Source organism: Motacilla alba, chromosome 2, assembly GCF_015832195.1.
Source record: "Motacilla alba alba isolate MOTALB_02 chromosome 2, Motacilla_alba_V1.0_pri, whole genome shotgun sequence".
Classification (NCBI taxonomy): Eukaryota; Metazoa; Chordata; class Aves; order Passeriformes; family Motacillidae; genus Motacilla; species Motacilla alba.
Window position 1 is genome coordinate 2,582,305 of NC_052017.1, and position 288,358 is coordinate 2,870,662.

Genomic DNA, 288,358 nt, shown 5'->3' on the forward strand with positions numbered 1-288,358 from the left:
GGTGCTTTTTTAAAAAATGCTTGCAGGGATTCATATTTTTGTTCTACTCCTATTATGATACCTACAAAGTTCCTTTGCTCTGGAAAGGATTTTCCTCAGTTTCCCATTATCTGAGAATTTTGAACCTTAAAACCTCATATTTTACACATTGTAGTAAAACACTTCCCTGAAAGTGTTCAAAAAATGGGTGGATGTGGCACTTGGGGACATGATTTGGTGGTGAACGTGGCAGTGCTTGGTTAAGGGTAGCACTTGATGATCTTAGAGACCTTTTCCATCAAAATGATTCAGTGAATCCATGAGACATCTCAGAGGTTGCATCCCTGTGGACAGGGACGTGAAGCAGGGGTGGAAGGAGCAGTAACTCCACTGTTCCTCTCTCTTTGGATGAGCAGGGTGTGCTACACCAGTAGTGTCACCCACTGCAGGTGCCACAGCTCCTCCTCCTGTGTGAATCCTGTCATCAGGATTCATTAAACAACAGCATTTTAGAGGGGCTGTGAGCTCTGGTGCTCCTGGCTGCTGCTGCCAGACCTTAATTCCCCCTCTAATTATCCCTGGCCACTTTTGATAAGCTTTTTTTTAAAATTTGCAGCTCTCCATTGCTGTGCATTCAGCATTGAAGGTGCTCCAGCAGGGTGTGTGTGGTGGATGATGTTGTTACTCTAAATCACTAATTCTAAGAATCCCCAGGGGGAAAAAAGGTTCTTTGAACATTATAAAACTGCATATTTGCCTACTGCTAATTAGTCAAACATAACCTGCAGTCTGAATCTTTTTGGAGACTGAGGAGAATAAAAATACCCTGAGAGTAGGGGAAGGGTTAACAAGGGAAACTCAGGCTGTGAAATTGAAATATTCCTTCTGGCTGAGAGAAAGCAAGAGCACTCATCAAGCACAGAGGCTCTTTATCTTGTGTCTGACAGTGCCACGGGGGACAGGAGATGCTGCAAACCAAGGTCGTTCCTGCCTCTCTGAAGTGCCGCATTCCTACATGCTGGCACTGAGGGAAAAGCTGGACCTCCAGCTCAGCCACACTGGTCAGTGACACAGGTCAGGCAAAGAAACAAAGCTGGAAAAGGCAGAAGTATCAGCACCCACGTCCTCAGATACTGAGAGCTAAAAGGGATGAGGAAATTGTCCTGTCTGACCTCATCTGGGATTGGATTTTTCCATAGTATATTCCCATTTTTCCAGACTATATTTCTCCATATAGTCTGTAACTTGGCATGTGAGAGGGGGAAGTAAAAGTCAGCAAACTGTGGATGGCAGGTACATTGAAATTCTCCCTTTTTGAGTTGGGAATCAGAGGAGAAAGTGAGACAGTTTTTAGGATCAAACCTTATAAAGAATTAAGTACATATCCACCCCAAGGACTGCATGGACACCTACAAACCAGGGAAGATAGACACTAGTGTGGACCCTTGTCTGTGGCTGTACTGTGCAGATGTTGGCATCACTTTGGGATGCTGTTGGCATCTCCTGACTGACTCAGGCTCTGGGAGAGCCATGGACCAGCAGAAGGAAGGAGCCAGCCTGTGCTGTGGGAGCACAGTTCAGCTGCATCAACAGGAGCCCTGCACTCAGCTCAGAGGATGAACCCTGACCGTTATTTACAGGTAGGGATACTGTCAATTAGCTTATTTGTGGGGCAGAAAAAATGGCTGAGCTTTTAAACCATGTCCTGTCAGTGCTTTCAGCTGCCACAACACCTCCTGAGGAGGAGGAGGAGGAGCAGCAATGATGGAAGAACTGTCATAACATTTATTCTGAATGACCTGTTAGTTCCCAACACCTAAAGCTCTCCAGTATGAAGCAGTTGACAATTTTTAAAGCCTGAAGGTGCTGTGAATTACAGGAGGAAATGGAACACAGAGAGGGAGGCTCCATTTTAAGGATCACAAAGCTGCGAACAGCTCCCTCACAGTCCCAGACAGCTGGAGAGGCTCCTGGCCTGTGTCTGGTCTTAAATGTTAATGCAGCATGACAAGAGGATGTACAGGGAGAGAGGAGACCTCCTCGGGGCCTTGCATGCACCACTGAGCTCTACAGCCTCCTCTCTTCCCTGGGATTGGGTCTGCCTGTGCTGGGGGAGCTCTGACAAGGTTCAGCCATGGCTTTGGGTCCTTCTGCTGAGCTGTGAGTGTGTGGGAGGACCTGTCTGGGGTCTCTTTCCTGTATTTCAGGAGCTGCACTGAAGCTCATTGCCTTGCCTGAAGGATGCTGAGGTCTCTGTGTGCCCTGCCTTGTGCCTTGCTGATCCTGACCTGTTCCTGGCTTCCTGGACCTGCCTCCATGCTCTGGATTTGTCTGGCATCTGCTGGACTCTTGGCCACTGTCACTGGAGCTGCTGTGCTCCCCTTGCCCAGGTGCTGTAGGACCAACGCCACGCTGGGAAGCTCCAAGGGGTTGTCAGTTGCATTTCTGTTGCCCTCCAGGTCACTGCCCCACCTGAGTGCTCTGGCTCTGTCCTGCCCTGTCCTGTGCTCTCAGGATTAGGTCTCTGCCTTGAACACAGGATTGTCCCCTCCATTCCATTCTCAGCCACAGTCCCAGATGAATGAAGTGACTTCAGTCTTTCCGAGAATCAGAGTGGCCTGGGCTGGAAGGGATCATCCAGTGCCACCCCTGCCATGGCAGGGACATCTTCCACTGTCCCAGGGTGCTCCAAGCCCTGTCCAGCCTGGCCTTGGACACTGCCAGGGATCCAGGGGCAGCCACAGCTTCTCTGGGCACCCTGTGCCAGGGCCTCAGCATCCTCAGAGCCAAGAATTCCTTCCCCATATCCCATCTCACCCTGCCCTCTGACAGTGGGAAACCCCCTTGTGCTGTCACTCCAGGCTCTTGTCCCAAGTCCCTCTCCAGCTCTCTTGGAGCCCCTTTTGCTACTGGAAATCGCTCCCTGGAGCAGGTCTCCCTGGAGCCCTCTGTTCTCCAAGTCTCTCAGCCTGGCTCCAGAGCAGAAGTGTTCCAGCCCTCAGAACATCTTTGTGGCCCTTTTAGAGGGGACAGCAGGGGACAGAAGCCCTGACACTTCACTGAAGGTGACAGAAGCCCTGCCACGTCACTGCCCTGCTGGCTGCCCCGTTAGTGTGATCCCAGCACAGCAGAGCCTGTTGGGATCATCTGCAGAGCTTGTCACCTCAAACTGGTGGCCCCTGGACACCTTGAGGTGAATCTGGCCTCTGAGGGACGATATCTGTGCGCCAAGCATTTCACACCTGCTCCTCCAAAGGGGACCTTTGTAACATTGTGGGTGTGGCATTCACATTCTCTGAAAAAGTCCCTTCGCCCAGGATTTCTCTCCTGGGAAGCTGAGAAGCCTGGAAAAAAAAAAAAAAAGAAAACAATTCTTATCTCATTTGCTTCTCCTCTGGTTTTGCTCGTGTAAAATGTGTTTGGAGATTGTTTACCCACAGGTGATTGTTCCATTGGATTCTGGTGTGAGTTATTTTGACTCATTGGCCAAGCAGGGCCAAGCTGTGTCAGGACTCTGGAAAGAGTCACGAGTTTTCATTATTATCTTTTTAGCATTGAGTAAATATCCTTTCTGTATTCTTTAGTTTAATATAGTGTTCTTTAATATAATATAGTATCATAAAGTAATAAATTAGCCTTCTAAAAACATAAAGTCAATTCATCATTCCTGCCCTCGTTGGGACATTCCCAACAAATACAACATATGGGGACAAAGAGTGGTGGGAAGGGAGGTGACTGTCACAGCCCTGAGTGCACCAACAGGTTCTGCAGCCTCCTCCCTGCCTCTCCCAGGCCTTTGGCTGCAGGTGCTCAGGGTCAGCCCTGGTGCAGGGCAGCTGAAGCATTGGATCAGGCTGCTGTGGAAACCTGAGAATTCCTGCTTGGAGTTGTTGCCCGTGAACCTGCAGCCCTGGGCTTGCGAGCTCTGTTTCAGCACCATGCCCCTGGCCCTTGCCTGAGCCAGGGTGCAGATCTGGCTCTGCCTGCCCAGCCGTGCCAAGCAGCTCTTCCTGGCAGAGGGGAGTAGGAAGTCATATAATAAAATCAAAGCTTATTCCCATTCCGGTCACTTAATTATTACAAAGGTGGGATTCTTTGCCAGTATAAATGTGTTATTAATTGATTATTAATTCCCTTTCCAGAGGCATCGTGCCCTCTAGTCCCCGTTTCACATGGAATGCAAAGGACACAGAATGAAACCTCGGTGATGGGGCTGCATTTAGCAGACAGAAAGCACATCTGGTTTATTGCTTATGCTGTCCAGGCTTTTAAAAGTCAAAGTACTCGGGGCTCCCCGCTGATAAAAATATTCCGAGCTGCTGCTTGACTCCAGGGTGAACGTAACGTGAAACCTCCTCAAAGCTTAAAACCCTCTCACCTCCTCCTGAACGGCTCCTTTGGTTGCACCGCCTGCCCCGGGGCTCCGTGACACAGCTCACACGGAGGAGTGGGTGAATCTCCTCTTTTTTCTGCCTTCGTGCTCTGATCTGCCCTCACCAAAAGCACCGTGGCAGAGCGGGACAGGGATGAGCAGCAGGGTGTCAGGAGACTTCAAGCAGTTGTGTCAGTTTTAGCACCTGTAAAACCTGGGCAGAAAGTGAAAAGCTGCCCGGAGCTGCCTCGAGGATGCGGCTGCTTTCTTTGTCCTTGGGGCTGGGGAGTGGAAGAGGAAACCCAGAGGCTCCGGGTTTGCCCAGGGTTCCAGGGACAGGGACAGCAGGAGCAGTGGAAATTATCTGTATGTAAGCCATGATAACATGGCAAAGACAGGAGAACTCAGAGTACATTCATCATTTAAAATTAAAAACCCAAACAACAAGCATAGGAAAGAAGGTCAGTGTGGATTTGCATATTTCAATATTAATACAGGGGAAGAAGAGATGTTTCTTCATGCTGTGGGCAGCTGAACCTTAGAACTCCTTGCCAGAGGTTGTGGATGGAGAAAGCTTTCCTGGCTTAAAAAGGAAATTAAGGCAGGACTTTAGAGAGTCCTGCTGGGGATTACCAAGTAGGAAAACCACATAAGGTTCACAGAATTCTCTGAGATAAAAGTAGTTGGAAGCTCTAGCTCATGTGGGAAATATCACTGATCTTTTTTTTTGACATGTGCTTCTAGGTACTTTTGAAAACTACTTGCACATTCCATCTGAATCAGTATCCCTGCCCCTTTTTATATATTAACAAGAAACCATTAACATGAATATTAAAAAGTGGAATAATTATTCAGTTATTCTTTCCATATGGAGTTTAAAACAAACCCTATATCCTGAGCACATTTAAACAAGCCAAAATTACATTTCTTAAAGGCATGGATGGATTCAGCTCAGGAAGAGCAGTCAGACAAATAAACCTCCCACATGCTCATCAAATGCTCACAAGATTAAGGATTTGGATTGCAAATTATGACATGTTTTTCTCCAATAATGTACAGCAAATAAAAGGATTTACCTCCTGCTACAGTATTAAATCAGTTGTTCTAGAGGTTAACCAAACTTCTTAGGAAATGGAAATTTAAGGCTTTATTTCCTAAGTTACTCCACCATGGATGTTTTGGGAAGGAATAAAATGAGCATTATGATATGATTTGGAGACTGTCATTACTGTGTGAACGTAGAGCTCAGCCAAGGTCTTACACTGATGTGCTGGTGACACAGAATGTTTAATGACATCTCTCGTGACATCCTGTCACCCTTCTGACAGTGTGAGACAGAAATGTGGCTGCTACAGAAGGTGCTGAGCTACCTGCTCTTGCCAGCCACTGTCAGAGGAGTGTCATGATCCACTCTTGTGGGTGAGACATCAAACCTCCTCCCAGAAAGTGACTGATATCTCCTCCAGCACCTTTCCATGGAGGCTCTGGTACCTGGACGAGTGTAAAATGGAGTGTGCTGAGGTTTTAATCTTACACTCCTCCCCCACTTTGCAATGTTTTGGGTTCACTGTTTGCATATCTAAGGCCAAAGAATCCCAGAATGGTTTGGGTTGGAAGGGACACTAAAGCTCATCCCATTCCTCCCCCTGCCAGGGGCAGGGACAACTTCCACTATCCCAGGTTGCTCCAAACCCCATCCAGCCTGGCCTGGGACACTCCCAGGGATCCAGGGGCAGCCACAGCTGCTCTGGGAAATCTGTGCCAGGGTCTCACACCCTCACAGGGAAGAATTTCTTCCCCATATCCCACCTAAACCTTCAGATAGACAGCAATGGTTTCACTCCACTACTCAAACACCCACAAGGTGCATCCACAGAACCATAAATAAGCATTTGTGAGAGGCATAAAGCCTGACAGAGCTTTGTCTGTCAGACCAGGGTGTACCTTTCCTTTCAGGCAGAGCCGTGTGCTATCACTTGAGTAATTCACAGTTATTTACCTTGGAACCAGCCGCGTGGCCTTTTAAAGCCAGGATTAGTGTCCAGCCCTCCTGCTCACTCAGGAAGTAGTGGTGAAGACATTTGAGCTCTAACAAGCCATTATGTCTATTTTAACACAACCACCAAATGCCAACTTGGATTCGTCCACAGAGCTGTCAAGGGTTTTGCATGTCAGTGTGCTCTCTTCTAGTTTAATTTAAAATTTTGGGGTAAGTTCCAGCATTTGACATGCTCTGTTCTTTCCCAGTCATGGCTAGGATCATTAAATCCTAAAAAAATCCCGAAGGCGAGCAATCTAATAAAGCAGTCTTTTGTTCTGAGGCTGGCAGGACAATTCAAACAGGAGGTCAGTCAAAAAAATCACATTTTCCTGAGTGCCCTGGAGAGCTGAGTAGACGAGTGCCCTGCCTCTTTCTAACCCCCATGCCATGGCAAGAAGTGAATTTGCATTTAATACAGCCTAAAAACCCATTCAGTGAAATAACTGCAAGGTATTTTCACAGCAAGGCCCTGCTCATGGTGGCTGGCACTTCCCCAGCTCCCTGAGGATTTAGGGAATAATGCCTGAGTTTGTGTGACCCCCTTGGCTGGGCTGCCTGTCCCTGAAAGTGCCATTTCTAAAGTGTGCTGACCCCACTCCATAGCACCCTGAGGAAGGAAACCTTCAAATACATTCCTATTTTATATGCATAAACCATGCTGCCATCTCAGAATGTACCCTGGGTTTGGGTGTTTTGTGGGTTTTTTGTTTGTTTGTAGTGCTTAACACAGAAGGATTCTCCCAACACTGCAGTATTCAGTGGTGCAGCTTTATTTTTATGCCTTTTGCCCCAAATACTCAGTCCATGCTTTTCTGTACAGTTTTTTTTCCTCTGACATAAGGATTTTCTGCTTAAAAATGGAAGCAAAGATTGGCTTCAAATTCCCTGGCAAAGCTTCTCATATGGGATACAGATTGTGTCAGCTTATCTGGCTCAAGCCTGTCTGCATGTAAACTTGTTTTCTTTGGAACTTCATTGGTGCTCTGTGCCTCATTGTTCACATTCTTACAGCTGGGGTTGTGGCAAGGGAAAAATCAGCTTTTTGTTTCTCTCTTGTGCCACTGGGTAGATCATTGCTGATGTGTAGATGGAAATTTTTTCTTTTTTTTGCCTTATGAATGTTTGGACTCAGCAATCAAACTGGAAGTGTTCAAAGCCAGGTTGGACAGGGCTTGGAGCAACCTGGGCTAGTGGAACGTGTTCAAAGCAGCAACCCTCAGCAGGGATGGTCAGACTGTGAAGCAAGGCAGACCTGCAGCAGTGGGATGCGTTCATGGGGAGTGGAAGCTGTCAGAGGAACAGCAGAACATCAGTGGTTATTCACTGCACGTGGTGCCGAGCAGGGCTGCTATTACTTAGAGACAGCAACAACTCAGATAACAGCTCCACGTCATGGCTTTTGAGTTCAGAGCTCTCTTGTTCAGGAATGATTTATTGTTTACTCTTTTTCTTCTGCTGCTTTTTCAGATGAATGCCCTGTGAGAGCAGTTTGCGTTGTGTTACTGCTGCAACACCTGCAATGCGAAACACAGAATGATGCCAGAGGATGGTTTGGGTTTGGGAAGATTATTAAAGATCATCCAGTTCCCACCCCTGTTGGAACCCTGGTTACTGAGAATTTTAGACTTTCTGTGCTGACAGGCATTGACCCCTAAGAGAACACTGCATTTGACCTAAAGCCGTAAAGAAAACTGCCAAAATTGAATGATAAAACTGAGATTATAAGTGTATAATTTGAATAGAAATGTATAATATCACATAGCAGAAAACTTTAAGGCTTTAGAGTATAGTTATATATATAAAGCAGATGAAAGTTTTAGGACGTAGACTAATCCTTCTCCTTCACCTTCTTCTTCATAAGTTTAGGTGGTATTGTGTAATTAGATAAAAAATCCACATTATAAGCCACGGGTAGTTAGATGTAAGGTTAAAAGTAAAAATAATTTAAGTCTCATTTCTTAATTGGACAATTTATCCTTAAAAAACCTTGTAGAGAAAGAGATAAGACTCCATTTTTAGTTTGTTAGAGTGAAGTGCTGTAGAAGTCACAGTCTATGAGACTGTAACATAGATAAAAACTAATAAACATCTAAATCCAAACAAAAAATACCCAACCTCTTTTGGGTATTTAATCCCAACCCTGCATGCATCCCTATTCCCACATCACATCCTCATCTCTATCCCCATCTCCAGCCTCATCCCCATCCCCATCCTCATCCTCATTCCCGATAGGGAAGATATGTGCTGATGTCTTTACAAACAATTCTACGGGTGAGGGGACGGCTGTCAATGGCTTTGAGATGGGGTTCAAGTCTCTACCAACTTCAACCGCGGGTTTGTTGCAGAGCCCGGGCAGTTTGACTCCTGAAACAGCCAAATGGTCCCAGCCCCGGTCCCAGTTCCCAGCCCTGCTCCCCGCGTTCCCCAGTCCCATTCCCCAGTCCGGTCCCCAGTCCCGTTCCCAGCCCGGGTCCCATCCCCGGTCCCATTCCGCTCTCCCGGTCCCAGCCCCCTCCGCATCCGGCTCTCCCGTTCCCAATCCCGGCTCCCATCCCGCTCCCCCGGTCCCAGCCCGGCTCCCAATCCCGGTTCCCATCCCGCTCTCCCGTTCCCAGTCCGGCTCCCAATCCCGGTTCCCATCCGGCTCTCCCGGTCCCGGTTCCCATCCTGCTCTCCCGTTCCCAGCCGGGCTCCCAGTCCCGGTTCCCATCCTGCTCCCCTGTTCCCAGCCTGGCTCCCAGTCCCGGTTCCCATCCTGCTCCCCCGGTCCCAGCCCGGCTCCCAATCCCGGTTCCCACCCCGCTCTCCCGCTCTCCCAGTCCCCGCTCCCAGTCCCGGTTCCCATCCCGCTCTCCCGCTCTCCCAGTCCCGGTTCCCAGTCCCGGTTCCCATCCTGCTCTCCCGTTCCCAGCCTGGCTCCCAATCCCGGTTCCCATCCCGCTCTCCCAGTCCCGGTTCGCAGTCCCGGTTCCCACCCCGCTCTCCCGCTCTCCCAGTCCCGGTTCCCACCCCGCTCTCCCGCTCCCCCAGTCCCGGTTCCCATCCCGCTCTCCCAGTCCCGGTTGCCACCCCGCTCTCCCGCTCTCCCAGTCCCGGTTCCCGTCCCGCTCCCCATCCCGCTCCCCGGTCCTCCGGGCGCTGTCCCGGCGCTCCCCGCGCGGCCGCTCCCGCCGCCGCTCGCTGGTTGAGGCGGGCGGGGCCGGCGCCGGGCGGAGCGGGGCCCGAGGCCGCGGGGCCGCCGGGGGAAGGGAGGTGAGCGGCGGCGGAGGGTCCCGGCTGGGCAGGGGGACACCGACCCTGCTCCGGAGGGTCCCGGCTGGGCAGGGGGACACCGACCCTGCTCCTCATCCTCCGCCTGCGCCCCCGTCCCCGGGGCGGGGCGGTGCGGGATGTGTGGGGGGAGCGAACTGCGAGGGGAGCGGGGTGAAATTGGGGTGTGAGGGCGTCTGGGGGAGTTGGGGAGGCGATGAGGGGAGTTCGGGGATGCGGTGGGGAGCAGGGGGATGTGCGTGTTGGGATATGGGATTTGGGGGTGCCTTGCGGTACCTGAGGGGTAGAGGAGGAGGAGGAGGAGGAGGAGGAGGAGGCGTGGGTGGGTTGGGGATGGCTCGGGGTGAGCGGGGATAACGGGAGCGTTTGGGAGCTGCGGGATGGGGTGAGGTTTTGGGGTGTCTGTGTGCTTCAGGGATGTGTGGAAGGCCTTGTCAGCACAAAGCAGAGCCCCGGGTGGGGGCATGGGTGTGTTTGCTTTTGAGGTGCCCGGGTTTATTGAAGAGTGTGGGAAGGGGTTTTTTGGGGGGTTTTTAGGGTGCTTAGTGTGGGGGAGGAGAGGTGTGAGTGGGGTGTAGTTCTGTGAATGTGAGTGGAACAGGATGGAGGTGGGATGGGTCCTTAGGTGGGCTCCTAAAGGGATAGGGATGAGCTGCTGGGCTTGGGGAGGCATCAGGATTGAGGCGGATGGAGTGGGTGAATATTTGGGAACAGGTGAATTTGGTGTTTCTGGGAGGTGAAGCTGGGGCAGAGCCTCAGAGCATCACAGAGTTGTTGCAGTGTGGTTTGGAGGATTGTCTGTTGGAATAGCGGGATTGATGTGGGAGCTGGATGCTGGGGTTGGAGGTTTGTGTGTGCTTTATTTCTGGTAATCCACAGGAGTGTGTGCAGACAGATTTGTGATGGTAAGGTTTTTTCCCACATGCTTCCCCTTGGGGATAAGAGTAAGCCTGTAGGATTTATAGGAGCCTAAAAGCTCTGGATATGCACAAATCCTGTGTTAAATTTTGAGATAACAGTGTGTTTTTAAACTGCTTTTTATTCACTGCTCAGTCTGGAGCGTGGGTCTGGGGTGTCTGTAGCTGCTTAGCACTGCTGGGGGCTTGGAGGCAGCTCAGCTGGAAGGGATCAGGTGGATACTGGTGCAGTCTTAAAAAATGAGGAATTTAACAGTGGTCTGGATTTGTTTTTTTATATATCTGAGAAGAAGATAAACTCCACTTTGTGTTCCCTCAGGGAGGTGATAAATCTCCCTCATGAGCCACATCCTTGTTGGGTGAGACCCAAAGCAGCACTGGAGCTGCAGCTCGGGTTTTGTGTTTGATGAGTCAGCCTGAATCTCTTTCATGTTCATCCCACCTGTAGCTGTCCAGGACTCCCTCTGGAGATCACCTGCCTGGGGAAGGATTCTTTCGTGCAGTAGTTGTGGTCATAGAGCAAGCTGCCACATGTCCAAAAAATGTCACATTCAATTGCTACGTCTGGGGTCACCATTTATTGCTGTGGGTCTTCTGGGCAGTCTGGACTTGGTGAAGGGAAGGAGAGATCTTGACTCTATTTCAGAAGGCTGGTTTATTATATTATGATATATATTACATTAAAAAACTATACTATAACTATACTACAAAGAATAGAGAGAAAGATTCATCAGAAGGCGAGACAGGAATAGAAAGAAATGAATAATAAAATTCTGTGACTCCCCGAGAGTCCAAGAGCTGCTGCCTCCTGGATTGGCCACCAAGCAGAAACATCCCACACTGACCAATGGAGGAAGCACCTGCTGCATCCCACAGCAGCAGATCACAAATTGGTTACACTTGAAGATGAGCTCCTCTCAGCTTCTCAGGAGAAGAAAATCCTAGCAAAGGGATTTTCATAAAATATCACAACCACAACATTCTGCTTCAGGGCCATGGGAACATCTGCTGAAGCTTTTGGCTCTTCCTTCAGCAGGAAGGTCAGAACTGGACGAAGCAGATGGGGTTGAAGCTGGACCCCTCTAGAGAGCAGGGAAATGTGTCTGACCAGGGAGAGACATTGAATTATTGAGAGAAATCCTGGCCACATATTTTGGGAGCAGTGTGCCATTGTCAGAATGAAACCTGCTTTTGCTGGTGAGATAATTTCTGAAAGAACCAGGATTTTGATACAATCTCCCTCGTGAACTCTGCACTGGTTTGCATTTGCTCTCACAGCCCGTTGAGCAGATTGTTTGCTAAGTCCAGGCAATCAAGCAGGAGTTTGTTGAGCATTTGGGGAAGTGTGGCCTGGTGAGTTGGGTGTAATCTTCTTACCCAGAGGAGCTTGTGTAACACACAGTGAAGTGCAGGAGGTCTGATTGAGGCTGCCTTGATAATCCCTGCTCAGCCAGGGCAGAGTTGGCTGCTCCCTGGGAAGTGAGGGAAGGGGGAATTGTGCTCCAGGTCACTTAGATACGCTGAGGAATTGTTTAGTCTGAGACTGGGGCTGTTAATGTGAGTCTTTCACTGGGCAGTTTTACTCTGGAGCATTGTTGGGTGTACAGGTGCTTCAGGAAATGAAAAAAAACAACTTTGTTTCCTTCAGTCCTAAATGACAACCTGTTCTTCTGAAATGATTGCTTGAAATGCTTCCCGAGGTTCTGCTTTGTGCCAGATGCTGCCATGGTGTTATCACCTGTGAACTCTGCAAGAGTTGAATGCAGAGCCTCGAGTTCATCGTCCAAGTTCAGAGCCAGGGTCAAAGAGCTGCCACGTCCTGGTGGTGGCAGATCTTTGGGCTGCTGATGGTGAGCAGACAGTCTGCAGGAGGAAAGGGCAGCCTGGGTGACACAGTGACAGCACCAAGCCACCTGCCTACACCTTGATCAGCTGTGACACTTTGTGCTTGGGCACAGGTGACGTGGCACAACTGGCTTGCAAGTAGTTAAAGTTCCAAGGGCAGTGCCATTGGTGGCTGTCACTTGCCAAAACCACACAGCTCTGAACTTCATCTGATGGGAGAATAGCAAGGGCTGTGCCAAAGGGAAACCCAGCTCCTCTTTTTCTCAGGAAGGAGGGTGGATTCCTTTCTCCAGTGAAGTCTGGCATTTAATTTGGATGTTTTCCTGGATCTTTCTTTCCCAGACCAAAGGATCCCTGTGATGGGCAGCTGGCAGCATTCCAGCAGGAAGGTTTGTACGTCTTGGAAAGTTGGAAAACTCTCGATGTGCAGCTGGTTAACTGTAGGTGATGTTATCCTTGGTGATTACTAAAAAATATAGATATTTAAATTTAAACTCTTGCTGTTAATGGCATGGGGAGCTGAATGATTTCATGGGCTGGGTAGGTTTTAGGAAATGTCTTTGATTTCTCAATTTGGTGCTTTTTTATTGGCCTGATCATCTTGTGGCTGTTTTGGAGTTATTTTGGAGCTAAACTTCATCAGCATTACCAACCCTTCACTCTAAAACTTCAATTCTGAGCAACAGGTTGGCTGTGTTTCTGAAGTTAATATTTCTGTTAAAGTTCACGTTTTTTGGGTTTATTTCACTTTTGTCTGAAAATGTTCTGCACTGTTTTATCAATGCTTATGGGCACACTGAAGATTGATGGGATGTTTCAAACTGATTTATGAGAATCATGATTGTTGTTGAGATTCTCTTTGATTTGTGTTGGAGTTTGTGAGCTTGATTTTGCTTTCACAACTTGAATGACAGCTGGAAGAGAACTGTCAGAGGGATTGTGGAAAAAAAATCACATCTAATTCTTTAATCTCCATTTGAAAAGTTCAAGATAACACTTCTCAAGAGATGGCTGATCTTCTGTAGTTCTAATCTGCTTTTCTAAGGAAACAAGTTTTGTGCCATTGTGCTTTCTGCTAATTCCTCTGATAATTATCCTCTGATAATTGCAGTTTCTTTAACATGCTGAAACCTTGGACAGAGGAATGGTTCCCACAATTTCTGTGGGAACGGCTCCTGTGGGGTAGAAATGAGACCTTCTCAGTGCTGCCTGTGGCAAGAACTCAGCCCTTATCAGACATCAGGAGAGTTTCTGGTGCCTGAATTGGAGAAGGTTTTTGCTCTCTGGACTTCTCAGACAAGAAAAGCTCGTCCTGAAGAGCCACATTTCAAAGACACTTTGAGCATCCTAATGAATTGTGTGATACAGGGCTGCTCAAAGCAGTTGTTCTCTCCATCAAAAGTTTGAGTTCACAAAGTGGTTTTTGTTTCTTCTTTTTATTTCTCCAATGCTTTATTTATGTTCTTTGCCTGAAGCCAAGTAAATGCCTTTGGTTTTCCTTTTTTCCCTTTTTTTAATTCCTTGAGTTGTTTGTGATAATCCCTTAAAATCTGCTGATTTAGAGCTGCTCTTTTACTGATATAACTTAAAAAAAAATATGATTGGGGCATCATAAATATTTTGCATATCATTCCACAGCATCTTTGAATGAGTCTAGAAATTAATATATTGGAGAAGAAAATGAGTTAGTTGTTTGCTTTCCTTCAGGCAAAACACTTCCTAGGATATGTTTTCCCACTTCACAGGAGATCGGATGGTAAATGTGCATGTAAATACAGGTAATTAATTAAGTTTTTAAACTATTTTTTAATTAGTTCCTTCTGATTCTCTTTCAGAGATGATCTGAAGTGCTGTTAATCCTCTGACACCGTGCCCTGGATCCTCATGGTATGTCTGAAGGACACATCTCTGCATGTTCTGAATATGCCAGGTGAAGCCCAAGAATAACTTTCCATGGGAGTTTGTGACCTCTTAAAGAGGAAGAAGTCAAGAGAGGGCAACTTTTATTCTATATTTAGCCCTAGGTGAGTCTAAAAAGAACCTGATGGGCTCTGGCCTACAATTTATTTTTGGATTTGTGTGTTACACTGGAGAATGGAGAAGTGCCACGCTCAGGCAGCTTTTTGGAGCTCCAGTGGAGATGCAGCACGTCAGTGGGATGTGGGATCAGCACAGCAGCTTCCACACGCACCTGTGAGAGCTTTACTCAGCCTTTCTGATGCTTTAGGGAAAACAGGAATATTTTTCAGGTAGATAATTGCCCTGTCAAATCCTCTGCCTCACCTTTTAATCTGAGAGGCAAGAACTGGGCACAGCCATGAGTCTTGAGAACGGTTTGGTTGCCTCGCGGTGGCAGAGGTGTCACCAGAGGTGCTGTGATGAGGTGGTTTTCAGGGCAGTTAGGACTTGGTGAAGGGAAGGAAAGATTTTGATTCTATTTTAGAAGGTTGGTTTATTATATTATGATATATATTACATTAAAAAAGACTACACTATAACTATACTACAAAGAACAGAGAGAAAGATTCAACAGAAGGCGAGACAGGAATAGAAAGGAATGAAATAATAAAGCTTTGTGACTCCCAGAGAGTCTGAGAGTTGCTGCCTCCTCGATTGGTCAGCAAGTAGAAACATTTCACACTGACTAAATAAGAAAGCACCTGCTGCATTCCACAGCAGCAGATAACAAATTGTTTACACTTGAAGCTGAGGCCCTCTCAGCTTCTCAGGAGAAGAAAATCCTAGCAAAGGGATTTTCATAAAATATCATAACTACAGTGCTGCTCAGTTCCAGGGGTGCATTCACTCTCATCCTGCCTGGAATTCCAGAACGAACTGACTCAAACCTTTCGTTTCCAGGTTGTCCTCATGAATACTCCCGTGGAGAATGTCCATGATCTTCTTTGCCTGTGTGGTGAGGGTGAGGGATGGGCTTCCCCTCTCAGCCTCCACAGATTTCCATCTCAACCAGGACTTTCTGGAGTGCAGGAAGAGGCTGAAGGCGCTGTCCTCGATCCTGGCGCGGTACCCCAGTCGGGGCACGGCCAAAGGACGTAGCCTGAGCATCCAGTGAGTCCTGTTCTGCTCTGCTGGGGCTTTTGGGCTTTAATTTTTGAAATACTGCTCTTGGGGGTTAGAATGATACTGAACTAATACTGTGGGTGTGGTCTGCAGGGCCTGATTCCAGCCTGAAATGCCACGCTGCTTGTGTAGGGTGTGAACTCCAATGATTTTGAAGCTTTATTCCTCAGTTCCTGCTCAGTGTAGTGAGCATGTGCTTGGTTATATATTTGTGTATATTTATAGCTGTATGTTCATATATTGTATTCTGTATGGTAATTTATATAAATACACTTACATAGCTGTTATTTGTTTTGATTGATATAAATATAATTCTCGATTATATTTATACAGATTTCATTTTATACTTATATTTATACATATAAATACTTACATATACATACACAAACACAATATTTACACAGTTATATATTTTATATACATACACAGTACTTATGCACATTTAGTTATATATTTATAGATACCTACACAATATTTATACACATTTAGTTATATATTTATATACATACACAATATTTGTATGTATTTAGTTATATATTTTATATACATACACAATATTTGTACGTATTTATTTATATATTTTATATACATACACAATATTTATACACAGTTATATATTTTATATATGTACACAGCATGTTTATGTATTTAGTTATATATTTTATATACATTCACAATATTTATGCACATTTAGTTATATATTTTATATACATACACAATATTTGTATGTATTTAGTTATATATTTTATACACATACACAATATTTATACACAGTTATATATTTTATATACATACACAGCATGTTTATGTATTCAGTTATATATTTTATATACATGCACAATATTTATACACATTTAGTTATATATTTTATACACATACACAATATTTGTACGTATTTAGTTATATATTTTATACACATACACAATATTTATACATAGTTATATATTTAGAGATACACATACACAATATTTATATGTATTTAGTTATATATTTTATATACACACAATATTTATATGTATTTAGTTATGTATTTTATATACATACACAATATTTATACATAGTTATATTTTATACACATACACAATATTTATATGTATTTAGTTATATATTTTATATACATACACAATACTTATGCACATTTAGTTGTATATTTATAGATACCTACACAATATTTGTACATATTTAGTTATATATTTATAATTCTTATTTATATATATTTTGCTCATGTTAATTTTCATTTTGTGTAGCAAAAATGGGCAGTGCTTTTTACTCTGAGCAGTTGGAGAATCATGGATTTCTACAAATCCCTTTAAGAAGGCATCCAAGTGCCTTGGAATGATTTAGTTTAGGAGAAGAAATGTATTAAAGAAATTACAGAGAAAGAAATGAAAAAACTTGTTTAAACTTATTTAGGAAGTGAATTTTATCTTGTGATTGCAATTCTGGTGAGCAAATGGAAGAAAACTTTAAGTGGCCCTAAGCTAAAACTAAGCATCCCTTTTTGGGAGGAGTTAAAAAATACATAAATTTCCACTGAAACAGTCAGAAAAGCAGAGATTTTCATCTCATTTCCTTTTCACTCAAAGCCAACTTGTGCCCTTTGATGCCAGCAAGTCCTGCAGCTTTTCATCTGCTGTGCTCTGTGCAGCAGCTCAGCCTGGCTCTGGAATGAGAGCAGTGCAATTGGATCCGTGGCAAAAAAGCCATAAATTATGGACAACTTGGGAAAGGTGCTTTTAGGCAGGCATGGTGTTGATCCCAGCTGGGAGCTGGGAGCAGCAGGAATTTGGGGAAGCTCCCCGGTGGAACTGGGCTGGCAGAGCCAAGCAAAACTGTAAATCCCAAGACCACGGTACAGCAAATAAATACAAATGAGGTGAAATAGAAACCGTGAGCAGGAAATGAAGTTGGGGTAAAATATAGGAACAGGAGGAAGGAGACAAATTGTTCAGTTTCCAAACTTGGGTGTCAAACTGGTTTCCTGCTGACAAATGGCTGGGCTGCAAGGGAAGGTGTCCCTGAGAAATCTCCTGGAGGGATTGGACCATCTTTTACATAAATATGCATTCAGTGTTAGAGGGGCCCCTTTTAGAGTAGAATTTTCATTGTGATGTAGCAGGAAGTGTTTGAAAATCTTGGGTTGTGCAAATTAGCAAATATTTCTTGCTGTTAATAGGATGTTGCCATCAAGGGAAGGAAGAAATCCATCTGCTTCCTGGGAACAAACTTCCTAGCTTTTATTTTTTTTCTGCATTTTCTTTAAAAATTGGTTTTCTGACCACCTTGGTTTTTATTAAGGTGATTTAAAGCCAGCCTGGGAAAAGAATGTCCTCGACTTGTACTGATGTACCAATTTAATAAAGTCTGGGTTGTGCTCTTCACTCTGCTCAGGCATCCTGGATGAGTTAAGAATAAATAATTGTGTAAGAAAAAATAGATCTACAGGGATTGCAGGATTTTGACAACAACAAAAATCCCTTTTTTTTTTCCTGTCTGCTCTCTCGGCTCAGTCTGTACATTTTGTTCTGCCAGAAAGCACAGCTTCATCCTCACGTTCAGCAGGACTTTCACCTTTTTATGTTGATGTGATGGGGTTTTTTTTTAATTTCTATTTCAGTTTCCTTTCTTCTGGGGATATTGCCTGCATGGCAATCTGTTCCAGCAGCTACTCAACCATCATGGCCTTCTGCTTCCTGGAAGAGCTTCGCTGGCAATTTGCTGCTTCCTACAACACAAGGAGCATCAATTCAGCTTCCAGACCATATGCTTTTATTGAGTTTGGTTTGTAACTTTGATTCTCTAATAGTAAAAATCCTCTCTCTGCCAAACTGGTGGTGTTAAACAACATCTCCTGGCTAAAGGATGGGTGTGCCTTTGCCTGCATGTGGAGGAGGAGGGGGAGATTTAAACTATTGAAGTATTTGGTTTGGAGCTCCTGAGAGTTCATCTGTTATGAACAAAAGGTTCTGGTGATGGATGAACAAGCAGAGAATTAAAAAATAGTGATATCTTGGACACTTTCTAACTTCATTAAAAAAAATCTGACAAGTGGGAACAGATGAGCACAGGAAAAAAGGGAGACAGAATGGATTATTATGGGCAGCTTTATTTCTGGCATGACTTGGAGTCAGAATACTTCAGAACCATGCCCAGTGGTTCTTTTTTAGCCTGAAGTAATTGGTTTTCTTGCCAAGTAGCAGCTGCTCTACTGAACTTCACACCTTTGAAAGACACAATTCCCTTGCAGTGAGAAAGCTTTCTGGGAAAGGAAAATATCCTGCAGTGTGTTTGCACTCTTCAGTCCAGATTTCAGTAACAGTGTTAAACTCAGGCTTAAAAACTTGAAGAATCCATCAGGAAAGCTTCTTCTAGAACCATCTTGGATTTTGGATGGATTCCCTGCAGGGCACATTACAGCCAGGATGTAATTTCATATTGAGATCCACATTGCTCCTTTCTTTTTTAATTTTTAATTTTTTTACCTTGAGTAGGAGTTGGGAAATTTCTAGCCTCATTTAATTGCATAAAGCCTATTTTTTATAGAAAAAAAAATTTCTAAAATAATTTTTACTCTTATGCTTTATTAAGTTACTGAGTGCCTGATATTGCTGTGTGGTTATTTATTTATTAATTTAATCATCTCCTTTCCTGTGGTTGGATCTAAGATGTGCTTGATGCTCAAGATTTTAAAATTTTGTTTGGCAGTTACAGATAATTTTGATTATTTTTAGAGTAGATATTAGAAGAAATTCTTTCCTGTGAAGGTGGGGAGGCACAGGTGCCCAGGGGAGCTGTGGCTGCCCCTGGATCCCTGGAAGAGTCCAAGGCCAGGCTGGACAGGGCTTGGAGCAGCCTGGGACAGTGGAAGGTGTCCCTGCCCATGGCAGGGGTGGCACTGGGTGATCCTTAAGGTCCCCTCCATTCCAAACCTTTCTGTACTATAAAATACCTAAAAGAAGTATTTTTGTTCCCTAACCAGGAGGGGAATTTTATGCCTGAACCCAGTAAGAAATGAAAGAAATGAAAACAATCGAATTGCCATGATATGATAAAATATCACCACAATTAAGGTTTTAACAACACTAAAGATTAATTAAGCAATCCTTCCGAGGTGACTTGAGCAGCTTTTCCTGTTGTTTCAGATAACACTATTCAGAAGGTGAAACAGCATTTCAACAGCACCCGTGGCTCCAGGGCCAAGGGCAGCTGGGAGAGGGTGGAGGAGGAGCTGAGGCTGCAGCCCCCAGTGCAGCTGCAGCTGGAGGCCACGGAGCTGCTGAACGGGCTGAGCAATGGAGGGCATGCAGGAGGCCATGTGGAGGTTGGTAAGTTACTTCTACACCAGGTGACAGGAGATTTCCTCACCTCACCCTGCACACCTGCCCCGTGGCAGGATGGTAGATGTGAAAAACACCTTCACTCTTTGTTCTGGTTTGAAAGCAAAACCAGTGAGAGACTCCAAGTCAGAAATACAATTTATTAGGAAAAGGGAAAAAAACCCTCCAAAATATATGCAATAATACAAAAGAAAAACCCCTGAGAGAGTCAGAACACAATCTGACACCCTGTGGGTCAGGGTGTTGGTGGCAGTCCAGTTGGAATGGTGGCTGCAGCCCTCCTGGAGTGGCAGCTGTGGTTCTGCTGGAACAGAGATCCTGTAGAAGGGTGTAGTCTTCCTCTGAAGATCCAGTGGAAAAGGCAGCTGTTCCTCTGGGAATGCAGTGGAAAGTCTGCTCTGGTGTCCCAAAAACTGAGATTATATCCAGGTAGGGATGCTTGGCTCCTCCCTCTGGGCAGAGCACCCCACAAGGGGATGCTGTAATTTTATCAGCCATGCAGTGACATTCAAAGGCCCATTAACAGCAGATGTCTCCCCAGAGGGAGGATTGGTTTGTGCAGAGATAAAGAAAACTGCCCAATGAACAGAGGATAACTGCCCCACCTCTGACAGATGGCAAACAGAATACATACTGCCTTGCAATCTGGGACAGACACCTTCCACAGACCAAGTTGCTCCAAGCCCCACCCAACATTTCCAGGGATGGGACAATTAATTCAACTCAGAACTTCAATACCTTGATAATTTGGTGTCCTGGGTGACAAACAGGAGTTCTGTCACTTAATATCAGCTCCAAATCAAGGAAGTGGCTTTTAAAGCACAGGGATGCCAATATTTGATGTGAAATAAACTAGGGTTGAACCAACACCCACAGATTTGTCTTTCTCTCCTGAAAAGTGACTGCACCCAATTGTCATTTTTTACCTGACTCCACCTGTGGAACTTATTTTACAAAGTTCTTATTTTACAAAGGAAGTAAAATATCTAGGACACCATGGGGGAAGTCCTCTCTTTCAGCCTACGTGGGGAAAACTCTATGGTAGATCTTCCCAGGGCAAAGCTTGGTTTATTGCATTCCCACAACTCCCCTGTTTTTTCCAACTGTGAGGACTTCCCCAGTGGATTTCTGTAGATAACTAAACAGGGAAACATGAGTAAAACGATAAAAACAATGATTACAACCCACAAAATCTGTTTGGCAAAAGATGAAACCCATCTTGTCAACCCCATTGTCTGAAAAGTTCATTGATGTAATCTGAGTTCTTCTCAACTTGTCCTTTACTTGCTCCTTCAGCTTCTGGATGTGGAGAGATGTTGAGAGTGAAGAAAGGTTGAAGCAGCACATCTTTTCAAAGTCGCAGCAGTTATGTCCATGGGCAAGCAGTGAAAAGTGTTACTGGCATTTGTTAGCAGGTCACTCAGAGCTTAGGATGTAGCATTGGTTTGCTTACTTAGCTAGCACTTTTAATTCTCTTAGCATTTTTTAAGTTTTTGCAGCAGCACCCCAGTGGCCAATACTGAGGCTGCTATTTTCTTTTTTCTACCTCAAAAGTCAGTTTTGTTTTGGCAGTCAGATTTAAATTAATGGACAAATCTGCTGTGCTTAATTTTTTGGTCACGAATTATGGCCCACAGCGCAGAGCAGAAAAACACGTCGAGGTTCCTTGCCTACCAAGAAATGTTTACTCACATTGTGTGTGTGAAACAAAAAAAGGCTTTTTCCATCATAGTAAACAACATATGGGCTTTACATTGCAGCAGGTATGCAGCAGAGCTTTGGAGACTGCTGTGGAGTCTTTTTCCAGCCTTACATCTTCCTCTCTGTATGGAAAATATAGGCTAGGCTTGATATTTTCCATGTGGAATTCTCTTCTCTTCAAATCCTTGTTTGTTCAAATTTCTAAAGAAGCTCCACTGATTCATTCATTGCTTGTTGCAAACTCATAATGAAAGATCTGTAATTGCAGTCTGAATGAGTTTCTTCAGCCTTGAGGGAAAAGAAGATGAGAAAAATATGAGCTGAGGGTAACCTCTTGTTCCCACATTGTCTGGCTTGAGGTGTTCTCCCCTCTTTGCTTTTTCCTTTTACCTTATTTTTTAAAAAATTTAATCCATTTGACCAAAATTCTGAAAGAGGCTTTGTGTATCTGTATAAATAACACAGAGGCTTTTTTAAATAACAAAACCTGATGTTTTACCTGCTCTGAAGTGCCAACCTCTACTTTTTTATTATAAAAATGGTACCTCTTAGTTGTGTTTCAGTTGCACAGTCAAGGTCCTGCCTACTTCTTCCACAAATGAAATCAGAGAATTATTTAGGTTGGAGAAACCTCTCAGATCATTGAGTCCTACCAGAAACCAAACCCTGCCAAGTCCACCACGAAACCATTCTCTATTTTAATCCTATTAGCAGGGTGGTTTAAATGCAGCTGGAGTGCCACGAGCTTGTATTTGCTTTTTGTTGTTGTTGTTGTTCTTGGCTTGTGAAACACTAATAAAATTAAGTTCCAGTTGCTCAATCTTATTGTTTCTGATAGATGAGCTGGAATCTAATTTGACATAGGTATTTTAAATTAGAGTATGGAAGGGCATTTGCCAGGAGGAATTAAAAATAGAATGGAAACCACTTTATTTGCCAGTCAGATTTGTGAGTGCTCCTCAGAGCTGTGCTTGAAGGTTAAATCTTTTCATGTTATGACAGGGCTTAGAAAGTCTTTGCACTTTTTCTTTAAATTTTGAACAGCTTCAGTGGCAGTAAATATTTGTGATCTAGTCTGTGTCCACAGATCAGAAATATATTTTCACTACCCTCTTATTCCTAATTGCTTTCCTTTACTTTCCATCTGCCTTTTTATTTCTGGCTGTTCTCTCTGGTCTAACCCAAATACTCTCACAGATTGTTCTGCCTTTATTTTAAGGCTCATGTTTATGATCATCTGTTTGCCTCCACTGGAGTCAGCTTTCCTGGCTTGTGTCTCTCTCCTCTCATCATCCCCTCCCAGCTGAATCCCACTTTGCTGCTCTAAGTTTAGCTGTGTGCATAGTGTTTGTTCCATATTAATGTTATTTATACCGTGGCTCTGCTCTACAAGAGGCTGTTTGAAATGCTGTGCCTGCAGGAGAGCAGGATTGAATTGTGACTGCACTCCCTGGTGCAGATTGATTGATCCAGGGATGATCCAAACATCCCTTCCTCACATGGCTGGAGCTGCTGCTGGCCTCTTTGGAGCTGGCTGGGCTCGTCCTCTGGCTCTTCAGTTTGCTGTGAAAAGGGCCAGAAAAGTCAGGGCAGCTTTGTCCTTGTTAGTATTCATGAGAACAAGAGATTTTTTTTTCCCTTCTTACTTCCATTCTTTCTGCTGTTTGTTCTTTCCTTTTGTTAACTAAACCCAGCCCAAAAATCCTTCCCTTGTACCCTTGACCAGCACCCCCCGAGCCCTGGCTGCTGCTCAGAGCCTCTCTGGTGGCAGTGTGGGCACAGCTGGTGCTGCTCCAGAGGACATGGGGCTGTGTGCAGGGCACAGGGGGGCTCTCTGTGGGCAGGGAGGGCTTGCACATCACAAGCTGGGAAGCAGCAGAACAGCTTGTGCCACTCTCCTGTGAGCCAGCTGGTGAATCCTGCAGCTCCCTTTGGTGAGTGTTCTTCATCTTCCACGGGCACACAGGGAGTCCTTCAGAGGCCTTTTCAGGGGCTGCTTTTGAAGCTGTCTCGCTCTCTGCCTTTGGCGTGCTTGTGTTTCAGTTGAGGCTGTTGGAGTGATTTCATTTCTCACTCCTGGTGCTCTTTCTGCAGAGCTCTGAGTGAGTGACTCAGTGTCCAGCCTTGTGCTGTGCCTGCAGGAGGCAGATCCAAGCTGCTGTACACTCTGGTGTCTCCTTCCAGTGAAATGGCCACAAGCTTCTGCCAGAAAATCTTTCATGGGCAGAGGTTTCAATTTCTTCACTGTGTGAGGGTGTTTGCAGTTATTCTGCACGTGTTCAAACCTGCTGGTGCATCACCCACAGCTCCCAGAATGTTTCTGTGTGGATCTGTTACCATCATATTTTCTGGAAAAATCTCTTTGCCCAGGATTTTTCTCCTGGGAAGCTGAGAAGCCTTAGAGAAAAAAGGAAACAATAATTATCTGATTTACTTCTCCTGTGTTTTGCTGCTTTGGAATGTGTTTAGACATTGTTTACCAACAGGTGATTGTTCCATTTGTTTCTGCTGTGAATTATTTTGACTCAATGGCCAACTGGGGCCAAACTGTGTTGGACTCTGGAGAGAGTCATGAGATTCATTATTCTCTTTTTAGCCTCCTGTCTGTATCCTTTCTGTATTCTTTAGTGCAGTTTACTATAGTATTCTTTTATATAATACAGTATCTTAAAATAACAAATTAGCCTTCTAAAAACATGGAGTCAGATTCATCATTCCTCCCTTTGTTGGGGGTCTCTGAAAATGCCACATGGAACTTGTGCTCTGGAGTGCACAACTTCTGTGCTTGAAGAGTCAAATCAATGTGAAGCCTAATTAGTGTTTATTTGTGCTTGTGCAGAGTGGTGCTGTCCTGGACTGAGTGTTTGTACTCTTCCCTTATTTAATGTAATATGCCATTCCAGTATGAAATTCTCTTTATAAAAATATGACTTGATTTCACCCAAGGAAGTGAAATAATTTTCCCTTAGCAGGACTCATCTCACTTCTGTGCAATTTCAGTTTGAGAGTTAAACCTCAGAATTTAACAGCACAAATAAATCTCTGCAGTAAACCATTTCACGACCAGTTTTCACAGAATCTGAACCCTGAGCAGCTGGATGTTTTAATCTCCCCTGCATCTGTGGCAGCAATTCTTTTTATCCTCCTGGACTAAAAAAATGAAACTTTTACATAATATTTCATGCTGCAGAAGCAATATATTGAGACCTGCATTGTTCCCTGGGGACTGGGAACTCTTGGCACGTGTGGTTTGCAGGATTCTGCTCAATGAATGACACTTGTATTTGATAATTGTAATTTGTTTGAGAGATATTTTGGGCCTCTGAAATATACCTTAGAATTTGAGGAAAAATTTTTATTAGGAGATATCTGTGGGAGAGTTACACATGTATATAGCTGCAACATTATTTAATTAATCAAAAGTGGGAAGTAGGAATAGCAGGAAAAAAATAGAAGGAAACTGAATTCTGGGGTCAGGCAATGAATAAAGATGCTGCTACAAGTTCTTTGTAAATGTCACTGTGTAGCAAAAGAAAAGCCAAATTGCCTTTGAGTGACAGAGTTACACCATTCTGTCTGTAATATCAAATAATGCTCCCTAAAGTGACACACATCAAACTGAGTTGATCCAGTTCCTTTGGAGCTGAAATTATGGGTGTGTGAGTGCATGCCAGACAAATTAATTACAGAGACACAGATGAAAGGTGCTTTACATCCCTATATTAATTTGGCACCAGAGTTTTTTACATCCATCTATCAGAATCTGGCTTGAACAAGAAGGCAGGAGTCTTTTCCTCTGTGAAACTTTCCTCTCTGAAACTTCTTTCCTTTTTCCATGTGGTGGCTGTTGTGATTGATCTGTCCCTCCAAAGGAAGCCAGAGGTGCAGTTTATCTGTATTTATCTGATTTATCTGTATTTAACTGTATTTATCTGGTCCAATAAACAGATAAATAGTCAGATAAACAGGATCTGGATACACCTGGACACAGGGAGATGATGTTTTTTTGAGGGCCCATTCATTCTCTCCTGTGTCTTGGGTGCAGGAGAAGATCTGGATTTGATATCTGAGCTGCAAATTATAATTTTTTAGGAAAATGACAGTGTCCTACTTGTGGTGATCCAAGGGCAGGGATGAAATGTAGGTGAGGATTAAGGCGTGGAATCTGTTGTTGAACAAGTGCAGGAAAACTGGAGGTGTGCTCTAGGCCAAGCCTGAATTAAAGGCAGCAGATTCCAAAGCTAAACACACATTTATGATAATTACTTTGGCCTTCATTAGGGATGTATCCATGAGATTATCATGCAGAACTGCTGTTCAGCAGTGTGGGTGTTAAGTAGTAGCAGAGAAGGTGAGAAAGGAAGGAGGCAGATAATTCACTACCTGTGAAATGGGGGCAGCCTGAGCCCTCAGGTGGGATAAAACATTTAATTACTGGTTAAGGAGGAGATGAATTGCTGCCTTGCTGTGGTGGGTGGCTGCAATCTAAACCTTTCCCCAGACCTTTGGGTGGTGAGAGCCTCTGGCTTTTCTGCTGGCCTGAGGAGTGCTGAGCATCCTCATCTGCTGGAATAAACAAAGAATTACCTGTGTGCAACATAGTAGAAGGCATTGATGCCAAATAGGTCAAGAAATATCTGTTGCTGACCTGTTTAAAAATACTCCAGAGCTCTTGATGATTTCTGGATGTGTGAAGAACTGAATACTGCAATACAACAACAACAACAAAAAAAAGGGGTGTTTTCTGTTCATAATCAGTTTTCCATGGAGCAAGCATGGAAGGTTTTGAAAGTGTTTAAAACCCACACAAGGTAATTGGGGTGTTTTCTATTAAAAGATTGAAAGTAATTGTGCAAACTTCCACTAATGTCTGGTTTTCATTTCATTTCAAGTCCCTACTTACAGAATGCAGCCTGTGACCCCCCTGGGGATTCTGTCCCTTGTTCTGAACATCATGTGTGGAGCTCTGAACCTCATCCGAGGAGTTCACCTGGCAGAATATTCCTTTCAGGTAAGCCTGACTGCTGCTCTCAGACCTGAGAATGAGTGAAAGGCAGAGAGTTTTTGGGTAAGCAGTTCAAGGGTGGCTGTTCTGCCTCTTAGCTGAGCACACATCTTTCCACAAGGAGTGTTTTGTTTCTCCAGGGAATGTAGAGTTGGTTATTCACCTGCTACACCTTGTGTATTTTGCTGTACATCACAATATTCTGCATTTTATTCTGTTCTAGAGGAGTTTAAATTTTGAGAAATATTTTATTCTTACCAGGCTGCCTGGATTTTTTTTTTCCGCCATTCTTGCATTTTATTTTAGATCCTTTTCTGTAATTTTTTTTTAAATAAACATGAGACTGTAAACAACTTTAAAAAGGGGGGGAAAAGTGTCTTGATTGTATCCTGACACAGTTTTATTTAGCAGGAACTGTCACATAAGCCTCCGTTCTTGCTGTCTTATCCAATGATATTGATCTTGGTGTTTGACACTGTTACAGTCAATCAACATAAACTGGGATAAGAGGTTCTTGACTATATTTATAATGTTCTCAGATATCAAGCAGCACTTGCTAAAAGCTGTGCCTGACGTAGTTGTCACTTCTTTTAATCCCAACAGGAGGACCACGAAGGAATTGGAAATGTGATAGCTTTTTTTCTACCTTTTCTAGCCTGTCTTTTTCAGGTACGTTAAGTGCAAATAAAAGTTTTTGCTGATTATTTTGCTGTTATAATTCACAAGGCAGAGCCATTTTCAGCTAAGCGGAGGTTTTTAATATCCTACCCAGGTGATTCCACTGAATTATTCCAGTGAAGTGGCACAAAAGCAGTTCAAGGCACATTTTGACCCTTGGAAAATTGCATTTGCAGGCTTTTTCAGTGCTTCCGTGTTGTGACAAGTCAGAGGGGGCTGGGTGTGATGGATAAATGCCATCCCAAAGATGTTTTTTTCCCAAAGGGATGGACTCCACATCTTCCTGTCAGTGTCAGACTTAGTGATGGGCTTTTGCAGCACAACCACCTCAAGGACTGAGCAAATATTGGACAGCAACATTATTGAAAATGGTGTAATTTACATGAAAAATCACTTTGAATCCTGGTGGTTCCTTAGATTTTTTCCATAATGGGGTTATTTCCTCTGACCTTACACAGAAGAGTTTAGATGAGGAAAATACATGTTCCGAATTGGCTTTTCTTGAAAGGCACCTTGAATTCCTAAAAAATTCCACAACCTTTAACTTGAGGGCAATATATGCTGGAAAATCTTCAACTTTCAGTCTGCAATTGCAGAAAGGTGCTGCAGTTTTGTTTCTAGGAATTACTGATGCCTACAGTATATTCATTGCCCTTGTTACTTTTGGATCATAATTTGGGGACCACTATCTGCAGTCTTTGTATTTATGGGATTATTTTTTTGTATTATGGTACAATTTAGTGTCTTTCAGCTTTCTTACACTTTTGCTCATGGCAGAGCTTTGGGGTGAATAGATTTATTTCAATCTAATAGATTTATTTTGATCTAATAAATTTATTTGGACCTAATAGATGGATTCAGATCTAATAGATGGATTTAGATCTCATAGACGGATTTAGATCTCATAGATGGATTTAGATCTAATAGATGGATTCAGATTTAATAGATTTATTTTGATCTAATAGGTGGATTCAGATCTAATAGATGGATTCAGATCTAATAGGTGGATTCAGATTTAATAGATTTATTTTGATCTAACAGATGGATTTAGATCTAATAGATGGATTCAGATTTAAGTACTTGATGCAAGCTGTTTTTCACAAAGAAAGGCTCTGTGCTGCCTGTTTCCCTGTGAGCACCTGAAGCCAGGGAAGCTGAATAAAGGAGAATTCTCTCTTCTCCTTTTGATTCATAGCAGCTTCTCCCCAAAAACTGTGCACGACCTGCAGTGCTTTCCACGTGCTGACCTCTGCCCGTGGCATCAGCGCAGTTGGAAATTGTGACCTGAGCTGACAAAGGCTGATCTGTCACTGCCTGAGGGGAAAAAGTGACTCCTCTGTCAGCACTGGGAGCTTTCCATGTTCTCCTGTGAGGGTTTTGCCCTTCACATGCTCAGCAGATGGCTCCCAGCAGCAGTTCCCAGCTGGATCTCTGGTTTTGTGCAGGGTTCAGTGCTAACTCTCCCTCTCTGCTCCTTTTGCAGTGTTACCTGTACCTCTTCTACAGCTCGGCCAGGAAGGTGAAGACATTTGTGCTCCTTTTCTGTGTCTGTTCATGCAACATCTATTTGTATGGATTGAGGAACCTCTGGCAAATCTCCTTCCACATAGGAGTGGCTTCTCTCTCCTCTTACCAGATCCTGACAAGGCAGCTCCTGGAGAAGCAGCCTGACTGTGGCGTATGAAAAAAAACCAAAACAACAAACTTGGGGTTTGCTACTCTGTTTTTACAACTCTTTTTTTTTGTATCCACCTGGCCAAAAATAGCTCCGAGTGTTTTTTAACCATCCATGGCAATGGTTATTGCAAGGAGAACAGCTCCAAGCAACTTGGGATAAGTAGGATCCTGTAATTATGTCCAGCACACAGCAAGGTGTTTCACATGGTGGGGCTTGTCAGGTGTCACCACAGATGGAAGTTCTTACCATCAGCAGGCTTTTCCTCCTTGGCTGCCACCCTCCAGACAGCATTTTGCCATTTGTCTCGCTGGCTCTGTGAGAGCTTGGTGGGTCAGTCTTGCCCAATACTCCAATTGTGTGGTAAAACAAGGGTTAAGTGATGGGTAACATTTTTGTCTCTAGATTGCCTTGGTGAATGTGAGTAAAGGAGTTGTTTGCTGTAATTAGGTGAGTGCAGTATCAGTGGGAAAAATGCTGAGGGTGAGCTTCAGGATCGTTTTTCTAGGTTTGGAAGGACAGGGAAAGGCTGTGGCTCTTTTATAAACCATAAAGTCTATAAATATCTCCTTGGCTGAACAGCACATTGCAGTTAAGAGTGTGCTCATGGGTTAATTGCAAATATGCTTGGGGCAGCAGAAAATAATCCAAGTGGGTGTAAGTGATCTGTCAGCTCTTGTGGCCTTTGTTTCCTTGGCTAAGGTCACTTTTAGGATGAGGGCAATTCCATGTTTGCTTGGCCTGTATGGATAATAAATCTTCCAAGCCTGTTTATGACAGGCCACTGACTCCTTCACCTTTTTTTTAATAAAATCAGTAGCTGGTGAGTAGAAAGCCATTTCCAGGAATGGAAAGCAAGAGCAGGTTCTCTTTGTTCTGTAAAACACCTGTGGTTAATGGTGGTGAATTCTTACACTCAGATGAGTTTCTGGGTGTGCACTTTGGAATTGGAGACTGGAATTCCCAACCTCTGCTGCACTGGCTCTTCTGCTCTGTCATGGATCCAGGTGCACAGGGGCATTTTAGGGCACAGATGAATAATTTAGGCTGGCTGTTAAAAAAATGCATAGCAGTTTGATGCAGCTATCCTTGAGGGGTTGTAGAGATTCAAACTGTAGGTATGTTATTTTGGAATTATGGTCCTAAAATTTCCTTTTTTTTTTTTTCTTTCTGGTCACCCCCATTTCTTTCACCAAAGATTTCTCTTTCCTCTCACATAGTCTCTACCTCTGGTTGCAAAGAGATTAACATGCAGCAGAGTTGTCTTCTTTTGCAAGAACACATGAGAAAATTCCTTTCTTTTATCTTAGTGAGTTTTTGTGGGATCTCAGGATGCAAACACAAGGATCAGACCAGAAGTTTGTGGTGCTGGACTTTGGAAGCACTTCTGGATGCAGCTGACTGCAGCAACAGCATCCATGGGCAGCTTGTTACAACCTGGACAGTTTCTAGGACATCAGGAGACTTAGTGCCAGAGCTTTTCCCAGGAGGAAAATGTAGGGATTTCTTTTTCATTGCACTTACTGTAACAGCAACATGATAAAAACCTCCAAAGTGTGAGGAATAGTCTGGTAGGAACGATGGAGGAATATTTTAGCCAGGCATTTAAGGACACAGCTCGAGCTGTGTGCCATAAGGAAAAGGTTTTCTGTTCTAAGGGAGGGGATTAAAGTTGTTTGTCTGTCATTATCCCAGTTTTCTGTCAGAGTGCAAGTGGAGAAATGAATCCACAACTCAACCACTGTCCCTGAGACACCAAGGGGACCTCACAGATGGGAGGGGTTTTGTGCTGCTCTTTATTTTCACACTGTTCACTCCAAGTTTTCCCTGGTAAATTACTTCTGGAGACTGCAGGGAACTCAGCCACGAGTTTGGATTACAAGTTTAAAAAAAAAAAAAAAAATCTGCAAAAAGAACACCCCAAAAATCTGACACTAGAAACTTAACACTTCAAGGATAATGGACCTGGTGACTGGTGGTGTTTTCCAGGAGCATAAATGGGGTATCAACCCACTGGATTCCTGTGGGGAAAGGATGAAGCATTTTATACTACAGACAGATCTTCATGAAAAGGACTTTAGGACAGGAACCAACTCCCTGCTCCTGCCTTTTTATCCTCACTCTGGCTAAAGAATCCAAAAGGGCTTTTCCTGTTTCTCCAGGGCTTGGCTAAAGCCAGCCCACACAGAACATTTCCAGAGGGCATTTCTCAGAGCTGATTGGAAAAATTGTAGCATTCCTGCTGCTTCCCCAGCATCCAACTGCTCTGTCCTGAAACAAATCCATCCCTGGGCCAGGGGATGGCAGCCACAGCTCTGCAAAGGAGTGCTAGAACAGGGTGTCTGGATAATTGTGCAGTTAACAGAGTGGAGAAAGGTTAAATTCAGCTTTTTTTTTTTTAAATTGGTTTTCCTAAAAACGTTTTAGTAAAATCAAATCAGTTGGCTCAGTTCTGCCTTTGCCTAAACTTGTATTTTTTTGCTTTGTGGATTTTTGGGGAATGTGGCTGAATCTTCAGGAGTTTTCTGCCCAATGACAAAGCTCTGTTTTGGTGTTGGTCTTAATCCCTCTGCAACCTTTTATTTTCCTGTAATATGTGTCAACCATATTAAGGAATCTACATGGATCAGTCTGTGTGTACTTCATAGGTTAGGGTTGGGGTTCCAGGATGAGGCAGAGCTCATGGAATTTGACCTGTTTTTATTTTTAATTTGGTATTTATCCCATGTCCACACAGTGTTTATACAGTTAAACATTTCCTCTTGGCAAAACAGCAAGAGGAATAGAATAGTTTACATTGATCTCAGTGCTTTAAGACTTGATAAAAAAGAATGACTTGCAGTTTGAGAACACAAAATCTGACTCATAATGTGGGATTTTTCCTGTATTGAATCAAATCCCCAAAGAGAAATCCATATTTTTTCAGCTTTCAGCTGGTTAATGTGGTTTGAATTGCATCTTCTTCATTCTGTCACTTTGGAAAAGAAAGTCTTGGAAACTCTTCCCCTCACCCAGCAGCTCAGCACAAGCAAATTGGCAAAGAATAAACTTCAGTAATTTCCAGATTTGCTTACTCAGTGCTTAGTCACTTTATGAAGCTGGTAATTCTCTGGTTTCTTTTTTTTCCCCCTTTTTCTCCCAAAGACCTGTTGAGTTTGTAGAAGGTGGGCTGGTACCTTTTTAGACATTTTTGCACTGTATTAATAATTGAACCTGTGTAAATGTGTATAAAATCATTTTGCATGTGTATGTATATATGTACATATATCTAATAAATGGCTTTTTTTGTAATGGTTGTCTTCAGTATTTGGAATTTATTGGTTATATGAGAAGCAAGGCTAATCAATCATTTAATTTTTGCAGGCACCTTCAGTGATCCCTGTGGCCAATTCATCAGCTGAACTGTATAAACATATTTATAAATACATTTCTAGAAATTTAGTTATCCAAGCAGGGGACTGCAGGAGGCTGGGATAGAATCTCTCTGTGGCTTTACCAAGCTTGCTCTTTATTTTCAGGGACTCTCAGAGGCTTTTCCTGCAAAACTTGTGTGTTGCAGTGCTGAAATGAGATGTGACACATCCCAAAGGTGCCTTTCCAGCTGCCTGGCAGGGATAGTGGGGATGTGGCAGTTTGCAGGTGCATTTTCAGCCTAAATAAAACAGGATTGTTAATTAGTCTGTCCCTACTAAGAGCCTGTGGACTTTTTTTGGGGAATTTCAGCCACCTTTGCTAATGGCTCTGAAGAGAACAATTCATCAGTTTTCAAGCAATGAAGGAGTTAATGTGACAGAAAATTCAGTTTTTCCGTCACTGGAATGGGATGGGTTCATGTGTAGGGGGGGATGCTTTGTGTGACAGGACTCAGAGGATTCTGCTGAATCAGGAACCGGAAAATAAAGCAAGAATCAAAGAGCTGGAAGAAATCAAGCTTGTGGAACTACTGTTTACTTCTCATTTTTCTGCTCCCTGCTTCTCCACAGGGTATCTAAAGGCTTAAGACTGGCAGAGGGCAGGGTTGGATTAAATATTAGGAAAATTCCTCACTCTGAGGGTGGGGAAGCCCTGGCAGAGGGTGCCCAGAGAAGCTGTGGCTGCCCTGGGTCCCTGAAGTGTCCAAGGCCAGGTTTGGAGACCCCAGGGACAGTGGAAGGTGTCCCTGCCCATGGCTGGGGTGGCACTGGATGGGCTTTAAGGTCCCTTCCAAACCAAACCACTCGGATTCTGTGGCAAAAGCAAAACAATGCTCAGAGAGAGGGATAAGCCCCTGGAATGAGGAGAGAGGCAGAGCAGGGGGTGGGAACCAGGAGGAGAGAGCCTCATTCTTCTGAACTGCTCTGCCCTTTGAAATCCAGATGTTATTTTTGTTCTGTAAATAAATGATTGCTCAAAGCATGTTTCTTCTCAGGATGCCAGAGGAGGGGAACAGCAGCCTCTCCCTTTCTTCTGTGGAGAGGGGAGAAAGCAATTATAACTCCCTTTCTCTTTTGAAGATGCTGATAAAAGGAGGTGGGAGGATCAGAGGGTCCCTGTGCTGAAACAGAAACAACTCCTGAGGTGATAGAAAGACATGTTTTTATTTTAAACAAAGTAACTCCACTTCTGCTGACTTTCAAAGGTGACCCAGTTGCATGGAAAAACTGTTTGTGGGAGGGGGGAAGGAAACCACGGCCACAAAAGCAGGGGCAGGCAGGAGGTGGGGACAGGTGAAGTGTCCCTATCAAGTGGTGATGGATTTAAAAGCCCTGGGCCACTTGTACTGAGTTCAGGCCAGGGCTTGGAGCACCCTGGGACAGTGGAAGGTGTCTCTGACCATGGAAGGGGGAGGAATGTGATGATCTTTAAGGTCCCTTCCAACCCAAACCATTCTGGGATTCTGTGATTCCCTTGGGCCGCTTTTCTCCAGGCCTTGGAGGAATCCTTTACAAGGTAATTAAATGGCAACACCAAACAAAGAGCCCTAAAAAGTCTCTGCTTCCTGTTCCCACTTAAAAGTACACAGTAAGCAAAACACAGAATGCTTTTGAAATTCCCTTTGGTGGAATAGGTATCTTCTGATGTAAGAATGGAAGGCTTGAAAAAATGACCATTAAAATGTAAAGCACCTTTCAGTACAGCATGGAAGGCTGAGATGAATTCTTTCATTATGCACGGGAAGGCATTAACTGTTGGAACCCTGGCTGCTGGGAATTTCAGACTGTCTGTGCTGCCAGGCACTGACCCCCAGGAGAACACTGCATTGACCTGAGGCCGTGGAGAAGCTTCCAAAATGGAATGACAGAACTGGGATTGTGGGGGTGGAGTTTGGATAGAAGTGTGTGATATCACAGGGTGGGAAAGTCAGAGTTTAAGGGTTTAGAATACAGTAATAGATATAAAGCAAGATGGAGGTTCTAGGGTGGAGCCTGGTCCTTCTTCTCCTACTTCCCCTTCTTCTCCATGGGTTTGGGTGGTTTTGTGTAATTGGATAAAAAAGTCCCCATTGTGGCCAGGGGTGGTTGGTTATTGGGTTAAAAGTGAAAATAATTTCAGTGTCATTTCTGAATTGGGCAGTTGATCCTTCAAAGGCCTTGCAGAGAGAGATGGGGCTCCATTTTGAGTTTGTTAGAGTGAAGTGCTGCAGAACTCAGGGTTTGTGAGTGTGTGACATGGGTAAGAACTGATAAACATCTGAGTCCCAACAAGAAACACCATCTCACATGTTTAATCCTGACCTTGGCGAAAAAGAAGCAAAGACTCCACAATTAACATCCCAAATCCCTTATTTCATGGGCTCTTGTAGGGAAATAACAGACAAATTAGGCAGAAAGTTCAGCCCTGGAATGCCTTAGTGTCCACCAGAGGGCAAAGCAAGCACCAGGCTTTCTCCGGGGAGCTGCCACCTCCTCCTGCTGTGGTGGCCTTGGGTGGGAACAAAGGGCACAGACCTGACCTGGTTGGCCCCAAACTTTTCCTATTTACCTCCTGGATGAGGCCAAAAACCCAACCAAGCTGCAGTGAAGGTGCTGGACAAACCTGTGCAGGTTCCACCAGGCTTGCAGCAGCAGAGCCCCATGTGTTTGGGGGGGTTCAGTGTGCCCTGAGTGCTGCCCAGAGGAGGTGACAGTACAACCACAGCTGCTGAGGGGACAGGGACTGGGCCAGTGGCAGTCCCTCAACCTGGGATTTGTTATCTCTGCTTTAGGTGGGACCCAGATTTATGTACAAGTGGTTACCTGTGCCAGGTAAGGGACAGGACCAGAGGAAATGGCCTCAAGTTGTTCCAGGTTCTCCCTCAGCCTGGGGAGGCTTGGGTTGGATTTTAGGAGAGGTTTTTTTACAGAAGGAGTGGGCAGGCACTGGAACTGGCTGCCCACCAGGGGAGTGGTGGTTGAGAAACACTCAGGTGATCCAGAGCAGGAACCTCTGGTGCTTGAGGCATCCCAGAGCTGGCAGCTGGGTTTTTGGTTTGCACTCAGAAGCCAAAATTCCCCTGATGAGTCACAATCACAGAATCAACGAGGCTGGAAAAGCCCTCCAAGACTTGAGTCCAACATCCTCAACTTAACCACTAAATTTCATCCCAAAGTGCCACACCCACAGGTTTTTTGAACACTTTCAGGGATGGTGCCCTGTTGTGACTGTGTTTATGGGGTCCCAGGACGAGGGAAGAGATGAGAACCTTGAATCCATGTTTCAGAAGGCTGATTTATTGTATTATGATTTATATTATATTAAAAATGCTATACTAAAACTATACTAAAAGAATAGAGAGAAAGGATTCATCAGAAGGCTGGACAGGAATAGAATGGAATGAATAACAAAGGCTGGTGACTCTCAGAGAGTCTGACCCAGCTGCATCTTTGATTGGTCATTAATTAGAAACAACCAGCATGGACCAATCAAAGATGCACCTGTTGCATTCCACAGCAGCAGATAATTATTGTTTTTCTTTTCCTCTGAGGCTTCTCAGGAGAAAAAGTCCTGGAAAAGGGATTTTTCAGAAAATATCACGGTGACACCCTGTGCTGGTGGTGCTGAAGCTTCTGCATTGTGTCTGGTCCATATTTAACTAATAAAGTAATTTTTCTCCTCTTTGAAGCTTCTTCCTGGTTTGTTCTGTGGCTGGAGGGACAGGTGGGGAGCAGCAGCACTTTGTGGTGAATACACTAAACCCAGCCTTGTTCCCCCCATTCCCAGGGCTCTTTGGCTGTTCCCTGAGCTCACACAGGATTTCCTGATTCCCCTAAAACACGAGCAGGTATGTAACATTCCCCGGTACTCAGCACTGCTGGGGTCACTCCTCGAGTGCTGTGCCCAGCTCTGGCCCCTCAGCTTGGGAAGGACGTTGAGACGCTCGAGCGCGGCCAGAGGAGGCAACGAGGCTGGAGAGGGGCTGGGAACACAAACCCTGAGAGCAACCCCTGAGGGAGCTGGGGGTGCTCAGCCTGGAGAAAAGGAGACTCAGGGCTGCCCTCAGCACTCTCTGCAGCTCCTGAAAGGTGCCTGTGCTCAGCTGGGGCTGGGCTCTTTCTCCAAGCAGCGCTGACACAACCAGAGCACACAGCCTCGAGCTGCACCAAGGCAAATACAGGCTGGATAGCAGGGAAAAGCTTTTCCCAGGAAGAGTGATAAAGTTCTGGAATGGCTGCCCAGGGAGGTGGTGGAGTCCCCATCCCTGGGTGTGTTTAACACAGCCTGGATGTGGCACTGGGTGCCAGGGTTGAGTTGAGGTGTTGGGGCTGGGTTGGACTCGATGACCTTGAAGGTCTCTTCTAACCTGGTCATTCTTAGAATTCTGGGAATTCAGTGAATTACACTTCCCCAGAGGTGCTCAAGGCCAGGTTGGATGGGCCTTCAAGCAGCCTGCTCTAGTGGAAGGTGTCCCTGCCTCTGAACTTGATGATCACAAAGGTTTTCCCCAAGCCGAACCATTCTCAGATTCTGTGATTCTATGATAGTAAGGAACAATTTGATTTCAATTTTAAAAAAATATTGAAACAATCTTCAATTCTGCTGGAGCTTTCTGCTTCTCCCTTTTCCAGGCACTGGGAGGCACCAGTGCACAAGGCTGGGAAGGAAGCTGAGGGGAACCTGCCAAATTTCCTACCTGCTCCTACAAATGCTCCACTTTTCCCGGCAGATTTTGCTGTAGGATTCCTGAAACGGAGATCAAACACCCTGGAGACTGTAGGATGATCATTTTGGGACTGCAAATCTGCTTAACTGGCAGGGCTGGAACTAGTTTGTCAGAAGCAAAAAGTCACTGTAGCTTTTATTTTTTGGTTTGGTGGCTTTAAGGAGCAAAGCCTCGCTCTTTGTCCTGAACAGAGGAGCTCCTGGTCTGAGCCCTGGGGTTTCCTTCTCAGCCTCAGGGATTCAGGAAGGGACTGGAGGGTTTCTGAGGCACACATCCATTCATTCCTAGTCCTTAATCCATCTGCAGAAACTGCCTGGAAAATTGAGGTTTGGAAAAGGATTTGAGGCAAAGCCTGGGTTCCAAACCTGCTGGTGAATGGGCAAGGGGTGATGCTGCCCTTGCAGCCTCAGCAAGAAGAGGTGGCACAGAGGGCCAGGAACAGACAAACAGGATGGATTTCCCCAGCATCCCAAAGTAAATTTGCTGCTGTTGAAAGGAGGAGAGTCCTGTTTGCATCTACAAGAAGTTGCCCGCTTCTAGTATCACCTGCAGTTGGGAAAAACAATTCCCAGCCACAATTTTAGGGATTTCTTTCAGCAATTTCTTTCCCTGTAGTGTTTTTTGTGTTTTTTTTTTTTGTTTGTTTGTTTGTTTGTTTTATATCTCTTCCTGATCATGCATGGGGAGTACTAAGCTGTCATGTACCACATCTTCACTGGCACAGAGTGAAGCGCTGCTGGGGCACCTCCAATCCTGGGGTCACTTTTGGGGAAAAGGACATTGAGGGGTTTGGAGCAAGTTCAGGGAAGGGAATAGGGTTGGGAAAGGGGTTGGAGTAGCTGAGGGAGCTGGAAGGGGGCTCAGCCTGGAGAAAAGGAGGCTCAGGAGGGACCTTATGGCTCTGCACAGCTCCTGACAGGAGGGGACAGCCCCCTCAGGCTCTGCTCCCAGGGAACAGGGACAGGAGGAGAGGGAACGGCCTCAAATGGTGTCAGGGGATGCTTAGGTTGGACATTAGGGGAAATTTCTTCATGGAAAGGGTTTCCAGGCATTGGAAGAGGCTGCTCAGGGAGGAGCTGGAATCACCATCCCTGGGAGTGTTCAAAGCAGTGTGGATGTGGCACCTGGGGACAGGGTTTGGTGGTGAGCACGGCAGTGCTGGGTTAAGGCTGGACCTGAGAAGTCTTTTCTTTGTAGTTCTGTGACTGCAACTGGCAGGTCCAGGCTGGGTGTTGGATATAAATTGCACCAGGAGGGAAGTGGAGCTCTGGAGCAGCTCCCACAGGCTGGGGTTGCTCCATGCCCAGCCTGACCCGTCGTGGCTGGGCAGAGCTGATGTGCCCCAGTGCTGGTGTCAATCCTGCCCCGAGCCACAGCTTGCACTCCACGTCCTTCCAGCCCCATCTCCCTGATTTAATGCCCCTTCCAGCCACATCCCTGTGGTTTGACAAACCTGTGGCACCCTGTGATTTAATGTCTCTGCCCGCCAGCATCTCTGGCACTTCACCATGCTGTGATTGAGGGTTCTGGATGCTGCTCAGCTGCTTCACAGCACTCAGGTCCTAAATTAGCACAGCATTCAAAAAATCCCCACCAACAATCCTAAATCAAATTTTTCTCCCTGAAGGCTCTCTTGACAGAAATTGAACATCAATAGAACTTAGAAAAACTTTTATTTTTCCCCAGTTATCAGCAATCTGACTCAATTTAACTTTCAATTTAAAAGTTTCTGATAGATTTGTGGGAGAGTTAAAATAATCTGACACCACCAGTGCCTTCCAAAGCAGGAAGGAAGTGTGCTGGGGATAGAAATGTGATGTTGTTCCCATATCTTAAGGTAATTAACTTTTCTGATGATTGAGACATATCAGTCTCCAAAAGAAGACCTAAAATTACTTTTTACTGCAGATTTGCAAGACTGTATCTCTCCATTCCTGGAAATGTCCAAGGCCAGGTTGGACAGGGCTTGGACTAACCTTGGATAGTGGAAGATGTCTCTACCCACGGCAGGGGAATCTGATGATCATTAAGGTCCCATCCAATCCAAACCATTCTGGGATTTCTGGTGTTTCAGTCACAAACAGAAAAATCCGAACTTGTCTTTGAGAAAAACAAACTTGAAATGCTGCAATTTTCATTCAAACTGATACTTTCCAGTCAGCCTCAATCTCGATAAAAGTAAAAAAGAAAACATCCTGAAAATGAAATATTTTGTTCAAATCAAAGAGTCTTCGTCCAGAAAAGCCTAGAAACAGCAACAGTGGGCTCTGATCAAAGAGTTTAACCACATAAAGATTTTAAAGGCAGGGTATAACTCCTCTCAGCCCTTGTTCTGACAGTCTTGAGTCGTTAAAATTCACTGCTCAGTTTTGTGGAGACCCCGTTGCCTTTTAAGACTGACTTAAAAATTTAAGTGCTTAATAAATTAATGATTGCAAATTAAGTCATCCTTTGGTGCCTGGTCAGCTGTGTAGTCCCCAAATCCATTGATGCACTGAGGAGTTATGGGCTTCAGATGGTTCATTATGGCACCTCCTGCTGCTTTAGGCACACTTGGGGATGTGGGCAAGAAAGGAAAAAGGCCTTTGAGAATATTTTTGACCCAGGTTATTAAACACCTCTTCCCCCTGGATCAGATCTTTCCATCCATCACTGCCTGGGAGGAAAATCAATCCTTTTTATAGCAATGAGCATATTCAATAATGCAAAAGGTCACAGCATTAAACACGGTGGGGAGGCGTCTCCGCTGAGTGATGGGCTTTGCCTTTTCAAACCTGCACAGCCCCACTGCACTTTGGCACCTGGGGCAGCTCCTGCACACCCATCTCCCTCAGGATGGTCAAAAAATCCCATCCCTCAGGATGGTCAAAAAACCCCATCCCTCAGGATGGTCAAAAATCCACATTCCTCAGGACGGTCAAAAATCCCCATCCCTCAGGACAGTTAAAAAACCTCATCCTTCAGGATGGTCAAAACCCCTTAGGACGGTCAAGAATTCCCATCCCTCAGGATTGTCAAAAATCCCTATCCCTCAGGATAGTCAAACATCCCCATTCCTCAGGATGGTCAAGAATTCCCATCCCTCAGAATAGTTAAAAACCCCATTTCTCAGGATGATCAAAACCCCTCAGGATTGTCAAAAACCCCATCCCTCAGGATGGTGAAAGAACCTCATCCCTCAGGAGGTCAACATCCCCATCCCTCAGGATGGTCAAAACCCCTCAGGATGGTCAAAACCCCTCAGGATGGTCAAATCCCCATTCCTCAGGATGGTCAAAAACTCCCTGGTGTGAGGACTCCCCACAGGAATTCACTTCATTCACATGGAGAATGGGCCAGGAGGGACTGAATCCCCAGGGCAGCTGTGGCTGCCCCATCCCTGCGAGTGTCCAAGGCCAGGTTGGAGCAACCTGGGATAGTGAAAAGTGTCCCTGCCCATGGCAGGGGGTTGGAACAGGAGGATTTTTAAGATCCCTTCCAACTCAGCCCATTCTGGGATTTTCCAGCTCCCAGTTGGGTTTTTGCAGTGGAATGGGTTGTGGTGTGGTAGGAGCAGAGATTTATACACAACTAAAAGACCAAAAAGTCCCTGAGAGAAACTTCTGAGGTGGCTGTGAAGGGCTCAGTGAAAGGGATCCCATCTGTGACCTGTGATGATCCATGAGTTACAGACAGGGGGAAAAGGGCGTGCTGGGCGAGTGCCAAAGGTTTTCTGTGGGTTCTTTACCTTCTTTTCTGCCTTGGTCAGGGTCAGGATTAAATGCACAAGATGATATTTCATGTTCAGACTCAGATGTTTATCAGTTCTTATCCATGTCACACTCTCACAAACCCTGAGTCCTGCAGCACTGCACTCTGACAAACTCAAAATGGAGCCCCATCTCTCTCTGCAAGGCCTTTGAAGGATCAACTGCCCAATTCAGAAATGACACTGAAATTATTTTTATTTTTAACCCAATAAACAACCACCCGTGCCTGCAATGGGGACTTTTTATCCAATTACACAAAACCACCCAAACCCACGGAGAAGATGGGGAAGAAGAAGAAGGAGAAGGAGAAGAAGAAGGAGAAGAAGAAGAAGAAGAACAACCAGCCTCCACCCCAAAACCTCCATCTTGCTTTATATCTATTACTATATTCTAAACCCTTAAACTCTGAGTTTCCCACCCTGTGATGTCACACACTTCTATCCAAACTCCACCCCCACAATCCCAGTTCTGTCATTCCATTTTGGAAGCTTCTCCAGGGCCTCAGGTCAGTGCAGTGTTCTCTTGGGGGTCAGTGCCTGGCAGCACAGAAAGTCCCAAAACTCTCAATATCCAGGATTCCAACAGTTTTCCTTGGCCTGGGGCTGCTGAATGCAGCAGTAACTTTGGAGTGCAAACCATTCCTGTCAGGGATCAGTGAGCTCTGCTGGTGAGAGCGTTTGAGAGCTCAGTAAAATCAGGAGAAAAAGGAAAATGTGCAGGTCCTGGGTGGCCTTTGGCAGGTGGGAGAGTTGGTCACTGCTTACAACACTACAAGAGAAATGAGGATGTAAATGTGGGGAAGATGGAAGGAAAAGGGAAGTCTGAGGAACTTCAAAAGAGGAGCTGGAGTCAGGTTAGGAGGTATTGATGTGTTGGATGATATAAATGGAGATATCAGGACACACTGAGGAACCTGAGCTGCAGGAATGATTCCAGAGCCCCTCCGAGAATTCACCTCCTTTCTTTAATTAGATTTTGAGACAGATTTCTAAAATTCATCCCACCAAACCCAGCTTACAGCAAAATTCCATTTGACAGTGCTTTTCCATTTGGAAGTCTTCAATTTTTCCTGTTTTGGAGTGAGCACCCCAGGGATCACTGGAGAGTTCCATGAACCAAAGGGGTTGGGAGGCTCTGACACAGTTGAAGGGATCTGGGATCAATTCCTGCTGTCCAGGAATTCCCTGTGTGACTCCAGACAGATTGAAAGTCATGCAGAAATCATGTTTTATGGTCAACCAGTGTTTCTGAGCTCAGGGCATTGAATTGGAGCATCGGCTCTCCAGGATCAAATTCCCTTGGGATCCAGAGATCCCACACCAATGTGAGGCTCTTGTCATCCCCACTCAGGATATGGGGATTTCTCACTTTTCTCTGTGCCTCACTTCCTCCTGCATCAAACACCTGCAGAACCTTTTTTGTTGAACTGTTTTCTACCAAAAAAAAAAAATTCAGAAAAAATCAAAATGGCTATTTAGACAAAATTTCACTCGAAATGACCAGACAGTATATTGAAACATCCAGTGAAAGAAAGAAAAGTGAAACTTTTCCTAGAGCATTCCCCTTCATTACTCTGGGATCAATTAAACAGCCCTCAGTAGAATTTATTAAAAAAACCCAATAAACAAACCACCTCAGCTTTTATTTTTTTGCTTCTTTTGCGTCATAACAATACTTTCACAGGCTCACCTGAACAAAAAGGAATAATCTGATCTCCAAGCAGTTCTGCATTTAAAGCAGGACTTTCAGGAGTGCCTTTGAGCTGTGTGAACTTAGGTCAGGTAAGTTTTTATGGCATACTTGCCCAGAGAGAGGCCACCCTTTGTGGCTGCAGAGTGCATGGGGCAGAGTTTCAGTGCACAAATACCTGGGGGCAAAACCCACAGCTGGTGTGGCAGCAGATGTGGTTGTTCAGCCTCTTCCCAGGGGAGCATCCAGTTGTTCCTGCCATAAAATGAACTTTACATGGGCAGGGAGTGATGGGACAAGGAGAGAGTTTTAAACGGAAAGAGAATGGGTTTAGATGAGATGTTTGGCTGAAATTCTTTACTTAGAGAGTAGTGAGGCACTGGAATAGGTTAACCAGAGAAACTGTGGCTGCCCCTGGATCCCTGGAAGTGTCCAAGGCCAGGCTGGATGGGGCTTGGAGCAGCCTGGGATAGTGGAAGGTGTCCCTGCCCATGGTAGGGGATGGGGCTGGATGATCCTTAAGGTCCCTTCCAACCCAAACCATTCTGAGATTTCATGATTTCCTGAATTTGCCATATAGCAGAATCAAAGTGGGGAGATCCACTGGAGGGAGTTCCTTCCACAGCTAATCCTGATTTTCTCCTTTAACCCGTAAGAGCCAAGTTAAGCTGGAATTTCTCATAATTTCTTCTCTCCCCTTTTATTGTTTCATATAAAATGTTGCTGGGCTGCTTTTCCCTCACTGCCCCCCCAGCAGAGGAGTAATTACATTTATTGGAGAAGCTTCCTGACCACATATTCATTTACCAGCTGCTAAAGGAAAATGAACTGGGCAAAGTGCCACCGGAGACTTGGATTCACAAGCTGGGGAAAGCAAATGAAAGAACTGCTCAGTGTGCATTTGCTTTCCCTCTCCAGCCCTTCATTATCCTCCTGTTCAGCTGATTTGGGAAGTTAAAAGGCACTCAGGGTGGCAGCATGTGATACTTTTCAGCACGAGCACAGCTTTGGGGTTGCCAGATTTACCTTTGGCTGCACTCTAAAGGGCACTAAAAGTATTCCAACTGCACATCTTAAATATGATGCAGTAAATAAAACCAGAACCACCGCATTCTTATTTCTTGGTCGCTCTCGGTCACTCTCATTGGTGTTGCCATTGACCCATTTTCATCCTCCCTGTCCTTCTTCTCCTTCCCTCTATCCCAGTATCTGTTTTCTATTTTCTAGCCCCAAAACACCACATGCAGAAACCCCCCACAGGTCACAGAGACACATCTGACACCTCCAAACCCACCATGGATTGGTTTGGGCTGGAAGGGACCTAAAAGATCATTTTATTTCAACCTCCTCCCACCATCCCAGGTTGCTCCAAGCCCAGTCCAACCTGGCCTTGGACACTTCCAGGGATCCAGGGGCAGCCACAGCTTCTGAACCAAATCCCAAGCTTATCTGTAGGTATCCATAAGAAATATATCAGTACAAGATTGCCCAAATCCACCAAGTCTTGGACAAAGAGAGAGGTTTCATTCCAAGTACTGCCAGAGACCCCAGGAACATGAAAAAACCCAGCCACAATGAGCAAAATAGTCAAAATAATACAGCCAGCAACCCTGCAGTGCCCAGCTGAGAATATTTTTGCAGGCTCCACCCTTTTGTGTCTGTTCAGTCATGCTCACCACCAGGAAAGACCAATAAAATCTGTTGGAACATGAGCCTTTCGAGTCAAATAGATCAACCTACTGGATGTGGAAAATCAATGGGCATTGATTTGATGATATTTTACATTGCCCCTTCCCCATGCTGTGCTCATTTTCCCCAGGCAGTGGCAGACAATAAATGATTAATTAATTTGATTCCCACTGTTTCCCCATCTCATTATTTCATGTCTCAGGAGGTCTGATAAGCTTTTAGCTCTACCTGAGTTCTGCAGATGGGAACTACCTGCTACTTGGCTAAACGTCTGCTGTCATTAGATTTGGGGTATTTCCCTCTCATTTTATTTTTGCTTTCAGTAGTTATGGTTTTATTTCAGTCTGAAGGTTTGATCTCACCCTCTTTGCCCTTATTTAACACATGAAGGGAAGGAACTGGTTAAAAACCTGGTCTGGTGGGAGGTGTCACTCCCATGGCAGGGGATTAGAACTGGGTGAGCTTTAAGGTCCCTTCCATCCCAAACCATCCTACGATTCTGTGATATCTCTAAAGAACATGTGAAACTTCTCTGATTTTAAATTTAAAAGTTACTTGACAGTCTTTCCATCATTTTGCACCTCGGGTGCTCTCTGACAGTGTGGATGCAGCGTGGTTTTTATCCAGAAATTTAGACAAAACCTGTCAGTCTAAAAATGGGTTATAAAACTCATAAAATGCAAACAGAGTGTGTAGTACACATCCTAGACAAGCAGACACTGGGACTGGATGAAAAAGGCTCAAATTACTTGAAGAGAGCTTAGCATAATTGCTGGTTTTCTTCTGCAAAGAGATTTCTACAAAGCACACAAAAGCAGCGCTTAAAGAGAAATGATTTGTGGCATAAGGGGTGTGATAAACATCTGAATATTAATGTGGTTCTGGTGAAGAGCCCTGTAGACGTGTGTCTTTGAATGTTTCTGTTCCTTAAGTTGTGCACTGGGACATTCAGGTATCTGCACATCCATTTTTGGTTTTTGGGGTCTCTTGTTTGAGGTCTCTTGTTTGAGGTCTCTTTTTTGGCCCCATGGTCCAAACCCAGGAGGTTTGGGTCTCCTGTGGGTTGTGTTCCAGTCCTGTGTGGACATCTCAGGTGTCCCAACACTGAATCATGGAACCACAGCAGCCCAGAACGGCCTGGGGCTGAGGGAACCTTAAAGATCATCCAGCCTCACCCCTGCCATGGGCAAGGACACCTTCCACCCTCCCAGGTTGCTCCAAGCCCTGTCCAACCTGGCCTTGGACGCTTCCAGGGATGCAGGGGCAGCCACAGCTTCTCTGGGCACCCTGAGGCCTCGTATTGGCCTCATCCTTCCATGTTCATCTGCAAATGTGATTAATTTCTTTAATCACCACATGCAATCAGTGTCTCCCTCAGAACACTGAGCTCCCTTTCTCCCAGGCCTATCGATGCAGGGTGACCCCAACGTAAGGAATGATGTGCTCTGACTCCACGATTCAGAAGGCTGAACAAATGCTTTATTAAGCTGTACTATATTACACTAATACTATACTAAATTACATACTAAAAAAAATACTATACTAAAGAATACTAAAGAAAAACCCGTGACTGTCTGGAGACAGCCAGGACACAAGTGGATCCAAGTGGCCAAGGAATCAAAACAACCCTCACCAGTGCCCAGTTAACAAATCACTTTGGGTGAACAATCTCCATAACACATTCCACATGTGCCAAACAACAGGAGCAGTGAATTGAGATAAGAATTGTTTTCTCTTCTCTGAGGTTCTCACTGCCTTCCCCAGGAAAAATCCTGGGAGAGAGCTGTGCCTGCTGCTCTCTGTGAAGAGAGCTGTGGCCACACAGGCATGTGAGCACCCACACAGCTGGTGGGGCTGATGGTGGGGTTAATCCTGCCCAGCTCCTCTTGGATCTGCTGGATGGCTCTGCTTCAATCATCTGCTCTCCTATTTTATCCAGATTTCCTGGTCTAGGCTGTCACCGTGGTGTAAAGCCAGTCCAGCTCTGTTGTGGCTTGTCCTTTGGAAGCAAATTTATTTCTTTATTTCTCTATTTCCCACTGCTTCATTCTGTGTTTACCTTGAATTTATTTGGGGTAAATTTGCCTTTTTATAAGTCGAGTCACTGGACACAGCTGCAACCATGGTTTGAACAGGAGGACCAGGTGGGGTCATTCCTGATTCCAAGGCTTCAATCAGTGACCTTGGCTTGCTAATTCTCTTCATATTCTTGCACAATTTGAAGGTCTGAAGCTTTAGGAAAACCACAGGTGTCACAAGACTGACACACACTGAGCTGGCAGCAGGGTGAGGGATGTAAATCTTTTGTGATGATGTAAATCTTTGTGCCCCTGTGTTTGCACTGGGAACTGTTCTGGAGTCACAGCATGGCTGAGGTTGGGAAGGACCTCTGGAGTCTTCAAGTCCAACCTCCACCTAAATCAAGCTGCCCAGCACCATTCCCCCTCCAACAAGCTGAATTTGCTTTTGAAGTAGGACTTTTGCCTCTAGAGCTTGGCTGGATCCTTTAAGAAGAGTGATGAAACCCATTTATCTCTGCAGAGGGAGGCTTGCCCAGAGCACTCCTGCATTATCTTGCACAGGGGGGCTTTGCTTTGTTCCGAGGTGAGTTATGCCTGTGATCATTTTAAAAGACTGCAAACGGGCTGCAGGAAACAAAGCAGACAGTCAGGGTGTAAAATACCTTCCATCCCAAAAGTGTGTTCAGTCTCAAGGATCCCTCTCATCCATTAAGTATTGATTTGAGGGGAGGACACAGAACAAAGCTGCCAGCTGGCCCCGATGTGTTTGAGCAGTAAATCCAGAGCAGCTCCTCAGGAATCGATGAAATCCCATCGATTCAGAAATGCTGCAATTAAATGAGCTAATGGAGGAGGGTCTGGGGGAGGGACCTGAGTGACAGCGAGAGGATCAGCCTGGCCAGGTGGCAGAAGAGGTGAACTCAACACCTTGGACCATGAGGGGGTTTGGGCACATAATTTTGGGTGTGTTTATTGGTTGTGTGTATCCCCTGGGTGGGACATTGCTGTGCTAGACAGGGACATGAGCTGGTCTGGAAAAACTTTCCATCGTGGAAAACAGAAGACTCTTCAGATATCTAAATAAAACAGCCAGAGGTTGAGCTCAGGTGCCAAAGGCTGGGTCATCCTCACTTCTAAATTGCCTGTTTTACCTCCAGCTGCACCTTTCCAAGAATGAGGGATGGTGGCCAACAGTTGGGGGGTGATTGTCTTAGGTTGGAAATGCAAGATGTAGCTGGGGGTGTTTTCTATTTCCCATCTGTCAGAGGTGGGGCAGTTATCCTCTGTCCATGGGGCAGGTTTCTTTATCTCTCCCACAGCCAATCCTCCCTCCAGGAGATCTCTGCTGTCCATGGCCACTGAGTGTCCCTGCATGGCTGATCAAATTCCATCATCCCATGGGGAGATGCTGCGCCCAGGGCAGGAGCCAAGCATTCCTACCTGGATCCAATCTGAGCCTGGAGCAGCACAGCAGCCTTTGCCCCCTGCATTCCCAGAGGAGCAGCTTTCTCCTGCCCTGCATTCCCAGAGGGAGAGCAGGCCCATCTCCAGCAGCCCTGGAGCTGCAGAGGAAAACTCCAGCCTTGTGCAGGATCCCTGCTCCAGCAGAACCACAGCTGGCCCTGCAGGAGGGCTGAGCCACCATGGAATGGCCCTGCTGCCACCACCCTGACCCACAGGGGGTCAATTCAATGTCAGCTCCTGTTCTGACTCTGTCACTGTTATTTTGCATTACTTAATTTTTAATTTTCCTCTCAAAGAACTGTTATTCCTATTCCCATATTTTTTCCTGAGAGCCCCTTAATTTCAAAATTATAATAATTCAGAGGGAGAGGGTTTGCATTTCCATTTCAAGAGAGGCTCCTGCCTTCCTCAGCAGACACCTGTCCTTTCAAACCAAGGCACTGCTTCTCCCTCTCTCCCCCAGTCTCATGAGCCCCACCTGCAGTGCTGCAGGGCTGATGTTGATCCCAACATCAGGATATGGAGCTGCTGGGGTAGGTCCAGAATGTCCATGGAGATCTCCAAGAGCTGGAGCCCCTCTGCTCTGGAGCCAGGCTGGGGGAGCTGAACGAGTTCAGTTCTGTTCTTCAGTGTTGAGAGAGAGAGCTGAGGGGGTTTTATTATCTTCGAGCAAGTGAGGGGAACAAACTCTTTCCCATCTCCAAAGGGAAAGGCACAGAAATTGTAGATTTATGCTACAACAGGGGGGTTTTTAGTTAAATGTTAGGAAAAGCTTCCTCATGGTGAGGCTGGTTCAAAACCTGAGAGGATTTGGGAGAAGTGTAACTGTCTCTGGAGGAAGGAAACCTGGAAAAACATTACCACGGCCATTAAATATCATCAGGATGGTTTAGGCAGAACTTACAGCTGATTCCAGTACCTATTCAATCATTTCTCTATGGAGAAAGCAGGGACAGGAGCAGAGACAAAACCCTGTTTCCAAGAGGCATGGGAAAGAAGATGAACTTAAAACAAGCTCAGGAGAGACATGAGATTAATTCCTTGCCCTGCTGTAGAATTCCTGGGTTTTAGCCTTTCCTTGCCTTGACCTCCTGCCCATGGGAATGGTATTGTTATTTAGTATTATTCATTTTTATGCTAGTAAATGCTTTGCCTGTTAAATAAACAGTTTTTTTTCCCACTTTTCTCTGAAGAAATCTTTCCCCAAACCAACTGGGGGAAGGACTACTTAGCTTTGCTTTCTAGAGGACCCAAATTCAGAGGCTTCCTACAAAATTTGCCCATAGTTTGATCCTGAATAAGCTTTTCCTTATGCTTAAGTGGAATTTCCCCTGCTCTGGGTCGAGCCTGTTGCCTCTTGTCCTGTCAGAGAGCATCACTGAGAAGAATCTGGCTCCATCTTCTTTCCTCCCCACACATCAGGAATTTGCAGGAATTAATAACCCCCCCAGAGTTTTCTCTTAATGAGGCTGAGCAACCCCAGCATTTTCAGCAGAGGATTAATCTTACCTAACATGTAAAAATCACATTTCAAATCTAAACCTGTCACCCGGGAGCCCTTTTCTAGGAGAACAAAAGGCACCAGTGGCCCAGAATTCAGCTCCCTGGCCCTGCACATCTCAGGTGTGATCCAGTTCCCACACACAGCTGCCAAATACCATTTGGGATGGCATCTGAGACATTTTTAAGGGACTGGCAGGTGTCACAGAGCATTTATGAGGGACCAGCATCCTCCTGAAATGGTAGCTGGAGGCCAGGAGAGATATCTGGGGGGTCCAGAATGGATTTAGGAGGGCAGAGCCTGCCCTAGGATCAGCGTTCCTGTTGAGGGAGGGTTCAGCCCAGCTGGGTCCTGTGTGGAAGCCTGGCTTAGCTGGAGGTCTCCCAAAGCTGGAGTGAAGGTCCCAGTGCCACTGGGGAGACCAGGAGTGCCACATCAAACCCTCACCTCACCCATCAGGTGTTTCTCCTCCCCAGCCTGGCTGCTTGGGATCAGCTGAACCCCAAGCCCCGTGGCCCAGCAGTCCTTTGGGGAGCTTGAAAACAAAAACAACCCAGAAAAGGCTTAAATTATTCCAGGGGCTCCACCAGCCTATGCAAAACTTGCTGAGGGAAGGTGTCAATTCACACTTGGACACTGCAGAGCTGAGCTAAAGCGCAGTGGGAGCTGAGGTGGCTGAAATTTGTGTGTGTTAGCAAAGAGAAGGTGTGGTTTGCCTTTTCATTTTGCCTGCTGGTTATGTCTGTACAGAGGGGATATGAAAGGTCTCAGGGTGCTGGTGCCTTCCCCTCTCTCTGCTCTGCAGCAGCTGGGGAGGGCTGGGACAGGTTTTATGTGGCCAAAGTAAATGAGGTGCTTGTTTTCCTTGTGGGTTCCTGCCAGGAGAGAAGCAAATGCCCACGACAGCCAACAGGGAAAACCTGCTCCTTCCCCTCCTGTCAAACACAGAGACTTGTCATCCCAGCTCTTGGAGGAAAGGCAGCCAGAGCTGTGAAACTGGGTGTGAGGAGGAAGCAAATTTAACCCTGGGCGTGGGTGGTGGAGCAGAGCCCTCTTCTTCAGCAAGCTTGACACCAAGCGGCATAAATAATTTTAGTGAAGAAACAAGGTAAGATTTCTCTTGCTGGAGATGTAGAGAGGTTGGAAGAAAAGCAGATGCCTTTCCCTGAAGTATCACAGAGTTATTCAGGTTGGAAAAGAACTTCAAGACCTTGGAGTCCAAGCTGTGACTGATCCTCACTGTGTCACCAGCCCAGAGCGCTGAGTGCCACCTCCAGAGATGGGAACTCCAACACCTCCCTGGGCAGCCCCTTTCAATGCCTCACCACCCCTTAAGTGTGAATTTTCCCTTAAAATCCAATCTAAACCTCCTCTGGCACAGCTTGAGGTGAGTTCCTCTGGTTCTGTCCCTGTCCCCTGGGGTCAGGAAGTTTTAGAGTGAGAAGGTTCCCCCTGGGCCTCCTTTTCTCCAGATTAAACACTCCCAGGAGTGTAAATTGAAGTTATATTGAGTATAGCACAATATTGCTGGTTTTTTCCTTCTGCAGCATCAGCAGCTGGGGATCCTGAGTGGAGCAGGGAGGCTCCTGACCCTCCGTGAAGGAGAATTTCCTTCCTTGGACACCTGGGATGGGGTTCAGCTGTAGCAAAGCAAACTCCCTCCCTGTGTTTCACCTTTCAAGGGACAAGACATTCCTGACATCACACATATCCTGATTTTTCCCTTGCCTTGCCAGTGGTTTTCAGCTCTGGCAGACCTGACAGCATTTTTTTTTGTACCTGACAGTTCAAACAGGCTTTTTTTTTTTTTTTGGGTTTAAATCCATGGAAATGTTTAAGCCTGGGTGTTCTTTGGAGGGGAGATGTTCTAAAGAGCATGGAGATAAATCTCAGTGTCTCTTTTTGATTAGGGTTTCATTGCTAACCCAGGCAGGCTGTGTGGTTTTAAACTTTCACTGAAGTGTCTCATTAAGGAATTAAAACCCTAAATCTCTGCTGGCAACAAAAATCCTGAACCCAACTGCAGGATTTATCCATACATTGCATGTTGGAGGTCACATAAACCATGAAGCATCACACTGGTGTGCAGGAAAAGGTCAGAAAAATCAGTGGCTTTGCTGTGATGTGAGGGGGAGGCAGAATTTAAATTGTCCTGTGCCATTTGATAACTCTACAAATCCATTTGGAAAGGTCTGGCTGTGCTGAGCAGTCCTGGACTGGCCCAGAACATCAGGTACAGGCACACATGGAGCAGGGAAATGTTGGAACCCTGAATACTGAGAATTTTACACTTTCTGTGCTGCCAGGCACTGACCCCCAGGAGAACACTGCACTGACCTGAGGCCATGGAGAAGCTTCCAAAATGGAATGACAGAACTGGGATTGTGGGGGTTGAGTTTGGATAGAAGTGTGTGACATCACAGGGTGGGAAACTCAGAGTTTAAGGGTTTAGAATATAATAATAAATAAAAAGCAAGATTGAGGTTTTAGGGTGGAGGCTGCTCCTTCTTCTCCTTCTTCTCCTTCTTCTCCTTCTTCTCCTTCTTCTCCTTCTTCTCCTTCTTGACCTTCTTCTCCTTCTTCTCCTTCTTCTCCTTCTTCTCCTTCTTCTCCTTCTTGACCTTCTTGACCTTCTTCTCCTTCTTCTCCTTCTTCTTGACCTTCTTCTTCACCTTTGTCTTCACCTTCTTCTTCCCCGTCTCCTCCATGGGTTTGGGTGGTTTTGTGTAATTGGATAAAAAGTCCCCATTGCAGGCATGGGTGTTTGGTTATTGGGTTAAAAGTGAAAATAATTTCAGTGTCATTTCTGAATTGGGCAGTTGATCCTTCAAAGGCCTTGCAGAGAGAGAGATGGGGCTCCATTTTGAGTTTGTCAGAGTGCAGTGCTGCAGGACTCAGGGTTTGTGAGAGTGTGACATGGATAAGAACTGGTAAACATCTGAGTCTGAACATGAAATATCATCTTGAGCACTTCAACCCTGACCTTGACAGAGGCAGAAAAAGAAGTTAAAGAATCAGCATTAGGGAAGGAGCTCTGTTTGTTTCTGTGATGACAAAGAACCTGAGTTAATCCCTCCTCTCTCTGCATTGCCTCTTTGGTCATTTTGTCCTTTTTGGGCCTCTGTTTCCTATGCAAAATGGACATCATAATTTTTTAGAGGCTGAATTGTGTCCCTGGAAGGGCTGCTGTGCCTGTGGAGGGGTGAGGCAGGATTAATTCGGGATATTTTGGCAGAGGTTGCTCTGTGCAGCAAATCCAAAGTGACAGAGCTGCCCACCAAGTCCTGGCTGTGCCTCACCTGTTCCACAGAATTCGCTGGGATCCAGGTGCTGTTTTCTCTCGTGCCATTAGGTGGTGGTGGAGGAAGCAGGACAGACACGATCCACAGAGTTTCAAACCAGGAAAATCAGAAAACTCCTTCAAATTCTCACAAGGGAAATATTTCTTTGCTGTCTGCTCAAATGAATGAAAAACAGATAGGGGAGGGTGATCCCATATGTGAGGGACTGCACAGCAAACCCAGTCCCTGCTCTTGGAGAGGACAGGGAGCACACAAACATCAGGATTTGGGCAGGGGAATCACAGAGTGATTCCCAAAATCTGCAGAGTGAAGCTCTGCAGATTTTCTCCCCGGTGAAAATCTGGGAAGGAAGGTGGGGAGGCAGCACTGGAGGGGGATGAAGGAGGTGTGAGAGCCAGGCAGGGTCCTGGCTGCTTGGTCTGGGGAACAAACCCTTTCCTCTTAAGGGTTGATGTGTGAAAACTCAGACTTGGAGAGGAGCAGGGAGGGGAAAAAAAAAATAAGACAACTCAGAATAAGCAACCGACCACACACACAAAAATCCCTGCTGTGCTCTCCACTGCTTTGATTGACTGTGAGGGGCTGCTTTGGAAAAATAAAAAAAACTATAGAATCATTCTGGCTGGGAAAGTCCCCTGAGATCAGTGAGTCCACACTTAAAATGATGTCTTGTCTTCAATGGGTGGGTACCAGGAGCACCTCAGAGTGAATTTGTCTACTGTGTAAAACATTTGTGTCCTCCTCGGTGCCAGGAATGAGGGACCAGAGCCTGAACACTCCCCTTTTTGCCCCTAAACTCAGCCTGAAGCAGCAGCCAGTATTTGTGTTGCTCTTCACCTCTTGTATGGGTTTCACATCCGTGCTGTGACCCAGGCCTGGATTTCTCTCTCTGGCTGAATGAGGTGCATGGAGGATGAGGAGCTCTGAATCCACGGGCTCCTGCAAAACCCTGAGCTGAAATTGTGCTTTCTGAGCTAAACTGGTGGTGGGTGGGATTGAGCCAGTGTCACAGCCCTGCAGGAGCTCTGCAAGGACAAACCTCCAAGGAAAGGCAGGACCAGGACTGGAGAGAGGAAAACCACAGCAACCAGGATGTGCCACACCCTTACCTGAGCCTTTACCAGTGAAAAACTGAATTAAAGCCTGAAAACTTCAAATGTTTTAATATGAAAAGCTTCTAGTCCTTCAGAGGAGAATTTCCTTTTGGATATTTCCTTTTGGATGCCCTTCTCCAGCTCCCAGCAGGGAATATCCAGTGGGATATCTCTCACATCCTGGGTGCCAGCATGCTGTGTTTTCCTTTTTTTTTTTTATCCCTGCTCAGAGGGTTTTTTTTAATCTTGCTGAGGCAGTAACAGCTTTTTCATGTGAAGGACACAGTCTGGTTTCCAGCCTGCCCTGGGGAGTTGGAAGCTGCTCTCAGAGTGAAGTGCCCTCAGAGCTGGATGATGGCCCTTGAATGCTGAGACCAAACTCAGCTGGATGGACAACCAGAGAGCTGAAAGGAATAAAATACATCATATTCCTGAAAAGAACCTTCAGGATCACCCAGTTCCAAGCCCCTGCCATCTGCAGGGACGTCTTCCACTTGACCAGGCTGCTTGGGTCCCATCCAGCCTGGCCTTGGACACTTTCCTCTGCTCCCTGAGGTGCTGGAAACAGCAGCACTGGGCACTCAGCCTGGAGAAGCTGCTGATTTGGCCAGTCTGAACCTAGAAATGCCCACATTTCATTTAAACTGTTCTTTCTGAGACCTGTGTAATTGCAAGGACTCTTGTGTCCAACCTGGCTCTTGCTTTTCAGAGATGTGGATGTTTCTGCTTGGGGCAGCCTGGACCTTCCTCCCTTAGCTTTATAAAACTTATTTATAGAGACATTTGGTCACACCAGGCTCAAATCCATCTTAATTTCATTTCTGACATAGTTTTCCTGATTTTTCCCCCCAAAAAGGACAAATGGGTTCCTTTGAAAGACCAGCAGCCACCATGCACTGCCGTGGGTGTATTTGTGTTCTGTATTTGAGATTCTGGATTTAATATTTGCCTCAGCAGGGCTTTAGCAAGGCCTGAATTTGCTGACCTTGAGGCTGAGACCCAGCTGTGACCATCACCCCATTTCCCTGAGTACTCCTAGGAGTCTGCATGGCTCAGTGAGCAGAAATGGTGCCACCAGCACAACCAGGGATAAATTCTGTCCCCGTGCTGCTCTGGTGGCCAGAGAAAGCCCAGGAGTCCCATGTTTTATCAGCTGCCACTGGGCTAATCAGGATTTGCTCCCATCTGGAGAACTGGGACCAGTTTGTGGTGCTTTTCCCCAGAGGAAGGACACAAGGAGGCAGCTCAGTCAGGTGCGGCATCTCTGCGCTGAGGAAATTCACCACCCCACTCCTTTTACTTCTTTCCTTCCCTGTTTTGCAGGGAATCTCTTCAGCATGAAACACAATTTACCTGATTTCTTATCAAAAGTTTAAAACGGGAATTCAGGCTGCCCAAAGCCACTAAAGCCCCAATTTTGTGGTCTTACAGAACAAATGACACTGCTCTGGCCCATTGTACATCCTGGCCAGGGACAAAGCTGCTGCACCTAAGTGTGGGCTGTTTAAAGACAATGAAATGTTCTTTGTGGAATAGTTTGTGACTTTAAGATCACCTTAGATGGGTAAGATTAGGGATGCTACCACCAAGGCCAGGTTGTCCCAATCCTGTGAAGGATTTTCTCACATCTGTGAATCATCCTTGTGGTTATCTTCTGAATCTTCTCCTATTTTATTGCTTTTTTTTTTTCTCTAGAAGTCTTTTAAAACCATCTGCACCACTGTCCTCTGTCTGCAAATTGTGTTCTCCAGGCCGTGTAAATGACTTCTCAGAGAGATCTGTGTTCCCTTTGCATGTTTGTAGTGTTTTTTTCCCCTTTCAAGCAAAATAAGAATTAGCCCAGATTGCCAGGATGCGCCTCCTCCTGGTCACCTGGGAGAGCTGGTCTTGGCTTTTCTGGAGGCTGAACTGAGTTTCATCGCCGTGATAATGAATGGCAGCATTTTCACCTCCTTGGGAGCAAACTCAGAAGCTCCCCTTGCCAAAACCAGCCCAAAAGGAGGAGCCTGGTGATTTCACTGGCCTGAAGTACACAGAGAATGCCCAGTTATTTGTACTCTAAACAAACACCTGCCAATTTTCCTTGTGCTGTTAGCCTGCTCTGCAAAAGCCACCTGTCAGATCAAACAGTTTATAAACAGTGACTGTGAAGGAAGGGAATCAAATTCCAGCCTGAACGGGAGCTGTGTGTGCCTTGCTGCTTATTGAGTGTGGGCTCTCTCCCTGCCTGCCCTCAGCAAAGCCAAAATTGTCACTTCTGCACTGCCTGAGAGGGGAAAGAGGAGGAGGAGCTGTCTAAAACTTCGTGCTGATTGACCACAGCGATCATGTCCAGGGTGTCATGGCTTGGAGGCATTCACTGCTGGCAGGGGAAAAGCACTTGTCCTCAGCACTTTTGGTTCTGGAAACGATTTAATCTGTCAGACTTTGCTGCAGACTGTGTGGACTGCTCTACACTGAAGAGGAGGAGGATTTACTCAGCTTTGGAGGCCTGGAGAGAAGCCTGGATTTCAGCTTGTCTGGTTGGGAGTTGTCCTGGGCTGCAAGATGTGCTGGGGGTGTGTGTTCCATTGGCGTCTGATAGAGGTGTTCTCTGTTCTCCCTCTGTTCATGGGGCAGGTTTCTTTATCTCTCCACAGCCAATCCTCCCTCCAGGAGATCTCTGCTGTCCATGGCCACTGAGTGTCCCTGCATGGCTGATCCAATTCCATCATCCCATGGGAGATGCTGCGCCCAGGGCAGGAGCCAAGCATTCCTACCTGGATCCAATCTGAGCCTGGAACAGCACAGCAGCCTTTGCCCCCTGCATTCCCAGAGGAGCAGCTTTCTTCTGCCCTGCATTCCCAGAGGGAGAGCAGGCCCATCTCCAGCAGCCCTGGAGCTGCAGAGGAAAACTGCAGCCTTGTGCAGGATCCCTGCTCCAGCAGAACCACAGCTGGCACTGCAGGAGGGCTGAGCCACCATGGAATGGCACTGCTGCCACCACCCTGACACACAGGGGCTCAGCTCCTCTTCTCACTCTGGCAGTGGTTTGTTTTATTTTTGTACTATTGCATTTATATTTTTAATTCTCCTCTTAAAGACTGTTATTCCTACTCCCATATCTGTGCCTGAGAGCCTTTTAACTTCAAAATCCTAATAATTCAGAGGGAGACGGTTTATATTTTCCATTTCAAGGAGGCCTCCTGCCTTCCTCAGCAGACACCTGTCTTTTCAAACCAAGACAGGAATGTAGAGACCAGAAAATGGCTGAGGGAAGCTCTCTGCAGTGCTCTGCTGATGACATTAAATGGCTGTGGCCAAAAGGTAAATCTTCATTTCTTGGCTTTCTGGAAAGCCCTGTGAGCCACATCACAGGAGGAGCAGCACAAAGGTTTGGTGCTGGGTTCCTTCCCATGACGGGATGCAGGAGTGTAGGGCCAGGAAGATCATTTGTTGTGTCCTCAGGGATCTGATCTATCTCTGCCCCATATTTTTGGGGGGTTCCTTTATACCCATGCTGTGTAAGGAGCTCTGACAAGAATGACAGAATATCCCAGACTGGAAGGGACCCACAAGGACCATCAAGCCCAGCTCCAGCCCCTGCACAGACCCAACCCCAATGAAGCTGCTGCTCCTTCTGCTCCCATACTCAGCCTTCATTTGAGCTTTTTAAAGATTTTCTTGGTCCCATTCAAAAGAGAAGATTCTTCCACTGTCTTTGCTTGGTGGATTCCACCAACTGAGCTGATGTAACCACTCCCCTTGGTACCTTTGAGCTCCTTTCCTTACACTTCTCACCCCTTTTTGTTACAGTGAAACAAGGAAAGGAACAAAAGATGAAGTCAGAAAGCCACTGAAAATCCTGATTTTTGCATTGCTTTAATAGTTCCTGCTAATATTTTATTTATATGGCACCTTTTATGCTGAAGTGTATCCCAAATTCCATAAATAAGTGCAAAGCTGTGCTGACCAAGTCTCAGCTGGGCCAAGGATGAAGCCCCAGGCTCTGTAATTGCAGGCATTTCTCATCAAAATCTCTTTGGTTTTTCTCTCACCTTCATCCTGCAACCAAGCGCTGACAAGGCTGCCTTGAGCAAAGGTGGATCTCTGGCTGGGTCAGTCACAGAATGGTTTGGGATGAAAGAGACCCTAAAAATCCCCCAGTTCCAAGCCCCTTCCATAGTCAGGGAGACCTTCCACTAAAAAAGGTTGCTCAGAGCTCATTGCTTGCCTGAGATAGAGGAAAAAGGCTGAGCTGAACTGAAGGATTGAAGAAAGATGCTGCAGTGAGAAAGAAATGCCTCAATCAACCCTTGGGATTAAATTGTGCCTCTCAGAGTCAGTGGAAGCAGAAGGGACCAAAAAAACCAGGGCTGGCCTCTATGAACAGGCAAAATGAGAAAAAGGGGGGCTGAGAAGATGGGGGAGGTCCCTGAGGATTATTATGTGATGGACAGGCAGAAACATTAACTTCTTCTCTTTATAGATGTAAATTTATCAGCCCCACATCCAGAGAAGAGGAACAGTCTGCCCAGAGCAGCTGTGGCTGCCCCTGGATCCCTGGAAGAGTCCAAGGCCAGGCTGGACAGGCTTGGAGCAGCCTGGGATAGTGGAAGGTGTCCCTGCCCATGGAAGGGGCTTGGAACTGGGGGATTTTTAGGGTCTCTTTCATCCCAAACCATTCTGGGATTTGATGATGTGGGAATTGGGCATTTCCCTCGTTGGGTCATTTTAGGGATCAGTTCCCATGGACCATCCCAGACCCCAGGGATGGAACCACCTCCAAATTGTCACAAAGGGCAAAGGAATGAGAGAGGCTGAGCTGCAGCAGTGAGAGCTTCTCATCTGAAATAATGGTGGATTAGAAATCAAAATGTTATTGCTGCTGTAAAGCTGATACATCCCCCTTGCAGTTTACTCCCTCTTTTAAAGGCTGACATTCACAGCAGCTGGAGTGGTAATAGCAGCAGCTTCCCACTTATTGGGAGCTCTCAGAAGGATCTCAGTGAGCCAAGCAGCCGTGGTTTTTATTAGCACTGATGCTGTGTGTCAGTGGTTGGCCTCTCTTTATGCCAGCATTGACAAGAGTTGGGAGAAAATTGTGTTGTCAAGCGCAAGCCAAGCAGAAATAATGGCACTTGAATTCTTTCTCTGCACCCACAAAGTGACAGCATTTGTGGTCTTTAGCCTCTGTTTCATGTTTATGTGTCACAGGCAAAGCCAAGCCTTGCAATATCCTGAGGTCTCTAGTATGGGTTCAGTTTTGTCCTCTCTAAAGTTGTTTCTGGGGTTAAGAGCTCCTTGTTTGCAGCCTCTTTCCCATGATGTAAAACCTGGCCTCCAAGCCACATCTGGACTGCAGAGATCCCACACAAGTTTCTCTGTCCTGCTCTTCCAGGGAAGTCCCACCGTGTTAGAGAGGCTCGGCTGACGTGCAGCTGCATTTTCCAAGCAGGGATGTTCATGTTTCCTGGCTCTGCTGTGGCTGCAAAGAGGGATTTACTCCAGGCTTCAGGAGCTCAGCACATTTCAGGAGATCTTGATTTACTCCCATGTCCTGCCAAACCTCCCTAAGTGGCCCCGGGGGAATTGTACACTCCACCTGTGCCTCACTTCCCAGTCTATAAAAGAACACGTTCCTCTCAATTTTTCTGTCTAATATTTGGATTTGGAGACTTTTGCAGCAGGAATTGTCTGTTTCTTTGTGCAGCTTGTGCCTGTATCAGTGAGACCTGCTGCAGAGTCTGCAGGCAAGTGTCAGTGCCTGGGGGATCTGCCTGGGGGATCACAGCAGTTCTGGAGGAGCTGCTGGCTCCTTTCAGGAGGAGCTGGTGGCTTTGAGGCCCTTTCCTGACAAAAGGACCCACACCAGCACAGCAGCGTCCCTGGTAATGCTGGGGTGACTTCCAGGAAAACAACCTTCAGGATGAAATTGCAGAGGCCACAGCTGACTTCTTGCCCTAATCAATGACCACAAGAAGCACAGAATTTTTAGTTCTTTTCATTTGTCTTCTCTCCTTATTTAACTTGAAAAACCAAGGTTTTTCAATGAAGCTCTCCTCAGTTTTTCACCCCTTGCTGTCATTCTCTAGAGAATGAACACAGCAGAGCCCTCACTTCAGCTCTAAATATGTTTGAAATCCATCATATCCAAGGTCTAAAACCCTTTTTCTTCTCCAGCTGCCTGGCTGTGTGTCTGCCCAGGCAGCTTGTACCTGCCACTGCATTTGTCTGGTGAGTTAAAGGCCCTCAGCACCACGGATTGTTCATGCCCAGGCAATCAGAGCTCCATCCATCCTGCTGAATGAGGAGAGTTCATCACAGAGGGAGAAGCTTTGCTGCCTGGTGTCAGGTCATTCCTGCCTTGGGGGCTTTCCTTGAGGCAGGGGCAGCACGATTTCTTCACCGGATGTGAGTGCTGAGCACTGGGGTGTCCCCTGGGTGACTCTGGAGTGACAGGGAGGTGCAGCCAAACCTTGATGGGGAGGGAAGACAGGGACCTCTGCACACTGTGCTCCACTCAGGAGGAAGAAAGAGCCTGTGCCCTTCCCATGGGGCTGGGGATGCCCTGGCTGCGCCGTGTCTGGTTAGATTGTCCTGGCTTGTGAGCTGTTCCCTGAGCACCACGTGGAGCTGTGGAGGGGAATCTCCCCCTCTATCCAGGAATGCTGGGACAGGAGAACTTTAAACCAGATCCTCACATGACATTTTGCAGCCATAAAACCACCTAGGTGAGAAGGGAGGGTTTTCCTAAATATGACCATTTATAGGCTGAGTGGTGGCACAAAGAGAGCTTGGCTCTCCCCAGTCAGTGAGGGAAACCCTGGCTGTGTTTCCAGACCATTCCCTGCCTTTGGATTCATGGTTAGCATCAGCTCATCTGTGGATCCATGGAGGCCTTTTTATAAATCCTTACTTTATTCTTTAACTCCATCTAGTCTCTGTTGTAGGTCAGCCTTCACAAGGCACCAGGGATTTATTCAAAGGCCTCCATGGATGCACCTTGGGCAGCACAAGAGCCCAGCCAGGGCTGCACCCAAGATCAACCCAAATGGTCCCAAAATGCACGAGCGCTCCCGGGGTCTCTCCCTTGGCTCAGCTCTGCTCCATTTGCACCTTGCAGTTCATTGTCCCGTTCCAGCTTTAGCCCAGGCACTCCCACCCTGCTTGTTTTTCTCTCTGCAGCCCACGCTGTTTGTGCTCCTGGGCTGAGCTTTGGATCATTTGTCCTTGGTGCCCAGCTGGAGCAGGAATTGTTTTGTCTTCCTGCTCTGTGCAGAGAGCTCAGCATCCCCTGATGTGAACCCAGCCCCACACACTAAAGCAGCACAGAACCTGAAAATATAAAAGCTGAAACCTGAGGCATCATTTTCCCGAAGGATTTTTCAGATGCCTCACCAGGCTCAGAGCTGGGCCAAGGCAGCTCCCAGGAGAGCAGGTGATGGCCAGGGCACAGTACAGCAGTAGAGTCTGTTTGATATTCTCTACAGAAATCAGTCTGAAATCAGTCCCAACCCCAACCTGGTTAATACCTGTGTGTTCCTGTAACAGGGTTGTCCAGTGGCATCCTGTGTTTAGAAGGATTTTTGAGACTTGCTCAATTAATGAGTAAAATCAAAGAATCCCAGAATGGTTTGGGTAGGAAGGGACTTTAAATTTCATCTAATTCCACCCCCCTGCCATGGGCAGGGACACCTTCCACTGTTCCAGGCTGCTCCAGGCCCTGTCCAACCTGGCCTGGGACACTCACAGGGATCCAGGGGCAGCCACAGCTTCTCTGGGCACCCTGTGCCAGCGCATCACCACCCTCACAGGGAAGAATTTCTTCCTCACATCTACTCTAAATCCATCCTCTCTCACTTTAGAGCCATTCCTCCTCATCCTATCACCACAAACCCTTGTAAAATGTCACACCTCAGTCAGCAGCCTGAGATGGAGGAGTGACATTTAAATTTGCACTTCTGGATTCAAAATGATTCATCTCAATCATGCTGCCATCATTAGGGCTCATAAGAATGAGCTACTTTACATGCTCATAGCTACATTCCTGTGCTTGAACAGGCAGAAGGAAGGGGATTAATTAAGGGTATTTAATTACTTTCACTGCCCATTGCACAACATTTGTGCTGGACCCACGGACAAGTTGCCATCCCTCAGCTGAGTGGCAGTGACTTGTCACGGGGGAGCTGCCAGCAGCAGGAAACTGTGGAGCAAGGAGAGAGAGGAAGAGCAACTCACACTGGCCCAAGCCAAGAACACATCCATTAGCCAGGGACTGATGGCTCCTTCCATAGCTTGTCACCCATTAAAATATTGCAGCTATATTGATGCTGATGTACTGCCAGCTGCACTAAAAATAGGCCAAGTGGGCAGCTTTTAGTCCCCCAGGGAAAAAAAAAAAGAAAAAAAGTTTTTGTGCATTTAAAACATTTCACCATGACTCACATTCCTGCTTGGCTTTTCCTTGCCCTCGGATGGAACATTTTGCCAGAGGTGTCTGGTGCACCCTGAAAGCAAAATAAAATTAACAAGCACTGTTCATCAAAGCCCTGTGATGTGAGATCCCATCAGCCACAGAGTCCCAGGAGGCGAGGGAAGCTTGTGAAGGTGTCCTAGGTTACAAGTTGTGGCAGGGGGTGTGTGGTCAATTTCCCATCTGTCAGAGGTGGGGCAGTTATCCTCTGTTCATGGGGCAGGTTTCTTTATCTCTCCCACAGCCAATCCTCCCTCCAGGAGATCTCTGCTGTCCATGGCCACTGAGTGTCCCTGCATGGCTGATCCAATTCCATCATCCCATGGGGAGATGCTGCGCCCAGGGCAGGAGCCAAGCATTCCTGCCTGGATCCAATCTGAGCCTGGAACAGCACAGCAGCCTTTGCCCCCTGCATTCCCAGAGGAGCAGCTTTCTCCTGCCCCGCATTCCCAGAGGGAGAGCAGGCCCATCTCCAGCAGCCCTGGAGCTGCAGAGGAAAACTCCAGCCTTGTGCAGGATCCCTGCTCCAGCAGAACCACAGCTGGCACTGCAGGAGGGCTGAGCCACCATGGAATGGCACTGCTGCCACCACCCTGACCCACAGGGGGTCAATTCAATGTCAGCTCCTGTTCTTACTCTGTTAGTGGTTTTTTTGTACAATTGCATTTTTATTTTTAATTTTCCTCTTAAAGAACTGTTATTCCTACTTCCATATCTTTGCCTGAGAGCCTCTTAATTTCAAAATTATAATAACTCAGAAGCAGGGGGTTTACATTTTCCATTTCAAGAGAAGCTCCTGCCTTCCTTAGCAGTCACCTGTCTCTTCAAACCAAGGCAGAGGGTGTTGTCAGTCTGATACTGAGCAGCTTGGGGACAGCAGGGCCATCGTGGGCTGCTCCTGTGGCTCTGAGAGCGTGACAGGGGCTGGCAGGAGGTTTGGATGGAGGGGGCATCCTGTGGAATTGGCAGCTTGAGCAGCTGGAGTTGATGTGGTGCCTGCTGGGGAGGGTCAGGCTGAGAGAAAGAAGATTTTTATCCTCCTTTCGATCCATTTATTGGCAAAGAAGGAAGTAGAGGGTTCTTGAAATGCACTCACCGTGGAGAATAGTCCTGCAAACGCACAGGAAAGACCTTCTGGTGAGGGAAGGGTTGATTTTGAAGCCAAATCACAGAACCATGGAAGAATCTGGGTTGGAAGGGATCTCGAAAGGTCATCCTGCCCAACACCCTTGCAATGAGCAGGCACATCTTGAAATGAGCAATGTTTCCTTAAGACAAACACAAGAAGTCAGTCAGAACATCAGTGAGGAGCTCATCCTGCTCAGCTCAGGCAGCCCAAGCAGCAGCCTCTGCAACAGGGCCATCATTTCCTCTGCCCATCCTCTTTTACCTACTGAAACAAGAGGGGAACAGCAGTTTTTGTCTAATATCAGATGTTTAAAAGATAACAGACAATTTCAAATTAGTCACCCAGGCTCTTTCTACATCAGACACGGGAAGCAGAAACTTCCAGAGGCCAGCTCATTTTCTGATGACATTTTTAGGCAGTTGTGTGGCATTCAGCCATGAATCAGTAGGTTTATGACCTTCAGATAGAATTAGAAGCAATAAACTGAATATTTTGCAGATCACTGACCACTTACTCTACATCTTTATTTTTAAATTTTCTCCTTTTTTTTTCTTTTCAGAGCAGCAAACACTGTTTTCTCCTCTGCTCCTGAGGTGCTGCTGCAGATCCCTCATTCCTTGGAGACATTTGCCACCTGTACCCTGCTGAATGGTGCCCTGATGTGTCCCAGGAGCTCATTTATTCCCCTCACCAAGCTCTCTGCCTTGTTCATTAACATAATTACTTCCCTGCATTAGCTTACGCCTGTAATAAAATCTCTGCTCCTCCTGTTTGAAGCCACAGAGGTTGAAAGCTCGGTAATAAAAACAATCAGTGACTTAACAAATTACTTTCCCAACAACTATTTGGCTGGTTTGGCACAGCTCCCTTTCCCTGTGCTTTTTCCCACTGTAGAGGCACTAAAAAAAACTCTTTTATTAGTGAGCTCACCTTGGTTGTGATGGCCAAGAGCAGATGTGAGGGAAGAGGAAATTCCCTGCATTGCATGGAATAATATCCATTCCTAAACGCAAGGACAACACTCAGTTCTGGAAATGATGCTAGGAAGAACCAGAAATTGTTTTTTTAAGAAGACTTTTTTTTGTACAATTTTGTAAAATGAGCTCTGTGCTTTGCCTGGGATTGAATTCTCTTTAAGAAACAGCTTCTGTTCAAGTTTATTTTTTGCCCTGCTCTGCCTCTTCCTGCCTTCCATGGGAATTATTTCACAATCTTGCAGTAAGACATCCCAAACACTCTGTCCAGAGGGGTTTGACTGCTGTCTTTAGGAGGACATCACTGATCTGGAGGGGTTGGATGCTAAATGGGCTCGTTAATCCAGACAAAAACACAACAAAGAAAGGAGAAAAACATGAAAACTGAGAGCAGATCACTTAATAGAGCAAACTCTTCAGAGAATTATAGTTTCCTCTGTTTCTTGAAGTTTGTGATCAGCTCTAAACACGTGTTTGGTACCTTTTCACAACATCTGGGATATTTTAAATATGTGTATGGGACAGGAAAGATGCACAAGGTGCTCAGTGCCTGCTGAAGGGGCAGCTGAGCACCCAGTGGAGTCCCATGGCTCACAAATAACATTAAAAACCTGATTTTAGGCAAATAAGCTCTATCCCTGGGCTCTGAAGAGGATTTAGGGAAGAAGCTGGTACTTTTAGGCAAAATCCTTGACCTATTTATGTGTCCTCTTAAAGATGAGGTGAATCGTCCCCTTGGATGATTTCACGTGGGCTCAGGCGCTCAGGGAGAGGCATCCAAACCTCAGGAAAAGCCCAAGGGAAGAGCAGGAATTAACCCCTGACTCTCAAGCCCATCTCCATTGCCTGTCTCTCAAGAGCAGCCGAAACAGAGCCAGAATTTTGTTTTTCTCCTGGCTGGGAAGTCGTGGTGACTCTGTGCCTCAGCTGTGACTCGGCCATTTGTCACCTCCTGTGCCAGGCAGGCAAATTGCCCTGACTCTGCAATCAGGGTAATTAGGGAAAGCAGTGTTTTGAGCTACTGCAACCCTCAGAATAAAACATTTCATTTGAATCAAAGTGCTCTGATCAAAGTTGGAGAATTAAGATAACAAAAGAGCAATTAGGGAAATTTTCCAAATGAACAACTTGTGTGGGTGGAAATAGGTTCTTTCAAAAATGTCATCAAAACATCTGAACTCTTTAAGAATGCTCCTTTTTCTTTTGTTTGGAAATTGCTCATTTAGGAGAACAACACAGGAACACGGGTGTGTCATAGGCTGGTGTCACCTGTTCTTCTCCACTTTTCTTCTCCTGAGAAGGATTATCCCACATCCCAGGGTGATGGGGACAGCTCTGTGACCCAGCTGTGTGACCCAGATCAGGGCCTGACTCCTGAAATGTTCACAGAAATAGCCAGAGCACTTCTAGGGACAAATGACCCTGACCAAGGCAGGAAAAGAAGATGAAGAATCGACAGGAAAAGAGATGAACTTTCAGTGAACGCCTCTGAGCACAGGGTGCAGAGCACAGAGTGGCTCTCATTTTGATGAGTGAAGCTCAGGCTGAAATTGTCCCCTGCAAGGACAGGGACCCAGAGCTGCCACTGCTGGAATGGTGCAGCAGGAAGCAGGTCTTTGGCTGGAATGTGATTCAGCCAAGATCATCTTCTTATGCACCTGAGATGATCTCACAAACCTGTTCCTGAGGTCGGGAAGGAAAAGCACACCTGGAACATCCAGGAAACCCTGGATTCTGTCCTCTGTTCTGTGAGTGGCCTTGGGAAGCCCCAGTTGCTTCAATTGGGGTGATCTGGTGGGATAATCAGGCTCAGATTTCCCAGGAAGATAATTTTCTCCCAAAAAACCTTGACGTTGTGCTTTTCTTGTTGTAGCTGAGCATCCATCCTCAGCACACAGATGTTGGTTTCTCCCTCAGCACCAAGCAGGGGGAGAGGGCCTGATATTCCCTTCAGAGATGAAAAAGGAGGGTTCCTTTCCCCTCGTCCCAGTCCTGTGGTGTGGGGGGACAGTGATGGAAGAGAAGGGTCTGGTCCCTTCACGTGGTGTGGTGGGGAGGGACAGAGACCTGATTCAGGGTGAGGGTTTTATTGTGACTCTGTTGGAGGGGTCCCAGGACGAGGGAAGAGATGAGAACCTTGACTCCATTTTTCAGAAAGCTGATTTATTATATTAAGATACATATTATATTAAAAATGCTGTACTAAAGCTACGCTAAAAGAGTAGAGAGAAAGGATTCATCAGAAGGCTGGAAAGGAATAGAAAGGAATGATAACAAAAGCTTGTGACTCTCAGAGAGTCGACACAGCTGGATCTTTGATTGGTTATTGAGTAAAAACACCTCACATGGACCAATCAAAGATGCACCTGTTGGTAAACAACCTCCAGACCACATTCCACAGCCATCAGAGAGTTATTGTTTACATTTCCTTTCTGAGGCTTCTCAGCTAGAATAGGAGAAAAATCCTAGCAAAGGATTTTCATAAAAATGTCATGGTGACATTTTTATCTTCATTTTGTGCATCTGGAGGTCAGATGAATTCCTGCACCTGGATTCCTCATCCTGGGATCCCTTTCTAACCCACAGCTCTGCCAAAGGCTCTTGGTCAGACTGACCTTTGTGGTATTTTCAGGGTCTCCTGGATGAAGGAAGGAAATGATGAATCTGATTCCATGTTCTTAGAAGGCTGATCTATTATTTTATGATGTTATATTATATAAAAAATACTGTACTAAAACTATATTAAAAATAGAGAAAAGATACAGACAGAAGGCTACAGAAAGAGGGACAATGAAAACCCATCACTCCTTCCAGAGTCCTGACACAGCCTGACCATGACTGGTCATTAAGTTAAAACAATTCACATCTTGGATAAACAATCTCCAACCACATTCCAAAACAGCAAAACACAGCAGAAGCAAATGTGATAATATTGTTTTCCTTTTTCTCTGAGGCTTCTCAGCTTCCCAGGAGAAGAATCCAGGGCAAAGAGGATTTTTCAGAAAATATGATGGTGACAGACCTTGGTTTCTTATTTTAGGGTGAGGTGAATTCCCCTCTGGATGGGACCATTTCTCTCTTGACTGCAGAAGCAAAATAGGGGGGAAATCTCAGGATTAAATATTTGCATTTTAGCCAGAAGGAGGTGTCACCCTCACCTTCCCTGCTGCCATCAGAGCTGCACCTCCCTCAGGCTTTCAGGAGAGCCATAACTGCAGAGAATTTGATCCACAGCACACTGCAGGATCCAAAATACCCACTGCAGCTTTAATCTTTTGTATGCTAATACACGTCTAGACAAACCAGGGCAGCTTGTGCTGAGCTCAGCTCCCTGCTGCTCCTCTGGGATACGGAAAATTACATAAGAGGATTTTACTTTATTTTGTGCTGGAAAGTTTTCTGAATTTTCAACACCAGGCTTTCAACTTGGCAAATGAAAATATGCCTGGAATAGGTGAGGGACCCATCTGAGAGAGACTCTGTCATGATTGATTATGTACAAACACATTCTACATCCACAAAAAATAAAAAGTAAAGCAGCCAAACATAATGAGTGAGCAGTGAGTGCTCACCTACTTTGGGATGGAGGTACAAGGTTCATATTCTTTCTGCCCTCTCCTCCTTTTATCCTTATTTTCCCATTGGTAGAGATAAAACGGGAAAAGAAAAAAGTAAGAGGAAACCAAATGTTCAAGCTGCTGAATAAGCTGCAAGCAGATCCCCTCTGAGACCTCTAATCAGCAAAGGGATTTAATAGTCCCCATCCAGTCCTTCTCTGCCTGCATCACCAGCAGCACATGTCACAGCGATGCATATCAATCCTAAAATGCCCTCCTCTGCTGGGAGTACAGGATGGGCTTATCCATCTTCATCAAAATAAATCAAGAGCCTTTGTAAAGAAGATTTCCAGCCATAGGTCACCACATTGCCTGGAAGCTGCAATTTAGGAAGAAAAATGTGGTGAAACTTCTCTCAGTTACTGATATGGGGGTGTGTGGCAGAGTGTTTAAAGCTGTGGAGTTACACACGGCCTCAAAATGCCTTGAGGGAATGCTGTGTGTTCCCAGAGGAGAGGCAATACAGCCAATCCAGTTACTCTCCTGCTCATTGTATGAGGATTTGGTGAATTTCGCTGGGCCAACGTCACTGTCTTGGTTTGGAAAGACAGGTGCCTGCTAAGGAAGGCAGGAGCCTCCCCTGAAATGGAAAATGTAAACACCCCCACCCCCACATTGGTATAAATTTTTAATTAAGGGGCTCTCAGGCAAAAAATATGGGAGCAGGAATAACAGTTCTTTCATAGGGAAGAAAATAAAAGGATAAAATAAACAATGCAGTAAACTAGAACAACACTGACAGAATCAGAACTCAACCTGACACCCTGTTGGTCGGGGTGTTGGTGGCAGTCCAATTGGAAACGTGGCTGCAGTCCTCCTGGAGTGTCAGGGGTGGTTCTGCTGGAGCAGGAATCCTGTAGAAAAGGGTGTAGTCTTCCTCTGAAGATCCAGTGGAAGAGGCAGCTGTTCCTCTGGGAATGCAGTGGAGGAGCTGTGCTGGTGTTCCAGAACCTCTGATCATATCCAGGTAGGAATGCTTGACTCCTCCCTCTGGGTGGAGCTTCTCCTAATAGGATGCTGTAGTTCTTATCAGTCATGTAGTGAGTGTCCCTGCATGGCTGATCAAATTCCATCGTCCCATGGGGGGATGCTGCGCCCAGGGCAGGAGCCAAGCATTCCGACCTGGATCCAATCTGAGCCTGGAACAGCACAGCAGCCTTTGCCCCCTGCATTCCCAGAGGAGCAGCTTTCTCCTGCCCTGCATTCCCAGAGGGAGAGCAGGCCCATCTCCAGCAGCCCTGGAGCTGCAGAGGAAAACTCCAGCCTTGTGCAGGATCCCTGCTCCAGCAGAACCACAGCTGGCCCTGCAGGAGGGCTGAGCCACCATGGAATGGCACTGCTGCCACCACCCTGACCCACAGGGGCTCAGCTCCTCTTCTGACTCTGGCAGTGGGTTTTGTTTTTTTGGGTTTTTTTTTGTACAATTGCATTTGTTTTTTTAATTTTCCTCTTAACTCTTATTCCTACTCCCATATTTTTTCCTGAGAGCCCCTTAATTTCAAAATTATAATAATTCAGAGGGGGTGGGTTTACATTTTCCATTTCTGGGGAGGCTCCTGCCTTCCTTAGCAGACACCTGTCTTTTCAAACCAAGACAACAGGGCCTTCATTTATCTCTGTTTTCTCAGCAGGAGGGTTGAGGGGAATGTGTAGATACAAAGCTGAGCAGTGTTCTGCAGGTTCTGGGGACAGTTACTATGACAAATGCATGAAGCTTGTTCAGATGGAAGTGCTGCCTGTAGAGATACTGTCACCACGATGGATGAGTGCATTGCCTGATCCTCTTTCCCACTTGTTGTGGAGTGCCAGGATTCTCGGGCTTCCAGTCACAAGGTTTGGGCTTTTTTCCCATATCTGCCGCCCCTTTTTGTCTAGGTTAGCAACCCTGGAGCCGCTCTGAATTTCCCCACATTTCCAGTGGTCACTAAAAATCAAAATCTCAGTGCCAGGTTCGGGATTTTTGGGGGCAGGTGAAGAATGCAAGTAGATGAAAAGATGAAATCTGTACATGCTAAGTGGCACCATGGAGCCAACCTGGTGTCTTGTCCTTCTCAGAAGTTTGCTGTAGGTAAATTTAAATGTGGTTCTGTGAAGGAATTCTTCCCTGTGAGGGTGGGCAGGCCCTGGCACAGGGTGCCCAGAGAAGCTGCCCCTGGATCCCTGGCAGTGTCCAAGGCCAGGCTGGACGGGGCTTGGAGCACCCTGGGATGGTGGAAGATGTCCCAGCCATGGCAGGCAGTGGAACCAGATTCTTAAGGTCCCTTCCAACCCAAACTCCTTGAGGGCTCTATGATTTCCCTCAGTGGATCTGAGTGCAGACTGCGCTAAAATATGCTTGAGAACATTTTAAATTTGCAGCCCAAGTTCAGCCATCGCTGCTGAAAACACCGGGGAAGCAGCAGATGCAGCAGTGGATTTCTCAGGCTTCTGGATCTTACTGCACTCCCCAGATTGATAGAGCAGCACAGAGAGTTCAAGCAATCCCTCAGAGAAAAAAGAGCCTCTCAAACAAACAGGAAAGAAATGAATGTTTGCTTAAAATGCTAAACATATCCTAATTAGTAAATAAAGTGTAATTTAAATAAGGCTTAAGAATTCCTGCCTGACACTGTTATGCCACTTGTGATATTTGTGTAGTAGGAGAGATGAAAAAACCCCACAAAATAGATGAAAATCAATGCAAAAGGAAATAAAGCTTTAGATTAAAAATGGAGATTCAGATTCAGCTCTTGCTTTGAAGATCCTTTGGAATTAGCAGAAAATAAATCTCCCCAAACTTAATGAAATTCAGGTTCCCAAGAGCAGGGATTTTTTTTTTTTTTGCAGGTAGGAGCTTAAGCATGGACACAGCCACAGCAAGAAACCCTCTTTTATTATCACAAATACAAAATGACATTAATTTATTGAAGACAATTGTAGGAACAGCACCCAACCTTCACCTCTGAGCAGCAGATCCCCAGAACTCTTTACAGCACTAACTTATCTCAGTTTGTATAAGCCAGGCTGTTAATCATTTATTTGATTCCATTTTCTGATCTGTGACCAAGGAAAATCTGTGGCTCAGTTTTCCCTGCTGAACCTTTTACCCCTTGCTGAGCCTTTTCTGCTGACACTATTGAAGTCAAGTGGAGGTGCCTATTTCCTCTTATTTGCTCTCCAGTGGGTGTTGCTCTCTGAAGCTCGGGTGCATTAATAAATGTACTGCCAATCTTAATATACCCCATGCTGGTCATGGGGCAGAGCATGGCCTTGGTGAGAGCTTCTCCTCCACAGACAACATAAATTCAATTTATATCTCTCCAGGTAAATTTTTGCCCCTCGTTGCTGGGAGGAAAATCAGAATCCTTATTGTCTTAGGTTACAAGTTGTGGCTGGGGGTGTGTGTTCAATTTCCCATCTGTCAGAGCTGGGGCAGTTTTCTCTGTTCATGGGGCAGTTTCTTTATCTCTCCCACAGCCAATCCTCCCTCCAGGAGATCTCTGCTGTCCATGGCCACTGAGTGTCCCTGCATGGCTGATCAAATTCCATCATCCCATGGGAGATGCTGCGCCCAGGGCAGGAGCCAAGCATTCCTACCTGGATCCAATCTGAGCCTGGAACAGCACAGCAGCCTTTGCCCCCTGCATTCCCAGAGGAGCAGCTTTCTCCTGCCCTGCATTCCCAGAGGAAGAGCAGGCCCATCTCCAGCAGCCCTGGAGCTCCAGAGGAAAACTCCAGCCTTGTCCAGGATCCCTGCTCCAGCAGAAGCACAGCTGGCACTGCAGGAGGGCTGAGCCACCATGGAATGGCACTGCTGCCACCATTGCTCCTCTTCTTACTCTGGCAGTGGTTTTGGGTTTTTTTGGTACTATTGCATTTATATTTTTAATTTTCCTCTTAAAGAACTGTTATTCCTACTCCCATAGTTTTGGGAGTTTTTTGCCTGAGAGCCCCTTAATTTCAAAATTATAATAATTCAGAGGAAGGGGGTTTACATTCTCTGTTTCACGGGAGGCTCCTGCCTTCCTTAGCAGACACCTGTCTGTTCAAACCAAGGCACTGATGGTTATCGGAAAGAGTCCATGCTGGAAGGAGTGATTGGGTGTGAACTGAAAAAGGGGAAATTTAGGGTAAATATTAGAAAGAAATTCTTCACTGTGAGGGTGGTGAGGCCTTAGCAGAGGTTGCCCAGAGAAGTTATGGGTGTTCCACCCCTGGAAGTGTCCAAGCCCAGTTTGGACGGGGCTTAGAGCAACCTGGGATAGTGGATGGTGCCCTGTAGGTTAAAACTGAATTAAATTCTCTCCCAATCCATACCATTCCATTCAGTAACTTCTTGACTGAAGGTCTCCAAGGGCTATGCAGTGCTTTCATCCATGGATTCTCAGGCCTGTGGGAGGCACTCCTGAAGGTTTCTCCCACACCTGCACTTCCCAATCTGTGTGCAACAAATTGCTGTGACACCATTCTGACAGCGTGGCACTTGTTCTGTGACACCACATGAGCCTGCACGGGCCCAGGGGGACACCACAGGCTGGGCAGGACTGGCAGGATGGGAAGGAGGAGCACATCCAGCCCTGGATTCGTGAGCTGTCCTTTATTTGGGCCAGGTCTCCTCCCCAAGGGGTCCCTGCTGTCTCAGGTGATGCTTGGTGCTGCAGTGGGAAGAGAAGCACTGAACAAACCACAGGGGGTCCTAAATTAACTTCTCCCACATCATTTCCAGGGTTTTTTCTCTTCCTGTTTCAGTCCACGTTGGACTCCACATCTTAAGAGTTTTATTATTTATGAGTTGCTATTAGCTGAAGGGAAGCAGATCATGTTTTATTGATGTTCTTTCAGATTGAACACAGGCTGGATGGCTCTTGGAGCATTTCCAATCCCTCCACTTTGTCAGGGATTGCAAGGCTCATACCAGCCCTCCCCACTGCAGAAAATCCTGCAGATTTCCAGAGTTTTAGCTGGAAGTTACTATCAAGACATTTGCTTTTTAAGAAAAAAAATCCAAAATACACAAAAACAAAAAACATTTTTCCCTCTTTTTTTTTAATAGAATCTGATAAATATACAGACATAAAAAAGGAAGATTAAAAAATGACAAAAATAAGTGACCTCAATTTGTCACAGATCATTTTTACTCCCCATTTTTTGTGTGTGTGCTGTTACACCACTGTGATTTTTGACTTTGCATGTCCAATGGATTACTCCCCTGCTTTTAATCAAGGGAACAATTGGCAAATCAGGAGAAAACAGCACTGGGAGATGCTCCAGGGCATTTTGGGCTTTAAGAACATTTTGTAAAAGCAGTTGTAAACTCAGGTACTTGCCTTGTACCTTGTCTTCATAAAAGTGGGGCTGCTGCTCTGGCCGTGTTAAGCAATAATGGTGAAATGTGTAGCAAAACAGCTCCAAAATATTCCAACTGCTCCAGTTTCGTTGAGGCTGCTGCATGGCTGATACACAGAATTACAGGCATATATTTTGTGCTTATTAACATGCAAAAAGCAGCAGCTTCTGCTCTATTCCTTGGGATCTTGCTCTCCAAAACCAACAAACTGCACACGGCTGCAGTGGGAAGCTCCAGGCTCCCGGAATTCCCAGGCAGGAGCAGCAGGATCCCATGGCTCACAGGGAATTCCTGTGCTGCAGATGCTGTCCTTAGGGACAGGCACTGCTTGCAAACCCACAGTTCTAAGGGGGGAATAAATCCCATTTCCTGGGAAATTTGCAGCATCGGGAGCTGCCTTCCTGGTAATTTTTTTTGCAGACTGACAGCAGAAGTCAAGCATGCAGATGGTGTACCTGTGGTGCCCGAGATTTGGCAGGACAAGAGAGGAGAATTATCCATCCCAGGGCTGGATAATTCCCAGTGGCAGGATGTGTGGGATGGGCCTAGGACAGTGGGCACCTACAGGGTTTTGGAATTTCACCTCTGAACAAGTGAAGAATCTGGCCAAAATTATTATCCTGGAATAATAGAAGGGGGAACCCCATTAATGTATTTTTACCTGAGGTATGGTTTTGCTGTGCCTCGTCCCAGCCCTGCTTTTTATGGAGTCAAGGTGGGATTGCTCAGCATCAGTTCAGCTTTAGGGAGGGTCCCCAAAGTCTTTGCAGTGTGTGGATGAGAGAATAAGAGCTGTGGGCAGCAGATTTTTGCTCAGGGTTGATCCCTGGAGAAGGTGACAAAATTCTGGGCAGGTCCTGATGCTTTGTGAAGACTGACCTAGAACAGAGACTGGACAGAGCTAAAGAATAAAGCAGGGATTTATTCAAAGGCCTCCATGGATGCACCTTGGGCAGCACAAGAGCCCAGCCAGGGCTGCAGCCAAGATCAACCCAAATGGTCCCAAAATGCACGAGCGCTCCCGGGGTCTCTGCCTTGGCTCAGCTCTGCTCCATTTGCACCTTGCAGTTCATTGTCCCGTTCCAGCTTTAGCCCAGGCACTCCCACCCTGCTTGTTTTTCTCTCTGCAGCCCACGCTGTTTGTGCTCCTGGGCTGAGCTTTGGATCATTTGTCCTTGGTGCCCAGCTGGAGCAGGAATTGTTTTGTCTCCCTGCTCTGTGCAGAGAGCTCAGCATCCCCTGATGTGAACCCAGCCCCACACACTAAAGCAGCACAGAACCTGAAAAATATAAAAGCTGAAACCTGAGGCATCATTTCCCACCAGCCTGGAGCAGCTGGAGGTCAGTGTTAGAGGGAGTGGAGAGGTGGTGGGAGCTGCAGTGAGTATAGCCAGACATCAAACCTTCATCCTGAAGCTCTGCCTGACCCAAAAATATCAGCTCTGTGGGGCAAAACAGATAAAAAATGTCTCCATCCAGAGCCTGGCCTCATCCTGGGCACAGCTCCAGCTTAAGGAACTTGTTCAGGAAGCTGGGAATGTCTCAGGAGGGCTGGTGTTTCCAATCCAAGCTTCTCCTCTTTTCTCCTGCAAGGACAAAGCTTTCTGGTCCCTGCTGCTTGCAGGTCTGTCCAGTCTGAGGTGCTGAAGGAGAACTGGCCTGACCCTGGCCCTCAGGGAGGGTGGCGCTTCAGTCTGGTCCCTGGGCCATGGGAGCCACAGCTGAGCTGCCCATGGTGCCAGCAGTGCTGGGAAGGGTGCAGAGGGGCTTGAGAAAGGGGGACTGAATCACAGATGGAATGAATCCACAAATTGAATGATTTGGGATGGAAAGAATCTTAAAGCCCATCCAGTCCCACCCCCTACCATGGGCAGGGACACCTTCCACTATCCCAGGCTGCTCCAAGCCCCATCCAGCCTGGCCTTGGACACTTCCAGGGATCCAGGGGCAGCCACAGCTTCTCTGGGCACCTGTGCCAGGGCCTCCCCACCCTCATAGGGAATTTCTCTCCCCAGTATCCCACCTAAATCTGCTTCCTTCAGCTTAAATTCATTGTGGTTAAAACTGTGCATGGTGCTTGCAGCTCCTCTCTCTCCCTATGGCCACCTGTGCTTCATCCCAAAAACACCTCTTGGAAGACACATCCTGTGGGGATCTTCTAATCTCAGGTCAGGAGGGTTTCACGCTCACTGCTGAGAAACCAGCTCTGGGATTGGAGAAATAACCAACCTGACCCACTCCCTGACAATTTCTGTGGCTCCTTAAGCTCCGTGTGCCTCCAGGAGGTCCCTTCCTAGAAAGACTTTGCAGCTCTAACCCAAGGCTCCTCTGACACTCTCCAGTTCAGGGAAGGTTGATCTCCAGGAGGGGAGCCTGCCTTTGTGCTGAGCTGTGGAGAAAATCCCTGGCTTTGTTTAAAGCTGGAGTTTGTATGAAGTGAGCCCAGCTCTGGGATTTTCCCAAACACACCCAGCACTCTCTTTGACTTTGATCAGCAAAGCAAAGTCATCTCAGGAGGGCATTTATTATTTTTTTTATCTTGGGTTAGGGCTCAAATGTCTTTGGTGGGCATTTTCAAAAGCTGCCCTGGCCCCAGCTGCTGTGCAGATAACAACGAGCTGCTCTTTGAAGCTGGGATCTGTGTGCCTGGTGTGTTAGGCCTTTGCAGCACTGAGCATCCTTGCTTTGGGACCAAGGACCTCTCTGCCTCTGTTAAATTTCCTGTCAGACATGAAGCTGTATCCCTCTGACTGGAAACAAGAGAGACTGAACAGCTTGGACAAGGAAAGTCCACAAAAAGGAAGAGGAAACTGGGGCTTGTTATTTTGTGTCTTGATTTTGGCTAGGACAGAGTTAATTTTCTCCCTAGCAGTTGGTACAGAGTTGTGTTTTGGATTTAGAATGAGGAGAATGTTGATACCAGACTGATTTTCACTTCTTTTCACTGATAGTTGCTGAACTATGCTCACCATAAGTCAAGGAATTTTCAGCATCCACCAGGGAGGACAAGAAGCCATTAGAACATATTTGTTGTAAATATTCATTATATTAGTTGAAAAATTGCTGGTCCCCAAGTTTATTAGCTTGCTCTCAGAGGTGGTGTGCTGGATCTTGGAGCTGTGCTGCGTGACACTTGCAGGGTGTGTTCCCTGTCGTGCTGTTTGTCACCTGTGGGAAGTGGGATAAGGTTATCCCATTGTTGACTTTGTAGCACTGACAGGATGGAATTGCTGGTTGTGGAAATAATCTGCTGTTTGTGCTCATTATTCCCCTCCAGACTTTGTGAGCCATCTGTTGGCAATTACTGATTGTTATAACTTTTATCTTTTCCTTTCAGAGACTCAATCCATGGGGGTGACACCTCCCTTTGTCCTCCCCTTCTCCTCCAGGCTAACAACAAATTTTGAATATCCTTGGGATGTTCAAACCATCATGTTCCCATTGCTGTAACTTCTGAATGTGATCCAGGCCTTCAGCTTGAACAACCATTTCAGAATTCCAGGCAGAGATCTGCCCCAGGGCTGGGATGTGTGGCAGGATGGGCCTTGGACAGTGGGCACCTCTGGTGTTTTGGAATTTCACCTCTGAACGAGCGCAGAATCTGGCCAAAACTATCATCCTGGAAGAATAGAAAGGGGAACCCCATTAATGTCTTTTTACCTGAGGTATTTTGCTGTGTCTCCCTGGGGTGGGATAAATGGCCAGGCTTCATGTTTGAATAATTTTAAGGTTCTGCTGAGCTCTTACCAGGAGAAGCTGTGACCTGCTTCTCCACTCCTCCTTCCAAACAATGTCTGGTTTTCTGGAGCCCTTTTCCCACTTGTTCTTTCTCCACAGATGGAGCTGGATTGAGAAAAAACATCTCCTGGATGCCCTTTATCCATTCCTGATGGTGCAGGCCATCCCAAACATCTCCTGGATGCCCTTTATCCATTCCGAATGGTGCAGGCCATCCCAAACCTCTCCTGGATGCCCTTTATCCATTCCTGATGGTGCAGGCCATCCCAAACATCTCCTGCATGGTCTTTATCCATTCCTGATGGTGCAGGCCATCCCAGACATCTCCTGGATGCCCTTTATCCATTCCTGATGGTGCAGGCCATCCCAGACATCTCCTGGATGCCCTTTATCCATTCCTGATGGTGCAGGCCATCCCAAACCTCTCCTGGATGCCCTTTATCCATTCCTGATGGTGCAGGCCATCCCAAACCTCTCCTGGATGACTTTTATCCATTCCTGATGGTGCAGGCCATCCCTTCATCCTGCCAGAACTCATCCAGACCATCCTGTAGTAGTTCTGTGGGACCAATGCCACCCCTGTATTTGTGGGGTAGCACCACATAGGATTTTGGTCCTTTGTAACTGGAAAGAAGGAAAAGTGTGAGCATTGTGTGAAGAGCTCCATGTTCAAGTGTGGCCCCTAGAAATGTCCATCATCCCCATCTGAAAATGCTTCAGTTCTGAAAATCCAGGCATAAACCCCTGCAGGCATCAACCAGCACAGCTCCAGAGGTTCCTCTCTGAGGTTCTTAATGATGCCACCACACTTTTCCTAAAGGAGGTGCTCCAGTTTCAGTTTTGGAGAAGATGAAGGGTGTGAAGAGTGGATGCATGTGGCAGAGGAAAATCATAGAATTGTGGAGTTGGAAAGGAACTTTCAGATCATCTTGTTCCAAATCCATGCAGGGAAACCTTCCACCATCCCAGGCTGCTCCAAGCCCTGTCCAGCCTGGCCTTGGACACTTCCAGGGATCCAGGGGCAGCCACAGCTTCTGTGGGCACCCTGTGCCAGGGCCTCAGGGAAGAATTTCTTCCTAGTATCTCATCCAAACCTGCCTTCCTTCAGCTTAAAGTCATTTCCCTTGTCCTGTCACTCCACACCCTTGTAAAATGTCCTCCAACACTGCTACCTTGATGAGGTTAATAACTTATTTGTGATCCTTCAGCCTTGCAAAAAGGGCAAAATTATTTTTTTCTACCAGCCGGATATTGGAAGATTTCGAACAAATCCTCATAAATCATTAATGCTGGTAAAGAACTCTACTCGAGCACTCTTAAAGCTGCGAGGAGCTGAGCTGGGTCCTCCTTCTCTTTGAGATTCTCTGCTCTTCCTGTGCCAGAGCTGCAGGCAAAGCACCGTGCATTGCTTATTCTGAGCATCTGGGAGTGTGACCCAGTTACTGCACAGGATCTGTCAGTGGAGAGCAGCACAGAGCTCAGACCTGCCTGCAGCTCATTGGTATTTCCTTTGTAACTTCCTAACGAGGTGGGCAGAGGGGGAATATGTTGAAGAATATATTGAAAAAAAAAAAGTATTTCAGCAGCTTGCAGTAGTTTTAATTTCAAGCCTGGCCAGGGTCCTTTCTGCCTGCACTTTGGGGCTGAACTTGTAAAACCCAAAAAATATCCATCTCTATAACTATCCACACTCGTGTGTGTGCATAGAAAAAGACAGGAATACATCTGGAAAATCTGTCAAGCTCAGAGTGCCAGCATATAATTAACAAAGCAATCAATCTGGAACATAACAGACTGAGCTGCTCTTACTGTCAGTGAAGAGAGCTATTTAACCTTTTCTGGGCCAGAAAAGTAGTGGATATTTATATATCTATCTGTATCTATATCTATATCATCTATATCTATATCTATATCTATATCTATATCTATCTATATCTAATCTATATCTCTATATCTCTATATCTATATCTATATCATCTATCTATATCTATATATACTTGTGATCCTTCAGCCTTGCAAAAAAGGGCAAATTTATTTTTTCTACCAGCCAGATATTGGAGGATTTCAAACAAATCCTCATAAATCTATGTATAAATATAAATATAAATATCATCTATCTATATCTATATATACTTGTGATCCTTCAGCCTTGCAAAAAAGGGCAAATTTATTTTTTCTACCAGCCAGATATTGGAGGATTTCAAACAAATCCTCATAAATCTATGTATAAATATAAATATAAATCTATGTATAAATATAAATATAAATATATAATGTATATTATAAAAATATATAATTAAATTATTATCTATATTTATATATAAAATATTTCCAGTGGTGGAAATATCTACTGACAAGGGGATTAGGGGATTTGTACTAAGGAAGGGATGAATTTTAACCCCAGGCTGGAGAAACCAGGTCTGGGACGAGCCAGGAGCTGTCAATTCCCATAATGTTGATGTCAACGCTGTGCACAACTGGTTTCTCCTGCTGGATTTGAACTGTCAGGGCCAGGGTGCACCATCAAGGGGGATTTGATGATCTGCTGTTTGGAAAGAGGATGGGGTGACAGTTTATCCACCAACCCCTTGGCTTTGTACTCCAGAGGGGATTTGCTCATGGAAAAGGTCCTGGAGATGAGGGTTGAGCAGCTGAATGTGAGCCCAGGTGTGCCCAGGTAGCCAAGAAGGACACCTGGCTTGGATGACCAACAGGGCCAGGGCAGGGATTGTCCCTCTGTGCTGGGCACTGGTGGGGCTTGGAGCAGCCTGGGATAGTGGGAGGTGTCCCTGCCCATGGCACGGGGTGGGATTGAGGGGATCTTTATGATCCTTTCCTACTCAAACCACTCTGGGATTCTGTGATTTATCCAGGATTTCTGTCCGGTTTGGGTAACCCACAGAGAGGAGCTGATAATTCTGCATTTGTATGGGTGGCTATTGGTTTCTCTGGGTCAGGATTGAAGGCACTTGAGACAGTAGTTCATGTTCAGACTCAGGTGTTGATTATTTCTTATCAGCCTCACAACCATGAGTTCAGCAGCTTTTCATTAGAAGGCACAAAATGGCCAACAATCTCTTGTTCCAAGGTCTTTTAAGCCTAAACTATCCGATTAAGAGCTGACACCAAGATTATTTTCCATTTTAACCCAAGAACTGATCCCACAGAGCAATGTGGACTTTTCTGCCCAATTACAAAACATCACCCAAACCCATGGAGAAGAAGGAAGAAGAAGGTGAAGAAGAAGGTGAAGAAGAAGGACCAGCCTCCACCCTAAAACCTCAATCTTGCTTCATATTTATTTCTATACTCTAAAATCCCAAACTCTGTCACCCTGTGATACCACACACTTCTATTCAAACTCCACCCCCACAATCCCAGTTCTGTCATTCCATTTTGGAGCCTTCTCCACGGCCTCAGGTCAATGCAGTGTTCTCTTGTGGGTCTGTGCCTTTAAGCACAGAAAGTTTAAAATTCTCAGCATCCAGGGTTCCAACAGATGGTGTTAATTAATCGTGTCCTCCCTGGAAGGATCAAAAAAGACACAACAAGGTGCAAGGAGCACAGCCCAGGGGAATTTCTGCCTCTCAGAGGAGACACCACCCCAGAGATTGGATTTGTAACAGCCATTGCCACCAAAGAGCCACTTCTCAGAAGGAAAATGAGCATTTGGCTGAGTTCTCCCTCAAAAAAATTACACCAAGGAGCATGAGAGTCTTGACACAGACTTCTGGCTGCTGCAACTTTTGCTGCAGTTCGGAAATTCTCACTGCTAAATAGAGATAATATTGAAAACACTTTCCTGTGTAAATGTCAAGATTTTAGTGATTTATTTCTGTGGACTGTATCTGTGCTCCATTTCCAGTTTTGAATCATCGAGTTTGCTCAGAAAAACTCCTTTCCTCTTCTGGATGCTGGATCTTAAAGAAAAATGTCGCCTCTGCAAATATTTCTGGGCAGGGAAGAGTGTAATGAAAAACTGGGAAACATTTTACAGTTAAAACTTCTTTTTTTTTTCCATGGGAGACATACAGATTTAGAGGCCAGAAGGTTTGTTCTTCTGGTTTAATAATAAAACAGAATGTTTATTACCAGTATTTTAAATTCATTTGTGTAGAAATGGGACAAACAGCAATTTTGAGATGTGCTTGTATTGCCTCTTTTCCTACTTTTCAGAATTTGATCTTTCACCTTGTGGATTTGAATGGAATTTTGAATTTGTAATGCAAAAAGCCCTTTACTACAGAATCCCTTAAAGAAAACATTTGAAGCTGAGACTGAGATTATTATTTACCTCCAAACTATACTTTTGCACCATTTATTACTTAGTGTTCTATTTTTTTTTAAAGAATGGGATTTGTTTTATCCTGAAATGATTTTTTTCTGTCTGATTTATGCACAAGCTGAGAAAACAATGCTCTTGGAGCTCTATTAATAAGTGCAGTGAGAGGCCGTGGGCTGCAGCTGATGAAAAGCTACAGCACAAGTACAAATCCATATTACTCTATATATTTATTAAATAAAAGGGGTGTTTTTTACCCTCCTTTGACTTGTGCTGCTGCATTTACATGGGAAAGTGGAATATTTTTCTTTAGGTGCTGGAAACTTCTGTTTGAAGACACAACCATAAACTTGCTTTTCCCTGCTGAAAACTGAATTTCCTCCTGCTGAAATTAAGAGGAAAAATAAGTCTGGGAGGAGTTTTGCCTGCCAAAGATACGTGCAAACTTTTTTTTAAGGTTCTGTGTGAAGGGATTTTAGGACATTATATGGAATTTTGCTGATATCACTGTATTTGTAGCTGAGTTTGAAATATTTGGTGGTTTTTTAGTCACAATGCCAGCATGGGCAAAACCCTAATTTGGGCCAGCTGGGCGTGTTCATTTTCCTGATGGGCACCAGGGACATCCTTTAGGGGAACAGGAAATGGTCCCTGTCCCATGGTGGCTCCTGAGGACACCTGGGCAAGGACTGGAAAGGTGCTGGTGGGAGGCCAAAACTGTAACAAAAGCTTTTCTAAGGGCCTAAAGAGTTTGGGTGAGCGTGGGACAGTGTTTGGTTGCTGGTGAAGAGGTTTCTGGAGAGTTTCCTCTTTTGTTTTTCTCAGGTCAGACATCTCCAATGCACCAACCTCCTCTGGAAAGCTTTGTAGCTTGGAAAAGAAGGATTTGCTTCTAGTGACAGCACAGACCATATTTTGGAGAGCTCTGGTGTTAACCCCCTTTTTCAGAGTGTATATTTAATGTGAATGCCAAATTAAATAATTCTTAATTTCTTCTGGAAATTAAATAAAATAAAATAATTGTTTTGTTTTCTCGTGTCCTTTAAGACTTCCAGAACAATTACCTAGAGGCATCCAAAACATCCAAGGGAGGATGGAAGTTGTGATGAAGATTCAGTGAGAGACCTGTGTCATTCTGGAGCCACATCTGGAGCCTGGCGAGGTACCTGGAAACCTCCCAAAAGGCAACAGAGTTTTCTGTGTGGTCACCTGAAAAGTTGTTTCTCAAAAGTCTCTCAAGAGAAAAAATGGCCTCAAGATGGCTGGATGGCCGGGCCCACAGTGTGGTGGTGAATGGTGCTGCATCCAGCTGGTGGCCAGTCACCAGTGGTGTCCCTCAGGGCTCTGTGCTGGGGCCAGCTCTGTTAAATATCTTTATTGATGACATGGATGAGGGGATTGAGTCTGTCATTAGTAAATCTGCAGACAACACTAAGCTGGGAGTGTGTGTCAACCTGTTGGAAGGCAGGATGGCCCTGCAGGGAAACCTGGAATGGTTGGATGGATGGGCAGAGTCCAATAAGATGAAGTTCAATAAATCCAAGTGCCCAGCCCTGCATTTTGGCCGCAGTAACCCCTGCAGTGCTCTGGGCTGGGGATGCTGTGGCTGGACAGTGCCCAGGCACAAAGGGGCCTGACGGGCAGCAGCTGCACACGAGCCAGCAGTGGTGGCCAAGAAGGCCGATGGCTCCTGGCCTGTGTCAGCAACGGCGTGGCCGCAGCAGCAGGGAGGTCACTCTGCCCCTGCCCTGGGCACTGTGGGGTCACTCCTCGAGTGCTGTGCCCAGCTCTGGCCCCTCAGCTTGGGAAGGACGTTGAGACGCTCGAGCGCGGCCAGAGGAGGCAACGAGGCTGGAGAGGGGCTGGGAACACAAACCCTGAGAGCAACCACTGAGGGAGCTGGGAGTGCTCAGCCTGGAGAAAAGGAGACTCAGGGCTGCCCTCATTGCTCTCTGCAGCTCCTGAAAGGTGCCTGTGCTCAGCTGGGGCTGGGCTCTTTCTCCAGGCAGCGCTGACACAACCAGAGCACACAGCCTCGAGCTGCACCAAGGCAAATACAGGCTGGAGAGCAGGGAAAAGCTTTTCCCAGAAAGAGTGATAAAGTTCTGGAATGGCTGCCCGGGGAGGTGCTGGAGTCACCGTCCCTGGGTGTGTTTGACAAAGCCTGAATGTGGCACTGGGTGCCAGGGTTGAGTTGAGGTGTTGGGGCTGGGTTGGACTCGATGACCTTGAAGGTCTCTTCCAACCTGGCCATTGTTTGAATTCTGTGAAGATGTGCCTGGGAAGGTTTAGGTTGGATATTTAGGAAAAAGTCTTCACAGAAAGGGTGGTCAGGCATTGGAACAGGCTGCCCAGGGAAGTGGTGCATTTGCCATCCCTGGAGGGATTTAGAAGATTCAGAAATTTGGAACCTGAGGATGTGATTTAGGGGTGAACATGGTGATGGTTCTGGCTTGATTCTTGGGCTAGATAAGGTCTTTTCCAACCTTAAGGATTCCATGATTCCAAAGTGGTGGCCATGCCCATGAGGATGCTGCCTGCAGGTGAGACTCAGGTGTTAATTAAAACCCTCCCAGGTTTCCCAAGGCTTGGAAGGCTGACCTGTCAAACCATCAATGGATTAACTCTGAGAATTATTTCCAATAGGGCTGATTCCCTGAATTCAAGGAGCAAGAGATTGCTCTGCACCTTTTCTCCTAACAAAAAAATCACTTGCAAAATTCAGCTTAATTCCACAGCAGCTGGATTGGTTATTTCATCACAAAAGAATCATGACAATGCATAATCACGGAGAGCAGGATATTTATAAAGACATAAAAAATGAGACCTTTTTCAGTGAATAATAGAGGGCAGAGATACATAGGAAATTATTCTGCCTTTCTTTAAATATGTACTTGAAAGAATCAGCTTTATCCCAGCTCTTTCAGTGTTCATTTTTTTTCAGGGGAAAATCAGGGTTTTGCTCAGGTTTCTTGAATACAGAACTGTTTCTAACACTTGCATATTGATGCCTGCAGCATTGAAAATTTAATAGATGCACCTCATTTGCATAAATCATTTAAGAGCACAGCTCCATGGGGGAACTGAGAAAAAATTAGCCTCAATATTTGATCCAAATCCTAATGAGGCCAATGGAGAGACTCATCAGGGCCCTCCCACACCATTCCTGCCTCAGTTGGGAAGCCCAGTGGCTGCTTGGCTGGATTGGGGTGGCAAAGGTGCAGTTTTTATTCCCACCTTTGACTTCTGGATGACCTTTAACTACCTGAGCTGTTTTTATGTCTCTCATTCCTCTGTCTGAGAAAGGAGAGAACTGTTAAAGAGATTCTTGGAAAATGATTTAGGGCTGGTTCCCAATGCATCAGATTTGTTAGTTTATCCTGAAACTAGGGTCTTCAAAATTAGTGCCTAACCCTTGCTAGCTACAGTCAGGTGCTAATAGAAGCCCAGACTATTTCAGCTGCCTCATTCCAAATTAACTTTGATGCCTGCAGGATGCAGCAATTTGCCATAGAAACTTGCTCCCAATTCCATGGAGAAGGTCTTTGTAAAGGCACTTGTTCTGCTGATGGCAACGTTTTCAACCTACAAGACAAACACAGATCTTCTGGATTGGATCTCTGAGGTCGTCTCTGACCTTAGAAATTCTGTGATTCTCTGTAGGTTTCCAATTAGCTCCCATCTTTGCCCAGCCTGGTAGATTTGTCATGCTGGGGAACTGTTTGCTGGCTTGGGGTTCTTGGGAACATCCAGGAAGGAATCTGGGAAGTCTCTCTGTGGGAAAAGCCCTCATGAGGCTAAAACCTTGATCCCAGGCTAAAACCTTGATCCCAGGCTAAAACCTTGATCCCAGGCTAAAACCTGCAGGCAGCAACCTGAATGCACTGGTGTGACTTAACTCCCAGGCTTGGACCTTGACAGTTGGATTGAAGGTGATTAATTATTATAAATATTGGAGTAAAAAAATATCAAGAGAGATTTTAGACTTTTTTTTTTTTTCTTTTGAGTGAGTGCTTTTCTGGGGTGTCTCCTGCTGAGAGCTCACTCAAGGAAAAATTAATGTCCTTAATTCAATGAACAAAACCAAGAAATGTTGCTGCTAAATTTGATATCTGTATCATCTTCCAGCAAAAGGGAGCAAATTTGCTCCAATGGCTTTGGACTAGATCCTCACACCTGAGGAGGAAAATCTTTTTGTCCTCAGAAACCATCTCCTTGGGCCAGGCTGAAGGTCACCGTCAGAGAAGAGCCCAGAGCTGTGGCTAGCACTGCTTTAGTGGTTTTTGGTTAAATCCATGCATTTCTGAGGTGCTCTGTCAAAGTAACAAAGGATTTTCCAGCACAGAAGGAGCACAGAGAGACTTCAGGAAGATCTTTCTCACCTTGTGTGCCACTGCTGGGAGTGATGTCCTCATTTGTGCCAGGCTCCACCTCATCCAGCTTTCCCCACCTCCTCCTGAGGTCAAGTATTTCCATTTATTTCTCTGACTGCTGGATGAAGCCCTCACTGTGCTGACACAACCTTTAAGGTACATACAAGAGAGAAGTGTAGTTTCATGAAAACCATTTGCTGGAGTTAAAAGTAACTGGATGGGGGCAGTTTAATGCTGCTTCGTTGTTGATTAGCACCTAAACCACCCCAAAAAAATCTAATTTATAGATCCAATCATAGCACACAGAGTATTTATCTGCAGTAGAGACACTCAGCTGACTAGTTTTGAAGCACAGGAGAAAATAAACCTTGCCAGGCTCTTTCCCCAGGCACATTTTCACCATCACAGTAAAAATCCCATTTCTTCCCCTCTGCCAAAAAATTTTTGGCCATGAAAGGCTGAGAAAAGGGGCAATACCAAGAAACACTGCAGAGATCCCAAATTATTCCTGTTCTGGATCACTACCTGGAAATGGATCTGTTGCTCTCCCCTGCGTGGAGGTAAGAAAATGGCCCCACAAATCTGCCTGAAGTTTCAGCCTACAAATATGCCCCAGACATTTTAATAAATACAAAAATATTGCTACTTACACTACGCTCACCTCATTTTCCTGTTTTCCTCACAAACTGAACAATTTGGGCTAGGCATTTCCATCCTGTTTTTCTTCTTGGGGCTGTTTTTATAGGGAATGTGTTTCTGGAATGGCTGAGCAGGTTCCAATGGCAGGGGCATTTTCCTTGTTCCCTTCCTTCATCTTGCAATCTGTTTCTTTGAGGGGCTCCAGCACTGCTGCAGAAGAGGGTTGAGAGCCTGAGGGATGATTGATGCCACGGGATGGTGTTTCTACTGTTTATCCCTATTAAAAAAGGTAATATCCTTTGTAATATCCTTTTTTTTTTTTTTTTTGGTGGGGTATTACCCGCTGAAGTTGCATTTCAAAAGCACTTTTAAAACTGCAAAGCCAAACCTTCAAAAGCTGGGCAACACCCATGGGACTTGGGCAATCCTAAAGAGAAGGGTAAGGGGAAAAATACTCTCACATGTGCCTGCTCATGCTGCCCCCGAGGTGAAATCCCAATAAACAAGTTACAAACCAGACCAATTCATTTACACGGCTTGTCTGCCTTGAGGAGAGACTCACAGAAAAGAGGAATTACAGAGGACTGGAATGAGTCACTGCACTGCCTGCAAGGCTGAAGGGAGCTGGGATCACTGGGTCTGTGAAATATTTGCTGCTAAAAGTAGATAATAGGAATATAAATATCTAAGCATCAATTTAAATATAAACATAAATATGAAATAAGCTTAAATATAGATATATTTCTTATAAATAAAACATAGAAATAGAAATAGCCTATAAATTCAAAGCTCTACCAGGAGGAGAGCATCTATGGTCACCTCATCAATCCTACATGGAGCAATACATGAATTTTAATGCCCATTTCTGAAAAGTTTGGGGAGAGGAGAAAGAAAATCATAATCCATGGAGAGCAGGGGTTGCCCTGAGGTCAGGTTTCTTCCTCATGACTGGTTTTGGTGGCACTTCAGACACCCTAAAGCCAGCTCAAGGATGCTGTTCATGCCATCCTGCTACCCCAGCAATGCCCTTATGACCTGTAAGGTCTGACAGTGCAAAGGGATGCAGATAAAAATTGGAATAAACACTAAGGATACAGCTCCTGCAGTGGGTGAAATAGGTTTGGGATCCTTCTCTGGTATTGAGGCCTGCTGCAATGGCCCATTTCTATTTTAATAAACTCTGGCTTTCCAAAATGTTTCCATCCAACATGTTCATCAGCAATGACCCACACCACCTTCCCCCATGAGACACTCCCAGAAATTGTTTGGGAATGTGCCATTCATCCTCAGCACAAGGCACACCAAGGAGTATTGTGGCAATATCACTAGAGGATTGACCAATTTGAGTGTCTGGAAATATTCCCTGGCACTCTGTGGACATTATTTCAATTGTTAACAGGACTGTCTACGCGGTTAAATCCAATCTGCAAACCTGGTGTTGTGGTAGCAGGGTCACAGGGCAATGCACCAATGTCACTGTGGTCCTTCATGGAGCCACAGAATGGTTTGGGGTGGAAAAGACCTTAAAAAGATCATCTCATTCCACCCCTTCCATGGGCAGGGACACCTTCCACTATCCCAGGTTGCTCCCAGCCCCATCCAACCTGGCCTTGGACATTTCCAAGTATCCAGGGGCAGCCACAGCTGCTCTGGGCACCCTGAACCAGGGCCTCCCCACCCTCACAGGGAAGAATTTCTTCCAAATACCTCATCTAAACCTGACCTCCTCAAATCAAAGCCATTTCTGCTTGTAAATGTGACAAAAGTCCAGAAAACTGTCCTTGGACAAAAAGAGAGTCTTTGCCACAGTAGCAGAAGATGTTTTGGAGAAGGAGCAGTAGCACCTGAGTGAAAACCCTTGATTCTCTGCTTATTTCTGCTCTGCCAATACTCAGCTGCTCCTCAGGTTTGATGCAGGGGTGCAGCAGAGCCTCTAACCCAGAAATCACCCCGGCCTCTTTGAGGGAGGGCAGGAATGAATGCAGCCCCTCCTTTTCCACAGACTGGTGCAGAGATGTGGGAAGAGCTCATCTGAACCACATCCAAACCTGCTCTTCCTGCTGTGTCTCCATCATGGCAAAGCCCAGAGGAAAAGAGGGATTCAGAGAATTAAAGGGTGATTTGTGTTGGAAGGGACCTTGGGGATCATTCCTGCAGTCAGGAGCAGTTGCTTGAGGTATCATTCACAGGAAAGAAAAAGAAAGATTTTTCTTCATGCTGTGGAAATGGGCAATGGGAGAAGGACAATGAGTTAGTAATGCTTTGATCTCTCTTTCAAGTGCCTCCAACAGCTGCCAGGCCCTCCTCCCTCCTCCTTTTGGGCTCCCTGCCAGTGCACTGCACCTCTTGAGCAAGGAGAGAGCAGCTGCTCTGCATATTAATGTCTTACAGCTCCTACAGGGGCCAGGCTGGGCGAGGACACCCCTCTCACCGAGTGCTTTTAATTTCTGGCATGCAGAAAGGGCCACGTGCTGTGCAACCCTGTGGGACACTATCATTATCACCCCTAATAATGAAGGGATGGGACTATTTTTGGGCTAAGAATGATTTATGGCTCAGATAAACATCAGTCTGTGAGATTTTAGAGGAGCAAGCAGTGGCCATAGCTCAGAGTAGTCATAATTTCTTTGTTACAAGACAATACAGAACTTTCTAACCCAACAGACAGTTGTCACAGGGTTTATTTTGCTTTCCTAACCCATCACCTTTACTTCTCCTGCCCTGTGGATACTTTTGTCCAATGGGCTTTTGTCTCACATGCATAAATATATTTCTATTACAACTTCTAAACTCTTAGCTCACTCCATACAACCCCACCCCTGCATTATAAACCCTTCACCATCTTATCAATACAATTTCTCACTTACTTAAGGCATGCTCTTACTTACAGCTACAGAAACATAAATTTATCATTTTTCTGCTTAATAGCTGTGTACTGTATTTTTACATCAATCCAAGCTTCTCCCAAGGCTGCAAACCAAACCCTGCTGTGTCTGTGGAAGTTTCTGTTTTTCTGATTCCCACAGGACACCCCCATGGTGCATCCCCCCTGCACAAAGGCTCCAACACAGCCTGCAGGAAAGTGCAAAGCTGCAGCACACACAGCACACACCAGAGGATGGCCTGAAAATCCTCCAGGTGCCACATCTGCAGTTGAAAAATGACCCACGAGGGCAAAGAAAGCACCTGGTCCTTACCTGGGTCTCACCTGTCACAGCTGTATCATGGATGTGGCACCTGAGCTGGCACTGCAGGAGCTCGGGTCATGGTGTTTGGTGAATAAATACTTCTGGTAAAAGGCAAAGATTGTGTGAGGTTCTATTCTAAATCATAGGGAGCTCTAGGGACCCCATGCTTGTTCCCACCACTTGGGGTTTGGCTTCCTGAAGGAGCTGAAAGCTTCATGTGCAGGAAGAGGGAGGCAGTGGAGAAGGTGGAGGAAAGCAGGAGCTGTGTGAACATCCTGGAGGCCACAGCTCTTGGCTCCATCTTCAGCTACATCCTCTTTTCTCCCACAGTGACAGCTTTATCCAGAGGATTTTTTTTATGTTTGGCATTTTGGAAGTCATAGTGTTGCCCTTGGATTGTACTAGCTTGTCCAAAACTGTCCCAAACAATTAATTAGAATTCAGATCAATAGATTTTGCACCAAAGAAAAAAAAGGCTCCTTGTTCTGTAGTACTTACAACAGTGGGTGGATTGTCCTGGCCAGGCATCAGACATTGCCACTGCTGACATCTCCAGCTGAGACAGCCCCAAGGAATCCTTTATTCAAGGAAAGAAATGGGCACTTTGGGTGAGGTTTTCAACTGCCCAAAAACAGGCTTGGAGAGTTGTAGCAGATACTGTGCGGGTTGAAGAGAGAGTAGGTTTAGATTGGATATCCTGAAGAAATTCTTCCCTGGGAGGGTGGTGAGGCACAGGGTGCCAGAGAAGCTGTGGCTGCCCCTGGACCCCTGGAAGAGTCCAAGGCCAGGCTGGACAGAATTTGGAGCAACCTGGGATAGTGGAAGGTGTCTCTGCCCATGGCAGGGAGGGGAACGAGATGAGCTTTGAGGTCCCTTCCAACCCAAACCATTCTGTGATTCCGTGGTTCTGACCAAACCTCCCATGATTATAAAGTAACAATGGAACCCAGGAAATGAAAACACGATTTCAACTTCAACAGATTGATGGCAAAGTGGAAAGTTTGGCCTGAGAAGTTTTTCTGAGCTGGTTTCACGGACGCTGAGCTGTTTTTTGTAGCTACAAAATGAACCTGTGGAGAAATGCCTGGATGTAATCGTGCATTGGAGAAGAGACAGAGTCAGCGGAGAGCAACACACATCTCTTGTCACACGTGCAGCAGGATAAATGGAACAAGCAAAGGTCTGGTCTGTTATTGCTCCCATCTGGAGGGTAAACCTGACATTTCTATCTGCCAATAGCAATTTATTGTGAAGCAGAGCTGTGGGGAAGGTTTCCTCACGCTAAATCAACCAGCAGAAGACATGAACCTTGTGTTACAACCAAATAAGAAGTTTAATCACAGCCTGCATGTCTGGCTGCATAAATAATTCAAATACATACAGCTGCAGTTTCAATATATTAAACCCAAACCTCCCAAACAGCCCTGTGGAAAACAAAAATTAATATTCCATTAGTAAAGAAACAGAATAAATTGAAATTTAGAGTTGTTCTCATTTGTTTTTGGGGAAGAAATAACTTTTTCCAAGCCACAAGGAAAATAACTGTATTAGTGATCATCTGGGGGTTACGCTCTCCCAGTTAATCTCTCTTTGCTGGAGCCACAGTCAAATTCTCTCTGTTGAACCCACAGTGCCTCAAAAAATTTTCATGTCACTGAGCCATGGTCATGAGTTTTAGGTGTATTACTGGAGGTAGAAAATGTTTTCTCTACTTTTTTTAAAACTCTGAATTTATATTTGTCTTACAAATCGGAACATTCACTAAGTGCCAATGTAGTAAAGATAATTATGTTCTTAACAACAGCAGTGTCCTTTTGGTTACAAGTATTTTTAAATCCTGTAATATTGAAGGTTTACATATGCATTGCTCACCAAAAAATTCTTATTGTAAGAATTTGATTTTGATATTAACATAGAGCAGAAGCAAAACCTAATAATTTCTATGAGGAGAGAGTAGTGGATATCCTGTGAGGTGTGCAGGTCTGTATTTCAAAAAACTGTAATTGTTGTCACTTTCCTCCCCCGGCTTTGAAGGGAAATGGGTTTGTGCGACATCTTCTTCATTGCACCTTTTTTACTGGTGTTGTTTCCCACATCTTTCTTCACAAGAACTTGTAAGCAATTTCTGTATTCACTAATCTGACAGGAACCAGAGCAGCTCTGTCTCAGAAGGCCAAGGACAGCTGTGGATGCTGGTGATCCATCCATTCCTTGGATGTCTACTGCTGGAACGCTGGCTGCTGAGAATTTCAGACTGTCTGTGCTGCCAGGCACTGACCCCCAGGAGAACACTGCATTGACCTGAGGCCGTGGAGAAGCTTCCAAAATGGAATGACAGAACTGGGATTGTGGGTGTGGAGTTTGGATAGAAGTGTGTGATATCACAGGGTGGGAAACTCAGAGTTTAAGGGTTTAGAATATAATAATAAATAAAAAGCAAGATGGAGGTTTTAGGCTGGAGCCTGGTCCTCCTTCTTCTTCACCTTCTTCTCCATGGGTTTGGGTGGTTTTGTGTAATTGGATAAAAACGTCTGCATTACAGGCCATGGGTGGTTGTTTATTGGGTTAAAAGTAAAAATAATTGAGGTGTAATTTCTTAATTGGACAGTTTATCCTTAAAAGACCATGTAGGGATAGATATGGGGCCATTTTGGAGCTTGTTAGTGAAGTGCTGCAGAGCTCAGGGTTTGTGCGAGTGTGACATGGATAAGAACTGATAAACATCTGAGTCTGAACACAAAATATCGTCTCGAGCGCTTTCAATCCCAACCCTGAACAAAGGCAGAAAAGAAGATAAAGACTTGACAGTCCAGGTTCTCCTTGACAGCGCCTCTGTAATCATCACCTTAGCCCTTTGCAGAGGAGTTCACATCCATCAGGAGTCCCTGAGTCCCTCCTTTATGGTTCCCATGCAATGCATTCAGCAAGAAGAGGATTTTGTGCGGTGCCCATTTTGCCCCTCTCAAAGAGAAAAACTGGGAATTTCAGTGTCTTCTCTGTCTTTTAGTTTCCAAAGTCCTAAATCAGACAACACAGGGTTATTTAAGTGTATTTAAATTGAGGATAAATTTATCTGCTGCACCTGCACAGATGAATTTCCCCCTAAACTGAATTAACTACATCGACAAGAACTCCCTAGAAATGAGTTCCAATGAGTGGCTCTGGCATTTTTAACTGCTTAATTGACACCTAAAACCAGGTGAGAGGATTTTCTCCCAGAAAGTCAATACTAAAATAACAAATATGTAAAAATAAAATAACAATTCTCTTTGTGTTTACAAAGCTGACAATAGTTTCTCACACCCTGTCCCACCCAGCAGAGGGAAACCAGCGTTGCTCTATGTGCAATTAAATGTACTTTTTCAGCTTCTCTCTGTAGAGACACATTGTTTTTCTGGAGAGAAACACTGGGTGGAAGGTTTCCCACATTCTAGGGCTGAATTCTGGTTGTGGGATCTATTCCTGATGTGAAGAATTTGTCCTCACACTGCTAAGATTGGGTGAGGAAAGCAAACCTATCCAACTGAAGTGCTCACGCCTGGAGAAGGTCAGAACAGCTTTAAATCAGGGTTCACAATTAACAGGAATTCAGAATAAAGGAAATTTTCATTGTCCACCTCACCAAGCTGTGCTGTGTTAGTTTTAATTTGGTTTTTTTCTTTTTTTTTTTTTTTTTTTTTTTTTTTTTTTTTTTTTTTTTTTTTTTTTTTTTTTTAATTTTTGTTCCTGAAATGTAAAAGCTTTGGTAGTGAGCTTGTGCAGCCAGATGACAACAGTGAGGACTCTCATTTATCTTCATTGCTCAAGTGCTTCAAACCTGTGTGTCAGCCTGCACTTCTCCAGCACCTTGCCAGCCCTTGGCACCTCAAGGACTTGTTTACCTCCTGACAAGAGATGTGTTCCAGCTGTGTGTGTGGGACCCCATCTCAAAAGCTCCCAGGAAATTTCTCTCTTGCTGGAGCAATTTCTGCTTTAAACTTTGCCTTAATGACACCTAAAATGCTTTTTCCTTGTGAAAAGACCACAGCACTTGATGGTGAATCAGAAGAATTTCACTCTTGTTCAAGGCTTGGGCAGCTTCCAGAGCTGGCATATTACTATGGATGTGAGCAGCTCTCCAAAGAACGTTGCATTAATTTACATTTTGCACTGTAATTAGATTGGATTTGAATGATGAGAGTTGTTGAGTTCTATACATGGTTTTTTGATGTTAGAAAAGGTGCTCATTGACTCTTGCTGCTCCTGAGCTCCACAGAACAACCTTTGTGTTTCTCACCTGCCACGGGAATGATGTGTATTATAACTGCAGACAAATAAATCATCACGTACATAGAAAAAAAAAAGAACTGATGCAGTTGGATATTAAATCTCAGAATGGTTTGGGTTGGAAGGGGCCTTAAAAACCACCTTGTTCCACCCTGCTGTCATGGGCAGCGACACCTTCCACTAGAGCAGGTTGTCCAAAGCCAGGACTCAGTCTTGATCTGAATTGTTGCTCTCACTTTATTTAGTTGCCCTGACTAAGATGAGTCAGTGAGAGGGAGGCAGTGCCATCCTCCTTTTTTGCAAGTCCTTCAGAGTTTACTTCTTTTCTTTTCTTTTCTTTTCTTTTCTTTTCTTTTCTTTTCTTTTCTTTTCTTTTCTTTTCTTTTCTTTTTTCTCTTTTCCTTTCCTTTTCTTTTCTTTTTTCTTTTCTCTGTATTTTCAAATGGGTGAAGTGAAATGTTCCTTTTCATCTCACAGCAAAATTTCTATTTAGAAGGTATTTTTATAATTCTCTTTTCAGGGTAAAAACTCCATAACATGTCTGCTTAAAGGTGTTGTTCAAAATAAAGCACAGTCAGTTTTGCCTTTTCCTTTCCTTTCCTTTCCTTTCCTTTCCTTTCCTTTCCTTTCCTTTCCTTTCCTTTCCTTTCCTTTCCTTTCCTTTCCTTTCCTTTCCTTTCCTTTCCTTTCCTTTCCTTTCCTTTCCTTTCCTTTCCTTTCCTTTCCTTTCCTTTCCTTTCCTTTCCTTTCCTTTCCTTTCCTTTCCTTTCCTTTCCTTTCCTTTCCTTTCCTTTCCTTTCCTTTCCTTTCCTTTCCTTTCCTTTCCCCCAGCAGCCAAACAAATGCAATCAGTTGTTCACACAAGCTCTAATCACAGATCCAGCTCCAGCTGATGAATTCCAAATCATTCCTTGGAGATGGGGGAGATGTTGAGAGCCCAGAATTGAGTTGTACTCTATAATTTTGATTCCAAGCTTTATGCTTGCCCAGTTCTGGTTATAATTACAGTAATTGTCTCAGAAACCGAGGGTTCCTGGCCTGTAATGGAAGAAGGGGAGGATAAAACCATCCAGTCTTCTCCAAATCAGGTAATTTGGAAAGAGATCCTTGGAAATGTGACCATCACAAGCTGGGAAAGGGCTGAGTTCAGACCCAGCCAAGAGGAACCTTTTCCCATTGTGGACCAACATGTTTGGAATTATCTCAAAAGCCAGAGAATTCCTGGAGCCCCCTGTTTAGACTCCTACCTGTGAACTAAACAGGACCATGAGGAGAGCAGGAATTTAGTGGCCAGCTAGATCACACTTGATGGGAAAAACTTGATGGGATGGAAGGAAAACCTGCATGCATTCCAACCCAAAAATCACATTACACACACAAATCTATTCCACATAATAAATTCCTTCATCACTGCCAACTGAGATCATATTTCTACCAGATCCCCATATTTTTTTAGCTGGGAGCAGATAGAACATAATGAAATATTATGGATTTTAATGGCTTTATGCCAAAGAGCTCAGGATTAAGTGGCTGATAAGGAACAGCCATTGAATTAGGCATCCCAGAGCAATAAATCTGTAAGAGCTGGGGGAGGCAGATTCTTGGCAGCAGTGCCCAACTCAGTGTTGGGGTCTTGCTGCTGGTATTTTACTTCCTTTGTAAAATAAGTTCCACAGGTGGATTCAGGTGAAAAATGACACTTGGGTGCAGTCACTTTTCAGGAGAGAAAGACAAATCTGTGGGTGTTGGTTCAACCCTAGTTTATTTCACATCAAATATTGGCATCCCTGTGCTTTAAAAGCCACTTCCTTGATTTGGAGCTGATATTAAGTGACAGAACTCCTGTTTGTCACCCAGGACACCAAATTATCAAGGTATTGAAGTTCTGAGTTGAATTAATTGTCCCATCCCTGGAAATGCTGGGTGGGGCTTGGAGCAACTTGGTCTGTGGAAGGTGTCTGTCCCAGATTGCAAGGCAGTATGTATTCTGTTTGCCATCTGTCAGAGGTGGGGCAGTTATCCTCTGTTCATTGGGCAGTTTTCTTTATCTCTGCACAAACCAATCCTCCCTCTGGGGAGACATCTGCTGTTAACGGGCCTTTGAATGTCACTGCATGGCTGATAAAATTACAGCATCCCCTTGTGGGGTGCTCTGCCCAGAGGGAGGAGCCAAGCATCCCTACCTGGATATAATCTCAGTCTTTGGGACACCAGAGCAGCCTTTCCACTGCATTCCCAGAGGAACAGCTGCCTTTTCCACTGGATCTTCAGAGGAAGACTACACCCTTCTACAGGATCCCTGCTCCAGCAGAACCACACCTGCCACTCCAGGACGGCTGCAGCCACCATTCCAACTGGACTGCCACCAACACCCTGACCCACAGGGTGTCAGGCTGTGTTCTGACTCTGTCAGGGGTTTTTCTTTTGTATTATTGCATGCATTTTGGTTTTTTTTTTCCTTTTCCTAATAAATTGTATTTCTGTCTTGGAGTCTCTCACTGGTTTTGCTTTCAAACCAGAACAGTGTCCCTGGCCATTGCAGGGGGTGGAACAAAATGACCTTTGGGGTCTCTTCCAACCCAAACCATTCTGTGATTTTATGGTTCCTCTTAAATTTTGGACAACAAAATATGCTTTAGATTGTCCTGTCTTCCCCAACAAGCACATCAAATCAGAGGCTACAAGCCAAATATTTTCCTTTCTTTTTCCTCCCTCTATCTCAGTCATTGTACAATAATTATGTATTGTACAACACATATCTGTATATGTACTATTGTACAATAATTATGTAGATTTGCTCTGCAAACCAAGGGCAGGGGTGATTGATATTAGCTGGTTTCAGCATTCCAGGTTACTTCCTGGACCCTTAGGCCGTGTGTGGGGAGGATTCAAGGTGTTGATCTAGACTGGGAGGAGTGGAGATGTTTCCAGGGGGAGAGGTTTAATCAGTATTGATGGCTGGTGATGGACTCTAGGAGAGGTTTAGATCCATAAAAAGGGATCTGTTGCCGTGGACAGGAAACTTTTGCCTCTCTGGTCTTTGGATGCAAGGCCAGTTTAGTTCTGAGCTTTCCACACCTGGACCAGTTCCTGACAGGAGCTGGTGGAGTCCCAACCCCTGGAGGTGTCCTGGAAGGGCTGGAGGTGGCACTCAGTGCTTTGGGCTGGGGACAAGATGGGGATCAATCACAGGCTGGACTCTGAGGTCTTGTGTCAGAACCCAGGACATCCCTCTGAGTGTCCAGGATGGCTCGAGCCCCTGGCATGCAGCCAAAGGCACCTGTGATTTTGGTTCTGACCCACGGAGCAAACTACCAGCTTTGTATGAAGAATTACAAGTCAGGAGAGTTTAAGGACAATAACAGTAGTTGTCACAGAGTGAAAAGGTAGAATTTTAAGGTTTTTAGGATGGAGGTTTGGGGTCCGAAGATGGAGGATTTTGGGCATGCCCTGTCCTTCTTCTTTCTCCTTCCTAACCTCCATGTTCTGGGTGATGCTGGCACTTTTGGATTGGTTTAGAGTAGAGACAGACTGTCTAACACAGGTGATAGGTTTTGGAACATAATTGTAAATAAAGTACATGTAGTTTTTAGTATAAAATACTGACACCAGCCCAAGGGCGGGCAGTGTGCCTCGGACTGACCTGCTGGACAGACCTCGGCCGGCCAGAGAAAGAATGTAAGAGATAAGAGAAAATAAACAACCTTGAGAACCTCAGCCGGGGAATCCTGACTCCTCCTTCGGCTGCTCGGCTGGGAAAAAAAGGGACTTTTAACACATCTCGGGGTCATCTCGACCAGCAGAGATTCTGAGAGTCTTGGAGGGTTTTCCCAGCCTCAGTGATCCTGTGATTCTGTGACCTGGGAAATGGCTTTTTTAGATGACATTGCCACTCACCTGCCTTTGTTCTTATGATCCAACAAAGGAGTAAGTGTGATAGTGTAGGGATAAAATGTTTCTAAAATCATGGGATATTCAGGGGAGTTGGAAAAAGGTTGGGCCTGGCAGGCCCTGGGAAAATGTTAGGCTTTACTGGATCATGTGAAACTGCACCTGTATAATTATTTAATGACTATGATAAATGATAGGATTGTTAAATGTGATCAATGTTTGGTAATTGGATATAATTATTGTTTAATTGTAATAAGAATCATGAGAAACAATGTTGGGGGGGTTTGATGGAAATTACAAAATCCATGCTTGGATGAAATTAATGTATGCAATAGAACAATGTAAGTTTAATAATTAATATGTAGTTATATAAAGATAAGGGTAAAAAAAAACGTGTTCATCCCAAACCCATGTCAGAGTCAGATTTGGGTCTGTACCCCTGACACCCCGAGCTCCTCAGTAAAAGCACCTGCATGTAATTGTTGTGTGATCATGTTAGCATTTCTGGAGGCTAGCAAGTGCACAAGGAGTTCTACAGGAGGGATGATTTCCCTGTGCGCACTGCCAGTGTCAGAGGAGGTTTTTAGGCTTTCATGAAGTGCAGTGTTACAGCTGTGACACCATGCCTAGGCTCTTCGTGCCACATGTCCTTAAGATCCTCGGACAACCCAGCACCTCTCTGAGCTGAGGACAGCCAAATTCCCTCTGTGGATTGTACTGAGGCACAGTTCAGTTTATATCCCCAGTGGGAGGGTGCAGATACAGCCAATTGCATGTGGAGGGAAGATGATTTAACCACTAGGATTGATCCACTACATGGAAAATCGCTTTAATGTCATGGAGATCACAAAATTCCTCATCCTGGTATTTCACCATGGAAACCACAGGGGATCAAAGGAAGAGGATGTCACTTGCCATCTTTAAACATGATCATTTCTAATAGAGAAAGATGCTTTTGCAGTCAGGAAAACTGAACTTACACAGAGAAGCCCTAAAAGCCAAGCTCAAAACCTTCCAGAGGTTGTGACTGCATGTTCCATCAAATTCTGAATAGTGGTGTATGCCTAAGAAAAGCCATGGTTTGCTCTTTGCCAGCCAGGAAGGACACAGAGCTGGGACCAAAGAGGGTTGGGCTGATTTTTTTTTCCCCAGACTTCTCAGGTGACCTTCATCAAACCCTCTTACATTAATTTCTGAGCAGTGATTGGAGTTCCTCGTGTGGAAGATGTTTTTTGGCACGATGGGATTATCCTCACCTCTACAGACATAGAATATATGTAATTGGCTGGTTTTCCTTTTCCCCAGCCCTCACAAGCTGTTTTCCTGATTTCTGACTTAACCCACAGAGAGATCCAGGGGAAGTCAGTACAAACAGCTTCACTTCTCAGAACAGCCCAGAGCATCAGATCCCTTGATTTTAAATGAAAATGGTTAATCCATGCAGAAAGAGGGACAAACATAGCCAAGACCTGTCATTTCAAGTTGTGGGTTTGGCCTTTATCGGCAGCGTCAGCACTGGGTGTAAATCAATTTAAGAAGGGGGTGAGTGGCCAAACTGGCCCTATGGACATGGAGAAGCTCACTGACCTCTTGTTGAGATCTATTTTCACTGCCTGATATTTGTGTGCATCAAATAATGCCTTTGATATGAACAATTATTGTTCACTTGTGGTTGCCTGCAGGGCTTTTCTCCAGCACAGAGGAAGGCTCGTGCTTTGCTCTGGGCAATAAAGATGTTTGCTGGAGTACGTTCCAGCAACAATCTGTGTTTGGCTGTGGGGTTGCACGTTCCTGTGCATGCAGGAATCATCTCACACCTGTGGATTGTGACAAAACGATCACAGTGTGTTTGTGATTTCATGGTTGTCACCTCCACGCATCAGTCCTGCCCCCAAAGGACCATCCCTGCACCCAGCTCGTGCAGTGGTGGAGCTTTTGGGTTCAATTTTGTTGGATTTGGTACTGGTTCTTCTGCTGGCACAGATGTTCTCAAGTAAGGTCTCCTCAGAACTCCCATCTACTTGAAGATGTCCCTGCTCACTGCAAGGACTAAATGGCTTTTAAGGGTCCCTTCCAGCATTAATATTTCTATAATTCTCTGATTTTAATTTGAGTGATTTGGTCTATCTGGTTAACCTTTCAAAGTATGAGGTCATTATGCTTAACACTAAGCAAGAACCTCCCCATCTCACCACTTCCCTCTCAGATTTTCTTCTCTGTCTCTTCTCCAGGACTGTGAGGAATAAATTAAAATGTCAGGTGGAACACCTCAGACACAATGTCTTCACGATGGTTTTATTGCTTGTTTTCAGCAGTGTCAACCACAGAGAAGAACCCCCCTGAAGCAAGGAGGTGAACCAAATACAAAGGAAAACAAAAACAAAAAAAAAAAAAAAGAAAAAGAAAAAATAGCCATTTCATTGCATATGTACAGAGTCAGACCAAAAATAAATAACATCAGGCAAAAGGCCATGGAACAAGGCAGAGATTTCACCTGTGCTGAGCAAGCAGGCCTGTTCTTGCTGGCATGGAGGATACATCACAAGCACCTGGTACAGAGAAGCCCACAGAGACACAGATTCTCTGCTCACAGCCAGTGCCCATCACCCTCTGCTGCCAAAGCCTATTTACAGCAGGGCAGAGCAGAGGTGTTTACAGCTGGAGTGAGAAGGGTCAGCTGGAGTGAGAAGGGTCAGCTGGCACCAGCTGCTGACCCACAGCTCGAGGTGTCTGAAACAGGCCCTGAAAAAATGCACTTTTGAGTTCAAAATTGCCTCTTTGAACCCGATTTATCATCATCATCATCTGAGTATCAAAAATGTGGTGTTTGTTTTTATCTTTTTAAGTGTGCTCTTCAGATTCCCTCTATGTACAAATGTACAATATCCACAAAACTTGGGTACAAAACACTGGTGCTCTGCTGCTGCCAGTGTGTGTCCTCAAGGTCTGGCCCTCAGAACACAAGTGGGCATTATTTTCCTTACAGACCTGTAGCCTCCAGCCCCAAATGTTTGCTTTCCCCCCTGTGAGTTCACAGTATTCTAGAAATAACCAGCATTTCAAACCCAGGGCTCTTCAGGATACAGGACATCATGCAAGTTAGGACATTCAGGAAGAGGTGGAAAAGATGATCTGTGCTCCCAAGAAACTCCTGATTAAAAGCCATATTTGCATCTGCACAGGTCTCCAGGGGAAATAACAAGGTCAGTCGCTGTAATTATACATAATAACAAGGTCAGTCACCGTAATTGTGCCTCATCAGACTGAAATGCAAATACTGGGTTTGGAGAGGGGATGAAAAGCTGACTGACTGAAAGGAAATGGCTGGAAATCCACATTTCGGGACATCTGGCTCCACCTGCCAGTCTGGGACTTGAATATTTTCCTTTTTTACAGCAGTTTAGTGCCTGAATGATGCCAGCAGAGTCCTTCTGGATGGATGTGGGCGTGTGTGAGCCCCTGCTCCTCGAGGTTCATCTCCAGTGAAGCAGCTTTGTGGTGCTGGCCCCGTCAGCACCAGGGTGGGCAAAGTGCAAATTTGCATTGTGAGCCAGGGAATTCAGGATTGCAATCCCTGTCCCCAGGAGTCTGGCACTTTCAGGGCTGCAGAGATGCCATGGGGGGAAGCCCAAGGCTGGGAGGGAAGCTGGGCTGTGCCAAACACCCAGCCTGGAAGCAGGAGCTGGGACACAGCAGGAGGAATGTTTTATGTGGGACATTGCTTTCTGGCCCACCCGTGTTTCCACAGGCCATTTATCAAACCAAGATGCACCTGTGTGGTCAGAGTAAAATTAGCTTCATGGAGACACACATTGGCACTTCCCAGTTTGAGAGATTCCCTTTTAGTCTGAAATTATTTTGTATTTCCTTTCCCCTTGTTTAAACCCTGGGGTGAAGCTGGAAGGAATGGAGACAAAAAAAAAAATCCCCCCAAACCCCTTTAATCCCTGCCATGGAGCCAAGTGGTGTTCATTCCCTCCTGAGCTTTCTTTGGAACTTCATTTTGCTTTTGAAAAGCTACCAGCAATCTTTCATTAATCAGCAGGTGCGTTTCTCTCTGAGAGCATTTCCATCAGATTGGAGCAGAGATTTGGGTTTAATCCCTCTGCCCTGTGGCACAGACATGACCCTCATTGCTTTTGAGATGAATGGGAACCCAGTGGGATATAGAGAAAAAAGGAAATCTGATGATTAGTTCATGTATAAAATATTTTTTCTCCAGCAACACCTTCCTGGAGAAAAAACATAACTTGTTTCCTAGCAAAAAACCCCAAACAAACCAAAAATAAAACAAAATGCTCAGATCTTTCATCTTCTGGCCTTTCCCCCTTTCTCTTTTGACAACAGCAGTAATGCTACTGCTCCTGCATACATAACTCTGATTTTAAAAACTTGTTTGATTTTAATGCCCCTAAAATTCTGCAACAGAATTTCTTCTATAACCCTAAACATCATCATATTCTCATTTCTTGCTGTTTGTGAGAGGGTCACAAAGCAGCACAGGTCCCAGCTGAACAGAAATATCTACAGTCTAATGTTAGCATTGAACCTGCTACTCTAGACCTTGACAATAATTTACTGTTTATATTTTAATTGTTCTATACTTATGAATAAATTTAATAATTGAATCACTGAAGTATAGAACAGGAGGGGCTTACTCTATCCCTGATGTAAAAAGGTTGTAAACAGCTCCAGAATGAGGAAAAAGGAATTATTTTGAAGGCCAATCCCAGTTTAATGCTGGTGTAATTCAGGAGTCACTGCAGTGAGCTCACTGGTGCAAGCAGGATCAGAATTTGGCTTTATTTATATGAAGAGTTTTGGAGCCCAAATTCATGATCCTCAAATACATCTGTGCCTTTTAACAGAGGCAGAAGAAACTTTCACAGAATTCCCAGAATGACCAGGTTGGAAGAGACCTTCAAGGTCATGGAGTCCAACCCAGCCCCAACACCTCAACTCAACCCTGGCACCCAGTGCCACATCCAGGCTGTGTTAAACACACCCAGGGATGGGGACTCCACCACCTCCCCAGGCAGCCATTCCAGAACTTTATCACTCTTCCTGGGAAAAGCTTTTTCCTGCTCTCCAGCCTGTATTTGCCTTGGTGCAGCTCGAGGCTGTGTGCTCTGGTTGTGTCAGCGCTGCCTGGAGAAAGAGCCCAGCCCCAGCTGAGCACAGGCACCTTTCAGGAGCTGCAGAGAGGGATGAGGGCAGCCCTGAGTCTCCTTTTCTCCTTTAACACCTTTTGAAGAGGCACATCTCTGATCTTTGATGCAGCAAATGGATGCAATTGCCCTGCTGGGGTCAGTTTTGGGGTCAGGGGGTCAAGCTGGAGCAGGGGGAGCAGCAAAAGTGCTGAGCTCTGTTGTGTGCTCTGTGTGGGGCCAGGATACAGGGCCAGGTCATGGGGCCAGGACAGCTCGCTCCACGTTGTCATCTGCAGTGAAGTCCTTGAATTCCATTTCATTGATGAGCTGGATGAAAAACAAAGTAGACCAGTGCAAGTTATGGAGCCAAATTCCTGCACTAAGCCAGTCAAACAGGGCCCAATCCCAATGTCATCGTTCACTTGATTGCTCACATCCCCAGAGTGAAAAGATTTCTCTCTTTATAAAGTGATTTCACCCCCAGCTCCTCTGTTTTCCTGGAAGATGGGGCCAAGGCAGCTGGGCTGGCAGCTCTGTCTCGCTGACACTGCCATGCCTGTCACAGCAGGTCCATTCAGCACGTTCATTTAATCCCTCAAACACCCTTGACAGCAGAAAGGAGGCATGGCTGGATGTTCAGTGATGAAATAATTGTGAGTAGGGTGCCTGGGGGCACAGCTCTGGCATGCTGAGGTACTCCACAGTTTTTGAAGGAGCCCCCTCAGCTTAGGAAACATCCCATCTTCAGATTCCTGTGCAGAACAGCCTGGTGGGGAATGTGACAAGCTGCAGGGGAGCCTGTGGCGAGGGTAAATATCCAGCTGGGGTTTTTCCCTGTCACATTTCAAAAGGCAAACCTTTCCTGGCTGTCTTTGGCATATGGCTGGTGCTGGCACGGGTTAGCACAGGGCTGGAACACAAGAAAAGCTGCAAACACACAAATTTCCTCCTGCAAATGGAGAGGAAGAGGGAGCAGAGGGAGAGGAAAGGGAAGGTGAAGACCAGAGGGAAAATGCTCAGTGTGTCTCTCAGGATGGCTCACAGGCTTTCCCCCCAGCAAGGCTGCCTGGAACAGATGGGAAGGGATTCCCTCACATCCCACAAAGGAGGCTGCTGGCAGTGATGCTGCACTTCTGCTCTACAGCTCTGTGCTCCAGCTCCTCTGCTGCTTGGCTGGGACCTGAAATTCCAGTTCACACCTCAGTGGATGCATTCCCAAGACTGGGCAGTGCTCCTCTGCAGCCCATCAGTTTTGTTGGGTATAAATATTTACCATGACAGATGAACAGGGGGAATGGCTTTACAGCCTGATGAACCCAATCTTTCCCAGACTGACATTGCTTCAAAGCTCTGAACCAGTGAGACAAAGCATTTTACACCAAGTGGAACAGCTTGGAAGCTGAGACAGAATTTTCCTTTGCTTCTTCTGGGCTTCCTTGAAGTTAGTCATTCACCTGGAAAAATGCAGGTCAAACCCTTGCTTTGAACCAGGCACAGCAGCAGAACTGGTGGTACTGCTGGGATTTCTCCAGTATTTCCTGGATGAGTCCTAATCCAGGTCTGAAAATGCTCAGTGGAGCAACACAAGCACCAAACACAAAGAGAATCACAGAATATCCTGAGTTAGAAGGGACCCACAAGGATCATCGAGTCCAGCTCCTGGTCCTGCACAGAACAGCCCCAAAAATCACACCAGGTACCTGAGTGCATCATCCAAACTCTTCTTGAACTCTGACCAGGACCACTTCAAAGGTTCTTGCCTCTGAGAACCCTCTGGATTTCAATGGGATATTGTTTGAGGGGTGTCAAGGCATAAGGGCTTCAATGCAAGAAAAGTGGGGAAATTCTGAGCATCCTCTTATTTTCTCTGCATTTTGGGAATCAGGGAGCTGCATTTTGATGATCTTATGGCATGTCAGAGGTGGATTCTCACTGTTGATGTGGACTCAGTGTAAAGCACCCATAACAAAGCTGGCTCACACCTGGCCAGCCTGGGATCACCAGCATTGTAACTCCAGGAATTTTCAGGTCTTCCTATCTTCTAAGGACCTACAGGCTGGGTAGCCATGGCTATACTGTGACAGGATCTGAGCTGGCTCCCTGCAAACTCAGGACTGCAAGACTGCCTTTGGTGGATCACAGTTCCTCAAGACCCTTTACTGACTCCAGTCCCCCCACGCTGTTCTCAATCCCACACCTAGAGAAATACTTTGGGAGCATCCAGCTCAGCTGATAACAGGCTCAGGGTTTGGTTATGGCATGGAACTGCCCTGTCAGGACTCAGAAAGGAGCTGGATCTGTGAGTCTCCTCCTGTGGTTTGTGTGGTTTGTTGGCATTCTTTGCTTAAGGACAACAACCCCCAACCCCAGAAGGTGCTTCCCTCCATTGAACTTTCATTTCATTTTGGAGAAATAAAGCAGGTAAGTGGAGATCTCTGAGCTCTAAGAGAGGAGCCCACCTCCCTCTCCAGGTGCCTGTGTTGGTGACCCAGTCACTCCTTCACGAGGACATGTTTTAGAGGGATGGCAGCAGCCCAGCTGCTGAGGGTACACATGAGATGGGCAGGGGTTTCCCACCCTCAGCATAAAATCTTTTCAACCCCACTTGATGCAGTTGGGTGGGACACAAACCTGAGCATCTGTATCCCTGTATTTTCTGTCTCTGACCAAGTTTGGGACTGTGGGGTTGCCTCAAATGAGCAGGACTGGGCTTTAACATTTTTCCACCATGAAAACAAGAATTAAAAAAACCATACTCCCTTGTTTTTAATGGGATCCACGTGCATTCTTCAAGTAGGAATTGCCCTTGTATGGAAACTAACAGGCCTTCAAAAAAGAGGTAAAATGCACACACACATCTTAAATATCTAACAATGCCTTCATATACAATGAAAGCTTCCCAGAAAAGCTGAAGAAGAAATCCATTTAATAGCTCCTTCACTCCTTCCTCCCTCCTGGAGTGCCACTTGTGTGCTGAGACAACCTTGTTCTGATGAAAGCAATTTCACCTGCTGCTCTGACGCTAATTTTTTTCATCTGGAGAGTGGCTCCTTATGGCAGCTCTGACTCAATTAAGGATCACAGGGCCCTGTATTTCCCTTTCCTGACAGTGTGTGCTAAGCAAGTGCAAATCAATTACAGCCCAATTAATTCCCCCTGATCCCTAATGATCCTGGGTGCATCCATGCACCGAGATCTATGGGACAACATAAGATAACAACAAAACACAGCCATGCTCTGCTTTTGGCACCTGGCCTTGGTTTTTATACATGCAAATCGAGTTTCCTGTTCATGGAACACAACCAAGCAAAACACCATGTCACCAACACAGTGGAGAGAAGGGCGTCCTCATGCTGGTCCTTCTCAGTGATCTGCTCTTCCACAGGGTTCCTGGAAAGCTTCTGCTCCCAAAGGTGGTGGGGAAATAGCAGAACACACTGGGGCATCCTCCAAGGGGCTCTCCTGGTGCTGCAGCTTCATCTCCACCTGTGTAAAATGTGGGGGCCATGTGCTGGCCTCTCCCTTCCTGCTCATGTCCCTTCTCCCCGTGTCCCCAGCACCATCTTTGGTGCTGTGTCATCACCTCTTATTCACAGGAATTTTGGCACATTCATATGTTTGGTGGTTTGTTTTTTTTCCCTGCTTCCTGCCTCTGTCTCTCCTTTACTGGCTCATTTATTTATTTTTTTTAAAAAGTGCAATTTGTCTGTTTGAGAGCTGCCAGTTCTGGTAAAGCCACCAAGGACTGAGGCTCTCCCTCCCTTACCCCCAGTATTTCATTATTTATGACACACCAGCATCTCCCAGGTTGTCCTCAAGCAACTTGGACAATTCCTCAGAGCTATCAACCCCCGAGGGCTTGAAACTGAAGAGTGAAAGGCCTGAAAAGAGGAAGAGCAAAAGTGTTTCTCTGCCTCTTGGCTTGTCCGCTCTCATCCTGGACGCCAGCGGCTTTTCCAGTTGTGTGTCCTCTGTTGGCTCATGTGGAGCAGGTCATTTCACAGGGGTTTGTCATGGGATCACTGATTCCCGGGGATCCTCGTGTCTCAGATTTGGATGCTCAGTGCCTGGGGAGCCTCTCACACCAGGGAGAACTCGGCCTGGAAGCCGGAGCAGCGGCGCGTCTTTGGCGAGCACTTGGTCAGCATGGAGATCTGGGTGCTGAAGTTGGTGCCGTTGCTGCCCAGGGAAGGGTGGTGGTACTTCATGTCCGAGCCCAGGAACCGCTCCAGGTGCCACCTCCGCCACTTCCTCTTGAGCTCAGCTTGCACCTGGGCATGGGAAAGAGAAAAGGCAGCACAGGGCATCACTTGGTGTTGTTCACAGAATTCCCAGAATGACCAGGTTGGAAGAGACCTTCAAGGTCATAGAGTCCAACCCAGCCCCAACAGCTCAACTCAGCCCTGGCACCCAGTGCCACATTCAGGCTGTGTTAAACACACCCAGGGGTGGTGACTCCACCACCTCCCCGGGCAGCCATTCCAGAACTTTATCACTCTTTCTGTAAAAAACTTTTTCCTAATATCCAACCTAAATTTATCTTGGTGCAGCTCGAGACTGTGTGTGGCCGCATTTCTCTTCACAGAGAAAAGCAATGCACCACTTCCCAAGGATATTTCTGGGAATCGCAGCAAGGAACCTCAGAGAAACAAAAAACAATTCTTATCTCAATTGCTGTTCCTCCTGTTCACAAGTGGAATGCACTGTGGAAAATTGTTTATCTGAAGAGAATTGGTAATTGGATTCTGGTGTGAGTGTTTCGATTCATTGACCAGTTGAATCCAGGTGTGTGTGTCAGGACTGTCGGCTGACAGTCACGAGATTCTGGGCAGCTGAGTTGAGTTGGGTGCTTGTGCAGATTCAGTTTAGATGTAATGTAATATAGTGTAATATAGTATAATAAATTAATTAATTAGCTCTCTGATATCAATGGAGTCCTCCTCGTCATTTCTCCCTGCCACAGGGGTTGCTTTGATTTCCAATAACTGTGTGCTCTGGTTGTGTCAGCGCTGCCTGGAGAAAGAGCCCAGCCCCAGCTGAGCACAGGCACCTTTCAGGAGCTGCAGAGAGTGATGAGGGCAGCCCTGAGTCTCCTTTTCTCCAGGCTGAGCACCCCCAGCTCCCTCAGTGGTTGCTCTCAGGGTTTGTGTTCCCAGCCCCTCTCCAGCCTCGCTGCCTCCTCTGGCCGCGCTCGAGCGTCTCAACGTCCTTCCCAAGCTGAGGGGCCAGAGCTGGGCACAGCACTCGAGGAGTGACCCCACAGTGCCCAGGGCAGGGGCAGAGTGACCTCCCTGCTGCTGGCCACACCATTGCTGACACAGGCCAGGAGCCATTGGCCTTCTTGGCCACCACTGCTGGCTCATGGTCAGTCTCTGTTGAGCAGCACCTCCAGGTCCCTTTCTGCCTGGGCACTGTCCAGCCACACCATCCCCAGCCTATTCTGACCTGATTATGTGAGCAGCTCTGGGTAACCTACTCGCCCCAGGGCCAAGAATTCCTTCATAAAGGCCACTGAACTTGGCTTGGCCAGAACTTTTAACCACATAAAGGGGGCACTCCAGTCAGTAAATTACTGGAGTAAAAATCCCTGAGCTTCATCAGAAAGGAAATTCTTATTGACACAGTCAAGGTGCCAGACTACTTACCTTCAATGATAACACTTGGTGAGTATAATTAAGATGCTTTCTTTTTCACTGCCCTGTTTTTGGTCCAAATAGAAATGATTTAAGTACAGCTTGTTTGTAAAGCTGTCAATACAGCTGTGCTTTTTTTTGACAGAAGCTGCTTTTTGCTGCTCAGAGTGTTTACAGAAATAACCTGGTCTATGCCATCCCAATTCAAATCCTGAACAAACTTGGCCACTGTCCTTGTCCCTTCCTGTAGCCCTCCAGTGCAAATTTTCAGGTAACAGCATGAAATAGCTGGAACAGCTGTGTCTGAAGGGCTCTGGGAAAAACAAACACAGGAACAGCACAATCCCAGGATGAGAATGCCAGGACTAAAATGTGAAAAAGTCAAGATTATTCCTGCAAGGCAGAAACACGTTCACCTGCCCTGCTCTGTGCAGCCACACCAATGCCTGTGTTGGTTTTGGCAGTGGGTGTGATCCTGGGGAGGATTCCTGGAGGCACTGAGCATGAACAGGGCTTGGATGGGATTTATCCTGCCCTGCTGAAGGTGGTGCATTGGGATCAGGGATTGTTCATACAATTTGTTCAGGGATCAGGGAATCATACAATTGGGATCAGGGAATGTTCATACAATTCATACAGGAGTTCTGCTGATGCTGTCTCATGAGGAGAGGATGGGCTCAGCAGCAGTGCTACAGTGTAAGCACAAGTCCTGATGTGTTTATTAATTATTGTTATTGATTGTGCTGAAAATTGTCATGCAAATGGTTGAATTGTTTTCTTGGAGAGAGAGAGATGTGATTTGGATGCTTCCCCCCAGTTCTGTAACACCAGGATCAGGAATGGCACATTTCTCAACTCACTCCCCACGTGCATTTATTTTGTCCTAGCTGCAAACATTAACCAAAAAAACCGTGATGGTCTGGTCTTACCTCTCCATTGAGAAAGCAGTACAGAACAGCCACCACAAACCCCTGGGGAAAGGAGAAAACAGGATTTTAGCACTACAGACAAGGACAGAGTGTAGATCCATTCCGCTCCCAAAGGAGAGATCACACAACCACAAAAGTGATCAGGTTGGAAAAGACCTCTAAGGTCATCAAGCCCAAACATTCCCCCAGCACAGCCAAGTCCACCACTGACCCATGTCCCCAAGTGCCACATCTTGACAGTTTTTGAACACTTCCAGACGCCAGATCTACAATGATAATGATGTAGACAGGGATGTTAATCATTCACAACTGAATGAAACTTGCTGCTCAAAGCCCCATCCACCCTGGCCTTGGACATGTCAGTGATACAAAAACTGAACTGAGGCGCTTATTTTCTCCCTAAAGCATGAAAAAAACCAGAGACACCAACGTACAGAGGAGCACTTTCTTTTCATTTCCTAAAATGAGGGAAGAGAATCTCTTTCTGGAAGGCAAAATATAAATTTATCTTTCATCCTGGCCAGGCTGGAGTTTTCACAAAGGTACAAGAGCAGAAAAAAATGGGGCATGTCCAGAAAAAACCCATGTACAGCTCTTTGCATTTCTCCCTGGTGACCCAAATGGTGGCTTACCTGGAATGACCCAACCACGAGCTCAAAGACCAGCTTCACTTCTGCTTTGAAATTGTCAGGGAAGAAAGCAAACATGATGTAGTGAATGCCAAAGAGAGGGATCAGCAGCAGAGTGGACTTGGCCAGCCTCCTGTTGGAAAGACAAACATGAGCCACGAGGGGAGAGGGAAGAGGGTAAGAAGCTGAGGAATCCTGTAGCTGAGCCCTGAAATAAACCCTGAAAATTTATTATTTCTCCTTGTCCCACAGACTGCAGATGGCTGGTGATTTCAGACCTGGTGGCACCATAAAATGTGACATTTTTATTCCCAGTAGCTCCACTGGAGGTATTTCTTTCTCCCTCCTCTCTTCTTCCCCTCCCACCAGAGATCTTTTTTTCATCTCCACAAGCTAAATCATCATCTACCAATGTCTTTGTTTGCCTGGGCTTTCTGAAAATTACAGCTTCTGGGAGAGAAATGGTATGTTTAGCTCAGAATAATGACAGGCTACTGCACAATGAATGTCTCCAAAGGAGGGGGATGAACAGTATTAGTGCTTAATGGCATCATGCTGGGTAACCAGGGGTCTAATTAGGAAGAGATGATAATGTATTAAATGTAATCATTATTAAAAAGTAGCTGGCAGAAAGAAAATGAAATCAAGGGTCTAAGGATGCTTGTGGGGGTTTTGTCTCCCTTAGTCACTCACATCCTCTGACATCTCCTCCTCTCTCAGAGGTTTCTGGAAGGAATAAAGCTAAGGCTGGGATGTTGGAAATATTCATTTTTCCACCTGTAACCCCTCCACCTCCAAAGCCTCATCAGGCTCAGACCTTTCAGACCATCTTCATTCATTTGCCACCTGCAGGAGCCCACTGGGAGGCTGATGTGGCAGCTTTGTGCCGAGGATGCTCATCCCATGGCCTCCCTGAGCTCCTCTGTAGCTCTCCCTGGGCCTGGCCCACAGACAGCTCAACATTAAGGCTGTGATTGGAGGCTGTGGCTCATCCCAGGCAAAATGAGAGCCTGTGGTAAGATGAGGAGCTTTACAGGTGTTTGCCTTTCTCACATCCCTGCTCATAGGGATCCAAAATCAGAGTTCTCTGAGGAGCATCAGCTTAGAGGAGGAGATGTGGTGCTACCTTTGTGTCCCACATTGACAGAGATGCAACCTCCAGTGGATAAGAAATTTTCATCTTATCATTGCAGACAACACTGGGGCCTTAATTATAATATTTTCCCTCCTGGCTGGACTGTGGTGATGAAAAGGACATTAATGGCAAGACTTGAGCCTCCTCCTCCAATTTGCACACCTCCCACCAGTCTCTTGCTTCCAACACTGAGCTTCACCAGGTACTGCGTTTTAGATTTTATTTTGGCATCAAGGCAAGGGTGATTTGTGATTTTTAAGACTCCACCACCTAAACACTGCACTCAGGAAAATCCTTACCCAGTCCCAGTGTAATTTCTCCCAGGAAGCTCAAGCCTGGATGTGCAGGAGGCAGAACTGCTTGGGGGATTTTCTGAAGCTGGTTAAATCTGTTGGAAACCATGGGTTCTCAAAACCCTCATTACTCTGACTCCCAGCACATCCCAGACCTCCCCTCTCTGACAGACACATGTGGTGACAGGTAATTTTGGGAGAACATGTGTCTATTTTCCTGCATGGAACCTGCTCCTGTCCTTGGGATTGGGCAAGAGTGAACCAACATTTCAGTCATCCTCCTTGAAATCATAATGGAAAAGTTACTCAGAGGAATTTAATGACAATATTGATCCACAGACATGCACAGAATGGAGAGATGAATTTTGTTCAAGTTTTCTGTTGCAGAAGACAAATTCCATTTGCCTGAAATATTGCTGTCCCGTTCTTGCACATGTCCCTGTCATTTCCAGAAAGCTGTTTTGGGAGACTTGTTTTTTACAGCTTGCAGTACATGAAAGCCCAGTTCCCTGTCTGCAGCATTAATGAGGGAGTCAGCAGCACACCTGAACTTCCAGCCTGCAGCTAAGCTCAGACCTTTTGGAGTTGAGCAATGCTGTCAGCACGTCAGCAGGCTTTGTTTGTAGAAAATAAACAATATAAAACACACATGAGAAGGAGGGAGAAATGCAAATGAGATATCCAGGATGCTGTTTGTTTAAAACAGATTTGTCACAGATTTGGCAGGAGGAATGCACACAGAATCACAGAGGCATTTGGTTGGGAAAGACCTCCCAGACCATCGAGTCCAAGTTGTGCCTGATCCCCGCCTTGTCCCCAGCCCAGAGCACTGAGTGCCACCTCCAGGCCTTCCTTGGACACCTCCAGGGGAGCCCACAGCATTCCTGGGCAGCCCCATCCAATGCTTCACAACCCTTTTTGTGAAGGAATTCCTCCTGATGTCCAACCTGAATGTCTCCAGGCACAACTTGAGGCCATTTCCTCTCATCCTGTCACTTGTTGTCTGGGAGAAGAGCCCGATCCCTATCTGGCTCAAACCTCCTTTCAGAGAGTTGTGGAGAGCAATAGGGTCACCCTGAGCCTCCTCTTCTCCAGGCTAATCACTCCCAGCTCCCTCAACGTTTCAGGAGCTGTTTTTTGCTAAGAACTGTTGGGTCCTTCAGGCAAACCCCAGAACTCTTCACAGATTTCTGTCTAAAAGTAAAAATCCTAGGGCCACGCTGAGAACTCGCCTTGGTGGGATCTAAACTTCAGTTTAAGACAATTAATATTTGTTTTCCTAGGAAAGCGTGGTGTCTTGTACCTACTACAGTGAATTCAGTCAACAGAGTTTTCCAGATGTGGCTGGTGGCCAGGTGCCACTGTACAAGGGGACAAGTGTCCCATAGGTCCTGTGTCCTGTGTGACATGTCCGTTCAAGTATTGGAAGAGCCCTAATGCACCTCATGTGGTTTCCTAAAATTTTAGGGCCAGGATGGAAGGAGCTCTGAGCAACCTGGATAGAGGATAGAGGAAGATGTCCCTGCCCACGGCAGGGGGTTGGAACTGAATGAGATTTAAGGTTCCTCCCAACCCAAAATGGTGTGGGATTCTATGATTCTGTGAAGCGAGCAACTGATTAATTCCCTGGTGGAACTGAGCCATCTTTCCAGGTGGCGAAGGAAGATGAGGATCTGTGGATGTCAGGAGCAGCTGTCCTTCAGCAGAACCCCCTGTTGAGCAGGTCAGTGAGGGGAACTCTGTGTTTCACCATGACCTGCGTTTGTTTACAAGGCAAAAAGAGCTTTCCTGGCAGCTCCACCTCACTGGAAACTGTGTCCTGAACTCATCAGGTGCACGTTGGCAGCACTTTTGCTGAGGTGAACAGAAGCCAGCAGTGCCAGGACACTGCTCAGTACTAGAAATTATTTAAATATGCTGATTTAATCTGTGCACCTGCTGCAAACCTGGGGTGCAAAGATAAAATTCCCAATTGGAAATCCAGAAGGGCAGGTGGTAGAAAGCACAGGGTCTGGTAATGTAAGTGTGTTGTGATGACAGAAAAATAGGTAATTGGTTTTGGCTGCTGCCAGGAAAATTAAGGTCAAAAACTGGCATTTCCTTTCTTAAATCTGAGAATCTCTCGAGGCAGATGAAATGAATAATTCACCATCACCAGAGACAAAGTCTCAGTGCCATGGCTGGGCAGGATTTGAAGGAACATATTGTTACTTTTTTCCATCCTGCAGGAAGATGAACTGAGATTTTTCAGGGTTCCCAAAAGCACAGTTCCCTCAGAAGACAAAGATTTACAAGCAGTGGCCATGCAGACACTGGACTCTTTTCATTTAATTCTTTTCTAGGAAACATTTAATAAATATCCAGGATAGCTGAAAAGCAGAGCCAGAACAGTGGGAAGAGTTAAAAATAACCTGGTCTGGACTTTTATTTTATTTGCAATGAAGCCAGTATAAATCTATGCGGATAAACATTTCTTTCACTCTTAAAATACTGCAGCTGAGACCAGCCTTGGTCACTGAGAGAGATGTTGATCTCTCTGGCATGTTGTTCATTATACAAAGCCCCATTAAGGTCAACCTCATATCCCTGGAATAAAAGTATTAAGTCAAGTAGAACTTCTAAGACAGTGATCCTTCTCAACAGAGAAGAGAAATGCATTGAGATAATCCAATCTTGTTTAGAGATCTCTTTTAGGATGAGGAAAATTTGTCACAGATCCTACTGAATGGTAATTTTCAAGATCTCTCCTTCTTTAAAACTGAAGGTCAGGGAAAAAAAAAGCCTGTACACTATGAAGAGCAATTTTTTGTTTTCCATCAGGGTCCTTCTGCCTTCAGAATGCAATAAATATTAAATATTCAAAGAAAAATTATATTTGGCTTCATGATCATTATTATTACTCTCATTTCTTCATCATTAATCCCAGGAGAAATCCCTCTCACCTGCCACAAACTGACATAAAACCTGCCCAGCTCTTTTAGCAAATGCTCCATTTCCTGATTCCTAATCTGCTTTAAGCAATTAAAATTAATTAATTTTTATCAGTGCAGACAGATGCAATCATGAATCAAGGTGCAATAATGAACTACCAAGCAGCCAGGCAGGTTTCCCAAAAAAACACAGGAAAGGGTTGGGAAAGTCTGGGACTTACGAATATTGGCTGGTTTCGTTGTGCCCAACATCTGGGGAATGCAGCTTCTGGACTAAGATACGGATGATGCAGATGAAGAGGATGAAGTTCACCTGTGGAGATGGGAAGAGAGAGGTAAAACATCAGCATTTTCCTCCAGGGAAAAGAGCCCATCACTAGAGGGGAGTTCCTCTCACTGGAATGGTTTTTGCATGGAAGGAGCTGCCGTTTAACAAGCCATGAGCAGAGAGCCCCTCTCGGGGGCGGGGAGCACATGGAAAACCGACACAGGATGGCATCTTGGGCCTGACATCAGCCTGCTTGGGACTTCGTGTCATACATCCCAAGTATGATGATGTCAAGCCCATAGAGCACAGCTCCTCACGACGTCCTGCTGCGCGCGCGGGGAGGAGCCGTGGCGCCCGGCGGCTCGCGAGGCGGTGACATGGGGCCAGCTGCTGAGCGAGGTGAGCCAGGGAAACCAAACCACAGCACGAAGCAGGATCCACTCCAGCGGGCCTCTGCTCAATCCTATTTGATGCCGTAGGGTTTAGCTTTTATGTTTTTCAGATCCTGTGCTGCTTTAGGGTATAGCTCTAGAACTCCATAGCCTGTCAGCTGCTGTTCTCCCGTTTTATTCAGGTAAAACAATTCCTCTCTGGGCCTGAAACTCAGGGACATCTGACTGTCTCTGGCCCTGAAAAGTATGAACAAAAGTGGGCAAACTGGGGGTATATGACTTCATTACCTGTAATTGGAGGATTTGAGCCTCGGGTTTTAGCTTTTTACTTTTTTTTTCAGATTCTGTGCTGCTTTAGTGTGAGGGTCTGGGCTTCATATCAGGGGATGCTGAGCTCTCTGCACAGAGCAGGGAGACAAAACAACTCCTCCTCTAGCTGGGGACCCAAGGACAAATGATCCAAATCTCAGGCCCAAGAGCACAAGCAACGTGGACTGGAGAGAGAAAAAAAAAAGGAGGATGGGACTTCATGGGCTGGAGCTGTGGTTGGACAGTTAACTCCAATATGCAAATGAACCAGGACTTATAAAAATGTGAGATCTTGTGACCAAGCCCTCTTTAGATTCCATCTTGGAGCCATCGGGCAGAGCCGTGACTGTGGCTCCAGTACTGCCGGGGTGTGGCCTTTGAAGGCTCTTCAGTAAATATCCTTTTTATTCCCCTTAACTCTGTCTAGCCTCTGTTCCAGCTGTTTAAAGCATCAGTATAACCCCTGGTATGTGAATTCACCGAACTTATAACTGGATGAAAAACTCATGACCATCGTCCATCCTGGGTGTAGCCCCTCTCGGAGGTTTCTGACTGCCCAAGGTGAACCTTTGAAGGCCTTCAGTAAATACCTCTTTTATTCTCTTAATCTTGTCTAGCCTCTGTTTCAGGTAGCCACTCCAAGACATCATATTGGCCATGTTCTGTCTTGTGCAGGAAGGGATAGACCTCACCAAGGCAGCAGGGAACGTTCCCTCCTGGGATGTTAGACCAAGCAGTCTGGCTGATACCCAGATTTTAGGTGGTTCTTTTCACCCCAAAATCTCACAGTGCCCTACCAATGCACTCAAGCAATGTGAACCTTATTTAATAGCAAAGGTGTAGAGCTAGGAATGGGAATGTCCTGATGGCATGGACTGAATGCAAATCTGCTTCTTTCAAGGTCCTCTCTGTTGAGTCATCCTGTTACTCATGCAACACAGACAGCAGAAAAGCAATGACAGATTTCTGGGGTCTTAGTTCAGTTTTAGTTTGGCACACAACCCCTTTCTTTATCCCTTCATGGTCAGGGAATGTGCAAATGATTCTAGTTTTTCGAGGCTCAGCAGCTGGAAGGGATTGTGTTAAACCAGCCAATCTGATTCCCTGCAAAAACAGATTATAAGATTTCTTCCAGCAATTTCTACACTTATCACAACAATAGATGAATAAAACAGACTGAAGCCCACCTCTCAAATAAACACTCTTTTTCCAAAGCCTATGAGTGATTTGATATCCATTGCACTTCTTGGTTATGATGCATTGCTTAATCACTTCTTACCTATCCTGAGCAATTTATCATAATTTCTGTTTGGATGTATTTCCTTAAAAAATGGTTTGTGTGTCTGATTTGGTGGGAAGTGAAATTTATTAGTCCCAAACCAGCATTATCTAGATCAACTACACTAATGATCATTGATAGCACACAAGCTGCTGCAAGGAAGGCGAGAATGGAGCAGTTAAATTCTGCCTGTGTTGGCTTGGAGAGGTCAAGAGCAAACACAGAGTGTAGTATATGGGCTTGGTATAACCTTGGAATTCCATGCCAGAAAATACAGGAATCAGGATATTGCAGAAGTTGTTTAGATTATTTTTTATCCCTAGAGTGTAATCAGAGATGATCAATGTGTTCCCAGTGCTTAACACCTTGTACACAAGATATATCTCATGTACATTAAAGATCTTATAGATCTTCTGTATGTATTTCTTCCTTGTACACAAAATATATCTCATGTACCTTAAAGATCCTATAGATCTTGTATATGGATTTCTTCCTTCCACTGAGATATCAGGCTGTATTCCCATGGATTTGGAGGAAATGCTGCATTACCCCCTGGAGAAACCTGCTGTTCATCAGCCAGTGGCTATCATGCCCTTCCTTTGGGACAGATTTATAGGATATCTGCTGAAGGAAAATCAGGAACTGCTGGGTAAATTCTGTTTGGCAATGAGGAAAAGATTTATTGGCCAAAAGAAAATACAGACCCATTGATCTGAGGAGAATAAAAGGGCATGTTTTTAGACTGAAAGCTTATCTCAGGAAAGGGAAAATGCTATCTATAGCTTTCCAGGATGATATAAATATTTGGAGATGTGTCATCTAAGTACTATATTTCTTTCCAGTGAGGTAAACAGAGCAAGATGTCATTATTGAAACTTTCAGTCTGGAATCCCTGCATGATAAATGCCACAATAAAAAAAAATAGTCTTCTTGTAAAAGTCATAATGTACATGGAATAAGAAGGATGTGTAAGGAAAGATTTCTGATTAAAAGAGATATATTTGATTTGATTTCTGTTGCCTTTTTTTTTTTTTCTTCTGTTGCCACGTTTTTGACTTCATTTAAGAAAACTCAAAACTAAGTTTAACTCCAGTTCATTTGATTTTAAAGTTTGGATCCACGCCCAACAGAGCAATGTTGAACAAGGATGGAAGGACCCAGAGTTCCTGAGAAGTGTCCTGGTTTCTATGGTCAGGATTGATCATATCCAGAGAATTAAAACAAAACACTTCTGTTGATTTTTCTGGAAATTAGCCAAATTCCTCTAGAACTTACTCCAAAAATACACAGCTGGAATGCAACTCTGTTCTGCACAGAAGAGACAAATTCCTGAGGGAATTCATCTACTCCCTTTTTATCTAAGTGGAAATTCATGGTAGGACTCATGTTAATTTGTAGTGTTGACATCTACAACTGAACAAGTCATCCTGGTCAGCTCAGAGAAACAAAACCACTCCTAGCACGGGTCATCTGATGGAATTCACTGATTCCTGAGGCAAAATGAGCCTTTCCTGGATGTCCAACCCCATTCCTCCATCTCCCACAGCCACCCCACCAAGGAGATGGAGGTGGTCAAAGCTGCATCAAGTCAGTGGCCTGGTCACTGAAATTCCTCCTGTGGTCAATGCTGCAGGTGAGGGTGTTTATCTGGAGGAGGAATTTCCTCATCTTAAAGCAAATGTTCACTGTACAGTGGGATTTTACCTGACAGTGCATTTTCCATGGACATTTACAGGACATTTCTCAACACCCCTTCACCCCTCCCCAGTTAGGACTAAAGATGGCTTTGCAGCCAGCAGAAGGTGCTGATACTTTACCAAAATAGACACCAAAATAGGAGTTTTAATGATCCACCAGAATGGGGATTCCACTACTTCCTCCCAGCACCTAAAAAGAAACAAAGCCAGACTTAAAACATCAAGCGCAGCAAGCAAGCAGGTCTGTAACCTTCTCAGCTTTCCCTAAAAGCTAAGTTTTGCTAGGCTGGGTTGTGTGAAGAGACTAAACCTCATTTTTATGGACTGGGAATGGCCAAAAACTTGCTTTGCAATGTCTGTGAGCACTGGTAGGTACCAAATATCCCAGAGGTAATGCCATTTTTTTCCCCCTTGGCCATGGATTGGGCTGGAGGATGTTAGGCAGGGTGAACACGGGGGAGGATGCTGATTTTTCTTAATTTCTCCTACACTGAGCTCTGCTGCAGGGAAATTCTATTGAAACCATGAAATTCTATCAAAATCTATGAAAATATTCACCAGGGCTCCAGTGCTCTCCACCATCCTGGATGGAGGGGGTTTGATAAGCACAGAGCAATTGGCACCAACAGAAAAAAAAAAAAAAAAAAAAAACCAAAAAAATCACATCTTTCTGAAAAAAATACCAGCCAGTGGTGGGGTTAGTCCCACTAAATCCAGCAAGCTGCACCTGAGCTGTGGATGGAATGAAAAATGTTAAAAAGGGTCCAGGCTGGGATTTACTTCACCCTGAAGCCAGAGCTGTCTGCACACCACTCCTCACCTGGGACTGCATTTTAAAGCCAACGAGGAAATGAGGGGAAAGGGCTGATGTGGAAATGACTGATATTGCTTGGGACACCTTTATCTGCACAGTCAGGTGACAGAAGGTGCATTTTTAGGAAAGCATCCATAGAAATTGGGCTGCTTTCGTGTAAGAATAGATTAGTGGTGCCTACTGCAGACAATTTCACCCAGATTCAGCTCCTCTAATTCCAAATGTTGGCAGGGAAGGCAGCAGGAGATGAAGAGAGGCACTTTTAGGGCACAGTTCCTGAGACCTATTTTAAGCATCAACTTGAGGATGATAAAATTTTCACTCTGTGGACGACACTGACTAGATCTGCCCTAACCCTACAGGGAGATGGAGCAAATTTCTCACATATAGATGCTTCCAGTTGGGTGTGTGCTGCCCTTTCATTTAAAATTAAAGTGGCCCTAATTTTGTCTAATGCACTTCATTTTTGAAATAAATTGAGACAGTCTGAATGAAGGTCACTTTCACTCGGAGTTACAATGTTTAAATAAATTCTTTGTGTTGTTTAACCAATCTTACCTAATTAGGGTTTATTTAATCTGGATTAATTTCCTGTAATTTTTCTCTGCAGGTAATGAAAAAAAAAAATCTGTGTTAGGCATTAATATATTCTATAAATTCATGCTCTGTTTTACTCAGCACAAAAATGTAGGGCTTTAAAGCCCCCAGAAAATGCTAAGAATTCTGTATTTTTATTAAGAATTTTTGGAGCTGAATGGGAATATATAGTAAGAAAAACTGGTATCCAGAATGGTTAAATGCTCCTGTCTCTGTCTCATTGTAGAGGCTATTTATTAACAGAGTGAATAAGGTCAGTTTTATGCAGATAGAGTGAAACCATAAAGGAAGTGTGTAGCCCTCAGGAAATGTGCTGGCCTGACTATAAATCAAAAATGCAGTGAGAAATCTGAGCTGCTTCTCGTAGTGAAAAAGGGGCAAATCAGGACACATTTGGAGGGGAAGAATGCACGGGAGAAAATGGATTTAACTCCAGGATGCAAATGCAAGAAGTGAGGGGATGCAGGCTGAGGACAGAATAAGCACTTGATTCTGCATCTCTCTGGGGTGTTTTCCTATAAAACCCTTTCCAATTACTGCAGCCTGACCACTTGAATAAAAGCAAGAATGAGGATTTCAGGATCAAATCCTCTCTACTTGCACATATCCTTGGATAACTCTGGTGTCTGCCTCATTTTCTTAGCAGCATTCTACCTGCTTCTTATACAAAATATCAAAGGCTGCTGCTAGGTTAAAAGGGATGAAGAACAGATCCTAAAATCTGCTTGAGAAAAAAAAATGAATTTTTAGCCTTTTCCTGTGGGAGAGAACTGGGTGTGTTTATAAATCCGTGCTGCACATTTAGGGTCAATTCTGCAGGGTGCAAAACTCTGCTCTAAGCACGGGGCCAAATGAAACCATCAGGGTCTGCTCACAAATTCCCTGCAAATATCCTGATCAAGGCACTGGGAAGTAAAGAGGGGGAGTGATTGACCTAAAATGACATTTCAGGGAGACCTTGGAGCGTTTCCAGGTTCCTGGTGGCAGGGGACAGGTGCCACTGCTGCTGGCTTTTGGGTTGCTAAGGCTGCAGGGCTTTCCTTGGCCATATAAAGGGTTTATAAAAGAAAATACATCATTTCCTTATAAAGGAAATATAACTGAGTGCACAGGCTTACCCAACATCAAAAAAGTAAATCCTGACAATTGTCCAGGCAGTGATGAACACGGAGGGGGCACCTGAGGAGAGAAGAGATGGTGCTGCTGTCAGAAATCATGATCAAAAGGTTACCTGATTTCATTACCAGATTGTTTAAAATCTGCCTCATTTCCCAGGGCTGTTCTCCCTCGCTCTCTGCCTCTCCTGAGTGACTGAGGGGATGCCTTCCCTCAGAGGTGGGAAAATTCTTCACATTTCCACCCTTACATGCCAAACTGGCAATGTTGCCTTTCCCTTCCTGTGGCCATGCAAGATCAGCTCTCTGGAACTGCTGCCAGCACCTTGAAGTTCCTGTTGCAGTGCCTGGAAAAACCTTCCAGGGGAGAAATGCAAGGAATAGGAATCACCTGAGCCACCCACAGGGTGGACACCTGTACCTAAGGAGGTCACCACAGGTTCTCCTCAGCATCAAGGGGCAAAATTATGTTTCTCACACACAGGTCATCCAGCTACATTAAATGTTTGATTTAGAACAATAAAAATGAAATATCCCTGGACTCTTTTGCCCTGTAAGGGAGCCTGGAGTGCCAGGTTCACACACAGCTGTCTGTAGCTGGCCAGGTGAAGCTGCCTCTGCTCCTCACTCCATGATCTGCTACGTTTGGATGGTCTTGTCCCATCCTTGTGCTGGCTCTTTTCTCTCTCTTATCTTTGACTGGATTTAGGTTGGAAATACTCCAGGAAGGACATGTCTCTTTGCTCTGTGTTAGCCACAGATTGTGTACACTTTATTACCAGTGATTTCCAATGGTACTAAAACCAGAAAAAAACTGTAATTAGTGCATCCAAATTATTAATTCATGCATGATCCATTCCAGATCCATCCCTGATGCTCTTGCAAATGATGGATGACTGAAAGGCCAAAAGTTCCCTCAGGCACTTGCCATGTTCTGAGGCCTGCCTTTTGCAGCTTTCCCAAAACCCTCTGATTTTACGGATTCCCACAGTATCTGTGGTAAATTCCTGCCAAAAACACCAGCCAGGATCCCCTCCTGGAGGAGACGCGTACCCCAGCCGATCAGGATGTACCACCAGAAGTATTTCCTCTCCGAGAAGAAGGAGATGACCAGCAGGGTGTGAAGGTACAACCCCTCCACCAGCAGCCAGAAGAAGTTGGCCATGACACAGTACTGGAAGAAAACCATCATGGCCTTGCAGCCCACCTGGAAGAGAAGAAATGAGCAGTGGTGAACCGCTGGAACCCTGGCTGCTGGGAATTTCAGACTGTCTGTGCTGCCAGGCACTGACCCCCAGGAGAACACTGCACTGACCTGAGGCTGTGGAGAAGCTTCCAAAATGGAATGACAGAACTGGGATTGTGGGGGTGGAGTTTGCATAGAAGTGTGTGACATCACAGGGTGGGAAACTCAGAGTTTAAGGGTTTAGAATACAGTAATAGATATAAAACAAGATGGAGGTTTTAAAGCAGAAGTTAGTCCTTCTTCTTCACCTTCTTTTTCATGAGTTTAAGTAGTATTGTGTAATAAAATAAAAAAAAATCTGCATTACAGACCATGAGTAGTTAGTTATTAAGTTAAAAGTAACTTAATAAATAACTTGTGTCATTTCTTAATTAGACAATTTATCCTTAAAAAAACCTTATAAAGCAAAAGATACTGCTCCATTTTTAACTTATTAGAAAGAAGTACTATAAAACTCACACTTTATGAGGATGTAATGTAAATAAGAACTAATAAACATCTGAGTACAAACAGCAAACCATCTCACACATTTAAGCCCAACCTAAACAAAAAAAAAACCCAAAACCCCAAAAAAACTAACAAAAAAAATCCACATAGTGGTGCCCTGTGTTAGGAACTGCAGCACATTCCCACAGGAAAGAAATTTCCACCAAATCACCAGTGACCCTTGCTCTGGGTGTATCTTTGGCATTGCTCTGCGCAGCACCTGAACTCCTTATGGAATTTACTCTGTGGTGAAAAGTCTACAAGAAGTTGCTCCTCTTTAGGAAAAGAAGGACTGGGATACGTATTTTTAAAATAAAGGATAGGCAGGAGAAGCAGGGCAAGCACACGAAAGAGTGCACAGGTTTCATTGCTCTGGAAGGGGAGAGATTTGAAGAGGGAAGGTGAATTGTTTTCCTTCAGGAAATGAATAATTAAACACAGTAACTTGCTGTGTGGAGATTTCACTGCAGCTCAGGTAATGGGAACAGTTCCTTTAACAAAGAAATAAATACAAATGGAATTTTCTGACACTTGAGGGAAATTTCTGACACTTGGTGCCCACTGCATCATTACACGTCCTCCAGGTGTTGGCTCAGCAACTGCCCTGCTGCTTTCAGTGGGTCTGCCTGGGTGATGCCCTGCATTTTCTGGGGCAAGTGTTTGCTCTCACTCCCTGGTTGGTGGCACTTCCCTGGTGTCCTGCACATGTAGAATGTTTAATTTAGAGTAACAATTTTAATTTAGAGCCCCAGTGACAAGCCCCCATTTTCCCCTCTACGCCTCTCCTACTGAAAGCAGTTGCTACAAAACACTGGTTAAAAGGAGAAGTGTGGAGTTTTTTCAATGCCACATGTTTTGGGAGGGACTGTCCCCACCCTCATCCCTAAACCCATGAGTGTGTGACCCTGGGGACCCTGGTGGGCTCCTGGTAACCAACTTCTGTGCACATCAGCTCCCTCCTGTGAGGCACAGCAGAGACACAGAATTGCTGAGGAGTACTGATGGGGGAAGGTGAAAGCAGAGCAGGAGGTGAACTCCTTTCCAACTCAGAATATTCTGTGTGTGACTTCTGGGGCTGCCTGAAGGAGGGAAGGTGGCACGAGGCTGGGCTGGGGATGCAGCAGCCTCATCCCGATGGCATCACTGTGGCATTCACATTCTCTGAAAAATCCCTTCACCCAGGATTTTGCTCCTGGGAAGCTGAGAAGCCTCAGAGAAAAAGGAAAACAATTCTTATCTCATTTGTTTCTTCTGTGTTGTGCTCATGTGTTTGGAGATTGTTTACCCACAGGTGATTGTTTCATTGGATTCTGCTGGGAGTTGTTTTCACTCTTTGGCCATTTGGGGCCAAGCTGTGTCAGGCTCTGGAGAGAGTCATGAGTTTTCATTATTATCTTTTAGCCTTCTGTGAGTATCCTTTCTGTATTCTCTAGTATAGTTTAGTTTAGTATTCTTTAATATAATATAGTATCATAAAATAATAAGTGAGCCTTCTGAGAACATGGAGTCAGATTCATCATTCCTCCCTTTGTTGGGGATACCAGCAAATACAATACATCACCACACCTTTGGTTTCTCTCTGATTTTGTGTGCATGTGGCTGTGTGACATTGCCACCCCTCCTTCCTTTCCCCCAAAGCCTGAGTGCCTGCTTGGTGTGCCTGCAGCCAGCAGGGATGTGTGTGTGAGTGAATCCCTTCATGGTTACACTCTGTGGGTGTTTGGCCCTAATTCAGCAGCTCCCAGGTGAGACACAGGCTTTGAGGGGGCAAAATCTGATGCATCTCAACCACCTGCCTGTAAAACAAGGATTTCCTTTGGGGATTGTGCACCAGGGGATCACTTCTGGATGGCTGCGCTGAACTTGTGGCAGAGGCAGGAGGCTGGAGCACAGCACAAGGGGCTGCAAGGCTTCACAGGACAAGGGAAGGCTGCTCACAAACCATGCACATGATTTCTGCCCAGCAGAAAAGGAAAGGAAATCCCTCAGGAAGGGATTTGCAGCCTGACTTTGTAGATCTGTTGCTGTTCAGAGAGAAAGCTGTGCTGAAATCAGGCTGTGGCAGCAGAAATCACAGACACAAATCCATCCCCTCTTCTCCCAGCACCGGCAAACATCAATTTTGTGGCAGTCTCTGGCCCTAATTCCTCCCTTAAACGGGTGGTGGCTTGTCACCAAGGTGAGTTGGATCATGGCTAGCAGTTGGATCTGATCATCTCTGAGGTCTTTCCAACCTTAATCATTCCATGGTTTTATTTAATTTATTTTATGGTTTTATTTCTCCATGCACATGAGCAGCAGCTGGGTTTGGCAACTTCTTCTCTGCCGGATCTGCAGCAGATCAATTCTTTGCTCCTTGCTGAGGGATATTTGCTCATTTGAGCATTTCCTACCACTCCTGGAATTTTACCTGGAGAAAAGACTTTTTTTGTGCCCCATTCTGAGTGCATGGCAGTAATGTCTTGCAGCCAGGCATCCCCCGTGGCACTGGAACAGAGCTGGATGCACTGTCCTGTCCCTAAAATTAAATAATGACATTTTTCCACTGCCTGGGCTTGCTACTGCTTCCTAAAGAGGGTAAGTTTAGATATTTCCGTGAGAGGTGCAGTTTGATTGTGGATGATCCAATTGATCCTCTTTGACAGTGGCACATTTGGAAAACAGCCCTTCCTGGCTTTTGGGAGACCTCATTCCATGCAGCACTTGGTAATGGGTCTCCACCTTCCTGACTGATTAAATTCAGCCTCAGAGAGGCTGGTTTAATGCTGGGGGAAAAAAATCCTCTTTTATGGAAGATCTCTTACCCTTTAGATGACAGGCACAGGGCAGAGATGAGCCATTACATCTCTAGAATTTATTTTTCTCCATAAAGAGCAGACCTCACGATGTGTCACTGTTGAAAGACTAACATGGGCTATTTTTAGATCAGACATTTTCAGGAGAAAAAGCTGAATTACCTCACTGCTTTTGCTAGTCTCTCTTCTTCCACAGGCTCATTTACAGATTATTTCCTTGTCTTTCCTCAGGGATCTTGCTCTGCTCATGTCCACAGCAGATGTGGCAGTGAGATGGTTTTTCCCTTGGTTTTGTGGCTCCTCTCTTGTTCCTCTCTTTGGAGCTGCATCAGAGATGTGCCATTTGCTTTTCCCATTAAAATCCCTCTCTTTCCACGTGTTTCCAATGGCTGAACTCTGGGAAGGGCTCTGCCTCCAGCCAGTGAGGCATTGGGCTCTTGACTCCTCCTGAAAAACTCTTGCACCCCAACACTCCGCCAATACCTCACAGTCAATAAGAAAAATTAATTTTGATTATTGTAAAAGAAAAGATTATTTCTATTGTAAAAAAAAAAGATTATTTGCTTGAGGGTGGGGCCTGTCTTAGACCTGCTCGAGGGCGTTCAAGAGGAAGAACCGAAGAGAAGGGACACAAGGGTGGGGACAAGAAGGCTGAGACACAACCCTGCCAGGCTTTTTCCTCGTGCCCAGTAGCACATTTTACTTTTGAGTAACGTTAGCCTTGAGAAAAATATCTTTCTTTTCATTTTTTAGGTGGGCCAGCTGGTCACTACATCAGTTTTACGACCCACCTATAAAAATACAGTTCAGGCGCTGGAGGCAGTAATTAGCTCAGAGCTGAACCTGCACTGAATATACATTTATCATTCTACTCAGTGGCAGTAACTTATCCATAACTCCTGAAAGTTGTCAATCTGGACCAGCTGATGAATTTATCAACCTCAATAAGAGCAGCTTAGTTGGACAGGAATTGTTCTGAATTTTTGAGGTACACACACACCCAACACGTAACCATGATCCGCCTCCTGTGAATGCAACAAAACTCTATAAAAAAAGGCAATCAACTCCACAGAAATGCCAGCACAAGCCTCCTTTGCCTTCTTTAGCAGGGATATGGTTTGTTGCAGGTTTAGGATTTGGGTTCAGGAAGGATTTAGACCAAAGAAGTACAAAGGAGCACGTGAGTGATTGATGCCCCACCTACCACAGCTGGACCGGGAACTCTGGAGTCTCACTGCCCCAGTCGCAAGAATCCCCCATCACCTGTACAGAATCATGGAATAGTTTGAGTTGGAAGGGACCTTTTAAAGGCCCTGTATGGCGTGTCCTATGTCTGGACACAACCCCTGTGCAGACCCCACATTCCTCCCTCATACCCATAAACTCTGCGGCTTCCTGCGGTGTGGAAGCTTGGGGCAGGGCACCAAGACTTCCTTGAGTCAGATTAAAGATATACTGAAGACATCCCATGCAATCCTGGTCAGTGATGCAGCTCCTGGCATTATTTATGGAGTAGGGATGGTGCATCCAGCAAAAATGTGGGCTGAGATTTGCCTCAATCCATCAATCTCGAAACCTTGAGAGCTCGAAATGCTCCTTTAAGGTACTTTGGTGCTGTTACCTGGGCTACCACCAGCACTGCAGCAGGAAGAGATTTACACTGAGATTCCTGCAGGTGTCTTCCATAGAAGACTGATAAAAACTCATTTTCCAGTGACAGATTTGTCCAGCACTTTTGTTTTATGTTGCACAGAAGACGCGACCTGTGGAGGGGCTGCTGACTGATTGGTGCTGCATTTGCACACAGCAAGAGCTGATCTTCTCCCCAGCCTGGTCAAGGAGGATTCCTTGACCTTATTTAAAAGATTTTCATAGATCCCACTCATGACCTGGAAGATGGGACAGCACTGGGCAGGTATTGCCTGCTTTGGAGATGCTGAAATTAAGAATTTCCAGCACAGGGACTGGCCCAACCCTACATGTCCATAACTACAGTTCCACTTTAGACACTCATAATCATAATTAAATTCAGGAATACATCACTTTTGAGCTGTTACCACCCCACCCCTACTGTTGAGACACCCACTTTAACCATAGCATGATGAAATCTGTAAAAATGATCCCATAACCAAAAAACTGCTCTGCTTGTAAGGCTACACAACGTGGTTAATTCCCCATCTCACTATCATGGAATTAATATAAGTGTGAAATTTCCAATAATTTTATAATCTAATTGCTCTGTCCATGGCTTAACATGGCCCATTAATTTCTGTGCATGTGGCATGGAGATGTCAGGATGGACTTGGTTTCCTAACATGTGTTTTCAATTTTCACAAGGGATTTTTCTCTGCTTTTAACCTAGCTTTTAGTTCACAGAACCAGAAAATAATTTTGTTTGGAAAAGACTTCTATTATCATTGAGTCCTACTGTAAATCCAGCACTGCAAGGCTATCACTAAACTGTGTCCCCAAGAGGGAGAGAGAAAGAGAAAGAAAAAGAAAGAAAAAGAGAAAGAGAAAGAAAGAAAAAAAGAGAAAGAGAAAGAGAGAGAGAAAGAGAAAGAAAAAGAGAAAGAAATAGAAAAAGAGAAAGAAAAAGAAAAAAAGAAATAAAGAGAGAAAAAGCAAAAGCAAAAGCAAAAGCAAAAGAAAAAGAAAAAAGAAAAATAAACTAACTTATGCTAACTTAGGCTTAGCAAACCCAACCTTTTGTGTAACAATAGCAAAAAAAAGCAAATTAAAGACAAACAAGCCAGACTGCCTGGCAAAAAGCCATCACTTTAATTTCTTCCCTCAGTTTAATTGCAGTTGTAGACCAGATTCAAACAGGTGGGCTATAAAAAAGCCCCACCAAGTTTATGTTTGATAATCAAAGTGAATTGTCTTCAAAAACTCAAATGAGAAAACTCCTCCTAAATCAATTGGGTGCCTTTGACTCCTTCCCTCCCTCCCTATCACGGGCTGTGACAAGCAGGGAATTTCTAACAATAAATTGCTGCCCTGGTGGGTGGCTCTGCAGGTTTTCCTGGGAGATGCACAGAAATTTAGGATGTTAGGAACAATATCTATGAATGAAGAAATGTGATTGAAGAAATTTTTTAAAGGCCATCTTGACAGAAGCAAAATGTCTCACAATGGAAGCACATGGACTCCAGCCTGGAAGTCTCTGTGAAAGCAATTTATGATCTATCAGGACTTATGAAAAATAAAAGACCTTCATGGGAATAATAATCTTATGTCTTGATGATGAAACTTTCAGAGGCTTCAAATCTAGGTGTAAAAACGTATTATTAACAGTGCAGACAGATCAATTTAACTGGATTCATGGTCACTGCCTGCCTCAGGCACAGGAAGAAGAGGTCCCAAACCCACATTTTCCCTGTTGACTTCTTGCTCTGCACCCATGGTGCCCCAGAAACCATGGGCTTAAAGCCCTTACCAGTGGCTAATTAGTTCCATTTATCTCAACCTGCTTTCCTTCAGGTCACAATGCATTACATTTTCATGCGCCCATCGTTGCCCCAAGAGCACACCCTGCAATACTTGCCTCATGTCAGCTGTCACTGGGCAATTTATGGAGCCATTATAACCTGGATTTGTGTCTGGGCCTGTGGATTTCTTAGCACTTCATAAAGCAGAAATGCCATTCCCAGATGGATGAGCTGGGCTGTACAGCCTGACCCAGGCACACCCCCCTGCCTCAGCCAGATAAGGCTTTCCTGCTCCCATCAAAACTGTGCAGCAGTGGAGACATCAGAAAGAAACTTTTGGATCAGTTTCTATTTCTATTATTTCTATTTCTATTTCTATTTCTATTTCTATTTCTATTTCTGCTTATTTCTTTCTCGTGCCTCCTCCACCTGCAACGAGGCTGGGCCACTGATGAACCTGCATGGAGCATTGTAACCCTCACTAGAGAATTATTTCTGCAGAAAGAGCTCAATCCAAAGTCATATGAAATCCAAAGTCCCAGGACTCAATTTAAAGCTGATTTAAACTTGGTTTTTCTCTTTCACCTTCTCAGTGCCAGCTGAAAATGGCAAGGTGTTTATAGAAACAGAATCCCAGAATGGTTTGGGTTGGAAACCTTAAATATCAACCAGTGCCACCCCCTGCCATGGGCAGGGACACCTTTCGCTGTCCCAGGGTGGTCCAAGTTCTGTCCAACCTGGCTTTGGACACTTCCAGGGTTGAGGTCAGGATTTACAAGGAAATTACAGGAGACAGCCTCTATTTCATGTGCAAAGCATGGCAGGAGCAGATCCTGCAGTGATTAAAATAAATGGAGTTGCACCAGTAAATTTTGTATTAAAATAAACTGAGTTGCACCAGTGAATTTTGTATTAAAATAAATGGAGTTGCACCTGTAAATTTGGCATTAAAATAAATGGAGTTCTACCACTTTGCACTGATGAAAAATGTGGCGCACATGGCTGCTCTTCATGCCTTGCCCACTTCCCATGCAGGCTCCCTCAAATCCAACACTGGATTCAGGATTCAGGCAGAAACTCTTTTGTCTGCTTTCCCTCACACAAGAAGCAACTTTAAGCCCCATGACTGTGATCCTCAAGGCAATTTAAGAATTTCTTTTTGCTGATTTTAACAGGGGTTATGTAACTGTCAGTCTTGAAGGACTCAGCCTTTCTATTTTGTCTCTCAGGAATTCCTGTTTGATTTTTGGGAGCTGTCTTGTGAGTATTTCTGAGATGCTGAGTAGCTCTGGCTGCTCTAACCTGGGTGTCAGATGACTCAGAGTTGGGTTCAGGTGTAAAAATAGAATTATCTTGGTAAATGGGTTAACTGTGCCTGTTCTGTGCTCATCAATCACAGGATAAAGGCACTCATGAGCACATCTGCAGCGATAAACCAAGTCAACCACAAGGCAGCAACTAAAAAGAGAAGGTGGTCAGGGTTTTGATAAAGCCCTTGTTCACGTTTTTCCCATTTTCCCTCTTTTTTTGGTGTGTTGGTGCCAGCCCATGATGGTGGCACTGCTGTGTCCAGGATTACAGAATCACTTAAGTAAAGAAAATTCCTTCTCCAGAGTTCTGCCAGTCGGACTTTCATTCCTGTTATATTTCCTTCTGCCTCCATTCCTGTTTTATTTCCTTCTGCCTCCATTGCTGGGTTATTTCCTTCTGCCTCCATTCCTGGGTTATTTCCTTCTGCCTCCATTCTTGTTTTTTTTTTAATCTTCTGCCTCCCTTCCTTCCCTTTGCTTTCTTTCTGTTGTTTTGCATGATTTACAGGACCTTTCTCCAGGGCTTGTTTGGGGTTTTTTGTTTTGTTTTGTTCTTTTTTGTTCCTTCCCCTCTGTTTTGCTGTAAACCTTAGATTGTAGCAGTGATCATCAGATATCACCCAAGGAAACAGCTGACTCTCTAATATTTGTTTTGCTTTAACACAAGTGCATAAAAAACCTTCTCCTATTCCATTTCTCCATCAGCCTGCAAATCGTGGTGCTCCCACATGGAGCTGAGTAGCCTCACTGCTGGAAATGAAAATGTATCTGTCTTCAACTTCCATAAATAAAATTCATTTAGGGGCCTGTAGCTGTTATCAGTTTGTCCTGAGGGAATTAAAGTAAAAACCACCAATTTTTCATTCTGAAAATGTGAGATATGCATGTAAATTCTCAGCTGCTGAACTCCCACTCTCCTTCGCAAAGAATGATTTTTGTGTTGGAATTTTTTTGTTTTACTGGTATAATACAAAAGGGAAAAGATAAATGATGTGATCTCCCTTGGCTGAATCTTCAGCAAGGGAAAACTTGCAGAGCTCAGAAAAAAAACATCAGTCTCAATTTAATCTGTAGAATCTGATCTTTGTTTACAGCAAACTGTTGGCTTTGTCTTCAGCAGGGCTGGAAATGTAAGTGGTTCATCATTATTATGCCAGCCAGATATGACAGTAATGAAACTACATCAAAACCTATCCCTAAACCCACAAAAAATTAAATAAAACAACTATTGAAGTGTTCAGTTCAATCCTTCTACCACATTTGTTGTTTTGACTGCTGTTTTTTACAGGGTGTACCCCAGGGAGAGAAGGAAAGGGGAAGATAAATTGTGGGAAGAGAGAAGGACACTAAACTTAAGGAAATCAGTGAGAAAAACTAAAACTTCTAAGGAGGACTCTTGAGTCTGGCAGGAAAACCAAACCAAACCAAACCAAACCAAAATGGAAAAATGAAGGCAAATCCAGACTGTAAAATGGTGCAATTTTTCCCACACCATGAACAATTTGCAGATGTAAAAATAACCACGTGTGGTGAGTTTCCCATCAGAAATGACCAATTAGTGAGCCAGAACATAACCTGAGTGAGTCAAAACCAATACTGAGGAAGTTGAATTGAAGAATTACTGAAGAAGTCCAAGTGGGTGGTTCCACAGAGCCCTCTGAGCCTGATCATCTCCACATCCAAGTGCTGAAAGCCCCAGCTGACAAACACTCTCGAGCAGATGCCTGGTTTTAATCCATTTAAGCCAATAGGATGATTCAGTTCCATATAATTACAATTTAAAAGCTACATAAGTACTTTATGAGAGAGAGGGAGGAAGAGGGTTTGGTCTCCTCATGGTACCTTGAGCAGAATGTTGTGTCTGTGCTTGGCCATCACACCCCTCTAGAAAATTCCCTGCAGCATTTTGATCTTTACTGGAAAATCCCATGAAAATTCACTTTTGGAAGAGGTCAGCCTAAGGAATCTCCATGAGCCATGAGTTTTAGCATAAGTCTCTGTTAATTTCGTGAGAGTTCTTCTCTATTTGACTTCTTACAGTATGTATTGTGAATCTGTTAGGATTGTGGTGGTAATAGATCTGCAGTCATAAGGTCATAAGGTCCTAGACCATAATTACTAAATAAGGTACTAGATCATATTAACTAAAAGTGTTTTTTAATAGTAGGGAGAGCTTAAGCTACTCTCTTTAATTGTTTGCCTCGAGTCTTCATGTCATGTGTCAGTGGTACATAACTGGGATTTGTATTTTGTTGCCATATTTTATTGGTATGGCTATTATTTGAGTTGATGTCAAAAATCTCCTTCCTTTCTTGTTTTTTTTGTTTTTTTTTCCCTAATCTCTGCTTAATTGGTAGAACTTGGTATGTCTCTTGAAGGATATTCTGTATTATTATTTGACCTGACTCTTGGAATATGAGGAAATGGGACTAATTCTCTGTTTGTATTCTGTGGGTTGGTGTTTTGAAAGATGCTCCCTCTTCAGGCTTTGAGGCTGTATTCCTTCCTTCCTTCACTGTGCCTAGACACAAATCTAAGAGATTGGGACACCTGGGAAGAGGAGAAGGAGTGAGGGACATTTACAAAGCCACCAGTGCTGAGTTTCCTTGGTGTGGGACAAGGGGCCTTGTGCAGTTCAGGGTTTAAAGATCATTTAAACCTGCTCCATTTAGCCATAAAAACAAACCCTGTTTGTCTGCTCAGGGTTTCTGCCCAATGACAATGGGTTGATTTTTTTCACCCAAGCAGCAAGACTTCACCCAAAAGCAAAACTCTTTCCCCCAGGAGTGATTTTATCAATAAAGTAGGACCAAGAACTACACATCACTCTGCAAACATCACCAGTGCTGGCTCACACCATCACTCACTGATGCTCATCACATATATTTTATATTTTGGCTGCATTGGCCCTGAAATGCTTTCAGCCACATTCTCAGGCATTGTGGCCCATAGAAATGCTCCATAAATTAATTTTTCAGGGTGTTTATGTTGAACTCAGCAGCAATCCAATTCTCTTTGAGTTTAAAATGGTGGAGAGGTAACACCACACCTGACGTGTCCCAAACTGGGTAAAATGAAGTAAAAATGCAGTAAAGCCTATTAAAAAGTTTTTTTTTTATTTTTTTATTACATCTACATCTTCCTGCGTTGGAGTTCCTACTTGACTGAATCAGTGACTCATTCATTGGTTAATGTATTTTTGTGTGGCTAGAGCACAAAACATAATTTAAAGTCTTCTTACTGCAGCAGGTAATATCAAATTGAGGACTTTGGTGCCTACATCAGAAATGCTGGGAGAGATTTCTATTCATTTGGATTTTATAGCCCTAAATCTGTTCTGTCTTTACCCTTTCATTCCCTAAAGGAACCAAGTGTGGCGTTTCTCTTCTAATGAAACACTTTTATTGCTTTGGGTTTGCCCTGTTCTAAACCAGAGTAGCAGTGAGAGCATTCAGCAAATTGTTTGTTCAAATCTCTCCCCAGACTGAACGAGCTCAAGGCCACATCCATTACACTCACAGCCTTCAGTGAATTGTGTATAAAACCCTGACTTTATGAATTAGCACCGGGTCTCCCAAGTCAAGATTTATCCGGCAAGTTCAAAGCACAAACTTAGCTCAAGCCAACCTAACCTAACCCAACCAACCCCACAGGAGCACAATGGATTTTACAACAATTTTTCCTAACAGATTAATGTTAGGAGAGGCATTTTGTGTCAGTGTTTTTAGACTGTGACCTGTTGTCCAAAATGCTGGTTCAAGACTGCAAGGTGTAGCCTAATGTGGTGGAGACAGATTTGTCCCACATAAATTTATTACTGATGTGTGTCATCCAGCCGTTCAACCTGAGCTGGCCATCAACTCAAAAATCTTCTGATTTCTAAAACAAAAATGTTGTAGCCGTGGGGCTACCTGCAAGTGCAGGTATTCTGGATTCTGCAGGAAAATTCTGTATTTACACCCAGAAATGTTTCTGGATGGATGAGAAGCAAACACTTCTCACTCAGCTCTCTGCAGCTGTGCCTCAGTCCTGATCCAGCAGAATCCAGAGCAAACTCCCACAGGGATCAGAGGTGAGTTCACACTCCATGGCCTCTCCTGGCTTGGCTGCTCTGCCAATTTGCATTGACAATTAATCTGTGGCAATTGATTCCAGTTTCCATGTCTTTCTACCCATTTATGGACCTTCACAAGAAAATCCTATTCCAAGAATTCAGATCCTAGTGGATCACAGAGAGGAAGAAGCACACAGGGAAAGGAATCATGCTGCACACAGTTCTTGGGTAAAGCTGAGAGGAGGCTGCTCTGGGTTTCAACTCGGACATGATCAAGCAGAAAGGTCATTGTAACAGCAGGGACAGGACTCAGGGTAAGGATACAGGAAAGCCAGCGAGCAAGGAAGAAATTGGGTGGATGGAAAAGAGAATCCTTTTTTCTGGCAGTGTATGACAAAAAAACAGGTCCAGAGGTATCAGCAGGCAGCTCATCTAATGCTCTGAATTTACTATGGAGGGTTCCTGTTTTTCTTTTTTTTTTTTTTTTTCCTGGATAAATAACTTCTGATCACATCTCTTCATTTTGGTGATTTCAATTTCCTGCCTAAATTTATTCATGACTGGTGTCCTCTTACGTCAGCGTGACCTTTAGACAAACAGCCCTTCTCCCTCTTAATGTTTGCTCCAGCTGATAACACTGAGTTTGAAAGGCTAAAAAATAACCCAACTCCTTTATTCCCCTCATTTATCATCCCAGTAGGGAAATCTCACAGTTGCAGACAGCGAGCGTGGGCTCCTGATTCAGATGAAAAATGGGTGATGATGTCTGCACAGAGATTTCCTGCCTGAAATCCTGCAGGGATCTGGTCGCTGGAGCCCAGAGAATCACCCACATGCAGGTGCCTTCTCCCAAAGGACTGAACAGCATTCCAGACTCCAGGGAACAGATTAATTAGAGCCCACTATCTGTGGATGCACATAACACAGATAGCTCGTGTGTAAGTACTTACCCCACGGATAAGTAAAATTATTTACGTGAATTTGGATCTGACTCCCATCCTCAAGGAAGGAAAAGGTTTTACTGAACCCCTAAACACAAACCTCCTTTGACCAGGATATCCAAGAAATTAGAATGTGGATGGGAGATGGACACAGGACTGGCAGGAGCCCCACAATCCTGTACAATCTCTCTTGTGGGTTTGACCTGATAAAATCCTTAAGGTTTGAAAACACCTCTAAGACTATCAAGTGCAACTTCAGAAAGGACCAGATACAAAATATAAATATATACATTTTGGACTCTGATAATCAATTTATTCCTTCTCCATATAAGTCAAATGGCAGCAATCATGGATTTATTTTTTTTTTTCCTTTTAAACAAGAGGAGGATTTGAAATCTTCCCAAAGTACCACCTCACATGCATTTGCAAGGTAATTTTTGGTGCATTGCTTAAGAGGGGCAAAAAAATGAGGTGGAAATTTCAAGGCTACTTACTGAACTCACGAAGCAGTGCTCAGACTCCCCACTTTCAAACAAGATGACATCCTTGATGAAGACTGCAATGGCTCTCATGATGAAGGACATGAAGAGGTGCATGTGAATGTAATTTCGAGTACAGTGTAGTTTTCTGTTGGGAAGAAATGAAACATTTCTGATTAGCAAATCTTCTCAAAAGTATTATTTTTATATTTACACATTTCTTCTACTATGACATAGAGTCCCAATTAAACATTAGAAACCCTGAGCCAGGCTCTGGTCTGATGAACACCACCACAAATCCACTTAAGCCTCTTTAATTCCACAGAACGTGGCAATCCACGTATCTGCAGCAGCGCTGCTGCTTTTTCAATCCTCAGAAAAACAGGAAAAAATACAGGATGACAGAAAACAGGTCCATCCCACTGCTCTCCACTGGAAAAGAAATGTTTTTGACTGAGCAGACTGTGCTCATGATAAAGGGCTTTCTTCTACAGAATGTTTCTGCTGCAATAATTCTTTTCAAAGTGAAACGGCTCTTCAAGCAGGCAAATAAATTCTTAAAATCTGCTGCCAGAATTAACACATATTACAGACTTCCTGGAATAATATGAACTATATTTTCACTTAAAAATTACTGGTTGTTAATGATACTGAGAACTACACTGGAGTTTTTCTATCCCTTGCCTGCTAATATTTTGAAGACAAATTCTGATCAAATAGGAAATTTTTTTTCAAGAGAGAATTTACACCAGCTAAAGTGAAAGGCCTAATAGTCTGGAAATGGGTGCTTTGTACAGACACCAGAACCACACCAGACCTCACTCAGCATCACAATGAAATTACCACCTCTTAACGAGCCACTGGGCCCTGGCAGAGGTTGTGCTGCTAATCTCTGATGATGGCAAAATAATGGGGCTGAGCTGAGTCCTGTGTGCCTGAAGGCCAAGGCAAGTCAAGTTAAGCTGTTTCCAGCCAAAGAAAAACAGGATCCTTAATGGTTTCACCAGCCTGGCTGGCATCTTGTGCCTTGAGGAGGCTGTTGGCATGTGTCTGATTGACTCCTCCATTGTAAGAGGAGTGGAGAGAGCACATGGGAAGAGAAATGCTAAGTTCCTGAAGGGTGAGGCCAGCCTTGGTGTGAGTTACCCTAGAAAATGTGCTCTGTCTTACATGAGGAGATGGAACCTCTTCCAAAGGGTTCTTCCATCTCAGCTTTTTGCTGATCTCCCTTTACATAAATTAATTTATAATAGGAGATTACATATATGCAGACTTCTTCACTGGAGGCACCCAAATTTAGATGCCTGAATGTATTTCAAAAAAACAGAGAGCAAGAATTAATCCATTTGCTGCAGTCTGGGATTCCAGTGCCACTTGGTGAGCTGCAGACTATCTGCCCATCCATCCATGAGGCCCTGGGTCTCCTGAAGGCCCTGCATCCCATCTGCCACCAGCAAGTTTAAATGGCCCTGGGTGTCTCTGTCTCGCCATAGAGTGACAGCAGGAAGTGTTTTTGGAAAAGACTTTGGGAGGAAACAGGTTACCCAGAGAAACTGTGGATGTTCTATCCCTGGAAGTGTCCAAGGCCAGGTTGGATGGAGCTTGGAGCAACCTGGGATAGTGGAAAGTGTCCCTGCCCAGGGGATGGAATGGGATGATCACTAACGTCCCTTCCACCTCAAACTGTATTGGGATTTTGTGATCCTGGATATTTTTGGATGCGATTTTGGATAACATTTTGAATACCTACTTTAGGCAGAAATTCCACACTATCCATATACAGGACTCTATGGACTGTAACGTTCTACCAGAGATCCATCATAGAACAATCTGCCTTTGGTGAGATGAATCCACCCAAATAACTGGATTTGGGTTGCAACTCCCACACAGATGCCACAAATCACACACCACAACGCAGCGACACTGAAAGATGGAGCACAGATTGACAGAAATCTTGGGCATCTTCCTGTAACACTCATAGCCTGCACAGCCTGTAAATCACCAACCTTTGAGCCCCTTCCCCGAGCCTTTTTCCTGCTGGTGGCCTTACCTGAAGAGGCACAGAATGATCATGGCAGCGGTGAGGGCGATGAGGGATAGGGTGTGTCCGATGGTGTAGCCGGTCTTGACCGTTCCGTAGAACGCCGTTTGCTGGTGTGAAAGAAAGAACACAGATCTTTCAAAGAGGTCCAGAAATCCTAAACACAGCACCACTGACTGCTGGGACAAGGAAATCATCCTTCTCCATTCTCTTAGGACACCTCTGACTCCTTCACCCTTTAAAATCCCGCCCAGTAGCGCACGTGACTCAAACACCGCCGGTGTGAGTGTGGAGAACTCATCCGGTTGCAGCAGGGCTTGGACCACTCCAAACCCAGGGTAAAGTTACACAAGGGAAAGGTTCCTGCTGGAAGGAGGCTGATTTGACACCTGCTCCAGCCTAAAACCTCGTGGAACAGGAGTGATCAATGTTCAGCTGCCGGGTCTGATGTAGTGAGAGCAGTGAGGTTAATTTTATTAAGGAGGTCTCAGGGCAGAACTGTCTGGGAAATTGGTTTGGTTTTGTGGGATTTACACTGTTGTTTAGGCAAGTAAAACGTTCTCACTTTTAACTCAGAAATATGTTTTAAGTTGGAAATTGTTTTTTCTCTTTGGTAGCACACAGAGGGAATCTCTGAGCATGGCACACCAAAGGCCTTGGATCAAAAAGGGAATCCCAGTGTAAATAAAATGGGCAAATCAGCTCTCCAAAGCTGTCTAGAAACACTCTAAATCAATAGATTTTGATTTTCAGCTTAAAAAAAAAAAGAAAAAATCAAGAGCTAAAATTATTTAGACACTTATCAATTTTTAAAAATCTGAATTTTTATGAGAATCTAACTCAGTTTATGGAGTTTTTTTTCCAGCTCTTGATTGACCCTCCTCTGCCCTCCTTGACACCATCTTCTTTAAACAATCTAAACAACCAAAACCACAAAGAGCAGGTTAGACAGAAAATCAAAACCCAACTTTGTTTGGAGAGATACTCTTCCATAACATTGGGAGTTGACATTTTTATGTGCTATTTTCCCAGGCTTTGACAAGTATTTGGTACTTTACAGAACCAGGGAGGCTGGGATGAGCTGCAATCCCTTAGCATTTGCACAAGCCAGCTTGGAGGGGGGTTAAAACAAGAGAGTTTTCAGAGATAACACTCTGATCTTTGACCACAGATCTCAGAGGTGGTTAAAGCACCATTTCCTTCCAGCCACATCACTGAGAGCTTTGGGTCACTCTGAACAGATAATTCAAGGGTTTCAGGACAGTTTATCTGCCTGGTCTTGCCCAGGTAAACCTCTGCAGGTGAGACCTCGCCCGAGGGGGGCAGAGGGGCAGAATCCCCCCTTTCACTGCTGTGGGATCAGCCCAGGATGCAACTGGATTTCTGAGCTACAGGAGCACATGGTCAGCATGTGTCCAGCCTCTCATCCACCAGCACCCCCAAGATAAAGTCTCTTTTCCAGCCTTCCTGGAGTTTGGGATCCCAAAGGCAGCTCTGACTTTTCTAATTAAAGCAGTCAACCTCCCTCATGTTTAATCTTTCTCTATTATCTCTATTTTTGATGGCACCAGAGCAGAACTGTTCCGGGAAAGACTTGGCCAGCAGGAGGAAGGAGCTCGTGGTAGGGGACTGTAGGAGGAAGAGGTTGTCCCACGTTTCATTTAGGAGAGCAAAGTAGGCCTTCTGCTTCTTAGAGCTATTCCCAGGAGCAAGTTATGCACAGAAGGTTCTTGATGTTATTCCACAAGCAAATCCCTGCTTTCCCCCCCATATTTTATGGTGACTAATCCTTCTTGTGCAGAGAGGGTTGGTTCTTCATGCAGCTTTAATGCAGGATGTGGGGTCATCTCTGCTCTGGAAACAGCACACAAAGGCTTCTCACTCTTCACTGCACTTGCTAATGACACTTGGTTCCTATTTCAGAGATATCAAAGCAGAGAATTTGACCTAAGATCATAAATGGAACTGAAATTTCACTCAGGGTCCAGATTATAAAATATTCTTATTAGAAAAGAAAGGGGTGTAGATAAGTGAAGGCAATGCATGGCAGGATGCCTGGCTGTTTTACAGAATGAACTCAGGCAACTTCATCATTGTCTCTTTGACTTCTAAAAGCTTCTGCTTAATTTAACAGGAGTGTGATAATAACAATTATTTGAGGTAGGTGCTAAATTGAGATTAACTGAGATTTGTTTTCCTTGGTTTCTATTCAGTAACCTCAACATTTGTCCCTTGGTTGATGACGGGAAACAGTCACAATTTTGAGAGAAAAAGAAGATAAATACTGATATGAAGTCTTTCAGGAGCTAAGTGTTTTGGGGTTCATGTCACCCAGCCCAAAGTCATTGGGGTTCCCTGGAGAGTAAATGAAATTTCTTTGTAGAGAAATGTGGGCAGAACTGACCTCTGGAGGTGCCTCTCTATTTCACCATTTTCAGGCAGAACCTACTGAGACCTGGTGTTGGAACCCTGGATACTGAGAATTTTAGACTTCCTGTGTTGAAAGGCAGAGATCCTCGAGAGAACACTGCCATTGACCTGAAGCCATTGAGAAAGCTTCCAAAATTGATTAATAATACAAAGGTTAGGAGGGTATAGTTTAAACAGAAGTGTGTAACATCACATAGTGGAAAACTTAAACGTTTTAGAATATTGTAATATATATAAGGCAAGACAGAAGCTCTAAAGCAGTAGCTAATCCTTCTTCTTCACCTTCGTCTCCATGAGTTTAGGTAGTATTTTATAATTAGATAGAAAAGTCCACATTGCAGAACACAAGTAGGTTGTTATTAGGTTAAAAATAAAAAATAATTTAAGTATCGCTTCTTAGTTACATAGTTTTTCCTTAAAAGACCTTCTAGAGATAAATACAAAGCCATTTTCTAACTTTTTAGTGAAATACTGTAAAACTCACAACTTAAAAGACTACAGTATAAACAAGAACTAATAAACATCTGAATCCAAACACAAAGTACCATCCTTATGCATTTAATCCTGACCCTGACCAAAGCAAAAAAAACCAAAAAAACCCCACAATAACCCTGGGGTGGCCCCTCTGAGCAGGTGGAAACACAGCAGGGAGAAGAGCATCACATCTGACAGAGGAGCAGGATAACAACCCCACTCCCCATTTGCTAATGCACCACTTTTAAAGGTCAGCTTGGAGAAGGGCTCATCATCACTGCATGGACCCCAAGAGCAGCAGCACTTTGGTGCCTACATCATCTGCTGCTTTGGGACTGCCAGAATTCACAGCTAAAACCTCACAAACGACCGTTTTTTTTTTTTCTTTTTTTTTTCTTGCTGTTTCTGACCTGAGATCAAAAGTTCATGAAGTTTTTAACTCCTGGAGGCTTATCAGTCTTTCCTGGACCTCATGTCCTGTACAGCCTGCTGTTTTTTTTTCTATTCCCTTTACTTCTTGCTCCCCAAACTCGCTGCCAATTCAACAACAAGAAAACAAAAATCTATTCTTCTTCACAGGCTGCTACTGCATGTTCACCCCCCACAGGCACCTTTCACACAAATTGGAAGAAAAAAAGCAAGAAAAAACTGTGTAAATCATGGGAAAATAATTAAGAAAGAATTAAAAGAACACAATAGAGGTTCTCCTGGTAACACAGCACTCTGGCAATGCTGCACTCTGGCAACGCTGCACCCCATTGGATGGCAGGAGCATGTCCCAGGAATTCCCAAATCCCCTGAGCAGCAGGAACACAAACCAGAGCGCGGGGTGGGGGTCCTTGCACAGCAGAGCTGGAGCTGTGGTTCTGCAGGCACACAGCTCAGCCTGAGGGATGGACACTTGAGGATGTGGAGTGGTGCCTGACCCTGAAGGCAGACTAAGGCTCTCTTCAGCACAGCCCTTAAGTTCTTTGCACCTCTGCCTTTGCTCTTTTCTGTTTTCTTTCCCACTCAGAGCTGGCTCAGCTCTGCTCAGGTCCCCTGTTAACTCTTGGAGTGCCTCGGCAATGTGTGACTGTGCACAGAGACCTCTCACCATATGGAGTCACAGAATCCCTGAATGGATTGGGTCAGAAGGGACCTTAAAAATCATTTCATTCCACCCCTGTCCTGGGCAGGAACACCTTCCACTATCCCAGGATGCTCCAAGCCCTGTCCAGCCTGGTCTTGGGCACTTCCCAGGATGTGGCAGCCACAGCTTCTCTGGGCAGCCTGTGCTGGGGCATCACTATCCTCACAGTGAGAAATTTCTTCTTCCCAATATCTCATCTAAACCTGCTTAACACCATTCCCCCTTTTCCCATCACTCCGTGCTCTTGTGAAAAATCCCTCTCCAGCCTTTTTGTAAGCCCCCTTTAAATACTGGGAACACATATTAATTATTGAGATTCCTATGTCCAACATTCACTAACACTGAGGCGTGTCTTAAACAGCAACAACAAAAAAAAAAGCATGAGCAGAGGCTTGATATAAACACATTATACAAAAATATATATAAATATTATATAAAAATATAAATACTGCAACATGTGATTGCAGTGAAATGTAACTTTCCATGCATAAGCTTTTTCTTGTTGACTGTGGGACTGCTTCACGTGATAAGTTTAGATTAGATGCTGAACTTTGAGTTAGGTGAGGTGAATCTTGCTTCTAACATTTGTTATCATCTTTAAACTTTACCCTTCATGTCTCAGCATGCAGCAAACCAGTAACAAACTCCTTCCTGTGGAATGACAATACTCTGCAAAGCTAATTATACCCAGGTCAGCGATTGCTAATTTATACACAAACAGTAACCCAGAGAACTTTTGGATTTTCTATCAAAAATTAGTAAAATTTCATGAAAATGTGTGTTCCCTACAGTGATGTGGATATTTAGCTGGTTGAGATGTGCAGACCAACAAAAGATAATTTTTATCCCTTTAAAGTTTTTGATGCTTGTGTTGCCATAGAAGGACTGGAACCACCGTATCTACTTAAGCATAAATATAAATATGGAGGGCTTGTTTCAAAGTGCACTGTGGAAAATAAAACACCTGAAGTTATGTGTGGGCATCACACAGACATTGGTCTGATCTTCTCAGGTCCTGACACCCTGGAAATTTTGGATGTCCTATCCCTGGAAGTGTTCAAGGCCAGGTTTGGATCAGCCTGGTCTAATGGAAGGTGGAATGGGATGATCCTGAAGTTCCCCTCCATCCCAAGCCATTCCATAATTCTGTGAGTCTATGACATCAAAGGGAAGATAATTTCCTTGACCAAACATTCGAACTCTGCTTCCAAAAATCCTCAAGAGGATCCTTCCCTCTTGAGGAATCAGAGGGGGAATGGGAAAAATTTGGCATGGGAGGATCATACAGTTCTGATATTGATCCCTGTTAAATCTTGATGTCCACCCAGGTTTACAAACCTCTTCCCCTGGAGTGCTGTTGGAATCGTATCCACAAGCTACAGTGTAGGGTGCAGGGTACACATCTGACCAGCCCTGGCTTGTACAATTCCTGGTCACATTCCCTGGAAGAAAAGAAAAGAAAAAAAAAAAAAAAAACATGATTTAAAAAGAAACCTTCAGCTCACTGTTAAAACAACTTCTGCCTCTTGTGGTATAAATGCCAAAGCACAATTCTTGTAACACTTAAGAGAAAAATTCTCATAGTTTTTCCCTGTTATTAATTTTTCATATTACACAGAGCTCATAAATGGGAGTTATCTATTCTGTTTTAAAGTCCAGACCTCAGTAAAAAAGTACATTTTAGTACAGAGGTGCACACAAAACATCTCTTCAAGTGGTACCATGCTGCCAGTTGTACCCAGACCTTTGGTTCCTGGCACTGCACCAGTATTGTTTGAATGTTTTATTGTCACATTGACTTTGTTCCTGGAAAAATTTTATCTAAACAGAGCAGTGAAGTATTTATGCCTTTCACTGTGCCTGTGAGAAGGCAGGACAGGGATAGATAAAGTTCTCATTTCACACCATGCAGATAAGGCTGGGGGTCTGGGAACTAAATCCAGTCCTGCCCACCCAGACCTTGCCTACATCTGAGCCCTGAGCCAATGTGATTCCTGGGAAATGTGCTGCACTCTGGTTTGTGAACAAAACACTTCAAAATTTGGCTGTGAAGGGAGAAAATCCACACACTGACAACCTGTATTGCCTGTTTTAACTTGTATACTCCAGGGCAGGAAGATTTCCTGGACTGTCAAGCTTGCTGAGTGCCTGGGGCCTCTGACCAGCTAAAAAGAGTTTTAATTAACACAAGAACATCTCACTCCTTCAGCCAAACTGTCAAAACTGAAGTTCACACGGCTCTTTGGTACTCAGAACTGCCTGATCCATCCAGGACTGTGAGGGCAAAGCACTTCTCACTTTGGAAAACATCTCTGCTCCCTGTCCCAGCTGGACCTCAAACCCACATCAGCTTAATCCAGCAAGAGAAGAGACCAGCACTCAGGATAAACCTTACCCCAAGAGGTTTGTAGGCTAAAAGGACGAGGTTTGTCAAAAAATAACAAAGCAGAAATACACCCAACAGCACACTGTAAATTCCCCTAGCACCTTCCCTGACCAGCAGTCCCCACCCTGCCCACCTCACTAAAATCCCATTATTGGCACATTCCACTGGTGCCATTCACCTCACAAAACTGGAAAACTGGTCAACACACCAGAACGGGCAAAGAGAAGTCAAACCTTGCTTCTTAAGGTGAAAAATGACACCAGTGAAGCTCAAAGAGCTCTGCAAACATTTCCAACAATAGAGCTCTTAGCACACAAGAGTTAGAAAACTCCTGCAAATGGGACCAGATCAGTTATGCAGCTGTGAGTCACAAAAACATTTGAGTATCACCTCCAGCAATTTCTGACACTTGAGTCATCTGAGCATCTTCCCAACCCTGGGCCTGTTGTGCACTGAGATCAGCGGCAGACAACCCCCTGCCTGAAGTCACTTCTCCAATCCCAGATGGATTTTCACATTAAACTTGCCCCTTTAATTTGTCTTTGCAGCAGATCTGAACCTGGGAGGGCTCTCAAAGGTGCTTTTCTTCATTTTCACAGCTGCTCCAGAAGCAGCAGGTTCAGCACAGCTCCACGGGCTGCTGTTCCAGGCTTTCCCTGAATGTTTGCAGTCCTTTCCACCAGGGTTCATATCAGGATCATAAAGGATCTTGTGCAAACAAATCAAGGACACAACTGTTGCTTTCAGCTTTCTTGAGTTATGCAATTTCTGTTATTTCTTCTTTGTTACAATGGATCCCATTATCTGAACTTCACTGCTTCCCATTTCCTGCTCAGAACTCTGTTTGGGGATGGCTTAAGATTTCACGGTGGTTTTAAATCTTTGTTTCTTATTCTCAGTGAGCTAAGGTGTGTTTCTTTCAGCTTATTTTTCTCCTGTTTCTTCTTTGCAATTGAACTTCCTCACAATTTTATGGTTATTTAAAAACTCTCACCTCTCTTAATACTTTCAAAAATTGTCCCAATGCTGTAGCAGGTGTGGAGACCAAGGTAGAGGAAAGAACAATGACAAAGCATCAGTGGGATTAAAAAAAAATAGTTAAAATTAATCTGATTTTAGGGAAACTCGGAGGAAGAGTTTAGGGAAACTTCCCAGAGAAGTTTTTCTACCACCCTTTGATGCTCATATCACTTTTAAATGTGGAAATTCACACACATGGTGTGATACAAGACACCCTTCTAAAGCCTCTCATGTTCACCTGATGTCTCAGAGGTACAAAAAGTACAAGGTTAGAAAAGAAATATTTGATCACCCTACAATTTGCCTTAAAGTAATGGATGATGTCTCTCCTCAGACCAAATACCATTTCTAATTACTACTATTTAAAATATCACTTTCTATACTGAAAATGAGCATAAAATTTGGGAAAGTGCCCCACAAGCTTAGCTTTCCTCTGAGGTTTACAGGCTCAGGTTAAATTGAAGTATCAGACAGATTTTTATGTTCCAGTGTCAAATCTCAGCTCTGCCACAGATCCCTGATGAAAATGAGACATTTTCTGTGGTCTTGCTGGCTCTTGTTTTTTTCCAGACTTTGGTCATAAAGTCTAATTATTTGTCAATGGAAAGGCAAATTTTTCAAAGCACCAGAAGTTGTATTTGCCATTTTCCAGAGCTGTTTTCTCAGTAATTTGTGTTACACAAGTTCTCCCTAAAATCTGGAGTACATTGAAAATGACAGTATCAGAAAACACAAACTTTCTGCACTTGGAATTTATCTCCAGCCTTTCAAAGTTCCCTAGATTTCCCAAAAGTTCCCATTTCCTATCAGACTGGAGCTAAACTTTTCAAACTGTGCTCCTGGAGATTTAATGAGAAAGGAGACCAGAGGTTTATAACTCCACATAATTAGTAAAGCAGAGTAGGTTTGTGCTCCAGGCTCTCCTCTGTGTTGTGGAAAAAGAAGAGGCAAGCCCCTGGTGAGAACAGAGTCCCCTCATTCTTGTGGTGTTAGTTAAAGCCATGAATTAATCTGGGGTTTTTGTGGGGTTTGTATTTAATTTGATCAATGTTACCACTCTCAAAGTGGTGTGACTGTTCCTAAAAACAATGAGGTGAGGTTTTCCACTTAAAAAAATCAAAAAAGCCACAACTAACTCTTATTTGATTTAATAATAACATCAAAATGCCTTGCAAGAGCTCAGTGTCCTGCTTTGACAGCATCCCAGAGTGGCTGAGGTTGGAAGGGACCTCTGGAGGTCATCTGGCCCCAAACCCCTGCTCAGGTGTGCTCACCTAAAATGGAAGAATGACTTCGAGTCCTTCAAGGATGGAGGCTGCACAAGCAAATCTTGTCTCAGAATTGAGACTCATGAAATCATCAAGGAATGATTTGGGCTGGAAGGGACCCTAAAGCCCAGCTCCAACCTCCCTGCCATGGGCAGGGAACCTCCCAGCAGATCTTCTTCTTGTCAGTGAGAGGAATTTCCTTCCACTTCATGCGAGTTATTCATGACACAGCACAAGAGGAGGGAGGAGTTTGTGGAGCAGAGATAAAAACAGAACATTTTCTTTATCAGAGGTGTTTGATCTGGGTGGGAGTCAAACACTGAACAGATGAACTGAATAAATGCACAGAGCTGTTGTCTTGCTCTTTAGTTTTTTTTCTCCTACCTAATTTCTTTCTGCCTCTCATCTGTTTCAAACACACCCTTCAAACTCTGAGACATGTCTGAAAGTTCATGTTACAGATGAAGTTTTACCTCTTTGATCTTCCTAGAAAAAAACCCTCTTATTGGCTTTTCATGGGAGTTTGAATTGAGACAAAGAGATCTGAGGTCAATCATGGCTCAGGGGTGTTGGGTTTTGCCCCCCTCTTGCTTTCCTTGCCCTTTTCCGTAACAACTTCTAAAGCAGAGGGGAAGGTGTGCTCTGCCCAGCAATCAGTCCTGCTTCTCTAGCACCATATTCCACGGACATAAATTGATTTTTTCAAGCAGAAATTATTAAAGCAGTAACACTTCTATTATTTACCATTCCTGAGACACTGCTGTGCCCACTGGCACATCTCTACTTTCATTTTTATTATTGATCTGCCCCACTGTTCCTGGGAAACACTTGAAATTTGCAGACAGCTTGCACTTAGCTGGATGCTGAAGCGCTTAGGCCTGGGAAAAACTTGTGGGGAAAGTCATGACAGGATAATTTCCCAATTTGCTTCCTCTGCTTCAGTTGTGGTCTCACAATTTCATTCCTTCAGTGCAATTTCTGCCCCCTGTTTAATGTTATTTTAAATTTTTGTGTTTAATAACCTCATGCCATTGTAGAACCTGTGGCATTGGGTCAGCACTTCAAACAAGACCAACTTAATTTTCTCCCTTTGTTGTTTTTCACATCACTTGGCCTGCAGATATTGCTGCCACACCTCCAGTGCCCTGAAACTTCCTGCACCCCGTTTTTGTGGCAAAACTCAATTTCCCCTTATTTTCCCTTTCCCCTTCCTGCACATCTCACTTCTAAGAGTGAAGATCCTGATCCTTAATACAGATAATTCCCCCTTTCTTAGCAATAACAATGTTCCTCTTGATTAGGCACCTTTTGTATTACGTTTGATTTCACATCCTAAAAAGAGAGCTGTCAAATTTTAGGAAGAAATTCTCATTAGATCTTTTGATCCTGCAATTACAGGATTCCAGGAAACATGTCGGAAAAAAAGATGCACATTTTTGGGTAGAGGTGGAGGTGTAGCACCAAGCCTTCAGAGGAGTGGGGCACAAGCATTGTGACACCTCAGGTGCAAAAAAATCGTGGAATGATAGAATGGCTTAGGTTGGAAAAGCCCTCTAAGATCATCAAGTCTGATCATTAACCCCACACTGCCAAGGCCACCATCAAACCATGTCCCCAGGTGCCACATCACACATTTTTGAACACTGCCAGGGATGGTGATGCCCTCTCCGAGCCTCCTTTTCTCCAGGTAATTTTGCCTTTCTGATATGAAGACACATGTGGGCAGCAAAGCACCTGAGCAGGTCGAGGGTTCTCAGTGAACTCCACAAAAACTACACTCAACTTCTTGGGTATTTTAATGACCATTTGTAGCAAATAAATAATGGGTATGGTTAATTTTGGGGTTCTTTAAAGAGGTGGTGTTGTCTTCTTCTTATCTGCTGCTCTCTGCTTCTCCCCATCCTCATTTTATTCAATTTTTGCTCCAGTTTCAGAAGCAATGCAGAATAAAAAGTGTTCACCAAGGAAGGGAAAGGAGAAGGGAAATAAACTTAGAACACCCGAGGAAAAAAGGAGTTTGGCAAACGCAAAACTCAGATGGATCTCACCTCGCTGAGTGGGATTCCAGAGCTTGGTTGTGCCCATCCCCACCCCCTTAGGTCAATTCATCTCAGAGCTGAAGCTTAAAAACTGTCAGTGCTAATTTAACCTGTGCATGGTGGACAATTTGCTTTTGGAGAAACTGTGAGACATAAATCCCTACTACAAATGTAATCTTCCACGTATGGAAAGAGAGCTGGAACACTCTGGTCAAGGGTTGGAAAGCAATGCACTTTAATAATGAAAGGTGCCAAAAATATTTTCATCCATCTCCCTCACATAGCACTGATGAACGCCATGAAATAATGAAAATTTTCTGGATCTGTGAATGCCATAAAAAATTAATGTCAAATGACATCAGGACAGTTTAAGGTTTTTAAATGCCACGAGACATTTTATCCTTTATTAACCATGAGATGGGATATTAGTCATTTGAAGAGCTTATTCTCCATGAGGCAGGAAAATCACATTAACTCTTTGTTCCCTGGTATTTCACTCTTTTCCTGATATAAACACATTAAAAAGATTTTCTCTGGCTCACAACTTGACAAAAGCTTTCCTGTTCCTGCAAAGGGATCAAAGAGTACCACACAAACATTGCCCAAATGATTGAGTTCCTTGAAAGCTGCTCGATGACACTCACTGCTACAAAGGAAGAGCTGCTTCACAACATTTAATGGCATTAATTTTGCAGCAAATCCCATAAAACAGGAGGCAATCTTCCCCTCCCTTTATTTAAGACCATCACTGCTTTCCCTGTTTGTTGATGGCTGCGTGCAGAGTGTCTGACTCAGAGAGAATCAAAGCTGCTGCCTCTGCTTTGGGAATGGCATCAGTTGTTCTGCTGGTGCTCTGCTGAGGCAGAATTCAATGCTGGAAGGCATTCCCATCTGCCAGAGCCACTCTGCAATATTTTGTTTGCAAATCCAGAGAAATATGTGGTTTATGGATGGTATTAAACTCATCCTTGAGTGGGAATCTAAAAACCAGCTGAAGTGTACCTCTAAAGGAGCCTGCTCCTCACCTCTGACTGTAAAACCAGCTCAGAGATAGAGTTCCTGAGGTTTAAAAAAGACCTCTAAGAACATCAAGTCCAACCATTAACCCAGCACTGCCAGGTCCACATCAAAACACATTCCTGTTTTTGAACACTTCCCTGGACAAGCAATCCACCACTTCCCTGGGCAGCCAGTTCCAGTGCTTGACCTCTGTATATAATCAAATACACACAATATTCTCCTCATTGCTCAGCTCTGGTAGGATGATGTACTAGAAAGCATTTTTAAGAGATTTTTCTTGGTGTTTTACTAACTCTGCTGGTATGTAAAACCCAGTGAGTAAATGCTGTGCTCAGGGGAGGGCACAGAGAAGGAACAGCAGGAAATTATTCCACACAGCTGATCCTGTGCACAGAGTCTTGTCCTGCAAGATGTGATATCACAGCAGCTTCTGCCTCTTCTCCCTGGGGGCTGAGACAGGAGTGATGAGCTACCAGGGAATTTTGGAAACAAGGAAGTCAGGGCTAGGATAGTGTTGGAACCTTGGCTGCTGAGAATTTCAGACTGTCTGTGCTGCCAGGCACTGACCCCCAAGAGAACACTGCATTGACCTGAGGCCGTGGAGAAGCTTCCAAAATGGAATGACAGAACTGGGATTGTGGGAGTGGAGTTTGGATAGAAGTGTGTGACATCACAGGGTGGGAAAGTCAGAGTTTAAGGGTTTAGAATACAGTAACAGAGATAAAGCAAGATGGAGGTTTTGGGGTGGAGGCTTCTTGTCCTCCTTCTTCACCTTCTTCTTCTTCTCCTTCTTCTTCCTCTTCTTCTTCTCCTTCTTCTCCATGGGTTTGGGTGGTTTTGTGTAATTGGATAAAAAGTCCCCATTGCAGGGCATGGGTGGTTGGTAATTGGGTTAAAAATAAAAATAATTTCAGTGTCATTTCTTAATTGGGCAGTTGATCCTTCAAAGGCCTTGCAGAGAGAGAGATGGGGCTCCATTTTGAGTTTGTTAGAGTGCAGTGCTGCAGAACTCAGGGTTTGTGAGAGTGTGACATAGATTAGAACTGATAAACATCTGAGTCTGAACACGAAATACCACCTCACACATTTAATCCTGATTCTGGCAGAAAAAAGAAGTAAAGTATCCACAGGATAGGACTCCAGGGATTTTGAATTTCCCTTCTGTGCCTGCAAGGGATTTTGGTGTGGCCTTGGGCAAGTCATGTAATCAGCATGTGCTGGTTAATGAGTGCAGTGCCCAGACCTGTTGAACAGGGATGATATTGTGTCCCTACCCCCATTCCTAATTTATCCTCTGTGTTTGCATTACAAAGCTTTAAAAATGGGGGTCAGCTCAATGCAGGATCTCCAGTGCAAAAGAACTTAATTCTCTTTTAAGGCCTTCAGGGCTTCTACAATAAAAATAGTGAAAAATAACTATAAACTATCAGGAGGCACAATCAGCCCTGTTGCTTCATGGTCCCTTGAGACCTGAGTTTTAAACTGAAGCTTCTCACAACACCCTGAACAGTGAGTTAAGATACCTCCTCTGCCCATTATTTGTCAGGTCAATTCCTTGACCTGTAGTCAGATTTGTCATTCCAGCAGAAAGAAAAAAATCCCAACTTTATTACGCCCAGTTCCAGCTTGTTCATTTTCTGTCAGAGACTTAATTAATGATTGTGCTAAACTGCTCATTTTGCACAACAAACACAACTGTTCCACAGGTTGATTCAATTTTCACTGCACAACATCCATATTATTGGATTTCACCAGGAGCCATTTTTGCATCCCTGTGGTCCACAGCAGTGCTGCTGCAAGTGCAGGGAGGATGTTTTGACATTTGGGAATTCATGAATGGCTTGGAAACCTCCTTCACCTCGTGTTGAAACAGGACGACCGCTGTGGCAGGGAGGAATGATGAGGAGGACTCCACTGATATCAGAAGGCTAATTAATTACTTTCTAATACTGTATTATTCTATATTATATTACACTGTGTTACATTACATCTAAAGTGAATCTGCCAAGCACTCAACCCTGCCCAGAATCTCGTGACTGTCACCCAACACTCCTGACACACACACACACACACACTTGGCCCTGATAGGGCAAGGAAACAGAACCCCATCACTTTGGGTAAACAATCTCCATATTGCATTCTACTGTTGCACAAACACAGGCACAGCAAATAAGATAAATATCTTCTTTCCTTTCTCTGAGATTCAGAGAATGCGAAACCCAGAAATATTCTTGGGAAGAATTGTGCCTTGATTTTCTCTGTGAAGAGAAATGTGGCGACAACCTCGGGCTAGGAGCTGGTTTCTCTCTCCTCATTTTGATGTTCCCCCTGTGGAATGCTGAGAAACCCCCCTGGGAGTGAAGCTGTGGAGCTGATTTGGGATTTGCTTACCCAGGAAGGAGGTGAGGAATCTGAAGTACTTGGGGCACGGCCGTACCACGACTTCTCCCACCTCTGCTTCAGGCCAGCACGTGATGTTGTCCCACTGCCTCCTGCAGCCTGGGGAAGAGAGAAAAGCAGATGGTGGAGCACTCAGGAGTGCTGGATGCAGCAGAGCAGCTCTGCACAGGTGTGTAGAGCCCCTCACCCCAGCACAGGCACCTTTTGGAATGAAACCCCCCTGAATATTTCCTTTAAACACACAGCTTTTAGCTCCCCCAGTCCCTTAAGTTCAGCACTGTAATTTTCCAGAAATCAATATGGATAAAACAGCAGACAAGAGGAAAAAAAAAAAAAAAAAAAAAAAAAAAAGAAAAGGCAAATCAGGTTTGATACAAGAACAGTGTCTTCTCCTAGATTAAAAAGGCAGAAATTCCTAATAAAATATCTCTTTTCTTTGCCCTTGTCACGCCCTGTTGCGTTAAAACGCCTGACCTGAACCTGTGAGACATTGTCCCCTTCCTTCTGTGTTTCCCCCAAATGCCATCATCTTTTCCTCCCCATTGCAGTGATTGTGCAGCTCTCACAGCAGGAAGGGGACAATCCCAGATTGTCACAGATGACAATCGAGGGATCAAGGACCAAAATCCCTTCACCAGAAGCAGTTTTCTTCGTAAAAAGGGGAAAGGCACAAAACGCTGCTGGAGGCTGAGCAGGGACAGTGCTGTGGCCAGGAGAGGATCCCAATGCAGGAGTGAGGGAAGGTGGCACATCCAAGCTGGGAATGAAGGAATAACCAACACAGGGAGAAAACACAGGGTTTTGTCAAAATGAGGCATTGCTGAAGATTTTCTGGGTAGAATCAAAGCTTTAGTGGAAAGAAAAAATGCCATGTCCTTTCCACAGATTTTTAATGTTTTGATTTTGCCCTTTTATTTCTCAAAAGGCATTAATAACACCCCATGCATGCTGCACTGTTGGATCATGTAACAATGCTGAGGCCAAGAGATGTTGGCAGGTTTGAATTTTAAAAAAAAAAAAATACTCAAACACATTTTTACACCGATATGTCACCATTTCAGAGTTCTTAGCAGAATTTTGACATTTCCCCCCCTGCTTTATATTTCCAAGAGCCAGACACTTCAGTTGCTGCCTGGGTGAGATGGATGGGTTGTCAGCAGAGCTCCCCGCTTCCAGCAGCTCTGCTCTCAGTTATTGTCACAGCCCATCAGATGGAAACGCTCCCCCAAATGTGACTCACGAGCTGTTGAGGTCACCAGCCCCACAGGAGAGAGTCTGGGGTGTGAGGAACAAAGTGGTGACAAAATGCTGAGGAAATACTCCTCACATGCCAGCAAAGGGAACTATGGGAAGCCCTGTTATGGAATTTGTGGGGTTCCCAGACGAAGGGAGGAAGGGTGAATCTGACTCTATGTTCTCAGAAGGCTAATTTATTATTATAATATAATAAATGTAATGTAATAAATATAATATAGAATATAATTATTCTGTATCTTATATACCAGAATATATTAATATTCTAGTATATAATATATATACTATATTATATTAAAGAATATAATATTAAACTATACTAAAGAATACAGAAAGGATACAGACAGAAGGCTAAAAGATAATAATGAAAACTCCTGACTCCTTCCAGAGTCCTGACACAGCTTGGCCCTGATTGGCCAATAAGTCTACATAATTCACATGAAACCAATGAAACAATCACCTGTTGGTAAACAATCGCCAACACATTCTAACGCAGCAAAACACAGAAGCAGCAAATCAGATAATTATTGTTTTCCTTTTTCTCTGAGGCTTCTCAGCTTCCCAGGGGCAAAATCCTGGGCAAAGGGATTTTTCCAGAAAATATGACAGTGACACTCTGTCAGGCTACACTTGTTGAAAATAACACCCAAATTCTTCTTTTAAATCATCTTTTACTCCTTGGGCTAAGGAAAGGGCTGGTGTCACCACCAGGCAGATATGTCTCAGATCACTAGAGAGCACACAGAAATGCTTTGAAGCTGAAAAAGAACCCTTAGCTGGCTTTCAAAGTGATTTTACAGGTTTTTCCTCCCCTCTTCTTTCATGAACAAACTCAACTTCTCAAATAATGAAGTCCTGAGCGGAGTTTATCAGAGCCTGATAAAATGGAATAACTGATGGTATCTCCTTCGTGCAGAGCTCATTAAAAGTCTGGTTTCAGGTCCTTGTATCAGGTGCCCAGCTCAGTTCTCACAGCCTCACACTTATCTCCCACCAAACAGCCAGCAGCTCCAGAATATTAAAGATCCCATGGAAAATGATTCCATGCTGGAATATTTCACATTCTACAATCTTTTCCTCTGCCAAGTGCAATAAATTAGAGTGCAGCCATTACCTCATGATAGGTTATAATACAAAATAAAAGCCATCTGATAGCATCAGATGGCTTTTTAAATGCCCTGAATTATGCTCTGAGAGTTTTGGTGATCTGTATCTTTTTCTCTGTTGACATTTTTCAGCACCACCTGTGAAGTGTGAAGAAAGCTTTTAGGTGCTCACTTTTGCGTAAAAAGCTTTTTAAATTTTTTTTTCCTGATGAAAAGAAAGTGAAACTGGCCTTGGAAGGCACATAAAGTGTATTTTTACAAATTATTGCTTCTGTAAACACACCCTGTACCTGCCTGAAAGCTCTTACCACACCAATCTCCCTCACTGCTGCCCCAGACATGCTGAAAAGATTTCTGCAATGAATAAAGAAAGGAATGGAAAGCAGAACTCTGGCTGGCAGTGCCTGTCACCACAGGATCAGTGAATCTTGGAATGGTTTGGGTTGGAGCAGACCCTGAAGATCATCTCACTCCAAATCCCTGCCACTTTCCCAGGCTGCTCCAAGCCCCATCCGACCTGGCCTTGGACACTTCCAGACATCCAGGGGCAGCCACAGCTTCTCTGGGTACCCTGTTCTAACAGGTCTGTGTCTTTCTTGGGCTAATTATCTGCAGTTCAGGAAAATCAGTAATTTTTAGCAGGTAGAAGAGAATAACTGGAGTTGAAAGAACAGGAGCAATTGAAGATTGACAGCTGCAAAATGCTTTGCATGCACAGTCCAGTGCTGCAATAATCCCATCACAAGTTCAGGTAAAACTTTGTGCCCTTTCATCTGACCCAGCACACAGACAACATTTATCAAAGAGCCTTCCAGAAAATGCTTTTCTTCCTCCCAAAATGATAGATTTTATCTTGGAAAAGTGCTGGAATTAGGGCCTTGGCAGGCAAAAATCCATCTGAGGGCAGGAACAGCTGCACTGTGAATTGAAGGAGGGAAATCCCTCTCTTCCCTGTGGCATCACTTGGATGCAGCAAAGAGGACAGGTTTGGCCACATCATGTTTGGGGATTGATAAGTGCTTCCCCATTAATTAATTAATTATAAATGTTGTTTTCTGCCTTGCACTCAGTGCCTGCAGGGAGGATACAAAGGCATTTATCAATCCTCACCCAGTGCAGCAAATACCAATGAGTTAAAAACATACCTTCTCTCCATTTCCATCAAAGGAACTGCTCTGCTCACATGTCTGTCCCGAAAAATGGGATACACACTGCTAGGGGCTGTGCTTTGGGAAGGATCCCAGGTGAATCTGGAGGGGCTGTACAAAAATAAGTAAGTGTGTGGCTTTTCCAAGCCAGCAGCACTTACCACCTCTCTGGGTGTCTCAGGTGCAGTCTTTAAAATCTTGTCATTATAAAATAAACTTTAAAAAATTAAGTACTTTTAAAATAGGAGGGTTTTTTTCCCATTTTAATTATTTTAACTGTGACTCCCACACCCTCAGCTTTGCCCTGCCCTTCCTTGCCAGACCCTGAAGTGCTCTTCGGAGCTGAATTATCTTCCTTTGGAGGGCTGCAGGGAGAAATCCTTCCCTCCTCTAAAGAAGCTGGAGCTCAGATCCCTCTGTCCAGCAGCTCAGCCTTTCTCTCTGCAAGCTGAATACCCCACCAGCCTCACTCAGAGCCCTCCTCTAAGAGGTTCTGGCTCAGAAGTAGCTGCAGACCAGTGACACAGGGCTGGCTGCAGGGCATTGAGAGGCCCCAGCACACCTTTCCCACTGTCTCTGCCAAAAGTGGATCAGAGCTCTCATTTCCTCTCCCTTTGAAAGGTTAATAAACAGAAAACAGGTCAATTCTCACACTGCTTTGCAGAACTGGCAGACTGGAGCATTAAAAACCCATTTATTGGATTCATATCTACACTTACAGCAAATTGTGGTCAAGGCTTATCTAGGAAGCAGCAGAGAATAACTTTCCCTCATGAATAAACATGAATCCCAGAGCTTTGGCACAGCCCTGAGACAGGACACGGTCTGGCTGAGGAAAGAGATGAATGGCAGCAGGCTGGTACCAGGCACTCTCTGGAGCCAGGAGAACTCCCAGTTCAGGGAAAAACCCTTTCAGCACATCAGTCCTTCACTGAATCATGGAATTATTCAGGCTGGAAAAGACCTCCAAGGACATCAAGCCCAACCCCAACCCCCCAAACCCACATGCCAAATTCACCTTAATGCTTGGGGTCACTCCAGGTCTCTTCTGAAAGACATTCCCCCACATTTTGCTCTTGGAATCCCTGTTCAGATGCAGGGATGCCCATTTGACACCTGGGGTGTCTCAGGAGCTCTCAGCACCCTCAGGGATAGCAGCAAGGCAAGGGCACAGCTCAGTGAAGCCAGGCTGAGCTATCCCAGGGCACCACCACAGCCTGGTGTGCTGCAATAAAATCTCATTTCCACTCCAATTTCATACCAGCAGGCAGTTTCCAAGCTCTCAGGACTGTAAACAGCCACGGGGTGACATTTATTGTCCCCCTGACAAGCCCAGCCTTGTGGCTTGCCTCGTTAAAAGCATCTCATCACAACCAATTATCACAGCATCAATCTCCCCGTCCCAGCTGAGCTCTGGTCTCTCCCTGACTGGAGGGAACAGACCCCAAAAGATGGTGCCTGCAACAATCCATAACTCAGCACCACCCAGGCAGTTTGAATTTAATCTCAGTGGAGGAAAAGCCAACATCAGCTTTGGGTCACCACTGCCTCCACAGACTCCAGAGAGCAGAGACCTCCCAAATGAGGGACAATTTTCTATTTAAAAGTTGTATGAAATAATAAAAAGTACCATAGATAAATTATTTTTCTCCTATAAGTCTTGTAAATTAAATGCAATTGGATTTAATTCTGAACCCAGGAAAATTTTTAGAATTTACCTCCTGTGCCAAGGCATTGCACAATTTAAGTGTCCACTGACAGAAAAATTCTTTTCTGAATTCACTTTAAACCTGCTCATTGCTGCTTTCACTAGGAATTGCTCAGTTCTTTTACAAAGGCAGAAATATTCACAGCCTAACCACAATATCCCTTTCCCTTGGGAGAAAACCCATAAAATCCTCTTTAACATCCCTCCTCGGGCATCTCTTTTTCAAGCTGAAGTGTCCCAGCCTATTCAGTAGCTTCCAGCATGGAAACAGCTCCCTGTCATTTCTCCCTGGTATCTTTGGTGGGTTTATTTCTACCCCATCCTGCCCTGGGCGTGCAGAGTGGGGTTTTACCCTATTTTTCTATGACAGATTTGGGTTTGACTGGGGTTAGTTTGGCTCTGAGGTTTCACTAAATGCATCCTCCCTTCCTTCCTTGAAAAAGTCCCTGCTGTGCCCTCTTGTCCTGCTCACATTCCGGCATCCTTTGGGCATCTCTCCTTCCCCCAGCTCCATCTCATCACATTTTTAATTTTTTATTTGCATCACCACTGACAGAGCGCTCTGCAGCAACCCCCTCGGAGCTCCCCTTCCAGCTTTCCACAGCTTGGTGTTTAATTTGAGTATTTTTTGCCCGTTGTGCTGCCTGCCCTGCCTCCAGCCCTGCAGGCAGGGTGAGACAGAGAAGCCAAGCAGCTGGGAGAGAGCCACAGTGCTGCCAGGGCTGTGACCTCTGCCACGGCGGCATTTCCTTCCCAGCACCCGTGGGCTCTGCTGGTGCCCTGGTGCTCCTTTGCTCATCACTCACTGAGGGATTTGCAGCTCCAGTTCAGCAGAAAAGCAATCACAGAAAGCAAAAAGGATCCCAAAATTCAGGATAAGAGAAAAGAGTTCGCTTTGGACTTTGCCCCAATATCTGTGGCGAGTCTGCGATTTTGTTTTTCTCACAAGCTGGACTTGATGATCTTAAAGGTCTTTTCCACCTTAACAACTCCATGGTTCTGTAACAGGAACACCATTAATTACTATAAAACCTGGCTTATACTTCTGCAAGGAGAAGTAGCGGTCCAAGCAATCAACAGGAATATATTAACAAATAACTTTCTTCCTAAATGTTTGGAGAGATTTGACCCAAAGACATAAGAAGGAAACCTCACCTTAAAGCCCCCAGACTGAGTCAGTCTAATCAACATGAAAGAAATCACCAGTGACTGTTGCTGGAGCGTGATTTTTAAGCATAAGAATCCTGAGATTTTCCATCAACAACATCTATTGGGAAACAATTTCATTTAAAAAAAAAAAAGTCTCTAATCTTTCAGCCTTTTCTAACCAACAAACTAAATAAACACTAGGCTTTTTTAATCCCTCCTTTTCATAAATCAAATTTGTGAGCTGAGCCCTTCTGCCTAACTCCAGAACACGTAAACTGAAAGAAAAGATCCAAGATTTAAGAAGGTTTACACAGGGTGTTGCCAAAAACATGACTTATCTCCTCAGCAGCCTCTAAACAAGATCTCCAGTGCTCTGAGACAGGGCATGCTTAAAGGATTGTTCCAGGGTTTCCTCACTCAAATCCCTCTGCACTTCCAGGATTTCTAGAGAATCAGACTTTGAATTTAGGGACCTTTCCAGATGGTTTTTCTCATATTGGCATCTCCAGAGGGAAATTCATAGCAAAGATTAAGTGGCTTGACCTCTAGGGATGCTTTTCCCAACTTCACTCTTGGTGTGTGCAATATTCCCCAGGTAGAAAGGGTGGATACCATCATGAAAGTCTGATAAAGTCAATATTAATAGAAAAACTAAAAGAAAAGATGAGGAAGGAGGTCTTTTTAACCAGAAATCTCATGGGATTTGAGAGGGACAAACACAGGCTGCTGTCACAAACAAAACCTCTGCATAGATGGATTTAATCTGAGCCATTATCCAGAGCTTTGAAAATATTTGGAATTTATTTTCCATTGCACCAATGCCACTTTCTCCTTACTTCTATGACTTTTGTATGGCTAAGGCTGTGTGCATTTATCTATTATCTCATGTTAAAAAAAAAAAGGAACCAAAACTTCTGTTGGCATTAAAGTGTGGCACATTCTCCAAAATAAAATGCCTTTTCCAACATAAATTTTTGTCCACTAAGTGGCTGCTAATCCTGACAAACCCCGGGACAGCTGTTCCCAAATCAAACAATCCCTGCTGCTTGTTAGAGAGCTTCCAGCCAGGGGTCAGCAACAGCAAAACCAAGGCAAAGCTTCCACCCCTGCTGTGTTTTAAGGCAGAAAAAGAGACGTTGGAACATGTTAATATCTGTGGAAAGGTGAGGTCAAGGTGAAAAGCAGGGAGAAGTGATGAGGTGCTGTGTGGGTCTGTGCTGGAATTCCACCCTGGTTTGGGTGGGTGTCTGCACTTCAGGTGGGTGGGTGGGCTCAGACGAGCAACTGAGGGAGCAGTGCTGGAAACATGGAATTGTTGAGGTTGAAAAAACATTTAAAAGCCATTGAAGCCAAGAGTTAACCCAGAATCACTGTGTTCACCACTGAATCACACCCCCAAAATTCAACTGGGAATCAGCAGCACTCACTGGAGAGGTAGAAGTAAATCCCAATCCCAAGCACCTGGAGCTAAATCCCAGTTTTCAGTGAGGCTGGGATTGCATCCCTCCCTTCTGAAATACAGAATCATGGAATAGTTTGGGTTGAAAGGGACCTTTAAAGGTCATCTTGTTCAACCTCCTTGCCATGATTTCACCTCAGCTAAAATCCCCTCCAAGCCACTGAACACCAGCACAGAGATTGCCTGTGAAATGTGTTTTTTTTTTTTCCTACACACCTGAGCTGCTCATTAAGATTTTAAATATTTAAATCTCCCTTCATTTTAAATATTTTGACCACAGGCAAGACAATCTGAACAGGATTCATCACATCCTGAAAGAGCTGCCTGCACCTGGCCAGAACACACCAGAGATACCCAAACCCAAGTGAAAATCCCTTGCCAGAAGTCATTCCCATGCCATGGCTGTGTGTCCATGGAGCATGGATGGACAGAATGATTTTTAGGGAAAATTTTGCTGATTCCTCAGAAAGAAACTCCTGGTCTGGAAGAACAGCATCAGCTTCAGGCTGGATCAGCCAACACCAAAGTCTGGGGTTGGTTTTCAGGGTTCAGGCTGGTTTTACCAGTGTGAGAATGCTGCTCCTTCCTCATGTTTCAGGGGCCAGCCTTCACAGCAGAGTCTGCAAAAGTTCTCCTCTGAAAAACCCGTGGCAGATTTCGTTATTTTGAGTTTCCAGGGAGTGGGTTCCACCTCTGCAAGAGCTGCAGCATGAAGGTGTTTGGAAAGAGTCCCCACAGGGATGAGGGAATGGTGAAGGAAGACCATTTGGAAGGACCTGTCCTATTGTGTATCGTCATCATTGCCAAAGAACTGGGAGAAGAATTCCTGTTAAATAAAAGGGAGCTTGACTTTGGTACTGATCCTACATGAGAGTCTGGGGTTTAAGGTCTTCAAGTCCCATGGCTGAATTTTCTACTGTTGTAGGAGAGGCCACCCTGCCAAGGAATGGAGGGGACTGATGTCACATCTGGGAGTTCCCAGTGCTGCTGGTAAGAGCCAGAATGAAACTAAGAGGCCCTTTGTATCACCTAGGCTGGAATAATAGGAAAAAAGTAAATTAAAAATTATTAAAAGAGAACATGGAAAAAAGTCCAGCAGGTCCTTTTGCCTTTAGAGAGACCACCAAGATCGAACATATTTTATACAGAGATAAACTGGATTTTTTTTTTGAGTATGTTGATAGGGGTTTGATTTAGGTTTGATTTAGCAGACCAACAGCTGCCATTTAATGCCACCCCTGTTGTCCCAGGATGTTTTAAGAGGCTGATGAATGTGGCACGAGACTTATGAGAGCTCTGCAGAGCTCTGAAATGACAAAATCACAGAATCTTTGAGGTTGGGAAAGATCCCCAAGGTCACCAAATCCAACCACCAGCCCGGCACCACCAGCTCACCACTGATGCACGTCCTCAAGTGCCACATCCACAGATTTTCCCACCCTGGTTTGGGCACTCTCTGGAATTCTTGAGCTGGATCAGCCTTCTCCAGCACCTGGAGAGCTGCTGATGACATGATTGTCCCACAAATCCCACTGACACCTCATCTGCCCCAGGAGGGCTTGTGCAACGAGGAGGTGAGAATTCACTTGAACTTTTCCAAGCAAGGAACTATTAATTATTTCTTATCTTGCTGCACTATAAACAGATGGTGATGAATAAACAGGCTCCTAATTTAAACTTCATCAATGTTTTTTTCCAGCTTGATTTTTAATTTCCATATGTTCACTGCTTCTCCTCCCATCAAACTTGATTTGACTTCTTTGGGGGGGACTGACAGAGACCCCCCCACCCACCCCTCACTCCCCAGGCTTCAAATTTGGTTTTTTTAGCCAGACTCCACTGTGGAAGAGCAAAAGCAATATTCAGAGTTTAACCAGCATGGGCCATCTCCCACCTGGATTTTTTTCCATGTCACAGTGGTGATGATGAGCTTGCAGAACCCATCTCTGTCTCACAGGTGTGAGGCATGTACTAGGTAGCAGATGCAAACAGGCATTGGGAGGGGGAATGCCACTATTTTTTCTCGTGTTTTCCATTTTTCAGACTTTCAAAATTGGGTTTTATTCTGTTTCCAAGACAGACAGGCCTAGAGAGCAAACAAAAAAGCGCAGTGTTGAAGGACTAGGAGTATCAGGCCAGACTGGATGGGGCTTGGAGCAACCTGGGATAGTGGAAGGTGTCCCTGCCTATGGCAGGAGGATGGAAGGAGATGATCTTTAAGGTCCCTTCCAACCCAAACCACTCCATGATTCCGTGATTCCACAAAGGCCATGCTGCCTGCACAGCTCTGGGTCTCCAGAGCTGCTCATCCCACCCAGACACGAGTCATGGCTCCTTATTCAGCTGTTATCCCCTAAATAACTTTGCTGCTTCTGAAGGAGTATCTGATTGCAGAGCAAATTAATTAGCAATAATGGGATAAACATATAATAAGCTGAGCCAGCCGACCTAGACCTGATTGATTTTCTTGCTTTTTAAAAAAGAGAGGGCCACTTCTTAAAATTTATTACCATTTAATTTGTGTGCTTCAGTTTAAGCTGAACTGTTTGTAAATTGAAACCGTGGTGAAGTGAAGCTTTCTCCAAAAAAAAAACCAAACAAAAAAACCCCAAAAAAACCCAAAAGCAAACCAGAAATACTCCTTTGTGCATGAAAAAAGAGGCAAGAGAAAGTCAGCAGGAAGCAGAGCAGTGGTGATTCCTGCCTTGCAGCCATCAGGAGCTCAACAGAGAGCGGGATTTGCCTCTGTCTGTGAGTCTGGGAAGGAAATCCTCTTCTTCCAGCTCTTGGGAGAGCTTCCCTCCTGCTGCTCAGTGCACTGTCAGCTGAGCAGCCACTGTGTTGCACACATATATCCTGGAAAAAGCACCTGGAGCTAAATCCCAGTTTTCAGTGAGGCTGGAATTGCACCCCTCCCTTCTGAAATACAGAATCATGGAATTGTTTGGGTTGAAAGGGACCTTTAAAGGTCATCTTGTTCAACCCCCTTGCCATGATTTCACCTGGCCAAATCCCCTCCAAGCCACTGAACACCAGCACAGAGATTGTCTGTGAAATGTGGGGTTTTTTTCCTACACACCTGAGCTGCTCATTAAGATTTTAAATATTTAAATCTCCCCTCATTTTAAATATTTTGACCACAGGCAAGACAATCTGAACAGGATTCATCACATCCTGAACGAGCTGCCTGCACCTGGCCAGAACACACCAGAGATACCCAAACCCAAGTGAAAATCCCTTGCCAGAAGTCATTCCCATGCCATGGCTGTTTGCCCAGGTGAATCTGGTCTCTGTCTACCTATTCCTGATTTTAATGGCAAAGAACCCACTCCTGTGTCGAACCCCATATTGCATTTGATGTCTTTGCCAGTTATTTCAGCATGGAAAGGACAACAGGGCAGAGCAGTGCAAGGCCAGTCCTGCTCACCAAATCCAGCCCTGTGCTGCAACACAACTGCACCCAACACACCCTTCCAGAAACTGTGCAAGCTCTGCCACGAAGTCCATAAAACTCCTTCCTGCAGGCCTGCAGAGAGGCTGTTGGGAGTCCCCTGATGGCTACAATCTTCCTTAAATGCCCAGAATTTGATCTTGGTGCTGTTTGGTTCTCCTCTGTACACACTGCCAGCTTCAGCTGCTTTTCCCTGTGGATTTCCCCCTTACTGCATCTTCTGCAGCCTTTCCTGTGCTGGAAAACCAATTAAATAAACTTCTCCTCTTCAGAGTCAGGTAACATTTAGTGAGCCCTGGGCTGTAGAATCACAGAATCATCAGGGTTGGAAGAGACCTTTAAAATTATCAAGTCCAGTTGTCAAACTTCCTAAAATATGGGTAAATCCACAGATAATGAACCATACTCCCAAAAGGGAATAGATTTACATGGATCATCTCCTTCCAGCCCCCCGTCCATGGGCAGGGACGCCTTCCACTATCCCAGGTTGCTCCAAGCCCTGTCTAACCTGTCCTCAGACACTTCTAGAGAGGGCAGAAATTTAATCTGAAAAGAAACCTGGATTTCATGCATGTTCAGTCCCTGTGAGGAAGGGGTGGGTGTTTGAAGAAAAAAAAAAAATAGGGTTAAGAAGGACATTGTTGTTTATCAGTGGAAATCTACCTGCTTAACCCCAGCTAGTGATCAACCTCAGCACCATCAAGTGCTCTTAACAAGTGACTAATCTGCCTGACACACCAAATTACAGCTGTGATTAAGCCCCTCTGATCAATACAATTGATAATGGCTCCTAAACAAAGCTTTCCTTCCAGAATGTACCGAGACACTGCGTTTATTTCCACTCATTTGATTAGAAAGGATAACGAATCACTCTTAAGCCTCAAGTGATTCTCCTTTTCCTGAAAAGCTGCGGGAAGTGAGAAGGCAACACAACCACCTGGCCATAAATCAAGGTTTAACACTGCAGATCGCAGGAAACCTCAATTTTCCATCCAATTTTCCAGGATGCTTTCCATCCTGCTGTTCTGGGGGCTGGAACTGGGTTAAAATCATGGTTTTTTCCTCAGAGTTTTACTAGGCTTTCTCCTTCCAGCAACACTCAGATGACACAGTCATCACCTTCATACGATCTCGTATCATCACCTTCATGAGATTTCTCTCCAACAAACTCCCCCCTTGCCCCCACCCATCAAAGTTCAAAGTTTGATTTTACAGCTCAGGCACATTTATTGAGTTGTGGAGCCCCACTACAGAAAAAACACCTCCTTCGACCTACTTGTGCTCGCATGCTGTGAACATTCTGAAGGGGAAACACATCCTGTGTAGGCACTTGGAAATTATCTGTCCACACAGCACATAACAGAGTTCTCCACACATTCATCCACAGTCACCCACTTAAGAGCCAACAATTCTGCTTTTTCTGCTGCCTCTAGGGCAGTCGAGTGTCTGGATAATACAGTTCAGGTATTGAGCTCCTAAATACCTGCTGATGTTTTGGGGTAAATGGATGCCAGCTGCTTTCTACAAAGGAAGGGACCTTAAAATCATCTCCTTTCACCCCCCCTTCCATGGGGAGGGACATCTTCCACCATCCCAGATTGTTCCAAGCTCCATCCAACCTGGCCTTGGACACTTCCAGGGATCCAGGGGCAGCCACAGCTTCCCTGGAAACCTGTGTCAGGCCTCACCACCCTCTCAGGAAGGAATTTCTTCCTAATATCCAATCTAAGCCTGGTCTCTTTCAGTTGGAAGCCATTCCCCCTTTTCCTGTCATTCCAGTTCCAGCACTGTCTCCATGGACAAAACCATTTTCCTGTGCTTAAATCTGCAATTTCTGAATCAGTCCAATTCATGAGTAGTGACTGGTGAAAATGCAGATTTATCCCAGTCCAATATTTCAGCATTCCATCAGGGAAATAAAAACCTCCAAAGGATTTCTATGTACTTGCTTTGGGCATTAATAACTTCAGAATTGGGAAAAATACTTCCATTGGTTTAGTTCTGTTGTTACAGAAAAAAAAAAGCAAAAAAAAAAGCAAAAAAAAAAAAAAGCTGTTAAATCATTTTGGAAAAGCAGAAAAAGTATCATCACTTCAACTATTTATTCTCCTTTTTAATGTATTGTATTTAATTTAATTTCTTTAAATAGCCATGAAAATGAAATTAAGCATTTAGCTGGCTTTCAGATGAAGGCTTTTATCCACCCCGAGTTCTCCCTCCACTGGATTCCAGAAGAACATTTCTTCAAAAGACTCCATTTAAATGTACAGGGACACTTGAAACAGCTTCCAAACCAAAGGCAACCCTCCCTTAGTAGATAAAAGCAGGGGCCAAAAGCCTTCCTGGCATCCAGTGGAGCTCCTCCTGGGATCAGCTTGTCCCAGGATTCTGCTCCATCAGAGCAGTCCTTCACTCTGTGGCCTGGCTGCAAACATTGCCAGTGGGGACTTTCCTCTTCCACTTTTCCCTCTTTTGGGAGGAGGGATGCAAATCTCAAGCAGGATTTCAGATTCATCTTCCCAGAAAAATGATCCCTTTTTTTTTTTTGGATCCTGGTAGTCTCACCTGGGTCCCCACACACCTTTTACTGACAGACATGGGGCTGGTAACGTGAGAGAGGCATTTGGAGGGGGAGAGATCCAACTGGATGCCTTAATTTGGGGTTCTGACAGCTCTGCTGCAGGACAGGATGGGATGGGATGGGATGGGATGGGATGGGATGGGATGGGATGGGATGGGATGGGATGGGATGGGATGGGATGGGATGGGATGGGATGGGGTGGGATGGGATGGGATGGGATGGGGCAGCACCAAAACCTTCCTCCTTTCCTGACCATTGTGTCAGGAAGAGAGTTAAGGAGACTGGAGATCCTTCCAGGGGGATTTCTCAGTGTGGTGAGTGCTCCATGAACAAGGAGAGGATCTCAGCTCCCTGTCCCAACTCCAGAAATACTTCACAGCCTTGGAGCACCCTCTGCTCCACCATGAGGACAGGAGCAATTTTGGCATAGGGAAGAGAGGGCAGTTCAATCAAAAGAGATGGTCACAATGACTTCCTTTAGAGTGGTCCAAGACTTAGGAGAACTTCAGACTTTCAGTTCCCAAGGAAAAATTGGAAAAATGCCAGTTCAAGGAGGTGGACAACTGTGATTAAACCCACTCAAACACCTCAGTCAGGCCTTCCCAGCCAGGAGGCTGCAAGGGAACCTGCAGAGCTGCTGGAACTCTTGGCTGGCTTTGGAAGCACCTATTTCTCTCCCTCCTGAAGAGCAGCGGGAGGAATCCTTGCTCCAGCAGCAGAAGGGCTGGGAAATGGCCAGGACAAGGCAGCTGTGAGGCTGAGGGAGGTGGGTTTGCTGGCCAGGGAGGGACAGAGTGTTGCCATACCTGAGGTCTGGTTGTCCCAGGTGAGCTCTGCCAGGCACTGGCTGCGCTCCTCCTCGATCTCCTGCATGATGCTGCACTCTGGCCGCGTGCTGGACGCCTGCAGGGAGGGCACAGAAGGAGACAGTGAGCAAAGCCCATGCTCAGGGAGGGGATTCATGGAATTCCTGGGGATTCATGGCCTCGTGGAGCAAGTGGAGCTCTCCAGGACCATTGCACAGGTGTGCACCCAGCCTTACTCTATGTCAGCTCAAGAGGAGGGAGAACAACCCAGAGCTGCTGAAAAATCAGCATTTCCCTCCATTTTCTTAGGAAAAAAAACCCCCACACTTTATTTTTTTTTCTGATGATCAGTGTGATAATTCACTTGTGGGGAATTTCGGAAGGAATTTGAGATGGGACCTCTGAATTGTTTTTTGATGATGTGGTTTATTTTCCTTATCTTCTACATAAGGCAGGAAGGGCAACTTCAGCTCACATCCTTACTGCATGGCTAAGAAGGTCACAAGACCCTTAGTTACAAAACCTTTTAAGGAGTTATTGACCAATAAAACACTGCCAATAAGGATATTTATGTTTTTGACCCAATCCTTAAATATTTTGTCTTATGGACCCATGCTACAGTGTGAGCTTTCTTAGCCAATCATGTTATGACACATAAACCAAATCATGTTATGACACACAAAGCCAATCATGTTATGACAAACAAATGTGCTGCATTCTGAACTCCTTGTTTACATCGGTAGCTGCTTTTATTTTTTTCTATATCTTAAACTCTAAAACTCTAAACTTTCCTTTACTTAGCTTAACGTGTTTCTGCTTTAAACTGTAAATCCACATTTTTGCTTCTGTCACCTCAGTTTGGAAGCCTTTTCCAAGGTCTCAGATCAAATCCTGGGTTTAATTCTAAGCTTTGGCTTCCAGGCCCAAAGTTCTGAGAGTTCCCAGCATTTTGGATTCCAACAGACCAGGAGCAATTCTGCTGCTCTATGTTCAGGAAACCCTGCCTGGCTAACCAGCACCACCAGCTATGTAGGGCAGGGCAGATTTAATATTTATGCCAGGAGCAGTGGGATCTGTGCTTCGTGGTTTATTCCCTGGCTCCTGGCTCTCACGCTGATTCAAAGCACAACAAACCCCAAATCAAATAAGAACAGAATCTCTGATGCAGATTAGGAGATCAAGGAGCTAAAAAGCAGGAAATTCCCAATGAAAAGGCTTTTCCCCCTCAAGTGGTTTCTCCTCAGTCAGCCCTAATCAAGTTGTGTTTTAATACAACAGTGGCCGTAAATGTTCAGGTAATTAATCGTGGACTCCTCATAACGTGCAATTCATGAACTACCTCAATCATAAAACATGGAAATGGTGATTTTTACTCCAAAAAAAGGAACTCACACATATCTCAGTGTCCCCTTGTCACCAACACACTCTCGGCTTGGAGGGGACACTGACCATTGCTATGGCCAGAAACTGAGGCTGCTTCCAACCCCAGCTCTTTTAAAGGGATTGGAAAAGGCATTCAACAGGGAAAAAACTTCTCAGAAATCCAGCTGCAAAGAGGTGGAGAGAAGGGAATGATGTCAAGAGAGCCGAGCCTTGGCTTGAGTTCACACTGTGCCTGCTAAATGTAATGTGGGAAAAACCATCAGTGGGGTGAACTTCAGGAACAGATCATGAGGACACAGGAGAAGTGATTGATTCACTGTCCCCTCTTGTTGAGGGTTTTGGGATAATCATATATTTTCAACAGAAACAGGAAGAGAAAATGAATTAAGAAAACAAAAATAATTTCCTGTCTCGTTTCAAAATGCGTTGAGTTATTGCTCTGTTGATATATTTGCCAGTCAAGGTTTTAAGACAAAAAAAGTCCAGCAATCCTTTGAAGAAACAATTGTTTGATGTAAATTTGGGTTAAGATTATAAAATAATTTAGCACACTAAATTAATCTCACCATTTCCTATTAACCTATCCTGCTCTCTTCCCTGTTTCATGCCATGCCTGGTTTAGATTTTAATTTCCTTTAGGTTAGGAGTGGGCCTTGATTAGTAGTGTATAAACAAATAATTGTGCTTTTCTAGGCAAATTAAAAATAAATAAAAATACAAACAGTAGAAGAAGGGGAATCATTTGGAGTTGTCTTCATTCTCAAATATTTCTTTTCCCCAAAGGGAAACAGATCTTTGGAAATTTCATCTTGGCTCATCTGAAATACCATAGAGTTATTTTGTTTTGATTTACAGTTCTTCTTGCCATTTTATTTTAACCTTTAAAAAGCATGAGGGGAAGCGTGAGAGATTTGCAGAACACTCGCTGGAAAAATAAAGATTGAAATGTTTTCAAAACATTCTGACTTTTTCAAGGGGAAGTTTTAACTCTCTGGGCTTAAACGGTTGCCAAATTCATCTCACATCTATAAATACCTCTGGTTTTCACTTTATAAATTAATTCATGCTACTCTAACTTTGATCAGGCTGGCAAAGCACTCTGCAGTTCTACAATATAGCTGAAGTTTTTTAGGCTATAGATTTTACCCCAAGCCCATTAGCAAGTACTTCACTGCCACTTCTTCATCAAAATCTCATGCCTGAGTTGGATAATTGTATATTCACCTCCATGGTCCATTATTTACTTCTGAGTAAGTGGCTGTATCACCTTTAAAAAACAAATGAGGTTCTGTTTTGAAAAGCAGGCTTGTGACAGGCTCAGGTAAATTTGATTATACATGGAATCTTTAAAATCTCGTCATTTTTTTTGCTATACGATCCAAAAGAAAATACATCTATGTTAGGCAAAAGCCTGAAAAAAAGAGTGTCCAGCAGCTAAATACCAAAATACAGAAGATCTTGGATTTGTGGTGCTGGTGCTGACTTCTTGTGAGCTTTTAGGGAAGGTGGGTGCTCACAACAACCCCAAGTAAAACTGCAGGTCGAGGGCAGAGGGGCTGGAAAAGGTCCTGGGGGTGCTGGTGACAGCAGCTGAACATGAGCCCAGGTGTGCCCAGGTGGGCAGGAAGGGCAGTGGCACTTGGATTGGACAGGATTTGGGTGTCCTGCAGGATCAGGGTGGGGACTGTCCCCTGTGCTGGGCACAGGTGAGATCACACCTCCAACCCTGGGGTCAGTTTTGGGCTCCCCATGACAAGAAGGACATTGAGGGGCTGGAGTGAGTCCAGGGAAGGGAATGGAGATGGGGAAGGATCTGGAGCACCAGAAGCGGCTGAGGGAGCTCAGCCTGGAGAAAATGAGGCTCAGAGGGGACCTTGTGGCTCTGCACAACTCCTGACAGGAGGGGACAGCCAGGTGTGGCTCTGCTCCCACGTAACAAGTGACAGGAAAAGAGGAACAGCCTCAACTATCTCCAGGGGATGTTTAGTTTGAGTATCAGGGAAAATTTCTTCACTGAAAGGGTTAACCCTGGCACAGGCTGCCCAGGGCAGTGTTTGAGTCACCATCCTCTGGAGATACTTAAAAGCCATGTAGATGTGGCCCTTGGGGATCTGAGCTAGTGGTGGCCTTGACAGTGCTGGGCTAATGACTCCTCTTGGTGATCTTGGAGATCTTTCCCAACCTTAATGATTTTATGATCCCATAAAGAAAGAGTGGGATGTATCTCAGCGTCTCTGTCAGTGGGACACATCATCCTCAATTTTAGCTGAGTCAGAGCTCTATGTTTAGTCTGACCTGATTTTTTTACCATTCCTCCAAGTCCACAGAGAGCAAGCAAACACCAGCTCTGAAGGCTTTCATCCCACTCCACTGCCTGTGGTTGGATGGCTTCAAACTTAAACAGCCAGCACTCAGCTGGAAAAGGTCAGTGATGTGTGAATTTAATGTCCACAGACCTTTCACTCAATCAAGGTCAACAAACAGATTCACACTGGAGGACTTGGAGTTTATGGCTCATTTTGCACATTAACTAAAGAAGTAAATAAATAACTCTATCACTTGTTATTCCTCCTTCAACCTCCTCAGTGATAACAGCAATAACCCTCACATGTCACAGCAGCCAATGATACAGGCTGACAAAGGCAGATGGAATAAAAATAACCCAAAAATATCACAGGTTTGGGCATAATTAGGAAACAAAGTGTGGGTTTTTTTGCTGGGGTGCCATGAGGGAACAAGTTCAGCTGCCTTAATTCCCCCCCAGGTGACAAAATGCTCCTGTGGTTGGAAAGAGCCCTGCAGAGCTGTGAGTCCTGCCTGGCAAAGGGGATAGTCCCTGGAGGAGAGGCTAAATAATTATCTTTCTTTGGTCTATTCCTCCTGGAAAAGTTGAATTAGACTTCATAGACAGCTTTGTACAAACTGACTTTACTAATTCTGCAATTCTAGGCTGTTTTTTACTATGTTGTGTTATTCTGTTAGAAGTTTTTTCCTATAGAAAAGGCAGAAATCTTGTGCTTCAGCCTTGTTCACTGCAGTGGGCAACTGGCCACGCAGACAAAGGGCTGGGGAGCACATGAGTTCACTTTTCCCATCCAAAAAGTAAATATAAAGCAGAAAGCACGACAAGCTCTGGTCAGCTCACGTGAACATCAGAGGGTGAGCTGTAATCCAGTTTCTTGGGAATATCCGTTATGGGTGAAGCTGAAACGTGGTAACCACCCCCTCAAATCCCTCCTGGCATGCCCCAAACACCCTGTAAAGGCGTGGTGGGTTTGTCAGGGGTTTCCCCACTCTGATGCCTGAGCAGAAGGATGAAGGGAATGTTTTTCTGGATGTGATTCCTTGCAGCCCTGAGCTCTGCAGCAACTCTCACATGACAAGGAGTTGTAACCAAAGTCTTTATTAATGAGAGTTTCCCTTCCCAACAGATCCCAGGAATTGTTAGAGGATTACTGTGCAGTCTGCTGCTGCAAATAAAGCCTTTGTGTACACTCCTTAATTAAATACAATTCCAAAGACTGACAAGACTGGAGGAGTTGCAGAAATGTTTAGTCTCATCTGCAGGGCCAGAATATCCAGGGGACACGTGGCAGCTCCTCAGAGACAGGTGGGAGTCACAGAAGAAGGGCTGTGAGCCTCAATGTGCCCCTTTCTCCTGACCCCAGGTGTGGGGAATGGATCTGTAGGGAATTCTCCAAGCCTGACAGAAAGCTCCCACAGCGTGTGCATCTGTGTGCAAACCTGGAGATGAGAAATGCTGACTTAGAAATACCATAGAATAAGACATTGTTGAGAGAGAAATGGAACCAGGAACAAGTTTCAAAGGGTGGCCTTGCAAGTAAGACTGGATACTTTAGAGAAATAATAAAAGATATAATAATATAATATAATATTCTAATATAATATTCTAATAATGTAATGTAATGGAATATAATAATAAAAGATGCATTGTAGAAAGACCCATGAGGAGTAATTTTAGATTATTTGCTTTAAGGCATTTACAGCATGGTGTAGCTAAAGCTGATAGGCCAAGAAACGCTTATAATGTATTATAATTAACAAAGCTTCTAATTATAAGAACATAATTTATAATAGCTGTATTGTCTCACCCTTCACATAAAACTAAAAATAAAAGTTTTTTAAACACCTCTCAATTACCCCATCTCTAAATTAAAAATTAAAAAAAAAAAAAAAAATCCAACACCCAGGGTGTTCCTGGGCTCACCTGGAGCTCACTGGATGGAGACTCCAGAGATGAGAACCAGGGTGACCACAGAGATAACAGGATTTGGGGTCAAACAAAGGAGGAGGACAACTGAGAAGTCTTCAGATGATGCAATCCCACCCCTCACCCATTTCTGTTCAGCTCAGTGGAAGTGGACAAGGTTCACTTCCAGCTCTCTGAGTGACAATTTCTCCCCATCCCCACCTTCCCAGAGCTTCTGTGAAAATAGGAATGCACTAAGACAAGAGCAAGTTGCCTTCCAAGAGTTTCTGTAACTTGAGTTCAGTCACTGCTCGAGGTGGAGACGAAGTTTCTTAACCCCTTCTCATGTGAGCCACAAAGGAAATGAAAGATTTCAGCGGGCAGGTCTTATTTCAAGCATCAGAAATATAATCTCCCTCTGCCTTTCATCCATACTCATTATTTGTAGGAACACAGGACTGAAGGAACTTTTCTCAAAGCAACCCTGGCTTTGATTTCTTCCCTAACTTCATCCAGCTCTGTCTTAGAACTAGATTTTCAGATTGTTTTTTGGTTTTTTTTCCTTTTAAACATCCTCAGGAAAATAAAGCTTTATTCCTAAAACCCCTCTGAGTCAGCCAAAAAAATACAGAGTAAAAGTGCAAGAATGAGAAAGGGAAGACACCAAGGAGATTTTTCTATAGTGATGAGTGACACAATTTCCAACAATAAGGCTGTCAAAAGCTGCAAAAGCTCTGGTGGCCGGGGGAAAATTAAATTTTTAAAAAGGGAGTATTTAGGAAGCATTAAAATTATTTGCTCTTCTGAAGGAGCTTTGTGAAAGAATCCAAAGCCATGTTACAAATGTTGTGAAGTAAATTTTAAATATCAGTAATACAGACAGAATGGGAGATAAATCCAAGTTTAAAACACCCCAAACATCCTGTGTGCCCTTTGTAGGATCAGTCCAGGAGGATTTGCAAACCCGGTGGTTTTTAAACAGAGAAAAGTTATTTTCTCTTGTGTTGAAAATAAATTTCTCTGTGAGGGACCACAGGCAGCAGCACATGTCCCTGGGAGACTTTCCCAAATAAAAGAGGCCCAGGCAAATGCCCAAATCTCCTGACTCCCACTTAGCTGCTCAAACCACTCCACTTTATCTCCCTGCCAAGCCTAATCCTGCCAATGACAGATCCATCATTTGACAAGGAAAGCAGATGTCTTTCCCCAGCTCATCCAAGCAGGCCCTGTCAAATAAAGGCAACTTGGCCAAATCAATCCAGCAGCTTGGAGGCTCAGAGCCTCCTTTTAGTCAGATTGTCCCATTTCTGTGGAAGATCAGGGGAAAAGGAGTGTTTTGCAAAGGGCTTGGAGAGCCAAAGGGAAGCTGAGCAGCTGTGTTCCTTAACTCCTTAGGGAAAAGCTTGCAAATGCCTCTGCTGGAACAAAAAAAAGATGAATTGGGTTTTTTAAGGAAGAAGAGGATCCTGGAAGTTCAGTTAAGACACACAACTAAAAAAGAAGCAGCACCTGAGTGAATTCAAACGAGCAGGAGACAGCTCTGATGGCTGGGTGAGCACCTTCTGCTCCTTAAACGGTCAGCTGGAGTAGCCGAGGATGAGTTTCCTCTCCAGGAAGCCTAGAGTGAGGATCTGAATCCAGGCTGTTGCAGGAATAGAGGGATGCTGCAACACTGGGATCAGCAGTGCTTAGATCTGCAATTAAAGTGCTGCAATATTCCCCCATGGCTGAGGGAAAATAAGAGAAGAACAACAACAATTATCCCAAAACAGGTAGGGACAGGGACAGAAAGGAGGGAAAGAAGTGGGCTCCACTACCTGGAGTGCAAATTATCTTGTAGTTTTCCCTGAACTACTGATCATTAACTACTTTTAATTCCCTTTTCCATTTGGGTTGAGGGAAATCTGTTCTTTTTAATAAAAATGTTCCAAAATTTATCCATGAAACTGTTTAAACCTTCTGGATGAAATTCAACTCCAAAGCATCTTCTCAGTCAATGACAGGAACAGCAGGAAGACAAAAGAAAATGCAGATCCAGACCTGCCTGACCCCCAGGGCTCAGGGATTTGGAGGAACAGGATTTGGGGATCTGTGGGCAAAAATGGTGTGTTTGTAATGTAAACATCTACATCTATCTTCACACTGATTGCCCTTCCTCACCTGAAGAGAGAAGCAGGAACTTTCAGCAGGAACAGGGCAGGAGTCACTCCAAACTGAAGGAACTGTCTAAAATAGGCAAAAAAGAAAACTTGCCCTGTAGTGCTCCATCCAGGGAGCCTGAGGCTGGGTGGTGGGTGCCTACTCTGCCAATATCTGAAGTTAAATGAGCCAAACCCCACAGACCTGGGCTCATCTAAACAGAATTATGCCCTCTGGAGAACCCCATCCTCCCCTGGAATTCTCCAAGAGCCTGTGGACATGGTATCTGGCAGGATCCCTATAAAGGAGTAGAGGGATTGGATATTAGGAAGGAAATGATTCACTGGTGAGGCCCTGGCACAGGTTGTCCAGGGAATTTGTGGCTGCCCTATCCCTGGAAGTGTTCAAGGCCAGGTTGGATGGGGCTTGGAGCAACCTGGGGCAGTGGAAAGTTTAGTGTCAGTATCACATCCTGAAGAGCAACCAGGAGGAGAAAGAGACAAGAAACAGAGAAAACAAGAAAAAGGGCATGCAAAAAATAATCCTTCCCATGGGCTGTGTTATCCAGCAGTTCACCACAGTGCCCTTCTAGAAGACAGTTTGGGATAAGGTTTTAACCTTCTTGGCTATCAGTACCTTCCACACCTTTTATCAAACCAACCTAAGAGCAATTCCAGGATAATTTACTATTCATATATCACTTCCATTCTAAGCTAGTGGCCCTAAACAGGGCTTGTTTGTGCCACTATTCAGAGCTTCCCATGAAAATCCAGGTATGTTCCTGGAACAATCCATAAGAACCTTTCATTTCAAAGAATTCACTCTCAGAGGGCTGCTTCCCCACAAAGGGGAGCACAAAAAAAATCCAAAGGTGTTGGCACAGGATGAGTTTGGTTCATTCAGACATTGGGCAAAAATAGGAATGTTCCCTCTTTCAAATGGAGCAGAAGTGGCTCAGTCAAGGCTCTGGATGAGTACATTACTCATGGCTTTATAAAGCATTTTTGTCAGAGCCCTCTAGTGAATGGTTCCTCACAGATGGTCTGAAGCATCCAGGTGTGCCTTCCAGGAAGAAGGACATGCTGGGATGAGCTCTCAGCCTCGGGACAAAGGAAAAACACATTGTTCCTAAAAATGAGGGAGTCAAGAATGCCCCAGAGGTTTGGAGCCACTCCAGGCTGAAGAGCTTCTCTGACGAAAATCAGGACAGGGCCACCTCTCCTCCCTTGGCTGAGGAAGGTGGGTAAGAAAAGGACAAGTCATTTATAAAATGAGTGAAGCAGAGCAAGGTTAGGACAACTACAGGGAGAATTACTGTTATAGGGAAAAAGGATCCACAAAAATGGGGAAACCCATGCAAAGAGGAAGTGAAGATTTCCTGACCCAAGCCAGCACAGGATGGACACGTGGACAGAGCTGATTCAGAAGAACAGAACATGCTGGAGGACACTGATTGCCCAGGGATCTCCTAGAGGAAAGTTTCTAATTACATTTAAGTTTGCCAGCTTTGAGTAAAGACATTTTTGATAACCCTTCTGTGCTCTGTGCTGACACTAAACTCTGTACACAGAGGACATCATGCATCTGAGCAGCTGCTGAAGAGGGACATCCCCATCAGGACTTAGAGCCTGACTACAGATTTTAGGAGGAATTTAACAGTCCTGGAGGAGTAAACATTACTGGACTCAGTAAGCAAAACTATCAGCACTCCCCCTGCACAGTCCTGTGTGCAGGGTCAGTATGAAGACAAGGGAATAACTCAAAATGTGGTTCCACTCCTGGTGCCTGAAAAGGGAGTTAAAGCCACAGGTTGGACAGGTTGTAACATGAGCCTAAGAGCCTGAAAGGGTGACAAATAGGACGTGACATGCAGGACATGACACACACTCGCCCACACTGTCTAAACCAGGCATGCACGCAGCTCTTCCACCTGAGGAGAGCACTGACGTCTCCCCGGGAGCCTGAGGGCCACGTTTAATTCTTCTGACAGCTCCCACCACCTTCCTGCTCACGGAGGGATGCTGTGACAGGGCTGCATCCCTGCCATCCACACTTCTGAGCACACAGCTGAATGCCAGGTGGGACAGGTGATCCAAGGGAAGTGTCAGATGGTGCAAATATCCACCTTCCAAACCCAAACAACCCCAGCAGCTTCCATGTTTTAAACACGAAACAATGGAATGGTTTGGGCTGGGAGGAACCTTGGAGATCATCTCATTCCAACCCTCTGCCATGGGCAGGACACCTTCCTCTACCCCAGGTTGCTCCAAGTCTCATCCAACCTAACCTTGGACATTCCCAGGGACGGGTCATGCTGAAGCTTGACCAGGGAAGTGATTTCCAATAGCTTTAAAGAAGAAATGATCAAACCCTCTTGCTTCCTGCATGGATTCACCACCCCAGCTTCAGTGTTGGGTGAGAGCTTTGCTGCCCATCCATCCCCAAACAAAGCCAACTTCCAGCACCCTCAAACTGTGCACCAGCTTGTGGTGAACCTGATGTTCAGGAAGATGATTAATTCTGCTGTATTCCCCCATGCGTTTCCTTTTGTAATTCCCTGCCTGCTAACAGCACAGATGGGGGAAAGAGATTAGAGGGAATATGTTTCTGCTTTGTCTGTTTAAAAGGGAAAATACAGAAGAGCACAAATGACACAGAAAATGAGTGTTTTGATGACAAAACCAAATCTTAGTGGTACAGCATCACCAGACCTCTCTCAGGTGATGTCACTGGCTGTAGATCTCAATGTTTTACAAGGGTAGTGTCTTCAATGTCTTTTGACAGATGGAGAAACCAAAGCAGAAAACCAAAAAAAAACCCCACATAAAACCAACCAACCAACCCCCCCCTCCCCACCCCCAAACTCAAAGGAACCTAAGGAAACCAACCCACAAAAACCCCACCACAAAACTGTCAGTTGGCCTCCCTGCCTACAAAAACTCCTTCCTTTTAGAAAAAAATAGACAAAGCAGTAACAAACCCCCTCTAAATACTTCACACTCTCTGTTCCCAGCATTTGAATGGCTCTCAAAGACCTTTCCATGTGCCAGTGTACATTGATATCCACATTTGTCAGAGATATTAAATAATGAAATGTTCTCCTCAAATCACCCTGGTCTGCCAGCAAAGAGCCAACAGAAAAAGGGAGAATTTGTGTGGGAAAAGGAGTGGTAAAGAAAATAATTGGGTCCTTCTTCTATGGGTACAAGGGAAAGACTTCAAATCTCAATTTCGGGATATTGGATATGAGGAAAACAACAGGTTAGGTAATTAGGAAGGTAAAACCTGAAATGGGCATCAGTGATCAGGACACCTGCGGAGAGGATCTTGGAAAGAAAATGTTTAGAGCAGCAGGAGGAGCAGAAAACCTCTGAGCATTGCTAGAAGTCTCAGCTCTGGCTGTCAGGATCAACTCAGCTGAGCAGAAAATGCCTTTGAGCAACAGGGCTAAAAAGAGAACAACAGGAAAAGAAACCAAGTGAGATTACTATGCAAAGAGCTGAAATTCAAGAGAAAGCCAAATATAGCACCAAAAAAAAGGAGAACTCACATGGAGCCCCACCCCAGCTTCTGTTCACTGGCTTCTCCAAAGAACTGGAGGTGAAAATATAATTTTACTAATGCAAACTGGAACAGTTACACATGAAAATGATTTAGCGTGAATAACTGAGAACAACAACAGGGCTGGGTGTGAAGGGGTATGGAAACTAATGTGAGGTGGAAGCCACTCAGACAGGAAAAACGTGCTCAGATGGCATGGTGGGAGTGGCACCATCTGGCTGAGAATCAACAAAAGTAAAGCTTTTATATATGTAGGAAGGAGAGGGGGGGGAAAAGATCCAGGCAGCTCTCAGCAGGTTAATCTGAGTTAAATACACAGGACTTTTGAACAGGACTCGAAAGAAAGAGTGATGGGAAGTGGCAACAAATGGAGATGGGGACAACATGGAAAATGTGTTTTATTGAAAGTAAATCATGGCAAGGTAACTTATAAGGTTGTTTTATAATGTAAATGTTTAGTTTGGGGTTTTTTTTGAGGTGGGAGAGATGAAAGCCAGTGGATCTAAACTTTCCAAACCTCAGTAAAAAGTCTGATTCTGTGCCATAAGGAATGACTGCCATAAGAATGGGCAGAAGCATTAATAAAACTGGGAGGAAACTAAAGGAGATGGCCCAGTGAGGCTGTGAATTCCTCATCCCTGGAAGTGCCCAAGGCCAGGTTGGATGGGGTTTGGAGCAATCTGAAATGGGGGAAGGTGTCCCTGCCATGGGTGGAATGAGCTCTTTTTTAATCACTTGTGTGCACACACCTGAAAATGGCAAATCCATCTGCCTAAGACTAAAGATGATGCAAACGTCCTTAAAAAGGGACAGAGCGGGGGAAATTTAAAGGATGCTGATGGTGCCTTTAGAGTAATCAGCCCTTCACAGCCACCTCCTCCTTGCTTTAGCAGCCCCTACCTGCCTGGCACCTTTTCCATCAGGAGTTGGATCTTTCCTGGCTCTACCCCAGCATCCCTTGGTCCCGTCAAATCAGGACAGCAATAACACTTGACAGCTCCCCCAGAAGCTGCAGTTCCTGCAGCAGGGCTACAATTTCCTGACTGGAAAGAGGGGAAAAAAAAAAAAAAGGAAAACTAAAAAAAGAAAAGAAGGAGAAAAGATAGTACCTAAATTCAATTTTGGTTCTGAGGAAGAAAGCATGAAACTAAGGCCAAAAAATTTTTCTGACTCTCCAAAACTCCTTCAAGTGTGTAAAATCAATTAGTTGAGAGACAGGCAGCAGCATGCTGAGCAGCAAGAACATCAGTGAGGGGCACAGAGAACATCTTCTTCCATAGCAGTCACCTCCAGAAGGGTGAGAGAGGAGGAAAGCAAAACTGCTGGGAAGAAATCAGCTTATTATTTATGTTTCTTCTTAAGTGCTTTTCAGACACTGACTGTAACGTGGGATAGCAGAGGAGGAGGCTCTCAGGTGTCCCTGTGAGGTCGCCAGGATTTCAGCTCCCAAATGCCTTTCTGAGGTGGGGTGATTTCAGACTGACACTCAGCCCCTCTGTGGATGCTTTAAAAAAAATCACAGCCCTGCACAAAGTCAGTGAAATGACTGGCCATTTTTGCTGATATGGCCTAGGAAGCTGGTCTCAGGGGAACCACTCTCTCAGTGGTTCTGAGCAGTGATCTGACAACACAATTCTGAGACGGCCAGGAGCTCTGGGCAGCTGAATGCAAGAGGCTGAGCCTCAATAAATACTCAACCCTCTGTTGGTGACACTGTCATTGTCCCCCCTAAAGACAACCAAGGATTAACCAATTCTCCTCACTGCTGGGAGTTCATCCAACAGAGCAGCAAAGTCTCAGAGGTGTGAGTTATCCCTTCATTGTTTAACAACCTGTCCTGCAGTAAATCTGGCCAAGGGATTGCCCCAGTCACTCCAAGGAGAGGATGCAGCAGAGGCATCGTGGTGACCACAGCACAGGCTGTACCTGGTGCTGTCTAATCACTGAATTCCAGAAAAATTGGCTGGAAGGGATCTCAGGAGGGCTGGCCCAGCCTTCAGCTTGAAGCTGGACTCATACTAGTATTACTCTAGCTCAGCCACAGACTTCTCTACCCAAAAAACCTTCCAGCATGGAGACTGCACAACCTCTCTGGGTGATTTTGTTTTACAACCTTTGAAGTGCAGAAAACTGCATTGTTTGTAGCTGCTCTTCAAGCACCTTCTGACTACAACCTCGTGTAGAACCTTGAGGTCAAAGAGGAACCACATCCCCCCCTTCTACACAGCAAATGTTCACCTACACAGCGAGGTGTCCCCCTCTTCACCTTCACAAATAACAACCATGAGATTTACATTGGCAGCCTGCTTGCAAGGGAAAATTCTAAGACAAAATGAAGTCACAGAGGTTTTCAATGACTTGGAAGGATCAGGCAGGATTGCACCCCGTTTCCAGGTGGATGGCGCAATGTACACCCTGCCTCACCACTGAGAATGGCTTTGTAGGAATGATTAAAAGTCTGGAAAACTTAGGATAAAAAAAAATAATAATAAAAAAGCTAGTATAAAAATAAAAAAGCTAAGATAAAAAAAATTAAAAAAGCAAATTAAAGAAAAAAAAAAAAGCCCATCTAAACTCAGGGAGAGAGAAAGCAAAGACGTAATCAATTGCAACCAGCAAGTGCCTGAACTATGAGATTTCTTCCCAATGATGTCTATTTAATGTGGAAAAAAAAAAGGGTTTAAATTCCAGGGACTAAACTCTCTAATGAGACAAATGAGAATTAGAAGCAAAGCTTTGCTTGGGAATAGTTTAATACTGCCTGGCAGGAATGGCCAGAAGAGCCTTTCTGGAGTGTCTCTCCCAAATCATTTGGGTCTGTTTGTACTGTGGGTCCAAGGAAGAACCTGAAGGTTGGAGCTATGCAGGTGGTAAAACTAAATTTCACAGAGGCAAACAGCTGAGCTCCAGAGGTCCCTTCCAAACTCAGCTGACCTGGCTCTGCATGAAACTGATGTTGAGTTTGCTAAGAGGAAAGGGAGAAGGTGTAATTCTTGGGATTTTTCTTTTAACTATCAGAAAAAAACCAACAAAGATTACGACAGTCCATAAGAGCCTGACTATTTAAAAGTAAGAAATCCCAGAAATGGTTTCTATAACCTTTTGTCCCATCCTTTACCAGCATCCCCATAGATCCTAACCCATTCCTGGGCTTCTCTCTGCTGATGATCAAAAAGATTTTACCTGTATTTTGAAACTCTAGATTTCTGTGGCTGCAACTTAAGGCTTAAATGTGTAGTTCGACCTTACCAAATTTGTGATTCTAACCAGACTGGTTCTGGAGCTTTTCTTTCCTCCTACTTTCTATTTGCAGAAGTTTTATCAAATACTTAAAGACAAGTTGAGAGTTGTCCCTCAGTGTTTCATTTTCTAGAATAAACATCTCCAGTTCTTTCATTTTTTTTTTCTTCCATGGCATTTTTCAGACCTTTTATCATTCTTCTGGCCCTGCCTGGACTCCAGTTTCACGTGGTTTTACTCCAGAACAACTACATGTGTCCAGTTAAAAGTCTGTCAGGGATTATTTGCTTCTTTTTCCTTGGCCAAAACAAAAGTTTGGTTCCAGTTTGTTGTTTATATTACTTGCAGCCTAACATAGGCAGCAGCCAGAAATAAAAGGGGTTGTCTATGAGCTAAGCCAAATCTCTGTGGAAAATGAACTAAAACAGGCAAAAAACCTCTGAGAAATTCTGATTTTGCAGGTGGAGAAGTGCATAAAGCTGGGGAGGACAAAAAGTTCTGTCAGGAACAGAAACCCAGGGTAGTTTTTTCTTATCTAAGTCTTAGTGACATAACCACCTTTCGGCAAATTAAAATATCAGTGCACCAGATGAACTTTGTGTTGCTGAGTCACAGCTGAACAGGGAAGATGAACTGCAAAGAATAACATCAACCCCAAGAAAAAAAAGCAGGAAAAATCCCAGCAAAGGGCATTCCCCTCCATCCCCTCAAGCAAGGGCACATATTCCAGTAGCTTTTGGATATGTATTCATATTGAAACAGAAGGGTAAAAATACAGCCTTGTCCTGCAAAACCAACACCAAATGATAAAAATAGGAATTCTTAAAATTCCAACAATTCTTAAAAAACAAACTCCAACTTCTTAAAAAACAAACTCCTCATTTTATTTCCTCTCCATTCACACAGCCCAGCAGCTCACACGCACATGAGTGAAGCTCATTGAGGACTGCCCAGTTTCACAAATGCCTGGGAATTCTGTATTTAATAAGGACAGTATTATCTTCAAACATCAGAAGTTTGGACACTGAAGGAATGAAGGGAATCAGGGAACCACAAAATCAGTCTTCTGCGGCTTTGCTTTTCTCTGTGGGTTTGTACAGCTGGCAGGACCAGTCAAACCACAGACCTTGACATCATAGAATCATTTAGGTTGGAAAAGACCTTTCAGACCATTGAATCCAACCATGACTGAGTATTTCATTAGTAACTTTGAGGACAACACTAAGCTGGGAGATTGTGTCCATCTGTTGAAAGGTAGGATGGCTCTGCAGGGAGACCTAGAACGGTTGGATAGATGGGCTGAGTCAAATAAGATGAAGTTTAATAAGTCCAAGTCCCAAATCCTGCATTTTGGTCACAATAACTCCCTGCAACATTATAGGCTGTCACAGCATATGGCACAGTTGAGACAGCCACAATACAGAATATCACCAGAAGACTTCAGGAGACTTTAAGCATTTGCCCATACAGAGTAACACCAGACCTCATCAGAAGGCTTCAGGCATTTGCCCACACAGAACACCATCATATCATTTCAGAAGGCTACAAGCATCCACCCTTGCTGTTCTTTAGTCCAACATTTTATACCCCTCATGTTCATGCATTGCACCTGTGTGCCCTCTGTTCCCTGTGTGATGGCTCAGCACACCTGGGCACTGCATGGCTCATCGCTGTCAGCGCTGCTCACCTGCTTTTCACAGCTGTGCCCACTGGGGATGAGGCTCAGCCCAGCCCCACTCCCAATCACCACAAACTGTGTACCCACAATAGGCTGGGGATGGTGTGGCTGGACAGTGCCCAGGCACAAAGGGACCTGACGGGCAGCAGCTGCACACGAGCCAGCAGTGGTGGCCAAGAAGGCCGATGGCTCCTGGCCTGTGTCAGGAATGGAGTGGCCAGCAGCAGAAGGGAGGTCACTCTGCCCCTGCCCTGGGCACTGTGGGGTCACTCCTCGAGTGCTGTGCCCAGCTCTGGCCCCTCAGCTTGGGAAGGACGTTGAGACGCTCGAGCGCGGCCAGAGGAGGCAGCGAGGCTGGAGAGGGGCTGGGAACACAAACCCTGAGAGCAACCACTGAGGGAGCTGGGGGTGCTCAGCCTGGAGAAAAGGAGACTCAGGGCTGCCCTCATCACTCTCTGCAGCTCCTGAAAGGTGCCTGTGCTCAGCTGGGGCTGGGCTCTTTCTCCAGCAGCACTGACACAACCAAAGCACACAGCCTCGAGCTGCACCAAGGCAAATACAGGCTGGAGAGCAGGAAAAAGCTTTTCCCAGAAAGAGTGATAAAGTTCTGGAATGGCTGCCCAGGGAGGTGGTGGAGTCCCCATCCCTGGGTGTGTTTAACAAAGCCTGGATGTGGCACTGGGTGCCAGGGTTGAGTTGAGGTGCTGGGGCTGGGTTGGACTCGATGACATTGGAGGTCTCTCCCAGCCTTGTGATTCTGTGTGTTCTGTGTGGTTAACCCAGCACTGTGAAATCCACCACCAAACCATGTTCCCATGACACCTGAAGAGCAACCAGGGTAAGATCTTCACCTGCAATCCCCAGCCAGCAGCAATGTCCTGTCAGGATTTTAATTCAGGATGCAACTGGAAATAAGATGACACCTGCAAAGCCACATAATGGATGACTCATAATGAATCCAGCCAAGTTTACCCATTCAAGACGGATAAATCTTGGGGCTTCAAAATGGTCTGGACTGGACCATTGGTGAGGGGTGGAGTTGGCAGGGTTAAGGGTTGGGCTTGATGATCTTGGAGGTCTTTTCCAATCTAAACATTTCCATGATTCTGTGTATGCAGAGGTGAAATTGCACAAGCAGATTAAAAACTCCTTTAAAACTCCTTCTGCAACAGCCTGAGCTGCCATCAAAGTTTGTAATCACAAAATGCCTTAGAGGAAATAACAACAGAAACCATCCTAAATGATTAAGGTGCTTCCTTAAAGATTAAAAATAATAACAGTTAAGAAATCCAGCCCCTCTTCCCTCCAGAGTTTGATCTTGAGCAGAGTTTTCTTGGCCACATCACACATTCCTTGATATCCCACATTTCCCACAGAAGGCATCCACCACAAGAACTCTTCAAGCATGGACATGTAACAAACATAGCCCAGAGAATTTTCTGAAAACATTAACTGACAAAACCCGGCCAAGTCCTTAAGCTGCCATCCATGCCCCATGAAGAGGAGTATGTCCTATAAACACAGAGCTGTCTCCACAAACAGTGACACCAAACAGGAGACTCCCCTTTGCCTGTGTTCTACTGACTGGAAGCTGAGTTTAATATGCAGCACGTTATTTTTTCTTCTCTGGTTTTATTAATAGTACCAAGTGGAAATCTGTTAATGAAACAGCACTTAAATTGTTCATAATAACATGAAAACCACCTCCCTGTGAAATTAATGAGGTTCCCCTCTCATGTCCTCTCTGTGGACTGTGGGAAATTTCCCTGTGCTGATTAGAGTGTTTATTAAGGCTGGGTTTTGAGTAACCAATTGTTTAGGGAATTAATCATTGCTCTGTTAATCCTCTGCACCTTTCCAGGGAACACCATCCCAACAATGCCATTAGGATGATACTATCCTACTCCCACTGCCAAACTGCCATCCCTGACTTCCAGAAAGCAACACCAGAATGTTGTAGGAGCCTATTAAAATATCCCTGCTGTCCCCCAAATGATGCTTCTTCAATAAAACCCATCTTCCTCTCATGATTTCTGCATTTTGACAAAAAACTTCCTCCTCCTGATGACTAGGCACCAGGTTGAGGATGGGGGACCTCCTTCACCTCCTCTTGGTTGTCCTGTTTATGAAATCATGAAATCATGGAATTTTGGGTTGGAAGGGACCTTAAAGCTCCTCTCATTCCAGCCCCTGCCATGGGCAGGGACACCATCCACCAGACCAGGTTATTTTTTTGCACACAGGTCATAGTTCTCCTGGAAGGAAGGGCCAAGCCACCAAAGACACGATGGTGATCCAAGCCAGGCACAGTTTCCCAACGGAAATGATTAACTTGGAGTAAAAACTTCATCACAGCTCAAGCATGAATTAAAAAGGGGGGAATCGGAAGTGAAAATAAATAAGTGAACCAACAACCCAGTGTTTACTAAACTAAGGCAAAGAGAGATGAAGAAATACAAACAAAGCATCATGAAATTTAGAAGCGTTATATGAGAACCTGAAGACATCAGGAAAACTCTGCAGCTGGTTAGGATAAGAGATTAATGAGAAGTTAATATTTTTAGTTGTTTTGTTGGTTTTGGGGTTTTTTAATTTTATTTTTAATTTGATTTGAGTTTGGTTTCCTTGAGAGTTTTTTGGGTTTGGAATTTTTTTTTAACAAAAAATTACCACAAACAAAATTTTAAAGACCATGCACTCCAGTAGAGGAAAGTTCAACATGTAACAATTTTGGTCTGTATTTTGAAAGCAGCAGGGCAACACGCATGGCTCTGCTGATGACAGAGAAGCTTTTTCCAGCTCATTAGTAACAAAGGCAGATGTTAAACAGCATCCATGAGAGATAAACATTTAAAATTAGCAGGCCTGGACAACTTGCACCTAAGAGCATTTGTAAAAGCTGGCTGAGATCTGTTTGAACCCAGCCAAATGCAAAACCCGGGCTGGAGAAAGAACAGACTCAGCGCAGCCCTCCAGTACGGCAGCCCGGATTTTGGGAAAGAAGTGATGTGGCAGAGAATCTGGGGATGAAAAGAGGTAAATAACTCCACTTTAACTCCCAGTGAGTGCTGCTGGGAAAAGGCAAACACGAGTGTTTGCTGGATAAACTGAGCAGAGAGGAAGGACAAGAAGAAAATTCTCCTTTTTTTTACACGGCACTGGAAGATCTGTCCCATGACACCACGTCAAGAATTTTAAGAGGCCAATAAAAACCAAAGGAGGGTGTGGAAAGGAAGCACAAAAGGAAGTAGAGGAGCTCTGCATCCTTCTGGATGCCCTCAGGTTATCTCAGTAGCCACTGGGAGCACGTTCAGGCAACTTAGCCAGGTGTTGAATGTGCTCAGAGGCCCTTTGCTATCAGAAAATTCAATCTAGCAGAGTAAAGCGCAATGGGACATGAACTGAAAACCTCTGAAAATCCATAACCCTCTCTAGATTATCTCCAATAATAGCAAGGGCCAGGGGAAATGTGTTGGGCTGCGCATCTCAGCCCCTTAAAAAGCAGAGTTCAGCAGAGCACGAGTTACATTTTATCAGAAACAGGTTGTTGGACTCGATTTACTGGAGGTAACTGGTGAAAATTAGCTGCTTTTAATGACTTGCCAAATAAAATGACCTGTCCTTCCCATCAGGGATTACTCTAATCTTAATATAGCTCCAACTGCACAGACTTCCTGGGTTTTGATGTCAGATTTTGGCCCAGGCACTGAGATGTTACATTTTCCTTGGACTTTCCCAAGTAGCTGTTGGCTTCCACTCATGAAAGCCCACTTGCTCTTGTTGGGGAAAAAAAAAAAATCACAAATAATGAAGTTTCAATAATGTTCTCAACTGCAAGAGGAGGAAATGCTGCTCAGTTGTTCTTAAAAACTCCAGAGGCATTTCTCTTTGATTAACACCTTTGGGTTGGAAAACGCCAAGTCAAGGTCTAACTATCCATGCCATGGAGCAAGAAGAGGTAAAGAAAAATCATATTGATCCTGCTGGATCCATGGCTGCTGCCAGTTCCCAAAGTTTCATCAGGAAACTTGCAGTATCTTCTTTCTTTTTTTTTTTTTTCTTTCTTTCTTTCTTTCCATATTCAGTACATCCTGGTCTAGTGGAAGGTGCCCCTGCTGAGAGCAGCAGCTTGGAATGAGATGAACTCTGAGATCCCTTCCCACCAAAGCCATTCCATGATTCTGTGATCCCAGCCAAGAGAGGAGCAGAAGCAGCAGCCTTCAGGTCACCTTTGTGGCACAGAGAAGAAAGATGCCAAAACTTTGTAATCCAGCTGATAAATAAATGAGAAATTCAACTTTTCTTTTCTTTTTTTTTTTTTTTTCTGAATAACTTAATGATTTTTTTGCTGCTGTTTTTTGGGGTTGCCCAAAGTGACCAGGAGCTGTTGGTATTTCACCAGTGCAGGCCAGTGACATAGAGCTGGTCCCTGTGCATACAGGAATAGACAGAGAAATGGCACCCCAAGGCAGAATTCCTTTGCCTGAGGTTTGCTGCCCAAGTTCCAGGTGAAATTCTCAAGAGCTGGAAGAGCCTATGGTCCAAGAAAAGGTGTCTGAGGGACCTGTCCCCTCTGCTGCCCTCAGCTTCCTGAACTGGCACAAGGCCCTACCTGGGGGCAGATAAATCCAATCTCAAAGCTCCATTGAGCACAAAAGCAGAGTTTGACATCCTAATCTGCAATCCACTCCCACCCTGGGGATGTTTTCACAGGACAAAAGGAGGATCTGATCCTATTCTTGCTAAAAATGAAGAATGCCTGGAGTCTCCCTGTCCCCTGTACAACATCTCCCTCTGTTCCATGTGTGGGAGAAAGAAATCTATCTTGAATGAAGGAGATGTCCTGCAATTCCAGGGACGAGACACCACTCCTACTCTTTTTGTTGTTGTTTTCTGTTCTTCAAAGCAAGAACATCCATGTCATCAGTTCTGGGCTTGCTGGACCCCACAAACCCAGCCAGGGGCTGGGGACAAAGTGAACTCTGGCTGCACCTGCCCCTCAGGAGGTTATTTGGATGTTACAAAAGAGACTGGATTGTGCAATCCCTGTGCCTGCAGATGTGCTGTGGGATCCCACTTTAACCCTCTTCCTATCTGTGAATGCCCCACTGTGGCATTCACATTCTCTGTAAAAATCCCTTCACCCAGGGTTTCTCTCCTGGGAAGCTGAGAAGCCTCAGAGAAAAAGGAAAACAATTCTTATCTCGTTTGCTTCTCCTGTGTTGTGCTCATGTGGAATGTGTTTGGGGATTGTTTACCCACAGGTGATTGTTTCATTGGGTTCTGCTGTAAGTTGTTTTCACTCTTTGGCCAATTGGGGCCAAGCTGTGTCAGGACTCTGGAGAGAGTCACGAGTTTTCATTATTATCTTTTTAGCCTTCTGTCTGTATCCTTTCTGTATTCTTTAGTATAGTTTAGTACAGCATTCTTTAATATAATATAGTATCATAAAATACTAAATTAGCCTTCTGAGAACATGGAGTCAGATTCATCATTCCTGCCTGCCACGGGGCACCCCACAAATACCCCATCCCATAGAGGAGGATTGCACTGCTCGTGGTTTGTCAGACTCATCTGGGTCTTAACCTGGGAGCAGGGACCTAAAAAGCATCTTCAGGGCTGGGATTTCACAACCCAATTGTTTCACTCTTCTGGCAGGGTTCAACCTTTTCCCTGAGGATCCTCAGAGCTGAAAATGCCTCTCAGTGGCACAAGCTCACACTGCCACGGCAGAGGTTGGTCCAGCAAGGGAAGCTCTTCCAGACAAGAAGTCCAGGCTATTGCCAACAGGAAAACCATATTTAAGGTCAGGAGTCCTTCAGAAACTCTTCCAGCTCCACAGCCCACCAGCCAGCCCAGTGAAAAATGAGGATTTTCGGTTCCACAGCCTGTGCTTTGCTCACTGCAGTGATCATTTTGTTCACCATCATCCAGTTCCTACCATTAACTTCCCTTAACTGGGTTTCCTGCCCCAAGGGGTTGTTTCCTGCCCAGAACATCCCATTCCCAGCCCTGCACACATTATTGAGAGCCAGTTTTTGTAGATGAGAATTCATGGCACTTTTAAATCACAGCCAAACCAGCACCAGGATCCAGCTGTGCCCCGTGCATCCAGCACAAGTTTATCAGGCTGTGAGCATTTCTGGCAGAAATTGGCTTCTCCAAGTGTGGAAATGCAGCTTTGCCCCTTAATTTAACTCCTAAATTCCCAGCTTTGGGCTTCAGGGAATCACACAGGAGGGAATCACACACTCCTACTCTCACCTGGCTGAAAGTCAAACCCAGATACAGCTCCAAGCTTCACCAAGCTCCCATTCCTGCACTGCCAGGTAGATCCATAACTGCACTAATGCTTTGTTCCTGCTAAAGATGGTCCTGCCTTGCTCAGTTTTTCCTGACAGGAAAATTGGCTCCTCCAAATGTGGAAATGCAGCTTTGCCCCTTCATTTCACTCCTAAATTCCCAGCTTTGGGCTTCAGGGAATCACACAGAAGGCACAGCAGCAGCAGAACAGGGTGAGGAAAGAGAAGAAGCACCAAAGCCTGAAATCAAAAGCCTGAAATCATTAGTACCTTTTCATGTGTGCTAATGTAAAGGCTGTTACTGCTGTAATTACAGCTGTGCTTACTGTCACTGCTAATGGATGTGCCTTCCATGCTCACAGGGCTGCAGGCAGGGAAGGAACCCTCTCCTTCCACAGCTTTCCCAAGCTGGGCATGGAGCCATCATCCAGGGCTCCCAGCACACCCAGAACTGAGCCTTGCCAAGAGCTGGAGGAAAATCAAACTCAGTAACCCTGCCCCAGTGATTTACAGTGACACTCCAGACCACAGTTGTGGTTATACAGCCTGGAAATATTATTGTGGGTGAATAAACAAAATAAGGGAATAATTTTTTATTCTTTTTTTTTTTTTTAATTCTGCAAGAGCTTTCAGACGTCTGGACTGAGTTTATAGGCATCACCTTGCTGTGTTTCTGCTCTTTTCTGTGTATCAGCCTTCTTCAGGGGGAGATTTGTTTCACTCATCTCCTTGGTGACACAAGTTGATATCAGACGGTTGTTTCTGAACATTTGAACAGCAGCATCTCATGCCACAGCTAAACCTGGACTAGGTAAGACTGAGCAATATAAAGAGCAAAATAACATCTTTATTTTCTCCTAGGTGAACACACATTTTTTACCAAGCATGGCCAGAAACCCCCTGGGCTCAGCTGAGCACCAGCTCCAGGCTTTGCTCCACAAAACTAAATACAGGATAGGAAATAGAGGGAATTGCTCTCCTCAGCATCAAAGTACAGCAAAATGTGCAGATTTTCACTGAAAAGCTTTCATTTAAAAGCAAAAAAAAAATCAAGGTTGGCTCCCCAGAGTGCAGCATCCCCCTGGGATGGCACAATGAACTCCTTAACACGTGGAGTCAGAGCAGGGATGTCTCAAAGATGGGAGAGAAAAAAAAAATCACATTTTTTCCGAGAAGCAGAGAAATTATCCCTGCCCTGGGATCCAAGCCACTGTGGATTAAAACTCTTTGGAACAAAAAGACAATCACACTTTTTTTCTCCTTATACACAAAGCAATTTGCCTCTTCAATGGCATAAGAATTAAATCCAGCTGGAATGGCTTTTTAATTAAAATCATACTTTGCTTATCAGAGTGAGAGCACTTAGCTGATTACAAAGGGAACGTGGCAAACTCTGGCATCCCATTCCCTGTGCCCCCAGCTCCCTGTGCTAAACCCTGTGTAACCCTTTGCAGACTGCCCCACCTGAGCTCTCCTCACCCCACTTATGGGTCAGAAAAAGTCATGCAGGGCACACAGAGTCTCTGTAAAAGCTGAGACAAAAGCTCCTTCCCTGAACCTGCTGGAGTTCAGTTTGCTGAATCCTGGGTATTTCCTAAGCTAAGAATCTCCATATATTAAATTTCATCTCCTTGGCTTTGTTTTTATAGTCATAGACAACTGAAATGTTTCTCACTGTCCTGAAAGACCCCGAGGCCAAAGGCTGAGCCCATTCCTGGCAGGTTCCCCCCACTCCAATGGTCAGGGAGCCCTTTCTTCCCAAGCATCATCACCCACACTTGCTGCTAGATGGGGACCACAAAATTCCCAGCTCAGGATAGGGACAAGGCAGGGTCACAGACCCCTCCAGGTGTCCCCTGAGGAACACCCCACATCCCTGGGGTCACTGGGAGGTGCTGCCTGTGCCACACGTGGGTCTCAGCCCCCTGGGGTTGTTCCTGTCACAGCTTCCAGGAGCAGTAATGTGGCACAGCCAGGCTCAGTCAGCCCGGCTAAGCTGATTTATCCTGGCCAGGGTGGTGGCTGCAGGGCAGGATTTTCCCAAGCACAGCCAGGAGTTAAATTCCAAGGGCCCAATGAATATGTGACCGAATTCCTGAGGGCTTTTATCTCCCTGTGTCCTTTGCCAGCTCCTTAGAGGGGAAGGGATGCTGGGGGAGATGCTGGAGCTGAGGTCTTGGACTTTGTGCTGTTTGCAGTGATCCTTTGGGAATTCCCTTGAAATAGCCACAGGAACTCAGCAGCACTTTCCTTAAAGACAGAAAGGAGGTTTGATGCTACTCACATCAGGAAAGACACAGTTTTTAGCTCCACTAAAAGGATTTCAGCCACAAGGTGCTGATTTAGGCTGAGTTAGCCATCTCCAGGTCAAACCCAAGAACACACGTGTTGCTCTTCATGCGTCCCCCACATAATGAATATAAATGCAGCTTTTCCCTTGCACTCCTCCTGCCCTCTCCCTCCTGCCCCCCAGGAGTGCTGCCTTCCATCACACCACTTCAATGCCACCCTTCTGCGGGGAAACAAAACCCACTGATAAACCCCACAGGAGACACCTGATCTCAGTGGCCAGAATTCCTCACATTCCTAAATACTTTCAAACTCCACACTTAGCCCAATATTACATTTCTAAGCCTGAAAACGTTCTCCCCCCATTAAGCCTGCTGTCGTTGAAGGGAGTTAGAGAACCCCAGACTCCAAAGCTCAATAGGATTGAAACTGATGGTTGTGACAGAACTTTCAAAAGTGAAACTCTTCCACTGTCTGATCTGTGGAACAGGTCACGATCCCTTCTCTGAGTGGGTCAGACTGACAGCCTGAGAATCACGAAAGTGGCATTTCCCTCCTTCCCAGAAATGGCTCTGCCATCAAAGAAAGATGTGGCCATACTGGTCATGTTCTGCCCTGAAAAGAAAGTTTAAGAACAAGACTTTTTCCTTATTTATTCACCCCTCTGTTAAGAAAAGCAGCTTAGGACTTCTGAACATATCCAGTCTCTTGATGGGAAGAAAAGGGGGAAAGGCTATTCTGTTTTTTCTTCCTCTTGAACTAAGAATGAAAATGATAAATCCCCTCACTCTCTCTGAACTTCACAAAATAACCACCTTGGTGAGATTATTCCTCAAGTGAAAGTTAGAGTTTTTGTTAAGGGAAAATATCTTTGGAAGGCAGAGTCAGCAAGGTCTAAAGTGAAGAGACCACTCACCAATCCTCATATCTTGGCCTTAAGATCAATTAAATCTCATTTCCCAGTAGCCACATGCCCCAGTCTCAGAGGGCAGCTCTGGTCACTCGCTGGTGAGCTCTGCAGAATTTTAATGGGTTCCCCACTGCAGACTTCACCGCTGGGGTACAAATTCAATTTTAGATTTCTCTCCCTCCTGCCCCTTGTAAGCAGCTCATGTCCCCGTGCATGTGGGGCTGGAAGTGCTCACTGCATCTTTTCTGGTGAGAAGCACAATTTTTAATTTTGCTGCTGTTATTTTAGCACAGTGTGAAGAGTCTGGGTGAGACTCTCTATTGCTCATATGAGGACAATCAAAAACATTAATCTTCCTCTCCATTCCAGGTATTTTACAGGAAATGGGCCACATCTGCTGGGTGAAACACGCTGCTGGGACTGTCACCCAACCCCTGTGTGACCACTGAGCACATGGCCTGTGCCATCCTGATGGAAACCACTCCCTGGCTCTGCTCCCTGACAAAACACTTCTTTCCCTTCATGGCCACGATCTTGAGGACACTTGGCTGGCCCAGGAAGGCCAGATGGATGGATGGATGGATCCATCCCTCAGAACAAGGGGTGATGTTGGCAGAAGGCAGCGAGCCCTGTCACACCTAGAGCAAATCTGCCCAGTTGGCTTTGAGCTTCTGCCTCACACACACATCCCCAGCGTGCTCACAAATTCCAAAATAAAGAGCCTAGAGGAAGATTCTCCAAAGAGGGATCATCAGTGGGACCCTTCCACCAGGGATCTGGCAAATCCACAGCACTGGTGGGACTGGACTCTGAGATGACACCATTGAAGTCTCCCAGTACTTAAAGGAGGTTTATAAAATGAGGGAGAACAATTCTTCACATGGGCAGACAGATATAGGACAGGGGAAATGTTCTTAACTAAGAGGAGAGATTTATTAGATGTCAATAAGAAATTCTTCCCTGTGAGGGTGGGCAAGCCCTGGCACAGGGTGCCCAGAGCAGCTGTGGCTGCCCCTGGATCCCTGGAAGTGTCCCAGGCCAGGTTGGATGGGGCTTGGAGCAGCCTGGGACAGTGGAAGGTGTCCCTGTCCATGGCAGGGGGTGGGGTGGGATGATTTTAAGATCCTTTCGAAGCCAGATCATCCCATGACTCTGTGATGACTACACAAACCCCTTGAGAGATCCTGCCCAATGAACCACACTGGATTTCTGCACTGGATTTTAATTTCTAAACCAGAGAAAATGTTCCTCTTTCCAGGATGACCTGTTCCCATCTCCTACTCTCACCTGGCTGAAAGTCAAACCCAGATACAGCTCCAAGCTTCACCAAGCTCCCATTCCTGCACTGCCAGGTAGATCCATAACTGCACTAATGCTTTGTTCCTGCTAAAGGTGGTCCTGCCTTGCTCAGTTTTCCCTGACAGGAGAGCAGGAGGGTGAGCACAGCACTGAGAACAGGATCACATCTCACTCCCTCACTGCTGCAAACCTTCCCACACGTAGCTAAATCCAATTCCATCGAGTGCACAACAGTCCTGCACCAGCACTGGCTCTTTACTGTAGAAACTTAAAATCCTTAAAGCTGGGAAAGGCCACTGAGATCACTGAGCCCAACCATAAACCCAGCACTGCCATGTCCACCACTAAACCACGGCCCCCAGCACCACCTGTACACATTTTTTGGACATCAGGGAGAGTGATTCCACCACCAACAGGAGCAGCCTGTTCCACAGCTTGACAGCACTTTCAGAGAAGGAATTTGTCCTAACACTTCCATGAAGAAAAAGATGCTTCCATTCCCTGATGTCACCACGAGTCCATGTCATCCCCACGACATCAATTAGCAATGCTAATCTAGCCAAACATTAATTACAATGCCTTTAGGATGTAGGCAGAAAAAAAGTGAAAAGAAACAAGGCAAAAGTAAGTCTCGTTTCCAGGTTGGGTTTTGGGCATTCAGCCACAAGACCACCCCCAGCAGAAAGCTCATTTTCAGAGCCTGGAACTGAGCTGAGCTTCCCAGCTTTATCCTGAACTCTCCATCTGTGGCTGAATTTGTTGGTTCATCTCCTTCTCCTGCTGGATGCCCCAGCGGATGCTGTTCCTTGCCTGTACTTTTCCCCAGGCTACTCTGCAAGGGAAATCAGCATTTATTTTTAGGTCCATTGCTCTCTGACTGGTTGGGCTCTCCTCCCAGGGCTGCAATATATATTTAATACTTGTTTTCAGAGCTGACAGCCCAGGAAGTTTGAGTGGTGAACTGGCACAGGCAAGAAATCATTATAAAGGAGAGGGGCATCAACCTGCCAAACATTTTAACTCCCCTTCTGGAAAGGGAGATTTAAACCCTCAGCAATCCTATAATGGGGAAAGAAGCAAGAATCAAAGACACAGTTGCTGTTTGATGAGGATGATGATGGTGATGATGATAGTTTCACTGTGCAATAACAAATCCTGTCAGATCTGCAGCACAGGAACACGAGGGGGATACACGATCAGAGCAATTTGCAGAGGGAAAAAAGTCAGTAAAATAAAAAGGCAGTACAGGACAGAGAAGTGCACATGGGCTGCTCAGCATTCCCAGCACTGGGAATGTCCCTGGGAGTGCTGGAGCTTCTGGACATTGGTGATCCAGGTGGGACCAGCAGAGCCAGGGTACTGGATTTGCTGGGAATGCTCTGACAAAGGCAGGAATGATGAATCTGACTCCATGTTCTCAGAAGGCTAATTTATTACTTTATAATACTATATTATATTAAAAAATGCTATACTAAACTATACTAAAGAATACTGAAGAGATACTTACTCAAGGCTAAAAGGATAATAATGAAAACTCGTGACTCTTTTCAGAGCCCCAACACAGCTTGGCCCTGATTGGCCAATGAGTCAAAACAACTCACAGCAGAATCCAATGAAACAATCACCTGTGGGTAAACAATCTCCAAACACATTCCACATTGAGCACAACACAGGAGAAGCAAATGAGATAAGAATTGTTTTCCTTTTCTCTGAGGCTTCTCAAGGAGAAAAATCCTGGGCAAAGGGATTTTTACAGAGAATGTGAATGCCACACCAGGGCTCATCCCACACAAGGGATCCAGCTCAGATCTGTGATCCTTCCACAGTGGATCTCCTCAAGGGCTATGCTTCCCAACACACTGCAGCTGGGCTCAGGACTCCTGCTCATGGTCACCACAACCTCCATCCTCTCCCTCATCCCATCTCCCAAGGCAATTCCATGGTGGGATCACAGCTCCTGGCCAGACCCTGAGCTCCCCACCACAGCCTGCAGCAATCCCATGGATTCTTTTCCCTTTCCACTGAATCATGATTTTAAAGGGTTAAGATTTTAGCTGAGAGTTAGAACCAATTCATATTGAAGTTAGATACACCAGCGATAGGTTAATGATTTTTAGATGCTTAAGCTAAAGCTAATTGTTATATTATGAGCTCATTTGTAAAGACAGTGGAGCAAGCGAACCATTAAAGGAACCCTTACTGAAACCAGTGGAACAATGCCCAGCACCTGGGCTCTGTGTCAATCCATCATGAAGCAGGGGGCCTTGGATTGTGCCAGAGGGTCACAGAGACCTGACGAAGATGTTCCTGACTTCATCTTTGGGACTACTGACCCAATTCAGACCACCGACCCAATTCAAGAGAAGAACTGAGCATGCGTGAATGATTAATGACCTCATTTTAATACAGAGCAGGGATGGGAGGTGCTGGGGTTGTGCATATGTATTATTTTGGGAAATAAATAGAAGGCAAAAATCCTTGTACAGTGCGGTCACGCATTTTGGGGACAACCTTCCCCGTGCTGCCCTTGGTGTAATAAACTGTTGTGTCGTAATAAATAGTTTATTTAGTTGTTGTTTTGCACTGAGTGATTCGAGATTTGCACTGAGTAGTCTTTATATTGCACGGAATAGTTTGTGCTATACCACGTGATTTGTTATTCCCCTCTCCCACATCTACCCCTCTGCCCAATACCCCCTGCAGGTCTCTCCCCTGGTCAATCCCTCCCCTCGCCCCTCCTCACTGGTATCCCCTTGGCTGTGCTCCTCTTCCTCCGCCCCGCCATTCCCCTCGGTTTAAAAGTCTCCCACCATAAGCCGTGAGCTCTCTTTCCAGGCGAATTTTTCCATCTGCTAATTCTCAAGACAATAAACAAAAGACATTCGCTCCCACGTAAAGAAGAGCGCTTCTCATCTTTTGCTTTCGTCCATGTAAAACCGTGTGAGCTAAAGTCCACAACTAGCCAGAGTAAACCCAAACAACCCGCCCAAAACCCCAATCTTACACATGGCACCCACCATAAACACACCACTTTAACTTTGACTGGTTAGAGAGTCTTTGTCCGTGATTTTCAGTTTTAACAATTCACCACCTCTCTTTCCAAAGAGCAGGGACAGTGCTGGTGAGTTGCATGAGGGGTCTTTCCTTCAGGAAAACACCACCTTTCCTCAGCCCTTTACTTCTCTCCTCTTCCACTACTCAGTTGTGGTTTTTGGAAGATGTCCTCGCAATAAATCCCGCCTTTGTTCCACCTCCCTGTAACAACAACACTCAGCAAACAAATTTGCACAGACAACCAAAGCTTCAGCTTTGTAGCTGGGTTTGAAAAGATTTCCAGATATTTTCTTGGTCCCCTAAGGCTCAGGTCAAGTAGACCCAAGGCAGCGAGCTCCAACTGTAATTTCCTTTTCTGTCTACAAAACCATCAGGGCTTGGCTAACACAGACATGTCTGGGAACAGCTTTCCAGTGAAAGCAGCACAGCAAAAAGGTGGATTTTAAGAAAATGAAGGTAAATGACTGTATGGTTAAAATGGGAGCCCTGTGCTGTCAGACAATTTAAGGAGACAGAAAAGTTGTTCCTGTTATTTAATAGAATAAAATTATTCCTGTTATTTAATATAATAAATATTTAATAATTTAATATTTTGTTTAACAGTTATTTTAACAGTTTTAATAGAATGAGGTAACTTTAATTTTTTAACTTCAATAGTTATTTTAATAGCTGTTCCTATTATTTATTATAATAGTTATTATTTATTAATAATTTATTATAGGAATAAATGTTTTATTATACTATTTCAATAAATATAAATTATTAAAATTAAAACTATAATAATAAATAATAATGATTATTAATACATAAATATTTGAAAATATTACCTTAACTTCCTCAAACATTTACTACTAATATATTAATTATACAATACAAATTCACATATTTTTATAACAAAATTATTTATAAAATAATTTTTATAAAATAAAAATTATAAAATATTATTATATCCCCAAGTCTGTAAGATCCAAATGAAAACAACAGCTGAGGTGAAGGCACAAATACACACACCAACATCAGGAGCCCCTTCTTCATGGTGAATAAATTTAATTATAGTGTAGATCACACACTTCCAGGGCACTTTCAGCCTTTGGCAGACACCAGTGAAGCATCTCCAAAAGAATAGGGACAAGATGAATGGATCTCTAAAAGCAACATCTCAAAGCAGAGTTTTATTAAGTGCTCTTCCAGCCATGATTGACTGCTGATATGTGACACAAAGTATTTTTTATTTGACTGACTAGCACAGCCAGAGGCAGAAAAAAGCTTTTAAGGCTCTTTGCCCCCTGGAACACAGCGAGGAGATTTCCAGCTACGCATTTCATGGCTCTGAAAAAACTGCTCTGAGTTCTGTCAAGATCGTTAATTACAGAAATAAAAATCCAAAAAGAGCAATTAGCACCTGCAGAGACTAAATCAGCCAGGCAGGGAGGAGCTGGTGGGACCAGCAGCCCTCTGTGGGGATGTGAAGAGTTATCACCTCTGGGGCAGCATGGAGTGAGCAGGTGGGAAGGAAATTGTGGCATGACATAAAAATCCACATCTCCAAGGACTTTGAGGGGTTTAGTGCCCAGAAGGGCCATGAATGTTGATTTGGGAGCTTGGTGTGGAGCTGCGGCTGTCATGAAGGATGGGAGTGATGGTTTAGCCACAGGACACCTCCTCAACCAGCACTCTGATTTCATAATGTTGTGGTTTTTTTGCTTCCATATACAATATTTTATATTGTTCCCTCCATTATTTTAGTACTCTGCACCCTCATTTATCCTTTTTACAGAAATTAAGCGTGCTTTTAACATCTGAGTACCCAAAACTTGGATAGAATTACAGTTTTACAGAAAAAAAAAAAAAAATCCAGTTGGATCATACATGAATCTAGGTATTCTGCCTTCTTAGTAAGCGCTGATTTGCAGGCTAAATCCACAGCAATGGCTACTGTGGATAGTAGTAGATATGTGGATACATATTTTATTCCTCTTTTATCCCTCAGGAAGTATTGCTACACCTGAAAGCACACATTTTTATAAGCATAAATATATATATATTATATACTTATATATAAATAATATGTTTATATATATGTAATATTTATATATTTTATATATATATACAATATATATGTAATAATATTTATAAATATCTATTGTGTTCCAATAGAAGCAGTTATTTCTCTTGATAAAACCTTTCCTCATCTGCATTGCAAGGAGGTAAAAAGATAAGCTTTTGATACACCCTGCGCTGTGTGAATTCCCTGGAAAGGGAGGAGAGAGAGGGGCAAGGAGGAACAAAGCTTAATTTTGCTGGAGATGCTGCTGAAAACAAAACTGTTGGAACAATTCCCGTGCCCCAACCACAAAGCATCACCTCCAGCAGGTGAAAAAAAAGCTTGGCACAGAGAAACTCTGCAAAAAACCCAAACAGTCTACGGAGAGTCTGGGAGCAGAGAATAGCAGAAAGGGTGGAAAATTTCCTTGAGAGGGATCATGGCTGAGACCCACGTGGCTCTGCAGATGTGTTTAATGTCATATCCCCCCCAAAAATTGCATTCAGCCTTGCAGTTAACATTTGAGCATGTCAAAAATTCCTGGTGTAGTGGCTTGGCCTTCTCTTTGTGCCTTGGAAAGCTGAGAGCTCTCTCAGCAGCCATGATTTAATCTGCCTCTGAGGATGTCAAGCAAAAAACCAACCTGTTCCTGTTGTGAAAACAGGTTAGAAAAGCATAATTGTTCTTAAAAAGCAGGAAGAAAATGGAAAAAACAGAATAGATGGATGCTGACGTGGAAGAAAACAAGTGAAAAGCCCAGTTGTTCTTAGAAAGCAGGATAAAATAGGTAAAAATCCCAATAGATGGATGGAGGTGTGGAAGGAAACAAGTGAAAAGCCCAATTGTTCTTAGAAAGCCGGATAAAATAGGTAAAAATCCCAATTGATGGATGGAGGTGTGGAAGGAAACAGGTAAATTGACTCTTTTGCCATTTGCATTTTGCTTTGGAATGACCCCAGGGCAACAGGAAAACCCCAGGAGCTCGAAGGGAGGGGATCACAAAACTCCATCACCCCTCAACAGAACTCCCAGCACACACTCAGCAAGGGGAGCAAAGCAGCCACATCATTCCCTGCTGAATTATCCCAAATTACAAGGGGGAAAAAAAAGCAGCCAAAAATGCCAGGCACAGCTCAGGACTGAGCCCAGCCACTGATGGTGAGAAGGATGAAGTGACTTTAGCTACTTTAAACCAGGCACAGGTTTAATCTCCACTCAGGAAACTGCTGAGGGCAGTGAAAGGTGACTTAAAAATTAAAAAAAAATAATAAAGAAAAAAATTTAAAAGCAAGTACATGTGTACCACACAGCCATGTGCAGGATGAACGAGTTCCCCTCTCCCCTGACAAATGGATGGGGTAGAAGATAAAACAATAATCACCACATTCACTAAAAATGAGAGGTAGATGTGGCAAAACAAAGGTGACAGAGGTGTAATCCCCAGCAGGGTTTGGATCCTGGCCATTTCCAAGCTGAGTGCATAAAAATGCTGAGGGTCAGCCTTGAGGCTGCTTTTCATTTTGGTGCAGAATTGTATGGTATGTCCTTTTTTTCATGGGTGGTGGTGATCTGATCACAAGCAGCACATTTAATTTGATTTCATTTCCTTCCTGCCTGGCAAGGGGATGTGCGTTCCTCAAAGTCTGAGCTGCCACTTGGGAGAGATGAAATAAAACCTGTTCTTGGGTAAGGAATAAAGCAGGCTGCAGGGAAGAGCTCAGCATGGAGGAGATTTCCTTTGGTTTTTTTCACTCTTACACTACACAAGAAACCAGTTTGAGGTTTAAGATCTCCATAGAGAGGTGTCTGCCGAGGGACTGAAGTGCCACTGGATCTGTGCAAGGTGCAGAATGAGGCAACTTTAATTTTGGTGTTCACAGCATTACAGGGTCCCAGAATCCTACAAAGGTTTGGGTTGAGAGGCACCTTCAAGATAATCTCCTTCCAACCCCACAGAGCATCTGCAGGGGCTTTCCCCTCTGCAAAGGATGATGTGGGGATATTTTTCTATCTCTCCACTGGTTCGAAAGTGGTCAGCAGCACTGACCCTGCCCTCACTGCTGACCCCACAGGAGCTCAGACCATCCTGGTCACTCAGACACCCAAAATGCCAAAATTTGGGTGTCCTGATCTGTGGTTGTGGTATTTTATGAAAATCCCTTTGCTAGGATTTTCTTCTCCTGAGAAGCTGAGAGGGCCTCAGCTTCAAGTGTGAACAATTTGTTATCTGCTGCTGTGGGATGCAGCAGGTGCTTCCTCCATTGGTCAGTGTGGGATGTTTCTGCTTGGTGGCCAATCCAGGAGGCAGCAGCTCTCAGTCTCTCTAGGAGTCACAGAACTTTGTTATTCATTGTTTTTTATTCCTGTCTCATCTTCTGATGTTTCTTTTTTCTCTGTTCTTTGTAGTATAGTTATAGTGTAATCTTCTTAATATAATATATAATATAATAAACCAGCCTTCTGAAATGGAGTCAAGATCTCTCCTTCCCTTCACCAAGTCCTGACTGCCCAGAAGACCCACAGCAATAAATGGTGACCCCAAACGTGGCAATACTGATCTGCCAGAATCCCACCTGCGAGGGAGCTCCAGGCTGAGCATCTGTGACAGCCAGTGACATCTGGGAGGGCCCTGGGGACACTGCTCAGATGTTGGTGGGGATGTTCCAGATCACCAGGGATTAATTGAAACATCTGTTAAACACAGAATCCAGGCTGGAGCCTCAAATATGTCTGTTCAAAAGACACCCAATGGATTTCAGCTTTCAAAAGGAGACGCCACGTATTGATATTCTGCCCTCCAGACAAGAATTGTGTTAAAATAGATTTTTTTTTTCTCCATCCCTTTTGATGAGATGACAGGGATGAGGATGGAAAAACCTGTGGAGCTCATACAGGAGGAGGAACAGCCCTGCTGAAAAAAGAACAGGATCATGGGGGTGGTGGCTCAGCAGAGCTGGGATCTCTGCATCCAATTCCTTTGGCCTCTTCTCCACTTTAAATTGATGCAAACCAATGGAGCCAAGCCATGACAGCCAGCAGAGTCTATCAAAACCACATCACCCACCCAGCTTGTTAGTAAAATATATCAAGAAACGATCGCGGTTTGGTTCTGAATTAGAAAATAATCACAATTCTGTGCAAACAGCAGAATTTAAATGGCAAGCAGATTTACAGAAGTGTAAATCTCCAGCTCCCAATGCAAACCGTGAAATGGAGAGTGAGGGACTGCCTTGGTGGGGGGAGAAATCCACCTAATGTGACTAATGGAGGAATTTAAAGCTGTTAATATCCACTGGTGCAGCTGACTGAAAAAGCGACTGTGTTAATTTAAAATACACCAGGGTTCCTAAAATTCCTGTAGAGGAATAGGGCTTTACATTCTGGAAATCCTATATATATTTTTTTTTTAAAAAATATATATAGATATATAGATAGATATTTTTATATTTATTTATTTATATTTATACACTCACATATATACATATATATGCATATACATATATATATACATATATATACATGTATATTATGTATATATATACATATATATTATGTGTATATATACATATATGGGCAAATATACACATATATGCACACATATATATACACATATATATACACAGATATACATAGATATACATATGTATATATATGGGCATATATACATACATATATACATATTTATATACACATATTTTCATATATATACAAATAAATGTAAACATAAAATTTATAAATATATTCATCTAAATTCTAAATTAATTATATATATATTTTAATATATTTATATATATATATATATAATTTTTAATATCTATATATATGTAACAGTCAGTGCTGGAGATAAGATCTGCCCCAATAAAGTGCCAGTAAAGCAGCACTAATGCGAGCTCTGCAGCCTTGAGCAACCCACAGCCCACATCTCTGCTCACAAAAACCTCCCTAAATTCGCTCCACAAACCAACCAGCTCCAAATGACCCAGCTGGGGGCGATGCCACCCCCACCAGCCTCCAGCCAGGGCTGCACTGACCTCGGGGCACTGCATCTGCCTGGCACCCACAGCACTGGGGGCAAGAAATAGCAGAGGCAAGGGCTGGAAGAGCAAGGAAATCTCACATCTGCTTGCTCCTCTTCCCCTCTCCTGCTTGCTCCCAGCAGGTCAGGCCTTGTTCACTGAGAATATTTATTTTTGTGCAGGTTGGCAATTATTAATCACATGTGATTTGCTGTTGTAGCTCTCCCCTCGTTAGGGTTCATGCATGAGGCTGAGCTGGTTCAAAGTGATTTGGGGCAAAGCCCCAGACAAGGGGGTGCTCCTAAGAAAGGTGAAGCTTTGGGGTGGAAAATATTTGTGCTGTGTTAACAACATCCTCATCAAAAGGAAAGTTACTAGTTCATCCTCAGAAAGTTACGTTTCTTAATTAAACTAATTATCCCTAAAAAAACTTATAAAAAATACAGCTCCATTTTTAACTTCTTAAACAAACTACTATAAAACTCACAATTTATAGAACTATAATAGAAATAAAAACTAATAAACATCTAAATCCAAACAAAAAATACCACCTCACACATTGAATCCTAACCCTAACAAAAAAAAAAAACAACCAACCAAACAAACAAAAAAACCAAAAACAAAAAAACACCACCAAAAAACTCAACATGCACCTTTTTTTTACATCTTCAGGAGCTTTTAGTTTTTCTAGCAGTGCTGAAGCAGCCTGGTATTGCCCCATTTAACAAATAAATGGGTTTTATAACGATGCCAGGAGCATCCAATGCTTCTGGGAGCTCATCCCCTCTTCAAAAATCTCCTCAAAACCTTCCCCTGGGCTCTTCCTGAGTGGTACTGAATGAACTCACCCTGTGTTGGAGCTCTGGATACTGAGAATTTTAGATTTTCTGTACTAACAGGCTCTAACCCCCAGCAGAACACTGCATTTGACTTGAAATTCTGAAAAAAAACTTCCAAAATTGATTGATCACACTAAGATTACAGGTGTGTAGTTGATTGGAAGTGTGTAATATCACAAAATAAAAAACTTAGAGTTCAAAGCTTTAGAATATAGCAATATATATGGGACAAGATGGAAGTTTTAAAGCAGTAGCTAGTTGTCCTTCTTTACCTTCTTCTTCATGAGTTTGGGTAGTATTTCATAATTAAACGGAAAAGTCTGCACTGTGGGCTTTGAGTGATTAGTTATTTAGTTACAAGTGAAAATAATTTAGGCGTCATTTCTTAATTAAATTGTTTAGCCTTAAAAAACCTTGTAGCGAAAGATTGTGAACCATTTTGTGCCTTGTTAGTGAAAGGCTACAAAACTCACTGCTGTGAGACTGTGACATAGATAAGAAATGATAAACATCTAAATAAAACCAATAATAATAATAATAATAAATTATTATCTCATGATAAATAATCTACTCTAATAATTAGACAGCGATAATAATCTAAATAATAAACATCTAAATAATAAACTATCATCTCAAGAGCCTTCAATCCCAACATAACAGAAGTAGAAAAAAATCCCAGGAAAGGTGAAGGATGTGCCCAGGGAGATGAATCAGCCCAGAGAAATCCCTGGTGCTCGTTCTGCAAAAAGGAATGGTGACAAAAAGGCTGCTCAGGTGGGGACCAGCCCTCTCCAGGCCCTCCCTGCCATGGCAGGAGCCATGGAGCTCTGGGTGCATGCCACTCTGAGGGCTGGCATCACATCCCTGGCCCTCTCACAGACCCAGATGTTCGGGTTTTCTGCCACTGCTGCCCTCTGAGATCTCATTTTCAGAGGCAAAAGCGTCTCCCCTCTTGGCTGAGGTCCCACCCAGCTGAAGCTGTGACTTCTGGGGGACATCTGGGAGTGTGGAAGGGAGGGAGTGTGGAGAAGCTGCACTCAGCACCCACAGAGGGAAACCTGCCCAGGAGGACAAACCCCTGCCTTGGCACAGGCCAGTCTGTGTGTCTGTCCATCCTGCTGGGTCACAACTCCAGTCTCTCCTGCTCTGGGCTCTCCAGTCACCTCCAGCTCCTTTGGTCTGTGCTTTTGGCCCCTGACCTGAGGTTTTTTCTTGGTTGCATTTCCTAGATTTGGATTCTTGCAAAGCTCTTTCCTCTTCTTTCCAACGCAGAGGAGAGAAAGTTGATGAGAGCAGGGAGTGGGGCTATATTTAATCCCACAGCCTTTCCCAGGCATTGGAAAATCCACGTCCCCTGAGGCAGGGTGATGCAGCAGGGGAAGTGACAGCAGCAGAGAAGTGACACTGCCACGCTGGTGCTGACCTGGCATGACCTCCTGCGTTCCTAAAACCCAGCTGAATCCTGCTCCCCAACAAAGCCTGACTTGGATCTTTTTATTCTGCACAGATAATCTGAGCCCTTTCCTGAATTTCAGCCACTCGGGGTGTGACAAATCTCCTCCAAGTGCACTCAGGTCTGGCTTAAAAAAAGATCTCAGGTCTCGTTTTCCACAGTGTCTGGTGCCCTTCCCCAGGCTGCCAATAAATGGGACACTTGATGCTGAGCAGGGAGATCTCCCTCCTGTCCCTCTTCCCTCTGTTCCAAAAGATTTGTGTCTACATTCCAGCCCAAACACTAGAAAATTCCCAGTCCTCCCAGACTATCAGCATATCATGTGGAAGATTGATTTTGACAAGTCACCAGTCTCTCCAGTTGTTTCTGCTGGAGACCATCTGGTAAAGGCAAAAACCTCTCTATTTTTTTTTTCCTTTTTCCCCCCAAAAAAAGAATATAAACTGTGCATGTTTGCCATTTCTAAGGCAGCCTCGCAGCTGAAACACCTCTCTCCTGACAGTCCCACCACTCACTCGGGCTCCACTTGCAATTTGCCAAATGTGCAGAGCATCCCCCTGTTCTGCATCCCCCGACTGCCCTGATGCCTCCTTGGAAAGCCAAGTGTAAGAGACAAAAAACCCACCCCACAAAGTCACTGGGCAACACTGAGAATGAGAACAAAACGTTTTGTCAGCCTCAGGAGCCACCACGGGACAAAAAGCACCTCACCTGAATTTGCATTTCTATCCCTCTGGCTCCCACACCTCTCACTGAGGGGCTGGGACCAGAGGATTTTAAAAATGTTATAAAAAAGGAGGAAATGCACATCCACACCCAAAATTCACAAGTCGGGCGGCTTTCCCTGTCCATGGTCCCACCTGGCTCCTGCTGCTGAGTGTCTGGTAAAAACCCCCTTTTAAATACCACCCTGATGGATTCGGCTGCTGTTACAGCCCATCCCAATTCCTGGCTGGTTGTCCGGAGTTTCCCTGCTGGAGACAAACCCCTGGGCTGCTGGGAGGGTGTGATAATGATGGTGTGAATGCTCCTGCTGACGTGCTTGAAACAGCTTTAAGTAATTTCCCCTAGCACGTTTTTCCCCCCACTATTTGACAATTTTGCCTTTTTATGCCCTAAGCAACAGCTCCAATAATATGATTTTTGCTGATTAAATGTCCTCTCTGCAAACTTTTATAGAGAGGCAGAGAAGCTTTCAGAGCTACCCAGACACAGGGTTGGGCAACTGGTTCTCCTGAATAAAGTCAGTCATGCATTTATACAAGCAAAAATGGAATAAATCATACACCCAGCAATACACTCAGGGTTTGTGGCAAGGCCTTTGTTAAACACATGTTGTTATTGCTTAAGGATCTTTGTGCTTGGTGCAGGAACGGGCCTGGAGGATTGCAGTGAGAACCTTGTCTTTTGGCCAAAACCAGTGGTTGTTTTGTTTTAAGTATATTTGTGTCACTTCACAGATTCTCAATCAATGACAGGAGGAAAGAGACACAGACACAGCTGAAGTGGTTGTTATGATTTCCGTGGAGCTCAGATTTCACTGATTTTCCACCCTGATCACATCTCCAGCACTTGCACTTGGACTGATGAAGAATCAGATCTGAGTTGTTTTATTCTTTTCCATCACAAACATACTTCAAGGCTGGAACAGAGCAAAGCTCTGAAGAAAAGCACAAATTACACCAGCTGGGCAGATTTGGCTAATTCAAGGAGCTTGAAGTCTGAAGGCACGTGGAATCCACCAACTGCTTCAAATTATCCACGTCTCATGTTCTAGACACACACTGGCAGGAAAAAAGTGTCTAATTTGTAGCTCTTCAGGCCAAATTATCTTAATTACACCGCCAAAAGCAACACAGAATAACCTGAAACGGATCATTGTTCATTTACACCACATCCACACCACCATTAACACTTTTATCCCAACTTTGCCAAGCTGCCCCTGGCAGGAGGGCAGGACTTTGGTGAACATGCCCTGATCACCTCAGCAAATGAGATCTGCCCAATTCCCTCTTCTCCACAGCGTGCAGGATGAGAGGTGAAAGTTTATAGCAGCAATTAGAAACCACATGGCTGCAAGAGTTTTATGGTGCTGAACTTGTTGATCAGCCACTTGTTCAGAGTTTTTTTTTTTCCCCCCAAGGACGTACCAATAAAAATTACCACAAGAAATTATACGAAACAAACCCAAACCAAGCTCTGCTGAGCCATCACAGGTCCCAGAGTCAGGTTATGACTACAGAGCTACTTCTGCTTTAAAAATCAGCACCAAATCCCAGGTTCAAGCTGAGAAACAAACCAGGGATTTTCTCCAGCACTGAGGCAGTTCAGTATTAGTCACCTTGCAGATCAGTGCTGATAAGGAGCATGTGAATCTTTTTAACCCACCAGCGTGAACCAGATCCCAGGAACATTAACAGCAACAACAGAATAATAAAAGGGTTGGAAAGGAAGCAGTTACAGGATTGCACCCAGTCTTGTGCTGCCCCAAAGCTTTTGGGGTTTGTGCTTATTGATGGCAGCCCAAGAGCATCACCCACAGCCTGATCTGCCACCCACGGCAGGGTGAACTTCAGCAGCCCTGTGACCTCACCCTCTGCAGGATCCGGCCCCAGAGGAGCCCCTCATGCCAACAGTCTTTAAAGAAATGGGAATTTTGCCAAGGGCTTCAGTGGAAGCAAGAGTTGGAGCAGCTCCAGCAGCTGATGAGAACGCTGCCCCCTTCTTCTTTCCCCAGCTCCAGCCCTGGACACTTGGGCTATTTTGGATCTTCCCTAAAGCAAGCTCTGTAGAATTCCAAGAACTGATTGCCTGATCCTTTTTTTTTTTTTTTAAGTACTTTAATCAATTTTCCCAGCCTGTTCATCCTCTAAGAAAGTCTTTGGCAATGCAGATGGGTGAGTGGCTCATGGTGACAGAAAAAAATATTACAATTAAATCCACTTGTTTCATTCCTTGTGGGACAAGGAGAGAAGAAAAGGGAGAAGGAAGGGGAGACAAGTGATGCACTGACACATCTGGGTTAACTTCCACTCTCTGAGGCTCAGCTTCGTCTGACTCTGCTTTAAGACCAGGCTGGATGATGCTCTGAGGAACTGGTCTGCTGAAAGCTGTATCAGATGCTATTTATTTCTAACCATTCTACAATTCTGAGATGGTTCTGTGACCACAGCCACTGTCACCAGCCCAGCAGAGCAAACACAGGTGACTTGCAATGGATGGCACAACCCAATTCTGGCGGGCAACCTCACCAAACACTACAGGATGCTGGGGAGGCAGCCTCACCTTCCCGAGAGAAAACAGCTGTGAGAGCAGCTTACACGTGAGAGGGAAACTCAGCCACAGCCAGCACCAAATCTCCCCCCAGCCCCGGGCTGCTAAATTAAAACCAGTCTCGTTCTAAATCAAACCCTGTGAGGAAACCAGCTGCGAGAACAAAGCGAAATCAGGGAAGTGCAGACTCCCTGAATGGTCTGGGATGGAAGGGACCTCAGAGATCCTCCAGTGGCACCGTGCCGTGGGCAGGGACAGCTTTCCCTGGAGCTCAGCTAAGCGTGCAGAAGCCGTGCCCGGTGCCTGCTGGCGCGGAGGGGGAGCTCGGCTCGCACGTGTGACTCCGAGCGGGGCAGGCACAGCTCCAGGAGAAACAAACCCCCTCTGCTCAGCCTGCCCCGAGCCAGCACGGACCCGACCGCGGGGACATCACACCCGGCAGGGACACGGCAGCCCGGACACCATCCCCGGGCTCTGGAGCGCTGGAAAGCGGCGCTTCGCCCAACTTCTGGTTAGCTGCAGGGAGAGCCCATCCCAGATCCCATCAGGGAAACCCCATCCCGTTATCGCCAGGTGCGGGGCGACTCACCGAGCTCCCGAACGGAAACCAAAGCGAGCCGAAAGCCAGCAAACCTGAATGACAGCGAAACAGGAGCCGCTTGTGGGACAACACCTAAAATCCCGAAGGGAAATCCCTCCAGCTCCGGGGGATCCTCTCACCCCCAGAGGAAACGCGCAGCTGAGCCTAAAGGAGAGCCGAGCGCTCGCTATTTCCCGGGTTCCCAGCGCCCAGGGAAAGGAGCAGATCCCCCCGAAGTTGCCCGAAGTTTGCCCGAGGCGTGCGGCGCTCCGCCGGTCACTCACCGCGGCCAGCAGGCAGCCCAGCAGCGGCACGGCTCCGCGCAGCACCGAGCCCCGCATCCTGCCCCAGCCCCGCATCCTGCCCGGCCCCGCCGCAGCCAGCGGCCACGGCAGCGGCAGCAGGAGCAGGAGGAGGAGAGGGAAGGAGGAGGAGGAGGAGGCAGCAGCGGCTCCGAGCCCGCTCCGCCGAGCGCCCGCACCGCCCCCGCCGCCTCCTGCGCGGGGCGGCTCCGGCACCGCCCCCGCCCGGCCCAGGTACGGCCCGGGAGCCCGGCTCCTTCCCCTTCCTTCCCTTCCTTTCCACCCGGCTTTCCTTGACCTTTATTAATTTCCCTTTCCCACCTCTTCTTTCTCCCGTTTTTCCTTCTTGACCTTCCTTTCTCCTTTCTTTCCTATTCGTCTTCGCATCCCCCTCTTCCCTCTTTTTCATTTTTCCCCTTTATCGTTTTCTATTTCCTATTTCTTCTTTTTTCCCTCTTCCCCCTTTCTCTCCTATTTCCCACATTTTCTTTTCACTATTTTCCCCTTTCCTATCCTTCCCTTTTTACTTTGTCTCCCTTTTCATCTTTTTCTTTCCCCCTTCTGCCCCCTATTTTATTTTTTCTTTCCCATTTCCCCCTTGCTCTCTATTTTCCCAATTTACTCCTTTCCTTTCCTTTCTTCACATTTTCACTTTCGGGAATGTGACCCAGCACTGCTGGCAAGGGAAAGGAATGATTGATGGAGGCATTTGGCTTCCTCTGAAATAACTGCTTGGTAAGAAGTGGTTAAATGGGCCAGAAATCCCAATTCAGTGATATGTATGTATATCTTCCCCAGAAAAAGGCAGAGCAATTCCATGTTGCAGGTCACTGACATGCAATTTCTGGATTTCTCAGATTGGAGGAACAGCTCAAGACGAGGCTGACCTTCATTTTTTAATAAAAATGTGGAAATCCTTCCCCTTTCCAGCCCACTGGGCAGCATTTCATTTAATTTTAAGGGCAATGCTCCTTTCAATTCAAGATAACCCTCAGGTCTAAGCTTGCTTTAGTGTAAAAAGCCAAATAAGTCCTTTAAATAAAGGTAAAAATAAGAAAAATAATACCCTCCTTGCTGTTGCTTTCCCCCCCAGCCCACTAGATTTTCAAGCTCCAACAGGTGGACAGATTTGTTGCTTTGTAAAGCACCTGCTGAAGAAAGAACCAAAATCCTCAAGAAAAGAAAACAAAGTCCTCGTATTTTGGAGGCCCTGGAGACAGCTGACTAATTTCCGGCTCTTCAATTTACTGACACAACCAAGAAAAATGCCATTTTCAGGGAAAAGGCTTAATGGTTAAAAATTCAAAGTAATATCCAGTCTTTAGGTCTTGTTGGCAAATCACTAAACCATCCACTTTTTAAAGCTAACCTGCAAAGGGTGAGGAAAAAAAAAAATTAGTGTATTTTCCCCCCACTTTTCTGAAAAGATGTGAATTCATTAGTATTGAAAATATTTTTCTGCTTTATTTTTTTGCATTTGATATGAAAAATCCCCATCCTCACCTTTGTTTCTCATCATAGATCTGATGGTGGCCTATAATTGCTGTGTAAAAAGAGGGATGAGATGTTAATTACCTCCATTAGTTGTACAGAGGTTTATAAAGCAATATAAAGCTCAGTTTTGATCCTGATTAGAGCTGATTAGCTGGTCACTGCATCCCCCCACTAATTACAGCCACTCTGGGTTTCATTATTTCATTTATTAATGCAGCCTGAATGCTTTCAAGTAGCCTGTTAAGGATAAATTTTGGGGAGAAGGAGGAGGGGAGTGAGGTATAGGGAGGTGCTGCTTTTTGGGTTCTTTGCAGAGAGTAAATCTGGAGGATTTGGGATTTTACAGGAAAAGTCTGAAGCACATTGTGTCCTGTGGGCTGTGCTGGATCGAGGTCCAGCAGGTTTGCTGCGTTGAGGGTATGAAATTTTGGCAGAAAACAACCCTCTTGTGGTGCTGCTGGTCCTCAGGGATCAGAAGGGCTGGGTTTAATTCTTGATTAAAACCAATTCAGCTCTCAAGTTCCTGTTCAACAACAACTTCCACAGATTCACAAATAGTTGATTTTCAACACCGTAAATCTGGTTACATTAAATGAAGGAGGAGAAACACAGTCCTGAGCAAACAGAGCTATTTTCCCCTTACTTTTTTCTTTTTTCTTCATATTTAATTTTATCCAGACTCCTTCTGTGCTATAATTTTTGGCCTTGCCAAAGGGTTGGAACAATCACATGTTACAGGCGTGTCTTCATTTGCATCCTTAGGGCTGTGGAAGTTAATATGCAAATGAGTATTAATGAGGGGTTTGGCTACTTTCACTGAGAATTTACAGTGAGTACAACAGGTAAAATAAACATTTTGGTCCTTTTCCACCCTTCTGTGCCTCACTGAAACATCATCAGGCTGTGGGACCTCTGCCTTCCTCCAGGCATCACCCTGTTGTCACTCCTTGCTCTGGCCAGGTGCAAGATAAAAGAGGGGAAATCTCATGTTTTTCTCATCAATTCTTCTCCAAATTCAGGTAATTCTCTAAAAAAATCTGATCATTTTTACAAGTGAACTCCACAGCACTGGGAGAAACCTGCTTGTTTGATTTGAACCACCTCCTGCTCATTTTATCCCATGCCCCCAGATCTTACACTGCCTGTGTCAGTGAAATCACATTCCCTTCTCCATGTGGCTAAAGTCTCTGTGTCAGTGCAGACTGAAAAGCCCCAAACTCTCTGGAGCTGCGCCATGCCTTTGACATCTTCTTTTGCCCTCTTCTTATCCCTGTGCATCCTCTTTGAAACAAAAATGGGTGCCTGAAGAATTCAAAATGTCAAGTTTATGGCACAGCCTAGTGCAGGTCATGGTTTAAAGCCTCATTTTTGCCTTGGGTGGTGGGAACAGCAGAATTCCCAGCTGAATTACTCAGGTATTACCATTCCAGGATGTATTTCCCCCAGAGCACGGCTCTGTTTTGAGCTGCTGCAGTTCAGCTTCCATTCCTCGCTGCTGGTGGGATCTCGGTGCTCACCTCACTGGAATTCCATCCAACATCTCCCTGCAAAAATTTTTCCTGACCTTCAGGGCTGGAAGGTGGCAGCTGCTTGGTGTTGAACAGCCTCTCAGCTAATAAGTTGATATTGCAGCCTAGAAGGTGATTTTTTTCCCCCTAATCTCAGCTGTGAACAATTTGAGAAAGCCTTGATCTAATTCCTCTTCCCATCAGCAGCAGCACAGGTGCCTCAGTCATCCCTGTCTTGGGCTGGTGCATCTTCTCTGGGCCTGCCTTTCTTCACTACCATTATTTAACCCTCTCCCTCGAAAGGAATTAACATTTCTGCTGTGGCATCCTTCACAAAATGACTTACCTCTCCGAGGGCTGCTTGGGGAAATGTCATACAAATGTCAGAAATTTTGGTGGACACTAATGGCAGAGGTAAATAAAAGCAACCACATTGTTTCCTGCCCATATTTTTGTTTTTGGTTTTTTTTTTCCTCTGTGCCTCTGGCAATCAGAAATGCAAAGACTAACAGCAGTGGTGCCTGGAAGGACAATATTTGAGGGCTGATTCATGCAGCAGTTTGCTGCAGGCTGGATTTGCTGTTCTGTGCCCTTGTTCCCCATTTAGCTTCCTCTCCAAAGCCAACACAATGCATCTGTTCTGCTTTCCACTGGGTGACTTTATTTGAATACAGTAATAGCATCACATCCCATAAACAAGCTGCAAAATGAATTCCTGTGCATTATTTGCATTGGGGATTAGAGGCAGGCAAACACTGGCTGCGGTGTTTTGCAAACAGGACCATTCCATCCACCTACAGGACTTCATTATTTGCAAAATGAAGCACAAACAATTGGTGCTTTCCTGTGGTTTAAAGCCCCTTATTCAGCATGGGGTGGAAACACCAGAGTAGCCCTAGGGAAAATCTAAAGTGAGTTGACCACAACCCAGCAAGGCTGAAAGCTCAGACTTTCTTCTCTTTCTGTCCTCAGCTGCCCCCAAAAGTTTTCCCATGAAGTTCTGGAAATCTCCACCTGTTTGGTGACTAAAGCTGTGAGGGCAGCAGAGCTGGATACGTCAGTGCAGAACATGAAATATCTGAAGAGCAGGAGTGGGATATTTCAATTAAAAGGATCTACCTGATCCAAGCAGGCTAAAACCTTGTCCTTGATCTCTGGGGCAAGGGCAAATTATCCAGTTGCTGATGCTCACCTCACTCTGTAAGCTAAAGATAGCAATAATTACCTACCCAACTCCCAGGAGAGCTGAGGATTAATTGCTTCATAGTACTCAACATTTATTTTCACACAATCAAAGCCACTGGGAGCAGAAAAAAAAATAAGCTTTGCAATTACTATTACATATCCACAGGGGACTATCCACTCACAGAATGCTTGGATAAAACAGTTTTCTTAAAAATGATTAAAAATAATAATAATCTTACTGGCATTTGGGCACAAAAAGAGAAAATGTCCAGGCTCAGGAAGAACAAACCAAATTTAAAAAAAAACACTGTGCAAACAAACTAACAAGCAAGAACTTTCTCCAAACTGGGGATGGCAGGGATGGAATCAATTCAGGTGAGTAGCAAGCCATGCATTATGAAAGCAGAGCTGTTTACACTGGGAACACTGTAGGGCTGCTCCAGGGCACACCACGTGCCCAGGGCACAGGGGAATAGGGCACCTCTCCCTGCTTTCTCCTTGGCGCTCTGCAGAGCCAAGGAGGACAGAGCAGGAGGCCAGGAGGTTGTGAGGGCACAAAGCTGCTCAGCACAGTTCTCAGCACGGCTACAACCACATTTCTTAACATCACAGTGCCCAGCAGAGGCAGGTTCTGTCCCAGATCGTAGCCACCGTGCAGAAACATTTTACTCTCACTACTGAGAGATTTTTATCTCCTCTAACACTCACTGAGAGTGGTTTGGCAGCAGAAGGAGGCACAAGAAGCGGGGAAACCAACATGGTGATTGACATCAGAGATTACACAAGCTAAACAAAAGCTTGGTCTAAAACATGCTCCAGAGAGGGAGATAAAGCCTCCACCTTATCATTAGAGGATGTGACACAGCTGATGCTTTTGTGGAGGAGGCAGGAAATGGAACATTTTACACAGCCTGGCCAAATGCATCACGGAGCTGCTCTGCACAGAGAGGATTGGCTGCTGGTGTCCCAGAATAAGCCACAGTTTCTTCTGACTGGGTGATGAGCATCTCTGTTGTTAAAATAATGAACTGTTTTTAAGTGCTCAGCTGCTGGAAAGAGGAATTTCTAGAATATCATTAATTTTTGTGATAAATGTCTTGAGGCTTGGTATAAACTGACAAGTGCAATAAACAGTGAATAGAAAATTCAGGGCTCTTCCCAAGGTTTCTGCTTGGACTTGCTGGTGGCACTCAGGGACATGGTTTGTTGGTGGATTTGGTAGTGCTGGGTTAATGGTTGGACTCAATCTTAGAGGTCTTTGCCAAGCTAAAAATTCCAAGATTCTGTAAATCTATTGTTTTCCAAGATCCTATCTCTTATCCACCTTTGGCTTCACCATGGGCAAAAGTGGCATTCACATTCTCTGAAAAATCCTTTCACCCAGGATTTTTCTCCTGGGAAACTGAGAAGCCTCAGAGAAAAAGGAAAACAATAATTATCTCATTTGCTTCTCCTGTGTTTTGCTCATTGGAATGTCTTTGGAGATTGTTTACCCACAGGTGATTGTTCCATTGGATTCTGGTGTGAGTTGTTTTGACTCAGTGGCCAATTGGGGCCAAGCTATGTCTGGAGAGAGTCACGAGTTTTCATTATTATCTTTTAGCCTTCTGTAAGTATCCTTGCTGTATTCTTTAGTATAGTTCAGTTTAGTATTCTTTAATATAATATAGTATCATAAAATAATAAATTAGCCTTCTGAGAACATGGAGTCAGATTCTTCATTCCTCCCTGCTATGGGGCACCCCACAAATACAATAGACAGAAACCTCCAGAACCTCTGAGACTGGATGTGCCTGATTTGCTGAAACCAGTTTTGAGAAGGCTGAGCAGCCACATTCATTTCAGGAAGGGTTAAAGAGGAAAGCCCACATTTCAGAAATCAGCATATTCATTGAATTGTTGCTGCTAATGAGGATCTGCCTGATCCATCCAGCTGGCTTGTGCTCTGGGGCTGCAGGCGCCCTGAGGGGTGCAAAGAGCCCTGGGGGTGGTGGCTCTGATCTGTGCAGAGCCAGATGCTGGGAAGAAGGTGGAATAACAGAGAAAATGCTCAGCAAAGCATTTTTGGCCACACTGTGGAGCATGATCCTGTTTTTCACACCTGCTGGGCCGTGTTGCTACTTTCTCTTTCCAAAGCCAAATGAAAGGTGCAGCTGAGATCCAAAGCACTGGGCATCCACCAGGACACTCTTTGGAATTTATCAGTAACAAGAGTGAGTTTTTCTCTTTTATTTTCCACTTTTCTTTTGAAATGAGCAGCAGGCTCAGGCTCCTTTCCTCTCTTGCCTGCAGAGGAGGAGATCTTTCATCTCAGCAGAGTGCAGCCTTGGTCTGTTCAGCTCTGTCCAAGCCAGTTGCTCTCACACAGGGCTGGGCAGCCCTGCCCCATGCCTGGACCGTGCCAGATTGTTCCTGCAGGCATCAGTCAGGAAAAAAAACCCCACAAAAATCACAAGGCCAGAGCTCAAACATGGTGATGGAGAAGGGAATAAAACCCCCTCTTCCCCTCAAACCCCCTCTTCCCCTCAAACTGAGGGATTTTTTTGGCAGCTTGGTAAGAAAACACCTGAGCCTGAAACTTGCTGGGTGTCTATCATCTATCTCTGAAATCTGGTTGTTTCCACAGGACAAAGATTAAGTCAGAGGCTCTGTGTGTGGTTAGTGGGAAGGTATCTGCCTCTTTGAGGGCTCCCCTGTGAGCTCATTCTCCCACACCCCAAACAAACCAATGTCACTGTAAAAATCAATTTCTGCCTCTGCCTGGCTGTGCTTTTGGCAGTCAGCGAACACTCCTTGTAAGATTATTGATTTTCCTCCTGCTTGTTTAGCTGGGATATCCCTTGTTTCCAGCTCAAACCTGCTCTTCAAAATCCTCCTTGCACTAAGAAATGAGAGCAGCCCTGCTTTCCCCTTTTCACTCAGCTATAATCTCTCAGAGAGAAAGAATCCAACCAGGTATTAGAGGATTGGGAGTTCTTCCTCCAGCCCTCCTTATTATGAATCAGATTTAAAGCAAGCCTTTCTGGCTGCTGCAGTTCATTTCTCTGGATTGAACTGATGAATATCCCAGGGTTTGTGCTGCTCATTTGATTCCCTTGCCTGATGCATTCCTTACATATCTGCTGCCTCCAGGACAGATTTGTGCAAGCAAATTAAGCATCCTCACTATATGTCAGCAAAACATTACATCCACTAATGGAGGGAAGTGTTATGTTCTAAGTCCTTTCAACACACATGAAAAATAAAACGCTGTTTCTTGGGGGGAATAAGAAATGACAGCACATTCTCCTGAATTAATGCTGTCTGGGAAGAATTTGTTGCACATAAATGTAATTTTCCAGATAATTTAGATGTGGGTTTTTTTTTTTTTTTTTCCCTTTCCCTGACAACTCTCCTTTCTTTGTAAGCAAAAGATAGTTTCATGCCCACAACGTGCCAGACTGACTGAACAAAGCAGGGAAACCCTCTCCTAATCCAGACTAAATCGTGTTAGATTTAACAGGATTGACAACGATAGATTTTCCATGCTTCCCTTCAATTTCTGACTGTGCAAATGGCAACGACAAAATATCCCAAAAAGTCTCTTTTCTTTTTCTGTATCAGAGGTGGATGAGTGAATGAGCTGAAGTGTGGCATTACCCTGATACCTGTGAGTTGTGAGCCTCTCTGGGAAGTTTGGCACTTTTTTTCAGGGCACATTTTGGGCACATTTTTCAAGGAAAAAAGATCTTTTTAAACTGTGGATGCTGCTGTAGTCATCTAGAAAAAAAATCAGGCATATAAAGACACGCTTCCCAAGGAGAGCTAAACATTATCCAAGGGGATGCCATAACATAGGCAGTCATTGAGGGAAGTGAAGCATTAGGCTTTCAGGCAAGACAGTTGAATTTATTGAGCTTTCCTGACGTGCAGGCTCTGTGCTGGTGCCTGCTGTGTTACCTGGTGCCTCTGAAAGGGATTTCACAGAGAGGTGAGTGACCTTTCTGAAGGGCACGAGAGCTTGGGGCTGGATTTTACGTCCAAGGTGCTGCCTTGAACTCGCTCCTCACGTATCAAAGGCTTGGCAGAGCCCCAGCCGAGTTCACCGGGGCTCAGCGAAGCTTTATTTGTTTTAACAGAAAATATGACCCTTGGCATTTGTAACATCAATCTTCTCCCTTATCTCTCTATTTACACTCAGCCCTCTGTGTTTTTACAGCGTCTTCTCCCCTGTGCTCACTCCCTGGCTCCCAATCCCCCTCGGAACAGGGCAGCTTTTCACGTTTGTGCCGCTGCCCTCGCGCACTTTTGGGTCAGCAAACAAGAACTTTGGCTGGGGATGGCAAAGAGCAACCACTCCTGCTCCAGAGCTCCACGCAGGGAGGGAGTGGCATCTGTGCACTGGGTTATCTCCAGCCAGAGATAGCCTGAGAGCTGGGCTGTGTGCACCTGGCAAAGGGAAAATTGTGGATGCCATGGGACAGAGAGAGAGAAACGGCGAGCGTTTCTCACAGCGGCTTGTGAGACTTTTCAGGGAGTTGTAAGGATGTGATAACTTGTTCAGTATAAACAATCTGCAGGTGGTGTTTCTCCACTTCATCTCTCTGTTCTTCTCAAGGATGGTGTATGAGGAAGGTGTTTTTGTCAGTTAGCCGCTCAAATAGGATATATCGCATCACTCTATAAAAACCGCGCGGCTCTCTTGAATAAAGCTTCTTTTGCTCTTTCTACAATACTGCCTCCCGCCTGTTCCTGTGTCATTCTCAGTGCAAGAGCGATGAAAATTACCCCAGTGCCAACGCTGAGGGCAGCACCGAGCATCAGGGAATGTGCTCAGGGATTTTTGCCCTCAGGCAGGCAGTTTTTTGGAGGCAGTAATATCAATTACTTTTAAAGCATGACCCCACCAAGGTGCTGTCACCTTCAGGCATTCACAGTAGGATTCCCAGGAGAAAATGGGGCGATGGAGGTGTTTTCACTGGAGAAATGGGGTGATGGAGGTGTTTTCACTGGAGAAAGGGGGGTGTGGGAGGTGTTTTCACTGTAAAACATTGCTAAGAGCAGCTGGGCTAGAAAACTTCCAGTGTCTGTCCCCTGTTTAATGGGAATTGTTCTCTGAGGGGGAATTTAGGCAGCTGTGCCACATCTCCCTCTGTCTGCGGAGGTGAGTGGGTTGGACTCGCTCTGCAGTGAGTCATCCCCATCTCATTTAACTGCAGCTTCACCAGTTTCATTTGTTTATTTGTGTGTTCCAGGCATATCTCATCGATGATGTGGCCCTGGCGTCTCACGGCACCAAAGCTCCACACTTCCCATCAAAGTTTTCCAGCAGAAAGGGGGGAGACCACAGGACAAAGCATCAAACAAGCAGATGCAATTTGCAAAACTAAAGATGTTCTTTTACCATTTATCCATGCTCAGGTCAAACCAAGGCTTTCTGTTATTGTGAATATCAAGGATGACTACAAAATATAAGCCTGTAATAAAGTCCAAGATGAAATTCAGTCTTTCAGTGTATTTACAAGTGAGAAAAGAATCACAATGATTTTAAACAATGCCAAGATAACAAGGAATCTCAGAATTAAGAGTTATAATCAGCTAAGCCTTCACTATAAGAAATTATCCACAATCAAGGGAAAAATCTCTACAGATTTGGTTTAGATTTCAGTTTACTCAAATCCTATTGAAGTTGGGGATGGTTATAGTGTCTAAATTTGAGTTTACTCAAATCCTATTGAAGTTGGGGATGGTTATAGTGTCTAAATTTGAGCTTACTCAAAACCTGTTGAAGTTGGGGAGGATACAGTGTCTAAATTTCAGTTTACTCAAATCCTGTTAAGCTGGGGAAGATAGTGCTGAAAGCTAAATGTATGTTTAAACTATTTCCTCTTTGGGGATTTATTCAGGGCTTTCCTGAACTGGGTCAAAACTATTCCAGAGCACATAATTAGGATTGTGTGTTAGAGCAACCATTTGGACCCAGAGTCAAACATGACATTAAGAATGAGCAGGATGAGTTTCATTGCCAGACAGTCTCAGTGCCCCCCACATTGATTTCCAGGGAAATTAATCATGGTGGAGATCTTTTGGGGTGACGAAGATAACAAAACCCAACGCTGCCCAATGTGCCTCCTGGGCCTTTCATGCTGTTCAAGGTTTGCTCTATTCCTGGACAGCAAAAGAGCCCTGCAATAAAAAGCAGTATTTACATGTGTTTCTTAGCTGTGGCCCCAAAAGCAAACACACTCCCTGTCAAGAGCCAGCCTGTAAATAGTGAAGTGTTATCAGAGTGCACCCCAGTTTGCATCTTCAGATAATCTTCCAACTTTACTGGAGCCATCAATCCTTCTCCACATAAAACGAGAGCTCTGCTCCTTTTTACAGCCTCTTTGTTGGGCTTCTGGGTGGGATTTCTTTGCTTAAACACAGGAAAATGACAACATTATTTGAGATTCTCCCTCACAGCCCTGTGAGTGTGGCAAACAGGGATCTGCAAGATCTGCAACACATCTGCTTTACAGGGAGGGAAGATGTGGCTGGGCAAGATGTGGGTGCTGTGTCAAAAATGTTCTTTAAAATTGTGGTTGTGGTTTTGAGCTGTGGAGCACCATGTTACAGGTGTTAATTTGGCTTCTCAGGTTTTTAACAATCGTTGGGAGTTTGATGACTTCCAGCCATGGAAAGATGGAGATAATCCTGATTAAAACATCTGAAAGAAGTCAGATAAACCTCTTCAAAAGTACCTTATTTTTGTCCTTCAGCAGCAACAGAGCTCAGAGCTGACAATTTCAGGTGTAGAAGATCAGACTGTAAATATCTGGGGGATGGATTTCACTGCAATTCAGGGTTTTCTTATATCCAGCTGTGATTAGGTCAGCAGAAAACACGTGGGACTCACCTGCCCTGGCTCCTTTCCCCTGCGCAGTGCTGTGATCCAGGAGAGCTCAGTCAGGGCTGGTGAGGTGTCCCCAGAGGTGCCCTGTGCTCTGGGTTTGGTCAGGTACCAGCTCACTGCAGGCATTAAAGTCACGGAATGAATGGAAATCCTGATGCTGGAATGCTCCCAGACTTTGTGCTGCTGGGAGTTTCAGAGACAACCTGAGCAGCAGGACCCTGGATTCAAAGCTGGTGCCGTTCTTCAGCTCTTTCAGAGGCTGACCCTTCTGTTTTCCCTTCAGTTTGGTTCGATTGTGGGTTATTTGTTCAAGCTGTAAAACCTTTTAAGTGCAATGGTTATACAAACAATAACAACCTGAGCTGAAGTTATTTGCTGGGACTGAGTTCTGTTTTGAGTTGGAAACGGGAGCAATGACCTGTGGGCTCCTGCAAAGATTGGTATCAGTGTGAGCGTCAATGCTACTTTGATTTTGGTACATAATTAAAATTTAGGAACTACCCTAAATGTTTAACCCCTTATATTCCATTCATCTCCAAAGCTTTTCAAGATTTCTCCATTCGTCCACTGTTTAAAAGTGGGGAAAATAAAGCCAGATGGCTTTAAAATTCAGTAATTTTCATTAGAAGGATTTTAAAAAATCCTTTTTTTGCCTACTTACGGTTCTATTAACAATCACATTATGGAGGCAACCTAAAGAATAAATACAGACACTAAGCCATAAAACCTTTCCATGCTCTGTACCCATGATCCCTTTTCACATTTATCTCGTAGCAGTGATAACATTTGCATAGATATGCTATGGAGAACTTGAGGCAGCTCTTTAGGCACGTCCTGCATGTGTTTTAATAAATTTTATTTGGTCAAATATTTGGAATGTCCCTGAGTGACTTCCAGTGTGAGGAATTTTGAAAGAATTCGAGATGGGACTTCTGAGTTTCTTTAGATGGTGTGATTTATTTTTGTTATCTTCTACATAGGCAGGAAGGGTGAGTTCAGCTCACATCTTCACCACATGGCCCAGAAGGTCACAAGACCCTTAGTTACAAGACTTTTTAAGGAGTTATTGACCAATAAAATGCTACCAACAAGGATGTTTATGCTTTTGACCCAATGTTTAAATATTTAGTCTTATGGACCCATGCTACAGTGTGAGCTTTCATAGCCAATTATGTTATGACACACAAACCTACAAAAACTTCTCATTACCTTTGTAATTACATTTTTTTTCTATATTTGAACTCTACAACTCTAAACTCTCCTCTACTTAGCTTAACATGTCTCTGCTTTAAATCCATATCCTCACTTCTGTCACCTAAGTTTGGAAGGCTTTTCCAAGGTCTCAGATCAAATCCTGGGTTTAATTCTAAGCTTTGGCTTAACAGCTCCAAAGTTCTGAGAGTTCCCTGCATTTCAGATTGCAACATTCCAGATCTGTTGTTCAACATGGTCACAATGCTCAGGGCTTGATTTCTGGCTAAAAAAATTATTCGTGTGGCACATCTGGGAGCACCAGGAATGTGCTGGCCAGGGAATCCTGCCAGGCTGGGCTCCAGCACTGCAGGAAAACTTCAAATCCTTTGGATTTGCACAAGATGGTTTGAGGAAGGCACAGGTTGGAGCTGAAGGGATGCTAAGCCGTGGTGAAGGCACTGCCAGCATTCCAATGCTGGCTCTAATCAGCTCACTATTTATATCCCCAGGCAATTATTCATCAGGAGCTGCATCAGCAGACAAAAAAGATTGATTGCAGTAGAGGAGCCAGGGAAACCTCACACCAGCAGCATGAGAAAGGAATCCAAAGCAGGGCCCAGACTTGAGGGAACGCAGATTTCCTCCTCAGAAGAGGATGTATTTCACACAGTGAGTCAGTTCATGGAGGATGAGCCTGTTTGATCTGATCTTCCTTGGCTGCCAAACCAAGGAAGTTTTGTCTATCCTCAGAAGTGCAGTGTTGTGTAGAAGCGTCTCCAGAGATAATTTGGGAGGTTGTGAGTAGATCAGGCCTCTAGAATGGCATGAGAATATGAGGGAAGCATGCAGCTCCTTGCAGTTATTTAATTAATAAACTGATTGCCTGATTAACTTGGGCACATCACCGTGATGACGTGATCAGTTTTCCTCTTATACTATATCCTGTCTGCCAATATTTTCAATATCTCTGATTGGGTTTGAGGTGTGGTTTTTTTTTTTTTTTTTTTGCCATTTCAAACCAGCTGTGATCACAGAATCCTGGAATGGTTTGGGATGGAGGAGACTTTGAAGTTCATCTCGTTCCAACCTCCCATGGGCAGTGACACCTTCTACTATCCCAGGTTGCTCCAAGCTCTGTCCAACCTGGCCTTGGGCACTTCCAGGGATCCAGGGGCAGCCACAGCTTCTCTGGAAAATCTAAGGCCTTGTATTGGCCTCAGATCCTTTAATGGGTTCATTAGGGGTGAAATGTGAGACATCACAGAGGACCACGGGATAAATGTTTGTAAATCTCCAAAGGAACAAGCCCAAATCCTTTTATCAGAACACCTCTTGAAGATATCACCCCTCCACAGCCAGCTGAATCCATTTTACTAATGGAGTTTCATTTGTGCCCTCAAAGTTAATGGGATGTCCTAAAATAACCCAGTAATTGGGGTTATTTCCTCAAGGGTTGAGCAGCGATGTGCTGTAACACACAAGCCTTGTAAATTTGTTACTAAGGAGCCTTCAATGATTTTGACATAAAAATTTATTCTTTTTTTTTAAAAGAGATTGAATAAAAAGGGGTAAAAATATTCTGAATCCTTCATATTTAACAAATCCACATCTACCCCATAACCAGAGGCAACTCCTTGTCACACCCAGGCCATGCTCCAGCTTGAACTTTTTGACCATATTAAATCCCAGTGCCTGAAACAGCAGCAAAAAGCAGGAAATTCAACAGGGAGAAGTGTCTGAAAATGTTCATGTTTATATGAGTGGTGGTGAAGTTCCAGCTCACCACTCTCACAGGGAAGATTTTTTTCCTAATACCCAGTGCAGGATGCAGTGGAGAAGAGGGGAGAATCTCCTCCATCAGCTGGCTGGTCGCTCTTCTTTTGCTGCAGCCCAGAATTCAGTCTGTGAATCCACATTTCTGAGCCACGTCCATTGAAACTCAATTAATTTTCTTCAGGGCTGCTCTCAAAACATTCTGATTATTGCCTCGTGGTTGTGGGGCCACCTTCAAATGCCCATTGCCATGGGGATAAACTAAACCCTAAGCTATACTTATCACACACTACTAAATACCATAAAACAACAAATAAAACAAAAAACCCCCCAAAAACTAAATTAACAACTACCACAATCACTCAAACTGCAACTAACACCCCAACTATTCAAATTACAATAAAACCAAACAAAACCACCAATTTTGTGTAGTGGCTTTGGTTTGTTAATGTGATATTTTGTTAATTTTGAGATTTTTTGGTTAATATATTATTGAGTGTGGTGGGTTTAGTGTTGGTTAATCATTAGTGTATTTTTTTTTTTGTTGTGCAGTAGGATTAAGAGAAAGGTAAAGTAGGTTTAAAATTTCAAAAGGGTATGAAGAAAAATGTATTAATAGTAACTAAAAGAAAGAGTAATAAGAATTAGAATAAAAAATTTAGAATATTTTTCTTTCTCTTTATAACTTTTCTTTTTCTATTGATAATTAAAAGAAATAAAATTTAAAATTTTAGTTAGTTTACTATTCTTAGAATAGTTTTTTAAAATTTATTTAGGGAGAGAAGTATTTTTTTGTTAATGTCATGGAGATTTTTTATTAAAAAAAATATAGGTTTTTTTGTGGTTTTTATTTTTTTTTATGAATAGTAGTTTTTGGGGAAATTTGTAGTTGTGAAGTTTTTTTCTTTTTTTATAATTTTTTTTATATTTGTGTTTCTGGGTTGTGTTAATTTATTTGGTATTATTTTACTGTCCTCTGAATGACAGTGACAGTGAATTGTCAGCCTGTAACATCTCTGGGTGTTGATATATCCAAAGCCATGGGTCCTGTAACTGTGTGGAACCTCTTACTACACAGGTAACTGGAAATTTATGGGCCACCACTAATCATATTTAATTCACACCAATCCCCAGTGAAACCACTGGAATCACTGAGACGTATTTCACAAATGGAATGAATTTCAAAAATACAGCCACTTTTTCATCAAAACCCCTATAAAATCAATCTTCCACTTCAGAATATAGCCCTAAGGTTTGAAGATGACTGAAATTACTTAAATGCAGAAAGAATCTTTAATTACATGCTCATTTGAGAGGAGCAATGTAAGACTGTGTCCCTGGACTCATTTTTCAGACTGCTTTAGTAGTCTTTGTGTAGAACATTCTCCTTTGATGGTGGACTTGAAAAATACCTCCAACATGGACATTTGCCTTGTGAAGAGACCCCGTTTCAATTACAGATGTCTGAGTAAAACTGAAATAAAATGTTCCTGTACTGGATGAAACCATGATCCGTTCTTTGAGCTTTGTGACAGTGACAAGCTGTGACAGACCTTTCCAGTTAGGAAAGACTTGTGGAAGACACACAGTGGGCTGCTCCATGGAGAGGGGCAGCTCTTCGTGTGATGGACACGGCCTCAGGTCAGATTTTCAAGGTCACAGGAAATTTTAGAACCGTGTGCTGTGATTCCAGCATACAATGGGACAGGTCTGCTTGTCAGCAGAAGGAGTCTTGAAGCTGTCAGCTCTGGGATGAGTTAATCACATTGGTGCTTTACTCCCAATCCCCATTTCTTGGTTGTTTTATCTCTGGAGCAGAGAATGTAAATCCTTTCCCTCCCCTCCCAAAACAATTCAGTATTTTTAAACCATAGCATTTAACTCTGCATGTGCTTTTGAAATCTCGGCTGGCTTCAGTTTTTTTGCAGGAATTGGTTACCTTGGCTGTGTGGGAAAGGAGTCCCTGGAATCAGCTCACATTTCTGTGATTTTCACACATTTAAGGGCCAGATGGGATCATTAGCTCACTCACCTTGATCTTTTACACAGCCTGTGGGATAGGATTCACCTCCCAGTTATTTAAGGAATGAAGTTAGAGTACCTCTGCCAAAATGAGCTGCTTCCCTCTGCTCCTTTTGCAGGTGATGAAGAGGGATCATTTCTTTCACAGGGTAATTCATTCTTTCCTGTGATAGATTTGGGTATAGGATATATAAATTACTGGGACTGTGGCCTTCTCACAGGGGGTTCATTATCCAGTCTTTGCCTGAGGGATGTCAGCAGTTTGTGCCTGAAAATGTCAAGAAATGGAGAATCCACTTCTTTTCTTTCTTGTGCTACTGATTTATCACCCTTCGTCTCAGAAACCAAACTCCAAAGGTGTGACTGGCTGCGCTGATATTGGTTATAAGGGAGTTTTGTGCAGGGGAAGATACACAGCTTGCACCATGATGAATCCATCTCCATTCCCTGTTACTGGCTGCCTGATATCCCAACAGGCTGAGTAAAGAGCAAAGAACTCCAGAATGAGGTGATAGCAATGACTGCTGACAGGGAAAGGTTTCTGCAAGGGCCAGAGGGAGGAGATGGATGTGGAGGGATGTGACAGATGAAGAGAAAATGAGTGCTGAGGAGAGGTTTGTTCAGAGAAATCAGGTTGTGGTGAGCTGACCTCAGCTAGACACCGGGTTCCCACCAAAGCCACTCCATCATTCCCCTCCTCAGCTGGACAGAAGAGAGAAAATATGAGGAAAGGCTTTTGGGTCGATGTAAGGACAGGGGGAGATCTCTCAGCAGCTGCTGTCACAGGTAAAGCAGGCTTGACTTAGGAAAAAAGAATAATTTAGTGTATTACCAATAAAATCAGAGCAGGGTAATGAGAAATGAAAACCAAATCATAAAACACCTTCCTCCTACCCCTCCCTTCTTCCCAGGCTTAACCTCACTCCTGAATTCTCTGAAGCTGGCTGGAATTGCCTCCCTCAGACATCACTCCCTCCCTCCTCACAGAAGCCACCCCTGAAGTCCCCTGTTACCAAAACCTGGCCTCCAAAACCAATACACAGAAACACTCTGGTGCTAAAACAAGAAGACTGATAAAAGTGAATGATGACTGATTTAAAATCAGTAAAACCAAGCTTGTTTAATTACAGACCAAATAAATTACCTGAATAATTAATTATGAGGAGATAAACTCAAAGCCCAATGTACGTTTTAGAGGGATAGTGCTTATCTGAGGTGGCATTTGGGGATGACCACGTTGCACTGAAAGTCAGTGGATAATAGGGGACATCTGCAGCAGTGTCAAACAGCACAAACAACTGAGTAAAACTGATGACAATGACAAGGCACAGACCAGTGAAAATGCAGAAGAATCTGTATTTTCTCTGGCAGCTTCTTCTGAAAAATTTAGGATTGGTCAGTGCTTGAGCTGTGAAACTGATACTCTTCTCTACCACATTACAGTGCCAATGAAGATATTTTAATGACATTTTTTGACTAGAAAATAATTACCTGAACAGGGAACAGGTAAAGAATATAGTTTCATGTCTGATATACATTACTTCAGACACCATGTCTAACCCTTTTCATTGACTGCACAGTTAAATGGAAATAGAAACCCTAAACTCTGAGTCATGGGCTTTTCTCTCTTGATCAAAAAGTCTGTGGGATTTGTAACTCAGATATTGAGTACTTATAAGAGATGGTCTGGTCAGATCCTTTAAGGATTTGTCTGCAATAATCCAAGTGGTTTGTAAAGGATCATGTAGTTAAATCCTGGTCCCTCCCTTAATCACTGGTCCAAGCTGAATTTTTTGGATATGGAATGAGATATAATTAACATTCATGAGGATCACGGTGGCTGCAGATGAGTCAAGCTGTTATCCTTCCCCCTGTCCAGCACTGCTGGGGTCACTCCTGACACCCTGCAGACATTCCTGCTCTCCCCACCCCTTCTAGCCCAAGAGAGATGTGAAGAAATTAAAAGTGACTGGCAACTGCCAGACAGGAAATTCCCAGTTCGTACTGATCCATGGGATTTTCCCACACCCCACACCCACCTGCAGAGTTCGTACTTTGTCACAGGGACACACCCTCAAGGAATAAAAAAAAAAAAAAAAAATCAAAATCAGTTTGTAGTGGTTGTGTGGTTATGCTGAGTTACATGAGTCATATCCAGCACCCCGGGAGTGTGCAATGATTTAAAGGGATGTTTCTCAGGCCTGGGCTTGGCTGCCATCGAGAAGTAATAGATTAAATCACATTATCACATTTTGAGATTTCTTTCATGCTTCTTTGTGTGATGCTGCATCCTGAACACTTGTCTTGGCACTTTTGTTTTTTATTTGCTGAGAAATGCCCTGACGAAGGTAGGAATGATGAATCTGACTCCATGTTCTCAGAAGGCTGATTTATTACTTTATAATACTATATTATATTAAAGAATACTAAACTATACTAAAGAATACTGAAGAGATACTTACAGAAGGCTAAAAAGATAATAATGAAAACTTGTGACTCTTCCCAGAGTCCTGATACAGCTTGGCCCTGACTGGCCAAAGAGTGAAAACAACCCACAGCAGAATCCAGTGAAACAATCACCTGTGGGTAAACAATCTCCAAACACATTCCACATGAGCAAAACACAGGAGAAGCAAATGAGATAAGAATTGTTTTCCTTTTTCTCTGAGGCTTCTCAGCTTCCCAGGAGAAAAATCCTGGGCGAAGGGATTTTTTCAGAGAATGTGAATGCCACACTTTTGATTCAGCCTGGGTGTAGAGCAGTGATGCTCCCGCTGTCACAGCGTGCACTATTGATTTATCACGCTGAAGTGAGTACAAATGAAACATGGAGATTCATTAAGAGAGACCATTAACGCCTCTGGACTCGATATGTTTTCAAAATGATACTCTACAACCTCATTAGTGTCTTGTTCTCATTCATGGATTCACCTGTCGAGCGACAAGAAAAGAAACAACAAGAGCAGAAAATTGATCCTCAGCACTGCTGTCTGATTCCTTGGGAATTCAGCATTTGCCTCATCATTCTGGGGTGCCAGGTGGATTCAATAAGTGCAGTGAAGCTCTAAAGTAGAAGTACTGATGGCTCAAACATTGAGGAAAAAGGATAAAAGGTACAGGATTACTCCAGTTCCCTTCTTAAAATACAGCAGCTGCTTTTGTGTCATTCCTCATATGCTCTCAGATAAAAAAGAACACATTCTGATTATTTGTAACAGTGTTTTGGTCTCTTATGATCCCTTGAATAACTCCCCATGAATTTTCCAAAAGGTAGTCACAAAGCCATTTTTCATTCCTTTTTAAGGGATGTATTTTCTTCAGGACACATGAGTAATCCTCTCTGATGTTGTCTGCCTTAGATCTCTTTTAGCACTGAAAGCTACAAAAAAGGTAAATTAAATGTATCTATTTAGATGCTTTCAATTGGCAGCCAACGTCAATGAGAAACTTTGGACTGGATTTACCCAAAGGGAATTGTGAAAAGATTTATGGAGAGAAGTGAGATTTTTATCGAAATTCCTCTTTTTACTAATTTTCCTGGACGGTGTTTGTATGAAGTTGATAATTCCCATGCCCACAGCTGAATCTCTCTCTTCCCTGTTTCATTATCTCCCTGGAACGTGCACTAGGTACACTCTCCACAAGACTGAGGTTTTAATGGTTTAGGAAAAATGTTCAGATGGGATTAAAGGGGTTGGGAGCACAAAGGCCTGTGGAGCTTCTGCTCCAAACCATCAGGAACTGATTCCCCTGCAGAGCTGGTGCATGGATGCACAAACCCCTTGGATGTGAGCAGGAATCCTCATGGGAGGGCTGGTGCAGCAGCAGTGACAGTGGTGAAGATAAATTTAGAACACAAGGATGAGATTCATTCATAGCTCCAGACACCAACGTCTGACTCGGCCTCCCTTGGGACACGTTGGGTTAATCCTGAAATATGCTAGCTGAGTCACACTCGGGAAACATCACCTCTCATCTGGCAGGAAGGATTCAGAACTGGCTGGGTGGCCAGACCCAGAGAGTGGTGGTGAATGGTGCTGCATCCAGCTGGTGGCCAGTCACCAGTGGTGTCCCTCAGGGTCCTGTGCTGGGACCAGCTCTGTTCAATGTTTTTATTGACCACATGGATGAGGGGAATTGAGTCTTTCATCAGTAAATTTGATGACAACACTGAGCTGGGAGCTGTGTCCACCCGCTGGAACATAGGAGGGCTTTGTGGGGAGACCTGGAATGGTCGGATGGATGGGCACAGTCCAATAAGATGAAGTTTAATTAATCCATGTGCCAAGTCCTGCATTTTGGCCACAATAACTCCCTGCAGCATTATAGGCTGGGGATGGTGTGGCTGGACAGTGCCCAGGCAGAAAGGGACCTGGGGGTGCTGCTCAACAGAGACTGACCATGAGCCAGCAGTGGTGGCCAAGAAGGCCGATGGCTCCTGGCCTGTGTCAGCAATGGCGTGGCCGCAGCAGCAGGGAGGGCACTCTGCCCCTGCCCTGGGCACTGTGGGGTCACTCCTCGAGTGCTGTGCCCAGCTCTGGCCCCTCAGCTTGGGAAGGACGTTGAGACGCTCGAGCGCGGCCAGAGGAGGCAGCGAGGCTGGAGAGGGGCTGGGAACACAAACCCTGAGAGCAACCACTGAGGGAGCTGGGGGTGCTCAGCCTGGAGAAAAGGAGACTCAGGGCTGCCCTCATCACTCTCTGCAGCTCCTGAAAGGTGCCTGTGCTCAGCTGGGGCTGGGCTCTTTCTCCAGGCAGCGCTGACACAACCAGAGCACACAGCCTCGAGCTGCACCAAGGCAAATACAGGCTGGAGAGCAGGGAAAAGCTTTTCCCAGAAAGAGTGATAAAGTTCTGGAATGGCTGTCCAGGGAGGTGGTGGAGTCACCGTCCCTGGGTGTGTTTAACACAGCCTGGATGTGGCACTGGGTGCCAGGGTTGAGTTGAGGTGTTGGGGCTGGGTTGGACTTGATGACCTTGAAGGTCTCTTCCAACCTGGTCATTCTGGGAATTCTGTGCTTTATCCTGGAGTTGTTTTTGGGGAAGGAGTGACTGGGAGAAGTACTTAAACTTTTAGGAGGAGGGGTTTCCCTTGGAAGGAGCCTGGGTTTTCAGCAGTTTTTTTGGAAGGTGGGCAGTGCAGAGAGCTCCTGGTGTAGAGAACTGAGAGCTGCAGGACAGATCCAGGAGAAAATCCATGCAAGAGCTGCAGGACAGATGTAATAATCGCAGGATGTCTCCTTGTAGGGTCCCTGTTGTTCTCCACATGTGAAAGGAACCAGCAGTAGTCCTTCCATGTGTTCTGTCCACTCCAGATCCAGGGCCAGCTCTGTCCCTGATGCCTTGGTGGCACTTATGGACTGCACAGAAGGCTCTGTGAGCACATGCCAAGATTTTCAGTGGAGAAGGTTGAAGATCAGCTCCTGACCTTCACCCTGAAGTGATTCATGAGGGCTCGACTCCCGAACTTCACCCTGTGGTGATTTATGAGATCAGCCCCTGAACTTCACCCTGGGCTGATTTATGAGAGCTCAAACACTGCTTTCCCCCAGCTCTACTGGGAGGATAATCCCAGAGGAGTGACAGAGCTGGGAGTCTGGCTGGCAGCTGCCTAAGCCTCAGGGTAGAGTTTGTCTGAACTCAGCTTTTCCCATCTGCAGCATGGTGCTGATAATCCTCTTACCTGCCAAGAATTTTGTGCTGTCCTCCAGAAGAAAGCACAAGGTGGGAGTGTTTGGGGCTGATAACCCAGCGAGAGTTTTGCAGACACATTTTTGGTCAGTCAGAGATGCTGTTTGGTGCTGATGACCCAATGAGAATTTTGCAGACACATTTTTAGTCAGTCAGAGATGCTGTTTGAAGTCTGTGCCAGCTGCCTTCTTGGGAAGAAGGAGGACAATGCACATCAATGTGATTTTTAGAGAGAAAAGACTCCAAAAAGAGTGGAAGGAGGCACTACCAGCAGAAGAAATTCACATTCTCAACCAACTGAAAGAGAAAACAATGTGCTTAACAACTATTTGAAGAAATATAGATAACACAGCAACAAACAGAACCAGGATACCCAGCAGGGAGGCACTTGTTTTTTATTAGCTCCAGGGTGTTCTCATCTGGAATGGGAATTGAACCACCTCCAAAAACACCCAGGCAATGCAATTGCAGGGACACGCTATCAGTGGGCTTTAATAATGAGCTGCTCATGGAAAGGGCTGCCCTGGAGGAGGAAGCTCAGGGCTGAGCTGAAGATATTTAGCAGATGGGGAGGATCATTGTAATCCTTATCCAAAGCAGCAAATATTTCATTCTGCTCTAACCAAACCAGAGGCCCAAGTAGAGTGGCCGGCCTGGAGGTGTAAATGGAAGGGATATTATGGTAATGGAAGAGAGAAGAGGCAAGAAAAGCTTGAGAACTGCTGGGTTAGAGATTCTGCAGGACAGGAGAGAACTGGTTTTTTTATCTGCTGAAAAACCTAAACTCTTTGAGGTTCACCCTCAGGTAGATCAGTCATCCAGACTTCAAACCATAGGATAGAGTCCTACAATGGTTTGGGTTGAAAGGGGTCTATTTCCACCAGCCCAAGGTGATCCAAGCCCCATCCAGCCTGGCCTTGGGCACTTCCAGGGATCCAGGGACAGCCACAGCTTCTCTGGGAACCTATGCTGGGGCCTCCCCACCTCCCAGGGAACAATTTCTTCCCAATATCCCATCTAACCCTGCATCTTTCTTGGGATTGTTATGGGGCTCTGTTAGGAGTCAGCTGGCTTGACTCATAAAATCTAAAGGTGATGTGTGGACTGGTCCTAAAGGGCTATAAGGAGCACCATTACCATCAAAATTAATCCCTTAGTGCTGAAAACATTAATGTTTGACTTATGGGATGAGATTCCTGGTTTTTTTTCCCCCACCTAAATTCTGTGGAACACATACACGATGTTGAGTACATGGAGCAAGAAGTCTCATGTTTACACACAGTCCTCTCTTTTTAGAGCTGGAGCTTTTTGGCTGGGATGGTTCTTCAAGCTGTACATTTTTTTACCACTTCAGCTTTAATATTTTGAAACTTAGTGATGCTTGACATGAGCCAATTACATATTTTTTTACCTAACACTGGGCATAACCCACAGCAGACCTTAGTGCCAGTCAGTAGAAGGCTGGAATCAAATTCAGAGGCAGAGGGAATTCTTATTTGCCTCCTGAAACCAGCTGGGTGAAAGAAATGATCTGCTGAGAAGCCATGGGAGCTCAAAGGGCATTTGGACACCATGGGTGAAGATTTGTCATCTCTCTCCAGCTCACACTGGTGTTCTCAGCCCAGCATACTCAGCCATGGTCATTAACATGCAAAACACATGTGCTCCTTAATTATGAAGTGATATTTTTGGATTATCATGCCCAGCTAGGAGAAGTCTACATTTGCTGCAAAGAAATCCGTGGAGGGCATCAGCCCCATGAGGGGAGGAAATGGAACATTGTGAAAGCTTGGCTGCAGCACAGCTGCTTTTCCCATCCCATTTTACTTGTTTGAGAAAGTTTTCAATCCCAAAATATACAGGGCAGCGAGGAATCATGTAAACACAAATCTGGGATAGCAAGAAAAACATGGCTTAGTGCTCTGAGGGCAGAAAACCTGGAAAATGGAACACTGGTTAATGGTTATCTCCTGTGAAGGGATCACAGGGTGAGGTTAAAAGGCTGAAGGTTTTACAGTGTGTTTTTAATGATGTCTGCAGTGTGAGATCCAGGCTTTTGGATTGGTCTCAAGTCTGATATAAATAAATGAGTTTGGAAAGTGAGCTGTGAAATCTCAGCTGATTCACAAACTGACTTCTCTCAGCTGCACAAACCTTAGCCCATGTCAGGATCCAGCCCATGGAGGAGGTCAAAATACTCTGCTGGTGTTGAGTCCAGCCCACCTTCATTTTTTTACAATGGATTTTCTGAGGCTGGCACCAGCTGTTGGGACAAGCAGACAAGATGGGCAGGTTTGAGTTATTTTTATCCCCACAGCTGTTCAATCAGACTCTCATTTAGCAGCTCAGTTCTGTGGATAATCTCAATGTAATTAGAAGGTTTAGGTAAAATTCAGAAATGTACTTAAAATTTTGGTAATTGTTATTCTAGAATCAGCACCAGTTACAAGCACATAATTATGCTTGGTGTAGTACAAACTCATTATGGGATATAATTCTGGCCTACGCTGTTTGCAATAGAGCTAAAAATTTTCTTTTTGCACAAGCCCTGTTTCACACAGAATATTTTTTTTTTAAATCTGTCAGTGAAAGGACTGGGGATGTTCCTGCACAGTTCACAATTTAAAAAAAATAAGAAGTTGATACCTTTGAGTAGTCTTATAAGGTTGCGTTGTTGATTTTGAACAGATTGTTGTTAACAAATTATTCTCCATAAAAGAGAATAATTAGGATGAGGGTTAATTAGGATGAATGAGTTGGTTGTCACAAAATAATTTTTCCCCTTTTTAATTCATTAAGAAATTAAAGTTTTGAGTGTTGACCCAAAATGATTTCTTTTCCATAATTCTGGTGGTATTTTTTTGGCACTGCAAAGAAAACAAGATTTAGCTATTAAGTTGTGAAAAACAGAGATTGAATGAGTGAGGGACCTGGCAGGAAAACTCCCAGTAGCCTGAGGGAGAAGACAGAATTCCACTGGTTTCCAGCCCTGTGTTCCACCACTGGCTCATCCTCCCTCCTTAAGACCTCTTGCATTCTCTAGCAATTAAATCTATGGCTTGAAACACATCTTTCAATTAATAAAATTAATTTTTATTAATTTTCCCCCTCCATCATCATTATTAATTTAGAATGACACAGTTCTCAGGTGCTGCTCTCACAAATTGTTTGTGATTTGTTAGCACATCCCCAGCCAAGGAATATTGATAAGTTGTTTTCTCCACACTTCAACTTATTTATTTCACCTACCAGACATGTTCGTGTACTCACTTCCTACTCTGGTGCTGCTCTGTGCAGAAAAAAAACCCAATAAATTAAAAATATGTTAAGTGAGGGGCTAAAACCTATGAAAATGTCATTATGGATCAGTCCCCAGATGGGTATCCTGTCCTCAGTATGTCTAAAGCACCTTCCCAGGGACAGGTGTTGGAATATGAGAGGTTTCCTTCACACAGTCTCCTAAATTCCCCCAGGATGAGGCTTGGGTGTGAATGGAGGCTTGGAGAACCTCCTGAGATGTGTTTTCCTGGTTTATGGATTTTCCTTTCCTGAATATTTCCAATTGTTTTTTGAACTTGTCCACCTTTTGCTCCAAGCTCCTTCAGAGAGTTCCACAGTTCCACATCCCTTTTTCTGGCATCTCCTTTGTTTGTTTTGAGCTGGGCACTCACTGATTTGATTTCTTGTGAGGTAATTACTACCCAAGAGCACATCTGCTGCCTTTTCATCTTCTCAGTCACTGCTCACGTCACTCTGGATTCTGCAGGTGTCCTTCATCCTTTCCTCACTCATCCCACTGCCAGGCTGGATTCCAACCTGTCCTTTTGTTCCTTATTCCCGTACCACCAATCCATGATGGATCATCCCTTCAGTGATGGATTTTCCATGAAGTTTTTACAGAATTATGATAACGTGACCAGAACCACATACAATTTTCAAGCTGTGAGGATATTACCCATAGAAAAATGCCTTCTATTTTCTTCTTCATTTCCCTAGAATATCTCAAATTTCATTTGCTTTTTTTTTGACTGATACTTCTGCTGAATTGACATTTCCATAAGAGAATTGCTGGCCCAAGACCTCATTTTTCAGTGCTAGCAGCTGTGCCAGAGCCTGCCATCATTCAATCCCTCACCAGCTCTCTTGAACCCCCTTTAGGGACTGGAAGGCACTCTCAGGTCTCCTTGGAACCTTCTCTTCTCCAGGATGAATAAACCCTTATATCCACAGGAGAGCTGGAGATTGTGAATGGACTTGTTTGAATGCAGGTCCCAGGAGCCCCCAGATTTACATCAGGACCCGTTCTCTTATGACTTTTCTAAACATTTTTCACAGTACTGGGTAAGGCGAGGGTGGAAAAAGGCTGCCATGGGTTTTAAAAGGAAAAATCATCATTTAAATTAACAGCAAAATACATAGACCTTCAGCATAAAAAAAAAATGATACATCTCACCCACTCACCTTATCAAATACAAAACTAGTATTCAGTAGAGTCAATAAAAGTTACTTTTATGTGTAATCCACTGTTGGCTGAAGAACATTAGCATTTCAAATAGATTTGCTCATTAAAATGAAGATATCGTTTGATAAAATACCATTTCCTGGGATTTCAATTCTTGAACTAAAATATGGAAAGAAGTAAAGGCAGAATTCAGTGGGAATTCCCTTCCCTTCCCTTCCCTTCCCTTCCCTTCCCTTCCCTTCCCTTCCCTTCCCTTCCCTTCCCTTCCCTTCCCTTCCCTTCCCTTCCCTTCCCTTCCCTTCCCTTCCCTTCCCTTCCCTTCCCTTCCCCCTTCCCTTCCCTTCCCTTCCCTTCCCTTCCCTTCCCTTCCCTTCCCTTCCCTTCATTTTTGGCATTTCAGCAGGGGCAGCTGTGCAGAGATGTTGAGGGTGGTGGCCAAGGACTGATGCTCCAGGGTGCCAGAGTTCTTACCAAATTCCTGGGATGAGTGAGGACTCAGAAATGTCCCAATTTCTGGTTACTTCAGTCGAATTTGCAAGAACATCTGTGGCGCACCAATGCAGAATGAAGGGTTGGAACTATGAAACCCCATCAGTAAAAAAACTTCAGATTTTACATCCAGGAGTTGAGCGTTTAATCCCAAATTCTGTAAAGTTAGTGGTTTTCATTTCATAAACTAAACACGTATCCTAATTGAAAAACCAAACTAAATCCAAAAAATCCTGGCAAATGCTAAAAATACAACCCCGTGCCTCGTGCAATGCGGTTGTTACATTTCTGTCGAGGCAATCAGTGTTGTTTATGTCCCTAAATCCCATAAACAACGGCCCAGCAGTAAAGAGCAGGCCAAACCCAAATCATGGCTGTGTTGGCAAGAGGATGGAATGTTGGACACACAGGCTCCTGGGGTGGAAAATACCAAACCTAAACCAGAATTGGGGCTGCAGGAGCAAACTGAGCACCACACACACTGCGCTCTGCAGGCTTGTTCAGTGGGAATGCTGTAGGGGGAATTGTTTTCCTCCTGTGCAACACTGATTTAATGCAACGCTGAGCTGATGGTCAGTTTGATGCCTTGTGCAGGCTGCCCTAGAACAGAGACCAGACAGAGCTAAAGAATAAAGCAGGGATTTCTTAGGAGGCCTTCATGGATGCACCTTGGGCAGCACAAGAGCCCAGCCAGGGCTGCACCCAAGATGAACCCAAATGGTCCCAAAATGCACGAGCGCTCCCGGGGTCTCTCCCTTGGCTCAGTTCTGCTCCATTTGCACCTTGCAGTTCATTGTCCCATTCCAGCTTTAGCCCAGGCACTCCCACCCTGCTTGTTTGTCTCTCTCCAGCCCACGCTGTTTGTGCTCCTGGGCTGAGCTTTGGATCATTTGTCCTTGGTGCCCAGCTGGAGCAGGAATTGTTTTGTCTCCCTGCTCTGTGCAGAGAGCTCAGCATCCCCTGATGTGAACCCAGCCCCACACACTAAAGCAGCACAGAACCTGAAAATATAAAAGCTAAACCTGAGGCATCAAGTTAATATCCTTAAATAAATCATCACCTAATGCAATGGGGGAATGCTGATTGCTTCCAGTCATGGCCTGGCCTCGATACTTTTCCTTCCAGGTCCATTTGTTTTTATTAAACAGATGGATGGTCCTGTGATCTGTGGGTTTTAGGGGGCTGCCCCCCAGACAGGCTTCAAAGCCTTCAGTAGGTCATGGGAAATGTGACCTGCAGCCCAGCCCACGGTGATGGAGACTCTCACTGTGGTGTAGCCTTTGGATCCTGCACAGAAATGCTGATTTCAGCTTCTTATTCATTAATCTCATCAAAGGGAAACAGTGCTAAAGACTTCAGCTCACACACAGGAGAGGAAAAGAATTAGCTAAGGGTGGCTGAGCACTGGCAGAGCTGCTGGGCACCTGGTGATGGAGCAAAAGAGGGACTGAAGTTCACAATTCCAGGGAATTCGCTGTCTTGTTTACGAACCAGGGCAGAACAGACAGATTTCAGGATTATGATTTCAATGGTTCAGACAGTTGGGCAGGTGAGGAAGAGGTAAAATATTGATTTTAATGATACCAGGATCAATTTTATCCAATATCAGTGATGCTAGCAACAGTCTTTCTTTATCCCAGCAACACCAACAAATCTGAGCTTACATTGCAGTTATTAAATCCATCCTTTAATCTGATACATGTAGTGTGAGGACATTAGCAATCTACTCATAACCCCTCTTTATCTCTCCAGTATTGGTGGCTCTAGTGTCGAGTCTGGGATAGAATAAATGAGATTTGAGAAGAAAGATCAATAGTTTTGAGCAGCAATACCTGTCTGCTGGCTTCAGAGATGAGAGAAGGAAGAAGATATGTGTTGATGTTTCAAGGAAGTCAGAAACATTACCCACTGTAGTTTAAATCAGGTGGATTAGCTGGTCTAAGACAATTTAATGATTGGATTTTTGCTATGGTGGTTAATTGGTGGTACCACACTGATCATATCCACAGCCAAGCGTTGCAGGTTCTCTCCCTTTATGACTCCTAACAAATGGAAAATGCGTGTAGGGGATTATTAGTGGGATTTAATATGTACAGATATACCCCAAAATGTTGTTATCCCTCTGTGAGCTGAGTCCCACCCAAATATATTCTTTGAAGAGGCATCAGCCTAACTGGGAGAAAAACAACATTATTTTAGGTACTATGGAGAAAACGGATGGGACTGGCAAGTGGAAATGATTGGCTTCTCAAATCCAGGGTGGCAAAGATGGGAACCTGCTTCCAGTTCCTCATTTCACAAAAAACTCCCTGTTTTGGGGAATCTGTATCAGAGCACAACACTGCAGGTGTTTAGGTTCTTCTGACATCCTCAGAACCTCCACTTAAACACTTCTTCTTCATCACAAAGTCCAGTTCTATGAGGAAACCTCTAATTCACCTGGAAATAATTCACAGAATGGGTGAATGCTGAGTCTTATCTTCTTTTTGCCACGGTCAACATTAAATTTGTGAGATGGAATTTCTTGCTGGGACTCAGATGTTTATCAGTTCTTATCCATGTCACACTCTCACAAACCCTGAGTCCTGCAGCACTGCACTCTGACAAACTCAAAATGGAGCCCCATCTCTCTCTCTGCAAGGCCTTTGAAGGATCAACTGTCCAATTAAGGAATGACACCTCAATTATTTTTACTTTTAACCCAATAACCAACAACCCATGGCCACAATGGGGACTTTTTTATCCAATTACACAAAACCACCCAAACCCATGGAGAAGAAGGGGAAGAAGAAGAAGGGGAAGAAGACGAAGAAGGGGAAAGGGAAAAAGAAGAAGGGGAAGAAGAGGAAGAAGAAGGGGAAGAAGAAGTAGAAGAAGGAGGAGAAGAAGAAGGAGAAGGAGAAGGAGGAGAAGGAGAAGCAGAAGATGAAGATGGACCAGCCTCCACCCTAAAACTTCCATCTTGTTTTATATATCTGTTACTATATTCTAAACCCTTAAACTCTGAGTTTCCCACCCTGTGATATCACACACTTCTATTCAAACTCCACCCCCACAATCCCAGTTCTGTCATTCCATTTTGGAAGCTTCTCCAGGGCCTCAGGTCAATGCAGTGTTCTCCTGGGGGTCAGTGCCTGGCAGCACAGACAGTCTGAAATTCTCAGTAAACAGGGGTCCAACAGGTGAACATAAAAATCCTGCAAAAAAATTTGGTGAAGCCAGAGTAATTTATTTGATATTGTTTCCAGATTAATCAATGGCTCTTACAGGTAAAACTCAAAAATCTGCCACTGGACAAGTGGAGCCCCCTGTCCATTGCATGGCTGAGGCAGTGACTGCAATGAGCTGACACCAACCTTCAGCTGCATCAAAATCTCTGTGAAAGCTTCTGCCATGACAGGGCATCCTGATAAGGAGTGAAAAATGGAGAAGGAAAATCAGCATTATCAATCTGGAGTATTAAACTGGAAATTACTTTAAGAGGGACTATCCAGACCTTATATTCACAGGTCTCATATGATCTGTCAGGCCAAGATTAAAGTGTCAGCCCTGTTTTGAGGGTTGCTGAATATCCACAGTGCCCCAGCTACATTATTCTGAAACTCATAACTCTTTCTAAAGTATGTATTAAGGAAAAAAAGGGATTTTCAAGGTTTTCATTGCTGTGAGAGTGAATTTTGTGAATTTCTTTTCTTAGCACAGCAGAAAGAAGAGACTTAAAACAACCATTGTTTAATTTTTTTCTCTGAAGTAAACTTCTATAATTTATTTTTTTATATCCTAAGATAATGACAGTTTACAACAGATAGGTATACAACATTTGAGTGTAAATAAACTGGAAAAAAATTAAATAACCTGTATTATTGACATAAAACTGAAGGATGAAAAAAAAATTGAAAATTGAAGGGATTGAGAGCAAATCTAATGCACATCCTTGGGGGTTTTTAACAGAAAGGAAGGCAGCAGTGCTGTCACCATTCACAGAAATATGAAGTGTCTGAGCAGAATCCATCAGCTGCTAAGGTGGAGCGGAACAATGAAGAATTTGTGACATCCAAAAGCTGCAAGGTTTTCTCTCATAAAGATAATGCATTCAGGAAATTAGAATAATTCCTAAAATTCTGAATGAGAATTGATGCTGATTACTGATTTTCAAAGTCTGAATATAAAAATATACAAGGAAATGGAGCCATGAGTATGAGCCTGTGTTCAACTCAAGCTGGGAAACCCACAAATAGCGTGGAATAATTTTCAGGAGTTATTGCAGATCTATAACCAGGAAAATGCAAGTAACTGAACCCCAAAAGATAGAAAACAAACCTTCCCCACTCTAAAACTGTCAGAGTAAATTTCAGAGTTAAGGCTCATAGGGTTAATGGGAAATGAACAGAAATTTAGCAGGGAGCAAAAAAGGAATTGTAAGAACATCACCAAGTTCAGGGCAAAAATCAAGACTGAGGAGGTTTGAAAGAGCATTTTGAGATACAAAACAATCTCTGGGATACGGTTTCAACTTCTTGTCCAATAAATAAACAAAGTGCATAAACAGATGAATAAAAATAGTTTGGAGAAAAATAAAGCATAATTCCAGCCAGAGCTGGGTTCATTAGGGGTGAAATGTGAGACATCACAGAGGACCACGAGATAAATGTTTGTAAAACTCCAAAGGAACAAGCCCAAATCCTTTTATCAGAACACCTCTTGAAAATATCACCCCTCCACAGCCAGCTGAATCCATTTTACTAATGGAGTTTCATTTGTGCCCTCAAAGTTAATGGGATGTCCTAAAATAACCCAGTAATTGGGGTTATTTCCTCAAGGGTTGAGCAGCGATGTGCTGTAACACACAAGCCTTGTAAATTTGTTACTAAGGATCCTTCAGTGGTTTTGACACAAAAATTTATTTTTTTTTTTAAAGAGATTGAATAAAAAGGGGTAAAAATATTCTGAATCCTTCATATTTTAACAAATCCACATCTACCCCATAACCAGAGGCAACTCCTTGTCACACTCAGGCCATGCTCCAGCTTGAACTTTTTTGACCCTATTAAATCCTAGTGCCTGAAACAGCAGGAAAAAGCAGGAAGTGGGAGAAGTGTCTGAAAATGTTCATGTTTATATGAGTGGTAGTGAAGTAGTAGCTGATTTATAGCTGCAGTTTTTATTTTAAAAGATAAATTTAAGTTGCACCCAAAAATAGATAAATATGAGGTGAGACAGAATGCTTGCCTATGGTTTGTTCAAAACAATTTGGGGTGACCAAGAACTGTGTGGAAGAGTTTTTCTCCCCTTCCTATAGTTTTTATTTAAATAATCTTTAATTTTTATTGTCTGATTCTTTTCCTTTTGTGTGTGAGGAGAGGAGTTGGTTATTAAACAAAATTTTAAAAAGCTGTGTCCATCTTGAATTGTAGTAATTCCATTACAGTACAGCACAGCCCTTTTCAGGTACAAATCAAAATATCCTAACAAAAAGTAAGCAAATAAACAGATTCCCCTAAAATAGCATTATGTTGTAATGAGGGAATTTTTGATCTGTGTTTTACCCTTCAATCTTTACAAGGTCTATCATGAACCCACCTCACCCTTTATGCACTTGGTTATTTTGGAGCTGACTCTCACCTGCCAGACTTACCAGGATAATTTTAACATAAGAATTCATTATTTCAGACTAAAATATCACCACAAGGACTAGGATGACCCCCACCAAGAACTGAGATGGATCCTTTCCCAGAACTGCTGTTTGGTGCTTTTAGAGAGGCATGAGTTCAAATAACCATGCAGAAATTTATTTACTACAGGAGTTTCTGAAACCTGGGACCGCTTTCAGCATAATTCTGTGAAATAAGTGGAATTTCATCATTACAGCCTGTGAAATCTGTGAAATACGTGGCATTTGCACACAGACCTCTTTGAGTTGTGTTTAATATTGGTTTGGAATAAGCTCAGCATTGCATTTATTAAATAGCTGGGGAAATTATTAGGCCATTTTACCTTATTTTGTGCTCATTTGGTCCTAATGATTTGCTCTGGTACAACCTAAACTGAGGCACCTGAATAATCAGATCAAGCAAGTGGACCATAAATATCAACCAGAGTCAAAAAGAAAGGAAAGGAAGAATTTTTGACATCAGCTTTCCATGCTAAGTTTTAAGATACATTGAACATTACTATTTATCCAGCTTTTAATATCATTGTGGAGGAAGATTCAGCTGGGTCCCAATGTGGGTCCCAATCTTAAAAAACTACTTGTTTAAGATGTCCAGGGAAAAGCAGAGAAAAATGTTAATTAGAGGAGCGCTTATTGAAATAAGATTTTCCTCTGTTTATTAACAGCCTAGAGGCTTAGAGGGGGGATATGCAGCAGACTTTTAATTAAACTGTTTATTTTTAAAGGGAATTTGCTAGAGTTCATCATAGCCAGGAATGTGTTAGTGGGACAATAACGTCCATAATAAGAGTGGAAAATGTCAATTTTGGCAGGAGTCAGAGGAGGAAAACAACAAAATAAAAAATAGTCCTGGTTGCAGTATGATTTCACAGAATTCCCAGAATGACCAGGTTGGAAGAGACCTTCAAGGTCATCAAGTCCAACCCAGCCCCAACACCTCAACTCAACCCTGGCACCCAGTGCCACATCCAGGCTGTGTTAAACACACCCAGGGATGGTGACTCCACCACCTCCCCGGGCAGCCATTCCAGAACTTTATCACTCTTCCTGGGAAAAGCTTTTTCCTGCTCTCCAGCCTGTATTTGCCTTGGTGCAGCTCGAGGCTGTGTGCTCTGGTTGTGTCAGCGCTGCCTGGAGAAAGAGCCCAGCCCCAGCTGACTACAAATTTTGGGATTTGCATTTGACCACACAATACCTGGGAAATTTCTTCAGGGTTATTAGAAACAACAAGAGGCAAATAAAGATTTAAAAAAAACCCGCAAGCAACACCAAGCCTGGCACACGAATATCTTGCATGGCCGTGTGGGTCCATGGCAGAATCATCCAGAGAAGGCAGATTTAGAATTGCCAGACTGGCAGAGGCAGTGCCCTTATTACTCAGCTGATTGAGTTCATCCTCGGTGTAAGGGTGGGGCATGGATCATCTCACCAGTTTAAGGCAGCTCTTTTAGGATCACCCTCTGGAGATGCTCATGTCTCTGCCTTGAGTTCAGAAGGAGCTGGAACAATTTTGGGCTGAACAGGTATTTGCTTTCAGTATTGGAGAAGGTGAATCCCATTTTTTGATGGACAGAGATTATTGTAATTTGGGTACTTTCAGTGTGGGGTGATTTTTCATTGGAGTGCAGTTACCTTCATAGAACTGTATTAAAACATCTGCACCACTGCAAAGTCATCTTGTTCTGTAAGTAAAAGAAATATTGATGTTGAAGGCAGTATCTGTCTGACCTATTCAGATACCCAGTTTAGCAAAAAAATTAATCCTGTTCTGTACTCTGCCAGCTGAAGTTCTACTGGCTGCAGATCACTCTCCAGACCTTCAGGATGGACCAGACAAGTTCCTGCCTGGGGTGGTTTCAGTGACTCCCAGTATGAAAGCTCCTTACAGCCAAGTGCTTGCCAAAGACAATGAAACCAATAATCACTTCTTTGGGTGCTGAGGTTAATCAGAATCACCAGAAATCTGCTGGAGGCTTTTTGTCAGAGCTCTGGCAGAGGAGGAGCCCGAGGTCCCGAGTGGAGCCGGGCAGCTCTCGGGCAGGAAGCAGCACCATGGACAGGGGCAGCTGCTTCCCTCCCAAAATCCCAGCCCCCGGTCAAAAGCAAGTGCTCCTGATTTCAGGGATCTGGGATTTATGGATTCACAGAATGGTTTGCGTTGGAAGGGACACCACCCACTAGACCAGATTGTCCCCAGCTCCATCCAACCTGGCCTTGGACACTTCCAGGGATCCAGGGGCAGCCACAGCTTCTCAGGGTCTCCCCGCCCTCACAGCCAAGAATTCCTTCCAATACCCCATCTAACCCTGCCCTCTGTCATTTTATACCATCACCTCTTGTCCATCACTCCATGTCCTTGTCCAACTTCCCTCTCCGAGTTTCTTGTTGCCCCTTTAGGTGCTATAAGGATCTATTGCATTTATTCTATATTTTTTTTTAATTGGAAGATTTGAGTGGCACTCAGAAGTATTGGCTGTGACATCTGCATTGTCTTAGCAGGAAATACAACGAAATCCCTGTTGTGCACAAGAAAAAAAAAACCCCAAAAAGAACAAAAAAGCAACCAAACAACACATACAAAAGGGCATAATTACTGAGTACCACACAGGAGAATTAGAAAAGTGGTCTTTCATATCTTTTCTACTCCAAGTTGTATCATTTTGGCCTTGTTGTTCTTTTGTTATGAGCAATGTCAGTAAAGAGAATTTTGATGCAATTCTTGGACTGCTGCTCACATCATCACTTCATCAAGTTACAAGGTCATAACAGGAGACCAAAGCTAATCAGATGAGCAAGCTCAGGTGACTTGACAACTGCCAGCTGAATTGTTTCATTATTTTGATTAGCAAATGCCTCAGGAGTCATCTTGTATTTACAGGGAAAATGAGAAAAAGCCATTGTCACCTGCTTGTCTCCAGAATTGCCTGTTCCCATCTTGACTGTGAGATTTTTATGAGGATTTTTCCCTCCCCGTGCTGTTAATCATCAATTTGCTCAACTTTAATTTCTTCAGGACAGAAACTGCATTTTGCTAAGGAACAGTGACAAGAAAAGGAGGAGGTGTCTGCGCACTTCTGTTTTGTGAACAGAGGAAATCGTGGCTGTACCTCTGAGCATTACCAGGACAAGTCCCCTGCCTCCAGTTACCCTGTGGAATTTGGGCTTTTTTTATGTAAAAATGCACCCAAAGTCTTTACAGTGCTTTTCGTGCACAAATTCACTTCTCTCAATGCTAATGACCTTCATTAAGTGGTGACTGGTGTAAATAAGCTTAGGCTATTTAGGATAATGTGTGTTTCATAGGCCTGCTAGATGATAAAATTTCCTTATTATTGCAAAGTTCATTGCCTTTGCATTTTCTCCTGACATTTTAAGTGAAAAGGAGTAAATTTTAGATGTTGCTCTGACTGCTTTCACAGGTGATTACATTCCCAAGACTTCATGAGTCACCAGAGATTACCTTTTAGGCCTCTGGCAAGTATAAAATAAAATACTGTGCCTGCAAATCCCCATGACCTCTGCAAGTGAATCAGTTTACCTCCACTGATATAAGTGTACAGATTTTGTCCAGAGAAATGAAATGATGTGCCAGATAAGAAGTTCCAGGGGGCTGAAGGTTGGTGCCTTTCTATTTAGATCCTGGGGTTTTGTGTTGCAGTTCCGTGGGCTGCTGGATGCTCTTGATCTGTTGGTGTCTGGATGTTTGCATCCTCTAACCCCATAAAAGTGGGATCAATGTAATGGAAAAAACAGCATCTTTAGCCACAAATGTTGTTCATCTTCTTCCTCACCTGCGCTTTGATTGTTAGAGTCTCTTTTCAGGTGGGAGGCTCTCGGACTGTGCTCTGAGCAGCAGGGTTTCACATCAGAACCAGGTCTGGCAACCCTGCTGTGGGCAGGAGGAAGGAAATTCCCTGTGCTTGTTACAAGTCCCAGCCAGGGGTCTACAGAGGTGTCTTGGTTTCAAAAGACAGGTTTCTGTTAGGGAGGGCAGGAGCCTCTCTTGAAATGGAAAATGGAAACCCTCCATCTGAATTATTATAATTTTGAAATTAAGGGGCTCTCACGCAAAGATATGGGAATAGGAATAACAATTCTTTATTAGGAAAAGTGAAATAGAAATGCAGTAATGAAAAAAAAAAACCTCTGATAGATTCAGAAGAGGAGCTGAGCCCCTGTGGGTCAGGGTGGTGGCAGCAGTGCCATTCCATGGTGGCTCAGCCCTCCTGCAGGGCCAGCTGTGGTTCTGCTGGAGCAGGGATCCTGCACAAGGCTGGAGTTTTCCTCTGCAGCTCCAGGGCTGCTGGAGATGGGCCTGCTCTCCCTCTGGGAATGCAGGGCAGGAGAAGCTGCTCCTCTGGGAATGCAGGGGGCAAAGGCTGCTGTGCTGTTGCCAGGCTCAGATTGGATCCAGGTAGGAATGCTTGGCTCCTGCCCTGGGCGCAGCATCTCCCCATGGGATGATGGAATTGGATCAGCCATGCAGGGACACTCAGTGGCCATGGACAGCAGAGATCTCCTGGAGGGAGGATTGGCTGTGGGAGAGATAAAGAAACCTGCCCATGAACAGAGAGAACTGCCCCAGCTCTGACAGATGGCAATAGAACACACACCCCAAACCACATCTTGCATTTGCAACCCAAGATAATGGGATACCCTGGCTGTGAATGATTCCATCAGTTTGGGCTCAACCTGCTGTTCTAGAATTTCAGTGGGGTATGCTTACCCTTTGCCTTTCTTAATTAATCAAGTCAGTCCAGTGGAAGGAATGAGAGGCTCTGCAGGTGTCTAGAAATCTTTCAAGGGAAAAGAGATGGTACTCAGGGAACTGAAGTATCTCTGGGTTTTGATGACTGAGTTACCTTGGATGTTGGCATTGTTTGAATTCCCATTTTAAGTTCAATTTGGATCATGCAGAGAGCTCAGTCTCTTCATGCCAACAGCTGTTATGAGAGAAAGGAGACCAGGAGGGAAATCAGAGAGTCCCAGAATGTTTTGGGCTGAAAGGGACCTTAAAGATCCCCTAATTCCAATCCCTTGCTGTAAGCAGGGACACCTTTCACTAGAGTTGCTCAGAGCTTGGTACCATTTTACTCCTTTTGCCTGTTTTATTTTTGGGGTTTATCTAACACAACAGTGAGTAGATTGTCCCTACATTGCCCATTACCTTCCTTCCTAAATGTGGAGGATTTGCTTCATATTTTTGTGAGACGCTGAGGCACAGATTCAAATATTATTGTCCTGCTCCTGAGCACCTTCAGGGTCTTCCCAAGACTGGAACTCTGCACAGTGACATATATAAAACTTCCAGCTGCTAACTCAAAGCTCTTAAATGTCCCTTCAGGCCCCACATGAACCTCTAGAGCTCAGGTCAGCTGTGATATTAATTGCTAATAACAGCACATTTGTCTCCTTGCATAATGCAGCTGTGGCCTTAATTACCACTGGGGTTATGGGTCAGGCTTAGAAACCAGCTGTAAACTTGAAGTATTTGACCCCTTTTTTTCCATAAATCTCAAAATCTTCTCCTTATTGACTCAGTTAACATTAAATTCAGCTGTTCATCTTTTTAGCTGGACCCTTCTTGCTCTGCATAATAAAGGGCAACAAAACATAGCCCAGTGTTGTGGGAGAAGAACAAGACACACTTTACATTAAGGGTTTGCAGGTGGGAAAACAAATAAACAGAAGGATTAAAAAATAAAACAAAAATGCCCAGCAAACCCAAACTATTGCAACCAACAAATTTTCAGATACAGCCAAAACACCCCAACATTTATTAAGAGTCAGGAACCCCAAGTCCCATTCACAGAGTGTCATTTTTCACTGTGGGTGTGCTCAGAATGGGGATTTACAGCCTGGGGTCACACAGCACTGTGTGTCACACTCACACTGAGTGAGTGTGTGACAAAGGCATCTTGTTGGCTGCAATATATTCCCCAAATCATCATACTTTCAAAAATCACTGACAATAAAATGTCCTTTCACCTTTCCAGGTGCAAACACACAGAACTGCCTGGTGCTCTCACTGCATCTTTCATCCCATTTTGCCCCAGTATCTGGGAGGAGGTGGGGAAGGAAGAGAGAATTTACAGGCTGCTTAAGAGATGCTGTAGCTTACAATCCTAGCTTTGGAGTACATGTATGTATAAAAAATATAAATATAAATATAAATATACCCCCAAATAGAAATATAATATAAATAAAATTAAATATAAATACTTGTACATACACGAATGTATGTATGCATGCATTGTATATATCTATTTCTAATTTGTTGTTGTCTCTCTAAAATCCTTCTGGCTTTACAAAGATGTTGCCTACCTCAGATCGCTGCCTCTAAAAGCCAATCCCAAATCTGATGCTGAAGAGTGACATTAAACAGCAGAGCAGAGGACCCATGGCTTGGCCCACATTCTCTAGAGAGGGTGGAAGGAATGAAATGGGCCCATGAAATAGGCTTTTACTTGGACCTAATTTTATTATTTGTGCTACAGGATGGGCCAGAACATGGCTTCTTTTTGTGTGCACCAGCAAACTTCTTACAGGCACAACCTGTATTTCTTTTAACAATTTGAACAGGTTTTTACATAAACAAGTCGATGTAGCAGCCACTAAAACAGCAGCACTCATAAAGATCCACCCAGGACGAAGGTTTACTGCTTTATTCAATACTAACTCCTTTTAAGCTGCTGAAAGGCCATTTAGATGTTGCTGGTATGAGTTTTCCTTTCCTAACAGTGTCATTTTCTGCTGTACAACCTGCAGCCTGTATCAGAGTTTGAACAGCACCAGTTTATCTCTGCTGCTCATTCACTATTTCGTTTTCCCTTCCCTTCCTGCCTCACAAACACATCTCCACCAGGCTCAGCTGGGTGCTGGCTGCTGAGGAGTGCCCTTACTGCTGTTCCATGGGTGCTTTTGAAGGAGGGATGTTTTCTTTGACGTCACCCGGTGCCTCGTGGCTTTCTGAGAACCTCTCTGGCTCCCCGACGGCGACGCTCCTGACGCGTCAGCGCCGAGCTTGGCAAACGGCTGGAGCCACCAGAGGCAGGAGCTCTGAATGCCACAACCTCTCCACAATGAGAGCCCCCCTTCCTCCCAGGCATAAACTGCAGGAATGGCATTAGAGGAGCTCTTGGATCTGGAATGCATTTGGTACTCAGGAGGAAGAACACGAAGATGTTTTTAGAAAATTTCCATTGTAGGGAGTTGTAAGAGCTGGAAAAATAAATACTTATATAGACACAGGCTTTTATTGTTTTTTTCTTTCCATAGCAGGAAGCAAACATTTGTTCTGAGCTCAATCCCTGCTCTTAATACCTAATCCCCAAACAGCTCTAGCGTCATTAAGAGTTGCAATGAAATGATTTTCCTTTTTAAATAGCCTGGCGTGGAATTTCAGGCTGAGCAGAAATATAAGAGACAACTGGAAAACCAAACAGAAATTCAGGTACAAAACATTGCTAAGACAACAGACAGTTGTGTTACGTGACTAAACTCCCACATGTGGAAGGAGTTACAGGCATTAGGTGATTCACTGTTTAGTGCTATATATTTGTATATATGTATGACCAAGAGATTGTTCTGCAGGCTTCTTTATAATAAAACCCAGGAAATTTTACATGGTGATTCTTAAAGAAACACCAATGCAACATTCTTACATGTTCAGCAGTGATGATTGCTCTTTCTCTCACATTTTCCCTTTATATCAAGACCTCCCCACTTTAGGTGGACGAAGAGGAGGTAAGGATGATGAACAGATTTGGTTTTTCTCATTGCAGGGTACATTTCATATCAACTCCCATTATCCCCATCCTGTCACATGTTTTATTTCACATTTCACATGTTTCATTCTGGTTTTATTTCCTACTGCTGTACAGCCCAGCTGTTGTAGCGTTTGTTTTCCCTGCAAAAACTCTCAGCAACACTGGTACCCTCGCAAGTATGGCCTGATCTCCATTTTAAAACAGAATTATAAAATCCCAGGATGGGATTTTGTTTCCCAGCCCATCATCTAATGCCACATTGAGGTTCCATCAGAGCACTGGTCTTCTGTGGGTTCCACTTCATATTGGGGAGCCTGGTTCAGGAGTCTCAGGTATCCCCAGACAGCTGAATCCTGTCCTTCTGGGACATGGATTTGACCCTGTCAGCTAAGAACTGTAAATTTAGGTTTCTAAACCTGCAGGATGATAAGAAAAACAGGAGCAAAATTGTGGATCAAGATAATGATCAATTAGGGAAAGCAAAAGCTGCACATACAAGTACTGCAGAAAGAGGAAATTTTTTTACTAATTCCCATCTCTGGGGAGATTCCAGCCTCTTCCTGGAGAGCAGGGCCACTACAACAGTCACTTGAGACACTGAGTGCCATAATCACCAACAAGCTTTTATTGCTGAGCACATCATTATAAAAACTGCATGTGACAGAAAATGCAGGGGAAAATGAAATGCAGTGGGAAATGTAGAAATTAGGAAAAAAAGGAAAACACCCAGATGCAAATATTCTGTTGGAGATAGGCCCCTGGGTTCAGAGGCATCGACCTAAACTGGATTTAATTAGACTGACAACCTTGGATGTAACATGAGTGACAGCAAAACAAACCAGTATAAACTCCAGTTTTTATAAAACCAGTACCAGCTCAGGGAACTGGGAGGTCAGAGCTGCCACTCTCTTCCTTTCACAAAACACTTGACCCATTCAGCTCCTGGGGGTTGCACCAAATAATGTCCAGAGGTTCCTTTCAGCCCAAATTATTCTCTGATTCAAATTTCCCTCCCAGGCAAGCCAGTTTGCATTTCAAACAGAGATTGATTCCTCGATAGGAGATGGTTTCCAGGCAGGACTTTTTTCCATCTCACACTGGTGAAGAGGATTCCTGGAACTCAGGAAATGGAGCTGGATTTTCCACCTAAGATTCCCAGTGTGTTGATCCTCATCTAGATAACCATGTTCTGCAAAGGGATCTGCATCAATGACAACAATTTAAATAATTTTTAAAGAGAATCTCGTTAATTTCTTTGTGAAATGCATTCTTTTCACCCTTGGCTTCCTAAATGCTTTAAAAAATATTATCTACAAAGTATTTCTTAAACGTGGTTGAGATTCAATGAATTACAATAACTTAGCTTCAAATGAAAATCTTGCAAACATAAGACCCAGCTCGTTAGCATTCAACACAAACCTCTTATTCCAGTAAAAATCTGCCTTCCCATCTAGTTACAATTCTGTTTCTGCATTTAATGGGTTGAAGGGTAATTAGTATGGGGTGGGAGAAGCTGCATTCAGGCACAGCATTCTGAACCATCTCCAAATATCATGCAGGTGCCTGTTTCCTGTAATTTCATTACTTACTGCAAGCCTTGTAAATTCATCTTTTAAAACATCAGGGGAAGCAGCACCCTGAGATATCTGTTCTGATTAACTTCTAAAATTAATAAAGATATTTCCACATTGAACTCATCTATCCCAAACTCGGCCATGGGTCAGATTCAGAAACATATTTATTTTTCATTTAATAACCACAAAGATTCTAAGTTTAAAATGATTTGAAAACTTTTGCAAGCAAAAATAAAAGAAAAAAATATTTTATTTAATCTTTCAGAGTCAAGTTAAGTCTTTGAGAGTTTCAGACGATGCCTTTATTAGCATGCTTTAACTTTTGGTCAGGCTTGAATTGATCAGGGAGTTGGAGTAGATGATCTCTGCAGGTAAACTCAAAGCCAAATATTTCTATTTTATTCTCTCCTATTTTTATATCTCATTCCTACCCAGTTAGAACTGACCTCTGGCAATATAAAATAAAGGCAGGTATTTGCTGATGTGTTTGTGTGTGTGTAAAATGTGTTGGAACATGGGGAAAAAAATTCAATTCTACAGGAAATCCTGGCATAAAGGCAAGTCTTGGTCACTGGTATGATGTCATGCAATATTTTCTCTGTCCTAAAAATAGTCAGAAAGTGACAACCAGCATTTATCATTTCAGCCAGTCCATTGCTTTCCAGAAAGTGCTACTTTAGTCCTAGTATCAATCAATTTTTATAAAATGTAGAACAACATTTACACAATCCCCTGTGATGTCTGCACTTACGGTTAAAAGGAGAACAGCCAATAAAACAAATTTAATAAGTTGATTGAATAATTCAAAATTCTGCTTAGGTAAAGCAGTGAACACATAAGCCACAGTTCAATTGACTTAATGTCATCCACAACACTTCCTCCCCACTTTGCATCTTGCTCTGAACAATTAGATGTGCTCTAATAGATATTTATGTGTGATTTTTTAAATCACATCTCAATATAAGGTGTGAGGTCATTGTAATGGCACAAAACACTCATGGGAGTTTCACTGAATGGAGAACAAAAGAGAAATGTGGGAGCTGTGCCCACAAGGGGAATGCCTTGGCAAAGGTGATGGAAAGACCCTTTTTGTGTATGAGTGGTGGGCTCAGACTCCTTTACTCTCTTAAACACAGGGACATTCAAATTTTCAGAGAACAAAACATCCCAGGAAATGTGCAATGTCCCCAGGTGTGCTGCAGGAGAGAAATGCAAAGGTAAAAGGAACTGATCAAGTTGATGGGAACAAGGCTGGTGGTGCTCTGGGCTTGACTGAGCCCTCTGAGGTCCATCCAGCAGCCTGTGCACTCACCACTCACTCTGCAGGAAATGTTTCTCTGTGTAGAGAGAATACAGAGAAAAAAAAAGGAAATGATGGAGACCTGCTCAGAGAATGATTCAGTCTCCTGTCATCAGCACAAGCACAGCCCTCTCCTGAGTTGTTCAAGCTCCATCCTGAAAGGAGTTTACACTTTCACTGAAATTTCAATACTTTAATCAATGTGCTGTCCCTGAACTTCATCACTTCCCGATGCCTAAGATTACTTTGACCTTGGCTGCACGGCAGACAAATGTAGAAAACCAGTAGAGTTCACTCTTGTTGGAAGAATGTAAACGTTTTGTAGTGGTTACTCACATCTGGGGCAGTCCTTGACCACGAGAGTTTGAGAAGAGTGCGTTGAAATCCATTTTACATCCTCAGCATTTAAATGCGTGGGAGTTGTTGCTCTCATTTTGTAAGGAAGCACTGCCTCTGTGTCACAGCTTTCTTTCAGCTGGGTTCATTTCCCTAATGAAGAGGAAAACGATGAACCAAATCACATATTTCAATTTTAAACTTTCCATGCAGAGCCCATTCATTCAGTTGTGCCATAGAATAAAACTCCATTCACGTCAGTCCCTCATTTTAACTTGCTGATGCATCCTGCGGGTCATCGTGCTGAATTTTATTTCTTAGCACTTTGAACTTTTGAAAGGAAATGTTTCACAGTAGCACCTCAGCATTTGCGTTGTGGTATGAACATTGTGAGCACGTCATAAACCATGTTCCTTCCTTTGACACTGCAGTGTCACAGCAAAAGTGAAGGTTAAAGCTATCTTTCCTGATCTCTAAGCACACTCACAATGAACAGAAAAGGAATCTAACAACCTTCACCCACTTTCAGAGTGGGTGCAGCTAAAACTCAGAGGATGAAAAGGAATTAATTTCAATGGGTTACAGCTCAGTCTTTATGAAAGTATTATTTTTAAAGCAAAGGAAAGGAGACTTTCAGGCTTCTCGTGTGTGGAACAAGTCCTGGCACCAGAAAATGCAGAGCCTACAAGGAAGAGACAGAGCACCAGGTCAAGGAGGAGTGCTGGAACCAATCCCACTGACCCAAAGGATGTATTCTCCAAATCCAGTAATCACTGTCCTGCAGAATGTGTCCCTTAAGCCTCAGCCTGTTTTCTGTGCGATAAAAAAATCCCAACAGTTTCCCCCTTGCAGTTTTGAGGAATGAAATGCTCACAGGGCTCTGCCAGTCTGAATGTGGCCTGATTTTCTAGCTGAACACATGTGGATGTACAGAAAACATTTTCACTTGTCCCAGTTGCCCCTCAGTGTATTTTTGTCTTGTTTTCCACTTTCTAAGTGCTGTAGACTGCACTGCCTTTTCAAAATTTCCTTTTCTCTTTCTCTAAAATCTAATGAGTACAAAATTAACTTATGGAAGGCTGCTTGGAGTCTTCCCCAAACATTTGTGAAAAGTTTGCTTCCTGCTGGTTCTCATTTATGGCTGACACTACAGCTGAAGTTGTTTCATAGCTGGGCTTTGCCATTCACTTGCATTTCACTGATGGTTTTGGTCAGGATGAAAGGAGTTGGAATTATGGAATGGTTTGGGTTTAAGAAGATTTTAAAAATTATCCCATCCCACCTCCTGCCATGGGCAGGGACACCTTCCACCATCCCAGGGTGAGCCAAGGTGTGTCCAGCCTGGCCTTGGACACTTCCAGGGATCCAGGGGCAGCCACAGCTTCTCTGGGCACCCTGTGCCAGGGCCTCCCCACCTTCACAGGGAGGAATTTCTTCTCAAAATCCTATTTAACCCTGCCCTCTGGCAGTCTATAACCATTCCCCCTTGTCCTACCCACACGCTAAAGCTTTCCACAAGAACTCCCTCTGCCTACAAATGTTATCCTGAATGGCAGGACAAAAGCCAGCTGGAAGTGCTTTTCTGTCCAGCTCCATTTCTCTGCATTGCTGCTGATCAGTTGGACCTAGGCAAGCTCAGGAAATATTGGGATGTGGGCAAACACAGCTGAGGGAGGTGTGTGTTGCTTTATTGCCTTCCTGTGGCATTTGGAGCAAAACTGATCACAGCCCATGTAGAAACTGCCTTTCAGGGTCAGCAGCAATATTGTGTGTGTAACCTGCATGTGGTCCCTTGAAAATACCTGAAGCAGCTTAGAAACATGAATTTGGGAAGCCTGAGAAATGTGTGGTAATGTTTCTGTGAGTCCTGGGCTGAGGGCAGGATGATCTCCTTGCACTAATGACCTCTTCCCACAACACCAGATTTCCTCCAGGGGCCATACCAGGAACCTCCAACCAGAAAAGGGTTTCTGTTGAGTGGAGATACACAAACCTCCTGATACAGCACCCTGAAGGAGGGCTGGAGAAAGACTTAGTTCAAAGAAAGCAAGTCTGTAAAGGAAAGGTGGTTTCCTTTCATGATGTGATTACCATATCTGTCTCCTTGCTGTTCACCCCTGTTTTGTGAACGAGTGGGACTCTGTTCTTTCCTCTGTGCAGGACACACAGCCTCAAGTACAGATTGGTCCCTTCTGGATGTATTTGACAGTTCTGGTTACTCAGTCCTGAAAAGAATTTGCAGAACATAAATGAATTGAAGACACAAGTAACACTCAGTTTTTCACAGGGAGTGGCATTATTTTGGTGTCTGAGAGACTCCAGTGTGACACAAGGGTGATTCTGCAGCAGCTGGACTCACAGCCTTGGAACACTCCTGAGACTGTTCAACATCCTCATATAGATGTAGTTGTGGTGAAAGAGAATTTTCAAGATTAGGTATTTAAAAAGTATGGGTGAAAAGTATGAGAGAAAAATTACATTAATATGAGAAGTTTCCTGCTTTAGGCTTTGCTACTGACTACAGGGATCAGACATGAGGATGAAATCTCACTCTGGAATAAATTGCAGCCACAGAGAGACATTTCTTAAAATCTAAGATTGATTTCTCAGTGAGGTAAATACTTGGTATTGCCTGGAAAGTGGTATGTCCTTGTTCTCCTTCGTGAAGAATTAAAATGCTGAGATGAGAAAGGAGAATAGGGTTAAGAATTAATAAAAAATAGAAGATAAAACCAGCCAAACCTTTTTAGCACAGCTGATTTGATTTTCCTTTAAATTGGCATAGGTTTTCCTTGAAGAAGGATGAGATGGGACCATTCACTGTGATACATCTCCCTGCAAGAGCCATCCTTTAGACTTTGAATGAAAATCTGCTTAATGCTAACAAGATTCGAGTCCTTTATTTATTGCCAACACACAGAGGCAGGGATCAGACCTGAAGGCCTGTGATGGTTTTATTTGTAGACTATTTTGCCTGATGCTGGTTATCTCTGACAGGATTTGCTCGGGCTGGGTTCATTCCTCTTGTCACGATTACACATGTGACACATGTGGAATGACACCACTAATGCCCCTGCCCTTAAATCTTCTTGTCCTTGTGTGATGCAGAATCCCTGTCCCAGCTCCCAGCTGTATAAATCTGCAGGGTTTAATCAATCAGGAGCAATTTAATGCAGTCACTAAGCAGTCACAGTTCTGTAGTCAGTGACAGATGAAGCAAGCATGCTGTCACCAGGCAGCACTGAGGCAGCCCTGCACCTTTAGGTGTGCAATGAGTTTCTCTGCAATGTTCCTCCCTGTTACACTCCAAAACCTGGAACAGCTCCCTTGCCTCTACCTTTTCACTCCAGGTCAGAACCTGGTGCAGTAAGGTAGAAAAATCATAAAGGCTTCATTAAATCAAGCCCTGCTCTCCTGGAATCAATGGCTGGCCTTGTCAAAGCTGGCACTTTGCAAGTTCCCATGTGAAAGCAATCCTGGTGTGAGCAGTTCATCAACATAACAATCTATTCCTGGGTAAAAAACAATTAGAACCTGTATAAACTGTTTTTACACCATTAGATAGAAAAATGAAAACTATGTCTCACAAACAACTTTTCCTGCCCATAAACATTGGGAGTTTGAGTAAGCAATCAATACAGAATGACAACTTGTTACTGACCAATAAAAGTAATTGGCAAAACCACTGACCAATTGGAGTCCCACACGAGGTCTGTAAAACTGAATAAAAAGGAGTTATGTGAATAAAGAACGGCCTTTTTCTACCATGAAGAAAATGAAGTCCATGTGATTTATTAAATGATTTATTCCCAGAAGCACCTGTGCACGGAGGCCTTGGATCCATGCAGGGATGTTGCTCCACTTGAGGCAGCAGATTGGAAAGCACTTCTTGCTTTTCTATTCTGTTTTTACTGCATAAAGGCCTTTCTAAAAAAAATATCACCCTGTTTGGGCTCCTTTAACACAGCACTACAGATGGTGCAGCTACTGACTTTTGAGGGATGAAGCCATCTGTGAATGAAGGTCCACGTAGATTCCAGGAGGTGGCGAACGCTTGAAATCATGGAATCATAGAAAAATTAAGGTTGGAAAGACCTCCAAGATCATCCAGTCCAACCTTTGACCCATGAAGTCAATCACTAAACTTTCTCACCATCCACAATCACTAAACATTCTCACCATCCACACTGAGACATACAACCCTGAGGACAGAGTTTGGCTCCAGGTCACCAAGCTGAGCCTGTTGAATTTTTCTCTAAGATGTTTTTTGGTGTCTTTATCTCCAAGGGATCATACCAACAGGAAGACTCAGAGTATGGGTCATGCACAGGGGCTGAGCTCCTCTCTGTGAGAGATTTTGAGCTCAGCAAGACAAATATATTTTTTCTTCTGAGAATTCTCTCAGGTCTGGGTTGACTGAAGCGTTTCATTTAATTGTCACTTGAAGGACTTTGGATTGTGTGATTTATTTCTTCTGAAAGTGAAGAGATGCTCCTTGCACTCTCTTTTACTATGAACTAAATGTTTGCTTGCAGGGACTGCTGCAAAATAACTCCAGTGTGCAGGAGTTTTCTTTACTACACATCAGATCTCCAATGGGAAAAGCTGTTAGAAACTCAGTAAGGTTTTCTTAGGTTCCAAACTCCCTCTTCAGGAATTACTGACATTCCTGACATTTGTGCTGAGCTGCCAGCTCACACTGTCAGTGCCTGAAGATCCCAGTGCTGAACATACCTGAATATTTCTGCTGATTGCTTTTAAGGCTCAGATTGAGGTGTGGTACCACTGGAACATCCTGATTCAGGCAGTTTCCCTTGTTAGGAAATGAAAGGCAAAAATTAAAGATATAGAGGTATTTTTGCCTTTTTTGTTCCCTGACCTGTTCTCTTCCATAGCTCTTAATTTAGATGTTAAGTTAAAGACTTTAAATTATAGAGCTCTGTACAATTTCCATGTGAAATATGACAAAACTAGAACATTTATGAAAGAAAACACTAACAATTCAATTCTTCCCATCTCCTGTCAGCTTGGATTCACCACCCAAGGAGCACAGACAAGCAAATAAGACAGCATTTTTGGGTGGAAAAGAATCTTGATCCTCAGCACACAGTGGCACCTCCAGTTCTCAGCACGCTTCTCCCTGAGTTGCTGCCTGTTTTATTGAGCTCCCATAGAAATGGGTTTTTTCCTCTTCTGAATTAAAATGAATTTCACACCAGCCAGGTTTCATTACTTTGTTTATCCTTCCAAAACACTTGTGTATCTCAAACTCACAAAACATGTCTGATTTTGTTTGCAGATGGTTTTTGCCTCCCATGAAAAAAAAAACAAGAGAACATTTGGTTTGATTGCACTCATTTATTTGCCCATTAGTCTGTTTGTAGCTGTAATAAGAAAGCAAATGATTTCGACTGTATATTTTATTTATGGGATTTTTCTGAAGATTAAACTGCAGAGCCTGATTCAAATGTTAGAAATTATGGGGTTGTGGCATCCAAGGACCTAATTGGAAGCATTGTGCACAGGATTTGTGAGCTGCAGATCTTGGGTGCAGAGTCAGAGGAAGAATCTGAAATTGCTGCTCCTCCTCTCACTGCATTCAAAATCCAGGGTTGCTCAAATCCACTCAGAACACCTTTGCCCACCCTTATTTGAGTCCTTGTCAACCCCAAAGCAGGTAGGATCCATCAGGAATGGAGACATGGAGAAAGGGGTAGGAGGGATGGAACACTATGAGGAAAGACTGGGAGAGCTGGGGGTGTTCACCTGGAGAAGAGAAGACTCTTGGAGACCTCAAAGCCCCTTCCAGGCCCTAAAGGAGCTCCAGGAGAGCTGGAGAGAGACCCTGGACAAGGGCATGGAGTGATAGGACAAGAGACAATGGTTTTAAACTGCAGGAGAATTGATTTAGACCAGGCATAAAGGAGAATTTTTTTACTTGGTGATGGTGAAATACTGAAACGTTGTCCAGAGAGGTGGTGGGTGCTCCATCCCTGGAAACATTGAAGGTCAGGTTGGACAAAGCTCTGAGAAATCTGATCTAGTTGAAGATGTTCCTGCTTATGGCAGGGGAGTTGGACTAGGAGACCTTTGAATGTCCCTCCCAACCCAAACCATTCTATAATTTGATGTTTCTGTGATTCCAAACAAACCATGTTGGGTTGTTCAATGGTGTCTTTAAGTGAGTGCTGGATTTTGCTCTCCCCAGTGGGCTGGTGTGTGGTGTTTGTGATGGTCCTCAGGACGAGGGAAGAGATGAGAATCTGACTCCATGTTCTCAGAAGGCTGATTTAATATTTGATGATATCATATTATATTAAAAGAATGCTATACTAAAACTATACTAGAGAAATAGAGAAAAGGATACATCAGAAGGCTAACAGGAATGAATAATACAAACCCATGACTCCTCAGAGCCTCAACACCACCGGACCATGATTGGTCATTAAATTAAAACAATTCACATGGAACCAATCAAAGATGCCTGTTGGCAAACAACCTCCAGAGCACATTCCAAAGCAGCAAACACAGGAGAGGAGAATCAGATAATTATTGCTTTCATTCCTCTCTGAGGCTTCTCAGCTTCTCAGGAGAAAAATCTTGGGCAAAGAGGATTTTTCAGAAAATATCATGGTGACACTGGTGCCTCCTGGTTCAATGGTTTGCGAAACTTCCTTGTTGTCCAGGGATCTAAAATGGAAGCAGTGGCAAAGCACCTCCAATTCAATAATCCCAGGATTCCATAACCAGGTATTTGCCCTGTTACAGTCATGGATGCAGCATCACTTTCATGATCTCCCCTCAGAATTTTTCAGACCAGCTAGGGAAATGTCATTAATTCTTTCCATTAATTGTAATTAATGGCATTTAGCAGGTTTTGCAATTCTTTTGCTTCCAGTATTTTTGAAGCTCAAAGTCCTCCTGTGTTATAAACTCCAACATCTATTGCCAACATCATGGGAATACCTTATGGAGGAGTTTTTAGTAACAGGTTATATCCTGCCAGAGATGGAAGAAAAATGAGCTTGGATTGTTGTTTTTGAAGCAATGTTCTTCTTGTGAGTGTTCCTAACGATGCAGACATCAGATCCATCTCATAATTGTTTCTGCGTCCTGCTACGTGCAAGACACTTTAAAAAGTACTTTATTAGTATAAATGAAAGAAAAAATCCTGGCTCATAGTTCACTAAAACCTCTGTCTTGATGAGTCAGTGTGTTTCTTCCTTCCACCTCCAAGCAATTATTTTGATCTATGGAACAGCCTTGATGAATCAGATGGCTTCTTTTAGTTATAGAGGAATAACTTGCAAAGTTTAAGGAAACAAATGACTTAGACTGAATTTCTTATTAAATACAAGAGAAAGTCTGGTAAACAGTGCTTGGCATTAGGTGTTCAGGCCCAGTGAAATATTTTTAATCCACTCTCCACAGCTTTTCCCTGCCACACACAGACTCAGAAGTTAAACAGAAGTGAATGCAAATGAAAACTGAAGTAAAACTGCTGACCTACATATCTGCTGCCACAGTGACAAGGAATACCCAGTCTGAATATTAAATAGTAATCAATGAAATTAAACTGTTTCCTGGGAGCATTTGTGAAGATCTTAGCTTTGGATTGAAGCCCTAGAATCAGTACTGTGTATGGGAACAGATCATGCTCACCTTAGCCACAGTTATTAATAGCTAGTATCAGAATTTTGGGGCTGTATAAGGCATTTTGGGGTTCATTTATAAGGGAAATTACATTTTTTACATGCACCCAATTTTCAGGCCCAGCCTTTTCTCTTGATGGGAAACCTCTGAGTTCACACACTTCCTGTGCAGGTCTCCCTGTCCAGGATGGAGAGCTCAAAAATGGATTGAACAAAACCCTCAACCTTCCATAGCCTTGGTCTATTTTAGACACTTATTTTTAGGACCTGTATGCCTTTGAACATCCTGATTAGATTTCCTCTACCTGAAAGGCAGCCTAGGAGACAATCCACATTTATATTTAGGCAGATCAATCCCATGCTGTTGTTGCTTCTCTTTTTTTTTTTTTTGTACTCTTTTATTTGCTACTGATTGTTACATAATACTTTTTTCTTTCTTTTAAAAATAAGTTATGAGGTGGAAACAAACCTTTGGCTTCTGGGTTTGCACAGCCCTTGAGGACCAAAATAGCAAACCTTTGAGCCTGGAGTCCAGAGTTTGGAGGCAATGGTGCCTCTTTGGATCCAGATTGGTTAATTGAGGGTAAAGTCTCATCTTGCCCTGTTTCAGTAACGCCTCAGTGAAAGCTTCAGCTAAAGGTCACACGCACTCCCATCCTGTGCTCTGGGCTCCTGTTGTGCTGTTGCTGGGATCTTTCATTTTAGACTGTAGGTAGATAAATCTTTCAGCACATGCCACTTTCTGCTGGAGAGACTCCTCTTGGCATTCAGGTGGAAGTGGAGAGGAGCCCGCACTGGGCATCATTCACCCAGAACACATCTCCTGAGTGTAAACTTTGCTTTCACAGCAAGAAAAGCAGAACATAAACTGAGCAGAGAAAGCTGAACCTGCTCTCCTGCAATCCCTTTCTTCCCCAGAATAGCCACAAAAATGTTTCAGAGGATGAAATTGCTGCCTCATTTTTTGGACAGTCTGAAAACTCTCTCTCCCAAGTATTGCTGGGAAGGCGATAAATAAAAACAGCAAAAAAAAAATCCCGAAGCTCCAGGTCTTTTTCCCTGTGTGTTTGTGTGTGCTCCTTGTACAATCAGAACCTCCCCAGGTCCATAGCTTGTGTTTTGGACAGGCTGGGGTGGGTGTGTCACCTCCCAGTGCTCCACCAGTGACATCTACTGGTAAATGCCACCCTCGGCATCCCAGGCGCTGGTGGGACCAGGTGGTGGGACCCGACATGCTCCAGGCACCAGAGAACCACCACTGCTGGGAGGAGCAGCCATGTGAAGGGCTGGCTCAGTTATGAAACCTTTCACATTCCTCAGGCCAGCACCATCCCTGGATCACGGCCAAATTATGATTTTCACAACTGATTAATACTCAAAAGGGCACAATTCACATGTGGGAACAACTGCCTTGATGAATGTCAAATAAATCTGATTTAGTGCTGTAGTGCCTCTTAAGTAAGTGGAGTTTTGGGGTCAGCCCCATCTTTAGCTCCATTGGTTTATTTTATTTATTCTCTGAGTTAAAACTATTGTGCAAGTTGGTATTTTTATGACTCTTGCAAAAGGAAAAAATTTGTCTACTGGTTTCAGCCAATGTGAACACTGAGTGAAAGACATCCTGTTATTCAATCAGCTGTCACAATTTCCAAAAGATTCCCATTCCTGACTTCCAGGCTGTGCATGTTAAGCCATAACCATGGGATTTGTAAACACCTACAGAAACCACAAACAATTGCCCTGAAAAGAGGAATTTCTGAGTGTTTGCATGCAATGATGTTTTATATTTGGTCTCTGGTACAACACACCAGTGAGTTTAACTTGTCATTCCTGAACTTCAGTCATCATTAGCATTTGGTTGAATTCCCTCCTCCAAAACAAATACAAAATAAATGACGAACATCAAGCTGAATTCTAAAGTTCAGCCACGGCTGTGCCCTTCAGCATTCACTGTTTGCAAACATTGCTCAACATCCAGTCCCTGCTGGAGATGAACTGGTGGCTGTTTGTTTGAAGCCATTGAACCATGTGAGGTGGCAGCATTTTGTAGCCTTGCAGAAAGCCAAAAATAAAATCTGCTGTGCCCAACCCTGACAAGCAATGGTGCTTCTGTCTTTTGGTTTTTAGCATCCTGTGTCTTGGCCAAATAGAAGGGGCGGTTCAGTAACTGGTAGAAGACATTTTTTTATAAAATGTCTTTTTGCAAAATTATTCCACTGGCCAAATCTCAACATTTGGCTTCTGTTTGTGCAGCTCTTGGAACCAAAGGGTAATGGAATGTCCTGTATTGGAAGGGACCCACAAGAATCATCGAGTTCAACTCCTAGACCTTCACAGACACCCCAGCAATTCCACCCTGTGCATCTCTAGGAACATTGTCCAAATACTCCTGGAGCTCTGGCAGCCTCGGGGCCATTCCCCTGGGCAGCCTGGGCAGTGCCCAACCACCCTCTGGGGAAGAACCTTTTCCTGACTTCCAACCTAAACCTCTCCTGGAACTGCTTCAAGCCATTCCCTCACATCCTGTCACTGATTATCAAAGACAGATGTTTTTGTTTTGTTGTTTTGTTTTTTTTTTCTAGAGTTTTACTTTTCAAGTCAATTCTTTCTTTGAATGGAGTTAGAGGGAGATGGCAAGCAGTGTCCTTCCCTGAAAAACAGAGAGGAGCTTTTGCCAATGACTCCAGGTGGTCAATGCACATGGAACTGCTTCATAAGCAATGCAAATTATGATCAAAGAATCATAGAATCACAGAATGGTTTGAGTTGGAAGAGACCTTTAAAACCATCAAGTTTCAACCCCTTGTCATGGGCAGGGATACCTTCCACTGACCCAGGGTGATCCAAGTCCCATCCAGCCTGGCCTTGGGCACTTCCAGGGATCCAGGGGCAGCCACAGCTTCTCTGGGCACCCTGTGCCAGGGCTTTGATGCCCCCACAATAAATAGACACTTTAAAAAATTTTGTTGTAAATAAGAATTATCAGCTTTGCTAAGGAGGTTACTATCTTTCCACCTGCACTAAAGAGACACATTTCTACATGGCTTTTGTTATGAAAAGCCAAAGGAACCCACTTCAGCTGTTCCCATTGCAGGAGACCTTCCTGCTCCTGTTATTTCACCTTAGCAAAATTTCCCAGTGAAAAGTTGATGGATAAAATAATTTCTGCTAAACCACAGGTAACACCATGGTCATTACAATGTTCACACACCCCCATCTTGACTTCTAGACAGGCATTTAATTTCCTCAGATTCATGCTATAAAAACATTTCCCTTGTGGGCTGTGACACGGCCTTCACATTATATCAGACACTTTTAGTTGGACAATTATCCGAATGCTTTTTAAAATGGTAATTATCTCCCAGGGCCACAGATGCACTCTGCAGAGCCCAGAGAAGCTGTGGCTGAGCTGCTGTCAGGTGGATGCAGCACTGTGATTTAGAGATGGTTAAACTTAAGCAGGATGGACATGAGCTGTAGTTTCCATTTGGGCTGGGAGCAGGGAAATCTCCCTGCAGTGAATTCATTCCTCAGTGCAGATATGGCTCAAGGCTTTCTAGGCTGCATCCTGAGGCACTTCCAGAGTGAGCTGTGGGAGTTCACCAAATGGTCATTTCTAAATTTTCTCCAGAACAGCCTGACGTTCTACAGACCTGATTTAAATCCAAATGTGCTCCCAGGCTGAATTCTCCTGCTGCCACTTGGATTTTACTTAACTTAGTGGGCTTACACGATGCTGTTGCCTGTTGAGTTCCTGCAAATCCACAGTCACATCTATATTTTGGGTTAGTTTGGAGAATGAGAGAATTGCTCATTTGGGAAAACAAATGGAATTTAAAAATAATTTCTGCCAAGTAACCATAATTTCACTGGGCTTTAGCTGTCTGCAGCTGAGTTAGTTATAGTGCAGACCCTTGGAAAAATCACTGGCGAGAAAAAAGGTAATTTGGGATTTGATTGAGATACTCAGGTGGAATGACCCTCTGAAAGGGAGTTTTGTTTCCATTGACTGAAGGGAAACAGTTCAGGTCTGGATGTCTGTATGACAAATATCCATATTTTGTCTACATCCCACAATTCCTCATTTCCACATTATCCACTTCTTGGGGAAGAGGTTGACCTGCTCTGGGCAACACAGAGCACAGCCAGATGCTCTAAACAATGTCAAAATTCCTGCTCTGCTCTTAAATACATATATTTATATTAAAAAAAAAAATTATTGTGGCACTCTGCCTGCCTCATTTGGTTTGTTGGCTTTGAGACAGGTTTAACCACCCCAGTGTTTCTTCTTATGGTGCTTCCATCAAAATGGGGAATCACAGGACTGGAGAACATGAGGAAAAACTCAGCACTTGGAAATCCCAATTTAATTAAAACAAAGAGGCTGGGAATTACCTAATGTGCCACATTAGAAAGTTGTTTAATGGCTTAAGTGTACAATTCAACTGGAAAAGGGAGCCAGTGCTGCTCTTTGGCTAAATTTTGAACTCCTTACTTAATAATTATTCTAAAGAATATAAAACAAAGCCACAGAGAAACCTTCCCTGGAAGGGAAGTTTAGCTGACTTGGGAGTTATTAGAAAGGGAGATAAATCTGATCTCCTTTAATTCTTTGAAAGTCCTTGGCAAACCTTCAATGTCTTTGAAATGCCATGCAAATGTTGGTGCTTGGTTATACATAACTAAGACATGCCTCTTGTGTTCCTCAGTTCCCATTTATTTTCTCTAAAATAAAGACCTTTATTGGGTTAAAATAAGGATTATTTCTCTAAAAGAAGGACTGAATGCAAAGCTTTCCCTATCTGCACTCAAGGACACCGCGGGGAGATTTTGGCAATATTTGAACCACGGTGTGTTTGATAATTTTCTTTTACAGTGGACTGCAAAAAAGACTTTTCCCTTAAATATTTTTCCATTCCCCTTAAAAAAAATTGAAAATTCACTCAGGATCAGGCTGACACCTGAAAGCTGACTAACATTCCTGATGTGAGCAGGGTTACTACCACAGTACCTCGTGCTGCAGTAAGAGATAAAGGCTCGTGGCTCTCTAGGGTGGAAATAATATTTATGAGGAAAAATAAAAGAGGAAATTAGAAATACAGGCTCTGTTAAACAGCTCTATAAAGGACAAAGAACAAATCAACAGGACTAAACAGGTGTGGAAATGACCATAAATTGCACCTGGGAGAAGTTGGTGACTTGTAATGATAGAACATTGAGAACATCATTTATATGGACTGTCTCTGGAAGGTGTTTATTCTTGTCTCTGTTGCCTGAGAACCTCCCGCTTGTTGAATGCTTAAGGGGAAAGAAAAAGAACAAAACTTCTTCTAAGGAGGAATTGCCCTTGTGAGATGTAACATTTAAAACACCACTGTGGGATGGTTATGGAATGTTTATAACTTGCGCACAGTCTCACACTTCAATAAACCAGAAGAGTGAGGTTAATGCAACTCAAATGGTGATTCATATCCTATTTTTTTTTGATGTCTAAATGTTAAGGATGCAGCTCTAAGTTGTTGTAAGCTCAAGAGGGTTCTGTTTGTAGAAAACAGAGATAAAACAGAAGAAGTAGCCTCCAGAAATAGATTCATTTGGTGACCATTTTGTTACTGTAGTGCATGGAGATTAATTCTCCTCTGGAGGTGTTGATTTGTCTCCACTGTTGCTGAAGGGAATTCATTCTGACCAGTTCAGATTTAGGCATTTGCAAATGAGAGTTTGAAGTCAGGTTGCATGAATCATATTGATGTGATGATGTTATGCTCCAAATATAATTAGTGGAAAAAACAATGCAGAGGATTGGCAAACTATGGAAAAACTGAAAGTACGGATTTTTTCAAAGAAAGAAGAAGTTAGATCGCTACTATTAAAATCATATTCTGCTTTAGCTCAATAAATAGGCACATGAAAATAGGATGGTATTTTCTTAATCTGTGAATTATCAAGGATTTCTTTTCATAGTTTCTCATTTCTGGGCTTACAACTCAACTAATTCCCAATTTCACAGGATCACAAAAGCGTTTGGGTTGGAAAGGACCTTAAAGATAATCTTGTTTGAAATCCCTTCCAGGGGCATCTTCCACTATCCCAGGTTGTTCCAAGCCTCATCCCTTTGAGTTTTGACATTACAGTTCCTGAGAATGGACTAGAGAGGAATGATCCTCAGTGTGTAATCACTTCACCAAGGCCACTTTTCCTCAAGTCCTCATTAAACTCTCATATGAAATAGTGTTAGAAGCCCTACCAATGCCTCAGTACACCTCCTCAATTTGTTTTTCTTTCTTTTTTCACAAAGGGCATAAGATCAGACTTTGTTAAGATGATTTCTGCCTGACAAATCCACTCTTGCCTGTTACTCATCTTTTTGCAACCATGATGAGAGAGATTTAATTGTCGTGTTTTATTCCCAAGGGATCCAGGGCCCTTAGGATCACACGTTGTATTTTCAAAAGCAGCTTAGTCACTGAAGAATGAAAATCCTTCTGACTTTCAGCCAGACAAGTGTCCCCTGATCAAAGTGGCCTGTGGATGGATTCTGAGCACACATCAGGTGTGGGAAGATGTGGGGACCGTATGGCATTGGGGGCAGTTTCAACTGGTATCCAATTAAACTTCACTCCCTGAGGAGTGTGGAACCACAAAGGTCTTTCTACACTGTTTGGTTTCCTGGGCTTTAATAGTTTTAATAGTTTAAATAGCTTAATAATTTTAAATGCTTTTGGAAAACAAGAGTAAAGCTCATGTTGGTGGTGCAACTGAAAATTGATCTTGCAGTGAGTCCAAATATTTCCAGAGGAGATATCTACATCTATCTATATCTATCTATATTTATATACATCTCTATTTAATATTTATCTATATCATCTATATATCTATCATCTATCTATATCCATATGACAACAATACATGCACACCAAATGTATCAATTCAGGAGAAAAGATTTGTATTAGTCATGACTTCTGACAGAGTTTGTCAAGTTTTGATGAAAACTCTCAACCCTGAGTCATGACAGAGACTGGTGGTAGAGAAAACTTCAATACTGCCGTGGAGATATTTACAGGAGCCATGATCACACCTTGGGACTGTGGTGTAGGAACAACCCAAACCATCACTCCTCACTTGTGCCCTTCTTGCTTCAGAGGAAAAGCCCAAATGTTTTCTCCCTGTACTTTCTCAAACACTCAATGAGAATCTGTAAATTCCCCAAATTCCTTGTCATGCCCCAAGGGAACATGGCAGGCCAGCCTAAAGAGTATTTAATCCCAGGGAAATGATACCAAAATAACTGACTTTTAATCTCTGATATTACTGCAGCTGCATTTTCAGCCCTATGCACCTTTTCTAAGTGTAGTTTCATGTTGGCTTCTTGGCTGAGGAATGTCTTGGCTCTGTTCTCCTGCTTAATTGCAGCTCTTGGAGTCAGTGAGTCAGAGTACTCCAGTCCTGTCTGTATTTTTCTGCTCTACTGGTCATGACAACACTGATTGACAGCCCAGTTACGTCTGCCAAGGGAGGAATGGGCACAGGACTGAGCATGGAGGAATGGGCACAGGATCCTTGCATGGCACATGGAATTTGGCCACTCCTTCATTACTTTGGATAAAAGGATCAGAAACTTCAGTTTAAATGCACAAAACATCTTGATTCTATTTTTTTTTTTCAGGTTTGTAGGCTATCTAGCATGCAGATTTTAAGAGATTCTTACTTATGGACACTGCTGCTATTTGATCTTTTAATTTGTCTTATTCACTACTGAGTGAATAAGTTTCATATATATATTTGAATATATTTCCTCTGTCAAGGAAAGTGAGTGTTAAATGACTTTCACTATAATCAGATGAAATTATTTCCTGCAGTTAAATACAGCCAGAGAAAGACTGTCCAGCCTTGGATAAAATGGCTGTAGGTCTCCAAAGGAGTTGGGCTGATGTGCTCCTTCCAGGAAAAGTGCACTTGTTTGGTTTCTGTTTCTTGAGGAAGGGGTTGGTTAGATGTTTGGGGTTTTTTTTCCCTTCTCATTTAGGTTTTTTTTTTTTTTTTGTATCTCTAGAGCCTGAAAAGGAATGTTGGAATTGGGAACAAACAGCAAACATCAAGCAGACTTGTGCTAAATTCCTAAATACACTCCGCAGTCATGATGGACCAAATACCTGATGGGAGCAAAGGGGTCAGGGGAATGTCCCTTTGGAATTTCCATTGGATATCCAGTGCTCTCACACCCCAGCTTTTAGCTGCCCACAATTTTAATGTCCAGCTGAAGCATTCTCTACTCCGTGTGAAATAATACAGGAGAAATGAACACCTAATGCACACCATCCTATGTGAGATATATTTTATATTTCTCCCCACTGATTATTGAGGTAATCTCATTCCACTTCCAGACTTCTGCTACTGAAACAATTGTATTTATTAGTTAATCAAACTCTATCTTAAAATTAACCAGCCTGGTTGGTGTCTTCAACCTGCTAAAAGCTTGGCTTGGAATATGTTCTGTTTAAAAACACCTAACTAAGTGCAGCCTAAATGTACTGGTGGCCAGTTTAAATCTATTTATTCTTGCGCCAGAAATGTCTTTCTTGTCTTATCACAATAATTAGGAAAAATTACTGACACAATTGATGATTCTCCAGCTGAGAAATGGGACAACATGAAAGCACCAAGAGATGTCTAAATGGAGCGTGTGTGTTGGCAAAGTCAATTTGCTTTTTGCCTTGAGATTTTTCTTTTATTCTGCTGAAGCCAATAATAAGATCATGAAAGGCAGAACTAATCTTCTCTACTGCTTTGAAATTTTCATTTTAGGTTCAGTTTTCCTTTCTCTAAGGGAAGCCTTTCAGACACTAAGACTTTTTTTTTTTTTTTATCCTGTTAGTTTTGAATGTTTGTCATTCCACACATGGAATAGTTCCTTCTATGAATTACACAGATTCAGAGAGTCCATCTCAACAGCATTTGAGAAACCTCTTAGAAGGATTTCAAGAAGAAAGTGACTTGTCCTTTCTTTATTCTGCTGCCTCCACATTAATGCTGTTACAGAGAAAGTTAATTAAAGATGAAGGACTGGCAAAGTATCTGAGATCTTGTTGCAGAGAACAATTTATGGGAGCAGATTTTCAGCTGATTTAAACTGTGGTTTAAACTCTCTGAAAAAGGAGATTTGACAATGTGGGTCAGCAGGGCTCCAGGGACAGAATCTTCCTTTCAACTTGTTACAGACTGTGCAGTAATTAGAGTCCATGAGGAAGGAATAAAATGTGTGTGCAAAGGATGATAACACTTGATATCAGTTTTGAGGAGTCATAAAAATTCTTCTTCTCCATTCTTTTCTCTTTTCAGAGGGACGTGCTGAGATGATATTGAAATATCTTAATTCCTTGTAATAAGGAGATAAAAAGAAAGCCACTGTAGAAAATAAAAAACTTTCAGGGCTGATTTTTACAGAAGTCACATTTATTCTGAAGCAAAATCTACTCCATGCTTGGCATATTTAATAATTTAGAGACAGAGACTTAGTCTAAACCAACTGAAGAAAAATAAATTTGCAATATATATAAGACAGGGAGAAAGGTATAAAGTAATTTCAGATTATTTAATTTACCCTGAAATATAAATGTTAACTTTGTCTTTCCTGCAGAGCTTGTTATTTTCAAAGCTTCCTTTGCTAATTAGGGATTGTCAATCATTGAGACTCCTGGAAAAATCCAAACAAGACAAAAGAAATACTTGGAGTCTTTAAAAAAATAATTATACATGGCTTGAACTCCTGGATCTTGTCTTGTGCTGGTGCTCCAGGGCTCCACTTTGCCCATCAGCATTCCTGCCCAAAGATTTGCCTGCTGACATTTACATGAGGAGGTGGCATTTGCTTTTGGGGGATGCATTTGGTGTCATGTATTCTTTGCAGTAACTCTTTTCTGATGGCATGTAAAGGTCATTTCTGCAGAGCAGGGAGCATTTGTAAACTTCCTGAGAAAGGATCTGGGCATGAGGCATCCTCTGAATAGGAAGGATGTTGCTTGTCTGAAAACTGCTGTGTTTTTCCCTCACACATTCCCCCATTTTTTTCTTTTTTTATGTTTCTCCCTGGTTTCTTTGTATGAAGCCTGCAGGAGTTAAATTGTTTTCCAACAAAATTATTTCTGCATTGTGGTACTTCGGAGTTTCTTAAAAAAAAAAAAAAAAAGAAAATATACCTTAGTTAGAAAATTACAGATTAATTTTGCTTGTGAAAAGCCAATTATTCTGATTTGTCCAGAGAAGCTGTGCTGCCCCATCCCTGGAAATGTCCAAGGCCAGGTGGGGCAGGGCTTGGAGAAACCATTATAGATATCCCTGAGCATCCCAGCTGGCTTTAGCTGTCAGCTATTCTGGATGCTTCAAAGAGCTTGAGGCATTTCAAACAACCCTATTAAAATCTGTATTGCAGATAATGAAGTTTAATTGCTCAGTTTGTGTTTTTTAAGTCTGGTTATCTTGATAAGAAGATATGTTTATTTATACTGTTATATCGATATGAATATAAATATATTTAGTTATATGTTTATATATCAATATAGTTTATAATTTTATGGTTTTATATTTATATATTTATGTTTACATATTTATATATTTACATATTTATATAAAATCATGTTGATACCAATGAACTGTGTAATAAATGCTCAATACAGACTGTCAGCAGCACCAATAGATCCTGAGAAGTCATTGAGCTCATCTCAAAGTCCCAATGTGTTTGTTTATTGAATCACTCTGTAAGCTCCACTAATTACATTGACTGGGGTTTTAATTACTGTCATGAGAATATAAATGCCTCACCCACATGGAGATATCTGCATCTATTGCCTAAATGTAAACACCCAAATCTTGAGCTGAATCTCCACCAAGGAGCCTTCCTTCCTCTCTATTTCCAGATGATGGAATGACCTGAGCTCTGGGTTATTAATTAAATTCACTCTGCAATAGGTCAGATGTCACTGCATCAGATTTGACTTTTCAGGCTCATCTTGTAAAGGGCTTTGCTGGTGCTGGTGCATGTAAACTGAGAGTGACAAAAATACCCCTAAAATTCTTCCTTAGAACTGACCTGCTGTCATGGTTTTGTAAAGGGAAACATTTAGGGAAGCGATGTAAAGCTTTTATTCCTTTACTGTTTTATTTCTTTACCTTGTCAATGAAAAAAAAAAAGTTGTGAGAAGAAAAAAAGAGTTCTAAAAATTTTCTAAAAATCCTACTTTTCATTACTCTTACTTACTCTTAATAAATTTTCTTTGTACCCTTTTAAAGTTTTAAGCCTACTTTACCTTTCTTCTCATTGTACCTCACAAGAAGAAGTAAATACACTAATAATTAACCAACACTAGAACCTACCACACTCATTAATACACCACACAAAAAAATCTCCAAATTTACAAAATCTCATATTAGCAAACCAAAACCATGACACAAAATTAATCTTTCCACCCAATTCCAAACAAAAACCACCACATCTGCAAAAACACCATTGTATTCCTGACATACAGATAAAAAAGACTAAAAAGCATTAATTATTTATTCACTTCTCCCTTTGTATTTCTAAAGAAGCAATGGAGCAGATGCCAGCTGAGGACACACTTTTCTTGGGAGAGTTTGGGTTCCTATGTACAATTCCTGCCCTCGGACAGAAAGGAGAGTAACTCCAGCTCTTCTGGGGCACTGTCCTGGCTTGTAAAATATGTGAGTGTTCTATCACCATCTGTCAGAGCTGGGGCAGTTATCCTCTGTTCATGGGGCAGTTTCTTTATCTCTCCCACAGCCAATCCTCCCTCCAGCAGATCTCTGCTGTCCATGGCCACTGAGTGTCCCTGCATGGCTGATCCAATTCCATCATCCCATGGGAGATGCTGCGCCCAGGGCAGGAGCCAAGCATTCCTACCTGGATCCAATCTGAGCCTGGAACAGCACAGCAGCCTTTGCCCCCTGCATTCCCAGAGGAGCAGCTTTCTGCTCCCCTGCATTCCCAGGGGGAGAGCAGGCCCATCTCCAGCAGCCCTGGAGCTGCAGAGGAAAACTCCAGCCTTGTGCAGGATCCCTGCTCCAGCAGAACCACAGCTGGCACTGCAGGAGGGCTGAGCCACCATGGAATGGCACTGCTGCCACCACCCTGACCCACAGGGGTCAGCTCCTCTTCTCACTCTGGCAGTGGTTTGTTTTATTTTTTGTACTATTGCATTTGTATTTTTTATTTTTCCTGTTAAAGAACTGTTATTCCTGCTCCCATATCTGTGCCTGAGAGTCCCTTAATTTCAAAATTATAACAATTCAGAGGGAGGGGGTTTACATTTTTCATTTCAAGGGAGGCTCCTGCCTTCCTTAGCAGACACCTGTCTGTTCAAACCAAGACAGACATCAATATCTCAGGTTTGAACCCCTGGAAGAGGTGATGAAAATGTTTTTCCTGATTGCTGCAGTCCTGTACAGCTATTGTCAAAAACTCAGTGTTTACATTTCCACATCCCAAAAGGGGCAAATCTCTTGGTCACTTTTATAAACTTGTCTTTTGGGAGAGTCCTGAAAATCAGCTTTTGCTGTTGTCATGCAGAAGAAAGAAGAGCCATTTAGCAACAGACTCGTTCTAGATAAATCATAGTTATTGCATCTCAGTCTGTGGAGAAATAAATGACAGCACCATAAGCAGAGCTGAAACTGGCTGCTCATGGGGTAGAAAATCAGTCTGGCTTTGAGCAGGCGTAGAAATTATAGACTCCACAAAAATACCATTTTGTCCTCAGATAAACATTCTGAACCCCAGTGGTTATCCCATCTTCTACACAACGAAACTAAGGGTATGAAGCTTTGCATGTCAATTCTTACACACTGTTCCTGAGATATTTGGGATGAGTTCAGATGTCCTAAAGATTCTGAAAAGTCTGAATAATTTTTTTTTTGACATGCAAACCAGTTAAGAGTGACCACTCAAATATCTGTTCTGGGAGGGCTCATTTCACTCAGGTAGGAGTAATCTGATTTTATTTCCTGTCCTCAAGCTGCCTGGCTCACATGGAATCTGTATTCTTTCTAATATTTATTTTTTATGGGTTTTTTTTTTTTGCACTGTGTGCAAGGCTGCAATGTAATTAACAGCAAGTATATGTCTGATGTCAGACCACCTTCAATTTTGCCTAAAAAGCATCATTTAGGAGGCATCAGAACTTTTGCAAACTATATTTGTCATATCATTAAGCAGTGGATGGACAGAAAAAATAAATAAGTAGAAGAACCAGGTAATGAATTTATAGCAATAAAGATTTTTCAGCTGTGGAATGAAGTGTAAACAGATGGATGGGAGGAATGGTCAGTTTAAAAGCCTTAAATGTGGAATCAATCCATTGTTAGACTGAGCTGTTCTCAAAATTACTTTTTTTACATTAGTTTTGTTAAGTGATTAAAAAAGATAAACTTGAAACCGCCCAACAATTTCTGAAAATTATTTCTCTTACTGCTGCCATGGAAACACTATTACAGATCCCCTAATTTTGTAGGATTTATATAAAGATATTTTGTTTTCACTTATTTTCCACTGTGAAGCCAGAAAGATAAAACCAGATGAGTTGTTCAAGAAAGTAATCAAAACACCAGAAAGTGCTTTTAGAAGTTGGAGTATATTTATTATAATATTTGAGCATACCCAAAAATTTATACTAAAAAATATCAATCTTTTAAAATGGGGTCGTTATGAAATTCTCTGACTCTCTTTTCCCTCTGAGAGGATGAGATGGCACCTGTTGGCAAAAAGGAGAGCATCATCCTCCCACACATCAGGGTACAAACCATGGTAAATCTCAATTTCTTGAGTGCTCATTCTGTTTGCTGGGCTTTTTCTGGAGGTGGAGTTTTGGGGAGTTTTATGTCCTTTTCTCATTTTTATTTATGAGCAAGAAACATTTGTGGTTCATGTTGCTGTGTCATTGGTCTCACAATCCTTTCCTCTTAATCTAACTGTTCACAAATATTTTCACTGTTTCAATAGTTTCATTATTAATAATGAGGTTTTTCTTATAGTGGAGAAAACAGGAGGTTTGCTAAAACATATCTGTAAAACCCTGCAGGAAGAAGATCCAAACCACACTAGAACAGGACTCAGCATCCTCTTGAATATCTTCTGCTGTTTGTCTATTTTTTTTTTTGTTTTGCTTTTCCTCACATATGGTTTTCAAAGCTGTTCCAGGCAACAACTCCACTCAAGGCTTGATAATGGGATTTCATATAATTTCATTCCTTTTTCCCTGTTGAATTTCCTTGGTCCCTTCTTTCCCTTCCCTTCTTTATCACTCTTTCAGAGGATTAGGCTAAGCCGTAATTTTATTTAACCTTATTTATACCAAGTAATTTCCATATTTTATTGTCTTTGCCACAAGGACTACAAGGGAGCCCTTGCTTTTGTTTAATGCCAGCTGATTTGAACATGTCTTTTTATCCTTAGGCACAGAATTTTTCAATATTTAGCACAGATGCAACAACTCAGTTACGGGAAACATGGGAGGAAAAAAGTAATTAACACAAACAGAAAATGGTAAAAATATCAAGAGGGAAAGAGAAGACAATGGCTTGGAAGCCAATATAAATAATAATTACAAAGAAAGGCAGTAAAAGTCACTATAATACAGATTTCCTAGTCAGCAGACAAAGTGATCTGAATTTTTGTAACAACAGATTTATGAGTTGTGAAGGAATGTGAGAGAGGGGCACATTTCAGTTTGGAAACACAGTCAAGATTTTGATAATTAAATTTTTGTCACACTTGGCTTAATAATTTACTTCTGGCTTGAGCACTACAGGCTGCCTTTCATTAAAAACAAATATTATTAGCACGGCATTGTTTCGGTGTTCCAGTAAAATGGGCTTTGTTGCAAAAAAATAAAAAGAGGTCTTGTGTATGATAATCTTTAAAATGAATATTTTATTGGGAAAATGCAACCTGGGCAAGAAATGAGGACCCAACTTTCATTGGGAAAAAGACCAAATTAAAAACAAAGTTTGCAGTTTGGACAGAACTGAGTATTTTTTTTTTTTCCTTAAAGACTTCAGTTGACTTTGGACTAAGACATGTGATTATCTGTCTGTACTGCTCCCAAGGCCTGGAAATTGAATACTCAGCACATTGCAGTTGAATGAACCTCGTTTAACTCGGGCAAAAAACATAAAAATCATATTTTATTAATGTGAATAAGAAGAGAGGAGAGGAGATACATTTTTGTTGTTTGCTTTCTGTAGCTCTTTAAAGTCACAGCCAGTCCCTAAAACTCTGCCAGGTTTTTGCTGAGGGAGCATATTTTTAATATTTGGTGATTGTTTTAAGAAAAAAAATGTTTTAGCTGCTGAAAATGAGTAAAGCTCAACATATTTTCATCTTCATGGTTTCCAGTTTACAGCAGGAAGAGTGACAGAGAATACAAAAGAAAAGAAAAAAAATAAACAATTTTTTTTCCTGGCTACAATAAAAAGCTTATAAATGTGATCAGGGAGAACTTTAAAGGAAAAAAAAAAAACAAAACATGGCAAGATATGAGTTGTTTATTGTAGCAAAGGAAGGCAGGTGGAGACAGGCTGAATATCACCAGGTAAATTCCAGGAAGGATAAACTGTTCCAGGCAGTAAAGGCTGAGAAACATGCGGGCATCAAATGAAACTGGGAGAAAATTTATATCCATCAAAACACTGAGTTCCTGAAAAGACTCATAGGAGAGTGTGGAAAGTTAAAAAAGTTGTGTTGCTTTGAAGGACGAAGAATTTTGAGAAAGGAGCCGACAAGGAAGAGGGAGAGGGACTTGTTCCAAGCACAGGTAGTGACAGGACAGGGGGGAATGACCTTAAATTGATGGAGAGTAAATTTGGATGGGATATTGAGAAGAAATTCTCTCCTGTGAGGGTGGGGAGGCCCTGCCACAGGGTGCCCAGAGCAGCTGTGACTGCTCCTGGATCCCTGGAAGTGTCCAAGACCAGGCTGGATGGGGCTTGGAGCAATCTGGAATAGTGTAAAATGTCCCTGCCTGTGGCAGGGGTGGCACTGGATGGACTTTAAGGTCTCTTCCAACCCAAACCATTGTGCGACTCAGTGATTCCCTGAATGACACTGCAAAGTGGGTGCTGAAGCTGAGCACTGAGACACCAGATTATGCTCCAAGCTGGTGCTCCTAAGCAAGAGAAATTCTTTTTCCCCCTTCCTTTTACCTCTGGATACTTAAATCAGTGCCACACGTTTTCCTTTTTTTCCTTTTTTTTTTTTTTAATTGCCCAAACTGAATGAGTCACAGGTTTAGAGATTCTTCTTCTGTCTCTCTAAGATGAGTAAAGAAACTCTTCAGATAAGGAAATTCAGAACGTGGAACTCTCTTAGTGGCAACCACTTGTGCTTCCAAGGATGAGGACTCGCTGCATGGGATCTTATGCTGCCTTCAGGAAACGATATTTCCCCTTGTTTGGTTCAACCATTCATCACTGTTTTTTACATTAGCAATAGCCTTGGGAAAAACTTTCTTCAACGTTTTGAATGGGGACTGGGAATTAAGCACCACTCCCTGAAGGTTGGCACAAAATAACCTGCAGGGACCCTTCCAACCCAGCCATTCTGTGATATGATTCTTGTCCCCTGCCCAGACTGAAAGCAGCACTTAAATGCCAGGTAAGGTCAAGGGCTTTGGAAACAAAGTCCCAGACTGGTTTATCTTAATTTCATTTACAGTAGCACAGAAATGATATCAGGTAAAATAGAAGGAGGCAGAAACCCAAGAAGAAGAACTTAAAACTTATGATTTCATCTTGCCATGCTAAAATACCATTTCCCCTGCAGAGTAAAAATTCAGAAATAGGACAAAAAGTGTAATTTAATAGGAAGAGGATAAGGAAAGTTATTAAAAATTAATTGTTTTGCTCCTCCAACATGACACACATATTTCTGATGACCATAGAATCACTGAGTGATCATGGAGTCATTGAATGGTTTGACTTGGAAAAGATGGTAAAGATCATTTCATTCCAACTCCTGTCATGGGCAGGGATGCCTTCCACTATTGCATGGTTGCTCCAAACCCTGTCCTTGGACACTTCCAGGGACAGTGGCTGTCTGTCTCCACAGGTAGAAGATACTCAGTGCCAAGATCTTTTTCTGCAAAAGCTGGGATACGCACAGCAGGAAGAAGTGACTGTGAGCAGAACAAAAATAACAGATCCAGAGCCTCACCACTCCCCTGAGTAATTGCACCTGAGGGCTGTTAAACAAACAGCCAGAGCCTGTGCTGTATTTACCACCCGTGATGTTTATAAAAGCAAGATAAGGAACGCTCCTGGACGTTATGATTGAGCCAAACACGAAGTAGACTTTAATCAGATGAGGTTCACTGCCTCCCTTCAGTGTCTGGAGGGCAGCTGGGGGTGTGCCTTTAAAGGGAATGCAGCTCCTTCCACTTCAACCCACCTAGGAAAGTACCATGTGTTGGTGACACTGAAGGATGAGCTGGAAGGTGCTTTTCAACCCATAAATGTTTCTCAGCATCTTCGCAAAAACTGAATGGGGCATTTTAAGGGGTTTGACCTCTGCACTGCTGTGTCCACGGCTGAATACTCATTGCCATGTGGTCATGAGCAGCGACCTGACCCAGCCCTGACCCTCTCACTGTCCCAGGGAATCACAAACACCAGGCATGGCCACAGCTCAGAGCTGCCACCAGTCTCCAAAATGTATCCTCTTTACGTAGTGTTCAAATGTACTGTTACGTATTGTTCAAATACCACAAATAAATTTTCTCAGAGAGTAAATGTTGTGGTTTGGAGCAGAGTCAGCCCCGTGGTGTACTTCCCATTCTGCAGCCGTGCCTCCTGCCCACAGCTGGGTACAAATGAGGAGAGTGCACTCTGGGAGGATTAGGAGGAGCTGAGATGGATGGCAAGGATGCTAAATCCTGCAGCCCACACACTGAAAAGCTCACAAGGTCAGTGCTCACAAAATACAGTTCCCTCTGTGCCTAAAATTCAAATGAAATGTTTTGATCATTACATCTTCTTAAATCATGATACTGGGAAAACCTTGTGCAGGTAGGAGATATGGGGAGCTGGATTTCCATGGAGACACAGCAACTGAAGCACAGTCCAACATTAATGCAGCTGTTTTATCACATGTTGGGTCTGAATTTATCCTTTCCCGGCTCTGAAATGAGCTGGATGCAGCTTGCCTCAGCTTTTCAAAGATCAAGGACACTCACACCAAAATCTCCGTGGGAACACAGCTATTCCCACTTGGAATGCATGCAACTGGCAATTGCCAAACTTCCTTTTCCTCCTCCTGAAAGAACAGACGTTCTCTGCGCTTCTCAGGTTGTAGGGATGAGGTTTCTCTCTGAATTCCTTTCCCTGGCACCAGCTGCTGTCCACTGGTGCTGTGCATGAAGACAAGGATGGGACACACTCCCACCTTATGGGGGGATTCCATGCCACCTCTGAGTTTACAGGAAACAAAAATTACTTCACCTACTACCTGTAACCCTCTTCCAAAAGCCCAGGAGAGCTGCTCCCAGTGTGGTTTTGATATGTAATAAATTTCCTCTTGTGCTCCAAACTCTTTTCCCAAAATCCTGGAATGGTTTGGATTGGGAGGGACCTTACAGATCATCCATGCCACAGGCAGGGACACTTTCCACTGTCCCAGGTTGTTCCAAGTCCTGTCCAGCCTGGCTTTGGACACTTCCAGGGGTGGGGTGGATTCTCCTCAGGTGTGTGATTTGCAGGGGCAGGCAGGACTGGGAGCTCCTCAGCAGCAATTTCAAATTTCCTCTTAAAACCCTGAATTAGACTGCTCTGCAAATAATCCCCCACAACCCTCAAGTGCTTGAAAAAGGTGTGAAAACATCAAAATCACCTGGTTCAATCAACTCACAATCAGTTTCCTTTGGAAAAGGAATGTATTTGACCAGGGCTATTCCTCAAACAGAACATTTATCTCTCAGCCTCTCCTTCTGTTAGAATTTCAGTCTCCAGAAAAACTCAATGAACATGATTTGAGTTTGTTTTCTGGGCTCTACAAGGGCAGGCAAAAGAAAGGAAAAGCCTTAATTTTGCCCAAGTTTAAAAGAACCAAAGAAATTATCAGAGAGGGATAGAAAGCAACAAAGAAATTTTGGATTGAGTCTGAATCAGGAGCAGAAACTGTCATGTTACTCAATGACTGCCACTTCCACAAGGTAAAGTGTTTCTTAGACATAATTTTCTACTCTGAGGCTTTTTATTTGTTTGATAGGAGAAATTAAAATAACACTTAATATTGCTAAAAAACTACTAAGCCTTTGTTTTTGTAGGTCTGCAACTTGTGAATGTTTCAGTTGAGAATAACCAGGCTTTTTTTTCTTTTGGGATAAGAGATCCAGATCCATGCTGGGTGAAAGTGGTGGTAACTGCTTAGTTGAGAAGTCCTGTAGTACTTTTCTGATCTTGACATGTTCAATTCAAGGAGGATTTTGGTCTTCCTTGTATCCTACCTGCTTGTCTTGAACCCTCAGGGTCATCTCCAGCCCTGCAGGATCCCAGCCCCTGTGGCATCATGAGGAGTAGAAAAGCTGGATAAGAAGGAAATGGGGGCTTTTGGAGTTTTCTCCATTTCAATTTTCTCCATTCAATCCAATTTTTATTCCCAAGTAACCATCACTCCTGATGGATCCCTGTTTTCCTGGGGACGGTTGAACACTTGCCTGCCCATAGGAAGTCATGAATGAATTCCTTGATTTGTTTTATTCTATGTGTGGCATCTCCTTCACCTATTTAACAGTCTTCATTTCAACAAATGAGTTTTCTCACTCTTAACCCTTCCAGTTCTCTCCCCCATCCCTCTGAAGGGGTCTGGGGGAGAGGCTGAAGTTGGGCTGAGCTGCCAGCTGGGGTTAAACCATGACCACAGGTAGAATTGGCTTGTTCAGATGGGTAAAAATATTGGCTGGGAGTCAAGGAAATCTGTTCCTCTGCTCCTACTCGCAGGCAAATTATTTTTCTGCTGGCAAAAATGTTATTTTAACCATTTGCTTTCTGTGAACTACTTCCATATTATTTCATGGGTCTATTTTGAAGCTCCTTCTCTGTGGAGCCATCAACTACAACTCACCATGAATTCACTCCAGAGAAACACTGGCTTTTTTTTTCCAAAATAGTTCAGGAACATAGCTCAGAATGTTTCAAAATACTAAACAAATAATGAATGGCCCATCTCAATCATTAAAAACCTGATTATTGAGTGAATCACTGTATTTTTATCTGGGGGAGCTCTTGTTGAAATATGTGTCATGTTGGTATTTATTCTGATCTGCTAGAGTACCAAAACCCAAAACTTCTGAAAATTTATCAGAAATAAATGAAAATAAACAAGGTTTTGTTAATTACACCAATGACATTATTACAGTGATTTTATTGGTAGCTGTTTATATTAAAAATTCTGTATGTATTCTGTAAAACACCAGTGGTGAGACCTGGAAAACAGATTTGGAGACAATAATAATACGGGACAAAGAAACAAAAAGTTTCACTGTGTGGGAGATGAGAGTTGCTTGCTCTGTCAGTTGTTCTTCCTTTTCCTGTCAATAATCCAATATAACTGAGGGAATCCAGACTAAAGAATGGTTTCTTTGGTGCATCCAGGACTCCATGCATGTATATGGCTTGAGGTGCTTCTAACCCAAGAGAGTTTTCCTGCCTTTTTTTTGAGCTCAGAGCTGACTTTTCCATCTTTCATTTGCTCAGTTTTCCCAGCAGTTGTTTGGTGTGATGGACCTGAGTGGAGCCTCAAGTCAGCCTCTATTCCAAACTCTGCACTATTAGAATCATCTTAAAACATTTTAAAGTCAATCTCAGATGAAACTCCATCTATTTCAAATAGCTGAGGCCAAAATCATTGTTGGAGTTGGCATGGGAGAGGCTAAAAAAACCTGATTTCACTTTCATGTCACCTTTGTTTCCTTGGAAAGTCATGGAATACGTGTCAGTCAAGAATCAGGGAACAGGAACACTGAGCTCTGCAGTGCTCACAGGACAGAGATCTCTGGGAACAAATAGATTTTTGGCTGGCAGCAGCAGGAATAAATTATCCATAAAACAAACAGTGAGCCCAGAGTAAGGTGATTTTTGGGACATACTTTCACCTAGATGTGATCTAATCGCAGAATAGGATCAGTCTTTGTATGACTGTCCAAAATGGAACATGAAACTAAAGGTTTCATTTCAGAACATGGTGAAAAGTCCTTTGTAAAAGCTCTCCATTCTCCTGACCTTCCTGATAGATTTGAGTCCTGCTCAGCAAGTGTTCTTCTCTTAGAGGTCTCCAAAAAGCAATGTGAAGAAAATTCTAAGAACTCTGCTCATCATTGTGGAGTCATTTGTTTCTTTCCTTTCTCTCTTGAATGCCAGGTGTGGTTGTGATATTTTATGAAAATCCCTTTGCTAGGATTTTCTTCTCCTGAGAAGCTGAAGTGCCTCATCTTCAAGTGTAAACAATTTGTGATCTGCTGCTGTGGGATGCAGCAGGTGCTTCCTCGATTGGTCAGTGTGAGATGTTTCTGCTTGGTGGCCAATCCAGGAGGCAGCAGCTCTTGGACTCTCTGGGAGTCACAGAACTTTGTTATTCATTCCTTTCTATTCCTGTCTCGCCTTCTGATGAATCTTTCTCTCTGTTCTTTGTAGTATAGTTATAGTGTGGTCTTTTTTAATATAATATATATCATAATATAATAAACCAGCCTTCTGAAATGGAGTCAAGATCTCTCCTTCCCTTCACCAAGTCCTGACTGCCCAGAAGACCCACAGTAATAGCCAGGGAAGGGTTAAGTTTCCAGACGGAGCTTTGATTCTTTGTTCAAGCCATGTTCAGCACAGAATGCCCTGTGCCTCAGCACTGACACCTCTCTTTGCAATAAACTTTGAAAACATTCCCTAGGGAAAAGTGCAATTAGAGCAGGAGAGGAGCACGGTGACTCAGAACACGCTGTTGCTGTTTGGAGCTGGCAGGGAAAGGAGGCTCTGCTGAAGCTGGGAGATGCAGCAGCAGTGAAAAGAACGGAGAGTCAGAGTGTTTGCCCAAAAAAACGTGTCCCACTTGGCCTCCAGACGTGCTTGGGCTTCTCTGAGGTCATTTTGCACTCTCTTGTCTCCTTCTGATGATCAATATTCAGCCACATGAAAATAACCCTGCATGTCTGTCTTTTAACCATGGAATTGTCCCCATGGCCGAATCCAGTCTGGTGACACTGACTGTCAAAAGTTTCTGAATATTGTACTTTGCTGACAAGATTGAGAAGCAGCACGGGCATCTCTGGGGCTTTAGGAAGAGCTTAAAATTGGGGATCCCAAGCCCAGGTGAGGCACTGCAGCCACCCTGAGGCCCAAGGAGAACCCTGGAGTTCTCAAAGGAACCATTCCGCTTGTAGCTTGTTTCAGAGGTTACCAACAGATCTCCTGGGAGATAAGAAAGGGATAGAAAACTGCTATTCCCTTTTCTGCTCCCTGTTTCCAGAGCTGTTTGATATCCTTGAAAAGAGCTGAATCCTCCCAGATCCTGGCCCCATGCTGAGAGCTGCCCGGGCAGTAAGTCCTGCTGGCTGGGTGGATGTGGAAGCTGTGACATCTGAGAGGCTGCTCCAACTTTAGATCTTTATCTTTTTCTTGCCAATAGATTTTTGATTTTTCCATTCCTATGATTCTCTTTGACTGAACACTTCAGAAAAAAATGTATTTAGATCTCTAGTAGAGATAATTCCCCAAAGGGCATTTCACACTAACCTTAAACACATGGCAGCTGTGTAGGAAGCAGGAAAAAGAGCAGGTGAGTCACTGTAGAGAAGCTTTTTGACATTTGGTGTTGCTTTCTGGTCTGTAAAATGTGGCTATTTCTGAGAACACTGATGAGATCAAATGCTTCTCCTTCATTAATCCAGTTTTCCTGCTGAATCTCCTTCTGGTCTTGGTCATGTTTCTGTTCATAAGCTGTGCCAGTAGCTGGTGACCATTTCCAATCAGAGGCAGGAACTTCTCCAGCTGTATCCATGTATTTATCCCAGAACACAATCTCACATAGTCTCAAAATACCCATTAATAATCTTGGTGCCCAAATATCAAAAACACGATTTATTAAAATTCTCGCATTGTTTTGAATATGAGTAATGTTTGTCCATTAAGGTTCTCCTAAAGTGATGCCATTCTCAGATTATTACCTGGTAAGGCAATTTCAGAAAGAAAGAAACGTGCAGTTCTCCAAAGAGAGAAGCAGAGCAGCACTGGGGCCTTCACTTAAACAGTCTGACAGTAAAAGACCATTGAAAGATGGGAATGGAAAGGAGAAAAAACCCCTTTAATGCGCTCTTCTCCATCTTATGCTTTTAATTGGAGATAAATATAAGTGAAGAACACTAAGCAATGGAATCTTCAACCTCCCACAGGCAATTTTTGCACAGGCATGGAGTGACAGGACCAGGGTGAATGGCTTCAAACACACAGAAGTAGATTTAGATGAGCTATTAGGAAGAAATTGTTCCCTGTGAGGGTTGGGAAGCCCTGGAACAGATGCCCAGAGCAGCTGTGGCTGCCCCTGGATCCCTGGCAGTGCCCAAGACCAGGCTGGACAGGGTTTGGAGCATCCTGGGATAGTGGCAGGTGTCCCTGCTCATGGCAGGGGGACTCAAATTAGATGGCCTTAAATTTCCCTTCCAACCTGAAACACTTCTTACCTGTCCCTTGAATAAAACAGAATTCAATTACCCCATTTCAAGTGTTTAAGTGTGGAACAGGAAATGGAAACTCCTGGGTGACACTGGAAATGATGTGGAGACCACAGACCACGGTAAAGGATAAAGGCCTCAGAAACAACAGGGGCAAATGAGCAGCAAAGAGGAGGATGACCACAGGCAAGCCTCTGAAATATTTAATTGCAAGCTGAACCTTCATTTATTTAGAGACAATGTAGATCTGTGTCACTGAACTCTGCAAATTGCCACGAGGTCTTTATAATGCCCACTGGGCCTTAGTTCAGCAACGTGATGGATTGTTCAATTTACTGAGTAAACCAAGAGCTCTCTGTGAATTTTAGATGCTAATCTTCTGATTGAACTCCCCTGCCAGTGAGACCTGCCCTACAAAGTTTGCTAATAAGAATTGATCCAACTATTGATAAGGATTTAAAGGGTTGATGCAGGGTATTAACCATGCATTGAACTCAGCTGCTCCCCTGCTACTGTTACAGAAAAAGGGTAAAGCTGCTCTAAACCTGCTAAAAATTAATAGATATCATCTCCACATGAAGTGACATCATTAATGTGTCATTAAGTTAGGGGACACCTTCATGTGAACCAAGCTAATCATGAAAATTTGAGATGTGAGACAAGGATAAAAAGTAGCCATTGGTGAGCATATTGAATCACATGTTTATTCCCATTGTCCTTCTTTCAGCAGGAATTTCTTCACAGAAAGGGTCGGCAAGCATTAGAAGGGGCTGGTCAGGGAAGTGGTGGAGTCCCCACCCCTGGAGGGGTCCAAGGAAGGACTGGAGGTGGCACTCAGTGCTCTGGGCAGGTGACAAGGTGGGGATCAGAAAGATTGGACTTGATATTCGAGAGATCTTTTCCAACCCAAATGATTCTGAGTTTTAAAAGTGAAGATACAAATTTCAAAAATTCTGAGGAAAGGGATACCCTAAGGGGCTCAGAGAAGATTTCAAACTGAACCCAGCTCTGATCTATCAGTGTCATCGTGGTTTAAATTACTGTAGGTGGGCCTGGTGGCCTTGGTGCCAAAATCTGTATTGTGTTGGACCTTGCATATCCAAAAAAGCTGAGGGCCTTTCCTTCCTGCAATTTTGCAAAAAGAAAAACCCATCAAAGTGATTTCCTTGGCACTGTGGCAAGTCAGACCCAGGTATTAGGACTTGGGTGTTTGTTCCAAGAGGTGCAATGAGGAAAATCCTGGACATATTTCTCAGCAGCCTCCCAGGGGGGTCTGCTGCTGTTCATGCAAAAAAAAACCCCTCCCCATCCACAGGTTTTTTGAACACTTCCAGGGATGGTGATTCCACCCTGCACAGCCTATTCCAACATCTGACCACCCTTACAGTGAAGAAGTTTTCCCCAATATCCAATCTAAACCTTCTCTGGTAGAAACCTGAGGATGTTTCTTCTGGTTCTATCCCTTTTTACCTGCGAGAAGAGACCTGAGTCGTGCCTTGGGAGAATTCAAAAGTTGTTTTCTGTTTCTTCTTTGCTTATTACTCCTAAAAGAGATGGGGAAGGACAACAGAAGGAGAGACACAAAAAGCCCCAAAGTAACTGTCTTTTGTTGAAAATCAAGACAATTCAGATGTCAGGCTACTATTAGGGAATTTTAAGAGCTTTCTTAATTAGTCTTACGTTAGAAGGCAGTAATTAGTATGTGTGTGCAGTACCAGTCACTTCAACAAAAATTGATTTGGTTTAATTAGATTTACGCATCTGCCATTTCTCTAAACCCTAAAATAATTTGAAGCTGTGGGTGGGCCTCCATCCCTAAATCAGAAGGGGAAAAACAGACATGTAGACCTATAGCAATATCTGCTAAATCTGGTGGAGTGCAGCAGAGTCATAACTAACATTCATATTCCAGAGTTCCTGGATCCTTATCCCCCATAAATTCAGTCTGACTTTCATTCACTGATTCTGGACCCAGCCAAAATTAACGTGGTTTGAGCACCCAGAACATCTCAAGGGATGGATACCAGTTTCTGGAATGATGATTTTTTTTTTCCCTTCTCTTTTATTTTAGGGACCTGTAAAGGCCAATGTTCTCAGAGTCACAGCAAACAGCATTTACTTGAGCAAGTATTAAACTGGATACCCTGAGATGAGAAAACAATCAATTAATGCTAAAGAATCCTTATCAGTCAATGGAAGAGAGTGAAAAAACCCCGAGGGATGTGCCTTATCAACACTGAGATTTATGGATGGTTTGTTAATAGATTTTCCCTTAAAACTCAAGTTGCAACAAGAACTGATATGCAGAGGAGTAATCACAACAGGCAGGATCAGAGATGCTAAATAAAAGAAATGGATTACAAACATTTTTTGTTTGTCAAGATCCTGCTGGTGTTCTCAGTAAATCCATGAAAGTTTCTCAATGTGGAAGGTGAAAAATGGAATAACAGCTCTCAGACATTTGCTTCTTGGCTCTACCAAAACACAAATGCAAAATTAACAGTTTGGATGCCGCTCTCCTACCTGAGTGATTCCATGATTCTAAGGGAGGCCCAGGCACAAGAGGTGGAGAGATCAGGAGAGGATAGGTTTGGTCAATGTTGCAGAGAAAAATCTTCTGAGAACTTTGCTGGGCTTTGTCATAAAGCATCTTTGAAACTGTGCATGTTCACCCAAGAAAATTATTTATTGCATCAAAGTTACCCACAAATTGCCTGTATTACATATGGTAGCTGACACCAACAGCCCCAGTTTTCTACATTTCCTTATTCTAGACAAGAAAGACTGGGACTATTTTTTTTTAATTTATTATTTATACTGCATGTAGTAAAAAAATTTAAAAAAAAAGCTTTGTGTTTTTGTGTTTGAAGCCTGTCCCAGCAATCATCAAGATTCAAAGAAGCCTGTCTAGCAATAAATTTCATTTTGGATAGCCTTGACATGCCACATTTGTATTATAACATGTCCAAATTTTTAATGGCAATTTGAGCCATCTCTCCATTTTGATTGAAAGGCTACAATATGAGCTAAGACCTAGAGAAAAACCCCTTTTATTAAATAATGAATTCTGCTTTGATGCACCTGCTATCATCTTTCTGGCCATGTAGGGAATGACTTTGCTCTCTCTCTTACACCTTCTAAAAACTGGTTTTGTGACAGAGATTTTAACCTGGTAACTACCAATGCTTAAATCTGATGATGGTAGAAATCCTTGGCTGAAGTGATATCTCAGAAAGCCTGACCCTGACCTCTGAATTTTGAATCTTGTCTTTAGGAGATGTTTTCAGAGAGAAGAAAAAAAATGCCAAATAAACCCTATGCATCTCCCTAAAACCATTCCTTCAATAAAGTGAAATTTCAAGGTGATAGAGATGTGATATCTCAGCTGTGTCTCTGGGCTTTCCAGACCTGTGAATAAAGTCTGGAGTACAATTCATCCCATCCTAAAAGAGGCATCCAAAAGGGGCCCAAAGAGCTGCATCCTAGAGGTTTCCATTCCTTTCCCCTGAGTGACCACAGGGGAGTCAGGGGTGACTTCCATGGGTAGATGTCTATTACAGCTGGGCAGTGAAACTTGAGTTAGGTCTAACCATGTAATTAATTATTTTTTTTAATTAATTAATTAAATTTCAAACATTTTAATTAATTAAAGGAGATGAAGAAGCATTTTATCTGAATAGATCACCTGGGTAAAACCTCTGTTTCTGTCTGTTCAGTGTAGATGAAAACCAGATTTTGACAAGCCTGGATAGCAAACAGGTTGAAACACTTTGTCTTGAACTTTATTTAATGTGAATAACTCTTGTGTATCACGTGGGATGGAGCTTGGAGCAACCTGGGATTGTGGAAGGTGTCCCTGACCATGGCAGAGGGTTGGAACTGGGTGATCTTTAAGGTCCCTTCCAACCCATCCCAGGATTCTGTGATCACAGAGGTGTGATCTCAAGTGCTGATCTGACGACAGCAATCAGAAAGTTTGGTTTGGCTCAGAATAAATTTACTGAGGAAAAGGAGTTTTGCAGAGAATATTGTTATAAGCTGAGGCTCTGTGACTGAAATTCACAATAAGTTGTGAAATGTACATGCTGTTATGGTCCTGAAAACAAATTAATAATGCAGAACATAATAAAAATATCTACCCATGGCTACTTCTTGCTACTGGGAATGACTGATCAATCAAACTGGACAGTCCTGTCTTCAGTCAAAAGCCATGAGCAGCCTGTGTCCCTCTTCCTAATCTAGAAAAGAAAGGAGTAATTAAAAATTTAAGTAAAAACATACCTGTTTCAAAACACTAAGTTGAGGAGTGGATATTCCTCAGGGATTGTTAATTAAAATCTGTTTTCTCTCTCTCTCTCTTTTTTTTTTTTTTTTTTTTTTTTTTAATTACCAAATCTCTCAGCTAGGTCCAGTCTACCAGGAGGAGCCTGCTGAAGTGACAGATCCCAGTGTGTGGAGATGGAGGGAAACAAACCCAATCTCACAACGTGCTCTTAGTGAAGCAAAACATTCCTTCAGTGCCAGCCGGCTCGTTAGTGACAGGGGTAATTTCTCTCAGCAACACAATTATCACAAGCAAGGCCAGAGGACTCCTCATGTATCCCATAAAAACAAACATTCCTTCCATCTCACAGTAAAGGTTGGCAGGTAGAGAACCTGGAAGGATAATCTGGATTATCAGCTCTTGTGTGCAGAGTGGCTCTGTGATAAAGGACACATTTCCCATATTCCTGGGGGAGGGGGGAAAGTCTCCCAGGGAGGCAAAGAACCTGCAGGAGGTGTCTTGGACCTGCACATCCATGAGCATCCTGAGACGCCTTGGTGTGGCATTCACATTCTCTGGAAAATCCCTTCATCCAGGGTTTCCCTCCTGGGAAGCTGA

At 44.1% G+C, this 288,358-nt stretch overlaps 2 protein-coding genes and 1 long non-coding RNA gene across 12 annotated transcripts; 1 reads left to right on the forward strand and 2 right to left on the reverse strand.

Annotated features, from left to right (window-relative positions):
- Positions 1 to 7,146: 7,146 nt before the first annotated feature.
- On the reverse strand, positions 7,147 to 9,518 carry LOC119697765. The gene is made up of 2 exons (XR_005255925.1): positions 9,462 to 9,518; positions 7,147 to 7,906 (listed from the first exon to the last, which is right to left on the reverse strand). It is a non-coding gene; the product is annotated as an uncharacterized LOC119697765 (long non-coding RNA).
- Positions 9,519 to 9,588: 70 nt separating this feature from the next.
- SEC22C (SEC22 homolog C, vesicle trafficking protein) lies at positions 9,589 to 32,188 on the forward strand. Of its 10 annotated transcripts, none has more exons than XM_038128965.1 (9): positions 9,589 to 9,644; positions 12,767 to 12,813; positions 14,260 to 14,448; positions 15,284 to 15,493; positions 18,123 to 18,286; positions 19,648 to 19,830; positions 26,436 to 26,554; positions 27,152 to 27,217; positions 28,710 to 32,188. In XM_038128965.1, the coding sequence occupies exons 4-9, from the start codon at positions 15,312 to 15,314 to the stop codon at positions 28,908 to 28,910; spliced, it is 915 nt and encodes a 304-aa protein (XP_037984893.1). In that variant the 5' UTR covers positions 9,589 to 9,644; positions 12,767 to 12,813; positions 14,260 to 14,448; positions 15,284 to 15,311; the 3' UTR covers positions 28,911 to 32,188. The 10 variants fall into 10 exon arrangements, with proteins under 10 accessions (XP_037984893.1, XP_037984892.1, XP_037984900.1 ...); XM_038128964.1 differs by having other exon boundaries at positions 14,260 to 14,311; XM_038128968.1 differs by lacking the exon at positions 9,589 to 9,644 and adding an exon at positions 9,672 to 9,774.
- Positions 32,189 to 105,349: 73,161 nt separating this feature from the next.
- Positions 105,350 to 208,969, reverse strand: VIPR1 (vasoactive intestinal peptide receptor 1). Its single transcript, XM_038127409.1, has 13 exons — positions 208,746 to 208,969; positions 166,192 to 166,288; positions 151,521 to 151,628; positions 142,735 to 142,838; positions 137,370 to 137,470; positions 135,335 to 135,467; positions 121,631 to 121,784; positions 120,581 to 120,641; positions 118,172 to 118,241; positions 114,328 to 114,419; positions 109,752 to 109,881; positions 109,120 to 109,161; positions 105,350 to 106,828 (listed from the first exon to the last, which is right to left on the reverse strand). The coding sequence occupies exons 1-13, from the start codon at positions 208,818 to 208,820 to the stop codon at positions 106,637 to 106,639; spliced, it is 1,359 nt and encodes a 452-aa protein (XP_037983337.1). The 5' UTR covers positions 208,821 to 208,969; the 3' UTR covers positions 105,350 to 106,636.
- Positions 208,970 to 288,358: the final 79,389 nt, after the last annotated feature.

Coding starts and splice junctions, on each gene's coding strand:
- SEC22C (XM_038128965.1), top strand. CDS start 15,312: ATGTCCATGATCTTCTTTGCCTGTGTGGTGAGGGTGAGGGATGGGCTT. Junction 26,555..27,151: donor TGGCAGAATATTCCTTTCAG/GTAAGCCTGACT, acceptor TAATCCCAACAG/GAGGACCACGAAGGAATTGG. Junction 27,218..28,709: donor TTCTAGCCTGTCTTTTTCAG/GTACGTTAAGTG, acceptor CTCCTTTTGCAG/TGTTACCTGTACCTCTTCTA.
- VIPR1 (XM_038127409.1), bottom strand. CDS start 208,820: ATGCGGGGCTGGGGCAGGATGCGGGGCTCGGTGCTGCGCGGAGCCGTG. Junction 137,471..142,734: donor ACAGCACTCCAGGGGAAGAG/GTTTGTAAACCT, acceptor CTTTCACACCAG/CAAACGGCGTTCTACGGAAC. Junction 109,882..114,327: donor AACGAAACCAGCCAATATTC/GTAAGTCCCAGA, acceptor TCTTTCCAACAG/GAGGCTGGCCAAGTCCACTC.